At 38.6% G+C, this 255226-nt stretch overlaps 3 protein-coding genes across 6 annotated transcripts; 1 reads left to right on the forward strand and 2 right to left on the reverse strand.

Annotated features, from left to right (window-relative positions):
- Positions 1 to 3115: 3115 nt before the first annotated feature.
- Positions 3116 to 141332, reverse strand: ATM (ATM serine/threonine kinase; the record flags this gene model as incomplete). Its single annotated transcript, XM_080715533.1, has 62 exons — positions 3116 to 3299; positions 3644 to 3780; positions 6772 to 6835; positions 7801 to 7915; positions 16515 to 16601; positions 17982 to 18147; positions 20013 to 20162; positions 22301 to 22417; positions 23380 to 23520; positions 25157 to 25239; positions 26171 to 26309; positions 26906 to 27061; positions 27628 to 27741; positions 31957 to 32164; positions 33433 to 33647; positions 34362 to 34475; positions 35938 to 36105; positions 36558 to 36792; positions 37797 to 37916; positions 38940 to 39044; positions 43606 to 43754; positions 44736 to 44838; positions 44938 to 45026; positions 46336 to 46423; positions 48565 to 48720; positions 53525 to 53612; positions 58120 to 58297; positions 58773 to 58949; positions 60175 to 60316; positions 63202 to 63373; positions 66627 to 66722; positions 68121 to 68253; positions 71062 to 71226; positions 71750 to 71924; positions 73132 to 73331; positions 74727 to 74853; positions 76211 to 76326; positions 80298 to 80544; positions 81603 to 81772; positions 83506 to 83679; positions 86862 to 86982; positions 90395 to 90525; positions 91322 to 91397; positions 92526 to 92681; positions 92779 to 92861; positions 95098 to 95297; positions 96019 to 96187; positions 98028 to 98117; positions 99405 to 99530; positions 100471 to 100596; positions 102643 to 102868; positions 104220 to 104315; positions 105336 to 105530; positions 107357 to 107728; positions 110881 to 111050; positions 116564 to 116727; positions 118529 to 118767; positions 122592 to 122757; positions 134169 to 134333; positions 138834 to 138979; positions 141063 to 141175; positions 141261 to 141332. The coding sequence occupies 62 exons, from the start codon at positions 141330 to 141332 to the stop codon at positions 3116 to 3118; spliced, it is 9165 nt and encodes a 3054-aa protein (XP_080571659.1).
- A 3047-nt stretch (positions 141333 to 144379) lies between these two features.
- On the forward strand, positions 144380 to 202742 carry NPAT (nuclear protein, coactivator of histone transcription; the record flags this gene model as incomplete). 2 transcript variants are annotated; one of them, XM_080696617.1, is made up of 18 exons in its annotated part: positions 144380 to 144416; positions 167924 to 168042; positions 172166 to 172226; positions 174294 to 174366; positions 177073 to 177113; positions 177638 to 177865; positions 178971 to 179052; positions 181857 to 181944; positions 183787 to 183878; positions 184831 to 184918; positions 187253 to 187349; positions 188760 to 188888; positions 194107 to 195771; positions 197416 to 197531; positions 197609 to 197717; positions 198985 to 199045; positions 199123 to 200287; positions 202665 to 202742. In XM_080696617.1, 18 exons carry the CDS (start codon positions 144380 to 144382, stop codon positions 202740 to 202742), a joined length of 4329 nt encoding a protein of 1442 aa, XP_080552743.1. The 2 variants fall into 2 exon arrangements, with proteins under 2 accessions (XP_080552743.1, XP_080552744.1); XM_080696618.1 differs by having other exon boundaries at positions 199153 to 200287.
- Positions 202743 to 211739: 8997 nt separating this feature from the next.
- ACAT1 (acetyl-CoA acetyltransferase 1) lies at positions 211740 to 237140 on the reverse strand (the record flags this gene model as incomplete). 3 transcript variants are annotated; one of them, XM_080700909.1, is made up of 12 exons in its annotated part: positions 211740 to 212048; positions 213081 to 213238; positions 215420 to 215484; positions 217539 to 217652; positions 219646 to 219741; positions 221006 to 221156; positions 221652 to 221795; positions 224437 to 224537; positions 225351 to 225446; positions 226636 to 226753; positions 228906 to 228953; positions 237066 to 237140. In XM_080700909.1, the coding sequence occupies 12 exons, from the start codon at positions 237135 to 237137 to the stop codon at positions 211928 to 211930; spliced, it is 1284 nt and encodes a 427-aa protein (XP_080557035.1). In that variant the 3' UTR covers positions 211740 to 211927. The 3 variants fall into 3 exon arrangements, with proteins under 3 accessions (XP_080557035.1, XP_080557033.1, XP_080557034.1); XM_080700907.1 differs by having other exon boundaries at positions 211740 to 212065; positions 213077 to 213238; positions 237066 to 237137; XM_080700908.1 differs by lacking the exons at positions 224437 to 224537; positions 225351 to 225446; positions 226636 to 226753 and having other exon boundaries at positions 237066 to 237137.
- Positions 237141 to 255226: the final 18086 nt, after the last annotated feature.

The raw sequence follows: 255226 nt of genomic DNA on the forward strand, positions 1-255226 counted from the left end.
GTACATAGTTACCATATATTCCTTTAGGCAGTTTGTAAGAAGATACACCAAGATAAGTTTACAATTCGAAATGCAAACTAATTTTTAGAACAGTTCTTTGAAAATAAAATCAAGACATTTATAGTTCAAAAAGTTTCAGCAACTTGTTTTGCTGGAGGGATTGGTGGGGATGTCAGATGTGAGTGAGTGCACATGATCTTAACAGTCCACCAAATAGAATTAAATACAGAATTTTTTCTTACCAACAAATACAGACAGCAGGCATTTTGATTTGATACAACTGTTAGAACAACAATAAAATGATATATGTTTAAAATGATAACATAAGCTGCCATGGTGGTGCATGCTTGTAAATCCCAGCATTTGGGAGTCTGAGACAGGAGGATTGCAGTTCGAGGACAGCCTCAGCTACTACTTAGTAAGGCCCTCTGCAACTCAGTGAGACCCTGTTTCAAAATAAAGAATAAAAACTAGGGCTGGGGGTGTAGCTTGGAGATAGAATGTCCCTGAGTTCCATCCCCAGTACCGCAAACAAAACAAAACAAATAAAATGAGAAGATCTAAAAAGAAAAAATTAGGTATGGAAAAACAAACGTGAAAAATGATACAGTTAGAAATAAAAAAGGTTTTTTTTTTGTTTTTTTTTTTGTGGTACTGGGGATGGAACCAAGGTCATTCTACCTCAGAGCTATACCCTTGGCCCTACTTTGTTGTTATTTTAAAACAGGGTCTTGCTAAATTGCTAAGACTAGCTGCAAATCTGTAATCCTTCTATCTCAGCCTCCCAAGTACTAGGATTTCAGGTGTGAGCCACCACAGCCATAAAAAACAATTTTTAAAAGAATCCTATCAACTACTGAGAAGTGGGGAAAAAAAAAAAAAAGAAAGAAAGAAAAAAAGAATCCTAGTAGCTGAGTGTGGTGGCGCACGCTTGTAATCCCAGCATTTGAGAGGCTGAGACAGGAGGATCGCGGTTTGCAGACAGCTTCAGCTCCTTAGTGAGGCCCTTTGGAACTCAGTGATCCTGTTTCAAAATAAATACTAAAAAACAGGGCTGGGGAGTGTAACTCGGTGGTAGATGCCCCTGGGTTCCATCCCCAGTACTGAAAAAAAATAAAAAGAAAATCCTAGTATGCTTAAAAGAAGACTATATATATACAGCTGACAAGAGAATTCATAAACTAGGAGATAAAACATGAAAACATCACAGAAAAAAAGCAAGGGACAACACAAGAGGGCTTAAAAGATGAGAGCCGGATATGGTGCCGCACATGTATAATCCTAGTAGCTGGGAGGCCAAGACAAGAATGCAGGTTCAAAAACAGCTTCAACAATTTAGCAAGGATCTCAGCAATCTAGTGAGACCTGTTTTCAATAAAATAAAATGAGGGCTGAGAGTATAGTGTGCAGGTAGGACAGCTCTGGGTTCAATCCCCAGCACCACAAAACAAACAAACAAAAAGAAGATAATGAAAATAAAGCAAGAAGGTCCAATATTTATTTAAAAGAAATAACCAAATTAATAATCACATCTTTGAACATTTTCTAACACTTTTGTTATTTAGCAACTCTGGGTGATCATGCCATTGAAAATCCATACACATTTTTAAAATAGAGGTCGAGTATTTCTTATTTTAAAATGCTTGGGACCAGAAGTGTTTCAAATTTTGGAGTTTTTTGGATTTTTAAGTATTTGTGTAGACTGTGCACCTCTAATCTGAAATGCTACCACTGACACTCAGGAGGTTTTTGATAAAGTAAGAATTATTCTGTATCAGTAGTAGCATTTCATGTTTTCAATTTTCAGATAAGGAAGCTCAACCTGCACTACTTTGTTTTCAACTGTGTGTGTGTGTGTGAGGATGAAGCCCGGGGCCCTGACCATGCTAGGTAGGTGCTCCACCACAGACCCGCCTCCAGCCCTGCATTCTTTTTTTTTTTTTTTTGGTGGTACTGGGGACTGAACCTAGGGGTGTTGGTACCTCTGAGCTACACCCTCAGGCCTTTTTACTTTGAAACAGCATCTTGCTAAGTTAATGAGCACTAGCCTCGAACCTGTGTTTCTCCTCTCTCAGTTTTCTAAGTACTGGGATTACAAGCGTGAGCCAACACATCCGACTTTTACATTATTTCTTTTTTGTGTGTGTGGTATTGGGGATTGAAACCAGAGCATTAAGCCGGGCGTGGTGGCGCACGCTTGTAATCCCCGCGCTTGGGAGGCAGAGATAGGAGGATCGCGCAGGTTCGAAGCCAGCCGTGCGCGCTGGCTTAGGAGACCCTGTTTCCAAATAAAAATGTAAAAATAGGTCTGGGAGTGTAGCCCGTAGGTAGAAGGGCTTCCAGGAACCCCAGTACCACAAAAAAAAAAAAAAAGAAACCAGAGCATTATACCTCTGAGTTACACTCCCAGCCCTATTTTATATTTTTATTTTGAAAGAAAGTCTCACCAAGTTGCTGAGGCTGGCTTCAAACCTGTGATCCTCCTGACTCAGCCTAAGTACTGGGATTATAAGCATGTGTCACCACACATGGCTTACATTCTTATTTATAATGTATCACAGTAAAGATACATTGTGTGTGTGTGTGTATTACAATTTAGTTTCTCCTTTTTTTCAGTGTTGTCAAAAAATTCATTATTTATATATGTATATGTATGTATGTATGTATATATATATATATATACACACATACACACACACACACACACACACATACATACAGCTCCCCAAGAAACAAGCTTTAATTAAAAGCTACCTCAAAAAAGCTGTATTTTTATTTGTTCTAATTTATAGAAAAGAATTAATACCATATCACTCTACTGCACCCATTGTTTTGCAGTGATTCTATTGGAAACTATACAAGTATAATCTTGAGAAGAAATAAACATTTTGCATAGAAGTAAAGCATAAAAAAGATTATTTTTAATGTGTATGTGTGAGACATATTCCTCGACACTATCACAGGATTTTTGGGTGGTAAATGAATCAGGTAGTAAACATTTTTTTAAAAACACAGTTAAATATTAATCCTTATGCAAAGTTTGTAGGTGGGTTAAAATGAAGGTTGATATATAATTTATAAAAGTTGAATTCAAGGGTGATTTATATGCTGAAGATCACACCCAAGCTTTCCATCCTGGGAAGAGTCGGCTGAGATTTTTGGGGTCCATGGCCTGCTGTATGAGCAAATTCACCTGTCCACCCACACTGAGCACGGTGCCTTCCTCCACTCCTTTCAGTTTCTCTTGCAATCTCATCAAGACACGTTCAGCTACTTTGTTGAAACTCTGGTCAATATCACTAATAATAAAAACACAAGGTTTCAATAAGGTAGGGCAGGGTTTTTTTTCTTAATTTAATTTTTTTGTGGTACTGAGGGTGGAACCCAGAGGCTTTCTACCTCCGGGCTATACTACCAGACCTATTTTATACTTTATTTGGAGTCAGGGTCTCACTAAGTTGCTGAGAGCCTCAGTCAGTAGCTGAGGCTGGCTTTGAACCTGAGATCCCCTGTCTCAGCTTCCCAAGCACTGAAATTGCAAGTGTGTGCCACCACACTCGGCTAAGGTAGGGCAGTTTTAAGTGCCTTGTGAGTAAGAAAATCTAAACAACTGACAATAGGTCCTTCCTTAAAATACTCTCACCTAAGATTCCGTTTGCATTCCTGGTCATCTGCATTCAGAGTGGAGTGGAGTTCAGTTTCATCTTCAGGCCTCTGCTGTAAATACAAAGCTTTCAAAGGATTCATGGTCCAGTCAAAAAGTGGATCATACAAGAGGACCTAAACAAAGAACACATACAAAGGAACAATATAAATTTTGTTCATCTAGTCAGAAACAGTACAGTCAGTCCACATGTTGATTAAGGAGGAAGAACTAACTTAATACACACGACTCAAGTTTTCTTGTGGAAGAAACTATACCAGCATATTGTGCCAAGGGTCTTATCCATTTTGAATCTATTCTTCCATGACTGAGGATGACATCCTTTGACTTATATTTCCTGACTGAGCAAATGACTCTATTAAGAAGGATAAACACTAATGATTTTCTTTCCTTCACTCTCTACTCTTGACCAATGCAGTACTAGGTAAAGGTATTGTTTTGTAGGTCCTAATCCTCTGGAACGTGGGCTATCCAAAGACAAATATTAGATTACAGGAGCTAGAGAGTACTACAAGTGTGTCTATTTTGATCTTATTCCTAAACCATAATCACCAAGTAGTAAGCCTGGCATTTTGATCTCTGATCTACTCCTATGGCTTTTTATTTTTTATTTTTTTATTTTTTTGGTGGTACTTGGGTTCCTGGAAACCCTTCTATCTCCGGGCTACACTCCCAGACCTATTTTTATACTTTCTTATTTGGAAACAGGGTCTCTTAAGCCAGCGTGGCTGGCTTCGAACCAGCACGATCCTCCTGTCTCTGCCTCCCAAGCGCAGGGATTACAATCATGTGCCACCACACCCGGCCTCCTATGACTTTTTAAAAAAATTTCAATTAGTTTCAAATTTGGGTTTAGGAAAATAAATGAGTATAATTTATTGAGACTTATCCAAAACCCAGTTATTTTAGGTTCTAGAATAACTGTCAAGGCCAAACAAGTGAATTCAGGCCTTAAACTTTAGAAAGTGTAAAGAAAACTTAGTAAGGTCATGTGGGATTTCTGACCCTGGGAATTCAAAACAGCTAACTACCTTGGTGTTTATAAGCACAGGACTTTGGTGTGTGTGTGTGTGTGTGTGTGTGTGTGTGTGTGTGTGTGTGTTCAGACTGTAGCAAATGCTTTCAAGTCCTAGAAATAAAGACTAAGTTACAAAGACAAATGGTTCTGCAGGAGATGCCAGCATTGGAAGGTTGGAACACTTCTGCTGCTACCTTTAGTGTGCTTCTCAGTACATCCACATGTTAGGACTACAAGTGTCTTTAGTATATTAAGTTCTAGGAGATGCACTTGGTCAACAATACCAACATTTTTCATTTGTAATTCTGCTTTGACAGTTTTTGGAGGCCATTAAAATCTATAGAGGGGGACTGACTATGATTACATGTGGCTTTTTGTGTGTGTGTGTGAGTCTGGAGATGGAACCCAGAAATATTCAAACTCTGAGTTACACCCTCTGCCCTATTTTTTATTCTTTATTTTTGAAACAGGGTCTCACTAAATTGTGGAGGGCCTAAGTAGCTGAGGCTGTCCGCGAACTGTGATCCTTGGGTCTCAGACTCCCGAATGCTGGGATTACAAGCGTGTGCCACCATGCCCGGCTTACATGTGGCTTTTAATGTTTGACTTCAAGCTAGGTACTGAGATGGCTTTAGATTTCAGAAATCTACATCAGCTTTACCCACATAAGAAAAGTATAGTATAAAAAACTGTAATTGGTTTTTCAGTAAACCAATGAGATAGATTGAACGCCTCTATTATAAAGATACGATATAGTCTTCTTGGGTTTAAATAGAGAAACAATGCAAGTTATTTCAAAACCAAGGTCAGGAATCACATTTACAAATATTAGAGTCAAGGAGAAGCTGGAGTCATTGAAAATATGCTGTAGTCTATCAAAACAGAAGTGCTTGAAAAAGAAAGGAATACAAACTGATGAAGATTCAGTCATGTCTCAGCCTCAGCACTGCGGACTCTCCTGGGCTGGGTACTGCCTTTTGTGGGCGATCGTGTGCACTGCAGGATGACCAGCAGCACCTCTGGCCTCTACCCAGGAGATGTGGATTATCCCTAGCACCCTGACTGCGATAACCAGTATCTCCAGACACTACTAGTTGTTCTCTATAGGATGAAATCACCCTTGGCCCAGTACCAATGCACTAGAGGGAGAAAAATATTTCCTTAGTAGAACAGGTTTGAGAAGAGCTCAGCAACTTAGCAAGACCCTCAGCAACTCAGTGAGACCCCGTTTCAAGCAAAAAATTAAAAAAAGGACTGGGGTAAAAGCTTGGAAGTAGAATGTCCCTGAGTTCCATCTCTAGTACCAACACCAAAAAAGAAAAAATTAAGCCGGGTGTGGTGGCGCACGCTTCTAATCCCTGCGCTTGGGAGGCTGAGACAGGAGGATCGCATGGGTTCGAAGCCAGCCTCAGCTACTTAGTGAGACCCTGTTTCCAAATAAAATATTAAAAAAATAGGTCTGGGAGTATAGCCTGGAGGTAGAGTGCATCTGGGTTCCACCCCCAGTACCACGACCACCACCAAAAAAAAAAAAAAAAATTATATATGCTTTGCAGTCTGAATTCCCATTCAAGTGAGCTGTCCCAAGGTGAGGATGGCAGGGAGGCCTTGGGTGCATTAGCGTCATGTCTCACTCCTCAGCTACGTCCTCCAGTTACTATACTTTCAACTCCATCTGTCTAATCAGTTCTGAATCTGGACAGGTAAAATGAACAGATACATTACTGATTTCTCTTAAACCCTAATATAAACCATTCTGAAAATCATACCATATGGGATGTCTAAAATGGCAAAAAGTGCTGATTTATACATAAAAAAACTTTTTTTAATGGTACTGGGGATTTGTACCTAGGTGAATTCTTCTTTAAAGCTATACCTGCAGCCTTTTTTATTTTGAAACAGGGTCTCACAAGGTTGTAGAGAGTCTTGCTATGTTCACCAAAAAATTTGGTGTATGCTAATGCTTACTGTGCACCTTCTTCCTTCCTGATGCCCAGCACCGCCCCATTGCATTAAAAAGAAGGATGGGGTTTGGTGATTTCTTATCAAAATACACTATGTGGTAGAGAGGTATTTCCGTATACTTTACCTCTACAATGGTTAACAGAGTTTCCTGGGAATTTCTCATAACTTCCATGGTTTTCTCACAGCATCTACAGAGTTAAACATATTATAAATATGGATATGGTTGCATACCAACATTTTCAACATCTCTGCCTATATACATTTATGTGTGGTATTGAGATTATCTTTGTTAGCAATTCCCGAATCTATACCTCAAAGAGCAAATTAATTGGCAGAGTTAGCTTTTAAGAAATATTTCTGAAAATAATACAAATATATATGTGAATATTTAATAAGCTTAGCATTTGTAAAAAAAATACATACTCCTATAAAATATTTCTTAGTCTTTCATTATTATGACAATTATTAGTCTACTTGACTAGAGTCTGCTCCAGTAAAAGTTGAGTCCCAGCATGCTGTAAAAACTCCAAGAAACTGCAAATCTTTTTTTAGCACATAGTTGTATTAGAATATAAGCTCCTGCCGGGTATGATGGCACACACTTGTAATCCCAGCATTTGGGAGGCTGAGACAGGAGGATCGTGGTTCGCAGACAGACTCAGCTACTTAGGCCCTTTGCAATGCAGTGAGACCTTGTTTCAAAATAAAGATTAAAAAATAGGGCTGGGGGTGTAGCTTGGAGGTAGAGTGCCCCTGGGTTTCATCCTTAGTACCGAAAAAAAAAAAAAAAAAGGAAAAAAAAGAATATAAGCTCCATTAAGACAAAAATGTAGTTTCTGTTATATTTCTAATAATCAATACTCAATCATAGTTCTGATCAGTAAAAGAAGTTAGGGAGGTTTAAGATTGAGGCGTTAAAGGTAGAAAGGTGAGTTGCTTCCTGGTCATGAATGACAGGATGTATGTCAAATTGAGTTAAGTCCCAGCGAACATAAATAGAAGGAAAAACAATTATTAATTTTTCCCGTCTTTTCCTTAGTACTATGAAGTATTAGGATTGTAATTCTAACACTGAATTCCATTATCTATATAAAGCTATAATCCAGATAACTTTGGTACCAAAAATTGTGTTCTCTTATTTTCTGTCACTTACCTTCTGAAGACGCCTTCAACACCAGTAATGCCCATGCCGTCTACAATATCTCTGGTGAGTCTAAAAGGAACTGTTTCAGGAGTAGGAAGGATTTTACCCTGTTCAAAGGCAACCCCTAAAATAAAAAATACAGTGAGGTTAGGAGGCTTAACAGCTGATTTACTTTCTTCCCAAATGGTATGTGAACTTTGCAAAGACAAAGTCCTATATTCTAATAGTACTACAACACACAGTAGTTTATTTACTTTTATCTCTGCCTACTTCATCTCTTTCATTGTCTATGAGATCTACCTCAAATCCAAAAATATAACAAAAATATAATAATTAGAGATGTATAATTAAAGGATTCTTTTTAAAAATTAGTAATGAGCTAGAAGTGATGGCTGTAATTCTAGTACTTGGGACTGAGACAGGAGGACTGTAGGTTCAAAGCCAGCCTCAATAACTTAGTGAAGCCCTGTCTCCAAATTAAAAAATAAATAAATAAAAACAACAGGCAGAATGCCCCTGGGTTCAATCCCCAGCAACACACACACACACGGAAAAAAAAAGTAATGACTGATATAACTTAAATGCCAAAGACATTCATACATAGATTTTAAAACTTTTTTTTTTCAGTACTAGGGATTAGGCCCAGGACTTCACATATGCTAGGAGGCAAGTACTCTACCACTGAGCTACACCCTAAGTATTAAGACAAGGTTAAAGCTGCCTTGCTTTGAAATTGTGATCCTCCTACCTTAGAATAACAGATAGCTGGGATTACTAGCATGCGTCACCATGCCTGGCTTATTTTAAAACATTTAAAACTAGCCAGGCGTGGTGGCGCATGCTTGTAATCCCAGCGATTGGGAGGCTGAGACAGGAGGATCACACAGGTTCGAAGCCAGCCTCAGCTACTTAGTGAGGCTCTTGGCAATTTAATAAGACCTTGTTTCAAAATAGAGTATAAAATAGGTCTGGGAATATAACCCAGAGGTAGAAAATCCCCTGGGCTCCACCCCCAGTACCACCAAAAATAAAAATAAAAATAAAAATAAAAATAAAAATAAAAATAGATAGACTTCCGGGAAGATGGCGACCGAGAAAAGCGGGGCTTAAGAGCCCCGTTAACAACAAATATCCATTACCACAAAATCAGCGCCTTTCAAAGCCAGAAAACAACATCACCAGAGAAACAAAAAAAATCACCAGGCTCCAGAGAGAAAGTGGACTGAGAACAGAGCCACAGAGGAGATCCTCATGCCCGAGGATGCGGCAGACGTGGCAGCAGCACCATACTGCCGGCGAATTCACGGGACGGCCACAGCAAGCCGAGGGGAGCCGCTGCGGAACAGCCAGGCGGGATTTCTCGGCGCAGAGGACATCTAAAGCTCCCAGTGGCTGAGCTCAGCACACGCTGCATGGATTCAGAGTGGAAATCAAAACCAAGAAAAAAAAAAACGCCAGCCCAACAGCCGAGGGCGTAGCAGCGGCGCCATATTGCCACCGGCGGCAGCAGCACCAAATTCACTACAGCTACATCTGCGTACTCAAGAACAGTGAGTCAAATTGCGGGCCACAGCGGAGAAATCCCAGTACTGTACTCACTGGGACTTGACCCAGTGGGAGAGGGGCGGTGGCAGTGATATCACACCATAGGAGAACGTGCAACCTGGCACCCCCCACGGTCTAAAGCAGCCTCTATCGACTCTCTGGGTCGGAGACTCTGTGATACAACCCAGTAAAGGAGTAGTGGGGTCTGAGATACTACTGACTCGAGATCCAGAGCACCTTAAGTGAAGTCATAGTGACCCAAGGGAAGAACCCAGAGAAGGCACAAACTTCCGAAATCATGGGAAAGAGGAATAATACTGGAGCAATGAATGCTCACAACCCCACAACATCAGAACCCGATAAAACAGAAAATCAGAGATTGCTAGAAGATCAAATCAGGAAAATAACTGTAGAAATAATAGAGGTGCTTCGAAAAGAACTCAGAGAGAGCCAAAAACAGATAAAGGATGCAATTAATGAAGTAAAGGCCTCAATTCAAAGCACAAACAACCGATTAGAACACATGGAGAACAGAATCTCGCTCTTAGAAGATGATCATTCCAAAAATGAACGCATAGTTTCGAATCTAGGAAAAAATGTCCGACAGCAGGAATCTGATATTGAAGAAATATGGGCCCATTTTAAGAGAGCTAACCTAAGAATAATTGGAATAGAGGAGGGAAAAGAAAGTGAAACTAAAGGGATCAACAATCTCTTCAAGGAAGTAATAGCAGAAAATTTTCCAAAAATAGAGCAAGAGGTCGATACGCAGGTCCAGGAAACTTATAGAACTCCCTTTAGACAGGATCGGAGAAGAGGATCCCCACGCCACATAATTGTCAAAATGACCAATGTGGAAGCCAAGCAGAGAATCTTAAAGGCAACAAAAACAAAGGGCCAAGTGACATTCAGAGGCAAACCAATTAGAATCACTCCAGACTTCCCAAACCAAGTTATGAGAGCCAGAAGGGCTTGGAGTAACATATTCCCAATTTTGAAAGAAAACAATTTCCAGCCAAAAATTTCCTACCCAGCAAAACTTTCTATCAAATTAGATGGAGAAATAAGAAGCTTCCATGACAAACAGAAACTGAAGGAATTTATGTCTTCAAAACCAGCACTAGAGAAAATACTCAAAGAGATTAACTACAAAGAAGAAATAGGTAACACACATCAGAACTAGAGAAACAAGATTTTCCATCCAACAGACAACTAAGATTGGTTATCTGTGGAGATTCATTATTTATGTTAGTCTGTTACCTATCTCTAAAGGGTATTGTTTGCCTTTATTGTTGTTAATTTTTAGGATTTCTAGTTGGAATATTAATATACCTTCAGATATAGCATTTGGAAATATTTTATCCCATTCTATTAGTAACTGTTAACTCTGTTTACATTTCCTTGGATATACAATATGTTTTTTATTTTTTAGGGAGTTTGTATACTCTTCTGTTGCCTGTGCCATTGAAATCATAACTAAGAAATCACTGCCAATTTCAATGTTGTGAGGTTGTATGACCCAGATTTTCTCCTAAAAGTTTATAGTCTTAAGATTTATATTTAGGTCTTTTATCTATTTTGAGTTAATATTTGTATATGGGATTAGGTAAGGGTCCAATTTTATTCTTTTCCATGTAATTATTATGTTTCAACAATATTTAGTTAAAAGATTATTAGTTCTACCACCAAATGTTCGTGGAAACCTTGTCAAAAATAACGACAATATAGGGAAGAATTTAGGTCTAGGCTTTTATTTAACTCCAATGGTTTATATATCTGCCTTTAGAATAGTACTACACTGTTTCAATTATTGTAGCTTTATATGGTTTGAAATCAGAAAATATATATCTTCTAGCTTTGTTCTTTTTCAAGATCGATGTGGGTACCTAGAGTCCATATTCCATATTAGGACAGATTTTTTTTTCTGAAAAATAAATATATAAATATATGATAGTTTCACCTAAAAAATAGAAAAAAATAGATTCTCTGGTAAGAAAGAAAGCAAAAAGAAATATTGAAATGTTATCTTTAAGTCATCAAAAGCTTGGTATCAGACAAATGAAACTGTTATGTGAGATTATCATTTTTAATTTTGGATAAATTGCTATAATACTAGATGTCAACTACTAAGCCAAGCATAGGAGGGGGGGATAGGGAGAGAACGGGGTGGGGATCGGGTGGGGGCTGACTGGGCAATGTGTGCATGTATGTCTACAAAAGTATGTATCCCACTATGATGTATGAATACAGTGCACCAATTAAAAATAAATATGAAAAAAATAAAAAATAAAAAAAAAATAAAAATAAAAAATAAAAAAATAAATAAAGGCAAAACCCCAAAACATATTTAAAATTGAAAATTCTAATAATTATAGACTAACATGCAGTTTTAAGAAATGATACAAAAAGATCATCTTATATACTTTTTACCCAGTTTTCCCTAATGGTAATATCTTGCAAAATTATAGTACAACATTACAACTTGCATACTGACAGTGATGCAGTCAAGATGCATACATTTCCTTCATAAGGACCCTATACTGCCCTTTTATGGATACACATAATTTCTGCCCAAGATCTATCACTCCCCACCCACTAATTTTCTACAACCACTAATGTTTCTCATTTTTATAATTTGTCACTACAAGTATTATATATTTTTTATTTTTTTTATGGTACTGGGGTTCCTGGAAGCCCTTCTACCTCTGGGCTGCACTCCCAGACCTATTTTATACTTTTTTATATTTGGAAACAGGGTCTCTTAAGCCAGCGCGGCTGGCTTCGAACCTGCGCGATCCTCCTGTCTCCGCCTCCCAAGCGCGGGGATTACAAGCGTGCACCACCATGCCTGGCCTTACAAGTATTATATAAATGGAATCATGCAGTATGTAATCTTTCAGAATGAGCTCTTTTTATTTAGTTCAAACTGTTGTGCATTATCAATACAGTATTTCTTTTGATTGTGAGTAGTATTCCAGGACAAGGGTATAGCACAACTTTTCTAAGCATGAGCCTATTGAATGACATCTGTGTAATTTCTAGTCTTTGAGTATTATGTATAAAATAACTGTACACATTTGTAGGTAAATACCTTTTGTGTGTTTACTTGCTATCTGAATATTTTCTCTGATGAAGTATCTGTTCAGGCTTTCTAACAGAATTTTTTTAATATTGAATTTTGAGTTTTTCTAAGGGTTACACTTATGGGGTCAAATCTTAGAACTCTAACACTTGAAGCTGATTATTTCCCGCTTTTACTCAAATCAGGCAATTTCTACTATTCTGTTTTTGTGTTTATTTATTCTTTCTTCTGTTCCCTCATTCTCCATTAAATTTTTTTTATTTCAATTATGTATTTTTCTGTTCTAAAAATTTCCATCCCTTATATCTTTTATTTCTGTGTTGAACTTCTATTTTCATTTGTTTCACACAGGTTTACAATGGCTGCTTTAAAGTATTTGTCAGATAATGCTAACACCTTTGTCATCTCAGTGTTGGTACCTAGGGACTGCTGTTTCACATTAAGCTGAGATTTTCCTGGTTTGTCGGTATGGCTTCTGATTTTCAATTGAAATGTAGACCTTTTTAGTTTTGTAACTCTGGATCTTATTTTAACTTCTGCTTTTGCTGCCTTTGGGAACCACCACCCTGTTATGACTAGGTAGGCCAGAAGTCCAGGTTCCCTACCTGGCCTCCAGTGAATGGGATCCAGGGGGAAAGGCCTTCCTGCTACAGATGAGTAGGGCTGGAGAAGCCCAGATTCCCCAGGTAGTTACCAATGATACCAAAGGGTGAATTAGAAGGGGAAAAAAGGTTGGAAAATACAGACAGGCAGCAAACAACATAAAGATATATCGAAGAGGTCTAACTTACAGCTCTGGAGTCCCAGCAAGGGGAAAAGAATCTAAGTGGACTATATGCTACCAAGACTGATGGTATGTGATGGAAGTGACACTGCAGGTTGCTGGCCTGGCCCTCAACTTCCACTGCTTTCCTCCTAGAGCCCTGAAGAGGCCACATGGAGAAGCACTGACCCCTCAGACACATACATGAAGAAGCTATCTTGGAACCTTGCTCATGTGAGTCTTACGATGACTCCAGCCCAAGACACTGACTGAAACTGCATAGAAGATTCTAAGTGAGAACTGCCCAGCTGAGCTCAGTCAATTACAAACCAGGAGAGATAATAACTGTGGTTTAAACTACTAAAGTTGGGGATGGTTTATTCTGCAGCAAAAGATAAATCATTCAAGTGTGTGGTTTATTGAAAATTTTCAAAGTGAGTAAATTAACAGCAGCATCCAACTTAATGAAACTCTATCAACACTCCTGGACCCCTGGATTCCCTCCCACCCACCAGTCACCAACCACTTCTTCAAAGGGTTACCATTACCCTGACTTCTACTACTGTAGTTAATTTGATTAAATGTAAGTGAAATTATATAATACATACTCTTCTGTCTGGATTCTTTTGCTTAGCATTGTATTTCTTTGGGTCTTCATAGTATGTGTAGCTGTGGCTCAATCTCATCGATCTACAGCATTCCATTCCATTTCATGAATACACTATGACTAGTTCATACCGTCTATCTATGATGGATGTTTGGGCTGTTTCTAGTTATGGGCTATTATGAATAGTACTATCATGGCCATTCTTATGTATATGTGTGCATTTCTGTTGGGTCACAGAATATAACCACATTCAGCTTTAGTAAGTAATGCTAAATAAACAGTATTCCAAAGTGGGTGCACCAATTTATCACTTACAGATGCTTTTAGCATGGTGTGCCACAGGCTGACATATTCCTATTACTAATTTTACATCTTTTAGATTGCTGTCCTTTCATTCGCTCACAAAATCTCACTCCTCTACTGAGGCACCTATCTTCTGACTCCAACCACCCCCTCTCGTCTTCATTTTTATTACATTACAACTTCTAAGACTCAAATTCAGTGAATATTGGCAGGGACCTAACACACAATCTTTATCTCTGTTCCAATTTTGAAATTCTTCCTGGGAAAAACCATACAACATTCTTGACTTTCTCTGTTCTAATGGAATGCAAATTAGTCCACCATTTAGATAGATTACACTCCAGAATTTATAATTTCCTAAAACTGTCATTCTTAAGAATCTCTAATTCTATATTCTAATCAAACCTCTCCCTGTATCTTTTTATTTTTATTAAATGATTTGTCTTTGAATTTAACTGAGATTTCTAGTCTATAAGTCTCTCTCTCTCCCCTCTTCAGCCTCAGGGTATAGACTCCACAGCTGGTTACTCTCACCAGTATGTCAAATCTCCTTGTCTCCTTTTTCCTGTACCTTATTTACCATTTTAAACTGTAACTCCAGGGATGCTGAGGACTATGGGACAATCATATGCTGACACTACTGGCTCCACTACAAAGTTAGGGCTAAAAATTTAGAAAAGGACCTCCTAAACTGCTTAGCAAATCTTTTAATTCTAGTAGGGTTCTTAGTTTCCATGGTACAAGTTTTAGAGCTGTATTGTCCTTCTGAGCCCAATTACCATTCCTATAATTCTTAGCAAATAAGCAGACTTTTTATTTCTCAAAGAAAATGCAATAGCCAATATACAATTTCACCAACAATAAAGGTTCCTAATCCCCTACATTATTATTTATTATTGTTTGTATTTTTTTTTTTATCTTTCAGTACTGGAGATTGAACCCAGGGGCATTCTACCTCCAAGCTATATATCCAGCCTTATTTTATTTTCTATTTTGAAACAGGGTCTCACTAAGTTGCAGAGGGTCTCACAAGTTGCTGAGGCTGGCCTCGTGAACCTATGATCCTCCTGTCTCACTCAGCCTCCCAAGTACTGGGATTACAAGTGTGTGCCACCACGCCTGGCTTGTTTGTATTCTTGATGAATGCTATTCAAACTAGAGTCAGATAGAATATGAGCATAGTTTTGATTTGCATTTCCCTGTTTGCTAATGATGTTGAACATTTTTCATATATTTGTTGCTCATTTGCATTTTTTCTTTTGAGAGGTGTCTAGTAGAACTGCTCGTTTTTTGATTAGGCAAATTTTTCTATTTTCATACAAGAAAAACTAATGACCCTTGACCTAAGACTGGCTGATCTCACTTAGTATAAAATATCCTAAGCCAGGCATAGTAGCACATAACTGTATTCATAGTACTTGGGAGGCTGAGACAGGAGGATCTCAGGTTCGAAGATAGTCTCAGCAAGTAGCGAGACTGTCAACCTAGTGAGGCATTCTACCTTCGAGCTATACCTCCGCCCAATATATATTTCTTATTTGAAAATAGGGTCTTGCTAGGTTGATGAGAGTCTCACTACTTGCTGAGGCTGTCCTCAAACTTGTGATCCTCCTGTACTATGATTACAAGAGTGTGCTATCATGCCTGGTTCAGCCCTATTTTTTATTCTTTATTTTGAAACAGGGTCTCACAAAATTAGGCCTTTATTTTGAAACAGGACCTAAGTAGCTGAGGCTGGCCACAAACCTTTGATCCTCCTATCTCCTCCTCCCAAGTACTGGGATGACAAGTGAGCACCACCATATCTGACTTCATTTATTTTTCATAGTTTGACAGATTAAGGTAAAAACTCTGGTTTAACTTTTAAAAGTAGAGTATACACGCAAACTTCACTCTGGCCATACTTTTATTATTTTTTTGTGTGGTAGCACAAATTGATCCAAAGGCCATTCTAACTCTGAGCTATACCTCCAATCATATATATATATAATTTTTTCTGCTGAGGGTCTCACTTAGTTTCTGAGGCTGGCTGTGAACCTGCAATCCCTTTGACTCAGCCTCCAAAGTATAGGGATTACAGCCACGCCCAGCTACTCCATTTAATGCCTCACCATTCTTACAACATGCTACATCTTAACTATCCCTTCTTTCAAATCTTCCTTATCTTTTGTCTCAATTATCATCCTTTTCCTTCTTGAAGACTTGACTCAACTGTCATTCCTTCTAGTAAGTATACACATTATCCCAGGCAGAAAGATACTCCTTCTAGCACCACAATATTTATACCTAAAAAAATAACATATACATGCATACATACATAAATGTAACTCTGATGTGTCCTTCTCCCTCATCTCTGTGACAACCTGGTAGGCAAACAACATTCCATGATGACTAAATAAAGACATGTATCTTTTATTACTTACCTAAATCTATATGCACAAGTTCTGCTGACTGCTCATTTATCAAGATATTCTGTACATGTCTATCACCAAGTCCAAGGATGTAACCAACTGAAAAAGAACAATAACTGGAAATTACTAATTTTATTATTTCTAATATACATTTAGCTATAATTTCAACTAATACCATTGATTCTATGTAAATTTTAGGAATTTTGTGCTTTTTAGCATAAATGGGTCATTTTGAGTTTAAGTCAAATCTAGGTATCTACTTTAATGCACAAAGCATTTTAGACAATTTGCTAAAAAGTTTCTCTTTATTAAAAGGCACAAGAGAGGATGGTCATGGTGGCTCACACTTGTAATCCCAGCATTTGGGAGGCTGAGACAGGAGGATCGTGGTTTGCAGACAGCCTCAGCTACTTAGTGAGGCCCTCTGCAACTTAGTGAGACCTGTTTCAAAATAAAGAATAAAAAATAGGGCTGGGGTGTAGCTTGGAGGTAGAATGCCCCTGGGTTCCATCTCCAGAACTGAAAAAAAAAAAAAAAAAGACGAAAGAGATAAAATATTTGTACTTTGAAAACTAGTGTGAATAAATCTGAGACTCAATATTCACCTGTGCCAAAGCAATACATTATATACACTCAAATTTTTTTACTCTATATACTTTTAAATAGAGAAGTCTATGAGTAGATTCTTCATAAGTACACTTATGGTACATAAGTGATATAGAGAGAGTCATCTTTAGTTAAAAAGCAAAACTTAAGCCAGGTATATAAGTGTATGTCTGTAATCCCAGTATTTGGGAGGCTGAGAAGAAGGATAGAAGATTCCAGGCCAATCTCAGCAACTTAGTGACCTATTTCAAAATAAAAAATTACATAGGGCTGGGGGTACAGCTTAGAGGTAGAATGGCCTTGGGTTCACTCCTCAGTACCAAAAAACAAAAACCAATAGCTTAAATGATCTTTGATGTTCTGTAAGTTGTCATACTTCAAGACTGAGATAATTTCTTTATTGCTATTGAAATCTTAGACATTAAAAAATAAAGTAAGAAATACCTGTTGTATACAGAATATTTAAACATATATTATAATTCCTATTGTGAAAACAGGATTCTATAAAACAGAACCAATCATTTTGTGATAGCGTGGTATCATAGAGAATTAGCACAAAAAACCAGTAATAGTTCAAGGAAATAGGTCAAATGGGATTCTTACTTTCTAAAGAAAAATCTCAAAAAAATAATATACTTATGGGAAAAAATAAGCCATATTCACTATAAAACAAAAAAGGAAAAAAAGTTTTATTTCCCTCCCTCAGAGTAGACCTCTTTTCTGCTAAACTATGAAAATCTATGGTTAGAATCTGAGAATCAGGAAGAATAAGAGATATAATGATCTAATGATGAAGAAAGTTTGGTTACCACCACCCTTTGCAATTCAGAATACAGGAATTGCTGAGTCTACTAAGAAGTACAAGAAGTTTACCAATAGAAGAAGTGGCCACACTGCGTGTATAAGCCAGACGTTTCTCAAACCAAATGGCTGGGTCCAAGAATTTTTCCATGCAGAAGTAACGGAAAACTGGCTGAAAATTTTGACATATATCCATGAAGGTTTCATATTTCTCTTCAAAGGACTTCTTTTGCACATCCTTTAAATAGATCATATATAACATTATTTTCTCAATATTGTGTTTAGCTAATTCAATTAATGTCCATTACATTTCTGAATGAAAAAAATGTTAATAGACAAGAGGCAATAAAAAATAAACAAGGTATTCTACCCATAAGAAGCTAACAGTCTAGCCAGGGAAGCAATTAAGTATAAATGATAATTCCTCTAGGATTTTCAAGTTACTTTTAAGGGAAAGAGGCACATTAATACTGATGATTATTTTAATTACATTCTAATTCAAATGATTTTATAATCTAAAATTGAACTAAACACAGAAATGACAAAGGCAGCTCCACATAATTTCTGGTGGTATCAGAGCACTAAGGCTGTGATAGGAAAGAGAAAAAAGAATGAAAGAATGACTGAGGGAAGGGAAGGCAGTTGACATATCTCAGAATTTGTCCTCCAACTCTTCATTATAGAATGCTTTCCTGAAGCAAAGTGTTTTTCTACTTCAATGGGCCTGACTCCTACAAGGTGGTGATGCCTTCTTAATCTGGATCTGTGGCCCAGGTATCTTTTTAAACTTCAGCTTGATGTGTTGCTGCAACTGCCCACTCAACATTTTCACTTGGATCAATCCCAAATCTAAACAAAATACCCTTCATCTTTGGAAAACTTTGAGCACCTCCTCTATTCTTCAACTTGCTAAATTGTTTCACAATCAACTTGGTCACTCCAACCAGAAAGCTGAGAGACTCCTTTTTCTCCCAACCACATTTCTTATCAGCAAACTTAAAAGCTATGTTCTGCCTCCTTAATATTTCTCAATTTACCAACAACTCTTCATTCCTACCATTACTATTCTTAGTTCAGACCCCATCTCACACCTCTAATCTGCTTTCTCAAAAACACAACCCACAATGCTGTGGATTTGGGGAGTTGGACAGACAAGGTTCAAATCCTTGCTACACTGTTAGTAGGTCACTGGCCTTAACCAAGTTAAATTCATTACATTTTCCTAAAATGCAAATCTGATACTACTATCCTCAAGAGTCTTCTATTGCCTACAGGACAAAATAGAAACTTCTTAGCATCTCATAAAATAACATTCCATTTTTTGACCACCAATTACTGCTCCAACCTCCTCAAAGACTAAGCCTATGTTGCCTCTGCCTTTTCCTAACTTCTTCCTGGTGCTTCTGCATAAAAAACCCACTAATTTACCAACTTTGTTTCAAGTACTTTCTCCTTATGAAGACTTTTTTGAATTTAATTCTATTCCTCTTGTCCAAGGTAGAACCAACCACTTCCTCCTTCATTCCTATACTTTACCCTGTCTGCCCTACACAGACTTCCATGATCATGATCATGGTAGTGAGATCCTGTTTCCAAATAAAATAGGTTTGGGAGTATAGCCTGGAGGTAAAAAAAAAACCCTGGGTTCTACCCCCAGTGCCACCAAAAAAAAAAAAAAAAAAAAAAACCAAAAAACAAAAAACAAACAAAAAACAAAAAATCTTTTACACGTATATGCACATTTTTACACTGGTGAACTTACTTTTTTTTTTTTTGGTGGTACTGGGGTTCCTGGAAGCCCTTCTACCTCCGGGCTACACTCCCAGACCTATTTTTACATTTTTATTTGGAAACAGGGTCTCCTAAGCCAGCGTGCGCGCCTGGCTTCGAACCTGTGCGATCCTCCTGTCTCTGCCTCCCAAGTGCAGGAATTATAAGCGTGCACCACCTCGCCTAGCTTGAACTTACTTTTTTTTTAACTTAGTATTTTTAGCAATTATCTCATGAAATTAAAACTTTTTATACTCTAATATTTGGTAGCTGACAGCTTTAATAAGCTGCTAAATGATATTTTAATAACTTTTAATTCTGAGTGCTACTCACCATCATTTTCTTTTGACATTGAAGGGCACTGAAATCCTTTGGCCTGTATCTTTTGTGAGCACCATCTTCATTGTTAACAAGAAATTCACCAATAGGGACAGTTCCTGTGCACCATTCAAGAACACCACTTCGCTGAGAGAGGGGAACCACCTGAAGCCAAATTAAATACCTTTTGATTATGGATGGCCAATAAGAACACATGATGACTATTCAACCATAAGTCAATAAGACATTATTTCAAGTTGTATTAATATGCCCAAACAAACATTTTTTTAGTTTATTTATATCCTCCTATGAACCAGAAAAACAAATAAGATAATGGGGCATACCATAGCAGTGACAAAAGAGGAAAGGAGAAAAAATGAGTTAGAAATGAAAACAGGTAACTATGGAAAATAGGCCCTTCAAAATGAGGCTTATTTATTTGGTACTAGGGATTGAACCCAGAAGCATTCTATCTCCAAGGTATACCCCCAGTCCAATTTTAAATTTTACATGGAAACAGGATCTCACTGGGATGCTCAGATCCTTGCTAAGTTGCTAAAGCTGGCTTTGAACCCTTAATCCTTCTGTCCCAGCTTCCTATATACTAGGATTATAAGCATGTAGCACCACACCCGGCTAGGACTTACTATTTCTTAAAGCAAAGATAAGCTTGAGTAATGTTAAAGGTAGGACTGTTTGCAGTAGGCACAAGTTGTAAAACTACCCAAATGTCCATCGATAAGGGCATGTAAAATAAACTATGTGTACACACAGAATACAGCTATTAAAAATGAGAAATATCTCCATGATACATTGTTGAATACAAAGAAATGATAGCAGAATGGCCCAGCATGGTGGTGCACACTGGTAATCCCAGTATTTGGGAGACTTGAAACAGGATCGTGGTTTGCGGCCAGCCTCAGCTACTTAGTGAGGCCTTCTGCAACTAGTGAGACACTGTTTTAAAATAAAGAATAAAAAAATAGGGCTGGGAGTGTAGCTCAGATGCAGAATGTCTCTGGGTTCAATTCAAAAGAAAGAAAAAAAGGGAGAGAGGGAAAAGATAGCAGAAAAGACTTCAGTTGACTAAAAATCTAACTGTAATCAATACATCAAAACTAATGAACAGTTTTTTTTTTTTTTTTTTTTTTTTTGGTGGTACTGGGGTTCCTGGAAGCCCTTCTACCTCGGGACTACACGCCCAGACCTATTTTATACTTTTTTATTTTTGGAAACAGGGTCTCTTAAGCCAGCACGGCTGGCTTTGAACCTGTGCAATCCTCCTGTCTCCGCCTCCCAAGCGTGGGGATTACAAGCGTGCGCCACCATGCCCAGCTAATGAACAGTTTTTAAAAAAATAAAAAAACAGTATCATCTTAAATCTAGTCTTTGAACCAAATCCAGCACCAGTCTGTTTTTATACTTGCAGCCTTTGAGCTATGAATGGCTTTTCAGGCTTAATGAGTTTAAAAGAAAAGGAAAGAAAGCCCGGTGTGGTGGTACACGCTTTTAATCCCAGCATTTGGAAGGAGGAGACTGGAGGATTGCAGTTCATGAACAGCCTCAGTTACTTAGCGAGGCACCCTTCGTAACTCAGTGAGACCCTGTTTCAAAAAATAAAAAGACTAAGCCAGACGTGGTGGCACATGCTTGTAATCCCAGCGCTTGGGAGGCTGAGACAGGAGGATTGCACAGGGTCAAAGCCTGCCTCAGCTACTTAGTGAGACCCTGTTTCCAAATAAAATATAAAATAAGTATGGGAGTACAGCCTGGATGTATAAAAAGCCACTGGGTTCCACCCCCAGTACCACACAATAAATAAATAAATAAATAATAAAATAAGAAGACTAAAAAATAGGACTGGGGGTGTAGTTAGAAGGTAGAATGCCCCTGGGTTCCATCCCCGGTACCATATTAAAAAAAAAGCTGGGCGTGGTGGCACATGCTGGTAATCCCCACGCTTGGGAGGCAGAGACAGGAGGATCGTGCAGGTTTGAAGCCAGCCGTGCTGGCTTAAGAAACCCTGTTTCCAAATAAAAACAGTATAAAAATAGGTCTGGGAGGGTAGCCCGGAGGTAGAAGGGCTTCCAGGAACCCCAGTACCACCAAACAAACAAACAAAAACAAAAAAAGAAAAGAAAAGGTAAAAAAAAGAATATGTGACAGAGACCTATGTGGCTCATAAAACCTAAAAATAAAACCTAAAACTATTTACTGTTTGTCCCTTCACAGAAAATATGCTGATCCTTGATCCAAATAATGGCATCTTTTGTTGGTGAAGCAACAGAAGACAAAATAGTTACCTTATATGTGCAGATAGTCAATTTCCTCTTCCTGGTTTCAGTGTTTCTCTGCAATAACGTGTTACACATCTGGAAAACCTGCTGCATGACAGCATCTTGTCTCAGGTCATCACGGCCCTTCAGAATAAACAAACATTAGAATAACAAAGCAAAATTCATTTTATTATAAAAACACAAAGAGTCATAGTAGGATGGCAAAAAGTACTCAGAGGTCAATCTGAGTATCTGTGCTTTTGAAAGTCTCTTAAATATAATTAAGATCTACTGCTATTCTTTCATTTAGAATAACCTGTAACACTGACAGAATAAAGAAATTTCCCTATCTGTTTCTGTAATTAGACTAACTGAATTTTCCCACCTGAGGGCACGTTACAAAATACCCAAGTGGAACAGCCCTGCATCTTTCCACTATTCTCCAGTAGGACCCAAAGAGCTTGAGCAAGCAGTCAGAAAGGAGAGATGCTGTCCCTGCCTCACAAAATAGCCACTGGAACACTGTCAAGCCCAGTATACTGAGCGAAAGGCCTTCAACTTGTTCTAATCTTGAAAAAACCAATAATTGCCAAAAATTTTTTCCATAAAAGCCAACTGATTATTTATCTTATTGCATCTGTATATGTTAACAATATTCTTTTATGTGAATCAACTGTACCATAATGGCAGTCTTCAAAAACATTAAAAAAAAAAAAAGCAAAAATCTCTCTGGTTCTAGAAAACAGTGCATTCCTATTCTACAGGTTTTCCTACCACTTACAATTTTATTATTCAGAATAAAGGTAGTCAGACAACATGGATAAAAAAGTAAGACAAGCTGGATGTGGTGGCGCATGCCTGTAATCCCCCCCGCTTGGGAGGCGGAGACAGGAGGATCGTGCAGGTTTGAAGCCAGCCTTGCTGGCTTAAGAGACCCTGTTTCCAAATAAAAAAAGTATAAAACAGGTCTGGGAGGTAGAAGGGCTTCCAGAAACCCCAATACCACCAAAAAAAAAAAAAAAAGGAAGACAATATCAATTGGAGTTTTTCTTTGATTTTGATGTCATTAATCCTCTAAGGACTATACCAGAAATGGTCAATCTTACCTTGACAAGCTGTCTCCTTTGTTTGCCATCAGAACCTACACAGTCTATGATTTTTGGTAAATTTAAACCTCCTGCTAAACGAAATTCTGTCTTAAATGTCTGTATAGTCACTAGATTTCCATATTCTCCAGTGGGGTCCACCTAAGAAAAAGTATAATTACGATAGTAGGTCAGATATACTGTTTGCATTTAAAGAAAAATTATGTCAATTTACTATTAAACAGAGGAATTAGTAACAATGTGCTAATGGTGAGAATTGGAGCTATATATACTTTTTGTTTAACAAAAGATAAAATTCATGACATGGGAAATTTTTTTTTTGGTGGTACTGGGGTTCCTAGAAGCCCTTCAACCTCCGGGCTATACTCCCAGACCTATTTTTACATTTTTATTTGGAAACAGGGTCTCCTAAGCCAGCGCACGCGGCTAGCTTTGAACCTGCGCGATCCTCCTGTCTCTGCCTCCCAAGCGTGGGGATTACAAGCGTGCGCCACCACGCCCGGTGGAAATATTTTTTAAAGTACATATAGATAACATAATTTACTTTCCTAAATATCTTTTTGCCAAACTAGGGCATACCAAGTTAGAATAGTTACTAAAAACCAGAACTTAAGTGTTGTCACTTACTTAAGTCATCTGAAAAATAGCAAAATTCACAAATATAAATAGTAAATTTTGAAAAGGGCAGAGAGGAATTTTCTAGGTCACAATAATAAAATCTGGCATTTTCAATAAATATTCAACTAAACAACTTAGCTAAGAGAGCTGGGAAGATGCCAGTGAATTTACATGATGCAGCAATAAATTCAGTGATAACAGATACTAAGTACTAAAGTGAAAACTGGAAGGAGAGATTTTCAATGTACCTAACATGATCACTTTCTAAACTATAACCTTGATTATTATTTATGTTCCTGCCTACATGGTATTTCTAGCAATAAAAGGTCATGACATATCTAAATATAACATGTATATGTGATCATCTTAATATTATACTACATATTGTACTGCTTAACAATGTAATACATCACATCCCACTGTATTCTAGGATTTTTTTTGGTACTGGGGATTGAACTCAGGGGGGGATTCTACATCTGAGCTAAATCCCCAGCTCTTTTTCTTTTACAACAGGATCTCATTAAGTTGCTGAGGCTAGTCTCGAACCTGTAATCCTCCTGTCTCAGCTGGCCAAGTACTGGGATGCCAACACACTAGATTCCAAATCTTTAAAACAAAACAAAACAAAACAAAACAGGAATGCACACCTGTTATCCCATGACTTGGCAAGCTGAGACAGGATTGCCAGCCTCAGAACCTTACTGAGACTCTCATCAACATACCAAGATCCTGTTTAAAAAATAAAAGACTGGAGGAGTGGTTTGGAGGTAGAATGTCCCTAAATTTAATCCCTAGCACCACAAAATGAATAAATAAATGAGTAAATGAAACAACTGGGAACTTTCTTGCTAAGTCAAAACTTAGTATAAGCAGATGGAAATGTTCCTTCTTCTAGTAAATGAAAATAATAGTCTATAAACCTTCATAAGAAAGTGAAAGATACAGAAATGAATACACAGACAAAGAGAGCATGAGGACCTTTTGAGTTTTTTAAGATCTGCGCGATGGAGATCTACAACAGAAAACCTCTAGGCTGAATCACATAAAATTGCCATTATTTAACCACATTTGATTATCTAAAAAGGCTATTACAAGTGGCTCAATCTAATACACTGAAAATTAGTTTAATTAAAAAAATCAAGAGTTAATAGTAAATTACCTTAATTTCCATAGTAGGAACAACAACATCTTCTAAATTCTTAAGTTTTGTAATTGGCTGATCTGCTGGAATATTGATGCCCTCTGTGTTTAAAAGTAAAGAGATTTTTAATTGAATAGACACTTCACAAAAGAAGAGATACAGATGGCCAATAAATATGAAAAATGTTCAACATCATTAGCCATCAGGGAGATGCAAATTCAAAACTATGCTGAGATTCCATCTTACCCCAATCAGAGTGGCAAGCATAAAGAAGTCAAATAACAACAATTGCTGGTGAGGATGTGGGAAAGAGGAACTCTTCTACACTGTTGGTGGGAGTGCAAACTAGTTCAGCCACTATGGAGATCAGTGTGGAGATTCCTTAAAAACTGGGAATGGATCCACCATATGATCTGGCTATACCACTTCTGGGTATCTTTCCAAAGGGGTTGAAACCAGAGAACTACAGTAACATATGCACAATTTGCAACAGCCAAAATTATGGAATCAACCTAGGTCTCTATCAGCAGATGAATGGATTGCAAAATTATGGGAAATACACACAATGGAATTCAACTCAGCAATAAAGAAGAACAAAATCATGTAATCATGGAGATACCTGTAGAACATTTTATTAAGTGAGATCGGCCAAGCACAGAAAGAGAAAGGACATATGTTTTCTCTAATATGCCCAAACTAGGGACTATTAGGGACACCAGAGGGACTTCAGATAATGGAGGGATAATCTCAGCAAAGCTAGAATGGAAGAATAAGAGAGGAAGAAGGCTGAGGTTGATTAATGGAGGAGCCACATTCGAATATGTGTAAAAGTATGAATGTAGCATGTTCAATCTGGACACTCATTGTTGAGGTGGGGGAGGAATGGGGGGAGGGCACCAAGCACTGCCTGAATGTAAGCCATTTTCAATATGATCCACATAAAAATAAAAAAGAAATTCTAATAATAACTGCGAACTGGGCACAGCACTGAAGGTCAAGCAGGAGTAGCAGCATTTATTCTTTGAAACATACTTCTCTGGGTCCTCCAGTGAGTGGCATCTAAGTTTGCTAATATAATATAAGCATCACAAAGTGCCTCAACATTCTTGACCATCTGAGGTCTCTTATTTCGAAGAGTACGTATTATTTTGTTTGCTGCCTCTGTTCGATCCTATTAATAAAAAGCAAACAAAGAGTTACAAAAAGGAGAAAAAAATATGCACAGATCTAAAAAATGGAAAGACTTCAGGTCACCTTATGAATGAAATACATGAAAAGAATAATCTCAAATGTCACAGACTTTGGGCCTTTCAAAAAATTTGCTTTCCCCTTGCTCACTGCTGTTAGGATAAAAAAAAAAAAAAAAGGAAATACTACTGATATATATGCTTTCAAAAATGTTAAGAAATTCTGAACCAATTTTAGGTAGCATTGCAAAAAAAAGAATTTAAAAACTGAATGGTGTCAGCAATACACATTTCTTTTCTTTTCTTTCTTTTTTTTTTTGGGGGTGGTACTGGGGTTCCTGGAAGCCCTTCTACCTCCGGGCTACACTCCCAGACCTATTTTTACATTTTTTTATTTGGAAACAGGGTCTCCTAAGCCAGCGCGTGCGGCTGGATTCGAACCTGCGCGATCCTCCTGTCTCTGCCTCCCAAGTGCGGGGATTACAAGCGTGCACCACCACGCCCGGCAGCAATACACATTTCTAAAATCCCTATGACTTACAGAAATATTAACTCAAAAAAGTATGTTTAATCCAAATACCTCATCAAGCTGAGAGCTTTGTTTAGGTGCATTTTTAGTTACTCTCCTTCTTGTTGCCTCTGGTTTGGTCAAAAATTCATCTTTGTTTGCATTTGCTAAGGCCAATATAATAAACAAAGTATGATGGGGGTGATCCATTGAAATCCTAGAAATGAGCTGTCAAAAAATAAAGAACTATTAGTTTTACACAAATTTTAAAAAGACAGAAAATCCACACTTTTCATTTTGCTTAAAATCAAAATGCATGTTAATGTCTGTATACTGTAATGGGTGGTGTGTGTGTGTGTGTGTGTGTGTGTGTGTGTGAGAGAGAGAGAGAGAGAGAGAGAGAGCGAGAGCAGAGAGGTACTGGGGGAATAAGAAACTGAATAAGTTATGAAGAGCAAAAGAATATGCAAAGTTCTACATTTTCAGTTCCCAGAGAGGAACAGAATATGCACTTTAAGCCAGGCATGGTGGCGCACACTTGTAATCCCAGCATTTGGGAGGCTAAGACAGGAGGATCATGGTTTGCGGCCAGCCGCAGCTACTTAGTGAAGCCCTTTGCAACTCAGTGAGACCTTGTTTCAAAATAGAGAGTAAAACATAGGGCTGGGGGTGTAGCTTGGAGATAGAATGCCCCTGGTTTCCATTTCCAGTACCGAAAAAAAATGTACTTTATATGGTATATAGTAATACAAAAGAAAAGCAATAATTGCGTTTTAATTTTTAGGTCTACTTACATTATTGAGGACTTCATGAAATCCTAGGCCTCCCATCATTTTGGTCCCCATTCTAGCTGCCAATTGGTACATAAGTGGCAAAAATTTATATGATGAAATCTTCATCCCGTCTCTCTACCATTTAAAACATACAAAAATAAGAAACATTTCAAATATTCTCATATGTAAGAACATAAAATATTTCAAAAATAATGTTCTTCTACTAGCACAACTTAGTAGTTGTTACTAAAACTTACTTTAACTTTTTTCCTTGTCATTTATCCTATCTGAAAGTCTTTCTAATGGCTACTGATTCAGTGATGAGTAAAAATACTTGGTGTGTTACACTGTATTCAGAACTGGATAATTGGTACAGCTTACATCCCAGTGAATCCAGGGAAAACAAAGGTAGATCTGAGTTCAGTGACTTTGACTCCTGTGAAGTCAGTGTACAATAAAATAGAAATTTCCCCACATGCCAAAAGTTAACAAGATATATATAGTTTGTTTTGGAATCATACCTTTAATATTAGAGGTCATCCCTAAAATCTAAGATTTTAAAATAAAAACTTATGAAGAACTGCTTTTTTGACATTTTCTTTTAAAATATCTTTTTAAAACATTGGAAAAAAATGCCCCAAAAGAGGGAATTTGATAATTCAAGTGAAGATTATTATTAATATAATATATAACCTAGAAATAGTCTTTAGAGAAAGTCATGCAAGTGCTATAGAAGGTATAAATAAGAAATTCAGACCCCTAGAGAAACCAGGCCCAGTAAGACGCTGGGTTCTGGGCAGGGGTTGCGCACGGGGCACACCAGATGGGGCCCGGGTCGCAGGACTCTGGGCCCGGGGCCGAACTGCGCGTAGCACGCCAGACCCCTGGAGAAACCGGGCCCAGTAAGACGCTGGGTTCTGGGCAGGGGTCGCTCGCGGGGCACGCCAGCTGGGGCCCAGGTCGCGGGACTCTGGGCCCCGGGCCGAACTGCGAGTAGCATGCCAGACCCCTGGAGAAACCAGGCCCAGAACAGAAAAAGATAAAGAAAAATATTGGAAAGGAGGTAAGAAAGCCGTTATGGATGCCAGGACACTGGAGATGCAGACAAAACTTATCTAAATGCACTGGAACTTATGGAAAAATTCGCCGTGAAAGAGGACTGCTATTTCTCTATATTGTTAAGAATCTCAGACATCACCTGTAAGGAGAGAGTTTAGCGGAGACCAAGGAGAAATGTGGTGTTGAAAGAGTTCTCCGCGATGGTGGTGGAGACTTGTATTCAGGAGAAGCAGAAACCGGATCCTACCAACTTTATTTTTTTGGAGAAATTACACCAAATGTCGAATGCTACCATCACGCATGCTTAGGAACACTGGACAACATTCAGAGTGGAAAAAGAGCCTGGGAAGTATTTGAAACGGTGGAGGCAGTGGCAATGCCAGTGGCCAATACTCAGGGGAGGCAGAGATCTGATACATTACACCTGGAACATTTGAAAAAATAACCACAGAGACAGTGATCGGAACCTGCTGAGGGGTTAGGCGGGCGCCGGGGCCAGTGGCCGACATCGGAGCTGCTGTGAGGCAAGGCCACTACTGAGGCCTCCGGGCCGGGATTGGAACCTGCCGAGGGGTTTGACCGATGCTGGGGCCAGCGAGGCCGGCATTGGAGCCTGCCATGAGGCAAGGCTTGTGCTGGGGCCTCTGAGGTCGGGTCCGGAACCTGCTGAGGGGTTAGGCTGGTGCTGGGGCCAGCGAGGCCGGCATCAGAGCCTGCCGTGAGGCAAGGCCGGTACGGGGGCCTCCGAGGCCAGGATAAGAGCCTGCCGAGGGGTTAGGCCAGTGTTGGGGTCAGCGAGGCTGGCATCGGAGCCTGCCGTGAGGTAAGGCCGGTACTGGGGCCTCCAAGGATGGGACCGGAGCCTGCTGAGGGGTTAGGCCGGTGCTGGGGCCAGCGAGGCCAGCATCAGAGCCTGCCATGAGGCAAGGCCGGTACTGGGGCTTCCGAGGTCAGGATAAGAGCCTGCCGAGGGGTTAGGCCGGTGCTGGGGCCAGTGAGGCAGGCATCGGAGCCTGCCATGAGGCAAGGCCGGTACTGGGGCTTCCGAGGCCGGGATAAGAGCCTGCCGAGGGTTAGGCCGGTGCTGGGGCCAGCGAGGCCGGCATCGGAGCCTGCCATGAGGCAAGGCTGGTGCTGGGGCCTCCGAGGCCAGGATAAGAGCCTGCCGAGGGGTTAGGCCGGTGCTGGGGCCAGCGTGGCCGGCATCGGAGCCTGCCGTGAGGTAAGGCCGGTACTGGGGCCTTGAGGCCAGGATAAGAGCCTGCCGAGGGGTTAGGCCGGTGCTGGGGCCAGCGAGGCTGGCATCGGAGCCTGCCGTGAGGCATGACCAGTGCTGGGGCCTCCAAGGCCGGGATCGGAGCCTGCCGAGGGGTTAGGCTGGTGCTGGGGCCAGCGTGGCCGGCATCGGAGCCTGCCGTGAGGCAAGGCCAATACTGGGGCCTCCGAGGCCAGGATAAGAGCCTGCCGAGGGGTTAGGCCGGTGCTGGGGCCAGCGAGGCCGGCATCGGAGCCTGCCGTGAGGCGAGGTCAGCATCGGAGCCTGCCGTGAGACATGGCCAATGCTGGGGCCTCCTAGGCCGGGAATGGAACCTGCTGAGGGGTTAGGCCGGTGCTGGGGCCAATGAGGCCGGCATTGGAGCCTGCCGTGAGGCTAGGCCGGTGCTGGGGCCTCCGAGGCCGGGATTGGAATCCTGCCAAGGGGTTAGGCCGGTGCAGGGGCCAGCGAGACCAGAACTGGGGCCTCCCATGAGGCAAGGCCGCTGCTTGAGCCAGCGAGGTCTGGATCAGTCCACTGAGTAGCCAGGCCACTACTGGGACCATCAAGAGTGGGATCGGTACTTGCAACGCAGCATGCACAGAGAAGTATCGCAGAAAATATAAATCAGACGCTTCTCTTAATCAGCAATAACTAGGAGGAAAAGCGCAACAGGAAGAGGTTGAGCTATAGAAAGGGCCCTATAGTGAAGCAACTAATGTGACCAATCAGAGGGTATGTAATACTGGAGGACGGAGCCTCTTTAAAACGCAGGAGGTACATAAACAAACGTATCAAAGTAAATCACCAAAGAAGTGTGGGATGGAGGGAGGGGGAGGGGATGGGATGGGGGCTGGATGAGGGCTAATTGTATGATGTGTGCTTGTATATCCTCTCAAGTCTTGTACTCCAATGTAATTGATATATGACTACAATGCACCAATTTAAAAAATAAATTAATAAAAAAAAGAAAAAAAATAAATAAATAAGAAATTCTACTACAATTGCCAAACTATGAAACCAGCCAAGAAGTTCATCAACGGATGAATGAATTACAAAACTATGGGATATGTACACAATGGAATTTTGCTCAGCCATAAAATTATATCATTTGTGAGGAAATAGAGTGGAACTGGAGAATATTATGCTAAGTAAGATTAGTCAATCACAAAAGTAGAAATTAGGATGTTTTCTCTAATATGCAGAACTAGGGATGAAATGAGTCATCGGAAGAACTCTAGACAAAGGAGGAACCAATAATGATCAAATAAGGCAACCTAACTGAGAGTAGGAAAATTCCCTAATGTACATGATGTACATTCACAAACATATCAAAGTCAATCACTAAGCCATACATTAGAAGGAGGGAGGAAGAGGGAATGGGGTAGAAACCGGGAAAGGGATAAATGAGATATGTACATGTATGCCTCTACCATCTTGCACCCTGTTTAAGATGTATCATTACAATGCACTAATAAATAATAAAAAAGAAATTCTCCTAAAAATAAAAAGAAGGGGGGAAAGCCCACTTGTGCTTGCATCATCTTTATTTTTACTTTATTTTTTTATGGTACTGGGGGTGGAGCCCAGGGGCTTTTTATCTCTAGGCTATAATCCCAGACCTATTTTATACTTTATTTGGAAACAAGATCTCACTAAGTTGCTGAGAGCCCCACTAAGTAGCTAAGGCTGGCTTCGAACCTGTGTGATCCTCCTGTCTCAGCCTCCCAAGCACTGGAATTACAAGTGTGTACCACCACGTCTGGCTTGCATCATCTTTAACTGCTTGCCAAATTCCCCAATCTAGTATACCATTATAGGTACTCTCCTATGGGGATTGCAAAGAAATGGGAAAACAGACATAAATTCTCTCACTTCCACACAAGCCTGCATCATTGGGAGCTTATCAAGTACCTATGTACAAAGCACCAAACCAATTGCTAGGAAGATAAAGGAGTATCCAAAATTGAACATCAAAGGGCTCATGTTGCAGTTCTTAAAGTACAAGCTCATATTCTGGGTTGAATAAGACTTGCCTTCATCATGCCATTGACTTCAGAAACTCCAGAATTTTCAAGCCAGAGGGAACAAAGTCGGAATACCCACATATCATGTTCTTCTCCACTTAATAAACAACTGATGTAATTTTCAACTGCTTTACATAAGAAGCGTTTGCGATCCTCTTTCAGTGCACGGAGTGCACATTCATCCAGCTCTAGCTCTCTCTGAACCTTTACTGTGTATCTTGCATTGGATAATTAAAGTAAAACAAAAAAATCCATAAAATACAAAATTACAAAATCACATATTATATATAACATAAATTAAAAAAATCAAGTGTCCATTCCAGCAGAAAAAGTAATGTTCTAATGATTGTTATGGGAACAAATTTAATTTCATCACAAATGTACAACTTAAAAGCTTTCTAGGCAACTAAGGATAGAGTGGACTTACTCCAGCTTTTCAGTTACCTTAATTCTCTATATATACTAAACATACAGCTAAATATACAAACCCAAGGCAGGTTTAAATAAAGGGATTTAATTATACCAAAACAGGTAAGTCAGCCAGGCATGGTGGCACACGCTTGTAATCTCAGCACTTGGGAGGCTGAGACAGGAGGATCACACAGGTTCTAAGCCAGCCTCAGCTACTTAGTGAGGCTCTCAGCAACTTAGTGAGACTCTGTTTCCAAATAAAATATAAAATAGATCTGGGAGTGTAGTGTGGGGGTAGAAAGCCCCTGGGTTCCATCTCCGGTATCACACACACACACAAAAAACAAACACCAAGTCTTTTTTTTTGGGGGGGGGGTACTGGGAATTCAACCCAGGGGCATTCTATTACTGAGCTATATATCCTTGGCCCTTTTTATTCTGAAACAGAGTCTTGCTAAATTGCTGAGGCTGGCCTCAAACCCTCAATTCTCCAGTCTCAGCCTCCCAAGTACTGGGATTACAGGCATGTACCACTATACCTAGATAGATAAGTCTTTTGTATTTAATTTCATATCTATCTCTTTTTCAACTGGGATATCAACCCAAAACCAAAAAGCTAACATTTATATACTCTACAATGACCTCAGAACCAGGGCATAATTTTTTTGTGTGTGTGTATCTAGGGATTGAACCCCAGGGGCATTCTACTTCTAAGCTATATCCCCCAACCCCTTAATTATTTTTGTTTTGAAACATGGTCTCACCTGGTTGCTGAGAGTCTCCCTACATTGCTGAGGCTGTTCTTGAACCTGTGATACACCTGTCTCAACCTCTCAAGTAGTACTGGGATTACAGGCATGTGTCACCATGCCTGGTAGGGCATGAATTCCTCATAAAAGAATATGTGCCAGTATATATCATGACCAAGTGCTTTAGGGCCAAGGCAATCTATAAGTCAAACCAAGTTTTAGTGCTCAAAATTCTAAGCCAAATAAAAAGTTCAAATCACACAAACACATTAAGCACTGAGTTAAATGATGAACGTAAAATCATCACTTGTAGATATGCAGTTACCTGTTGGTTTGAATTTTATGTTCCCTTAGGAGGCCTACTTCCTCTTTGGCCCTTTTCAAGAGAGCTTGCTTGTTTTCAAATTCTGATGATTTCATGTAATTTTCAATTCTCTGGTATTGGGTATCGGAGAACCGTGCTAATGAGAGAAATGCCTTCATTTTTCCATTTCTGAGCTCATTGCTTTCTCCATCATAACTTCCAGCAACTTCTACTGCCTTTAAGAATATACAATCCATTTAATTTATATTTAAAATGTGAAGTATATTTTAAAAAATCATTCAGGTCAAGGTAATCCCATACTCAAACTTAATGTATCTATATGTAAATCTAAATTATATGAAGGATGATTTTCTTGACTTTACAAAACAACTTCAACAGTATAGAAATAACCATAAAAACTAGTATTTGTAAAAAATGCAAAAACAAAGATTTATTTAAAATTTAAAGAAACTATATCATGCTTTTCATGTTATATTTAATTATTGAGGTAACTATTTATAAAATTATTAAACTAAAGGAATAAGAGGTACAAAGAGGAAGGTGAAAGGAGGCTGGATATTAAACTTCTAGCTCTTACTTGTGGCTGGCTGTACTACATATGAATGGCCAAGGATGATTTATTTGTATATTCCTTAATTTGCTATTTTTATAGATTAATAAAGAAATTATCAGAAACAATTTATTGAAAGAACAGCTGGGGGTGGAAATAGAGAGAAAGAAGACACATTTGGTATTACTTTCAAAATAAGCTCCTTCTTTTCTAGCATTGTTTCATTTTGCCATGAAGGTTACACAGAGCTCTAACAGTAATAATATATAGAGGAATAAAATCATACCTTTATTTGCTTTTTAAATACAGTTTTTCTTGATTTAAAGGTCAAGTGTAAGCATGCTAAATAACAACCTAAATAGTTGCTGCAAAAGCTTACCTTCTCTAGATAGGTCTGCATGATGACCGCAGGATTTTCTAAGCAAGTTTCTGCTAACCAGTTGCCACAAACCCTCAGGCATTCTGTGTATATAAGTTTTAGGTTGGGATCATTCTATATAAGAAAATCAAAATCTTAAAATGTAATTCATTATCATAACTACACAAAATGCCCTCCATTGTAAGGAATAAAAGCCAGATTATAAATATTTTTCCCTTATCTGCTTTTACAAGTATTTTAATAATTCCAAGTATATAAATTTATAAAATAATCAACCTGGTGTATGCTTGTAATCCCAGCATTCGGGAGGCTGAGACCAGAGGATCGTGGTTCGCAGACAGCCTCAGCTACTTAGTGAGGCCCTCCGCAACTCAGTGAGACCCAGTTTCAAAATAAAGAATAAAAAATAGGGCAGGGGGAGGCCAGGAGGTCAAATGCCCCTGGGTTCCATCCCCAGACCCCCCCACAAAAAATCAACCTGTAGTTTATTATTAGATCACCTCTAATATGAGTATTTATATATGCCAGGTAGTGTGTAATAAGCTTTATGTATATTAAGTCATTTAATTCTCACAGGAAGTCTATGAACTCAGTACTATTATCATCCCCAATTGCTGATAAGAAAGCAAGTACAAAGTACAGATAGCCCCTACATTAGGGCCCATGTTAAGCAACATAGAAACATCATAGTACTGGCATCCAGTGACTTGACATAATGAATTCTTTATTAGTAGATGATGTCACACAAGCATCCAAATCCAAAAGCTCAGTGAGTTGAGACTCACTACACAGGTACATCTAAAGTGGCCGAATCTGACTACCTTATGATTACTACAAACATGTCTACTTTGTTCATGCTACGCTGGGAATACAGCCAAAGCATAATACAAGCTACAAGATTGTGATTTGAATAGATGGTATTAAATAAAATAGCAGGTGTGATATTGGATTGATAATTATGCCAACCTGTTTTATTTTTTTCTACTTTCGTTCTCTAATGCACTTCTTTTGTTTTTAGCACTTTATACTTTAAATTTGTAGTGTTTCATGTTTATTTCCCACATACCATTCTTGAATCCTCTAGGAAATCAGACTTAACACTGGGATAAATTTAATTAATCTACCACGAGATGAACTGATAGACTTGTAAAAAGAAAAGAGTTTCTAAACTTTTTAAACAAATATTAATTTTCAAGACTCCTTTTCACAACATCTTGTTCATAAGTCAGTAATTTCAAAACTTTAATAAAAGCTGGGCGTGGTGGTGCACACTTGTAATACCAGCGCTTGGGAGGCTGAAACAGGAGGATTGTGCAGGTTCAAAGCCAGCCTCATCTACTTAGTGAGGCTCTCAGCACCTTAGTGAGACCCTGTTTCAAAATAAAGAAATAAAAAATAGGGCTGGTGGTGTCGCTTGGAAGTAGAATGCCCCTGGGTCCCATCCCTACACCCACCCCCCACACCCACCAAAAAAAATAAACTTTAATAAAACTGTCTTTTAAAGCATAGCAATGGGTTTTTTTTTTTAAAATAAGAGTAAAACACTAATTCAGCTAATTAAAAAAATAAAACAAACCTCTGTACAGCTGGCATCCAACTTCTTGATCATTTGCTTGAGAATACTCAGGGCAAGACTCTGTTCCTTTTTTGCCCAGAATACTTGTGCTTCTTCTAGCTGCCACTCAGAGACTCCATGAATAGCTGAATTATACTGTTTAATTTGAAATATTGCCCTTTCAGGGAGCTAAAATGAAAGGGGCATATGGGAATAAATATTTTTACTATTACCACTAATAGTAATAATGAAAGCAGTAACGACCATTCATTAAGAACACGACAGTCAGGGACTGTCTCTTTTTTTTTTCAGCTGAGATACCAGAGCAGACAGGGATTGTCTTAAAGTACTTCTCTGCTTGCCTTCCAACCTCTACCCCATATTATCTTTCTCATTCCATATTTATATATACGCGTCAAATTATTGAATTGCTACCAATGAATTAAATTGGCTATCTTTTCATTTTACAATCAGGAAACTGAGGATGAGAGTCTTAAATTAAGATTTGTCTAATTTTAACATGGGAAATCTCAAATAATTAAACAGTGACTGCTATTTCTCAATGATATTTCTTTTTCACTCATGTTTTCTGTTATAAAAGGGAAGGGCAAAAAGGTGATATAATTTTAAATCCTAGTTACCTGAGTGTTCTTGAAAGTTCGGGCCAGAATAGAGAATTCTACAAGGTGTTTAGTGAGAATGTCTTTAAAGCATTCTCTTTGTGAGTTCTCCTTTTCTTTCTCCATCAGGATCTCCAAAATGACTGCCCTTAGAGCCATGATAGGCTCCTGAAAACTAAAATCACTGTCCTTAAGAAGCTGGGAGTGTTTCCACCATTTAATGTATACTTCAGATAGTTGCCTGTCTGTGACTGATCTGAAAACCAATCGAAGAGTTCATGTAAGCAAGAGAAGTTTTTAAAACTTATGAGGTTCTGATATGTAACACAGAGTACAAAGGTACTTTCATAGTAAAAGACTAAAACTTGTAAATAATCCTAAATGTGAACTATGTTTGAAAAAAACTACAAAATGCTGTGTGATTAATTCCTTAGTAGGTTTCCACAGAGGCCACAGGTAATGAGTATTTTACAAGATTTTCTTAATATACTTTTAGAAATCACAAAAAACAGCCCTTGTAAATGAGAGTTCTTCTGAAATAAAGAATTATTCATTAGATTTATCATAAAGAATACCTACACCTCTAGTCTTGCTCCTTTGTTCTTTGTGGTTAAAGGAGGACCTATCTGCACAGAAATGAAGTATGCTCATTAATTTCCTGTAGGGATGACTGTATACATAATTGTGGCTGTCAAAGAAATCACAAATCAGTGAAGAAAAAGTTTGCATCTGGCAAAGGTTTTATCTGCCAACATTATTTATTAAAGAAATAGAAAATGCCTACCACACGATTCATTTACTTGAACAGTATACTTATTAGATGCTTAAATTAAGCAATAATGTTTAATTCTTCAGAACTACTGTGTTGAGAGAAATAAAAAAAGATAAAGCAGGGAGACTATGATGATGATGAGGTGAGGACTAGGAAATGAAAGTTCTTTTGGCTGCCTGATAGGGAAGGAAGCAGTAACACAAATTTATAGGAAACAAATCTTTACTTCCTTTTCTAGATGACCCCATTGTCAAATCTCAAACATTTTAGTTTCAGGAATCCCTTTATACTCTTACCAATTATTGAAGACTCCAAAAAGCCTTCAATTTTTAGATTATATCTATTGACATTTATTATATTAGAAAGTAAAACTGATGAAAATTTAAGATGTATTAATTTATTTAAAAATAGTAACAAATCATACATAAGTCACAATTGGTCACAGAAAAGCCACGCTTTAAGATTATAAAGTCATAAGAATCACATACCTTGAGAAAAGTTCCCCAATGCTTTCCAGCTCTCCAATAGCCTGCAGCCTACTAAGTGTGGGGTACAGTGAATAAACAGACTCAAGGCTGCCCTTACACAACTCTTCCACTTCTTTTACTCTAGTAGCAAAAGAGAAAAGATGCTTTGGAAACTAAGAAAAGGTTTCTGGGAGATAAAGTTCAATTTTGTGGTTAAAGAGTTCTCATCACAGGCTTAATATTGACCTAATGTTACTCATATGCACAAGCAATAGTGACTATGAAATAGCAGTGAAAACAAAATTAGGCTTGTGATCATATAGACCTAGAGCTATATCAAAGTTCTGTCACGAACCGAGCGTGGTGGTGCACGCTTGTAATCCCCGCGCTTGGGAGGCTGAGACAGGAGGATCGCACAGGTTCGAAGCCAGCGTCAGCTACTTAGTGAAGCTTTCAGCAAGTTAGTGAGACCCTGTTTCAAAATAAAATATAAAAAATAGGGCTGAGAGTATAGCCCGGAGGTAGCCTCTGGGTTCCACCCCCAGTAGCCCCCCCCAAAAAGTTCTGTCACTTATGGCTGTCTAACTTTAGACATATTTCTCAATTTTTACTAAAAGATTTTTTTTACTTCCACAGTTATTTTGAAAAATTTGAAAGGGCCTAAGTGGCTAGCTAACACATAATTTGCATATAAATGGTAGCAAATATTATCATAAGTATAGGATTTGTTAGGTCACTAACTACTATTAAACAAAAAACATGTTACATTTGTTTAGCATATTACTTGCTCATGTATAATTTCATTTGTGCCTTAAAACAAGCCTCTAAGTACTGGCCAGTAATGACCATTTTAGAATTGGAACATAAATGCTGAGAACAAACTTCATATACCTACTTAAAGAGATGAGATTAAAGGAAGAGAACCAAAGAGTAAGAATCAAGACTTTCTCAAGGGATCAGGCTAAAGAACTGACCTGGAGTCTCAAAGAAAATATTTTCTGACAGATGGACAAAAGACAAGGAAACACTTGACCAGAAGCACAATGCCTTTATCCCTTCAAAAACGCAAACCCTCACAATGAAATTATAATTCAAGTTTTGAGAAAAAAAAAAAAGCCATGACATTAAATGTTAAAATCTAAGAACTGTGTCTTTTTGTAATACCTGGCATATTTGAGACTTTCATAAAATACGGTGAATTCTCGGTCTCTTAGAGACTGCAGAGCATTGTACAGTGATTCGTGGTAACTGGTTCCTTCTATTCCTTTGCTGTGAGATAATTAAAAAAAACAAAAATACATATTTAAAAACAGGAAATACCAAGAATGCATGTATAATTAATTTAAAAGGCAAAACTTTTAAACTAAAATTAACATTTTTTATAAAAAAAAAAAACTTTGGTAAATAAAAAGAATTTAGTGAGTCATTTAAATTTTTCAAGCAGAAAAAAGAGAAATTTCTAGATACTTTGCCTGGTTCTAAATATGTTTTATTTTCATTTACTTATTCAGTGAATACTTGTTATACAGAAAAGCCCAGTAGACAAGTCAGATCAGGACCTGCTCTCATACAGCTCTGTTCTGGTGGGGCCAATAAATAATCCAGAGGCATTGTACCTTTCTACCTGCAAGCTACACCTTCACACCTTTTTATAATATGTATTTTTTTTAATAGGGTCTTGCTAGATTACTGAGGGTCTCACTAAACTGCTGAAGTTAGTCTTGAACCTTGAATCCTCCTATCTCAGCCTCCTAAGTACGAGGACTACAGGCAAGAGCTACCACACTTAGCCTATAGTTTGAAATTTGAAAGGCATTCCAACTAATGAAAAAATTTCTTTATGAAGGCAATTAAATATGATTTAATTTTTAGTGTTTATATTATCAAAGGACTTTGTATAAATATGAAATATCAGAGCAGGTGTTTGGCTTTTCATTTAAAAAATGTGATGACAGCTGGGCATGGTGGCGCACACCTGTAATCCAATCCCTACGCTTGGGAGGCGGAGACAGGAGGATCACGCAGGTTCGAAGCCAGCCGCGCTGCCTTAAGAGACCCTGTTTCCAAAAATAAAAAAGTATAAAAATAGGTCTGGGAGTGTAGCCTGGAGGTAGAAGGGCTTCCAGAAACCCCAGTGCCACAAAAAAAAAAAAAAAAAAAAATTTAATTAAAAAGGCCCATCGCAACTCAGTGAGACCCTATTTCAAAAAATAAAGCGAGTTGGGCATGGTGGTGCATGCTTGTAATCCCAGCATTCAGGAGGTGGAGACCAGAGGATTGCAGTTTGAGGACAGCCTCAGCTACTTAGCGAGGCCCTTCACAACTCAGTGAGACCCTGTTTCAAAAATAAAAAGACTACACTTCTGGGAAGATGGCAACCAAGAAAAGCAGCATTTACAAGTCCTGCTAAAACTCCATCTCTGTTACCACAAAATCAGCGCTTCTCATAGCCAGAAAACACCATCAGCAGAGAAATAAAAAATGTAAACACAAGGGACAGAGAAAAAAAAAAAAGACTAGAAGAACAACCAGAGACCAGAAATCAAGCCTGCAATGAGGCAGCGGAGCCACACCAGCGCCAGCTTTCCTCACAGCACCAGGCTCCAGAGAGGAAAGATAAACAAGGAGCTGAAGTGAGCAGCTGCGGATCATTTGGGTGCAATTCAGCAGTTCTTTCAGCGCAATGAACGTCTCAAACTCCCAGTGGCCAATCTTATCACGCCTTCCAGGGACTCAGAACGGAGCTCAAAACCAGAAAAGAAATATGTCAGCTCACGGCTGAGGGCGTGGCAGCGGTGCCATATTGCCAGCAGCGACAGCGAGTTCACTGCACCCTGCCACAGCTCCAGATCTGCGCCCACAATAACCTTCAGTGAAATTGCGGCCCCTAAAGGAGAATTCTCTGTACTGCGCTCCCAGAAACTTGTGCAGCTTTGATAATCTACTTGGGTCGGATATTTTGCAGTCCAACCCAGTGAAGGAGTAGCAGTGGCAGAGACACAACACCCCAGTCATAGCTCCCCTTGGGAAAACGCCCAGCCCGGCACCCCCACGGTCTCATGCAGCTTCGATTAACTTCCTGGGTATGAGACGTTGCGATACAACCTAGTAAAGTAGCGGCTGCTGAGATTAAAACAGACTTGAGATACAGAGCACCCTAAGTGAAGTTGTAGTGACCCAGGGAAGGCACAAAATTCTGAAATCATGGGAAAGAGGAACAACAATAGAGCAATGAATGCCCACAACCCCATATTATCAGAACCTGATAATACAGAAATTCAGAGATCTCCAGAAGATTAAATCAGGAATATAACTGTAGAAATAATACAGGACTTTCAGAAAGAATTTAGAGAGAGTCTAAGAATTCAAAGTATAAACAATCGATTAGGCCACATGGAGAATAGAATCTCGCTCCTAGAAGAGGATCACTCCAAAAACGAATGCATAATTTCTAACTTAGAAAAAAAAAAATCAAACAGCAGGAATCTGACATTGAAGAAATATGGGCCCATTTTAAGAGAACTAACCTAAGAATAATTGGAATAGAGGAGGGGAAAGAAGGTGAAACCAAAGGGACCAATAATCTCTTCAAAGAAATAATAGCAGAAATTTTTCCAAACATAGAAAAAAGAGGTCGATACACAGGTCCCGAAAACTTATAGAACTCCCTTTAGACAAGATCAGAGAAGAGGATCCCCACGCCACATAATTGTCAAAATGACCAATGTGGAAGCCAAGCAGAGAATCTTAAAGGCAACAAAAACAAAAGGCCAAGTGACATTCAGAGGCAAACCAATTAGAATCACTACAGACTTCCCAAACCAAGTCATGAGAGCCAGAAGGGCTTGGAGTAATATATTCCAAATTCTGAAAGAAAACAACTTCCAGCCAAAAATTTTCTACCCAGCAAAACTGTCTATTAAATTAGATGGGGAAATAAGAAGCTTCTATGATAAACAGAAACTGAAGGAATTTATGTCTTCAAAACCAGCGCTAGAGAAAAATACTCAAAGAGATTAACTCCAAAGAAGAAATAGGTAATACACACAAGAATCAGAGAAATAAGATTTTCCATCCAGCAGACAACTAAGCAAAGAAGAATATATTCATGTGTTTATAGGTCAAAATCTTTGGAAATTCATTATTTATTTCAGTCTTTTACCTATTTCTAAATGGTATTTCTAAATTGTATTGCTTGTTTTTATTGATGCTAATTTTTAGGATCTCTATTTGGAATATTAATATACCTTCAGATATAGCATTTGGAAATATTTTATCCCATTCTATCAGTAACTTTTAACTTTGTTTACATTGTTCTTTAGATGTACAATTTTTTTTTATTTTTAGGAAGTTTGTTTATTCTTTTGTTGCTTGTGCCTTTGAAATCATATCCAAGAAATCACTACCAATTTCAATGTTGTGAAGTGTTTTCTCCTAAAAGTTTATAGTCTTAAAATTTACATTTAGGTCTTTTATCTACTTTGAGTTAATATTTGTATATGGTGTTAGGTAAGGGTCTAATTTTATTCTTTTTCATGTAATTATTATTTTTCAACAATATGTAGTGAAAAGGTTATTATTTCCTTCACCAAATGGTTTTGGAGACTTTGTCAAAAATAACTTGACCATATATGGAAGAATTTATTTCTAGGCTTTTAATTTTACTCCACTGGTTTATATATCTGCCTTCATAGCAATACTACACTGTTTCAATTGTAGCTCTATAAGGTTTGAAATCAGAAAATGTACATCTTCTAGCTTTGTTCTTTTTCAAGATTGTTTTGGGTATTTAGAGTTCATATTTCATGTTAGGATAGATTTTACTAAAAAAAAAAAAAAAAAGTACAATAGTTTTACCTTTAAAAAAAAGAAAAAAATATCCTCTGGTAAGAAAGAAAGCAAAAAGAAATACTGGAATGTTATCCCTAAGTGATCAAAAGTTTGATATCAGACAAATGAATCTGTTATGTGAGATTATCAGTATTAATTTTGGATAAATTGCTATAATATTAGATGTCAACCACTAAGCCAAGCATGGGAAGGAGGGATGCGGAGGGAATGATGTGGGGATTGGGTAGGGGCTAACTGGGCGATGTATGCATGTATGTCTACACAATTTTTTATCCCATTATGATGTATGAATACAGTGCTCCAATAAAAAAAATTTTTAATAAAAAATAAAAATAAAAAGACTAAAAAATAGGGCTGCGGGTGTAGCTTGGAGGTAGAATGTCCTTGGGTTCCATCCTTGGTACTGAAAAAAAAAAAAAAAAAAAGATTAAAAAGAAATAGGGTTGAGAGTGTAGCTCAGAGGTACAATGCCCCTGGGTTCCATTTCCAGTACTGCCAAAAAAAAAGGTGACCTGACATAGTTTATAAATGTTACCTTTCTGGGTAAGTGATTTTTTTCTAAATGAAAGAAATTATTTTATAAATAAAGAAAACTGGCTCTTTGTGTATCATCCAGCCAACAAAAGTGTGCTATCTGACTTATGAAAATGTAGCAGAGAGTAAAAAGAGGAATATGTATACTTTTCTTTTGTATTCCTTAGTCCAACAAAAGTAAATGGGTAGATTCTCATAAGACAACACCTTTTATATTTCTACTTTCAAAAGACTGGGAGTTGCACAGTGGAAAGAGAATGAAATTCAGGTCTAGTTGTGTTCACTGATTATTGCTATCTTATTTAAGCACTTAGACAGTAGAGCTTGTAGAATCTATAAAGTATAAGAAATACAACTTTTGTTATATCGATAATAAAATAAAAACAACCACTGTTTAGAACCACAGAAGGGGCAATTATTTTTACAACTTCCAATTTCTTCTTGCCTGACTGAAGTGCAATGGTCCCACTGCATGCTCCTCCATGCTGCTTGGTAATGAAGGTCCTGTAATTCAGCACATCCTTCCTTATCTTCATGATCTAATCCTTTTAAGTAGGTGGAAAGAATATGGCAGAGCCCCAAATTCTGCAAGGCCTAAACAGGAATTTTTTTTTAAAAAAAAGGTAAATAACTAATCAAAGATTTCAACAGAAAACTAGAGAAACAAGAAAAGCATAAAAATTAATTTAAGAAAAAATTTAACAATATCACTTAAAATCCTAAAATAATCTGGGCATGGTGGCACATGTCTGTAATTCCAATATTGGGGAGAGGCTGAGACAGGAAGATCAGAGGTTTGAGGCTAGCCTCAGCAACTTAGCTGAGTAACTTAGTAATTCCAATAGTGAGAGAAGGCTGAGACAGGAGGATTACAGGCTCAGGGCCAACTCTCAGCAACTTAGACCTTTTTCAAAATTAAAAAAGAAGAGGGCTGCAAGAATAGCTCAGAGATAATAATGCCCTTGGGTTCTAACCCCAGTACCAAACCAAGCAAAACCCTAAAATACTGTTTCATTTCTTTCCCCCAAAACACAAAATAGATTTTAGAGAGTTCTAGTATTTGACAGAACAACTGGCTAAGAAGTATTAGCCAGTAATAAAAAACAGAAACTTCTGGAACCAACTCTAATGCAAACTATGAGAAATACTATACATGATATTTTCCATGTGAAGCACTGCTATTGCTTGGATATAAATGTCCCTGGAAAAACTCATTATTGATGGGGGTGGTGGCACACATCTGTAATCCCAGTACTTGGGAGGCTGAGACAGAAGTACTGCAGGTTTGAGGCCAGCCTCAGACACTTAGTGAGAACCTGTTTCGAAATTTAAAAAAACGCATCAAATATACTCAAGAAATATGCTCTACTGTTAGCTAACAAAAACGATGTTCAACAAATCTATACTATCTTTTAGATCAATGATCTAACTGGCTTTCTTGTATAGCCCTAAGTTTCAGTCTTATACCTCAATTTTATCTGGCTACGTAAATATTCCACTAATATACTATACTATTGATGGCTTTACCAAAGCAAAAAAAAAAAAAAAAAAAAGAAAAGAAAAAAAGAAATGTACCTGAATTATTCCTGCCTGGCGGGCTGCTGGGGAGATTGCTGTCTCAAGGTCATATGTTACCAAGGCTTTCCCCCACATTGCCTCATGCTCATATGTCCGTAGTCTGTAAGAAAAGGTTGCAAAAATATCTTCTGGTTCTACATGTATATAACTATTTCATAAATAGAATTAATATACTATTATCTAGAAAACTGCAACTTACCTAGTAAGGGGTTGTAACATTTTCCCTCCACCACAACCATAGAGACTATCTGGTTCTCCTATACTTCTGTAGATTTCTAAGAGAAGATCCTTAAACAGAAATATAACAAAATGAGAAGGGAAAGTCACCTTATAAACTTAAGAAACTTTAAACTGTATTACCACCAACACATAACTCTAAATGTTGTCTTATTAGGGTGAACTATAATGATTTCAAGTATATACTAAAAATGTGAGCCAGACATAGTAGCACATCCTTGTAATGCCAGTACTTGGAAAGCTGAGCACTGTCTGGGACTTTAGCTTAGTACTACCAAAAAAAAAAAGTTGTAGATTAACGCAGCAGACTAGTCCCAGACGCCCCCCCCCCAAAAAAAAAGTTGTACATTAACACAGCAGACTAGTCCCAGACCAAAAAAAAAAAAAAAAAAAAAAAAAAAGGTTGTAGTCTACCTTAGAAAAATTCTCACAATTTTATGAACTGGATAAGAAGTGAATACCAGCCTACCAGTCTTTTATCTGATACAAAAATAACCATAAAGTCTGGGTGTGATAGCGCACACTTATAAAACCAGCACTTGGGAGTCTGAGACAAGGATCACAGGTTTGTGGCCAGCCTCAGATACTTAGTGAGACTGTTTCAAAATAAAAAATAAAACATAGAGTTGGGGACGTAGCTCTGAGGTAGAATGTTCTTGAGTTCAATCTCTGGTACCACCAAAAAAAAAAAAAAAAGAAAAGAAAAACAAAACAATCTTATTAACATATAAAATTATATGTAAGAAAAGAAAATAGTGTTCTGCAAAGTATGGCTCTTAAAATCTGAAATATAAGAAAGGTCATGAGTTTTTCTTTGAAGTAAAACTCAAAAAGGTATGACAGTTTATAGACTGTGATAAGGATGAGTAAGTGGTTTAATTCCTGAAATCTGTTGTAAAATTCAATCAGGAGTGTGCATTTATGTCACTGTCAACATGATTTACATTATGATGAAAGACCATAATGCACCAACCAAAAAGACCCCCAAAAAAAACCACCAAAAAAAAATCACTTAGGAAAGACTGATTCTGTTTCAGTATGAATAAATAAGAATGAAAATAAAAAGCATAAAATAGAAGGTTTATTACATAAAAAATTGACCAAACAATTTAACAGCCTTTCTAATGACTGCTCTGGGAAATATTTTCTAGATACAAATTGGTTAATTTGTACAAGATTAAATAACTAAGTGGCAGGGTCAGTATTAGAGCTCAATTTGTTTACTCAAAGACCTAAGTTTCAAACCATGATAATGTTCAGTTCAATAAGTAACTTTAGTTTTAAAATAAAAGAACACTACTTTAACAAAATAATCCAAGTATAAGATATTGTTATAAACAATAGAGCCTGTTATATTTACCTGTAAACTTATTCCAGTTTCTTCTTTACTTTTTTCACTCAAACTAGAAATAGTTGTGCTTTGGCTTCCTTCTTCAAATGTAGGACTTCTGTTTATCACAAAAGTACTTCTTTTAATGAGGATATACTGCTTAGAAACTTATGAATACCTATACTACAAACTTTGACAGAAAAAAACTAATGAAGGATAGAAAAGAAATTTGTAAATGTTAGTTCTGTGGATATTTACATCTTACTAACAATCTTCTATTTGTGGAAAAGTGATATTCCAAAATATGTTTATTTATAAATAGATAAGCTTGTTTAAAAATACAACTGACATCCCCAAAATTCAATTCCTAAGTATTTTGTCAGTGGCTTTATCTAAAGTTCGATTTAACCAAAAATCATAGACCACAATGAGATACAATTTAAGACTGATCAACTGACAAAAACTGAGATTTAATAAAAGTAGATCAGTACACAAGATTATAAAACTAAAAAGTTGGGAGACACCAAGCACTGTGTGAGTGTATGCCATTTTCAATAAAAATAAAAATAAAAATATTTAAAAAACCATCTTGACACTTTAAACAAATAAAAGTGACAGGATTAGAACTCAGATTTATTTATTCTAAGGCCTTATCTTTAAAACATGGATTTATACATATGCATTTGATAGTTTAATAAGTAACTTCAATTCTAAAATCATGAAAGCTATAGTATTTATAATAATAGCAATCCAAAAAATGAATACTATTATAAATGACAATGCCTCTAATGCTCACCTATAAACTTATTCCCTTGTTCAAATGTAAGGTCTCCTATTGATCCACTTCATTACTAATTACATTTCTAAAAAGTAGAAAGACTGATATAACCACTTAAAGACAATTTGGTACTTGAGAGGCAGGACAGCAGGTTTGAGGGCAGCCTCAGCATCTTAGCAAGACAAGGTTTCAAACTTAAAATAAAAAACAAACAAAGAAAAAATAGGAGAGGCTGAGAGTATAGTTTGGAAGTAAAATTCCCCTGGATTCAATCCCCAGAAACACACACACACACACACACACACACACACACACACACACACACACACAAATTAGTACTATCTTAACCTGGCAATTCTATACTTAAATATATGTCACTGGTAAGATAATTTACCTGTTCAGATAAACTGGCATCTCCTCCAAATAGTATGTTACCATTCTATGCTAGTCACAAATTAATGGATAGCAACACAGAGCATATATATATATCTTAAAAATTGCATTGAAAAGAACATGTAATTTCTTAAAAAGCCCAAAGATAGGGAATACTAAACAATATTAATAGGTTTATACTTATATGTCAAAAATATCATCCATAAGAATGAAAAATACAGCCAGATGTGGTGGCACATGCTTGTAATCCCAGTATTTGGGAGGCTGAGCAGAAGGATCTTGGTTCACGGACAGCCTCAGATACTTAGTGAGGCCCTTTGCAACTCAGTGAGACCCTGTTTCAAAAGAAAGAATAAAAAATAGGGCCGGCGGGGAGGGTGTAGCTCAGATGTAGAATGTCCCTGGCTTCTATCCCCAGTACTGCAATAACTAAATAAATAAACAAAAATAAAAATAAGTAAAGCTGGGTGTTGTGGCGCGCGCTTGTAATCCCAGCATTCGAGAGGCTGAAACCGGAGGATCACAGTTCGTGGACACCTCAGCTACTTAGTGCGGCCCTTAGTGTGGTTCAGAGGTCAAATTCCCCTGAGTTCCATCCCCAGACCCCCACACAAAAATAAATAAAATAAAATACAATAAAATAAACACAAAGCTGAAGATAATGTATCTCTTGGAAGGAGCCCAGGAGAATGGAAGAGGACAGCACTGAATAACAGAATGCTGTTGACAGTCTATTTTGCTTTGTAACCTGTATGTATAGATACCACATATTAGTATATTATGTTAAAAATGTTAGTTTGGGAAAGAAAAATCTGAAAACTTGGAGGGTATTATATGAGTGAGTATGAGTTTTTAAGTCTAAGGCTGCAAATATTGACAACAAATATCTCTGTTAGACACTGCCTTAGGTATTAGGAATATTAGGATATATTATTTCTTTCAAAAATTTTATTATTGTTTGAAATAGAAATTTCTGCCTAAAATATCTTTTAAATAGGCAAACAGAGCAAAATAATCTTTGCTACATACCTTTACTGAAGTGATGTCAACACCAAAATTTAAAAACCAAAAAATGTAAATTCTATTACCTTTTCTCTTGATCATCCATGCTTCTCTTATCTGCATAGATTTCTGCATAGAGCAATGCTGTAAAGTGAGCAGCACAAGACTGAGCTACCTTGGCAACCTCCAGATAATTCAAATCCAACCAGAAAGCATCATCAAAAACTGTTCCTGAAGAAGGTCTAAAGAAAAATTAAACATGATGTTATTCCTTTTATTTATTTATTGGTACTGGGGATTGAACCGAGGGCTCTTCTACTTTTGAATTATACCCCCAGCCTTTATTTATTTATTTATTTAATGAATTTTTATTTATTTATTTATTTATAATGAATTTTTATTTATTACTAATTTAATGAATTTATGTGGGGCACAGGAGAGAACCCAGAAGCATTCTACCTCTGAGCTGCACCCCCAGCCCTATTTTTATTATTTTTTATTTTGAAACAGGGTCTCACTAAATTGCTGAGGCTGGCTGAGAATCTGAGATCCTCTAATCTCAGCCTCCCAAGTACTGGGATTACAAGTGTGCGCCACTATACCTGGCTTCTTTTTTCTTTTTAAACAGGGTCCTGACTCAGTCTCCCGAGTACTGGGATCACAGGCACCATCACACCCAGCTTCATTTCATCTTTTTTGTTACACACACACACACACACACACACACACTGATATAGAATACACTGAAGCAATTGCTAAACAGATAATTCCATTCAAATAATTGAAAATTTCCTTAATATATACTTATAAACATTATAAGATAACATGGCAGAAAAGTCTAGTTTCTCAATCTTTCTGGATCACAAACCCCTTAGAGAGCCGGGCGTGGTGGTGCACGCTTTGCAGTCCCTGTGCTTAGGAGGCGGAGACAGGAGGATTGTGCAGTTTCGAAGCCAGCTGCACTGGCTTAAGACACCCTGTTTTCAAATAAAAAAGTATAAAATAGGCCTGGGAGCGTAGCCCGGAGGTAGAAGGGTTTCCAGGAACCTGAGTACCACCAAAAACAAAAACCAAGAAACAAAAAACCTTAGAAATCTGGGCTTCATTCCTGCCCTCCATCAAGAAACCCATGTACCATCAGCTAAGAATAGGTTGCACAGAGTAGCTGGTAACACACAAGCACAAGTATCTGTATTATACTTTAATACAGATAATTTAATGAAAATATTCTTTCTTCTAAGACATAATTTCACATCTTTCCTACAGCGGTCATTTTCTCTTTACTTTACTGCCTAGACTTAATTATTTAATAAAAACCTTCCACTGTGGTAATAGCAGATAAGAACTGAAGGCACTATAGACAGTTTCTTTTTCAGTACTAACACTATACAGATATAACCAAGTAGAGGTTAAGAGCACTGGTTTTGGAGTAGGATACAACTATATACAAAGCAAGCTAGATCACCAACTACTAAGCTGTATGATCTTCAGCAACTTAACTTCTTCAGCCTCAATTTCCTATTTTGCTCATTTGTAAATCCTGGAACAACACATACACGAGACAGCAGCTACAGTGATTAAATAGCACTTGTAAAACAGGTGAATAAAATTTATATATAAGCTTGCTTTCTTTCTCTTACAACTGTAAGCCCTCAGTTGTAGCTATTATTTCTGAGAAACTTCAAGTTCAGAGCAGTGAAATAACTTGCCCATGGAAAGGAAGCTAACGTTGAATGTCAGGCATATTCCACACCTTCTCTATTTTATTTTTTAAAATTTTTTATAATTTTTTATTTGTGCAATGTAGTCATACATCTCAATGGGAAAAAAAAAAAACCTTGTGGAGATATACATGCACACATCACCCAATTAGCCCCTACCCAGTTTCTAACCCCTTCCCTCCCCCTCCTTCCTACCCATGCTTGGCTTCCTGATCGACTTTGATGTGTTTAAGTACATCATGTGCTTTAAAGAGTTTCCCTTATCCGCCCTCTTATCCCCTCAGATATATCACCTTCATTGCTCTTCTACAGGGTCCCTTCTTCATCTAGAGTTCCTCCTGTTACCCATTTCTCCCTAATATTTTGCACATTAAGAAAAGCATCTGATTTCTTATTTTTTTGTGTGACATTTCACTGTAAATGCCATAATTTTGTTCTCCTTTATAGCTGGGCAAAATTCCATTGTGTACATAGCCCATAGTTTTGCAATCCACTCATTCGTTGAAGGACAGCTTGGTTGATTCCACAGTTTGGCAATGATGAACTGCAGCTATAAACATGATTGGTTGTTCATGCATTAGTTGGTATTTGGGTTTTCATTCTTTTTGGTAGATACCCAGAGGTGGTATTGCTGGATCATACGGTAAGTTTGTTTTCCTTCTTCTGAGGATCTTCTATACTGTTCTCCAAAGTGGTTGCACCAACTTGCAATCTCACCAACAATGTATTAGAGCTCTGGTTACTGTCATTGTGGGCACGACGTTTACAGAGGTTCCTACTTTCCTCCATATATATGTCTATATCTATCTATCTATCTATCTATCTATCTATCTATCTATCTATCTATCTTAGTAGGAGAAAACAGCACATGTCATTTGCAAAAGCAAACCTTGATCCTCCTGTCTCAGCCTCCCAAAAGCTAAGATTACAAGCCTGCACCACCACGTCTGGCTCCCTACCCCTAAATTTCATTCTTTATAATTATAAGAATTTCATTCTTTATTTTGAAACAGGATCTCACTAAGTTTTGGAGGTCCTCACAAGCTGCTGAGGCTGGCCTTGAACCTGCGATCTTCCTGTGTCAGCCTCTGAAGTACTGGGATTACAAGTATGTGCCACCACACCCTCTCTTTTCATGGACTTTCTCAGAAGGGGATTTGGTACAAAACACTAGGTCAGCAACTTTCTTATCAGAAACAAAGACACTAAAAGGTGAAACAACCACCAAAAAACCCACTTTTTTCTATCAGTATAGTGGAGTATTATGGATACAAAGTAACTCCTTTTTAAGACATAAATGCATTTTGGCTAAATAATGTTCTATTATTCTCCTAACTCTTCCTCTTACGCTATCAGCCATCACTACTACCACATACCATTCACACATGTGACAAATTTCTGTGTTCAAATTACAAATACTCCTTGACCTAGGATGAGGTTATACTCCGATAAACCCATTCTATGCTAGAAATATTATTAAGCAAAAAATGCACTTGTATGCCTAATACACTAAATATCATTGCTTAGCAACACAGCACACTGCAGAGTCTCAGTGCATCTGTCTCCCTTGTGACTGCATGACTACCTAGCATGTACAGCTCACTGCTGCTGCCCAGCATCTGAAGAGAAACCAGGCTGCATTATCACCAGCCTGGAAGAAGGTCAAAATTCAAAGTAACTCCACAACTTAGCAAGAACCTGTTTTAAATAAAAGATAAAGGCCGTGCATGGTGGTGCATGCTTATAATCCCAGCATTTGGGAGGTAGAGACCGAAGGATTGTGGTTCAAGGCCCTACCTCAGCTAATTAAGGCCCTTTGCAACTCAGTGAGACCCTGTTTCAAAAATAGAAAAAGACTAGCCGGGCGTGGTAGCACATACATTTAATCCCAGCATTAGGAGGCTGAGACAGGAGGATCACACAGGTTCGAAGCCAGCCTTCAGCTACTTATTGAGGCTCTCAGCAATTTAGACTGTTTCCAAATAAAATATAAATTAGTCTGGGAGTATAGCCCAGAGGTAGAAAATCCCATGGGTTCCACCCCAAGTACCCACCATCAAAATAATAATAATAAAAATAAATAAAGGCTAAAAAATAGGGCTGAGGGTGTAGCTCAGAGGTAGAATGCCCCTGGTTTCTAGCCCCAATACCACAAAAACAAACAAAAAATCAAAGTATGGCTTCTCCTGAATTCCAGTACTTTTCCACATTATAAAGTTGAAAAATCATAAGTTGAACTTTAGCTATTAAGGAAAGACAGGAGCCTGGTGTGGTGGTACACACTTGTAATCTCAGTACTTGGGAGGCTGAGACAGGAGGATCACAAGTTGGAAGATAGTCTCAGCAAATAGAGACTCCCATTAATCTAGCAAGACTGTTTCAAAATAAAAATAATCAGGCTGGGGGTATAGCTTAGAGGTAGAATGCCCCCGAGTTCAATCCCCAGTGCCACACACACACAACACATATAAACAAAAATTAAAGACAGTCCACACAGACCTACTGCACTATTCTTCAGTGTTCTGTTCAACAGTAGCAGTACAGATCATTTAGACCACCATTTTAGCAATTCCTACACTCTGGTAACAATCTCATGAATAAAAACAGTAATAAAGATACTATACAGAAAAGTAATTTAACCAAATCAGAAAATAGACATTGTCATATCACAATTACTATAGATTTTGATGACTATGGCATACAGTAGAGAAATATAATACAGATAAGTTAAAGAGACAGTTCTACAACTCTAGTTTCATCTAAGAACTAAAAGCAAAGATAAAAGTTAAAAGAAAAGCCACCAACAATGCCGGCCATGATGGCATTCATATGTGACCCAGCTACTCAGGAAACTGAGGCAGGAGGATTGCAAATTAGAAGCCAGCCTGGACAAATTGGCAAAATTCTGTCTAAAAATAGAAAAGACTGGAGATGTAGTTCAGTGATAGAATGCCACTGGATTCAATCCCCAAACTGCAACTGAAGAAAAAAAAAAGGGCAACTCAACTAAAAATAACCTGGGAAAAAAAAATCCCTTGATCCTTTCCCATAATTTTGTAGATGAATAAAGTTCCCGAAGGCTGCAGGATTTAGCAAATATAACACTATTACTGGTACAGCTAGGACTAGAATTGAGAAAACATCACATTGATTTACCCAAAGTCCCATACTGAATATGGATTACAAGGAAACCAAACCATCACACCAATTAAATATAGCACTGTAGCAGCTTCACCTAAAAAAGCAGATTAAAATTTACCTATCAGTAACAAGTTAAGACTTCCAAATCCCCCAAACTCAAGAACTGACATATTCATTACATTACCTCTTTTGTCTTCTCAGGTAGTCTACAACAGCAAGCATTGTTCTTTGTGATTTTTTATCTAAGCAGCATCGCAATAAGTGTTCTGACTCTGACAAACAAACAAAATATCTTTTCTTAGTCATAGAAAAATTTGCTGAGGCACTTTTCTTCTTGTCTATGTGTCTGTCTCCCTCTATACTCTAAGACTCTGGTGGGCAGTACCTAATGCAGAATTGTATCTTAATAAATAAATATAATTTAATGGCATTCCTTTTCTTTTTAAGAAAACTAAGCTTAATTGAGCAGATTTTATATTGTCACATATATCAGTTTTGAAGGATTACTAATTCAACAATTCAATAAAATCTAGGATCTTTTTTTTTTTTTTTTTTTTTTGGTGGTACTGGGGTTCCTGGAAGCCCTTCTACCTCCAGGCTACACTCCCAGACCTATTTTTACATTTTTTATTTGGAAACAGGGTCTCCTAAGCCAGCGCGCTCGGCTGGCTTCAAACCTGCGCGATCCTGTCTCTGTCTCCCAAGCGCAGGGATTACAAGCGTGCGCCACCACGCCTGGCTAGGATCTTTTAAGTGCTTGATGTTCGGTCAACAATGTCCAACAAAAGAGACTATTTTAACCACGCTGAATTCACTGATCAGGCTGGACTCTCAACAGTGTGAGGAGTGGCACGAGAAGGTAGAGTGTACAGGAGGGAGCCTCATAGACAAGGAAAGTTTCACAGAAAATGGAAATCTGAAACAAAGTAATGGTTAGGTAGGAGAAAAGGAAGGGACCATCTACCAGAGAACATTAACAGTATCTGATAAGGCTGAAAGCAGCAAAGAACTTGGGAGAATTTAATGAAACACTTTAGAACTATGCTAAATGAACACAGCTAGAGAGCAGTAAGAATGATGGTGACTGAGGGACATAAGTGCAGCAGTTATTTACAAAGCAGAATTGGCAGAATTTGGTAATTAGATATGTGAGAGAGGTTTCTCAATGGGAAAACTGAGTACAAAGTAAAAGTACACCAGGCAAAAGGGGAAAATATGAGGCTAACATTGTCTTCAGACAGCTGAGTTTCAGATGCACATGGGACATTCAAGTGAAGGCAATGAGATGTACAGACAGCAGAAAAGATGTACCACTTAAATTTTACAAGAGTTCACATCTAATTTCTTTTTCAGTAATAGAATCTTATATGTGATACTTAATTTTTCACTCAACGTAACAAATTTTGGTACTTTATACAGACATAAAACTGGGTAATTTTACCTTTGATTACAATATAAATAAAACAAAGTATGTAATAAAATTCTCTTAGTACTATGTTAAATTATGTAATATTTAAACTTTAAATGCTTACTCATAACTGTGGATCACTTATATCTATATTTTCCCAATTTATGATACAAGATATATTTTAGGTAGTTTGCAAAGTCTACAGAGAACCTTAATTTTAGAATTTTCACTTCAACAACCAAAAGAAAATCCAAATAGGCATATTCTAGATTATTCTGATGAATAATTTATGTTGTAGTAGGGCTACAAGATGGGCACCAGTGTCTATATATTTTATATTTTTTCAAATAGATTTACTTTTTATTTGTAACTGACACACAAAATTATATGTATCTATCTAGGCGTGGTGGCTCATGAATATAATCCTAATACTTGGGAGGCTGAGATAGAAAGACAGCCAGCCTCAGCAACTTAGCAAGGCCCTCAGCAACTCAGTGAGATCCTGTTTGAAAATTAAAACTAAAATAGGTCTGAGGATTTAGCTCAGATATAGAATGCCCCTAGGATCAATCTCCAGTACCATAAAAAAATACTTATGGGGTACCATTTGATATTCTATACATGAATATGGTGTGAATGTTCAAATTAGGAAAGACATCTATCTACTCAAAGGTTTATAATTTATGATAAAAAACACTCAAAACTCTTCTAGCTTTTTATGAAACATAAAGTACTTTATAAGTATCAAGAGTCATCCCTACTGTGTAGAACATAGTACCCATTAACCAACACTTCCTCATTTCTACCTCGTCTCTGAAAACGTGTGTGTGTGTGTGTGTGTGTGTGTGTGTGTGTGTGTGTGTTTTGCTGGGGACTGAACCCAGGGGCTTTGTACCTCCAAGCTATACCCCCAGTCCGATTTTTTATTTATTTTGAAACAGGGTCTCACTAAGTTGTGGAGGGCCTCACTAAGCAGCTGAAGCTGGCTGCAATCCTCCTGTCTCAGCCTCCCAAGTACTGGGATTACAAACATGCATGACCACGCCTAACTCGCTCTGGTAACTTCTCTGAGATTAACTTTTTTAGACTGCACATATAAGTGAGATCATGCAGTTCTCATCTTTCCATTACTGGCTTTTTCAATTAACATAATGACTTCCAATCCCACCCAAACAGAAGACTTGAAATTGGTATTAGGCAATTGAAAAGAACATACATACAGGATAAAACACAGCAAAATAAAGTCTAAATTACATCAGAACCATGAAGGCTGTGGTAGTGAAAGAAGAAAAACAACCAGGAGAAATGAGTAACCACAACATAAGCTGAAGTGATCAGAACCACTGTAAAGCTGGGAGGTGCAATTTAGTTGCTACAAAATATCATATTAAGTCAATATTCTTATTAGAATCATATAGATCCTGAAGTACAATAATGTAAATTTGTGCCTAGTTTTGTTTGCACATAAAATATATTAATAGTATGTATTTAAGATAGTAAGTTAATAGTGGAGATATACAAATTTTGTATATTTAAAAGTTTTAGAGGTCAGGCGTGGTGGGGCACGCTTGTAATCCCCGCGCTTGGGAGGCAGAGACAGGAGGATCAAAGCTGGGCTCGCTGGCTTAAGAGACCCTGTTTCCAAATAAAAGTATAAAATAGGTCTGGGAGTGTAGTCCAAAGGTAGAAGCGTTTCCAAGAACCCCAGTACCACAAACCAAAAACAAAAAAAGTTTTAGGTTAGAAAAACTGACCCATAATGAGCCTTCTTCTTTCTTTCTTTCTTTTTTTTTTTTTTTTGGTGGTACTGGGGGTGGAACCCAGGGGCTTTCTACCTCTGGGCTATACTCCCAGACCTATTTTATATTTTATTTGGAAACAGGGTCTCACTAAGTTACTGAGAGCCTCACTAAGTAGCTGAGGCTGGCTTCGAACCTCTGCGATCCTCCTGTCTCAGTCTCCCAAGCGCAGGGATTACAAGTGTGAGCTACCACGCCTGGCATGAACCTTCGATTATAGATATATCTTTTATGTGTACTCAAAGTGGAATTTTTTAAGCTCTTAGCTTCGGAAATACTCATTTTATATCATGGAATGAAAACAATTTATCCTTAAAACTTGAAAGGATATATCAGAAAATATTAACAGTAGTTATCTTAAATGATTATGAGTAATTAAATTTTTAAAATTTTGTACAATTTTTCTTTAGTTTTTACAATAAATATAATTATGTAATAAAAAGGCTTCTTAAAAAAGTAGTCAGAGCCGGGCGTGGTGGCACATGCTTGTATAATCCCAGCACTTGGGAGGCTAAGACAGGAGGATCACACAGGTTCGAAGCCAGCCTTGGCTACTTAGTGAGGCTCTCAGCAACTTAGTGAGACCCTGTTTCCAAATAAAGTATAAAACAGGTCTCAGCGTATAGCCCAGAGGTAGAAAGTCCCTGGGTTCCACCCCAGTACCACAAAAAAAAAAAAAAAAAAAAAAAAAAAAAAAAAAATCCAGAACTAGGCAAGGTGGCGCACACTTATAATCCCAGCATTCAGGAGGCTGAGACAGGAGGATTGTGGTTCACGGACAGCCTCAGCTACATGGTGAGGCCCATTGCAACTCAGTGACACCCTGTTTTAAAATAAAAGAATAAAAAACAGAGCTGGGGGTGTAGTTCAGAGGTAGAATGCCTCTGAGTTCCATCCCCAGTACCAAAAAAAAAAAAAAAAAAAAAAAAGCCAAGCTCTCAAAATATAAAAATTCCATGGTATCTCTATAATACCTAAATATAGTTGATCAAGTTTGTTAAGTTATATGCTTTTTCTATTGCTAGAATGGGAAGTGTCTTGCTCCCATCTATATTGCCCATGCCAAGCACGGTGGCTTACATATTGAGTATTGAAATCGTTACCCCATTTATTTTAATATACAACATTTACTGAGAATATACATTATGAATTATCCTAGATGCTTTACAAACATGATTTTACTGAAAATTTGCAGAACTTTTATCTCCATTCTCTACATGAACAATACAAATTTAGAGTTATAAGCCGGGCGTGGTGGCGCACGCTTGTAATCCCCGCGCTTGGGGGGCTGAGACAGGAGGATTGTGCAGGTTCGAAGCCAGCCTCTGCTGGCTTAAGAGACCCTCTTTCCAAATAAAATGTAAAATAGGTCTGGGAGTGTAGCCTGGAGGTAGAAGGCCCCTGGGTTCCATTCCCCAGTACCACCAAAAAAAAAAAAAAAAAAAAAAAAAAAAGAAATTTAGAGTTATAGAAATAAGCCTGTAAAGTATTTTGACGGTATTCAAACTCTGAAATCCTTTTTTCCAAAACAGAGAAGTTAATAATATAAACATTAACAATTTATCAGAGCACCTGAATCCAGATTTGCAGGGGTTGTGGATCTACTTGCTTGTGAAAACTGTCTAAAACAGCTGGTGAAAAATCCCTGCACATGTGTAGAAAGAAGATATCTCCATGAATCTTCTGTATCTTCGAGTAAAACATCATGAATCAAGTATGGAAGCACAGTCTGACAAAAGTCAGTTTTCACCTAGAACACACAACACATCCACTCAACAATTTGAATAAAAGTAACACACTAACTGCTAACTGCTGCCCTTCCCCTTTTCTCACTCAAGGAAGCATATCAGAGAAAGTAAATGACATTGATCTTACCAGAAGTTAACAAAGTTAGAGCTGACTTTTGGTTAATACAAGTAATTTAAACATCATTAATTTTTGAACTATCATTAGTAGCAAATTATTCAGGGGACTCCTTAAAATTCATCTAGTATGTTCCTACCCTAACCCTGAAATCTGCATAAAGTTAGGGCTAAACCAAGATGCCCACTTTAATGGATTTATAGCAGCTAAATTTGGGTAACAAGACATGAAGATGAACGGAGACGATGTGCAGAACCACTAACACTCTCCTGACCTGCAGAGGGATTAAGCAAGTACACAGAAGTTAAACAGAATAGGGAAAGCAGAACAAACAAGAATTAAGTTAGACTGATTAATCTTACTTCACACATGGGCTTTAATAACTGAAGAATTTCACTTTTTGTGCCTCCACTGTCCAAAAAAGCACAAGTCAATGTCTTTATCCAAATGTCATGATTTTCACTTTGAGGAATCCACAGATGTGTATCATCTAGGCTTTCTAAGGGGTTTTCTTTGTCAAGTCTGGGTACTTCTAAAAACTGGAATAAAAAAATGTAAATAAGAGATTTAGAAAATAACTACCATTTCCACGTAAAGTGATTATCCAGACACAACTCTGTTCCCAAATAAAACTAAAAACACTTAAAACTTCATCTGGAGACAAGAGTTCTCTATTAAGATTAAGATATATGAGAAGCAGAGTGGGATGGTAAAACACGAATGGTGTAGGCAGCAGGAAACCTGGGTTGTACTGTCAGCTCTGTCACTCACCAGTACCATATTAGACACATCGAAAACTCGCTACCTCACCTGTCTCATGCAAAAAAAACAACCTAAATCTACCACACAAAACTAATTTCAAATAGAGATTTTTTAAAACTGTTAAATCTACAGTGCTTTACAGGTTCTACTCCCACTTCATTAAGTTTATATTATTAGTAATTTTACTAATACCAAAATTACATTGTGTGTGTGGTGTGTGTGTGTGTCTTTCTACCTGTCATTGGGGATGAAACCCAGGGCCTTCTAAGTCCAACCTACATTCCTAGTCCTATTTTATTTTTATTTTGAAAAATGATCTTGCTAGGTTGATGAGAATCACACTACTTGCTGAGGCTGTCCTCAAACCTGAGATCTTCCTGTTGATTTAGCCTTCCAAGTACTGGGATTACAAGCATGCACCACTATGCTAACAATGAGTAATGTGCCCTGAAATTAAAATGGTGGAAATCTAACTGTACATTTCTCAGTTATTTAATGAAAAAAGACTGCTTAGGTTAAGACATGTACAAGAGTTCTGAAATATCTTTCATAGAGTGTTTTTAATGGAACCTTGTAATGACTACTACATGGAAAAATGTAGAAATCGAAGTCATCTCATATTTCACTTAGGAGTTGTGATACATTAACGTACTATGGAAATAAATGCTTGCTTACTGATCACAATAATCTTAAACCATACCCAGGATCAATGGCTTTCAAAAAAAATCAAAGGGCTTCTATTCTTGAGATGAAAAGAAAATGTCATTAAGAATTTCCGTGTGCCCAAATAAATCATCACTTCTCCAGGTTATCTATCTTAGTTTTTCCACACTGACATAAATAACAAATCCCCTGGGTTCAAGAAGTACTGTTGAAATTATTTATAGGAACAGTTAAATGTTAGTATACTGCTATTTTAAGCAAGTTGATATCCATTCATGCCCAAAGCAGATAGAACTATTCTAGATATAGTGGGTGTTCAATAAACATTAATTAAGTGACCTTTTTTCTTGATGTTCTAAAAGGCTGTAGATAGGTCAGCATGGGATCAGTTGTTGTCTTATAAATTTCCCAGAAACGATGTCCAGTCTTTGTGGCCAAAATGTTTTTCAAACAGGTAACCGCAGCAAATCGAACTCTGACACTGAAAAAAACATAATTCACATACTAATCTTTTTTTTTTCTGTGGTACTGGGGATTGAATCCATACGCATTCTCCTTATGAGCTACATCCCCAGCCATATTTTGTTTTATTTTGAAACAAGATCTAAGAAGGGCCTCAAGAGGTTGCTGAGGCTGGCTGCAAATCTGTGAACCTTCTGTCTTAGCCTCCCAAGTACTGGGATTAGAGGCATGTGCCACTGTGCCTGGCTAATTGACTAATCTTGAATATTAAGCAACTGCCACTGAGAAAAGCTTAAAAGCAAAATTTTAAATTTATATTAGGAAGTTATTCATCTATAAAATTCTATGACACCAAAGCCAAAACTTTCATAGAATTTGGAGTATCTCTTCAGTAAACTTGACTTTCTAATTATTACAATAGTAATTCTCCTCATTTGATACAATAATTTTTATAATAAACACAAAGCTGGGCATGGTGACGCACGCTTGTAATCCCCGCGCTTGGGAGGCAGAGACAGAGGATCGCGGAGGTTCGAAGCCAGCCGCGCTGGCTAAAAGACCCTGTTTCCAAATAAAAAAAATATAAAATAGGTCTGGGAGTGTAGCCCAGAGGTCAAAGGGCTTCCAGGAACCCCAGTACTACCAAAAAATAAAAAATAAAAATAAACACAAATAAAAAGGGTTCGAAAGTGAAGTACTTCTCTTTTATAAAAAAAAAAAAAAAAAAAAAAAAACTAAACCTAGGAAAAGGAGGGCTGTAATAAAACAGACAAAAAAATGTCTTTAAGTCTAGGTGTAATGGCACACATCTGTAATCCCAGTACTTGGGAGGCTGAGATAGGAGGATTACAGGTTTGAGGTCAACCTCAGTAACTTAGTGAGATCCTGTTTTAAAATAAAAAGGGCTGGGAGTGTACCTCAAAGGTAGAATGCCCCTAGGTTCAACGGTTCAATCCTCAGACATACACAGACACAGACACTCACACACATACACACAGGCACGTGCGACCGACGATGTAATGATGGTTAATTATATTGAGGCTTAATTCTGTCTAGGTCTTTGGTTTAAAACAAAGAAGGTCTACTGCAATAATTTCATCACTGATCTTCCTGTTTCTACTTTTCTCCCTTGAAGTCAACCTGCCATTTGAAAGCCAGAGTAAAAATGTAAGCTGCATCATGACTCCACTCTACTTAGAACTCCATAGCTGCTTTATATACTTGAAATAAAGTCCAGATTCTAAATCTCATTAGTCCTTTCTAATTTCATCTCCTACCATCTTCCTCGACACCAGGCTTTCATCTGTTCCTCAAATATGCCAAACTTATCTCCACTCTATTGGTCTGGGATGCTTTACCCATAATTATCTTCTACTTGATACCCGATCACTCAGATTAGGCCTTACCTGACCAGCTATTCTGGGATTCCCGTACTCAACATGTTACGTATGTTAAAGAACCTTAAACACATAATGATTTTTTTTCCTCCTATAGAAAGAAAAAATTTGTACCTCTTCCCTGTTATTCTCAAATTTAAATAACACTAACATCTCTGTGAATATATATATTTTTTTATTTTTTACGGTGCTGGGGATTGAACCCAGGCACGTTCTACCTTCAAGCTACACCCCCAGCTCTATGTTTTATTCTTTATTTTTTGAAACAAGTTTTCACTAAGTTGTAGTCTCACTAAGTAGCTGAGGCTGGTGGTGAACCTGCAATCCTCCTATCTCAGTCTCCCAAGTAGTGGGATTACAAGCATGCACCACCATGCCCAGCTTCTGTGAATCTTATTAAGAAAAACCAATATCAGGTTACAAACGAGTCATTCAATACTCACAAATTTTGTGCCAAATATACCTTGAAATGTTTTTTAAATGAGATGGATTAATAAATAGAAATCAGGTGTGGTGGCGTACACCTGTAATCCTAGTTCTTGGGAGGCGGAGACAGGAGGACCACAGGTTTGAGGCCAGCCTCAGCAACTTAGCAAGGCCCTGGTTCAAAATAAAAAATAAAATAAGGCTGGGGGTGTAGCTCAGAGTTAGAAGGCACCTAGGTGTAAGCCTCAGTATCACAAAGAAATAAAAATAAATAAATAAAATAAATGTTCAATAAAAGGATGGGTTGAATCTATATGGTAAGTATATGGGTATTTACTGTAAAATTCTTTCAACTTTGCTGTATGCTTGAATTTTTTATAATAAAATATCGAGAAAGAAACCATGCCAGCCTATTTAATATAAGACAATAAAACAGATATAAGTCCATTAAATAATAATAAAATATGGCAGGTAGATGGAGGAAAGAGGTAGAGAAATAAAATCAAAATACATATGTATATATGTATTTATTTATGTATATATACACACATAACCTCAGAAAGATGTCTGGTTGGAAAATCCTTTGAATTTAACTCCCAAAATGGTGGGGATGAGGTGTTTCAAATATATCAGTCAGTCAATGAATAAATAATGGAGGGGAAACAATCTCCCAATAAGCAAGCACCTTGCAATTTTGTTTTGCACAGGAAATTTGGGGAGTTATGAGTTTTCTGCTCTATGGCTTATCTTACATGGACTAAAAAAAGTTTAACTTGAAGATGGGTGGCACCTGTGATTATGAAATACCACCCTTTAGATTCCATTTTAATTTTTTATGGGTAAACACTTATTTTTCTTGTTTACTTGATGTACTCTTACTAGAATTATATAGAATCCTCATCACTATATCCAATGCCTGGTACAAAGTAGGGTCAATGATTATGTGAGTTAATAAAAACATATGAGATGAGAACTTAAAGAAAAAGCATTAGTTATTGGGAAAGATAGTTGACATGACATATCATTCTTCTTGAATATCAGATTAAGTGTGATCAGATAAAAGAGAGCTGTAAATACTCACCAATCTTCTATCAGGGTATTATTCAGGTAGGTGAGCATTACTAAGGTCCACTGAAGTTCCTTATCTTCAAATAATTCCAGGGCCTTGGTATAAGATATGTCTTTACTATGCTGAATAGCAATAGTAGAGAAATCTATAGGACCAACTTCTCCCAAACAGCTTCCAACAGCCTCTACATAAAGAAATTCCATTTCAGTAAATTCACAGTTAAGAAAGCATGCATAAAAAATAAAATTTCTAATTTCAAAAATACAATGTTGCCGGGTATGGTTGGCACACACTTATAATCCCAGTACTTGGGAGGCTGAGGCAGGTAGATCAAGAGTTCACAGCCAGCCTCAGCCACTTAATAAGGCCCTCTGCAACTCAGTGAGACCGTATTTCAAAATAAAGAAATAAAAGATAGGACTGGGGGTGTAGCTCAGGGGTAGAATGCCTCTGGGTTCCATCCCTGGTAACACACACATACATGTATTATGTATTTACATATATATAATGCTACTTTTTCATGATTCAAGATTTAAGCATGTTTTCAAAGATTATGAGAAAAGTGGCAAAGAATGCTGTATAATTTCCTTTACATATCATCCATGTGGTAATAAATATATTCCCCTATAGAATCATATCTAGGAGACAAATGAATGACAATAGTTATTACAAATGAATGTCTAAACAAGTCCACTGTACCAGAGCAACAATCTTAATCCTGTTAAAATTTTTTTTGAGGTATGGCATGTTAAGTCCATAAATCTTTTTTTTTTTTTTTTTGAGGGTCTGGGGATGGAACCCAGGGGCATTTGATCTCTGAGCTACACTCTCTGCCCTTTTTATTCTTTATTTTGAAACAGGGTCTCACTAAGCTATGGGTGGCCTCACTAAGTAGCTGAGGCTATCTGAGAACTGCAATCCTCCGGTCTCAGCCTCCGGAATGCTGGGATTACAAGCATGTGCCACCACGCCCAGCTAAAGTCCATAAATCTTAAACACACAATTCAGTGAAAATTATTTCAACCATACATGTATTTTCAGGACTCCTTATGCTCTTTCCCACTGATGGTAGTATTTACTAAAATATGTCCATGAATATTTTGAAAGCCCTCCTTTCAAAAGGTAAAGCTCAATTCCACTCCTCATGAGTATGGGCTACATGTAGTCACTTACTCTAACAAAATGAATGTGTGTATGTATTTTCACCTCTTTATATTTTTACTGGTGCATTATAGTCATACATCTTAATGGACATGCACACATCACTCATTTAGCTCTTCCCCAATTCCCACCCAATCCCTCCCCCCTCCTTCTTTTTCATGTTTGGTTTGGTGATTGGCTTTGTTATGTTTGTAAATGTACATCATATACATTAGGGAATTTCTCTCTTTGCCCCCTCCCATCCCCCTGTCAGGTCATCTTATTTGCTCATCTTTGTCTAGATTCCTCTTATGACCCTTTTTCTCCTCTTTGATACTATTTATTTTAAAAAAATTTTATTAGTGCATTGTATTTATACATCATAATGTGGTAGATAATATTTATTTCTTTTAAACATTATTCTAAACAAGACTGTTTTCCTAATTTCCTTTTTAAATTATGCAGTGCTAGCATATACAAACAAAACAAATTTATCTTTCCTTTTTTAAGTCAGAGTCTTGCTATGTTGTCCAGGCTATTCTTTTTCTTTTCTTTTCTTTTTTTTTTTTTTTTTGGTGGTACTGGGGTTCCTGGAAATCCTTCTACCTCCGGGCTACACTCCCAGACACCTATTTTTTATATTTTTATTTGGAAACAGGGTCTCTTAAGATAGTGAGGCTGGCTTTGAACCTGTGCGATCCTCCTGTCTCAGCCTCCCAAGCGTGGGGATTACAAGCATGCGCCACCACACCCGGCATCCAAGCTATACTTGAAGTCTTAGGCTCAAGGATCATCCATCCATTGCCTATAAAGTAACTGAAGGCATGTGCCATCATGCCCAACTACAAACAACAATTTTTTTTAAGCTCTTCCCCAATTCTCACTCCAATCCCTCCCTACAAGAAATTCCCATCATTGGGGCTTTCTACAATTAGGATGATGCCATTTTCCTTTCTAATTTGGATACTTTAAATTTCTTTTTCTTGCTTAACTGCTCTGGCTAGAATTTCCAGTATAATGTTGAATAGCAGTGCTGGAAGTAAGCAATCTTGTTTCACTTCTGATGTAAGGGGAAAGTCTTTCACTGAGTCTGATGTTAGTAATGTATACAAAGCACTATGATTTTATACCACTCAGGAAAGCTACTTAATGCTACTGCAGCATATCAAGTCTGTTCCTAGAAGTACTGTTATAACAAAAAGATAAATTCCCTGGTTAAGGAAACCTTCCAAGGTTCTATTTCTTGACCTGGATGGGAGCTGCTCAGGTGTACTCTGTGAGCAAATTCTTTAAGCTATATAAGTATGATCTATATATTTTCCTGTATGCAAAAATATTTCAATAAAAAAATCTACCAAAAATGTATATAACCATAGATATTAGGCTCTCACTAAGAAATTAAAAACATTATGGAAAAACAGAAGAATCTATAAGCACCACTTATTCTTCTCATTTGTCTTACTGAAGCAATGCTGTCATAACAGCTTCAAGATAACTATAATCATGTGATTTTTCTTATTATCACCAAATCTAAATCTCTATATTGGGGATGATGTTGACTATCTTAGGTAGACTTTCATTCAAATGGTAGTAAGAAAGGATTTAAATGCTTTTTAATACTTGAGTTTAACCTAGACCTCAAATTTTTCATTATTTCCATTATATAAAAATAATGTAAAAAAAAATAATGTGCCAGGCCTGGTGGTACACACCTGTGATCCTAGTACTTTGGAGGCTGAGACAGAAGGATTGCAGGCTAGAGGGATAGCCTCAGCAACCTAGTAAGACCCTGTTTCAAAAACAAAATAAAATTGGGCTGGGAGTGTAGCTCAGAGGTAGAATGCCCTGGGTGCAAACCCCAGTAAAACACACACACACACACACACACACACACACACACACACACACTCGCACATGCACAAAATAAATATATGTATGTATGTTTATATGTATAATTATAGTCAGTTATAAAATATTTCTAAAATACTTCAGAAGTCAATTTACTTATCTTTGCAAATAGGTATTTTAAACCTTTCTAAATATGTATAAGCCATTTTAAAATTGACAGCCACTCAAAAGTATAAATCACTAACTTTTCATTTTATGATTTTTTAAGGAAGAAAAATATAAAAGGGGATTCTAAGGATTAAATGAATTAAATAGGAATATAACTTACCTACCATCTCATATTTCCCCAGCATCCCAAATAACAAACTTTATTTACTTTGATGATATTCCAAAGATGACCACCCGAACATAAAAAAAAAACCTCACATTCATTCAACTACATAGTTTACCTAAAACTTCTCTTTCACCAGTGTGGTTTACTGCCATCTTAGATAACTGCAACAAGCTGACAACTAGCTTCACCACAATGCCATCTTGTGGGTTATCTAGAAGTAAATTTTTAAAAAATTAGTTTAAATTATCATGGACACAAATACTTTTGTTTGTATGTATATTGAATTACACGACTAAGAATATTTTATAAAACTTAAAAAATGTTTTAAGTCATGAGCAGTTCAAAAAATAAAGTATGAAACAAACCATGTGGAAATGATTAGTAATATTTGGCAAAAAGAGAAAAATATCTTAGATAAATTTTGCAGAGAAGTAAAAAAATTAGCAAAATCACAAAAAATAAGAAATGTAAGAACCATTTAACATTAAAGCTACAAGAGACCCTGGGATTCTACTTCATTTTTTTTAACATCTGGCCTTTATAATCTACACTGTCCAATAGACCCTGTGTAATGGTGGAAATGTCTATTAATTTGTGCTGTCCAATGACAGCCACCAACTACATGTACTCATGAGAACTTAATATGTGGTTAATAAAAAAGTTAACTTTATATATTCCTTAATGGTAGTCCATTTAAATTTAAATAACCACAAACAGCTAGTGACTATATTACACAAGCCAATAAAATACTCAAAATACAGGAGAACAGGAGATAGCTACTCATATTTTATACATTCCACAAGAAAAGTACTAGAAACCTGAGCTCAGGTAATCAAAACCAAAATTATTGTTAAAAAGTATTAAGGAAGCCAGGTTTGGTGGCACAGCTTGTAATACCAGTACTTGGGAGGCTGAGACAGGAGGATCACAGGTTCATGATCAGCCTCAGCTACTTAGTGAGGTCTTCCACAACTTAGTAAGACCCTGTTTCAAAATAAAGAATAAAAAATAGGACTGAAGCTTGGAAGTAAAATGCCCCTGGGTTCGTTCACTCCCCAGTTCCAAAAAAAAAAAGTACTGAGGATAAATATATGACAGATATAAGTAATTAATTGGCATAGGAATATAAAAATATAAAATTAAGTACTAAAATAATGCTTCTGACTGCAGTACTATAAAATATCAAAGTAACAGAAAATAGATGTTTTCCTAATTTGAAAAAACTAGAAACATGTATAAACACATGCAACTAATCAACTTGAAATAAAACATTCCTTTCATTCAAGTAACTTGAAGTACAAGGCAGTGATACATTCATTACTTTTCATGCCTGCTTCTAAAGAATTAAAAGTTTTCTAATAGGGAGCAGGGAGCTGTTAAAATTTTAGAAGTATTAGAATAACAATCATATTTGGGTTTAGAAAAATCATTCTGGCACAGGATGGATAAAATGGGAATAGTTCAAGGTAAGACGACCACTGGAGACCAGTATTATGGTTAGATGAAAAATGTCGGGGCAGTATTGTGGCAATCCAATCAAGGAGAAGAATTTTTAAGATTCTTTAAAAAAGAAACAGGTAGAAATAACCCATGACATTAAATTTAGTACCTTGAGATTCCCTCATAAGGTCCATCATCTGATCTTTATGCTGTTCTAGTTGTCTTCGAAGATCTTTTAATCCTTCAAGTCTTGTCAATGGAAGTGCATCATAAACACTTACGGAGAGAAAATGGTTAATTTCCTAAAAGAGGAAATTAGTTAAAAAGGTAATTTGCTTTTTAACACATATTTGATAAGACTACAGTATAAAACTCAGTAATAATGACTCATGAACCAAAGTGAAAAATCCCTTCTCTTCCACTTTAAGTTCTACAATAATTTTGTGGTTTTTTTGGTTTTTGTGTTTTTTTTTGGGGGGTTGGTGTTGGGGATTGAACCCAGGGCATTCTACCTCAGAGCTCTATTCACAGCTTTATTATTTTAGTTTGAAACAGGGTCTAAGTTATGAAGGGCCTCACTAAGTTGCCAAGGGTGGCTTTGAACCTGTGAGCCTCCTGTCTTGGCCTTCCAAGTACTGGGATTGCAGGCATGCACTACCATGCTCAGCTATTTTTAATCTTTTAAATGATAAGCGTCTCTCATGATATGCCAGAATTCAAGAAACCCATAGGAAGAAAAAGCTTAAGTTTCTTTAGTCATGACTCTTAATTTTGCATTTTAATTTATGTAAATATGTTTTCATATTGATATATAGGCAAATATAGGCTGAAAATTTATTAAAAATACCTGAAAATGACTTTGAGTTTTATAAAGATTCAAAAGAATTGAAACTTAAAATACTCTTTAAAAAGTAAAATATCTCAGCCAGGCGTGGTGGCGCACGCTTGTAATCCCCGCGCTTGGGAGGCAGAGACAGGAGGATCGCGCACGTTTGAAGCCAGCAGCACACGCTGGCTTAGGAGACCCTGTTTCCAAATAAAAATGTAAAAATAGGTCTGGGAGTGTAGCCCGGAGGTAGTAGGGCTCCCAGGAACTCCAGTACCACACCCCCCCCCACACACACACAGAGATAAATATCTCTAATGCAAACATTAAACTGATCCTCAAAGAATTACATGAAAATTCTAATTTTTTTTTTTTTTTTTTTTTTTTTTTTTTGCGGGTCTGGGGATGGAACCCAGGGACATTTGATCTCTGAGCTACACCCCCTGCCCTATTTTTTATTCTTTATTTTGAAACAGGGTTTCACTGAGTTGCAGACAGCCTCACTAAGTAGCTGAGGCTGTCCACGAACCGCAATCCTCCGGTTTCAGCCTCCCCAATGCTGGGATTACAAGCATGAGCCACCACTCCCGGCAAAATTTTAAAGTATTAATGAACCATAGGATCTAATGTATTAAAATCAAAAGGAACAGCGGTAAACATAGCTGCCTTCCAAAAATCAAGAATATTTTGTATCATATTCCTTAATATTTAATTTATTCTTTAGCCTAGAAACTTTAATATCTATATTTTTAAAATACTTTTATTGGAGCCAGGCGTGGTGGCGCACACTTGCAATCCCCGCTCTTGGGAGGCAGAGACAGGAGGATCGCGCAGGTTCGAAGCTAGCCGCACTGGCTTAAAAGACCCTGTTTCAAAAATATAAAATAGGTCTGGGAGTGTAGCCTGGATGTAGAAGGGCTTCCAGGAACCCCAGTACCACCACAAAAAAAAAAACAAAAAAAACTTTTATTGGTGCATTATGGTCTCACACCATAATGTAGTTTGTAGTGATAGGGATATACATGCACAGAGCACTGGGCTCTCCCCTGGCTCCCACCTCACTTTCCCCTTCTCCGTACTGGATGTTGAGATTGGCATTGGTATTCTCACATAGGTACATAATGTCATCGGAAGTGTTTCCTTCATTGATTCTCCCTTCTTCCACCTCACCTTCCCCTCGACCACCTTCCTGGCTCCACTGAGTTTCTCCTCCATTATCTGAAGTCCCTCTGGTATTCCAATTACTCCCTAGCTTCTGCATATGAGAGAAAATATATGACCTTTAACTTTCTGTGGCTGCCTAATCTCACTTAACATAATGTTCTCCAGGTCGATCCCTTTTCCTGCAAAAGACATTATTTTTTCTTCTTTATTGCTGAGTGGAATTCCAGTGTGTGGATATCCCATAATTTTGTAATCCATTCATTTGCTGATCAATACCTAGGTTGTTTCCATAATTTTGCTACTGTGAATTGTGCTGCTATAAATATGAATGTGCATGTATTATTGCAGTTCTCTGATTTCAGTCCAGTTGGAAAGATACCCATGAGTGGTATAGCTGGACCATATGGTGGATCTACTCCCAATATTATGAGGAATCTCTACACTGATAGGGGCTGTACTAATTTGCAATCCCGCCCACATCATTTCCAGCATTTATTATTGTTTGACTTCTTTAAATGCAATGCAAGATGATAGATTAAGATTTATAATTTTACTTAAGAACATAAGTCTTGTGTCTTTTTATCACCAATAAAAATATTCCATTTTTACCACCAGAGCATTAGAGTTTTTTTTTTTTTTTTTTTTTGGTGGTGGTACTGGGGTTCCTGGAAGCCCTTCTACCTCTGGGCTACACTCCCAGACCTATTTTTACATTTTTAATTGGAAACAGGGTCTCCTAAGCCAGCGCTCGCGGCTGGCTTCGAACCTGCGCGATCCTCCTGTCTCTGCCTCCCAAGCCCGGAGATTATAAGCGTGTGCCACTACGCCCGGCAATTTAGAGTTTTTTTTTTTTTTTTTTGGTGGTACTGGGGTTCCTGGAAGCCCTTCTACCTCCGGGCTACACTCCCAGACCTATTTTTACATTTTCATATTTGGAAACAGGGTCTCCTAAGCCAGCGCGTGCGGCTGGCTTCGAACCTGCGCGATCCTCCTGTCTCCGCCTCCCAAGCGCGGGGATTACAAGCGTGTGCCACCACGCCCGGCAATTTAGAGGTTTTTAAGAAGTACTATTGTCTATACTTTCTAGTACAAAATAATAAGAAAACAGTACTTTTATTACCTCCAACAGTGAAAAGGGTCCTTTACTGTATTTGATTTTCTGTTGCGTAATACGCAAGTCCTTAAAAACAACATGGTCTGGAAAAGGATCTAAAAGCTTAATTGTGAGATATAGGTTTTCATTATCCTTGTTCTCTATCACTAAGTATTTCAGCAAGTCCAATACCTAAATGTAATTGAAAAAGAGAAAAATAGGGGAAAATCATTAATTAAATTTTAAAGTAAGATAATCAAAACCTACTGTAATAAATGTCAGAAACTCTTCTAACCTAGCTCAGATAAAATGTTTTAATTATTTTTAAGACACCCAACATGTATATTTAAAATAATTCAACAAACATGTAAGGTACTATACAGATGGGCAATGAAGTATAAAAATCCCCAAACTGGGGAAACATTTTATATAAATAATATCTCATACAACTTTATAATGATATCAATGACTATTCCCTAGTTTTGGACTTCAGTATAAATAACAGAAAAAACTATCAGATGATCTATTAGATAAAAAGTACCAAGTGCTCTATCACTGATTACAAAGATTACATTAAGAATGTCTTACCAAGCATTTTTCAAAAATTTTTTCATTAAAATTACTATTATATCAAGTAAATATAAACTGTTCACCAACTAATAATTCTTTATCAATACATCTCAAACAACACTCTGAAGACATATTGAAAAATTACCTGTTCCTGAACCTCCATCTGATCATCCACAAGGGGTATAAGTGTGCCGACAATAACGTGAAGATGGTTTTCTAAAGCATCCTTACAGTAAGTCACTGCTGTCTGGCAAACCCGACGTAACAAGTCACAACAAAGGGAGAAGCTACGCAATGATACATCCGTGAACTGAGAAGGCCTAACAGGAAAAAAACAACAGGTTCTAGGAACTACTTTGAAATAAAATCATTCAAAGTAAGCATCTCTAATATGATCTGGCCTATTTAAAGTCACTTTCATATCTAAAACTATGGTCTATAAGCCAAAAAAGAGAGCACATCAGCAAAATACAGAATAGGCAACTTCTGACAAAAACATTGAAAAACAAAGAAATCTAACAAGTAAATTTTGACTTTTATTAATACTCTACAAAAGTAAAAAGTTCATAATAATTAGGAAAATAATAAAGCAGGACTGTCCCTGCCATTCTCCTCTCCAACTGAGCAGCAATCATGAAAATGGTAGCCTTCATTCCCAGGGTGAAACACTGGTTCATTCACAATGGTTCTTAAAGAGAATGAAGAGACCTTATTTATAAACTACTGTGTATGTCTATCTAACCTGTCAAGAAACATCTTGAAAGATTGATATGACAAATATTTCAGATGGATATGCTTAAACTCATTTCAACATTATACAATATACACATATATAAAAATATTACATGGTCCTCACAGAAAGGGCCCTATAGTGAAGTAACTAAGGTGACCAATCAGAGGGTATGGAATAGTGGAGGATGGAGCCTTTTTATTTTTTATTTATTTATTTATTTTTTTTGGTGGTACTGGGGTTCCTGGAAGCCCTTCTATCTCCGGACTATACTCCCAGACCTATTTTTGCATTTTTATTTGGAAACAGGGTCTCCTAAGCCAGCGCGCGCGGCTGGCTTCGAACCTGCGCGATCCTCCTGTCTCTGCCTCCCAAGCGCGGGGATTACAAGCATGCGCCACTACGCCCGGTGGATGGAGCCTTTTTAAAAAGCAGGAGGTACATAAACAAATGTATCAAATTTAATCACCAAACAAGCATGGGATCGAGGGAGGGGGAGGGAATAGGATAAGGGCTGGATGAGGGCTGATTGGATGATGTGTGCTTGTATATCCTCTCAAGTCTTGTATTCCAATGTGATGTATGATTACAATGCACCAATAAAAAAAATTACATGGTATCCCATAAATATGTATAATTTTTACATATCAATTAAAAAACTAATAGGTACAAATGCATATTATAAAAACCATATTCAGAAAACAATACTCTGGCACCTACCTTAGTAGCATATAGAATTTCAATGAAAAAAATAGGGTAGAAAGATTGCTTATATATTGGTCCAATATATTATTTACCTTTTGTTGATATAGTGAATCAAAGTATAAATTACATCTCGAAGAACAAATGCCCAAGCTCCTCCCAATCCACTTTTTATATCTTTTAGTAATAAACTAACAAACAGGTGATATATTTTAAGAATTCGGTGCCTTTTATGAACATTATTTGTCTCAGCTGCTTGCTCACATATGGCTAGAAGAATTTTCTGATAGGAATCCTAGAAAATAAACATGTATTAGAAAAAACTTGTTTAATCACATACATTCAGATATATTACACACACACACACACACACACACACACACACACACACACACACGGGGGGGGGTGCTGTAGATTGAACCCAGGGGCATTCTACCTCCAAGCTATATGCCCAGCCCTGTTTTTTATTCTTTATTTTGAAACAGGGTCTCAGTAGGTTGTGGAGGGCCTAAGGAGCTGAGGCTGGCTGTGAACCTGGACCCTCCTAACTCAGCTTCCCAAGTACTGGGATTACAAGCATGGGCCACCATGCCTGGCTTAATAAGCATATTTGAAACAAGTACATATCAGCCAGACATGTTGGCACATACTTGTAATCTCAGTACTTGGGAGGCTGAGATAGAAGGATCAGAGGATCGCAGGTTCGTAGCCAGCCTCAGCTACCTAGCAAGGCCCTCTGGAATGTAGTGAGAACTTGTTTCCAAGAATAAAAAAATAAGATTAGAGGTGTAGCTTGGAGGCAGAATACCGCTGGGTTCAATCCCCATTACTGAAAAAACAAAAAAGTAAATATCAGAATTTAGATTGGTTTGATATCAAATACAAAATGTTACGGTAAGAAAATTACTCTCTTGAAAATTATTGCCAATTTATGTAGTTTTCAAATAGTAAATTATAAGTGTATTCTTTATGAAAACGTACATTTATTCCAAGCTAATATATGACTTAACTCACAAAATTCCAGCCTCATCCATAACACACTTAAATTTATAATGCTGACAAATATACCAAGATATATATAAACTTGGTTTGTTTGTTTGTTTGTTTTGCAGAACTGGGGATCAAAACCCAGAGGCATTCTGCCTCAGAGCTACACCCCCAGGCTTATTTTTTTTTAATTCATTATTTTGAAACAATTGTGGAGGGTCTCACTAAAGTTGCTGAGGCTGGCCATGAACCTTTGATTCTCCTGTCTCAGCCTCCCACTGAGATTACAAGTATGTGCCACCATGCCTGGTTCATATATAAACTTAAGAAGTGTTTTTCTTTTTAAATTATTCAGATAAATTTTAATTTATTTTTATCTGCGTGTGTGTGTGTGTGTGTGTTACTGAGGATTGAACCCAAAGGCATTTTACCTATGAGCTACACTTCCAGCTCTATTTTATTTTCTATTTGAGACAGGTCTAACTAAATAGTGGAGGGCCTTACCAAGTTGCTAAGGCTGGCTGCAAAGAGCCTCCTGCCTCAGCCTCTCAAGTACTAGAATTGTAAATGTGTGCCACCACAACAAACTCGCTTTTCTCTCTTTAAGATGTACTTACACAGATTTTTTTTTTTCTCTCTTTAAGATGTACTACCTGAAAAAGGTATTCTCTAACCAATTATTATGGTAATAATATATACTTACAGGGCTTTTGGAAAGAATTTCTAAAATGTTTTTATACTTGACTTTATGACAATTGCTAATATAGGCAAATGTTGCTTTAATCACATGTGATGGGAAATAAGGTGGATTAGGAGCAGGATCCAAATCCCTAAAAGAACGAAAGGAAAAAATTGCAGTCATCATTTGCAAAACAAAATAATCAAAAATCAACTAGCTGTAAAAGGAAGCTTTTTTCTGCCTTTTATTCTATTTTTCTGCCTTTTATTCATTTTGTGTCAATACCATGCTATTTTTGTTATTACAGCTGCTGAGTATATTTTGAAGTCAGGTACCGTGATGACTCTAACATGATTCTTATTGCTCAGGATTGCTTTAGCTACTTTGGATTTTTGGTTTTCCCATATAAATGTTAAAACTATGATATTGTTTTTTTTTATATATAGGGATTGTACTAAATCTGTAGATCACTTTTGACCATATAACCATTTTGTACCAATAAAAGTATAAGAAAAGTAAAAAAATAAAGTGTTTTCCATATACACCAGTAAATTTCCAAAGTAAAAATTTAGGTAACAACTGCCAAATTTTATAACTATGTTTCTATTAAAAAACCATACTTTTTTTTGGTGCTGGGAATTGAACCCAGGTGCATTCCACTCACAATCCTCCCAGGTCTCTCTCTCTTTTTCTTTTCCCGTTATAGCACTGGGGATGGAACCCAGGGGCATTCTACCTCCAAGCTACACCCCCAGCCCAATTTTTTTTTTTTTTAGCATTAAATATATACTTTTAAATAGAGAAACTTAGAATGATTATGTATCAGCTATATGAGAAAGAAAGCTAATATTTATACTTACAAACAACACAGAAGAAATAAGGATGGACAATATGTTTTGTTATATACAAGTTTTAAACTTCAGTATGCTAGTAAAAAGTATATGATAAAATAAACCATTTTGACAATCACGTTAAGAAGAAAAGCATAATTTATTTTTATTCTTTATTTTGAAACAGAGTTTCCCTGAGTTGCAAAGGGCCTCTCTAAGTAATAGCTGAGGCTGTCCTTGAACCTTGATTCTCCTGTCTCAGCCTCCCAAATGCTGGGATTACAAGTGTGTGCCACCATGCCTGGCTATTTTTAAACATGGTCTCACTAGGTTACTGAGGCTGGCCTCAAACTTGTGATCCTCCTATCTCAGCCTCCAAAGTACTAGGATTACAGGCATACACCACTGCATTTTTAATAACATAACAAAGCTCTTACGTATGGATAAGAACAACTAAACATATTTCTCCCCGGGACTTAATTTTAGACGATTTGTATAAAATTATTTGTTTGATAATATCAACTTAGTGAGACTCTGTTTCCAAATAAAATATAAAATAGTTCTGGGAGTATAGCCCGGAGGTAGAAAAGCCCCTGGATTTCATCCCCAGTACCACAAAAAACAAATTAAGAAATCTGCAAAGTTGAATCTAGTTCTCTAAGCTTACATTTTGCATACCTTGAAAAGTCACAGAGTTCAGTACTTTGGCTGTCACTAGAATTTGCTGGTTCATGTAACGTCATCAATAACTCCACCACAATCTCTGGTAAATTACTAATAAATAAATGATCAATCTGCAAAGACATAAAATTAAAATATTTTTTAATATTTTATATGTCACCTTTAAGACAATACAAAGGGTCTATGTTATTTCCTTATTTCCAAAATTATACAATGGCTTTAAAGGAAAATAGATGACCAAAAGTCTAAGATCTGCAAGACATATAGCTAACTCCACTTTTTTCTTTAATGTAACCAACTGTAGGCTAAAAAAGTAGGAAAATCATACCAAACAAAATCCCCTAATCTAACTCTTTAATTATTATTAATCATTTTAAGGAACTAAAGCTTATATCTAACATTAAATTCCTTAAACTGGTAATTCTCCTGCCAACCAAATTCCTTATTTATCTATAGTATTTCTCAACCTACATTTTACTCTTGACTTATTTGGGGAACAATTATAGAACTTTACTGATAAGACGTTCCAGTAAGTGGCAATAATCCCACCTTGAATGACATCTATCTAGACTTACACTTGAATATATCTCAAATTTTTAGACTAGCTACTACCTGTATCCCCATTCTTCAAGAGTAACTAAAATCTTCCCCGACAAAAGCAGACTCTGCTTCATGCTATGATAGTCTCACAAGGGACATATATTCCCTAAATAAAAAATGGGCCTGCTATTATAACTCCATCAATGAATAAGAGTAAGGAAGAGACAAATCTTTTTTGTCTTAAAAATTGTTTTAAGTTGCCTTAAATAATATTCAAAGTATGTAAATTATTAATCCAATGCTAAGTTGACACAAAGAGGAATTCAACCTATGTCTTTAACCAAGAAGCTAAGAAATTATTATTTAATATTTGCTTTTCTTCATTCCTTTGAATTAGGGTTGAATGTAAACACTTTTCCCTCCTATTTTGACTCTGAAAATGGATTTTGGTTTAAGTACATTAAAGATTAGAGTACTCAGAAAAATAAGCTGAAAGACTACATGGAAGAGTGTAGAGACAGTATGGAACCCAAATTCTATGACATCTGGAGTGCCCATATTATGTTCCAAATGTGTTTTGGGAAAGAAGGCCTCTGGCCTCTGCTCACCATCTGCATATAAACTACATGACCAGTTCTGACTGCATCCACCTAAGCAAATAAAGTACTTGCTGTTTGATTTTCTGGTTCAATATAGTAACTAGAAGCCCAAAAGGTCACTAAGTTTATCCAATTATAATTTTATTTTATTTTATTTATTTATTCTTTTTGCAGGTCTAGGGATGGAACTCAGGGGCATTTGACCTCCGAGCTATACCCTCTGCCCTATTTTTTATTCTTTATTTTGAAACAGGGTCTCACTGAGTTGCAGAGGGCCTCACTAAGTAGCTGAGGCTGTTCGTAAACCGCGATCCACCAGTCTCAGCCTCCTGAATGCTGGGATTACAAGCATGCGCCACCACGCCCGGCCAATTGTAATTTTAATATTAAGGAAGTTTGTTTAGTTATCCCTTACATCAAAATAAATAAGAAAGTAGACATGATTTCACATATCTATAATCCCAGTACTTGGGAGGCTGAGATAAGACGGGAGGATTGCAGGTTTGAGGCCAGCTTCAGCAACTTAGCAAGACCCGCAGCAACTTTGTGAGGCCCAGTTTCAAAATAAAAAATAAAATAGGGCTGTGAATGTAAGTCAAACATAGAACACCCCTGGGTTTAATCCAAAGTACCAAAAATAAATAAGGAGTGACCAAATCCTTTTTACCTTAAAATATATATTGCCTCAATTTTTTTTTTTTTTTTTTTTTTTTTTTTTTTTTTTTTTTGGTGGTACTGGGGTTCCTGGAAGCCCTTCTACCTCTGGGATACACTCCCATGGGCTACACTCCCAGATCTTTTTTTTTTTTTTTTAACTTTTTTATGTGGAAACAGGGTCTCTTAAGCCAGCAAGGCTGGCTCTGAACCAGCACCATCCTGTCTCCGCATCCCAAGAGCGAGGATTACAAGCGTGCGCCACCACGCCCGGCTCAAATATTTTTTTTTTAATACTTCATTTTGAAACAGGGTCTCAATAAGTTGTGGAGGGCCTCACTAAGTAGCTGAGGCTGTCAGTGATCCACAATCCTCCGGTCTCAGGCTCCCAAATGCTGGAATTACAAGTGTATCACCACACCTGGCTGCCTCAAATAATTTTAAGGCATATTAATCATTATAAATCAAACAAAGTTTGTCAGATCCTTCTCCTTTTGTGTATGGTAATGGGGAGTGAATCCACGGTCATTCTACCTTTGGGCTACACCTTTATCTCTTTTTGAGGAATGTATTGGGAATAAACCCAGAGGCATTCCAGCTCTGAGCTATACCTGCAGCCCAATTTCATTTTTCAATTTTGAAACAGAGTCTCACTATGTTGCTGAGGCTGGCTTTGAACCTGAGCCTCTCTCTTATCTCAGCCTCCAAATACTGGTATTACAAGTGTGTGCCACCACACCTGGCTTCTTTTTTCATATATTTTACATTGTTTTGAAACAGGGTCTTGCAAGGTTGTTGAGAATCTCACTAAGTTGCTGACACTGGTCTCAACCTGTGTGATCCTTCTGCCTCAGCCTCCCAAGTACTGGGATTCTAGGCATGTGCCATTATGCCAGCTAGATCCTTAACTCAACTCCTTGTAACAAATACTTAATGAGTTGACAATATATACTATGTGGTTGGGATATATTAGTACCTTCTCCCTCAAAAAGAGACAAAACTTTTGTCATTATACTGTTTATGTTGAAAAAGAAAGATATGAATAAATGTAATTTAAAACAAATATGTTAGAAGGTAAAAATGTAAGGAAAAAAAGAAAAAGCACTGTTCAGGATTACCCAAATTTAACAACCACCTTATACTCATACATTACTGGCAATCATCTTTTTAAAAGGCAGAAGCAATCACATTATTCCTTCTTGTTAAAACTCTAGGTTTTTTAGGCCGGGCATGGTGGCGCACGCTTGTAATCCCCGCGCTTGGGAGGCAGAGATAGGAGTATCGCGCAGGTTCGAAGCCAGCCACGCGCGCTGGCTTAGGAGACCCTGTTTCCAAATAAAAATGTAATAATAGGTCTGGGAGTGTAGCCCAGAGGTAGAAGGGCTTCCAGGAACCCCAGTACCACCAAAAAAAAAAAAAAAATAATAATAATAATAATAAAACTCTAGGTTTTTTTGTTTTGTTTTATTTTTTTGGTATGGAGGTTGAACCCAGGGGCATTCTACCTCTGAGCTATATTCACAACCATTTCATTCATTCATTCATTCGTTCATCTGTTCATTCATTCGTTCGTAACAGGGTCTTGTTAATTTACTGAGCCTGGCATCAAACCTGTTTGATTCTCTTGTCTCAGACTACCAAGTAATAGTATTAGAGGCATGCGGCACCACACTAGCTCATGTTATTTAATTTTTTATTTTTTTATATTTGGAAGTTGAATTCAGAGATATTCAAACTCTGGGCTATATCCTTATTCCTATATTATTTATTTCAAAACAAGATCTCACTATGTTGCTGAGGATGGCCTTGAACCCATGCTTCCTGTTTCAACCTCCCAGATACTGGGGTTACAAGACATGCACAACCAAGCCCAATTTGTGTTGTTATTTTTAATTAAAAACAATTCCAAGCCAGGCATGATGGAGCACCCTTATAATCCTAGTACTTGGGAGGCGGAGATAGAAGGATAACAGGTTTGCAGCCAGCCTCAGCAACTAGGTAAGGCCATATGCAACTTAGTGAGACCCTGTTTCAAAAAAAGCTTAAAACAGGGTTGGAGGTGTAGCTTGGAGGTAGAATGTCCCTAGGTTCAACCCCCAGCACCAAAAAAGAAAAAAAAAAGCCCATATATATAAAAGTCAAACAAAGGCAGAGAATATAATATAACCAACAAAATTCAGTGGTTTGCTAAATACTGATTGCAAACTACATTTAATTATACAAATGATAAAGTCTTAAATTTGCAAGCTTATGTCTGAGATTAGGAGATAAAGTACAAGTTTACATCATACCTGTTTTCCCAATAGGTTTTCAGCTTTAAGCATGTCATACACATTGGTAGCAGTCTCTCTTTGCTGTGCCATCCTACTGTCTCCTGTACTCTCATAGGCAAAATAAGGAAGAATATTTACAAGAATCTTTGGAAAACAATCTATTAGAAGACTTTTCCAATCCTCTTGAATCTGATTAGCAATGGACTCCACCTCATCAAAATGACTTCTAATCACCAGATGTGGAATCAAAACCTTATAACAAGATCTAAAAGTATAAAAATTCAAAACTTAAGTAAAATTTTACAACATAGTCCCTAAAATAATAAAAATGCTTTATTATGGTCATCATTAGAACATCACTTTAGAACATAAGTATTCTCCTACTCTAATTTCATAAATGGAGAAATAAGGTAAGAAATTCTAGTGGCAAACTGAAGGGAAAAAAAACAGCTTAGTCTGTACCAGCCTAATTCTGAGATTAAAAAAAAGTGTGACTTTAACTCATTTTTTACATAACCTAATATAAAATTATTATAATGAATATAAAAACAATTTATAAATTCAAAGAACAAACATAAAATATTATTACTGCCAAAAGGAATGAATAATAATGCCAACTAAATTCACATCTATTTGAATATCCTTCTTAAAGGCAATTATCTACTGAAAAATATAGAAATCCCTATTATAGACAACTGTGATACATTACATGAAAAATGCTTCACAAAGTCCACAGCACTAAGCATGCTCAACAAATTTAAGATGCTTCCTCTTAATCAAGATACCAAAACATTCCTCTTCAGTTGTTTTAAACCTCCCCATTTTCAAACTTTTCTTCTCCAGAGCTAGTTAGTAAAATGAATTATGTTAAATTTCTAAACTTAATATAAATATGATTAAATAGTCTATTGTCAAACAACAGGAAAAAAATCAAGACAGAAATAATTAGTCACTGGTAATTTATCTTTGATTTTTTTCAGAAGAAAACTATCAAATATTAAAGCTGTATGAAACCTTAAGCTCTTCCTGTGTTTAACTCCCTTACTTTACAGATTAAAAAAAAAAAAACCAAAGCATACAACATATTTACATGGCTTGCTCTAAGTTATCTAGCTGGTTACTGACATAGCTAGTACCAGACCCTAAGTCCAGAGACATCTTTAAAAACATTTTCATTCAAACAAGCTGTCTTGCTTCTCATACTATGCAGTTTTCCACCTATGTCTGAGGTGGTTGGGTTGAGTGGAGGTTGGTGAAAACTGCCAAACACTATTACCTAAGTTTAAATTAAACATATTTTTCACATGCCATGTATAAACCTACCTATAGAAGTCCTCAATATTTGTGTAGTTTAATAAAATAAATGGAAAAGAAGACAAACTGTATTCAGCATCTTGAAGATTTAGCCATTCCAAAACCAGGTAATCTAAATGAGAAGCCATAAAATCTTCTAAATGTCTATATCCAAAAGTTTCAGAAACTTTCTCCAAAACCTGAACAAACAAAAAAGATGTTTTAAGAAAGTGAAAAACAAATCATTTAAATACTTATTAATATCGGAAGTAGAAATTTGAAATATTCATTTAACTTTTCAATATCATGATTTATCAATGAAATAGTGATAATAAAAAGATGTGTTTGAGTGGCATAGTCTCTGTCGAACAGCAATCCCTTAGTAAGTGTTCAACAAAAACATAACCCGGGCATGTTGGCACACGCTTGTAATCCCAGCATTTGGGAGGCTAAGACAGGAGGATCATGGTTCGCAGAGAGCTTCAGCTACTACTTAGGTCCTTTGTAACTCAGTGAGACCCTGTTTCAAAATAAAGAATAAAAAATAGAGCTAGGTGTGTAGCTTGGACATAGCTTGCCCCTGGGTTCCATCCCCAGTACAGCAAAAAATAAATAAATAAAAATAAAAACAAAAATGTGTTATAATTTATAACATATGACTATATCTCAGAAGAAGATAAAAATTAAAATCATCCTTTTTTTTGTGGTACTGGGGATGGAACCTAGGAGTATTCTACTTCTGAGCTACACCCTAGTCCTATTTTTTTTATTCTTTATTTTATTTTATTTTTATTTTTATTTTTGTGGTACTGGGGTTCCTGGAAGCCCTTCTACCTCCAGGCTACACTCACAGACCTATTTTTTTTTATATTTTGAAACAGGGTCTCGTAAGCCAGCACACACTGCTGGCTTCGAACCTGCGCGATCCTCCTGTCTCCACCTCCCAAGCGCAGGGATTACAAGCGTGCGTCACCACGCCCAGCCCTATTCTTTATTTTTTAAACAGTTTCTCACTGAGTTGCAAAGGGCCTCACTAAATAGCTGTCTGTGAACACTGATCCTCCTGTCTCAGCCTCCTGAATGCTGGGATTACAAGTGTGCGCCACCATGCCTGGCTAAAATTATCCTGTTTTAAAACAAAATTTTTTAAAAAACCAAACATTATATACCACTAGTAATAATTAGGAAGTGTAGTGGTATAATTCTTTAAGAAACTTTTTAAAACCAAAAGGTAAAACAAAACTCCATAGAAACTATGCTGGTACATGTTAAATTGGGCATCAGCAATACTTATCATGTAAAAATTTGCAAGAGAAAAGTTTGGAACTTCCCAAAACCTGAGTTCTGAGTTGTGAAGTAGGGAGGAGAGCCACATTCTACAGCACTGGGCTGACATGACTGCTGGGCTTGGATCCAGTCCCGTTCCTTTAATCATGTAACCTAAAAGTCCCACAGTACTAAAATGTGGCTTCTAGTCTTGTTAGATCTCAATATGGTGCCTGAGAATCTACCAGGCAGAAAAAAACCTGACACTGCTCTTGTGTCCATGTGTTTCCATCAATAAGTACTACTCAAGAGGACCTGGTCTGTGTGGTAACAAGGTATTCACCCTTGTTAGTTAAATGAATGCCTTAGACTAAATATAAAAAAATATGCTGCATACAAATGCATATACCATTTAAAGAGTTATTCAACTGTTTTTCAATATTCCCAATGTAAACATTGTTCCCAAGTCTTAAATAAATGCCACTTTAAAAATCTAACTTTAATCTTTTTTAATATTTTAAAAGTTAATTCAAGGAAATGGAGCTCCAGTCATAGTGCACTTGCCTAGCGTGCGTGAGGCCCTAGGTTTAATCCTCAACATTGTTAAGAAACAACAAAAAACAATCCAAGGAACAGTATTATAAAAAATATTTGGCCATATACATACCTTTTTCACAAGGTGAGGTTCTAATCCATTTTCTTTCACAGATTTGCAAAGGGCAAATAAGGCCTGTTTTTCACAGACAGGGCTACAGTATAAAACCACAGCTATCATCGTCAGTAAAACAGATTTTCTATTGTAAATCTCATCCAAAAGTTCAGGGTTCTTAGCACTCTGGGACTTCAAAAGAATTGTAAAAAAAAAAACCAATCGTAAATATTTAAACATTACAAATGAATCAATCAGGCTTAAATCAAAGCAACATCCAAGCAGCCTATAAATAATTTTATTTATTTATTTATTTTGGTGGTACTGGGGATGGAACCCAAGGACATTCTACCTCCCAGCTATACCCCCAGTCCTATTTTTTTTTTTTATTCTTTATTTTGAAACTGGGTCTCACTAGGTTGCAAAGGGCCTCACTAAGTAGGTGGCAAAGGGACTCACTAAGTAGCTGAGACTATCTTTGAACCATGATACTCCTGTCCCAGCCTCCGAAATGCTGGGATTACAAGCATGCACCACCACGCCCAACACCTATAAAGAATTTTAAATCTGAGAGTGGCAGACCTAAGAGTAGAGATTAGAGAAAATATATTTTCCACTGTGGGAAAGGCTGCTCTTCATAAGAGCTATGAAAAGAACTGTGAAGCTAGGAAAAACATTTCAGTAAAGCTATACAATTTAAAGAAATGACCAAAAGAGAATGAAAGATATTAAAAGCTCCTTTTCAACTACCAGCATAACTCCTAAGATGACTTTTATCATTAAGATGCCTAGTCAGAAGCCAAGTGTGGTAATGCAGGCTTATAATCCCAGTAGTTGGGAGACTAAGACAGGAGTATTGCAGGTTCCCAGACAGCCTCAACTACTTAGTGAGGCCCTCTGAAACTCAGTGAGACTCTGTTTCAAAATAAAGAATCAAAAATAGGACTGAGGTATAGACTGGATGTAGAATGCTCCTAGGTTCACTCCTCAGTACTGCATAAAGAAAAAAAAAAAGTTGCCTTAGCTGGGTGTGGTGGCACATGCTTATAATCTTAGTACTTGGGAGACTGAGACAGCATCAGAGGTTCAAAGCCAGCCTTGTCAATTTAGCGAGGCTCTGCAATTCAGTGAGACCCTGTTTCAAAATGAAGAATAAGAAATATGGCTGGGGGTGTAGCTCAGAGGTAGAATGCCCCTGGGTTCCATCCCCAGTACTGCAAAAAAAAAAAAAAAAAAAAAAAAAAAAAAGGGCTGGGGTATAACTTGGAGAATGCTCCTGGGTTCCATCCCCAGTACCAAAAAAAAATATAATAATAATAATCAGACTATATAATTTTATGTGCATATATTAATATATCACCATGAGATCTATCATGTACAATTACAATGCACCAAGAAAATATATTAAAAATGTTTAAATCTACTTTGAGAGCTGGGGATAGGATAGCACTTCCCTAATATAGGCAAGGCACAGGTTTGATCTCTAGCACTGTAACAAAACAAAACAGATTACTTTTACTCAAATCTAAATTCAGCATTTTAATAGCCATTTAAAAAGTATAGAAGATCCAAGTTCTACTATCAACTTTGTTCCCGGGAATATGATCCTATTAATACAATACCAAAAAAATTTTGCTTGCTTTTTAAAAATAATTATCTTAGCCAGGCATGGTAGTGGATGTCTAAGCCCAGTACTAGGGAGGCTGAGACAGGAGGATCACAGGTTCACAGCCAGTCTCAGCTACTTAGTGAGGCTCTCCACAACTTAATGAAACCCTTTTTCTTTTTTTTTCTTTTTTTTGCGGGTCTGGGGATGGAACCCAGAGGCATTGACCTCCGAGCTACACCCCCTGCCCTAGATTTTTTTTTTCTTTATTTTGAAACCGGGTCTCACTGAGTTGCAGAGGCCTCACTAAGTAGCTGAGGCTGTCCGCGAACCGCGATCCTCCAGGTCTCAGCCTCCCAAATGCTGGGATTACAAGCGTGCGCCACCATGCCCAGCTAAAATACATCTGTAAATTTTTTTTTTTTTTTTTTTTTTTTTTGGTGGTACTAGGAGTGGAACCCAGAGGCTTTCTACCTCTGGGCTATACTCCCAGACCTTTTTTTAAATATTTTATTTGGAAACAGGGTCTCACTAAGTTGCGGAGAGCAACTAAGTACTAAGCAGCAACTACTAAGTAGCTGAGGCTGGCTTCAAACCCATGCGATTCTCCTGTCTCAGCCTCCCAAGTGCAGGGATTACAAGCGTGTGCCACCACGCCCAGCTGTGAAACCCTATTTCAAAAAAAAAAAAAATAGGGTTGGGGTGTAGCTTGGAGGAAAAATGCACCTGGGTTCAATGTCCAATATTGCAAAAATAAATGAATAAATAACTAAAAAATAACTATCATAATGCTGACTCACATTGTGATCTTAATATGCCTGTAATCAGCCAGGTGTGGTGGCACATAACTATAATCCTGGTACTTGGGATACTGAGACAAAAGCAGTACAAGTTTGAGGCCAGACTATACAATTCTGTGAGGCATTCTATACCTTAATGAGGCCCTATTTTAAAATAAGAAATAAGCCAGGTATGGTGGTGCACGCTTGTAATCCCCGTGCTTGGGAGGCTGAGACAGGAGGATCGCACGGGTTCGAAGCCAGCCTCAGCTACTTAGTGAGGCTCTCAGCAACTTAGTGAGACCCTGTTTCCAAATAAAAGTATAAAATAGGTCTGGGAGTATAGCCCGGAGGTAGAAAAGGTCCTGGGCTCACTCCCAGTACCACACACACAAAAAATTTATATTTTATAAAATATAAGTAAAATAAAATATAAAATATTTATAAATAAATAAATAATCAGGGCTGGGGTAATGTTCAGAGATCAAATGCCCATCGGTTCAATACTTAGTACCACAAAAACAAAAACAAAAAACCTGTAATCCCAATACTTGGTAGGACAAGATAGAAGGAGTGCAGGCTCAAGAACAGCCTCAGCAACTTTAGTGAGACTCTCAGCAACCTAGACCCCTTTTCAAAACAAAATAAAAGCCAAGTGTGATGGCACACGCTTGTCATCCCTGTACTTGGGAGGTTGAGACAGAAGGATTGCAGGTTTGCAGCTAGTCTCAGCTACTTAGTGAGGCCCTCCACAACCTAGTGAGACTGTTTTCCTGTGAGAACACTACAGATATGTTGAACCAAAAATAACTATTATTTGACCCACTCTAAACTATAAATAAGGCAATTTTGTTCAATTCATAGGGTTGTTTTTGACAAGTTTTATACTGTAAACTACTGGAAACAAAATGTCTTATGCCAAACTTGCTAACTATCCAAGATATTTACAGAAATCATGTGATAACAGCGAATACAATTACTAAAATTACCACTTCTCTCATTCCTTCTAGAGCTTTCAGATATGCATTTTCAAAAGCTGTTTGCTGAACTGTCAAAGGAAGTGCCTTCAATAACCTGGAAGGATCTCCTTCTTTCATATCCTGGAACAATCTTTAAAGAAAATAAAATCAAAATGTTAAACTAATTTTTATTCCAAATCCTACTTTTCAAAATACATTACAGCTAAAATAAACCACTCTCTTAGATACTATACATATTAGTTCTTCCTTAAAAGACTAATAAAACCTGAGTCTAGTTTAACAGGTTTGGGCTACTGCTTAGTATTGAGGTCTTAAAAACATAATTGATTTTTACCTTATTAGTGAAAAGAGTCTTAGAAGATATTTTAACTAATGTCCAAACCTGAACCACACTGAACTTAAACTGCCAGAAAAGATAAATTGCTCTCATGTAAAACACCAATTAGAAAAGTCCACAGACTCCTATTTCAATCTGCTTGAATATTTAATAATCCAAAAGTGGGAAGTCTAATTCTTTGATGTTCCAATTAAATTTTATTTTATGTAGCAGGGCACAATGGAGCATATCTGTAATCAAGAGTGGTTGGGAGGCTAAGACTAAGCAAAAACTCGGTTCAAAATAAAAATAAAATAGGGCTCGGAGCATCACTTAGAGGGAGAATGTCCATGATTTTAATCCCCAGCATCACATACAAAATATGAAATTTCTTATCATGTGATGGAAAAGAGTTGATCACTGCCTTTTGCATAGCCTCCACATATTAAGACAAATGTTTAATCAATTTTGTTCTTTATGCTTTTCTAGTAAACAAAATTTTTATGATTTTTTTGTATTCTTCTAATTCTTATTATATCTAATAAAATAAAGATTAAATATCTAACAAGTAAAAAAACCCAATTCAACAAATGGTGCTTTCATGTCATTTTTTTTTTTTTCTTTTTTGGGTGTGTGTCTGTGGGGACTGAGGATTGAACTCAGAAGCATCTTACCTCTGAGCTACACCCCAGCCCTAAATATATATTTTGTGTGTGTGTGTGTGTGTGTGTGTGTGTGTGTGTGTGTGTTGCTAGGGATGGAACCTAGGGGCATTCTTTCTCTGAGATACATCCCAAGCCCAAGTTTTATTCTTTATTTTGAAACAAGGTCTCACTAAGTTGCAGAGGGCCTCACTAAGTATCTGAGGCTGGCCACAAACCTGGATCCTCCTGTCTCAGCCTCCCAAGTACTAGGATTATAAGTGTGTGCCACCATGCCTGGCCCTATTTTATTTTTAAATAGGGTCTCACTAAGTTGCTGAGGCTGACTTTGAACCTGCGATCCTCCTGTCTCAGTCTCCCAAGTTCTGGGATTACAGGTATGTCACCAAACATGGCTCATGTCATTCTTTTTTTCATATGTGTGGTGTCAAGGATTGAATTTAGGGGAAATCTACCTCCAAGATATATCCCCAGCCCTATTTTGTATTCTTTATTTGGAAACAGGGTCTCACTAAGTTTTGGAGGACCTCATTAAGTAGCTGAAGCTGGCTACAGTAAATCTGCAATCCTCCTGTCTCAGTATTCCAAGTACTAGGATTATAAGTGTGTGCCACCACACCGGCTTCATGTCATTCTTGAATTTATATTTTTTGAATCATTACAGAGATTTCTTTCCATGCTACCTCTATACTTCTTCATTATATTCAACTTACACTCCTATATAACTCCAAACCTTTAACTTCAGCACATTTTTCCTATCTGTGAAATTCAATATACTAGGAATCCTTATATGCACATGATCTTACTAAAAAGTGTTACAAACCTGAAGAATTAAGACACAGATATAGTTCATGGAAACTCTACTTGTCAGCATATTAAAATTTGGGGCACATTAATTCTTTTTTTTTTTTTTTGGTGGTACTGGGGTTCCTGGAAGCCCTTCTACCTCCGGGCTACACTCCCAGACCTATTTTATACTTTTTTATATTATTTGGAAAGAGGGTCTCTTAAGCCAGAGTGGCTGGCTTCAAACCTGTGCAATCCTCCTGTCTCTGCCTCCCAAGAGCGGGGATTACAAGCATGCACCACCACGCCCGGCAGGGCACATTAATTCTAACACACAATTTATGTGAATACTAGGAAAAAAGTTTTATGGGATTTTCAATTGTGGTCTCATATATAAATAGTAAAATTTCCTAAAATGACTTTCAACTTTGATTTTTTTTTTTTAATTTGTAGTACTGGGGATTGAACACAGAGGCATTCTACCTCTGAGCTAAACTACCAACCCAAATTTAATTCTTATTTGAAAACAGGGTTTCATTCACTAAGTTGCGAAGGGCCTCACTAAATTGTCAAGGCTGGCTTTAAACCTGCAATCCTCCTGTTTCAGCCTCCCAAGTACTGGGATTACAAGCATATGCCACTATGCCTGGCAGCTTTGATTTTTTTTTTTTTTTTTTTTTGGTGGTATTGGGGTCCCTGGAGACCCTTCTGCCTCCGGGCTACACTTCCAGGCCTATTTTTTATACTTTTTAATTTGGAAACAGGGTCTCTTAAGCCAGCGCAGCTGGTTTTGAACCTGCGCGATCCTCCTGTCTCCACCTCCCAAGTGCCCGGATTACAAGCATGTGCCACCACGCCCGGCTGCAGCTTTGATGTTTTTAAAGCAGCATGACATTTCTTTCTTTCTTTTTTTTTGGGGGGGGGTGGTACTGGGGGTTGAACCCAGGACTTTCTACCTCCAGGATATACTCCCAGACCTATTTTATACTTTATTTGGAAACAAGGTCTCACTAAGTTGCTGGGAGCCTCACTAAGTAGCTGAGGCTGGCTTTGAACCTGTGCAATCATCCTGTCTCAGCCTCCCAAGCACTGGTATTACAAGTGTGTGCCACCATGCCCAGCTGCAGCATAGCATTTCATTTTCAGATACATTCACTTATTTTATCAATTGTTACTGAATATCTACAATATGCCAGATACTGCTTTAGGTGCTAAAGATATGGCAACAAACAAAAGAGATAAAACCCAATGCTTCCTCAGAGCTTTATCCTAGTGGATAGGGGAGAAGAAAATGTGTTAAGATATATTATTTCAAGTAGTGATAAATGCTATGGAGAAAATAAAGCAAGGAAGTGCTTTCTTTACAGAGACTGTAAGATGGGGGGATTTAGAGTTTTTAAAATCAATTTGATAAACTGATAAATATGTAGTCCTTAAGTTAGTATCTATTTAGTCAACTACTCAAGCATAAAAATAAAAAAATACCCATTACCGTGGTAGACACATCTCATTCAAGTCAATGACTAGCTCTGTGGCACTAAGCAAGTTACTCTACCTCTCTAAGACAGAGTTTTCATTTACAAATTGGAGAAAATAATGGTATCTAAGTAATAGAGCTGTAAGAATTAACCAAAAACACAAATGCTAGGCTTGCAGGGTATGCTCAATAAATGCTAGTTATTGTGAATACCACAACTAGTGAGCACTGACTGTGCTAGACTTTAAATCGCTGTGTGCAGCATTCCCGACACTGCACGAATGCATGACCCATTCATTACCTATTAACTGACACTGCAGCCAGCATGCGAACTTGATGATCATCATCAGCAAGAAAATGTGGGAATACTTCATTTACAGAAAAATCTTTTCCCATTACATTAAGAATAGCCCACTTTGAATAAGGATCAGCCTATAAGAAAAAGAAAGACTGAGGTTAGGTATGAAACATTAAGAGAAAAATTACTCAAATAAAAGACAAAGAAAAAAATCTGCTTTTGTTGTTGTTGTTTTTTTGTGTGTGGCACTGAGGATTGAATCCAGGGGCATTCTACCTCTGAGCCAGATCCCCAGTCTTTTTATATTTTCTTCTTTCTTTTCTTTTCTTTTCTTTTCTTTTTTTTTTTTTTTTTGGTGGTACAGGGGATGGAACCCTTTTACCTCTGGACTACACTCCCAGACCTATTTTATATTTTATTTGGAAACAGGGTCTCTTAAGCCAGCAAGGCTGGCTTGCAATCCTCCTTTCTCCGCCTCCCAAGTGCGGGTATTATAATCATGTGCTACCACGCCCAGCCATCTTTTCTTTTTTTTTCTTTTTTTTTCTTTTTTTTTTTTGCGGTATGGGATGGAACCCAGGGACAATCTACCTCCAAGTCACACCCCCAGCCCTATTTTTTATTCTTTATTTTGAAAAAGGGTCTCACTGAGTTGCAAAGGGCCTAAGTAGGAGCTGAGGCTGTCTTCAAACCGCGATCCTCCTGTCTCAGCCTCTCAACTGCTGGGATTACAAGTGTGTGCCACCACTACAGGCTCTTATTTTTTATCTTGTAACAGGGTCTGACTAAGTTGTGGAGGGCCTAAGTTACTGAGGTTGGCTGACAACCTGTGATCCTTCTTTCTCATCCTCTAAGTATTGGGAATACAATCATGTGCCACCAGGCCTTCTTTAACAAAGGAGACCTTACTATTTCTATGGAAAGACTCACCTCAAGCAAAGTTTTAAGGCATTTTACTAATCCCATTCTTACAGAGAATGTGCATTTCTTCTCCTTTGTTAGATGCCTGAAATCAAGTAAATTGTCAATGTCAAATAATTATTCCAATAAAATCATAATCAAAAAATTCACTAGGTATTAAGGTTATTATAAGTTGCTTTCAAAATTTATTTCTGTGCTTAACTAATTTTCATTATGTTGAACATAATATGCCAATATCCTTGTCTTTCCAAAAATTCAAGTTAAAATCAGCTTGAAAAGGAATTCATTCTAATATATATTACCTATTTTATTAAATTATACCTCTAGTGAAAGATATATTTGAGCTCACCACATTTTTTTTTTTCTTTTAGCCAGGTGAGATGGCACACACCTGTGATCTTAGGAGAATGGGACAGCACAGTCATAAGTTCCAGGCCAGTTCACAGTAATTTAGCAAGACACTAATTCAAAAACAAATTGCCGGGTGTAGTGGTGCATGCTTATAATCCCAGCATTTGGGAGGCTGAGATCAGAGGATCGTGGTTCGCAGACAGCTTCAGCTACTCAATAAGACTGTTTCAAAATAAAGAATAAAAAAAAGAAAAAAGAAAAAAGGGCAGGGGGTATAGCTCAGAGCGAATGCCCCTGGGTTCCATCCCCAGACCCACAAAAAATAAAATAAAATAAATAAATAAAAAGGGTTGGGGTATAACTCAGTGATAAAATGCCACTGGATTCAATTCCCAAGTACCAAAATATAAAAAAAATAAAAAGTTTTGGTTATGATATCAAAGATTTCAAAACCACATTCAATATTAAGAAGTTCTTATCAATCAGATAGTATGAGGGCTTATCTCAGACCAAGACAATATGCATGAAATAATGAGATAGTGACAAGGTCAATTGAGTTACTTCTGAAATATGAACAATTCAATTGATTTACATTTACTATAGTTTTTTATTCACTATATACCTCAAACTATTAAATGACTCAAAATATGCAGGAAAATACACTGTTTTAGAAAGCCAAGTCTTATGAAAAATCAATGTAGCACTTCAAGGAGTTAAGGAGGGAAACACAAGCTATAGTTAAAAGATTATAATAGCTACAAAAAGAATCAGATGCAATCACTAATGTAGAAATGCAGTTTGCATTTGTATCCAGAGACAGCAAAAGAAAATTAGGAACCCTCACAAAATAGACTATACCTACCAAAATGCTCCAATCACTGTAAGGAAGTGTCCTTGAGCCTCCTTCGTGTTCTCAGCATCTATATTGCCTTGACCTAGATTTGTTACTATATGAAGAACATGGTTTAAAATTGTTTTACAAACATCTTGGTCACGACGATGCAAAGAACAAACATTGCTGTGGTAGAAAAAATTTTAACTTTGTAAGCTTAGCAGAATACACCAATAAGTTTATAAATTTAAAATAGAAATAACACTTAGCTTTAATTTCTTACGTTAGAGGTTTCAGAAGTTCAACAACATCTTCCATTGGTAAAAGACAATCTTCTCCAGGTAGCTCCTTTAAAAGCACTAGGTACTAAAGAGAAAAATCAGGATTTTTAATATGTAGAGCATTTACTTGAAAAGGTATATACACACATACTTAAGTATAAACTCATACACAGAGCTATACATTTTTAAGAGGGGATAAAAGAAAAAAGGCTTCTGAAGTCAAATACAACTGAATTTAAATTCATGATAAATGCATAGGTAGAAATATAGTAAATCTCATTACAATAAAAAATTTAAAAAAAAAGAAAACTAAATAAACATAAACCCCAGACATAACTTGTGTGTTTAAAAGACCTGGCCTTTATCATTTAAGGCAAGTATGGTGGCGCATGCTAGTAATCTGAGTACTTGGGAGGCTGAGACAGGAGGATTACAGGTTTACAATCAGCCTCAGCAACTTAGTGAGGCTCTCCACAATTTAATGAGATCCTGTTTCTAAATATAAGAAAAAAAAATAGGGCTAGTGTATAGCTCAGAGGCAGAATGCTCCTGGGTTCCATCCCCAGTACAACAAAAAAGTAAATAAGTAAAGAAAATGGAAATATACCACTTATCTAGCCAGATAACTGTGAGGATTAGGGGGGAAAATCAGATCTGGCTATTATCATGGGAATATAACTGATCATTAATATCACTGTTATAGTTAAGAGATGAAGCAAGAATCTGAAACTGTATTATGTCCCTATCCTCCCAAAATAATGCTTGGGTATAAGAGTTCAGTGGTTAAAAACTATTCTATTAATGAATTTTGAAAAGCAGAGATAATCATGGGCAGGGAAGAAGTCAAATGCCCTGATCTATCTTCCTATATGGCAACCTTATAAGACTCTATGCGATACTATGGATACACAGGGCTGTGTGTGGCTAGTTAGAAAGGTAGTTATAACTAAGTAACCAGCTTTTGAGAGCTGCCAAGTAATTTTCTACCTACACTAAAAAGTTTTAAGAGATTTTTCTCCCTATTATCTATATAGAGCAAGTATTTCTTAATCCTTATCAACTATTAACAAATAAAATTACCCTTTAAGTTTTTTTTTTTTTTTTCTTCAGTTCTGGGGACTGAACTCCAGGATGCTCTGCCACTGAGCTAATGTCCCCATGTCCCCAGACCTTATTATTTATTTTGAGACAAGGTCTCACTAAGTTGACCAGGCTGGCCTTGAACTTATAATCTTCCTGCTCCAGCCTCTTAAGTAGGTGGGACTAAAGGTACATGTCAGGATGCCTGATCCTTTTCAATATTTAATATGAGAGTTTTGTGTGATATTACTGAGTGTCTTTAAGTGACTTTAAACAACAAAGTTTCAAGAGAAACACATTACCCTTTCCCTTGATCAGGATTAAAGAGCTGACTAGAGTATCTGCCAGGTCCAAAAAAAGGGGTACAAACATGTGTATTTGCTCCCCTACCCTGTTTGCTAAGGGTAGAGGATCAATACCCATGTTCACCAAGGCTAGGACCATGACCAGATATCACATCAAGGACTCCATCTGCATGTTTGCTGTAATTAGGGCTATACCAGGCATGTTTGCAAATTTACTGGAATTGAGGCCATAACCTGGAATCCAACAAACAGCTATTCACTACACCATCGGCTCTACCCAGTTACGCACCAGTAGTTAGGTTAAGGAAGTTAGTTCTATATAAGGCTACTGAGTAAATAAATAAATGCAGATGGAAAGCCAGGTTATTTTACATCAATAAAAGGGAGCTACAAATTTGTACAGAGAAAAACAAACCCTGTGGTGATGGACTGGAATTGAACATATCTCAATAGTATCAAGTCAAAGGCAAAATTCATACTTCAAACACAATTTTATACATTAATTTTAGAGTCAAGATCTATGTTTCTTGGTTTAGTATATAATAATTTATAATAACTATACCTAGTAGGCCACTAAATCTATCCAAAATCCATCAGTATTAATGTTTCAGCCTCTACTTAAATTTTTCCCACAGCATGTTAAATGAAAAAGTAAATGCTGGGCCTGATGGCCCACATCTACAATCTCACTCTTGAGCTCAGGAGCTCTAGGCCAGTCTAGGCAATATAGCAAGAACCTAAAAAGAAAAATAAAAAAACAGGGAAGAAAGGGATAAAAGAAGAGTATATTTTATGATATAGTCTTAGATTCATTTCTCAATTAAGCTATTTCAAGTCTTCAAAAGCACTATGTAGTTCTTACATGTCAGGCTATTACATTTAGTCAGCAACCCTAGAGAGAACAGAATCAAAGAGCTTTGTTACTACTTGACTCACCATGTGGAGGTGGAGGGATTTAGTAGGATCTAGTGTGCTAGAATCAATTAACATCAACAATTTCCTCCGAATATCAGCTGCTCTAAATGATACAGTATTGGTGTGAGATGTAGTTACACACATACACAAGAACTTGAGCATATCTAAAAGAAGTAGATCTTGTTTTGACAGATATTCTTCAGCTAAAGGATTCATAGCACCTAAAAATGAAGAGTACTCATTAATAATAGAAGGGCACACTATTTATTGAATACTAACTAAAACATCTCCCTCCTTCCTATTGCCCAAATAATCTATCATGTAATTTAATTTATTCAATCATTTAAAATTACTCTCATGAAGAATATTTTTAAAATAAGAAACTGATAAATTCAATTAAAGCTCAGAAAAAAAAAATTTGTGGTATTAGAGATTAAACCCAGAGAAATTCTACCCCCAAGCTATACCCCTAGCCTTATTCCATTTTTAATTTTGAAACAAAGTTTTTTCCTAATTTACTAAGAGCTTCACTAAGTTGCTAAAGGCTGGTTTTGAACCTGTAATCATCCTGTCTCAGCCTCCCAAATACTGAGATTACAAGTGTGTGCCGCTATGCCCGGCTCAGGAAAATTTAAAGTGTATAAAAAGCGAATGAAGCTGGTCGTGATAGCACATGCTTGTAATCCCAGTACCTGGGAGGCTAAGAAGAGACTATCGCAGGTTCACGGACAGCCTCAGCTTAGGCCCTCCACAACTTAGTGAGACCTTGTTTCAAAATAAAGAACTCAAAATAAGGATAGGGGTGTAGCTAAGAGGTAGAATGATCCTAACAGACTATGAGGAAAAATAAAACTAGCAAAAAATCGACACCAAAAAGGCCTTTTTAATGCCAAATTAATATGAAGAGGTAAAGGAAATCCCAAGCAGTAAATATGTATTTACCAATAGTACTTTGGCTCTCCCCGGAATCAATCGCATCACTCACACTACTCGTAGGATAATCACTTAAGAGATTTGTAGGTGGCGGGTCCTTCACCTCCTTTAGATTTTCACCAGTATTATCTTCCATGGAGTCTACTCCACAGTCAAATGGCTTTTTGGTAAAGGATGTCTTCAAAGAGAAATAAAGTTATTATTTTCAAGTTGGCTTCTTTCAGAAGTATGGTATAGTTCAAACTCACCTAATCCAACAATTTACAGAAAAATGGCTAAACTAGACTGTCTAGATAAACAAGCTATTAAAATAATTTCTTATATTAAGTCTTAAAATCATTCCACATTGTATTAAAAAGTCATAACACCACTTTGTACTCCCTAAACATATACAACTATAGTTTGTCAGTATATAATAAAAAAAACCTAAAAAGTTTTATAATACCCCTGATTGGCAAATGTATGGGGAAAAGCATAAATTATTATGAAAATAAAAACATTCATCAAAAAGCGAGATGTGCCTATAGTCCCGACTACTTGAAAGGCTGAGGTAGGAAAAAATGCTTAAGCCCAGGAGTTCAAAGCCAACATGGGCAACACAGGGAAATCCTGTCTCAAAAAAAGAAAGTTTTTTGTTGTTGTTTTGTTGGGTTTTTTTTTTTTTTTTTTTTTTTTTTTTTTTGGTGGTACTGGGGATGGAACCCTTCTCCTCTGGGCTAAACTCTCAGACCTATTTTATATTTTATTGGGAAACAGGGTCTCTTAAGCCAGGGAGGCTGGCTTCGAACCTGCACAATCCTCCTGTCTCCTCCTCCCAAGTGCGGGGATTACAAGCGTGCGCCACCAGGCCTGGCTTCAAAAAGAGAAAGTAAAATTCACATTACTTTTGAAACAGCGAGTCTCTTACTAGAATTTCTCCTATATCTTTCATATGCATAAATACAAATAGATAAGCGTTTAATAATCTTTATAGGAATTCTTTATAACTAGCCGGGCATGGTGGCACATGCTTATAATCCCCGCACTTGGGAGGCTGAGACGGGAGGATCACACAGGTTTGGAGCCAGTCTCTGCTGGCTTAAGAGACCCTGTTTCCAAATAAAAAATATAAAATAGGTCTGGGAGTGTAGCCCAGAGGTAGAAGGCCCTGGATTCCATCCCTAGTACCACCAAAAGAAAAAAAGAAAAAAAAAGAATTATTTATAACTAAAAAAATAAACCATTTAAAATGCTAAAAGATGGATTAAAAGACACAGATACATTATTTCCACATAGTGAAATACTATACACTGCTAAAAAAGTAAGCATAGTAGTATATAGCTTTTATAATAAGTATGGAAAGCTAGACTTGGTGGCACACACATGTAATCTCAGTACGTGGGAGGCTGAGAAAGGAAGATCACAGGTTCCCGGCCAGACTGAGCTGCGGAGTGAGGCCCTCCACAACTAAGTGAGACTGTTTCAAAATAAAAAGTATTACTGGGGGGTGTAACATGAAGGCAGAATGCCCACTGGTTCCATTGAAGAAGAAGGAGGAGGAGGAGGAAGAGGAGGAAAAGAAGGAGGAGGAGGAGGAAGAGAAGAAGAAATAATAATAAATAATAATAATAATAATGATGATGATGATGATGATGATGATGATAATAATAATAATAATAATAATAATAATAAGAAGAAGAAGAAGAAGAAGAAGAAGAAGAAGAAGAATTAGTAGTAGTAATCGTAGCAGTAGTATGACAATAAGGAAATGACTGACAGGATCTGAACACAGGAGAATCACAGGTTCCAGGACAGCCTCAGTGTACAGTGAGACTCTCATCAACATAGTGAGAGCCTGTTTCAAAATAAAAATAAAACAGGACTGAGGGTAAAGCTCAAAAGTAGAATGCCCACTTATGAAAATGTAAAATGCTACACTTTGTGATATATATCCGTATCTAGGAACTATTTCAACAACAACGAAAATCCTGCATTTCAGAATGGATGAAATATGGTAGTAAAACAGGAAGCATACTTACTAAATTTTTACAAATATCTGCAATGTCATTCATCAGCTTTGATGTTAGAAGTCGTAGGAAGAGGCCAGATACAATGGTACTTGGATTCTGCTATAATCAAGACAGAACCAAGTGACAAATAATAAAAACAATTACTCTTGGCAACAATATTATCTTTCTCTTGAATGAAATATAAAGAGCTCACTTACAAGGCCAAGATGTAAATTGCTTTAAAAACACTATCCTCTTTTCTTAGAGCAATAACTATAGCAAATATCATTCATTGTGCTTAAACAAAGCTACTGGTCTTAAACAGAAGTGGGTGTAACTGCAGGTTAGGGTTTATTTTTTTTACTTCTGTGTTATCTTCTTTATTACAAAATGCAGAAAAATGCATTAAAAAATCAAAAATATATGCCGATAATAGTAACATATGTACATGTAGGTATTATTAGCTTTCAAATATGTTTCCAATTGCTATCAACATTCTGGCCAGGCTCACCTGCTCCAAATCAAAACAAAGATTATATACAATATCACTCTTTCCAGAAAATGTTATATAAGACGATCTGCATAAAAGAAAGCAATGTTTGTGATAGAGTTACTTAATTTTGTGGTGCTCACTAGACCTGGTATCACATACTAACCAACAAATTTCTATTAAATGAATGGAAATATGCCAGTAATAAAAGATTGATCTAAGCTGGGCGTGGTGGTGCACGCTTGTAATCCCAGCATTTGGGAGGCTGAGACAGGAGGATCATAGTTGGAGGCCAGCCTCAGCTACTTAGTGAGGCCCTCTGCAACTTAGTGAGATCCTGTCTCAAAATAAAGAATAAAAATAGGGCTGAGGGTGTAGCTCTGAGGTAGAATGCCCCTGGGTTCAATTCCCCAGCACCACCCCCCAAAAAAAAAGAAAATAAAAGACTCATCTATGTAGCTCTATATAAAAGTGATAAGACAATCTAAGAAACTTTCCTTTGAAATGATAAAAAATAGTTTCATGAAGCCAGGCGTGGTGGGGCACACTTGTAATCCCCACGCTTGGGAGGCAGAGACAAGAGGATCACGCAGGTTCACAGCCAGGCTTGCTGGCTTAGGAGACCCTGTTTCCAAACAAAAATATAAAAAAAAAATAGGTCTGGGAGTGTAGCCCAGAGGTAGAAGGGCTTCCAGGAACCCCAGTACCACCAAAAAAAAAAAAAAAAAAAAAAAAAAAAAGTTTCATGAAAAGCTTAGATTACCTATGTATTTATTCCTCTGGATATTATCTTTCTTTATTATTCCACTTAATTTTAAATCAGTGTATAAACTCTGAATGACCAAACAAAATACTGCCACCAACAAGTAATCTATTCCATGAACAAGTTATACTAGCATATAAGAAGAACGCCTTACCTTGGTAGAGTTACACAAGCAACTTATACACAGATGCATCATATTTTTCAATGAACCAATTCTAGATTCCTCATTCGTCTTACTTTTAAACAAAGAGACACTTTCTCCTGCACACTGCATTAGAGACTATTAAGAACAGAGAAAAAAATTCCAGTTAAAATATATTCAGTACTGCTTTTTAAGTTTCACTAAAGAGCCAAAATTAAGCATTTTTAGAAGTTGTATGTGGTCATAAAATTAGAAATTATGAATAACCAAAATGATGACAAATCTTATTCTCCATTATCTTTTTTTTTTTTTTCAGTACTGGGAATTGAACCCAGGGATACTCTAGCACCAGGTTATATCCCCAGGCTTTTAAATTTTTTATTGTAAGACAGGGTTTTGATAACGTCAGGGGGTCTCAAACTTGCAATCCTCTTGCCTTAGGCTCCTGAGTAGTTGGGAGGTATGACCAGCATTTTACCCCAGACACAGCAGTACCAAGAGATGAAGTTTCAAGCTTAGAGCCTACTTGATAATACCCTTAATCAAGCATGCATTAGGATAAATCATACTAGAAAAACTTTTTAAAGTACAGACAAAAATAAAAACAGTACTTGTTGATGAGATTAAATATAATGTGCGGTTTCACTTACTATATTTATAAATATATGTATATATGTTATAAAATATCTTAGGGAAAGGACCTAAGTCTGAGCACCAAGCTACATGCCGGAGTCCTATTTTTATTCTTTATTTTGAAACAGAGTCTCACTAAGTTGCAGAAGGCCTCACTAAGTAGCTGAAACTGGCTGAGAACCTGCAATCCTCCTGTCTCAGCCTCCTAACTACTGGGATTACAAGCATGCACCACCATGTCTGGCTAGTTAGTGCCTATGCTTTGACTATGACTTGTCACATAAGATCTGGTGTAGAATTTTCCACCTGCGTTACCATGCTAGCACTCAAAAAATTTCAGGTTTCAGATTTTGGATTTTCATATTAGGGATATTTAATCTGTATAAATTTTGTTTTATATAAAAGTTTTCCCAAAAATACATTTCATTAGCATAAAGTGCCCTACCTTTGCTTTCTGGAATAATTCTGATTTACATGCTTCCTCTTCAGTCATTATACCTATATAACAATAACAGCCGAGGACACCCACCAAAAGACTTGAACACCGGACAAGTGTTTCTGAATCTGTAATCTAAAACCACAAATTAAAAAAAAAAAAAAGATTACTTATGACAATAAGTAATTCTGGGTACTCTGGAATTATCTTTTTTTTTCCCCCAGTACTGAGGATGGAACCCAAAGACATTCTACCTCTACATCCCCAGCCCTATTTTTTATTCTTTATTTTGAAACAGGGTCTCACTGAGTTGCAAAAGGCCTCACAAGTAGCTGAGGATGGCCGCAAACCAAGATCCTCCAGTCTCAGCCTCCAAAATGAAATTATCTTTTTTAAGAGCAAGTTTTATGTACACATTAAGAAACAAAACTTCAGTTAATTGAATTAAATGTGGAATGTTCTAAGCATTTCTGAAAACTTCCAAGAGATCACTGTAGGTTTATGATAACCAAGATTCTCAAGAAAAACGGCATAAGTACCTTTTAAAAGCCAAGTAAAATATCTTCCCTTATAGTAGCAAAGCAAGATACACACATAGGCCCTAAAATATTACAGATAAGAATAAAAGAATAGCCCGACAAATACATAAGTATAAATCTTAGAACATGAGCAAAAATTAGATTTATATAGAGAGACATTAAAATGGCATTTTGAGCTTCTAAAAGAAAAGAACCTTAACTTACTAGGCTTTAGACTGCAGAAAAGCAGAAAACATTTAGCCAGTGATATTGCTTAGTCAATTTTTACAGCATTGCTAGAGTGCAAAGATTACAAAGAAAACAAGATTTTTTAAACGTTCTGTTCCAATATTATAGGAGATGGCATCCAAGGGAAAATATAGAAAACAAGATTACGTTATAATAAAAATGGATACAATTATGACATGGAAAAATGTCAGCAATTAATAATAAGAGAGAGAAAACAGATACACTGCCCTTACTTCGTTCTTTGGGTGATTTTTCCCTTACCATTAAATTCATTGCTTTGAGTAATTTAGTCTTTATTTCATTCAACAAACATGTTATCATTGTAGAGATAGGAAAGTTAATGAAAATACATATGCCCTTTAAGAAGATTATGACTAGTTTTAGAAATACTTGTATATAAAAGAGAAGAACATGATACAGAGAAGAAAATTCTAAGTGCCACTAAAAGACTAAAAATTAAGTATTATGAAAATTAAAAAGTAAAATTTCTTATGCCTGAGATTATGTAAGAAAGAGTTTAATTAGTTTTGTTAGAATTTTAACAGGTGGATGATATGGATTCACAGAGGTGAACACAAAGACATTTCATGGTGAAAAAAATGGAAGTTTTGACAAGAGAACTACACACATGAATTTGTGACTTTATGAGAACAAAGGTAAGTAATGATATATGAGACATTCCTAGATGACCTCTAAAACTTGGGTAATTACTAGTCCATTTGCTATATATATATATAAATATAAATATATATATACATATACATATATATTATACTGGGGATTGAACCCAGGGGCATTCTACCTGCAAGCTACATCCCCAGCCCTATTTTTTATCTTTATTTTGAAACAAGGTCTCACTGAGTTGTAAAGGGCCTCACTAAGCATCTGAGTGTTGTCCTCAAAAAGTGATCCTCCGGTCTCAGCCTCCCGAATGCTGGGATTACAAGTGTGCTGGCTTCTATTTGCTATATTTTTTAGTCACTCCTTCCTTTTCAAATACTATACAAATCTAAAAGATGTTTAAATTTTGTCTTTTAAGGGCTGGAGATGTAGCTCAGTGGTACAGTGCTTGCCTAGCACACATGAGGCCCTGGGGGCCATAACCAGCACCTCAAAAAAACAAAAACAATTTTATCTTTTGTTGTTACTTTTACCATTTTCTACCACCCTACCAAAAAAATTCTTTTATGTCTAGCAGAACCCCTGATAAAAGGTACATACTCAAAATTATGCTTTGGTTTTCCTTTTTCCATGAGGTTTTCCCTATCTGTTGCCATGTCCTGACTTTAAAAAAAAAAAAAAACCAAGCATTATCACCATTCTCAGTGCCTTTCCTGTTCCTGTTGCTCCACCTTAACAAGCTATGAAAGTTGGATCAAAAAGAGATTTAGTTCTTTTTTTAAAAAATTCTCACCTCAGGTGAATAATTATTTAGAAGCTGTTCTGATAATCCAAGAAGATAGCAATCCAATGATTCCTTGAGATTTTGGTGGACAGACAAGCCAATACTGGAATGATGCTTATCAACAGCGCTTTTTTTCACAGTGGTTATAAAATCCATCTTGTTGAAAGTTGTCTGAAGAAATAGTTCTTCTACTTCTGAGAATGAGGGCTCTTCTTTACCTTTCTGGTGTTGTTCACTTCAAGAGAATAAGATCTTTATAATCAAACTACCCAATACTTGAACCCCATATATTAGTCATATATTACATATGACGACTTTAACATAAGCTAAGCAAGGTGGCAAACACCTGTAATCTAGCCACTCAGGAAGCTGAGGCAGGAAGATTGCCAAGTTTGAAACAGCCCGGACAACTTAGGAAGATCCTTTCTCAAAATAAAAATTTTTAAAAAGGGGCTGAGGTGTAGCTCACTGGAAAAATGCTTACCTAGCATGCACAAAGCACTTGGCTCAGTCTACCAGTGTCACATAAACACCCCAAAATAATCCTAAACAAAGTGTCTACATTATTCAAAGACTGTTTAATAGCCAGGCGTGGTGGTGCATGCTTATTATCCAAGTACTTGAGAGGTTGAGACAAGAAGATCAGAAGCTTGAAGTCAGCTTTGGCAATTTAGTGAGATCCTAGTAACTTATTGAGAACTTGTTTCAAAATAAAAAATAATAAAAAGGGCTGGATGTGTAGTTTACTCTTTTAAATGGTTCTCTTTTTACTTGCATTAAATTTCATTATTCAGTAACAAACTTTCCTAGTAGAAAGAAAAAGTTATAATATCAAAGGTAAATTCAGAAAAGTACTAAAATGAAAAATACTGCCTGAAAATATTCCTTTTTTCACCTTTGATTTCTTTAAAAGGTAGGTTTTTTTTTCATCTTAAACCCCATTTATTTAATTTACTTATTTTATTACTGGGGATTAAACCATGGATACTCTACCTCCAAACTACACTCCCAGCACTTTTTATTTTGTTTTGAAACAAGGTCTGAGTTATTGAGAACGTCACTATGATGCTGAGGCTGTCCTCTAATCTATGATCTTACTGTCTCAGCTTTTCTAGTACTGGGATTACAGGCCTGCACCACCACACCTGGTTGATACCCTCTTGAGAAAGATTATAAGTCTTCATTCCAGTGAGTTATTTTCAGTCACAGTGATAAATATAAATCTCTAAGTCAGTCAACTAAAACCAAGTTTTTATATTTAGGTGTTTTTTCAACTACATTTGGGGGAGGGGGGATATCTAGTGTTCTACCTTCCTTCCCCAGCACTTTTTATTTTTCAGATTTGAAACAGGGTCTTGCTAAGTTACTCAGCTGGCTTTGAACTTGCAATCACCCTGTGTTAGCCTCCCAAGTGATGATTACAGGCATTACATTAGTTTTTAAAGCTAAGAGTAAAATTTTACTTGGCATATAAAAATGGACCACAACTAGGAACTCATTTCATATTAATTTTTTGTTCCTAGCTTACTATCATTGTAATTAAAGCTATCTCTTAAAATATCATAGAATTCTATCAGATAACATACCATTCTGGACCACTTTGGAAAAAATTCATTGCAGCTTTACAATTTTTCATAGTGAGACTCACAAGAATTTTCTCCAGTACAAGATGAGGAAAATTACTATAAAGAAAAACAAAAAGCTTCACTTAAAAGACAATAAGCCATCTAAATTCTTTAACATCCATGTCAACTATATATCCTGATTGGTAAAAATTTGGATCCTAAATTAAAATTGGTTTAATCGGTATTGAACATTTTTGATATGTGTTGTTATGTTACTAGTTTTTCCAGCACTGCTTGGAAGTAGAATGATGTCTAATCGTTACATATCACTTCTAAAATAAAAAGTTATGAAATAAAAGCAAAAGCCCTACGATCCAGAAGGCTGCCCCCCAGTCAGCCAGTTCCAATAACCCGCCACCTGTGGAATGATTAAGTGGAAAAAGATGCTCAGCTCTCCCATCTGAGGGTTCAAGGCCTCTTTTGTCTTTCACTCATTTCCTCATCCCATTAATTTAAGAAATTTCACACACAACACCCTCTCATTATGATTCAGGTCTAAGGCTCCACCTGAGTCAGATAATGAATCTATTTATAGAAGATCACAAAGAAACACATAAATGTTTAAAGAATTAAATGCTTTGAGAAGGGTTGGTCAAGAAGTACTAATTTATAGTTAGATAGAAGAAAGAACTTCTGGTGATTACAAGATATAGATAATGACAATGTACTACATACATTTAAAAAAAGAAAACAGAATTTAGACATGTTCAACATGAAGAAATGATAATTGGAGGAGATAGTTATATTTTCTCTAACTGGAACATTAAACAATGTATACATGTATGAAAACATCACACAGAACCTCATAAATATATACAATATATATGTTATAAATTCCTTAAAAATCACACATTTGTCATGAACATTCCCATATTCTCACAGTGAGACAGACTTTCATTTTAGAAATGATCCAGGCATAAAGACACAGAACACAGTAAAAACAAAGAATAAGCTTAATATTTAAGGCAAACACTAGAAACACTACATTATCATTATAAAATAAAGCCATCTAGTATCAAATAGTGAAAGGAATCTAAAAAAACAAATACCAGCAGTATGCTAATAAACAAAAATTACCTCTGAAGAACTGGAGGCAGCTCTGTATTAGCTTCTAAGTCATCCTCTAATTGATAGAATAACAGCCATCTCATTATCGATTCTTTTAAAGAAAAATTTCTGCTTATATCATATATATTTGGCTCTATTCCCATTTTTACAGTTTCTGGAACCACATAGTTAGCCAGTGCCAAAGTCAAACAGCATACTGCAGGACTATAAAGAAACAAAATACAACTGTTAAAAGTAAGTTCTCTGTGGGAAAGAGACTTTGTCTTATTTACCACTGTGCCAAACACATGATGGGCAAATAAATTTAGTATACAAAAGTTGTATTAAAAAGTTTAGAGACAGCAGGGTGTGGTGGCGCACACTTGTAATCCCAATGTTTGGAAGGCTGAGACAGGAGGATCGCAGTTTGAGGACAGCCTCAGCTAATACTTAGTGAGGCCCTTTGCAACTCAGTGAGACCCTTTTTCAAAATAAAGAATAAGAAATAGGGCTGGGGGTGTATCTTGGCAGTAAGATGCCCCTGGGTTCCATCCCCAGTACCTCCAAAAAAAGAAACAAAGTTTAGAGACCAAGTACTGTAATAGTGCAAAACTGTAATCCCAGGAGTTGGGAGGATCACAGTTTGAGGCCAGCCTCAGCCACTTAGTGAGACCTTGTTTCCAAAAAAAGCCAGGTGTGGTAGCACATTTTTGTAATCCCAGCATTCGTGAGGCTGAGATCCGGAGGATCGCAGTTCACGACAGCCTCAGCTACTTAGTGAGGCCCTCTGCAACTCAGTGAGACCCGGTTTCAAAATAAAGAATAAAAAATAGGGCAGGGGGTGTAACTCAGAGGTCGAAGCCCCTGGGTTCCATCCCCAGACCCGACCAAAAAAAAAAAAAAAAAAAAGCCAGGTGTGGTGGTGCACGCTTGTAATACCAAAACTTGGGAGGCTGAGACAGGAGGATCGTGAAGTTTTGAGGCCAGCCTCAGCTACTTAGTAGGGCTCTCAGCAACTTAGTGAGACCCTGTCTCCAAATAAAGTACAAAATAGGTCTGGAAGTATAGCCCGGAGGTAGAAAAGCCCTTGGGTTCCACCCCCAGTACCACAAAATAAATAAATAAATAAAGGGGTCTGGGGTTGTAGCTCGGAGGTAGAATCTCCCTGGGTTCTATCCCCAGTACTGCAAAAAATAAATAAATAAATAAATAAATAAATAAATAAATAAATAAATAAATAAATAAATAGAGCTGGGGTTGTAGCTCAAAGGTAGAATGCTTCTGGGTTCAATTCCCAATTGAGAAGATTCTTGATTTAAAATTATCTCTTAGCCGGGCGTGGTGGCGCACGCTTGTAATCCCCGTGCTTGGGAGGCGGAGACAGGAGGATCGCACTGGTTCGGAGCCAGCCTCGCTGGCTTAAGAGACTCTGTTTCCACATTAAAATGTTAAAAAAAATAGGTCTGGGAGTGTAGCCCGTGGGAGTGTATACCGGAGGTAGAAGGGCTTGCAGGAACCCCAGTACCACCAAAAAAAAAAAAAAAATTATCTCTTAAAATAAAAGCACACAGTATTACAAGAAAAAATTTTAAAATAATTTAACAAATACCTAAAAATTACAGATAAAAAATTTTAAACTATAATTCTTTACCACAAGTCCTACAGCCAGGTGTGATGGTGCACACCTGCTATCCCAATACTTAGGAGGCTGAGACAGAAGGATGGTAAGTTTGAAGACAGCCTCAGCAACTTAGTGAGGCCTTGTTTCATACTAAAAAATAAAATAGGGCTGGGGGTGTAGCTCAAAGGTAGAATACCTGTAGCTTCAATACCTAGTACTACAAAAACAAACAAAACAAAAAACTGGCCTTAGTAATCTCTCTACATTTGAAATTAAATTCACATTAATGTTTTAATAAAAGTCTTCCTGGTAAAACAAACAAAAAAATCCAACACAGAATTTAATATTGCTTTAAATGAAATAACAACCTATGAATATGATTGAGGATGTGTGTGTTTGTAAATGCTGATGCAATGCTTATTTAATTTACCTTGAAGGTTTACAGGCTGACCCAGTAAATAACTTCCAGAATTCTCTGTCAGGCTCGACTAGACTACCTTGAATAATGGCTCCAAGTAAGCCAAAGTTTTCAGTTTGTAGTTGTTCAGAACTTATACCACGAAATGTAATAGACCAAACTTTAATCCAGAGTTTCAATAAATCTGACTTTTGAGAGCTTTCTAGGTTCATTTTCTTGTCTTGACACAATGCAACTTCCATAAGGCATCGTAATACATAAGGTGTGCGTTCTCCACGTCGATGTTGAGGCAGAAGCTGGTATAATATCATCAGTAATGGAGACAGCTCACAGTTAGGTAAACTTGAAGGATACTTTGATATTAATTGGGTTGTAATCTGTAGCCTGAAATAAAAAAAGGTAAGTAATTTGAAAATTTTTCAATCCCATTAACAAACTCAAAGAAAATAAAAACCAGGTGTGGTGCTGCACACCTGTAAACACAGTACTTGAGAGGCCAAAATAAGAAAGTCATAAATTTAAGGCCAGTACACGGTACCTTAATGAGATCTTATTTCAAAATAAAAATTAAAAGGGGCTGGGAGGTCAGTTGTGGTGCTCGTTTGTAATCCCAGCACTTGGGAGGCTGAGACAGGGGATCACACAGGTTCAAAACCAGCCTCAGCTATTTAGTGAGGCTCTCAGCAACTTAGTGAGACCCTGTTTCCAAATAAAATATTAAAAAAAAAATAGGTCTAGGAATGTATCCTGGGGGTAGAAAGCCCCTGGGTTCCATCTCCAGTACCACAAAAGGGGGTGGGGGGAACTTTTATAATAAGTCCATAAACATATGCTTATAATATCTTAAAGTATCACCATCATATTTTTCTATATTGTTCCCAAAACAAAATGGCTGTTAATAATTACTAAATCTTACTTCCTAGAATAGCAGAAGATTGACAAGTTTTATCTAGCTGAGTAATCTATTTTATTTCCCTTAAACAACAACAAAAAAATTAGTGGTGTGATACTGGGCATTCTACCACTGAGTTACACTCACAGCCTTTTTTTTTTTTTTAACTTTTTAAAATTATGAAATAAGATCTCACTAAATTGCTAACACAGTCCTCAAAATTTCAATTCCCTTTTCTCAGCCTACAAAGTACTGGGATCATAGGTGGATGCTACTGAACCAGCACAAAATTTTGAAAATTTAACTGAATAAGCAATAATCTACTTCTGAGTTATCTGTCCCATTTCTACTTGCGAGTCACCAGAAATATCCTTCTATAACAGGAAAATACAGAAACCTAAAAACCTGTTTTCCTTTAACACTGATTCAGTTAATTCAATAAACATTTACCATGAAATCTCTAGAATGTGTTCTACTCAAGAACAGAAACCTTACAGCATGGTGGAACAAGCTTGTAATCTCACTATGTGAGAGGCTGACACAGGAAGATCAAAGGTTTGTGGCCAGCCTCAGCTACTTAGTGAGGCCTGTACAACTTAATGAGATCCTGTTTCAAATAAAGAATCACAAAGGGATCAACAATCTCTTCAAGGAAGTAATAGCAGAAAATTTTCCAAACATAGAGCAAGAGGTCGATACACAGGTCCAGGAAACTTATAGAACTTCTTTAGACAGGATTGGAAAAGAGGATCCCCACACCACATAATTGTCAAAATGACCAATGTGGAAGCCAAGCAGAGAATCTTAAAGGCAACAAAAACAAAGGGCCACGTGACATTCAGAGGCAAACCAATTAGAATCACTCCAGACTTCCCAAACCAAGTCATGAGAGCCAGAAGGGCTTGGAGTAACATATTCCAAACTCTGAAAGAAAACAACTTCCAGCCAAAAATTTTCTACCCAGCAAAACTTTCTATCATATTAGATGGAGAAATAAGAAGCTTCCATGACAAACAGAAACTGAAGGAATTTATGTCTTCAAAACCAGCACTAGAGAAAATACTCAAAGAGATTAACTACAAAGAAGAAATAGGTAACACACATCAGAACCAGAGAAACAAGATTTTCCATTTAACAGACAACTAAGATTGGTTATCTGTGGAGATTCATTATTTATGTTAGTCTTTTACCTATCTCTAAATTGTATTGTTTGCTTTTATTGTTGCTAATTTTTAGGATTTCTAGTTGGAATATTAATATACCTTCAGATATAGCATTTGGAAATACTTTATCCCATTCTATCAGTAACTTTTAACTCTGTTTACATTGTCTTTTGATAGACATTATTTTTTTATTTTTTAGGGAGTTTGTTTACCCTTCTGTTGCCTGTGCCATTGAAATCATATCCAAGAAATCACTGCCAATTTCAATGATGTGAGGTTTTCTGACCCAGATTTTCTTCTAAAAGTTTATAGTCTTAAGATTTATATTTAGGTCTTTTATCTATTTTGAGTTAATATTTGTATATGGGATTAGGTAAGGGTCCAATTTTATTCTTTTTCATGTAATTATTATTTTTCAACAATTTTTAGTTAAGAGATTATTATTTCCTCCACCAAATGTTCATGGAAACCTTTTCAAAAATAACTTGACAATATATGGAAGAATTTATCTCTAGGCTTTTATTTAACTCCAATGGTTTATATATCTGCCTTTATAACAGTACTACACTGTTTCAATTATTGTAGCTTTATATGGTTTGAAATCAGAAAAAATACATCTTCTAGCTTTGTTCTCTTTCGAGATCGGTTTGGGTATCTAGAGTCCATATTCCATATTAGGATAGATTTTTTTTTCTGAAAAATCAATAAATAAATGTATGATAGTTTCACCTAAAAAACAAAAAAAGAAAAAAATATTCTCTGGTAAGAAAGAAAGCAAAAAGAAATATTGAAATGTTATCTTTAAGTCATCAAAAGCTTGGTATCAGACAAACGAAACTGTTATATGAGATTATCATTGGTAATTTTGGATAAATTGCTATAATTCTAGATGTCAACCACTAAGCCAAGCATGGGAACGGGTTGGGGATCGGGTAGGGGCTAACTGGGCGATGTGTGCATGTATGTCTACAAATTTTTTTTTTATCCCATTATGATGTATGAATACAGTGCACCAACAAAAAGAAAGAAAGAAAGAAAGAAAGAAAGAAAGAAAGAAAGAAAGAAAGAGAGAAAGAAAGAGAAAGAAAGAATCAAATAGGGCTGAGGGTATAGCTCCAAGGTAGAATGCCCCTGAGTTCAATTCCCAGTATCACATGCATGTGCGCACACTCGTATACACACACAAAAGAAGCAAGCAAGCAAGCAAGCAAGCAAGAAAGAAAGAAAGAAAGAAAGAAAGAAAGAAAGAGAAAGAAAGAGAAAAAAAGAAAGCTACTTGGCCCTAGCGGAGGAGCCATTAATGGTTAACCTCAACCTGTATGGCAATCACACTTGTCTTTGCTAGTTATTGGTTTAAAAGTAGATAAATGATTTAGTTCTAACAGATGAGATGAAATGATTCTGTTGGAGGTTTTCTGAGAAAAAACAAAATAAGCAAATAAGTCTAAAATGGCCCTGAATGAGAAAAGATAACATTTTACCAAGGAACAAGATCAAAATCATTCTGTGACTTCTGAAGATAATCTTTTATTACTTCCCAGCCTAGTTCTATTTTCCTTCTTTTGCAAGGTACACTGTAATCACTTGATTCTCTTTGTGTAATAGTGTAAGACTGCGAAATCTCCAAGGTTCTGGTATCTTCATTAAAAACCTGTAAAACAAAAATAAACCTATGTTTTTTACTGATATCTATTTTCTATTATTTCATTAAGAAACAAAATTCTTCTCAAATGAAAATACAGAGAACTCATAAAGCAAGAATAATAAGTTGTAGGAATATATAAATATAATACAACAGTAAGAAACATTTTGCATGATAGTAAAGACATTTTCAGAAAGAAAATATTAAGTAATGTGTTAGTTTTAATTTTGGGTACATTTACTAAAGGCACCAAAAAAATCTAAAAGTAAAGCAGATTTGTTCCTGTGCTTTTGAACTTTTTTTGTAAAGATAAAATGTAAATGTGGCCCGGTGTGGTGGCGAATGCTTGTAATCCCAGCATTTGAGAGGCTGAGACTGGAGGATCATGGTTCAAGGAAAGCCTCAGCTACTACTTATTGAGGCCCTTTGCAACCTGTTTCAAAATATAGAATAAAAAATAGGACCAGGGTTGTAGCTTGGAGGTGGAATGCCCCTGGGTTCCATCCCCAGTACCGCAAAAAAAGCACAAAAAAACAAGTAAATGTGTATACACATGTATATGTTTAAAGGATGTAAAATAAATCAAACGAATATGTGCCAAAAATAAAAGTAAAGCAAAAAAAAAAATTTTTTTTTGTGGGTCTGGGGATGGAACCCAGGAACATTCGACCTCCAAGCTATACCCCCTGCCCTATTTTTTATTCTTTATTTTGAAACCGGGTCTCACTGAGTTGCAGAGGGCCTCACTAAGTAGCTGAGGCTGTCCAAGAACTGCGATCCTCTGATCTCAGCCTCCCAAATGCTGGGATTACAAGTGTGTGCCATCATGCCCGGCTAAAATAAAGCAAAATTTTTATCTTCTCAAAGATTAAATTTTAAACATCATTATTAAAATTTTGACAGTAAAATTACTACGTAGAATATTAATCAAATCTCAGGGAAGCAGGTTTTTCTTAAGATTAGGCCATCAAATGGGTAACAAAATGTGGTTATTATGGCTTGAAAGTAAAATGCCCCCTGAGCCTAACGCTCTGGAGGAAGCAGTGCTCAGATATGGGCCCTGGGGATGTGGCTTCTGAAGGCAGGGCCAGGCTCAGCGGGTCTCTGGGGAGTGTGGCCCTGGGGACCATATTAGTCCCTAGCCCCTCCCTGTCCTCTCGGCTTCCCACCTGATATCATGCCTAAGGACACAGCCCAGATTCCTGCTCAGCAGCCAGTATGAAGAGAATGTAAATATATATGGACTGAAATCTTCAGACCTGTAAGCAAATAAATGTTTCTTCCTCTTAAGTGTTACATGTCAGTTATTTAAAACACATCTGAGGACTTCCGGGAAGATGGCGACCGAGAAAAGCGGGGCTTAAGAGTTCCGCTAACAACCAATCTCCATTACCACAAAAAGAGCGCCTTTCATAGCCAGAAAACACCATCACCAGAAAAACAAAAAAACCACCAGGCTCCAGAGAGAAAGCGGACTGAGAACAGAGCTCAGGGCCACAGAGGAGACACACGCGCCCGAGGACGCGGCAGCAGCGCCATATTGCCGGCGGCAGCAGCGAACTCAGCGGACGGCTACAGCAAGCCGAGGTGAGCCGATGCGGAACAGCCAGGCGGGATCTTTCGGCGCAGACAGCATTTAAAGCTCCCAGTGGCTGAGCTCAGCACACGCTGCAGGGATTCAGAGTGGAAATCAAAACCAGAGAAGAAAAAATACGCCAGCCTCATGGCCGAGGGCGTGGCAGAGGCGCCATATTGCCACCGGCGGCAGCAGCAGTGAATTCACCGAGTCCAGTACAGCTACATCTACATACTCAAGAACAGTGAGTCAAATTGCGGGCCACAGAGGAGAAATCCCAGTATTGTGCCTCCTGGGACTTGACCCAGTGAGGGAGTGGTGGTGGCAGAGATATCACACCATAGGAGAGCGTGCAACCTGGCACCCCCCATAGTTTAAAGCAGCCTCTATCGACTCCCTGGGTCAGAGACTTTGTGATACAACCCAGTAAAGGAGTAGTAGGGTCTGAGATAATACAGACTCGAGATCCAGAGCACCTTAAGTGAAGCCATAGTGACCCAAGGGAAGAACCCAGAGAAGGCACAAACCTCCGAAATCATGGGAAAGAGGAATAACACTGAAGTAATGAATGTGCACAACCCCAAAACATCAGAACCTGATAAAACAGAAAATCAGAGATTTCTAGAAGATCAAATCAGGAAAATAACTGTAGAAATAATAGAGGTGCTTCGAAAAGAACTCAGAGAGAGCCAAAAAGAGATAAAGGATGCAATTAATGAAGTAAAGGCCTCAATTCAAAGCACAAACAACCGATTAGACCACATGGAGAACAGAATCTCGCTCTTAGAAGAAGAGCAATCCAAAAATGAATGCATAGTTTCTAATCTAGAAAAAGATATCCAACAGCAGGAATCTGACATTGAAGAAATATGGGCCCATCTTAAGAGAGCTAACCTAAGAATAATTGGAATAGAGGAGGGAAAAGAAAGTGATACCAAAGGGATCAACAATCTCTTCAAGGAAGTAATAGCAGAAAATTTTCCAAATATAGAGCAAGAGGTTGATACACAGATCCAGGAAACTTATAGAACTCCCTTTAGACAGGATCCGAGAAGAGGATCCCCACACCATATAATTGTCAAAATGACCAATGTGGAAGCCAAGCAGAGAATCTTAAAGGCAACAAAAACAAAGGGCCAAGTGACATTCAGAGGCAAACCAATTAGAATCACTCCAGACTTCCCAAACCAAGTCATGAGAGCCAGAAGGGCTTGGAGTAACATATTCCAAACTCTGAAAGAAAACAACTTCCAGCCAAAAATTTCCTATCCAGCAAAACTTTCTATCAAATTAGATGGAGAAATAAGAAGCTTCCATGACAAACAGAAACTGAAGGAATTTATGTCTTCAAAACCAGCGCTAGAGAAAATACTCAAAGAGATTAACTACAAAGAAGAAATAGGTAACACTCACCAGAACCAGAGAAACAAGAGTTTCCATCCAACAGACAACTGAGATTGGTTATCTGTGGAGATTCATTATTTATGTTAGTCTTTTACCTATCTCTAAATTGTATTGTTTGCCTTTATTGTTGTTAATTTTTAGGATTTCTAGTTGGAATATTAATATACCTTCAGATATAGCATTTGGAAATATTTTATCCAATTCTATTAGTAACTTTTAACTCTGTTTACATTGTCTTTGGATATACAATATTTTCTTTTATTTTTTAGGGAGTTTGTATATTCTTCTGTTGCCTGTGCCATTGAAATCATATCCAAGAAATCACTGCCAATTTCAATGTTGTGAGGTTTTATGACCCAGATTTTCTCCTAAAAGTTTATAGTCTTAAGATTTATATTTAGGTCTTTTATCTAGTTTGAGTTAATACTTGTATGTGGGATTAGGTAAGGGTCCAATTTTATTCTTTTCCATGTAATTATTATTTTTCAACAATATTTAGTTAAAAGATTATTATTTCCACCACCAAATCTTCGTGGAAACCTTGTCAAAAATAACTTGACAATATAGGGAAGAAGTTAGCTCTAGGCTTGTATTTAACTCCAATGGTCTATATATCTGCCTTTAGAACAGTACTACACTGTTTCAATTATTGTAGCTTTATATGGTTTGAAATCAGAAAATATACATCTTCTAGCTTTGTTTTTGCTTCGAGATTGTTTTGGGTATCTAGAGTCCATATTCCATATCAGGATAGATTTTTTTCTGAAAAATAAATATATGATAGTTTCACCTAAAAAAAAGAAAAAAATATTCTCTGGTAAGAAAGAAAGCAAAAAGAAATATTGAAATGTTATCTTTAAGTCATCAAAAGCTTGGTATCAGACAAATGAAACTGTTATGTGAGATTATCATTTTTAATTTTTGATTAATTGCTATAATACTAGATGTCAACCACTAAGCCAAGCATGGGAGGGAGGGATGGGGAGAGAATGGGGTGGGGATTGGGTGGGGGCTGACTGGGCGATGTGTGCATGTATGTCTACAAAAGTTTGTATCCCACTATGATGTATGAATACAGTGCACCAATAAAATAAAACTAAAAAAAAAAAAAGAAAATAAAACACATCTGAGAAAATGCTGACTGAAACAGTAGTATATCTAATACAAGTAAATATTATTCTGTCATAAAAAGAAATAAAGTACTGATTTATGATATGTTATGCTAAGTGAAGAATGTCAGACACAAAAGACCTCATGTTATTTCACTCCATCTTTAGGAAATGTTCAAAATAAGCAAATCCACAGAGGGTAGAAGCAAGCTAGTGATTGGCTGCCACAGGCTTAAGATAAAAAGAGAAGCAGAAGCCTGCGGTGATGGTGCACACCTGTAATCCAAGGTGCACACCTGGGAGGCGGAGACAGGAGGATTGCAGGTTCAAGGACACCCTACGCAAGTAGTGAGACTGTCATCAACCTAGTGAGACCCTATTTCAAAAATAAAAATAAAATAATAGGCCTGGGAGAATGGCTTGAGTAGAATGCCCCTAAATTCAATCCCCAATACTACAAATAAACAAACAAACAAGCAGAATTAAATGCTAAAAGGTATGAGGTTTCTTTTGGAGTGAAACACAGGTGATGGTTTTACAACAGTAAAAATAATAAAAACAACTGAATTGTACATGTTAAAATTGTGAATTTTATGCTAAGTGGATTCTAGTGTAATTAAAAACAAAAAACATTAGAGGTAGAGTCATCTTATTTCCTATAGACAATCTTTGTGTGTCTATGTGGTACTGGGGATTGAACCCAGGGGCATTCTACCTCCAAGCTACACACACAGCCCTATTTCACTTTTTATTTTGAAACAGGGTCTCACTAAGTTGCTGAGACGTGTCAAGAAACTGTAATCTTCCTGTCTTGCTTCACATGTACTAGGATTATAGGTGTGTGCCACCACAACTGGCACAGACCATTTTATAACCAGGCATAGTGACACAGGCCTTTAATTCGAGTACTTGGGAAGATGAGACAAGAGGACTGCAGATTCAAGGATATCCACAGCAACTCAGTAAGACTAATCCAAAATAAAAAATAAAAAGGGCTGAAAGTGTAGCTCAGAAATAGAATACCCTGGGTTCAATCCCGAATACCCCCCCAAAAAATCATTATTAGTTTTATTATGTGCAAAAGAGTTATCTTTTAAGTTAAATGATGATTCCAAATATGCATAGACTCTTTGGTGTGTATGTGACTCCAAGGATGGAACCCAGGGGCATTCTGCCTCTGAGCTACACTCCCAGCCCTACTTTATTCCTTTATTTTGAAACAGGGCTCACTAAGGTGCAGATGGCCTAAGTTGCTAAGGTTGGCTGCAAACCTGCAATCTTCCCGTCTCGGATTCCCAAGCACCACAGCCAGCTATATGAGACATTTTGAAAGGAAGTTACATGTACAGAATAATTTTATAAGCTTTTTATGATATAAGAGGTTAAAAAAGGAAAATTAACAAAATTTTAAAATGTGACAAGACCTACTATACCTGGTGACAAACATCTGCCATTAATTCGATCAAATTTTCCTTGACAGCAATATTACGAGATCCCGAAGAATATTTTCCTCTACTTCCTATATGACTTATCTCATTTACGAGCAGTTCATATAAGTTATATAAGATACTTTGCCATTTTGTTGATCCATAAGCACCTATAATTAAAACAAATGTAATTTACACACATTCCATATGCACTGCCAATGCCCACAAAACTATTCAGTTGTTAAGGTCCATCAAGAGTAGAAGACATCTGGCCCAATCTTCTACTGAGTACTAATGCCTCTTCTGACAATATCCCTGGCACTTCATGTTAGGTAACTGTTTATTATAAATTTCTTCATATTGTGATCTTAAATCCATCTTTTAAAATTTTATTCTTTCCTCTATGCCAAATAAAATTAATTTGTTCCCTCTTTTACATGTGAACCATCCCTTCCATGCATTTTTTTTTTGTCTAAGAGACGAGTATTAGAAGTTCCTCCCACTACTCTATAAAGGACGTATTATCCATTTATGGTGGTTATTCTTACCATCTCAGTCATATTTCCCAAGACACACTGGCCAACTCATTTCCCTCTCAAAATGCCAACTAGAAGGCGACAGAGTCTCATGAGCACAATATTCCAATTACAGTCTAATGAACAACAGGGCTATTAATTCTCATAAAAAGGTACCATCAAATACATGTTATATGATGGTTATTATTATATATATATATATGTATGTATATATATATATGTATGTATGTATACATATATGTATATGTATGTATGTATGTATATATATACATATGTACGTACGTATGTATACTGGTACTAGGACTTAAATCCAGGGCATTCTACTTATGAGCTACACCCCCAGCCCCTTTTATTATTATAATTTGTCTTGAAGCAGGGTCTTGTTAGGTTGCTGAGAGTCTTGCTAAATTGATAAGGTTAGCTTTGAACCTTGTGATCCTTCTGTCTCAAGCTTCTCAAGGATTTGGAAATTTTAATGTGATAAACTCATCAGAAGTTAAAACATACAATTCCAGTAAACAGTTAATCATAAAAGTAGCTTTTTTTTTAAATTTTTTTTGGTGGTACTGGGGATGGAATCCAGGGGCATTCTACCTCCAAGGTATACCCCCAGCCCTATTTTTTTATTCTTTATTTTGAAACAGGGTCTCACTAAGTTACAAAGGGCCTCGCTAAGTAGCTGAGGCTGCCTGTGAATTGCGATCCTCCGGTCTCAGCCTCCCGAATGCTGGGATTATAAGCATGAGCGACCATGACCTGCTTACATCATCTTCTAAAAAAAAGCAATAAATGAGTTGGGCATGGTGGCACACATCCATAATCCCAGTACTTGGTTGGAAAAGACAGAAAGATCATGGGTTTGAGAGATCAGCCTGAGCAACTTAGCAAAGCCTTCAGCAACTTAGAAAGACCCTGTTTCAAAATAAAAAATAAGCATGGGAGAGGCGCCGGGTTCAATCCCCAGTACCACAAGAAAAAGATAAATAAATAAAATAAAATAGGACTGAGGGTGTAGCTCAAAGGTAGAATGCCCCTGGGTTCAGTTCTCAGTACCACACACACAAAAAAAGGAAGAGGCTAAAAAGGATCTTGCTTTTTCCAAATTCTTTTGCACTACAGTCTGTGCCACCTCTTAATACCTAATTATTGATACATAATTGGCTCCTAGAGGGAAAAGGCAATGTCTTAAATTTGTTTGTAATCCTTATAATACTTATAATACCTAACACTGTACTGAACAAATGGAAAGGTACGGTAAAACTTGCTATCACTAATAAAAATTCTAAAAATGTGTGGAAAATGCTCTCCTAATAACATTATGAAGCAGAAAAAAAGCTGAGTCAGTCCATATCCTTCTACAGAATATTGATATCATACTTATGCCTTGATGTTTTAATGAAAAACAAGTTCAAAAGAGTAAAAACTTCCTTTTTACCTTTTTCGTGGGTTTTGGCTCCTTTTGGATGATGGATATAAATTTGCAATTGAAATAACTCAATAATAACTTCTTTTAAAGAATCATTAGGTCTATGTTGAGTCCAAATATAAAGTAAGGTAGGAAGAATTTCATCTCCTAATTCACACACTCGAATTCGAAAGTTGACAGCCAATGTCTTGAGGAAGATAATAAGGGCTGCTAAGACATGATTCAGGCCTGCATAGCTCTTTTCTTGTCTGTGACAGAAAACAAACACAACTTGGTAAATAGAGAAACAAATTATACATATTTAAGACAATGGTGAAGCTGCATACCAAAGAAAAAGAATCTAATTATCAAATACCAATAGCCTTAGATTCAAAATCATTCAGAAAGCAAGGCATACCATGAAATCAAAGCCAGCTGTGTCAATATAGCAAGGAAAAAAGGAAAGAAAGGAAGCCGGGCATGGTGGCGCACGCTTGTAATCCCCGCGCTTGGAAGGCTGAAACAGGAGGATCGCGCTGGTTTGGAGCCAGCCTCGCTGGCTTAGGAGACTCTGTTTCCAAATAAAAAAAATAGGTCTGGGAGTGTAGCCCGGAGGTAGAAGGGCTTCCAGGAACCCCAGTACCACCAAAAAAAAACAAAAAAAAAAAAAAAAAAAAAAAAAAAAAAAGGAAAGAAGGGAAGGGAAGAACCATAATCATTCAGGAAAAAAATCACAGCACTATACAGCAACAAAAAATTAGTTCCTGTTTAGTGCTAAGTGAGTACTTGTTAGTTCTCTCTGTTGCTTAAACGTTGTCTAAAAATATACAAAACAGATAGGCCTATGGTTTATAAAGTCTTTCACATTATGAGTAAGGCCACAAAAATGTACAATATTTTCACTTCCAAAATAATATTTTATTCTCAATATACTATATTGGTCTTCAAAATAGAAAAGAGTTTCTTAAGATATTTAACTTTCCCTTTCATTAGAAGAATGGGACTTCATTTATTGTTCTGTATATTATGTTGAATTCAGGAAATGTTACACCTAATAAGAGTCTTTGGGAATCTACTGGCTCTAATATAATGGGTCCAGGTTCTATTTAATAGGTAGTATTTTGCATTCCCACCAGCAGTGCATGGGAGTTCTCCGTTTTCCAAATCCTTGCCAGCATTTGTTATCATTTGCATTTTTAGTAACAGCCCTTCTAACTGGGGTAACTTGCATTTCCCTGATTTCTATGAGGTTGAGATTTTTTCATATTTGTTGAGTTTGTGCATTTCTTTTTTAGAGAAGTGTTTAATGTATATCCTAAGTTCATTTTTTTAAACTGGATTTGTATTTTATTATTGGAATTTAAAGTTTATTATACACAGTAGCTATTAATCCTCTCATATCAATAGTGTGCTAAAAAATTTTCCAGTTCTGTAGGTTGTCTCTTCATTCTGTTTATCGTTTCCTTTGCTGTGCAGAAGCTCCTCATTTTTTTTTCCCCCTGTACTGGGGATGGAACCCAGAGACATTCTACCTCCAAGTTACAACTTCAGTCCTAGTTTTTATTCTTTATTTTGAAACAGGATCTCACTAAGCTGCGGAGGGCCTCACTAAGGAGCTGAGGCTGGCCGCAAACCTGCAATCCTCCTTTCTTAGCCTCCCAAGTACTGGGATGATAAGCATGCGCCACTATGCCCGGCTTTAGAAGCTGCTTAATATTTTATTTTATTTTTTTTTATTTTTGGTGGTACTGGGGTTCCTGGAAACCCTTCTACCTCCAGGCTACATTCCCAGACCTATTTTATTTTATTTTTTTTTAACAATTTTTTTATTGAACATAAATAGTATACATTTACACTATATTTGGTGCCCTCTCCCCCCGCCCCCGTTTTCTCTCCCCCCCCCACCAATGGTTGGCCAGGTTAACCATGTCTTATTCATAATTTTACACATGTTCAGGTGAAGATGCTCCTTAATCAAGATCGGCCTTTCTCCTCTCCTATCTTTCCATTAAAACTTAGCTAGTATTTCCCCTCTAATATCTGGAGTCCTACTGGTATCCTTTGTGTTTTCTAGTTTGGGCATATTAGAGGAAACATGTGTATCTTCTCCTTCTGTGCTTGGCTGATCTCACTTAACATGATGCTTTCCAGGGCTTTCCATCTTCTTGCAAATGATATAATTTTGTTCTTCTTTATGGCTGAATAGAATTCCATTGTGTGTATTTCCCACAGTTTTGCTATCCATTCATCTGTTGATGGTGATCTGGGTTGGATCCATATTTTGGCTATTACAAATTGTGCTGCTATGAACATAGGTATGCATATGTTGCTGTATTTCTCTGAATTCAACCCCTTTGGAAAGATACCCAGGAGTGGTATAGCTGGATCATATGGTGGATCTATTCCCACCTTTCTTAGGAATCTCCACACAGATCTCCATAGTGGCTGAACTAGTTTGCACTCCCACCAACAGTGTAAAAGAGTTCCTCTTTCCCCACATCCTCGCCAGCATTTGTTGTTGTTTGATTTCTTTATGCTTGCTACTCTCACTGGGGTTAGATGGAATCTCAGTGTAGTTTTGATTTGCATCTCCCTGATGGCCAGTGATGAAGAACATCTTTTCATGTATCTATTAGCCCTTTGTATCTCTTCTTTTGTGAAGTGTCTATTTAGTTCATTTGCCCATTTCTTGATTGGGTTGTTTGTTTTGTTGGTGTAGAGCCTTTTGAGCTCTTTGTATACTCTGGATATTAGCCCCCTATCAGAATGGTGGCTGGTAAAGATCCTTTCCCATTCTGTAGGCTTCCTCTTTAGGTTATTGATAGTTTCCTTTGATGAGAAGAAACTTTTTAGTTTAATGTTATCCCACTTGTTTATTCTTGCTTTAATTTCCTGAGCTTTGGAGGTTTTGTTGAGAAAGTTACTGCCTGTGCCAATATGTTGTAGTGTTGAACCTATGTTCTCCTCTACTAACTTCACCGTCTCAGGTCTAATTTCTAAGTCTTTGATCCATCTTGAGTTGATTCCTGTGTTAGGTGAGATATAGGGGTTTAGATTCATCTTTTTACAAATGGTTAGCCAGTTCTCCCAGCACCACTTGTTGAAAAGGCTGTCTTTTCTCCAGCGTATGTGTTTGGCCCCTTTGCCAGACCTATTTTATATTTTATTTGGAAACAGGGTCTCTTAAGCCAGCGAAGCTGGCTTTGAACCTGAGCGATCCTCCTGTCTCCACCTCCCAAGCTGGGGGAGTGGGTGGATTACAAGCATGCACCACCACACCTAGCCAAAGCTCCTTAATTTTTATAGCCCCATTTGTCTGTTTTTGTTTTTGTCATCTTTGCTTTTAGGTCCTTATACAAAACATCTTTGCTTATCAATGCCTTAAAGTAGTTCCCCTGTTTTGTTTCATGTCTTACATTTAGGTCTTTTATCCACCTTATTTTTATAGCAGGTTAAGAACAGGGGTCAAGATTCATACATGTGTTGAAATATCACACTGTACACCATGAATGTATACAATTATTTTGTGTGGATCTCTTAGGGAAACATAAGAAAAGGAAAGTAAGGGTACAGTCGAAGAGAAGGTCTTGATAAAGGGGTACATTCCAGAGAAAGGGTCTGGAAGAGTCCATTTCCAAAAGTGGAAAATGGCCTATTAATGTGTTAATCAAAAAAATACTCACAGCCAGTCATGGTGGCATACACTTGTAATCTCAGTATTTGGGAGGCTGAGACAGGAAGATCTGGGTTTGCTGCCAGCCTCAGCTACTTAGTGAGGCCCTCCACAACTTAGTGAGACCCTGTTTCAAAATAAAGAAAAAAATATTGGGCTGGGGATGTTGCTTAGAGGTAGAATGCTCCTGAGTTCAATCCCCAGCACCACAAAATAAAAGTCCACTGTTTAAGGAGTTATAACTATCCTAATTTGATCATTACACACTGTATACATATATTGAATTCTCAAACAATACCCCATAAATTTGTACAATTAATACAACCATTTTTAAAAGGCAGTATTTTTAGTAATTTAATCTAAAATATGACCTTGTAAGATAAAGTAGATACTCAATACAATACAAAAAGATTAGATTACCTTGCATACTGAATAGCCTTGGAGAAAAAATCCAAAAATTTGGAATTTAATCCATCAGTCTGTGAACAGCAGCCCTTGGTCACAGCATGAATTATTCTAGCCAATAAAACTCTATTAATGTCTTGTGAAGGTTTGAGATACAGCTTGAAGTACACAGAGAACAATTCTAAAAAAGAAAATTTTTTAAATTAAAACAAATGTTAAATATAATTCAACTTAAATATTCTAGAATCTCACATAGCTAAAAAGCTTTAAAAATGGTCTAATTTATATAAATATTCCATCAGTAATTTTATTTTGTATGAAATGCCTTTAAAACAACTACAATCAATAGAGTGTAAAAGCAAGTGTAGGAGCCAGATCTTAGATAAGCTGCTTAACTTCTTTCAGCTTGTTTCTTTATCTAGGCCAGACAAAGCACTTCTCAAGTGCACACTCCAGTTTTGTGTTTTATATCAATGTTGTTTAATGTAGTACGTGTAAAATATGCCAGGAACTATGAAGGTACTTAAATTTTACTTTACTTGTAAGCAAACAAATAGCATGACACTTCATGGATGCTGACAGAAGACAAGAGATTCCTGATTGAAGACAAAGGATGGTTTATTCCTCACGGCAATGATACTTACTTCATGTTTCCATCCGTCACCCAATCCCAAAAGCAAGAGGAAGAGGGACATCTGACATAAGTTAAAACAGTAGGCTACATTATAGGAGAGAGACCCAGCCTCTTTATAAATGAAGGCTGCAAGCGCACTTGTCCTTGGGGTGGAAGAAGCCATCATATCCATATTCCCAGGGTATTCACTATAAAAATACTCTTGAAAAAATAGTCTGGGGGAAAGAAAGCACTCAGTGTGTCTGCTTGCAGATGTATTGAGAATTCTGTCTCATCACAACAAAAAGTAAAGTCACTAGCCCAGGACTTTCTTCCAGTAAAGGGAAAGAGCCCTCAATAACATGAGTTAGAATTACACAAATGTGTATCTTCTTTTTCAACTATTTATGTCACATAATTCTGCAGAAATGAATAAATGGTTTAAAATCAGATACTAAAATCAAGAGTAATAGCCATATAAATACCTCAAACACTACATAGTAAGGAAAATAATTTTTAAAATTATTTCCAGCATACTGTATGACTTTTCGCTATACACCAATATTCTCCAAGAAGTTTTCACCACATGAAACATCTAGACAGTGGTAAAAAAGTACGAGTTTACATACATAAATTTGGAGTGAAAGAAATAGGAGGGGTTTATTATTTCCAATTTTTACTTTTAGGGAAAAAGGTGAAATAGTAAAAGCCAACACTGTGTCTGTCTCTGTTTAAAGCAAAGACTTCAAGGCTTTACTTTATGCTAGTTGGGGGAACTAATAAAAGTTCTCACAAAATCCCATATACTCCCCTCTCAATTGGGGGAAAGACTGATATAAGACAATCAACAGAAGTCTCAGAGAATCCACCTTCCTCAAAAAGGATGCAGTACAATGCTTTCAAAGTACCATTCCTCCATGAATTCAGTAACAACAACAACAAAAAATTTTTCAAAAAGCAGACGGTAAAACAACAGAACATGAAAAAGGAGATTCTGATTGAGAAAATGAAATAAAACCCCAAATCACATCATTAAATGTAGGTTCCTTGGGACTTTATAGCAATCCTGTCTTTTGCAAAAAGGAATGGTTTTATTTCTTCCTTTCAAATATTATGTCTTTTATTTTTTATCTTCCCTAAGAGCCCTAGCTAGAACCTTCAGTACAATGCTTAAACGCTGTATTAAGAGTAGACACCCATTTCTTATCCTTAAGAAATATTTTAAATTATAAACTTAATCTCTTTTTTTTTTTTTTTTTTTTTTTTGCGGGTCTGGGGATGGAACCCAGGGGCATTCTACCTCCGAGCTACATCCCCAGCCCTATTTTTTATTCTTTATTTTGAAACCGGGTCTCACTAGGTTGCAAAGGGCCTCACTAAGTAGCTGAGGCTTTCCTTGAACCACAATCCTCTAATCCCAGCCTCCCAAGTGCTGGGATTACAAGTGTGCGCCACCACACCCAGCGAATTCAATTCTTTAATAGTTATAGGACAGCCAGGTGCGGTAGTGCACACTCCTATTCCCAGTACTTAATATACAAGAAGATAGCAGGTTTGAGGACAGCATCAGCAAGTAGTGAGCTCTTGTCAACCTAGCAAAACCCTGTTTAAAATTAAAAATAAAATAAAGTCAGGCATGATGGTACAAGCTTGTACTTGTGAGGCAGAGCCAGGAGGATCACAGATTTGAGGTCAGCCTCAGCTACTTCATGAGGCCTTCTTCAACTTAGTGAGATCCTGTTTCAAAATAAAGAATAAAAAAATAAGGACTTCCGGGAAGATGGCGACCTTGAGAAAAAAGCGGGGCTTAAGAGCCCCGCTAACAACAAATCTCCATTACCACAAAATCAGCACCTTTCATAGCCAGAAAACACCATCACCAGTGAAACAAAAAATCACCAGGCTCCAGAGAGAAAGCGGACTGAGAACAGAGCCACAGAGGAGATACACCGGCCTCGCGCCCAAGGATGCGGCAGACGCGGCAGCAGCGCCATACTGCCGGCGGCAGCGGCGAATTCACCAGACGGCCACAGCAAGCCGAGGTGAGCCACTGCGGAACAGCTAGGCGAGATTTCTCCGCGCAGAGAGCATCTACAGCTCCCAGTGGCCGAGCTCAGCACACGCTGCAGGGATTCAGAGTAGAAATCAAAATCAAGAAGAAAAACGCCAGCCCCATAGCCGAGGGCGTAGCAGCGGCGCCATATTGCCACCGGCGGCAGCAGCACCAAATTCAGCGAGGCCAGTACAGCTACATCTGCGTACTCAAGAACAGTGAGTCAAATTGCGGGCCACAGAGGAGAAATCCCTGGGACTTGACGCAGTGGGGGAGGGGCGGCGGCAGAGATATCACACCATAGGAGAACGTGCAACCTGGCACCCCCCACAGTCTAAAGCAGCCTCTATCGACTCTCTGGGTCGGAGACTCTGTGATAAAACCCAGTAAAGGAGTAGTGGGGTCTGAGTTACTACTGACTCGAGATCCAGAACACCTTAAGGGAAGTCATAGTGACCCAAGGGAAGAACCCAGAGAAGGCACAAACATCCGAAATCATGGGAAAGAGGAATAATACTGGAGCAATAAATGCCCACAACCCCACAACATCAGAACCCGATAAAACAGAAAATCAGAGATTTCTAGAAGATCAAATAAGGAAAATAACTGTAGAAATAATAGAGGTGCTTCGAAAAGAACTCAGAGAGAGCCAAAAAGAGATAAAGGATGCAATTAATGAAGTAAAGGCCTCAATTCAAAGCACAAACAACCGATTAGACCACATGGAGAACAGAATCTCGCTCTTAGAATGAGCAATCCAAAAATGAACTCATAGTTTCTAATCTAGAAAAAAATATCCGACAGCAGGAATCTGATATTGAAGAAATATGGGCCCATTTTAAGAGAGCTAACCTAAGAATAATTGGAATAGAGGAGGGAAAAGAAAGTGAAACCAAAGGGATCAACAATCTCTTCAAGGAAGTAATAGCAGAAAATTTTCCAAACATAGAGCAAGAGGTTGATACAAAGGTCCAGGAAACTTATAGAACTCCCTTTAGACAGGATCAGAGAAGAGAATCCCCACGCCACATAATTGTCAAAATGACCAATGTGGAAGCCAAGCAGAGAATCTTAAAGGCAACAAAAGCAAAGGGCCAAGTGACATTCAGAGGCAAACCAATTAGAATCACTCCAGACTTCCCAAACCAAGTTATGAGAGCCAGAAGGGCTTGGAGTAACATATTCCCAATTCTGAAAGAAAACAACTTCCAGCCAAAAATTTCCTACCCAGCAAAACTTTCTATCAAATTAGATGGAGAAATAAGAAGCTTCCATGACAAACAGAAACTGAAGGAATTTATGTCTTCAAAACCAGCACTAGAGAAAATACTCAAAGAGATTAACTACAAAGAAGAAATAGGTAACACACTCCAGAACTAGAGAAACAAGATTTTCCATTCAACAGACAACTAAGATTGGTTATCTGTGGAGATTCATTATTTATGTTAGTCTTTTACCTATCTCTAAATTGTATTGTTTGCCTTTATTGTTAATTTTTAGGATTTCTAGTTGGAATATTAATATACCTTCAGATATAGCAATTGGAAATATTTTATCCCATTCTATTAGTAACTGTTAACTCTGTTTACATTGTCTTTGGATATACAATATTTTTTTATTTTTTAGGGAGTTTGTATACTCTTCTGTTGCCTGTGCCATTGAAATCATAACCAAGAAATCACTGCCAATTTCAATGTTGTGAGGTTTAATGACCCAGATTTTCTCTTAAAAGTTTATAGTCTTAAGATTTATATTTAGGTCTATTATCTATTTTGAGTTAATATTTGTATATGGGATTAGGTAAGGGTCCAATTTTATTCTTTTCCATGTAATTATTATTTTTAACAATATTTAGTTAAAAGATTTTTATTTCCACCTCCAAATGTTCGTGGAAACCTTGTCAAAAATAACTTGACAATATAGGGAAGATTTTAGCTCTAGGCTTTTATTTAACTCCAATGATTTATATATCTGCCTTTAGAATAGTACTACACTGTTTCAATTATTGTAGCTTTATATGGTTTGAAATCAGAAAATATTTATCTTCTAGCTTTGTTCTTTTTCAAGATCGTTTTGGGTACCTAGAGTCCATATTCCATATTAGGATAGATTTTTTTCTGAAAAATAAATATATAAATATATGATAGTTTCACCTAAAAAAAATAGAAAAAAATATTCTCTGGTAAGAAAGAAAGCAAAAAGAAATATTGAAATGTTATCTTTAAGTCATCAAAAGCTTGGTATCAGACAAATGAAACTGTTATGTGAGATTATCATTTTTAATTTTAGATAAATTGCCATAATACTAGATGTCAACTACTAAGCCAAGCATGGGAGGGAGGGATAGGGAGAGAATGGGGTGGGGATTGGGTGGGGGCTGACTGGGAAAAGTGTGCATGTATGTCTACAAAAGTATGTATCCTACTATGATGTATGAATACAGTGCACCAATAAAAAATAAATAAATAAATAAATAAATAAATAAATAAGGCTGGGGGCTGGGTGTAGCTTGGAGGTAGAATACCCCTAGGGTTCAATCCCCAGTACCACAAAACAACAAATCAGTATGTAGTGTTCATGAATCAATCCATTTAGATGCTATGTTAAGAAGGGCATGGTGGTGCACACTTGTAATCTCAGTACCTAAGAGGCTGAGATAGGAGGATCATAGCTTCAAAGCCAGTCTCAACAACTTAGTGAGGCTCTCAGAAACTTAGCAAGACCCTGTTTTCCAATAAAAAATAAAATGAATCTGGGGTAAAGCTAAGGGGTATAAGTCCCCTGGGTTCTATCCCTAGTACCAAAAAAAATGAATAAAAAAATAAGTAAATAAATATTAGGTTAAATTAATGCATGTAGAGTTGCTCACATTATGCCTTTATTACCATTTAAATGTAGTATCTGCAATTATATTCCATTTTGTTTTAGATATCAAAGATTTATAACCAGGTATGGTGGCACACACCTGTAATCCCAGAATTTAGGAGGCTGAGACAGGAAGATTGCAGGTTCATAGCCAGCCTCAGCAACTTAGTTAGATCCCTCATCAACTGAATGAGAAACTTTCAAAATAAAAAATAAGGTCAAGCATGGTGGTGCACACATGTAATCCCAGCATATGGTAGGCTGAAAGAGGAAGATCACAGTTTGTGAACAGCCTCAGCTAATTAGTAAGGCCCTTTGCAACTCAGTGAGACCTGTTTTCAAAAATAAAGAATAAAAAATAGGGCTGGGGGTATAGGTCAGAGGTAGAATGCCCCTGGGTTCCATCCCCAGTACCACAAAATAATAAAAAAAAACAAATGAAAAATAAAATAAGGCTGGGGGTGTAGCTCAGAGGTAGAATGCCTCTGGATTCAACCTCTAGTATCAAAGGGGAAAAAATTGTACCTTGTCTCTTTCAATATTAGTCACTCTATTTTAAAGATTATCAATTTAAATTTTTTTCAAAGAGTAATCTTTTCTTTCATTGGCTACTCTTTTTTTTCTATTTTTAGCTTCATTGATCTCTGCCCTTCTAGTTTTCAAGTGTCAGGGTTTTTTTAGTGTGTGTGTGTGTGTGTGTGTGTGTGTGTGTGTTTAGTTTGAAGATGTTTAGATTATTGATTGAGATCCTTTTCTATTGTTTTCTTTTTGTGGTACTGGGGACTGAAAGCAGAGGCATTCTAACTCTAAGAAATACCCCCAGCCCTATTTTATTTTATTGTGAAACAGGGTCTCACTAAATTGCTGAGGCAGACCCTCAATCTGCATTCCTCCTGTTTCAGCCTCCCAAGTACTGGGATTAAAAGCATGTGCCACCATAACAGGCTGAGACCTTTCTTTTCTAGTTGGGTAGGGAACTGGAGGAAAGCTCAACAAGTACTACATGCATGTATGCATGTCCCTATCAATAATGTGAGATTATAATGCACCATTAAAATAATTATTTTTATTTTTATTTTTTTTGGTGGAACTGGGAGTAGAACCCAGAGGCTTTCTACCTCTGGGCTACACTCCCAGACCTATTTTATATTTTATTTGGAAACAGGGTCTCACTAAGTTGCTGAGAGCCTCACTAAGTAGCTGAGGCTGGCTTCAAACCTGTGCGATCCTCCTGTCTCAGCCTCCCAAACACAGAATGGATTATAAGCGTGCGCCACCACGCCCAGCTAGTATTATTATTATTATTATTATTATTATTATTATTATTATTATTATTATTTTTGTGGTACTGGGGTTCCTGGAAACTCTTCTACCTCCGGACTACGCACCCAGACCTATTTTATATTTTTATTTGGAAACAGGGTCTCTGAAGCCTCACTTCAAGCCAGTGTGATCCTCCTGTCTCCGCTTCCCAAGCACGGGGATTACAAGCATGTGCCACCATGCCTGGCTTAAATTTTTTAAGAAAAAAAAATGTAAGACCCATTCCTGGCTGCAACTAGGAACAAAAGAAAACAACCTCAACCTGAATTAATAGCTAATAACTTGCTTACTGGTCAAACAGTAAACACTTCCCCTAAGATCAGAAACAAGGTAAAGTTCTCTGCTCTCATCACTTGTTATTCAAATCACCCAAGTGATAAAACTACATGAGTTTTGTGGGGATACAAACATTCAATCCATAACAACAAAGTGCCTAGAATAGTCAAATTCAGAGATAAAAAGTTGAATAGTAGCTATTAGGTCATTTTCTGTTACTATAATGAAAAACCTGAGGCTGAGTGACTTTATAAAGAAAAGAGGTTTATTTAGTTCATAGTTCTAGAGTTTCAACTCTGGTGATGGCTTCATGGCAGATAGCATCACAATAAGAGATGACATGGCCAGGCAGGAAGTCAAAGTTGAAGCTTTTATAACAACTTGCGCTCTCAAGAGTAACTCAGGGATCCCAGGAAAACTACCATAATCACTCCAAGGACATGCCTCCAATGGTCTAAAACTAGACTCTCTAAAAGTTCCCTCCACTATTTCACTGCCACAATAAGGAGCACTGCCCAACACATGAACCCTTAGGGACAAACTCAAACCATATCCAGACCACAGCAAATGGGTATAAAGAAAATGTTCTAGAGGTAGAGGGGATAGTTATACAATATGTATGTGCTTAAATGCTATTTAAAAATGACTGAAATGATAAACTGTGTTAAATTTTAAATATACTTTTATTGGTACATTGAATCCCACATTGTAATGAAGTTCAAAGTGATAGGAACATATACATGCACAGAGCCCCTTTTTTTTAAACCACCAGAGGAAAAATATTAAATATCCTAGCCAGTGTAATAAAGCCAAAAACATAAATAAAAACTACATGACTCAAAAAGGAAGAAAAAAATACCGCTTAGAGATGACATGATTGTCTATAGAGAAAAATCACAAAGAACCTACAAATAAGGTCCTAGATATAACAGGTGATTTTAACAAGGTCCTAGGATACAAAGCCAATACATAAAAATCAACAGTACTTCTGAATAACACAGCACTAATAAAATTTGTATGCTGACAATAATAATATACATTTTATTTCTACTATCTTACCTGTTATTTGCCTAACCCACTGAATGCTCTCCTGTAACTCTTTTTTTTCTTTCTTTCTTTTTGATATTAGGAATTGAACCCAGGAACATTCTACTTCTGAGCTATACCCCTTTAATTTTTTTTTTTTTTGCACTACTGAAGATTGAACCAACAAGCATTCTACCTCAGAGCTAAACCCCCAGCCCTATTTTTTATTGTTTATTTTAAAACAGAATTTCACTAATTTTTCCAGGGCTTCACTAAGTAGCTGAGGCTGGCAGCAAACCTGTGATCCTCCTGTCTCAGCCTTCCAAGTATTGGGATTACAAGAATGCATTACCATAGTCAGTGCCCTTTATAAAAAAATGTCTAAACATTTTGAAATTATAATTTAAACCTTAAAGGTAAATGCTGAAAAACTATGCTCAATTTTTGCTAAGGATTAAGTGTACCTTTTCTTGATTTCCCCCAAATAAAAAAAATTTATTGGCTGGGTGTGGTGCTGCACACTTGTAATCCCAGCATTTGGGAGGCTGAGACAGGAGGATTGCCATTCGAGGACAGCCTCAGCTACTAATTAGTGAGGCCCTTTATAATTCAGTGAGACCCTGTTTCCAAATAAAGAATAAAAAATAGGACTGGAGGTGTCGCTTGAAGTTAGAATGCCCCTGGTTTTCACCCCCAGTACCACACACGCAAAAAAAAAAAAAAAAAAAAAATTAGCCGGGCGTGGTGGTACACGTTTGTAATCCCCGCGCTTGGGAGACGGAGACAGGAGGATCGCGCAGGTTCGAAGCCAGCCGCGCTGGCTTAGGAGACCCTCTTTCCAAAAAAAAAAAAAGTATAAAAATAGGTCTGGGAGTATAACCCAGAGGTAGAAGGGTTTCCAGGAACCCCAGTAACACCAAAAAAAATAATAATAATAATAAAAAATAATAATAATAATAAATTAATCACATCTCAGAGTTTGAGTTTTTTCTTAATAAAAAGCATCCACTACATACACATAAAATACTTGTTAAAAGCCGGGCATGGTGGCGAACACTTGTAATCCCAGCATTTGGGAGGCTGAGACCAGAGGAGCGTGGTTCATGGAGAGCCTCAGCTACTTATTAAAGAATAAAAAATAGAGCAGGGGGTGTAGCTCGGAGGTCAAATGCCCCTGGATTCCATCCCCAGACCCTCAAAAAAAAAAAGAAAACTTGTTAATGTTATAATTTCCCTGGATCATTGGACTCCAAAGACTATACTTTGGGGCAAATGTTCATAAACTGAAAATCCACTATTTCAAGTTTTCTTTTCTTTTTTTTTTTTTTTGTGTGTGTGGTACTGGGATTAAACCCAGTGGCTTTCTACCTCCAAGCTTGTTTCTTATTCTTTATTGTAAAACAGTCTCACTAAATTTCAGAGAGCCTCACTAAATAGCTGAGGCTGATTTGAAAACCTGAGATCCTTCTGTCTCAGCCTCCCAAATACTAGAATTACAGGCATGCACCACCAGGCTAGGCTTCAGGTTTTGTTATCTTTTTTCTTTTTTCTTTTTTTTTTTTGCAGGTCTGGGGATGGAACCCAGGGACATTTGACTTCTGAGCTACATCCCCTGCCCTATTTTTTTTTTTTCTTTATTTTGAAACAGGGTCTCACTAAGTTGCGGAGGGCCTCACTAAGTAGCTGAGGCTGTCCACAAACCACAATCCTCTGGTCTCAGCCTCCTGAATGCTGGATTACAAGTGTGCGCCACCACACCCAGCAGGCTTCAAGTTTTCAAAACTAGTTCTTAAAATTACTTAAAGGACACTCAAGTCAATTTTACTTCTCAGCTAAATTTATCAGCGTACTTTAGCACAAAAATTACCAAATGCCAATTTGAGGGACTAGAGATCAAACTTTAAAGGTACTAGATTCCTTAGTGGTTGACTCATAAGCAAGTGTGCCTTTGCAATCTGCTGAAAACCCCTGTATATAGTCTCAGCACCTAACTTTCTACTAGGCTCCAAGGACGCTGGTCAAATGATGGTACATTTTAAAAAGGAGCCAATTACTTCAGCGTAGGTCATTCAGAGCCCAAAATCTGAAGAAAGACCAAAACCAAATATTTTTTAGAACTCTACTGTGACCCAATTGTGTCCACCACTAGTTTGTCCAAAAGAAATATGCTATAAATAAGCAAACTACATCTGGTCACTAATGTGTGTGTAGAGACTTCCTATACGTCTCATGGACTTAATTATAAACCAATCACAGTAATAGATTTTTAGTGTAAAGTGTAGCATATTATTCCATTTTTAGCTTTTGTACATATATGTTACACTTCCAGCTGATAATGAAAAAAAAATTTGCACCATTACACTATTAAGCTAGGTTGCATCCAGTCTTTTAAATGGTATCACTCAGTGCTTTTTATTATTTGTTTTGAAACAGAGTCTTGTTAGGTTTCCGAGAGCCTAAGGTGCTGAGGCTGATCTTGAGCCCACAATCATGCTGTCTCAGCCTCCCAAGTACTAGAGTTACAGGCATGAACTGCCATACCCAGCTCGTGTTTGATAATTTATACAATGCTGAAGATGTCAACCACATCCTTTTCAGCTTGAAGCGCTCTTGCTTTCACTTTTCTCTTTTAAAGTTTCCCTCTTTCTACTTTAATCACCATTCAGTTTAGGTATCACTGTTCTTTCTACCCACTGTACCCAAACATACCTGTAAGAGATGAATCCAGGGGTATTTTATCTCCAAGCTATACCCCCAGCCCTATTTTTTCAGGCTCTTTATTTTTTCATTTATTTATTTATTTATTTTTGTGGTCTAGGGATGGAACCCAGGGGCATTCAACCTCTGAGCTATACCCCCTGCCCTATTTTTTATTCTTTATTTTGAAACAGGGTCTCACTGAGTTGCAAAGGGCCTCACTAAGTAGCTGAGGCTGTATGTGAACCGTGATCCTCCGGTCTCAGCCTCCTGAATGCTGGGATTACAAGTGTGTGCCACCACACCCTGCTCAGTCTTTTTATTTTTGAAACAGGGTCTCACTGAGTTGTGAAGGGCTTTGCTAAGTAGCTGACACTGTCTGCAAACCACGATCCTCTAGTCTCAGCTTCCTGAATGCTGGGATAACAAGCGTGCACCACCATGCCCAGCTTTATTTTCTTGAAAGTTCCCCCACCACCACCATTAGGCTGTAAATTCCTTGAGGACAAGGGATGGCATCTTCCAAATCTGTAATTTCAGTGCTAATCGCAGGTACCTAATATGTTATTAGTGACTTCACGCAGAAGGTATATAATAAATGAAAGTTAAGGGTCAGATACTGTAACCATACAAATTCACTAAAGTACTGGTAGGTCATTGAGGGAAATAGAAGGACTCTGAATACTTTTATTGGCAAAATTTCATTTCACAAGTAAAAAAAAAAAATCCATTAACATACCTAGCCACTGTTGCTGAGATATTTCACACCAGTATTTTCTCACTGAAAGAATGTCTTTGAGTAGTATGTTGCTACAATCAGCTCCATAAGTAACACCATCAGATGCATCTTTTACTGTATCCATGACATAATTTAAGAGTTCTTGACATTTTAGCCTGGGTGCTCCTGTTTAAAAATAAAATTAATATATCAAAACACATAAGATACTAACAAAAAAATAAAGATCACTTGCAATGAAAACAAATTTTGAAAAAAACTACATTTGGGAAATTACTCTCCTCACACAGCAGAGATAGGCAAACTATGGCATGAGAGTAAAATTCAGCCAGCTGCCTTTTTGTGTAAATATAAAGATTTGGTAGACTACAGTAATGCTCATGAATTTACTATAGTTTACGGCTATTTTTATGCAAAAACAGCAGAGCTGAGTAACTAGAACAGAGAATATATGGCCCATAACGTCAAAAACATTTAATATGTTTTTAAAGTCTGCCAATCCCTGCAGAAATATGTACTAATAAAAGCAATAATTTATTCTATCCTTAATAATTCACAATTTCTGACATAAGACTGGAAATGAACCAAAGTTCTTGGTACTTTTATAAAGAATGACCTTATTAGGCTAACAAGACCACAAGGAGGCTATTTACCCAGAAAAGCAAATTTACTACAAAGTCCAACAACACCATACAAATGACATACAAATAGGTAAGGCTGTAATTTTAACAGCATATTATTTGAGAGTCTAAAAATTCAGCATTAATAGATACATACTTTTTTTTTTTTAATTTGGTGGTACTGGGGTTCCTGGAAACACTTCTAACTCCGGGCTACACTCTCAGACCTATTTTATACTTTTTTTTTTTTTTGGAAACAGTGTCTCTTAAGCTAGCGCGGCTGCGCGATCCTCCTGTCTCCGCAATCCTCCTGTCTCCGCCTCCCAAGCACGGGGATTACAAGAGTGCGCCACCACGCCCGGCTAGATACATACTCTTAAAGTTAGTAAGATTACATTTTAAAATAACTTAATTCTCGTTTTCAGCAAATCATATTAATGCCACAGCTGAAATGTTATACATCAATACTGATCTAATCTTAAAATTATTATTATTATTTTTTTTTTTTTTTTGGTGGTACCGGGGATGGAACCCTTCTACCTCTGGGCTACATTATTTTTTATATTTTATTTGGAAACGGGGTCTCTTAAGCCAACAAGGCTGGCTTCGAACCTGCATGATCCTCCTGTTTCCACCTCCCAAATGCAGGGATTACAAGCGCGCACCACCATGCCCAGCTAATCTTAAAATTAAATATAAGAAGTAAAATACGGTGGCACATGCCTGTAATCCCAATACACAGGAGGCTGAGACAAGATGAAAAGGAAACGCAGAAATTTTAAGGAACATCATGAAACTTAACATTCTTCATTGCTTGGTTTTCTATTTTCCAGGCTCTCTTCTTTGCGTACATAGGAACAAACTAATACAGGAATGAACAATTTTTGCTTACTTGTTCCTTCTCAGCTGCCCCCTATTTTTTTAATATCGGCTTCTTTCATACTATTTTGTGTATAATGCTAAGCAAATCTGGCAAAACCTGGACATGTGTTTAAATTCCTATGAACCCTTCAACTTTTTGAAAGAAAAAAAATTGAATTAGTGAGGTAAGGAAGTAAGGTAGCTTCCAGTTTTGCTCCAAGTTCACGGAAGTTTAAGCTACAAAGTCCAACTTAAAAGAAAGCAAATTCTAAATATAAGCGGCATTTTAAAACTATTTAAGTTATTTTGTATTGATAACTTCACTCTTTGTTGTAAGCCAATATATTGTTATATTTTCTTTTCTTTTCTTTTTTTTTTTTTTTGGTGGTACTGGGGATGGAACCCTTCTACCTCTGGGCTACATTCCCAGACCTATTTATTTTGGAAACAGGGTCTCTTAAGCCAGCAAGGCTGGCTGCTAACCTGGGCGATCCTCCTGTCTCCGCCTCACAAGCACGAGGATTACAAGCGTGCGCTACCACGCCCAGCATATTATTATATTTTCAAGTGTAATATCCATCATTAGTTTTGTTTGAGTGTGATACCAGGGATGAAAACAGGGGAATACTACCTATGAGCTACACCCCAGCACTATTTTATTTTTATTTTGAAACAAAGTCTCTCTAAGTTGCAGAGGACCTCACTAAGTTACTGAGGCTGGCCACAAACCTAGGATCCTCCTGTCTCAGCCTCCCAAGCACAGGGATTACATGTATGTGCCTATACGCGGTTGCATCATTAGTTATAAAACTTCAGGCTTTATTTCACTGCAAGGTAAAATTAAAAGCTACAAACTTCTCTAGCATGGTATCTTTCACTTGGTACATATAAATTATGCCAGGCATGTGGCAGTACTGTAATCCTAGTACTTGGGAAGCCGAGACAGGAGGGTTGTGGGTTCAACTTAGTATGGTACTCAGCAACTTAGCAAGATCTTGTATCAAAATAAAAAATAAAATAGGGCTGGGTAACTCAGAGGTTGAATGCCCCCAGTACCAAAAAAAAAAGTCCAACATTCCTAACAAAGAATACAAAATTTAACTGGATACAAGGCTATAACACTGGGCAAAAGTAGATACATGGCTATAATGCTAGGCAAAAATAGGTACAGATGATTTCAGTGCAGCTTTCCTTTAACTCTGCTGAAGTCTCTAACAAGGGCTTGGGGCTGTCCACACAAACTGGAAGCAGAACTTTTTCTAAACAATTGTTCTTTGGACTCAAGTCTTCCATCATCATTCTAAAATATCATTCACTAACAATGTGTGTACCTCCACGAAATATCTACGAACATCTGGGCTTTTCTGATTCTTAAAACTAAAGTTGATAATCACAAAGCCACAACCTTAACCGCAAGATACAGTGTGAACCCAAGAGTCTCTAAACAAATCAATGTTTTCTTTTCTAGCTTTCGGCTTCATGTCAAGCCCATTTCCTTTGTAAAAGTTACTAGGATCCTGCATTTTTGGTATTAAAATATCAACTCTTCAAAATATCAACAGTACAAGTTCAAGAGATACGTTGCTTATCAGTAGCAAAAAAAGGACCTGGGTTTTATTTTTCTGGGTTTTTAAAATATTTTTTCCTTAAGTGATAGCAAGCACAATACTAGCTGAATGTAGGTTTTGACTACCAAAGAAATTAATGTGATATTAATATTATATTATACAATAGACACAAGGCATGGTGACACACACCAGTAATCTCAGTACTTCAGAGGCTAAGACAGGATGATGGCAGGTTCACAGCCAGTCTTAGGAACTGAGGGAGGCCCTCTGTAACTTAGTGAAACTCTGATTCAAAATAAATAAAAAAGAACTGGGAGTACAGTTCAGAGGTAGATTGAACCCTGGGTTCAATCCACAAAAGAAAAAGTATACAATAAAAAGTATGCAAGTCCTATACCAATCAGAATACAACAAAGAGATTAAATGTTATGTAATTAAACTCAAGAATATTCAGAAGAGAGCAAAATTAAAAACTAGGTCATATGAGCTGAAGGAAGTAGATCAATTTACCTTAGAGAGAAGACTGAGGGAAAAAATATAACTACCTTCAAATATCATGAAGGATGTCACACCAAAAAAATAATTTTTTGTATAATCCCAGAAGCCGGAAGCAGTAACAAAAGAAGAAAGAGTTTCAATACTCCTAAAGCTGTTCAAAGACAAAAAAGAAAGCCTGAAAAGGCATTTTAATCATTAAGACTGTACTTCTACCTAAATGGTATGGAAACAGAAAAAAAGATAAGAATGAGGAGTTGAAATAATAATTTGAATTATTTCAATTCTGAGATTCTATTATTTTACGCTTGCATAAATTCCTGCAAACATTTGAACTTTTACTTATTTACTCACTTATTTATTTATTTTAGTATTGAGGATCAAACCTAGAAACATCTTACCTGAACTATATACCTCAGCCCCCTTTTTATATTTAATTCTTTTTGTGTGTTGATGCTGGGGAATTGAACTCAGAGGTGTTTACTTCTGAACTATATCCCCAGACTCATTTTATTTCTTATTTTGAAACAGGGTTTTAATAAGTTGCTGAGGCTCACCTGGAACCTACAGTCTTCCGACCTCAGCTTCCTCAGTACTAGGAATACAGGCATGCACCATCATAACAGCTCCTTTTTTGTACTTTTTAGTTTGAAACAGGGTCTTCCTAAGTTGATGAGGGTCTCAGTAAGGTTGCCAAGACTAGTCTCAAACTTGGGATTCTCCTGTCTCTGCCTCCAAGTACAGAAATTAAAGACACATGACACCATGGATGGCTGAATCGATAGTATTTAAAAATCATTATATGTACGGCCGGGCGTGGTGGCACACACTTGTAATCCCGGCGCTTAAGAGGCTGAGACAGGAGGGTCACACAGGTTCAAAATGAGCTACTTAGTGAGACTCTCAGCAACTTAGTGAGACCCTGTTCCCAAATAAAATATTAAAAAAAGGTCTGGGAGTATAGCCTGGAGGTAGAAAGCCTGAGTTCCACTCCCAGTCCCACACACACACACAAATCATTTTATGTACTATAAATCAGCACTTAATTTGATGCTACCATATTTAAAACAAACTTATGCTATTGTAACATATTATGCCATTTATTCATAGTATACATCACTTACTTTTATTTGCACATTTGATGAAATATCTAACCAAACTACTGATTTCTTGCATCTTTTTCTGTCTGGAGGTTTGTGTTGAGGCTGATACATTTGGTTTTGCTGTTCTCAAAGATTCTGTTTCTTTTTGAATATATTTCTGTAAAAATCTTCAAGAAGAAAAACAGACTTTCAAACTCATTACTGCTCAAATTTGTGTAATTTCACACAAGTTATCATGTCATCACAAAGAGCATCTCTTAAACCACGTTGCTTTAACATATCAGCTGAATGAAATAAAGGTCTTTTTCAAGGTCTAACTCCTTCAACACCAATATAAAGTCTGGCCTGCAAAGCTCCCAATGTTCAAGGAATCTACCTGTGTGATTGTCTATTTTACTACTTACATCCTCAATTTATCATTAAAAGCTTATAATGCAAATAATAGATCTCAATCCTCCACAATTGGTTATGCTTTCAGCTTTTTTTTTTCTTCTCAGAACTAGGGATTAAACCTATGAACCTAGGGGCATTCTATCTCCAAGTTACACCCCCAGCCCTGTTTTGTTCTTATTTTGAAATAATGTCTCAATATGTTGCAGGTCTCACAAGTTGTGGAGGCTGGCCACAAACCTGCAATCCTCCTCTCAGCATTCCAGGTACTGAGATTACAAGTGTGTACCGAATTGCCCAGCTATGTTTTTAGCTTTTAAATGAAGCCTGCCTAGAAGATGTTCATGACTAGCCAGTAGCATTGGGTGCTACTCTGGCCTAATAACTTACATAAAACAATATTTATCTTTAGAAAATAATTATCTATGGTTTCTAAAATAAACCAAGTAGCAAGAGAAAAAGAAACATGCATTTTTCACACCATGACTTCAAATCAATAACAGTCTAGCCGGTCATGGTGGCACACTCTTGTTATCCCCATGCTTGGACAGGAGGATCGCGCAGGTTCGAAGCTAGCCACGCTGGCTTAAGAGACCCTGTTTCAAAAATATAAAACAGGTCTGGGAGTGTAGCCTGGATGTAAAAGGGCTTCCAGAAACCCCAGTATCACCACCAAAAAAAAAAAAAAAAAAAGACAAATCCATAACAGTCTACTACCAAATAAGAGCTTTAAAATACTAAAAAACAACTATACATATTTCCTCTTGACTGCAAATGCTATTTTGAGTTTATATAATAACATCAGTTTTCTATATTAATTTAAAATACTTCAGCTAGGAGTGATGGCAATTGCTGGTAATCCCAGTACTTGGGATGCTGAGACAAGAGGATCACAGGTTCGTGGCCAGCCTCAGCTACTTAGTGAGGCCCTGTTTCAAACAAAATACTTAGTGAGACTCTGTTTCAAAAATAAAAAAATAAAGAATAAAAAATAGGGCTGGGGGTGTAGCTCGGAAATAGAATGCCCCTGGGTTCAAACCCAAGTACCACACACACACACACACACACTTTATCTTTCTTCAGTCTTACAATTTGTTTTTATTTATAAATAAACTTCATGGTTGGCAATTATATCTTGGTGTAAAGATATTTCAATCTTGTTTCCACTCCTTTCCAACAATCGTTTATTATTATTGCCTAAGATTCTCTTTGCTTTTTAACTGCATTTATCTGAAAGTTTTTCTTTTACTTATTTTACCATAATTTAACTTAGGACAGTTTACTTTTAATCATAAAATACTTAGAGATTTCAAAGTAATAAAATAAGCATTTTATTGTAATTTAATTTTTCTCTAATTTGAAATGAATTCTTATAAACTAATTTATATTTAAGAAATTCTTAGCCGGGCATGGTGGTGCACGCTTGTAATCCCAGCATTCGGGAGGCTGAGACCTGGAGGATCGCGGTTCGTGGACAGCCTCAGCTACTTAGTGAGGCCCTCTGCAACTCAGTGAGACCCAGTTTCAAAATAAAGAATAAAAAATAGAGCAGCTCAGATAAAAAATAGGTGTAGCTCAGAAGTCAAATGCCCCTGAGTTCCATCCCCAGACCCGCAAAAAAAAAAAAAAAAAAAAAGAAAGAAATTCTTTCTCAGTCTTAGGTGAAGAATGCTTTGTTGAAAAATAACACTTTAAACATTCTATATGAATGTCCTTTAAAAATTATGCTTTGGATAACTATTAAGTGCCAACTTCATGTGCAAGGCATTATAATGTAAAGGAGCAAAGTAAAGGCTTAATGCGAAAATAATATCACATCAGAAATAAAAGTGAAAGAGAAAAAAAAAATGAATAGAATACCTAAAAACAGCATCCCAATTCAAATATCTTCCTTGTTTGGAATCTGAATGTCTATCTAAATGTTGAATTGTTTCAGGATCCCGAATCAGGCGCTTAAACTTTTCAACTTCTTTCTGAAAATGAAAAGTGAAAACATAATAATGTGCCACCAATCACATATTTGTTTCAAGGAAAAATAAAGTTTAAGTAATTTACTACCCTTCGTTCGGTAGCTCTATCATGTTCTAGTTGCCGGCAGCAAATAAGCAGATCATTAAGTGCTAAACTCATTGTTGAGGATTTCAAAACACACGTTCTATTCTGAAAAATAAAACACATATATTTTTATGTAAATAAACAATTATTTTATCTCATTTACTTGTTGATGCTAGAGATTAAACTCGGGGCCCAAGGCAATGTTCTCCACTGAGCATGCCTATGTGTAATTACTTGAGACTGTAATATTGATAAATAGACCTAACTGTACAACTACAGACACACTGTAATTAAAGGAACACGGTATTCTTAACATTTGAATATTTGAATATTCCAATATTTAAAAGAGTCCTGCTGGTCAGGTGTGGTGGGGCACACACTTGTAATCCCAGTGCTTGGGAGGCTGAAACAGGAGGATCACACAGGTTCGAAGCCAGCTTCTTTTCCAAATAAAGTATAAAATAGGTCTGGGAGTATAGCCTGGAGGTAAAGTCCCTGGGTTCCACCCCCAGTACTACAAAAAAAAAAAAAAAAAAAAAAGAAAAAGAAAAAGAGTTTTGCTGGATGTGGTGACATAGGCTTGTAATCCCAGTACTTGGGAGGCTGAGACAGGAGGATCACAGATTCTCAGCCAACCTTAACTACTTGGTATGGCCCTTGGCAACTTAGTAAGACCCTGTTTTCAAAATAAATAAAAAATGGGGCTGGGGTACAACTTGGAGGTAGAATGCCCTGAGTTCAATCCCCAATACTGAAAAAAAAATAGTTCTTAGAATATATCAAATAATGCTCTAAAATTCAAATGTGTTGTCAGCAATGTCAGGATAAAGAAAAGCATATTTTCTTAAGAAAATGAAACAGTTCAGGATTATCTACATTAACAGGATATTTGGTCACTGATACATGCAAACAATATTCACTTCACACCTATGTTCAAGGTACTATGTTGTGGATAGGTAGACAAAAAATGAACTAAACTGACACAGATCCTACCCTCACAGAGATGTATCTGGGGAGGAGGAGAATAAACAACTGAAAAATCAATACATAATTCCAAATTGTGGTAAATGCTTCAAAAGAAACATAAACACCATAGAAAATAACAGTATAGTGGACCACTTTAGATAAACTGTCAAGAAACATCTCAAAGGAGATTATAACAAAGTCAAGATCTGAATGAAATGGTGCTGATTTTAGGAAGAATTTACCAAATTTTTAAATTGATAAATCTAACATTTCTTTTGAGATTTCAGTAAGATTCTCTCTGAAGAATTTGATACTGACAACTACATTGATCTTTCTAGAAATAATATACCTTTAGCCAAAAGCAATACCTCAACATATCTCAGTGTTACTGTAAGGATACAAACTTAGGTTCATTACAGTGCCTCAAACACAGCACACATTTAGTGTTAGCAATTATAGTCCCTTCCTCTTTATGTGCTTCCTAAGTCTCTTTCGATGGTGGTTCTCCCACTCACATCTCAAAGAAAGTCCTTGTTCCTTGCTAACATCCATTCCTGTAAGTTCAAAATACTGAAAACTCCCAAATCTGTTTTATTCAATGCCAGACCTTGACCTTGAGCTTCAGGAAATGTCTTCACTTTGTGCCTTTACAAGCATTTTTCCTCCTCGGGGGAAGGCTCCTGCTACTCTCCAGAAAAATTTACACAATGCCAGGTCTCACGGAAAACTGATTCTCCCAGGTTGAATGTCCATAGAATGGGCCACTCCGATACCAGCACAGCACTCTTCTAGAACGTTACCACCTTGACTTGGTAGTTTGTTTGTTTGTTTTCCCGGTACTGAGGATGGAACCCAGGGACATTCTACCTCCGAGCTACACCTCCAGCCCTTTTTTTTATTCTTTATTTTGAAGCAGGGTCTCACTGAGTTGCAAAGGGCCTAAGTAGCTGAGGCTGGCCGCGAACCTGCGACCCTCCCATATGCTAGAATGACGAGCGTGTGCCACTATGCCTGGCTGTAGTTGTCTTTCTACTTATCTGTTCCTAGCGGGGGGGGGGGGGATTATCAGCTAAGGCTCATTAGTTAAGGTGTCACTTATCTTCACAAGGAAGACAGTGCAGAGGATCACAAAGCCGAGCACCATCAGAATTCGAACTCTGGTATTGATTCCAGAACACATGCTCTTTAATCACGGACTATACTTGAAATTTCAATAAATTTAGCTGTCTAGAAGTATTCGAAGTACGAAAAGAAAAAAAAATGACTTAGTCAAGTCACTTAGATAAACCTAAGGTGACAAGAAGATGGAGTGCACAGGAAAGAGTTCCTTCAACTCCGGGCATTTTAAAGGAGGTTCTTGCTATGTCAGCTAGGAGCTCAGATCCAGGCAGGAGAAGGCTTTGAAGACCGACAGCCAGCAAGACGGTGTGAAGGGGAGAAGAGGGGCGCCCTGGGCCGCTCCGGAGGACAGCCCGTGTGGAGACCAGGACAGGCTGGGTCGACTCGGATTTTCCCGCGCACGAGTCCCTTTGTACCTTCCGGGTTCCTACCGACGGCCCAAGTGGTATCACTGCGGGCGACGGTGGCAGCAGCGCAAACGCCCGCTCCTCTCGCCTCCTCCCGCGCCACCGCTCTGGCACCCCGTTATCCACGCGCCCCTTCCCGCTTCCGGTTCAAAGGTGGCGCGGCTTGGCAGCGTCAGTCTCTCTAGGAAGAAATCCGGGCAGAGAACAGTCTGCGCATGCGCAAGGGCATCACGCGCTCGCCGCTGAAAACATTCTGTCTCCCCAAAACATTCGCCGCGTCAGAGGCAACGCGCCTGCGCCCTGCCCACCAATGGCGAGCGAGCTCGCGCTCGCGGCCGACCGTCGGGCTCCGGCTCCGGCCCCCCCGCCCCCTCGCTCTCGTCAGCCCCACCCCTCCAACTGTGCGGGCGGAAATGACGACCGCGGCGCGGAGCTCGGAGGCGGGTTGCATTTCGGCGCCTTTCTCTCTCCAGCGGAAGCGATTGGTCGTTGTGGGGAGAAAGAGGCGGGACAAATTGCCGCGGGTTCAGTGCCGCCACTGGAACCGGGAGATGCGGCGCAGGAGCTGTCGCTGTGTTTGCTTTTACCCCAGTCTCGTCTCTGATCGTCGTTCCTTCTGCGGCTTGGATCATGTTGTTACCCTCGGACGTAGCCCGGCTGGTTTTGGGTAAGCGCGGACACGCGAGGGAAGGGTACCGGGCCAGGCTAAGCGAGACCGAAGGACCTCGGTGGCCAGAGGTGTTCCTGGGTGGGGAAGCTTTGGGGGGTTGCCTCCTCTCAGACAAGTTGAGACCGGCAGTGATTGTCGGCCCCTCGGAGGCTCTGGGCAGTTGAAGCTCTTTGTATGTGGATGTTCTTCTCTAGCGAGGCTGCGTGGCGAAGGGGAGGGCGCTGGAGAGGCTCGGGGCGGAACACCTGGGGCCTGGGGTCTGAGGAAGAGGCAGGCCTGCACCCTTCCTGCACCCTTCCTTGGGACCCCCGAAAGTTGTGGACGCGACGGACGGGCTGCGTGTTTTTGAACCTTTGCCTCGTCGGAACTGATACCAAAATAGGACTTCTCCACCCACCTTGCGTTGAAGAAAGACCTTTCTTGACGCCCTTCTCATAATCCGGCTTAGAACTACGAATTTGGGACAAATGAGGGTGATCTTTCTCCATTTTAGTACGTTGCCCATTTTAGAGATTTGAGATGCCAGTTACATATTTTAAAGCAGATGCAATTCCAGTTTGAGCAAAAAAAATTCAGAGGGGAGATGTATTTTAATTACGTATTTTCTAGCCCGAGTTGGTTTTTTCCTCCATTAGAGGAGTTTGTAGACTATTTGTCTGTGCCTCAGTGTATTGTCCGAGTGGGAGACGATTTCTGTTGTTGTTTGTTCCTTGAAAGAATAAAAGGGATTATACTGCTGGGAACCAGAGTCAGTAAAAATCAGAATCCAAGCCAGTGCTTTACGGGCTCATATGCCACATCCTTAAAAGTAAATGGTAAACATCTGTGATGAAACCTCTAGTAGTTTCCACCACTATTACTACCATTATTTTATTTTACGAAAACTCTTTTTGTGCCTTTTTAAAATACTCAGCTCTGTCCAAAAAAAAATGTGTTTGTACAAGGATCTTGATAAGCACATTTTGCAGAAAACATTTGAGGAAAATGGTTCCACCATACATTTTTTGGAGAAAGTAATTTGAACTAATATTTTGTTAACGTTCGGTTCTTCTTTTGCCCCCTTTATCAGAATCATATATCTGTAGTGCATACATATCTATACCTGTAATAAAAAGCCATCTTGTAATTGTTATATTTATTAGGCTTATATGTAAAACAGTGAAAAATAGACTTACTGTACCTTCACATACAGCATTTTTCCCTCAGAATTATTGTTTGCTTAAGAATTGTGACTTTTAAGTTTGGTGATCTAATTAAGTTTCATTGCTCATATTCTTAATTAAAGATGGTTTCTCAACCTCTGCACTATTGACATTGTGAAGTGGTGATTATTTATAATGGAGAGTTGTCCTGTGCCTAGATTTTGTGGGATGATTAACAGCACCTCTAACCTCTATTAACTAGGTGCCAATAAGACATCCCCATCTATCCCCACAAGTTTTGAGAAGAAAAAAATGTCTCTGCTTATTGTTATTGTTAGTATGTCCCCTGAAGGGCAAATCACCCCTAGCTAAGAAAACATTAAGAAGGCTAGCATGGTGGTGCACACTTGTAACCCTAGTACTTGGGAGGCTGAGACAGGATTGCAGGTTCATTGCCAGCCTCAGCTACTTAGTGAGACCTTCCACAATTTAGTGAGATCCTGTTTCCAAATAAAAACATTAAGAAAGCAATATATGATTTTCTAATTGGATTTATTCAGACCAAATTGTAAATATTTTTTTCTCTACAAGCTGTTCTGATTAACTTCCTACTTTTATTTTTGACACTGGGGTTGAACCCACAGGCATTCTACCTCAGTTACACCCCTCATATCCTCCTTTTTTTATTTTGAAACAGGGTTTCACAAAGTTGCCAATACTAGCTTCAAACCTGAGATCCTCCTGTTTCAGCCTGCCAAGTACTGGAATTACAGTCCAACACCACCACACAGGGCTCCTTTTTTTTTTAATGGATAAAAACTTCAGTCATTTTTTATAGCCTAAAGGACTTTGTTATTCACATTTCGTTTTCACTGCCACCAGTCTTAGCAATGTGTCTACTGTTGATGCTGTTTTTGACTTCTGTCTTGTCTTCCCATGTAGTCTGTCTTCTTGTAGTTCTTTTTTTTTTTTTTTTCACAGATCTTCCTAAAGCATTCACACTGCACTGCCTATTCTAAAAGTTGAAAATTGTGGTTGTTGAGTATACAAAACAGCAAGCCTCCCTCCCTGATTGCTTTATACAGCCTTCCTATCTTTAGCCTCTTTCTTGTCCCCTTTTCTTCATAATGTTTTTCAGCAAATCTTTGGATACCTAATATTCTCCAAACATTGTACCAATTGCTAAGTAGGAAAAGCAAAGTAAGTCCCCCAAGCCTTCATATAGTTCTTTACTCTTAAACACATACACCAAACCACTTTCCTGAACCTCACTTCAGATTCTAATGCTCGGAATCACCCTTTCCCAAGTCAATTCATTGTCTCTGGGCTATCAGTTTGTTTTTTTATCAGTATGTCTTATAAGGTGCTCTGTGGAACTAATCCTACTTACTCTCCTGCTTGATTCCATCTTCTTAACGTTTTCCCCATGCTGCAGCCTTTCCAAACTACTTGAAATCTCTCTAAATATTCTTATGTGTTCTGCCTCTCTCTGTCTTATTTGAATTCAAAATTCAGCTCAAACATGATCTTTGAAACTTCTTCCAGAAATTTTAAGTATTTTCTTCTTAAAAGTCTTATTTTATACCCAAAAAAATTAGCTCTGTGGTTTTTATGGTATAAAATACAGAACTTATTATTTTTAAATATATAGTTCTGTGATATTAAATCTATTCGCTATTAAATCTATTCACATTGTTCTGTAGCTATCACCAGCATCCTCCTCTAGAACATTTCATCTTCCCAAATGATGTTTTTGTCCAATTCAGTATTCTTAGTCTTGGATTAAGGACAAACTTCTGGGAGTCTCCAAAACTGTATACAAAGTTTATGTACTGAGCCAGGCATGGTGGTGCACGCTTGTAATTCCAGCATTTGGGAGGCTGAGACCAGAGGATCTCGGTTCGCAAACAGCCTCAGCTACTTAGGCCCTCTGCAACTTAGTGAGACCTGTTTCAAAATAAAGAATAAATAGCTTGGAGGTCGAATGCCCCTGGGTACCATCCCCATACCCGCAAATAAAAAAGTTTGCGCAGATGGGGGCATTTTAATAGAAAGCATTCAGAATTTCCTTCAGTTATCTAAATGGGTTTGTCACTTTCTGTGTGAATCCACATCCATACAGAAATAACAAATCAATGTGAGCACTTAACATGGAAGGATTTGATGAGGGAATCAGCTACACTGGTAGAAAAACTAAGAAGCCAAGTAGTTTACGTGAGGTTACCACAGAAGGAAGCCACTGTACTAGTCAAGAGCACGAGAAGAGGTGAATCAACCCAGAGGCAAGTGTGTACAAGATGGAAGGTAGACTTTTCTGATAAGAGAGCTATCATCATGGAGGAGATTCTATTGAAGTAGTGAGGAAATGGGAGAAAAAAATGTGGCCTCTTCCTCCTGCTTTCTAGTCTCCCATCAGTGCTTCCCACTTAGCAAACCAGCCAGAAGCTAGCTGCTTGGAGCCTGGGAAATGTTGCCTATGTGAGGTCAGGCTTCCTGTATAGAGAAGAGAATGGAAAGGATCAAGAACAAATCTTCAGACACAAGGCCAGGACTGGCACACCCCTCAGCAGATACAGAGCCACTGGTTCTGCTTACCTTCCTATCACTAAGACATTACAGACGTCTAATACACATTTACAAAAGTGTCTTCTGAGGATCGAACCCAGTGTTCTACTTCCAAGGTACATCTCCCCCAGCCCATTTTTAAAACTTGCTTTTCAAGCTGGGCATGTGTCACATGCTTGTAATACCAATACTTGGAAGACAAAGACAGGAGGATTGCAAGTTTGTGGCCAACCTCAGCAACTTAGTGAGGCTCTTGGTAACTTAATGAGACCCTGTTTCAAAATAAAGAATGAAATACAGCTGGGGATTTAACTCTGAGGTAGAATGCTTCTGGGTTCAATCCCCATTGCCACACACACAAAAATATATTTTTCTTTTTTCTTCATTTTTACTTTAATTGGGAGTGATACTGGAAATTGAACCCAGGGGTGTTCTGCCTCTGAGCTACACCCACCCCCCAGCACTGTTTGTTTGTTTGTTTGTTTGTTTTGGTGGTGGTACTGGAGTTCCTGGAGACCCTTCTACCTCTGGACTACACTCCCAGATCTATTTCTTATACTTTTTTATTTGGAAACAGGGTCTCTTAAGCCAGCACCGCTGGCTTCGAACCTGTGCTATCCTCCTGTCTCCACCTCCCAAGCACGGGGATTACAAGCATGCACCACCACGCCTAGTTATTATTTTGAAAAAGGTTCTCATTAAGTTGCTGAAGCCATTGCTAAGTTGCTGAGGCTGACTTCAAACCTGTGGACCTCCGTTCTTAGCTTCCCAGCTATTAGGATTATAGGCAGGTGCCATCACATCTAGTATGTATGTATGTATGTATTTATGTATGTATGTATGTATGTATGTATGTATATTGGTACCAGGGATTGAACCAAGGGGGCAGTCTACTTCCGAGCTACATTCCCAGCCCTATTTTTTATTCTTTATTTTGAAACAGGGCCTCACTAAGTAGCTGAAGCTGGCCAGGAATCTGATCCTCCTGCCTCAGCCTCCCAAGTACTGAGATTACAAGCATGCACTACACCTGGCTTAAATTTTTTTTTTTTTTTAAACAGGGTCTCCCTAGCTTGCCGAGAGTTTTCCTACATGCTGAGCTTGACCTTGAGCCTCTGATCCTCCTACCTCAGCCTTCCCAAGTATTGGGATTTATAGGCTTATACCACCACACCTAGTTTGTTTACATTTTTCAAGAACATTAAATCACCATTTTCCTTGGGGAATTAGCAGACTATATGAAAATATTTTCACATAAGGGACTTTACTATCTCCTGGTTTCTAAAGTATCCTCTCTTTATCTTTCCCTCTTTGCAAAGAAGAGAGATCAAATTCTTGACATTCCAGTTTCTAAGCTTTAATCTTTCTGTAGGTAGGATTTTATCTTTTTACCACTTGATTAAGATTTTGTTACAATCAAGTACTTTATAAAAATGCATTTTTATAAATAGTTAATCATATAATGATAATAAACATGAAAGTTTTCGACTATTTCTATATTATTTTGCACTATCTAGGAAAAAATAAAGCAAAATACATCAAACAAATCTAAAATGGCAACTTGTGGTTTCTCAAAGTTGGGTATGTTTTTAAGAGAAGATAATGCATTTCAGATATTGTTTCATGATACAGTATAAATTGAACACTTGTTATAGAAGTTATCTAACCTTTTAACAACTTTTCTCAAGAGTGTATTATATAGGCATGTCTTATTTACCAGGAACTGTCTGATTTGTGATTATTCATTTCCCAAAGTTTGTATCACTGTTTTTTCTAGGACATTCTTTCTTAGCATTTAGTTCATTTTCACACTCCTTCAGGGCTCTTTATAGACATTTTTCCCTTATTCCCCCTGCTAACATGAAATTTCCACATATTTATTTACATGGTGTGTGTGTATATACCTGTGTTTTATACATAAAAATGAGGGTTCCCCCCCCCTTTGGCAGTTCTGGATATTGAACTTAGGGACAGTTTACCTCTGAGGTATACTCCAGTCCTAATTTTTATTCTTAAATGTGTGATTTATACATACATATACATAAAAATGAACCCAGGGGCATTCTACTTCCAAGCTACACTCCCAGCCCTATTTTTTATTCTCTTATTTTGAAATAGAGTCTCATTAAGTTGTGGACGTTCTCACTAAGTAGCTGAGACTGGCCGCAAACTTGTGATCCTCCTGTCTCAGCCTCCCAAGTGCTGGGATTACAAGTGTACACTACCATGCCTGGTTTAAGATTTTTCTTATTCCTCCCTCTCTCAGAACCAATTTTCATCCACTTGGGGTAATAGAACTCTTTGAAAATGTGTGTTCTTAGGGAAGGAAAATCTACTGTGTGTGTGTGTGTGTGTGTGTGTGTGTGTGTGTGTGTGTGTGTGTGTGTCTGGGGATGGAACCCAGGGGCATTCGACCTCCAGAGCTACACCTGCTGCCCTATTGTTATTCTTTATTTTGAAACTGGATCTCACTGAGTTGCAGAGGGCCTCACTAAGTAGCTGAGGCGGTGCTCTGGTCTCAGCCTTCCAAATGCTGGGGAAAATCTACTTTAAATAAGTAGATTTCATTCCACTACCTTTAGTTATAGCAAGTGATTGAATACATCTCAGGTAAATAGTACTTTTGGAACTCGCCAACATGCAAAGAAACTATTATTGGGATTTTTTTAATCTAAATCCTGAAACATGAAGAAAAAGTTCCCATTTCCCTAATTCCACTGGTCTATACATGTTTTAAGTTTCTGTGTTGATGAAGTTCTACTAGCAGCTGATTTCATTTATTCCAAATAACTTGTCAGAATGCCAACTATCATAAATGACGTCAGCTTATGTAGTGTGTGTGTGTGTGTGTGTGTGTGTGCGCGCGCGCATGCGCGGTACTGGGGATTCAACCCAGGGACAATCTACATCCAAGCTATACCCCCAGCCCTATTTTTTATTCTTTATTTTGAAACCACGTCTCCTAAGTTGCAGAGGGCCTCACTATGTAGCTGAGGCTGGCTGCAAACCTGCCATTCTCTTGTCCTGGTCTCCCAAGTACTGGGATTACAAGCCTGTGCCTCCACACCTAGCTAGCTGATGTAATTTCACATTGAAGTGTGATCTTCACTGATAGGAATATTAAAGTGGTAGTATCTGAGGCAATGATTTCTTCAAGTTTCAAGGGGCTTTTTCAGGCTCCAAATCACCTTCTTTGTTTTGTTGTATGATTTTTTTCACTCCTTATAGCATTAGTTAGCAAGGGTTGGAAAACTAATGCGTCAACAAGTAGAAAACAGTGTGTTGATTCCCAAATCAGGACATTTTCTAAAATGGGATGACAATTTTCTTTTCAAAACCCTCATAATGAGTAATGACTTTGTATGCCATCTTATTAGTTTTTTTTGGTTTTTGTTTTGTGTTTGTTTGTTTGTTTGTTTTGCTGGTCTGGGGGTGGAACCCAGGGGCATTCAACCTCCGAGCTACACCCCCTGCCCTATTTTTTATTCTTTATTTTGAAACAGGGTCTCACTAAGTTGCAGAGGGCCTCCCTAAGTAGCTGAGGCTGTCTGCGAACCATGGTCCTCCGGTTTCAGCCTCCCGAATGCTGGGATTACAAGTGTGCGCCACAAATTGAAAGAATAATTTTTTTAGTAGTTAACAAAAATGCATTGACTTTTAGAATGCACTGAGATAAATGTACCAGAAAAGCAAGTGTAAGGGAATGTTTACAGGTATTACTTAGTACCTGTGAAGAATATAGGCTAAAGGGGTATGGTAGAGGATTTCAAAAAGGGTTCTCTGAGGAAGTCATAGTTACACTAAACCCTAAAGAATGAGTTGAAGTTAGCCGAGTGCCCAAGCAAAGAGAATAGTGTATAGAATAGCCTTGAAATAAGAGTATATTTATGGTACTGAAAGAATAGCTTGTCTGGAAGAGATGGAATGGCAAGACATAGGCTGAAGAGGAAATTAAGATACAAAACAAGTAAAACTTCATATGACATGTAATTTCAAGATTTTTTTTTTTTCTTTTTGATGGTACTGGGGATTGAACTCTGGGACAGTGTACCTCCGAGCTACACTCTCAGGCCTATTTTTTATTCTTTATTTTGAAACAAGGCCTCTCTTAAGTTCCTGAGGGCCTCATTTAAGTAGTTGAGGCTGGCTATAAGCCCGTATCCTCCTGTCTCAGCCTCCCAAGTACTGGGATTACAAGTGTGTGCCACCATGCCCAGCTAATTCTAAGAATTTTGAATTGTATCTTTCATTGAGATATAAAATTCACATAAACCAAAATGGAGAATTCTGTGGTTTTTAGTATATTCATAAAGTGTAATCATCACTACTAATTTTGAAATATTTTCATAATTTCAAAAAGAAACCCACACTATTAATAACAACTTATATTTTCTCCCTTTATTCATCCTTTGGCTACTACTTAAGTGTTTTCTGTATATGTGAATTTGCTGTTTCTGGACATTGCATGAAAATGAAGTTTATTATATAGCTATTTTAATGAAGTATATGGCTATATCACTGAATTCTTTCTCGTAGCAGGTTTTCAAGATTGATTCATATTGCAGCATATGTTAGTACCTCTGCCCTAGTATGTATGAATCGGTCTCATTGTGGTTTTGCATTTTCGTGGTTAATGAAATAGTGTACTGTTTTATGTGTTTATCAGCAATTTGTATATCTTCTCCTGAGAAAGTTCTTTTCGAAGTTTTGTCCATTGTTTAGATTTTTGTTTTTTATTATTATCCTATAAGAAATTATTATAAAGTTCGGTTTCTAGTCCTTTATCTGATGTATGATATACAAATATTTTCTTCCATTTTATCAGGTGCTCTTGGAAACAAAAAACTTATGTTTTGGTTCCGTTTCTTTCCTTGGTTGCTTATGTTTTAGGTGTAGTATCTAAGAAATTATTGCCCAATCCAAGATCACAAAAAAAATGCCGTGTGTGTGTGTGTGTGTGTGTGTGTGTGTGTGTGTGTGTTGGTACTGGGAGTGGAACACAGAGGCTTTCTACCTGCGGGCTCTACTCCCAGACCTTTTTTTAATATTTTATTTGGAAACAGGGTCTCACTAAGTTGCTGAAAGCCTCACTAAGTAGCTGAGGCTGGCTTCAAACCCGTGAGATCCTCCTGTCTCAGCCTCCCAAGCACAAGGATTACAAGCGTGCACCACCACGCCCAGCCCAAAAAAAAAAAATGCCCTTTAAAAAAATGCCCTTTTTATTTATTGATTGATTCTTGTGTCACTAGAGATTAAACCCAGGGGCATTCTACCTCTGAGCTACATCCCCAGCCCTTTCATTTTTATTTTGAAAAACAGTCTCACTAGGTTCATGAGAGTCTCACTACTTGCTGAGGCTCTCCTTAAACCTGCAGTCCTCCTATCTCAGCCTCTGGGATTATAGACATACACTACCACACCCACCTTGAGTTAATTTTTGAATATGGTGTAAGGTCGGAGTTCCGCTTTATTCTTTCAAATGTGGATATTCAATTGTTTCAGCACTAATTGTTTCTGCACTAATTACTCACAGTGAATTATCTTGACACCCTTTGAGAAAATTAATTGATCATTAAAGTCCAGTATTCAGTTCTGTTTTATTAATCTGTGTGTCTTTTTTTCTTGCATTAACGTATTTTCTCATCTACTATAGTTTTGTGGTACATTTTTAAATGAATGATTGTGAGTGCTTCAACTTTTTCTTAGTTTATAAGATTGTTTGCCAGGTGTGGTGGTGTACACTTGTAATCCCAGTACTTGGGATGCTGAGACAGGAGGAATTTGGATTTGCGGCCAGCCTCAGCTACTTAATGAGGCCCTCAGGAACTTAGACCCTGTTTCAAAATAAATAATAAAAAATGGGGCTGGGGTGTAGCTCAGAAGTAGAATACCCCTGAATTCAAATCCCAATACTGCAAAAAAAAAAAAAAAGATTGTTTTATTCATTTTAGGTCCTGTGTATTCCCTTATGAATTTTAGGATTATGTAGGGGTACGTGTGTGTGTGTGTTACTGGGAATTGAACCCAAATTCTACCTCCAAGCTATACCCCAGCCCTATTTTATTCTCAATTTTGAAACAAGGTCTCACTAAGTTGCTGAGGTTGGCCTCAAACTTGCAATCCTTTTTCTCAGATTCCCAAGTGCTGGGATTACAAGAGTGTGCTAACGCAATTTCTGAACAAAGGGATATGTGATTTTGATAGGGATTGTGTTGAATATGTAGATCAATTTTGAGAGTAATACCTTTCAACATTATCAAGGTTTGTAATCCATGAACACTATATCCTTTTGATTTAGGTCTTCTTTAATTGCTTTCAGTGTTTTGTAAATGTTAGTATGCTTCTTATACTTAGTTCTTCAGCTTATTCTGAAGGAATTTACCTTTTTTTTTTTTTTTTTTGGTTGTGGTGATAGTACTACTGGTGATTGAACCCAGGGACATTCTATTTCTGAGCTACACCCCATGACCCTTTTTATTTTGAAACAGGGTCTCACTAGGTTGCTGTCTTGCTTTGTCTTCTCAAACCTGTAATCTTCCTCTCTCCCAAATACTGGGATTGCAGGCCTGAGCCATCACACTCGGTGATTTTATTTCTTTTGATACTATTGTGATGGGACTGGTTACGCAAGTGACAAAGTGCCCGGACCTATAGCTTACCTCAGTTCTTGTCTTCAAGGGGTTACAGAAATGTTGTCTCCATAAGTGATAGCCTTGTCTAGGACAATCCACTTTTCTGTAGGAGACAAGATCTACCCTAGGATTAACATGACATCCTTTCAAGTTAAGTTTATAAAAAAAAAAAGGCCTAATTTAAGAATTCATGTATGTATTGATTGGTATCATCTTAAAACTTTCCCTAGTCCTCTTTCATTTCTCTAATGTCCTTGAGGGAAAAGGACACATATACCTTTTGGGGACCAAACTCTGAAGAAGGAAATAAGGTGGAGGGAGCAGAGGCCCAAGGGAATGGAGTTTTACCAGGGGCAGAGAATCTCAGCTCTGGGGATGCAAAGGTGATAGTAGACAAGTCAAGGTCCTGGTGTGGGGTAGGTCTAACTGCCCAGGAAAGTGCAGAATCTGCCTTGACTTCACAAAGGTTTGAATTCTCAGAGAGCAAAGAATACTTGCATATAGGGCACTTCAGACCACTTGCCTAAATATTTAAGAAAGAGATCTAGTTGTTGGAGAGTATTAAGGATTTATACTTCACGCTGGGGGTCGGGTTTCACCATTCTTTAATTTGTATGCAGGCCAGGCTGTTGTACAGAAGAAGATGAGGCATTTCTTTTTAAGGTTTGAAGGTTGAATGCTTCCCAGTTGTGGAGGATGTATTCCAGGGAACTGCAGGCCTTGAAGTGGACTTTCCCATCTGAAATGAAAACAGATTGAGATGTCCAAATCCAAACAGGCCTCTTCGCAGAGGAATCCTTCTGGAGCTCTACATGGTAGAAGTAGATAAAGACTTTGCCTACACTTTGGATGTGAAACTTTGCAGTAAACTTTGTAATCTCTTTTGGTTTGACAAGGGAATCGAAGGATGGTGGGCGAGATGTGATGAAGGGAGATCTCTAATATTATCATGCCCAACAGTGATTTTAATCAGTGCTTTTCATCAAAGAAGCAGGCTTGCATCAGACTACTTAGAAGTGAGAGCATGTCTTTATCTGCCAAGTCGGAAGAAGACTGGTCCTGGAGAAAAACCCTGGTCTGTGAAAAGGGAAGAAGAGAGGTTGTGTGACTTCATAGGAAACCGAAAGGTAGACATTATGATCAGACTCATCTGGAGATTCCTATTCATTGGCAGACTTGGAGATTAAAACCCTCACCTGAGTATAACCAATTTTGTCACACATGCAAAATTTTCTTTAATTTCACTTCATCTCTTTTTGTGTGTCTGGGTGTAGGGATGGAACTCAGGGGCATTCGACTTCCAAGCTATACTCCTGGCCCTATTTTTTATTCTTTATGTTGAAACAGGGTCTCACTAAGTTGTGGAGGGCCTCACTAAATAGCTGAGGCTGTCCGCAAATTGCAGTCCTCCAGTTTCAACCTCAGAAATGCTAGGGTTGCAAGCTTGCGCCACCACGCCCGGCTAATTTCACTTCATCTTTGACAAAACTTTTGCAACTTTCTCAGGCCCTGTGTTACTTGCTTTAACGTTCCAATTTTGCCCTAATCTTCTTTTTCCCATTTTTTTTTATTTTATTGGTGCAATGTATTCATACATCATAGTGGGATACAAACTTTTGTAGACATACATGCACACATCGCCCAGTCAGCCCCCACCCGATCCCCACCCCATTCCCTCCCCATCCCTCCTTCCCATGCTTGGCTTAGTGGTTGACATCTAGTATTATAGCAATTTATCCAAAATTAAAAATGATAATCTCACATAACAGTTTCATTTGTCTGATACCAAGCTTTTGATGACTTAAAGATAAAATTTCAATATTTCTTTTTGCTTTCTTACCAGAGAATTTTTTTTCTATTTTTTTAGGTGAAATTATCATATATTTATATATTTATTTTTCAGAAAAAAATCTACCCTAATATGGAATATGGATTCTAGATACCCAAAACTATCTTGAAAAGGAACAAAGCTAGAAGATATATATTTTCTGATTTCAAACCATATAAAGCTACAATAATTGAAACAGTGTAGTACTATTCTATAGGCAGATATATAAACCATTGGAGTTAAATACAATCCTAGAGCTAAATTCTTCCCTATATTATCAAGTTATTTTTGACAAGGTTTCCACGAACATTTGGTGGTGGAAATAATAATCTCTTAACTAAATATTGTTGAAAAATAATAATTACATGTAAAAGAATAAAATTGGACCCTTACCTAATCCCACATACAAGTATTAACTCAAACTAGATAAAAGACCTAAATATAAATCTTAAGACTATAAACTTTTAGAAGAAAATCTGGGTCATACGACCTCACAACATTGAAATTGGCAGTGATTTCTTGGATATGATTTCAATGGCACAGGCAACAGAAGAGTATACAAACTCCCTAAAAAATAAAAAAATATTGTATATCCAAAGACAATGTAAACAGAGTTAAAAGTTACTAATAGAATTGGATAAAATATACAAACTCCCTAAAAAATAAAAAAATATTGTATATCCAAAGACAATGTAAACAGTTAAAAGTTACTAATAGAATTGGATAAAATATTTCCAAATGCTATATCTGAAGGTATATTAATATTCCAACTAGAAATCCTAAAAATTAACAACAATAAAGGCAAAAAATACCATTTAGAGATAGGTAAAAGACTAACATAAATAATGAATCTCCACAGATAACCAATCTTAGTTGTCTGTTGGATGGAGAATCTTGTTTCTCTGGTTCTGGTGTGTGTTACCTATTTCTTCTTTGTAGTTAATCTCTTTGAGTATTTTCTTTAGCGCTGGTTTTGAACACATAAATTCCTTCAGTTTCTGTTTGTCATGGAAGCTTCTTATTTCTCCATCTAATATGATAGAAAGTTTTGCTGGGTAGAAAATTTTTGGCTGGAAGTTGTTTTCTTTCAGAGTTTGGAATATGTTACTCCAAGCCCTTCTGGCTCTCATGACTTGGTTTGGGAAGTCTGGAGTGATTCTAATTGGTTTGCCTCTGAATGTCACTTGGCCCTTTGTTTTTGTTGCCTTTAAGATTCTCTGCTTGACTTCCACATTGGTCATTTTGACAATTATGTGGCGTGGGGAATCCTCTTGTCTGATCCTGTCTAAAGGGAGTTCTATAAGTTTCCTGGATCTGTGTATCAACCTCTTGCTCTATGTTTGGAAAATTTTCTGCTATTACTTCCTTGAAGAGATTGTCGATCCCTTTGGTTTCACTTTCTTTTCCCTCCTCTATTCCAATTATTCTTAGGTTAGCTCTCTTAAAATGGGCCCATATTTCTTCAATGTCAGATTCCTGCTGTTGGATATTTTTTTCTAGATTAGAAACTATGCGTTCATTTTTGGAATGATCATCTTCTAAGAGCGAGATTCTGTTCTCCATGTGTTCTAATTGGTTGTTTGTGCTTTGAATTGAGGCCTTTACTTCATTAATTGCATCCTTTATCTCTTTTTGGCTCTCTCTGAGTTCTTTTCGAAGCACCTCTATTATTTCTACAGTTATTTTCCTGATTTTATCTTCTAGAAATCTCTGATTTTCTGTTTTATCAGGTTCTGATGTTGTGGGGTTGTGGGCATTCATTGCTCCAGTGTTATTCCTCTTTCCCATGATTTCGGAAGTTTGTGCCCTCTCTGGGTTCTTCCCTTGGGTCACTATGACTTCACTTAAGGTGCTCTGGATCTCGCGTCTTTAGTATCTCAGACCCCACTACTCCTTTACTGGGTTGTATCACAGAGTCTCCGACCCAGGGAGTCAATCGAGGCTGCTTTAGACCATGGGGGGTGCCAGGGTGGGCGTTCTCCTATGGTGTGATATCTCTGCCACCGCCACTCCCCCACTGGGTCAAGTCCCAGGAAGTACAGTACTGGGATTTTTCCTCTGTGGCCCGCAATTTGACTCACTGTTCTTGAGTTCGCAGATGTAGCTGTACTGGACTCGGTGAATTCGCTGCTGCTGCCGCCGGTGGCAATATGGCGCCGCTGCTACGCCCTAGGCCGTGAGGCTGGCTTATTTCTTTGGTTTTGAATTCCACTCTGAGTTCTTGCAGCGTGTGCTGAGCTCAGCCACTGGGAGCTTTAGATATTCCCTGCGCTGAAAAATCCCACCTGGCTGTTCCGCAACGGCTCACCTCGGCTTGCTGTAGCCGTCCGGTGAATTCGCCGCTGCCGCCGGCAGTATGGCGCTGCTGCCACATCCTCGGGCGTGAGGCCGGTGTATCTCCTCTGTGGTTCTGAGCTCTGATCTCAGTCCGCTTTCTCTCTGGAGCCTGGTGATTTTTTTGTTTCTCTGGTGATGGTGTTTTGTGGCTATGAAAGGCGCTGATTTTGTGGTAATGGAGATTGGTTGTTAGCGGGGCTCTTAAGCCCCGCTTTTCTCGGTCGCCCTCTTCCCAGAAGTCTTCTTTTTCCCATTTAGAGCAATCTTTAGGGCAAAACTTTACCATACAAAATTCTTTCTTATTTTTCAAATATTCTGCTTTTTTTAAAGTCTTATCAAAAATAATCCCATACTCACGTATTCTCTTTACATTTCTCTCATTCCTACATACTGGTTTCTTTCTCCCTTACTCCCTTTAATTTATGTTTGAAGCAAGCCTACAAAAAATCTCAATTTAGACAAAAATTATTTTTTCCCCAATAAACATGTAAATTTTCATTGCTTTCTCATCAAAGCATTGCATAAATTTTGTATGTAAAATTACACAATGACCAGAACATGAATATCCAGCAAATTAAACTCAGTGACAGAGCAAATGCAACATTGTTTTCCAACAATTTATATGCACTTTTTTTTTTGGTGGTGGTACTGGGGGTGGAACCCAAAGGCATTCTACCTCCGAGCTATACTCCCAGACCTATTTTACATTTTATTTGGAAACAGGGACTCACTAAGTTGCTGAGAGCCTCACTAAGTAGCTGAGGCTGGCTTCGAACCTGTGCGATCCTCCTGTCTCAGCCTCCCAAGCACAGGGATTACAAGCATGCGCCACCACGCCCGGCTCTATATGCGCTTTTAACAGAGCTATGTAAGTTATCATAAATCTTAAGAGACCAAGAGCATTTCAATGTAATTACCTATTTGTTTACCCAATCTATTTTTAACTGATTTATAAATTATACCTGAAAACTAAACATCAGCCCAGTATTATTAGTATCTACAACCACTTTTTTTCTATCAGGAGAAACCCTTAAAGCAATGAACATTGTTTTTACACAAATAGACACAATCGCCGGGTATGGTGGCACATGCTCATAATCCCAGTACTTGGGCGGCTGAGACAGCAGGCTAGTACAGATTCATAGCCAGCCTTAGCTACTTAATGAGGTCCTCTGCAATTTAGTGAGACCCTGTTTCAAAATAAAAGAATAAAAAATAGGGCTGGGAGTATAGCTCAGAGGTAGAATGTCCCTGGGTTCGATCCCCAGTACTGAAAAAAAAAAAAAAAAAAAAGACACAGTCTTGAGGGGACAGCCACTTAAATATAATACGTTGACAGCAATGGTTACACCCAGTACCTCTAGGTGATACTGGGCATGCCTGTGTGCAAGTGCTATAAACCAAAATAGCATTTGCACAGCACACATAGGCGAGGGGCAGCCATTCTTTCATCAAGATAGTGCCTTTTGGGAAGTGGATCAGGGGTAGAAGGCATTCCCCACAGATGGCAGCTACAGACTTGTGGCCGGCTTGGTACCATACATAGACACTGGGCTGGTTTGTGAACCTTGGCTAGCCCACCATTCTCTGGGGACACAGAAAGTTCCAGAAAGAGAGCTCCCTGCCATCTTGATTCATAGCAGCACCAACACAGGGGCCTCAGAGAGAAGACTGTGCCCCAGCTCACCAGAAGGTACAGAAATTCCAGCTCCAGCCTTCTTGACACCACTTACATCCCGTGTACTCCTGCTTGCTTGCTCACTTCCTTTGTTCTTCCTCCCTTTGTTCACCATGGTGGGGGAGAAGGGAGACAGGTTTGAAAATCTTCTCTTAAATTAGAGAAGACAGTTTAAAATTTGCAACCAGAATTGAAAGAAGGTAAAAGGTGTTTGAGCAGCAGGAAGGAGACCACCAGTAGGTTTTGTCTTGAGGAACACAAGCCCCTCCAAGGCAACATTCATTCCCAACTTCAACAGAAGAAGGGGGATTCTTTCAGAGGAAAACAGCACACTTGTTTGAGAAGTCCCTGGGTAGGATAGTAAAATGAGAGTAAAACACCCTGTTGGCCATGATGGACATAGGTCCAGCGAGGACTTTCAGTACTGTCTGGGGATAGCCCAGACTGAGCACCAACATTTGCAGACCACTGGTCTCTAAGGTCCACAGAGACACATCCATGGAGGGCTAGATAAAGGAGGAAAAGGTCTGGGTCACACCACCCTTTGAGATGGAACCAGAGCAAATAGGTTTCAGAATCTGGCCCATAGCTTACCTCAGTTTTTGTCTTCCAGAATGAAACAATTTCACTCAATATATTGACTCAGAATTCAGCATTTAATAGAGACAAACAGCAAAGCTCCCATGCAGGGGAGGGGTCTCCAAAAGGACTCTCAAGTTGTTAGCTCTTATTGTCTGGCAACTCATCTATTTGGTCCATTTTGAATCCGAGGCCCAATTGATTGGTTTTGGATTCCGTTTGTGTGGTTGGCGGGCTTCCCAATGCAGGCTTGTTCTTTCCCTTTCTTCGGCTCCCCTTCCAACTCTGATAATTTTCCAAACCTGGGCCATTCATAAATAGGGCCAAAGTTTTGTCCCAAGTTGTCTCCTGAGATCCTCCTGCAAATTGTCTAAACTGTACCTGCCTAGTTATTGGTATTCTTTGTTTAATTTTGTTTGTTCATTACAAGTATATAGGAATATGATTGATTTTTATATTCTACAACCTCACTAAAGTCATTCTCTCTAAAAGCTTTGTTTACAATATAACTCCTGTAGGATTTTTCTATGTAAAACATCATGTCATCTACAGAGAGGTAGTTTAACTTTTTCTTCTAATCAGGATATTTTTTGTTCCAATTTCTCTCCTAATTATTCTAACTGTAACTTCAAGTATAATGTTGACTAGAAGTGGTAAGAGCAGACACTCCTGACTGTGTTCTGATGGGGGAAAGCTTTGACTCTACCACTGAGTATGTCAGCTGTGGGTTGTTAGATACCTTTATTAAGTTGAGAAAATTTTTTTCTATTCCTAGTGTTTTTATCATGAGTGTTAGATCTCATCATTCTTTTTCTGCTTATATTGAAGTGATAATGTGGCGATTTGTCCTTTATTAATATAGTAAATTGCTTTGAAAAAAGGTTAGGATTCTTTTTTTTTGGTACTGGGGATGGAACCCAGGGGCATTCTACCTCTGAGCTATATCCCAGCCCTATTTTTTATTCTTTATTTTGAAATAGGGTCTCACTGAGTTGCAAAGGGCCTCACTAAGTAGTAGTTGAGACTGGCCGCCAACTGCGATCCTCCTGTCTCAGCCTCCCAAGCTGGGATTACAAGTGTGCGCCAGACGCCCAGCTGAAGGATTCATTTTAACTCTTTCACTCTCTTTTAGGGCTCATCATTAAGTTCACTCAACCTTGGGCTTTGTGAGCATTTTCTTTATTACAAATTCAGTTTCTTGTCTTGACTCAGTTCAAGAAGTTTGTGCATTCAAGACATCACCTAGGTTTACTCAACTCTTGGCGTACAAATGTTTATAGTATCCCTTTACAGTGTGTGTATGTGTATGAGAGAGAGAGAGAAAGAGAGAGAAATGGATGGGTTTATCTAACAATTGCTAGATTGCTGAGGAGGCTGGCCTCCACCTGTGATCCTCCTGTCTCAGCCTCCCAAGTACTAGCTACAATTATTGTTGTGTGCCACCACGCCCAGCCCATTTACGTTTTCTAAAATGTAAATGGTATTGGCCCCCCTTCTTATATTTTTGATTTTAGTAATTTGAGTTGCCTCTTTTTCTTAAAGATTTGATTTCTTAGTTTAGTTAAAGGGTTGATTTCTTTTTCTTATCTCCATGTCCTTTAGTTCTACTCTAATATTTTTTTCTGCTTACTGTGGGTTTAATTTGCTCTTTTTCTAGTTTTTTAAAGTGGGAGATGGGAATGTCTAAGATTGTTTTCACACAAATGTTTATAGTTAAAGATTCTCTATCTGCATCTCATAAGTTTATTTATTGTATTGTCTTCATTTAAAATTCTCCATTTGATTTCTTCTTTATTCTTTAGGAAAGTATTAACTCCGTATTTGTGAATTTTCTGTGTACAGGCTCTTGCTAACTTACTGAAGCTGGCCTCAAACTTGAGATGCTCCTGTCTTGGCCTCCCAGTTACTGGAATTAACAGGCATGCAACACTTCACTCCACTGAGCTGTGATTTCCAATTTCTTACCATTGTGGTCAGAGAGCAAATCTGTATGACTTCGGGCTTTTTAAATTCATTGAGATTTGTTTTATGTCCCACAGTCTATCCTGGATGTTCATTGTGCATTTGAGAAAAATGATATACTCTGCTAGCGTTGAGTCGAGTGTTCTCTAGATATGTCTGAGATCTAATTGGTTTAATGTTGTTCACATCCTCTTTCCTTGTAGATCTGCCCAATTGTTGTAGTTATTATTTAAAGTATAGTAGTATAGTCTCCAATCTGTATTTTTGAACTGTCTGTTAATTCTTTTGCTTCTGTTAGTTTTTTGCCTGATGCTTTGGGAAACTTACTGTTAATGTGCATGTGTTTGTAACTAGACTTTTTTATTGGTTGCCCCTTTTTATTTTCTTGTCTCTAGCAGTAATTTATCTTAATGCCTACTTTGTCTAATATAACTTCTTCAGTTATCTTTTTGTTATTCTATGGGTGGTATATCTTCCCATCCTCCCAGTGCTAGGGATTGAACCCAGGACCTCACAAACTTGCTTTTTGTGCTAAGCACATTGTCTACCACTGAGCTGTTATCTCTAGACCTATATCATTTTACTTTCAACCTATATTTCTTTTTTTTTTTTTTTTTTTTTTGGTGGTACTGGGGTTCCTGGAAGCCCTTCTACCTCCGGGCTACACTCCCAGACCTATTTTTACATTTTTATTTGGAAACAGGGTCTCCTAAGCCAGCGCACACGACTGGCTTCAAACCTGTGTGATCCTCCTGTCTGCCTCCCAAGCGCGGGGATTACAAGCATGCGCCATCACGCCCGGCTTTTCAACCTATATTTCTAAAGTGTCTCTTGTCTATAGTAAATTAAGATCATATGTTTTATTCATTATGTCAGTCTCTACATCTTGATTGAGGTAATTAAATCATTAAAATTTAATAGATTTGCTGAGAAGTAAATAGCTGTTAGCCATTTGGTTATTTGTTGTCTGTGACCTGTGTCTTCGTTATTTTATTCCTTCACCAAGGCCTATTCAAGTACTTTCAATTTACTGTTTTAATTTCATTGTGTGTGTTTTTTTTTTTTTTTAGTGTGTCTCTGTGTGTGTATTATTGGGGATGGGGATGGAACCCAGAGGCATTCTACCTCCAAGTTGTACTCCTAACCCTATTTTTTATTTGGAGACAGGCTCTCACTGAATTATAAAGGTTTTGTTTGTTTTTATTTTTAATTTTTGCATTATTTTCATAGCAGTTGTGTTAGGGATTGCTTCCCCCCCCCCCCCGGGTATTAATTGTGAGGCATTCTACTGCTGAGCTACTTCTCCAGCCCTGTTTTATTTTTATTTTAAAACAGAATTTCACTTGGTTTATGAGTCTCACTACATGCTGAGGCTGTTCCTCAAACCTGTGATCCTCCTGTCTCAGTTTCCCAAGCACTGGAATTAGGGGCATGCGCCATGATACCCAACTAAGGGATTACAATTCTTACATCCTAGTTAAAACTACTATTTAGAGTAATACCAACCGTTAACAGTACAATATATAAAATCTTTGCTCTTTATATAACCTCATTATCTACCTTCTCATGTTTGAGGTCAAAATTATATAAATGCCATCTTCATACATTATATGTTCATCACCCAGATTTATAATTTTGTTGTTGTTTGTTTTTTTGTTGGTGGTACTGGGATTCCTGGAAACCCCTCTACCTCCAGGTTACACTCCCAGACCTATTTTATACTTTTTTATTTTGGAAACAGGGTCTCTTAAGCCAGCAAGGCTGACTTTGAACCAGCGCAATCCTCCTTTCTCCGCCTCCCAAAGGCAGGGATTACAAGGGTGCGCCACCACGCCCCGCCAGATTTATAATTTTTATCATTGTAGGCACTTGTCTTTTTAATCAAGGAGGAAAAAGGAGTTATATACTAAAAAAAAATCACTTACACTATTTTAACCTTTGTAGTTTTTTTTTACAAGTGTTATTTTTATGTGGATTTAGAAATCTTCAATTTCTTTTAATTTAGTGAAGAACTTCCCATTTAGTATTTCTTACAAGGCAAATCTGCTAGCAGTACATTCTGTCTTTGTTTATTTGAGGACATATTAATGTCTTCCTTTTTTCATTTTTCAGTACTGGGGATGGAACCCAGGGGCATTCTACCTCTGAGCTATACCCCCAGCCCTATTTTTTATTATTTATTTTGAAACAGGGCCTCACTAAGTAGCTGAGACTATCCATAACCATGATCCTATCTCAGTCTCCCAATAATGTTTCATTTTTGGTAGAAAGTTGTGCTTGATGTAAAATTTGCAGTTGACTTTTTTTTCCCCTTATGTCTTTAAATATAACTTCACTACCTCAGACCTCTGATTTCAATCTTTTTGGAGATACCTTGTATGTGATAAGTCATTTTTCTTGCTGTTTTCAAGACTCTTCCTTTGTCTTTGTCTTTTTCTTTTCACAGCTTGATTATGTGTCTAGATGTGGATTTCTTTGAGTTTATCCTAGTTAGAATTTGCTAAGCTTCCTTGATGTGGAGATTAATGTTTTTTCCTCAAATTTGGGGAGTTTTCAGACATTATTTCCTCATATAATGTTCTGACACTATCATTTCTCCCATTGTAGAATTATTATTAATGTTTATGTTGGTACGGCAGATGATGTCCCATGGGACTCAAAGACTCAATATACTTTTCATCATTCGTGTGTGTGTGTGTGTGTGTGTGTGTGTGTGTGTGTGTGTGTGTTACTGAAGATGGAACCCATGGGCATTCTATCTCCAAGGTACACCCCAGCCCTGCTTTTTATTCTTTATTTTAAAACACTGAGTTGCAAAGGACTTCGCTAAGTAGCTGAGACTGTCCATGAACCGCAGTCCTCCCGTCTCAGTCTCCCAAATGCTGGGATTACAAATATGCACCATCACACCTGGCTTCATCATCCTTTTGTGTTTGCATTCCACAGATGAGAGAATTACAGGCAACTTCGTAGAAGTTTATTTACTCTTCTGTATTCTAAAATATGCTGTTGATCCCTTTTAGTAAATTTTTTATTTCAGTTACACTTTTCAACTCCAGATTTCTATTTGGTTCTTTTTTGTAATATCTGTGTCTTTATTAGTACTTACTTTTGGTAAATCAGTATTTTCCTAGGCATGATTTTCTTCAGTTCTCTAGAAATATTTAAGAATAGCTCGTTTAGTCTTAAGTCCAATATTGTGGCTTCCTTGAGAACCGTTTCTATTGGCTGCTGCCCCCTCATGTATAGCACTGCTTTCTCTAAATGCCTAATAATTTGTGTGTGGAGGAAAGAAATTGAACATGCTAAATAATAAAATGTGACAGTTTTATAATTGCATTCGCCTTTTTTTCATGTTTGTTATTTTAGCTGTTGCTTATTGCTTAGTGAGTTTGCTAAACTAATTCTATAAAGTCTATTTTTTTAAAGAGTTTCTAGCTGGGCGTGGTGGAGCATGCTTGTAATCCCGACATTTGGGAGGCTGAAACAGGATGATTGCAGTTTGCGGACTGCCTCAGCTACTACTTAGTGAGGCCCTTTGCAACTCTGAGACTCTGTTTCAAAATAAGGAATAATAGCTTGGGAGGCTGAGACAGGTGGATCGCACAGGTTCGAAGCCAGCCTCAGCTACTTAGTGAGTGATGCTCTCAGCAACTTAGTGAGACCCTGTTTCCAAATAAAAAATAAAATAGGTCTGGAAGTATAGCCCAGAGATAGAAAGCCTCAGGGTTCCACCCCTAGTACCACCAAAAAAAAAAAAAAAGAAGAAGAAGAAGAAGAATAAAAAGAAATAGGGCTGGGGGTATAGCTCAGAGGTAGAATGCCCCTGAGTTCCATTCCCAGTTCTGCAAAAAATAAATAAAGTTTCTAAGTCTATATTCTTAAAAGAGTTTGTATTCTCTGATTAGACATTCGTTTCCATAAATGCTTAGAGCAAATAACTTTTCCACTGATTGCCAAAGGGGTCTGTGTATGCTTTCGGTCATGCTCCAATATACAGCCAACTCTGAGCAGTTGCCAACTCTGTTAGCCCTTTAAGCCTTTCTTTGTTAAGGGTAAGGTTTATATTGGAATGGATAGTACTTTGATTCTCAAATGATATAAATTAAAAATGAAGGAAATATCTTTCTGGCATCTCATGCAGAGTAGATATTTTGGGCAAATCACTAGAAAGATAATAAAGCATATAAATAAGCATTATTGAGGGAATACGTTTTTTTCCATGATAAGTGAGTTTATACTCTCTCCTGACCTATTCATAATGAAGGTTGTAAAGTAGAACTTTATCAGTTTCCCTTTAAGAATTACTATGAAACCCGGGCATGGTGGTGCACACTTGTAATCCCAGCATTCAGGAGGCTGTGACCGGAGGATCGTGGTTTGTGGCCAGCCTCAGCTACTTAGGCCCCCTGCAACTCAGTGAGACCCTGTTTCAAAAATAAAGAATAAAAAACAGGGCTGGGATGTAGTTTAGAGGTAGAATGCCCCTGGTTTCAATCCCCAGTACATAAATAAATAAATAAATAAATAAATAAATAAATAAATATGAAATAATTCCATAAAGTAAGCTAGAATTGTTCTCTATGAAAGAGCTATCTAGTCTATGAATTATACTTTATATTGCAGCACAACCTAGTGTTTCCAGACAAGTCTACAGAATACTAGCACATTCTGTCTGAGGCTGCATTTATGATATTAGTATTTGGTCTAGCATTTTCAATCATAGTTTTACCAAAATGTAGAAATTTTTTAAAGTACCTAAAGTTTTATTTTTTACTTAGGTTACTTACAACAAGAGAACCTCACTTCTACCTGCCAGACTTTTATTTTGGAAAGTTCAAATTTAAAAGAATATGCAGAACACTGTACAGATGAAGGTCTTATTCCAGCCTGCTTACTGGTGAGTTACTTGTTGCTTAATGGAAATATTTCATCATCAACCATACAAGAGACAATAAACACAGTCTTTCACTCATCAAAGCCAGGTATCGTGTCATAAGTTTACAGTCCCAGTTACTTGAGGAACTAATGGTAGAGGATCACATTAGCTCAGGAGTTCAAAGCCAGCCTGGTCAACATAGTAAAACCCCTTCTCAGTTTCTTAAAAACTTAAACCAGAGTTGGGTATGGTGATGCATACCTGGAAGTATAGTACTTGGGAGGCTGAGACAGGAGAATCAGATTCATGGCCAGCTTTCGTACCTTAATGAGGCCACCACAACTGAGTGAGATCCTATTTAAATTTTTTAAAAACAGGCTGGAAACATAGAATGACCCTGGGTTCAATCCCCAGCACCACCAAAAAAAAAAAGTTTAAAAATTAGTTTATCAGCCAGGTCAAAACTGGCAGAATTCAATGGTTTATAATTACCTAAGACCCAAAAAAAGGCCTGTTGTTCTTTTTATACATTTATGCCAAGCCTGTTAGATAAATTACAACTTTGCCTCTGAGAATCAGTTTCAAAATGGCACCCTCATTTCTAGTTACTTTCACTGCCACTTTTCTCATTGCCTTTTTTTCTTTTTTCTTTTTTCTTTTTTTTTCCTGCCTGGCCTGTTAACATCCATCAGCTTACTTCATCATACATGGATAGGTATTTTGGTATCTTGTTGTCACCTCTTTTGCATATATTACTAGATCAACAAAGCACCTTTTGGGTTATAATGGATATATCTAGAAATGGGTTTTTTGTTTTGGGGGAGTTTTTTTTTGTACTGGGGATGGAACCTAGGGGCATTATACCTCCAAGCTACACCCCGCGCCCTAGTTTTTAGTCTTTTAGTTTTTTAGTTTTGTTTTTATTTTTTGTGGTACTGGGGATTGAACCCAGGGGCATTCTACCTCCAAGCAACACCCCCAGCCCTGTTTTTTATTTTTTTAAACAGGGTCTCACTGAGTTGCAAAGGGCCTCACTAAGTAGCTGAGGCTGGCTACGAACCTGTGAACCGCGATCCCCCTGTTTTGGCCTCCCAAATGCTGGGATTATAAGCATACACCACCATACCTGGCTAGTCTTTTTAGTTTTGAAACAGGGTCTCAACTGAGTTGTGAAGAGCCTCACTAAGTAGCTGAGACTGTCCAGGAAATGCAATCCTCCAGCCCTCTGCCTCCCAAATGCTGAGATTATGAGCATGTGCCACCTAGAACTGTTACTTAACATAGTATTTGTCATTTCATCTCAAACGTAGCTCTTTAGAAACATTTTAACTGTAACAGGTATGATATACTGTATTACAAACCTTACAAGATCTACAAAACTATAGGTTAGCAACATGCCATGATACAAAATATAGTAAAATCTATTGTATTTCTTTATACTTGGAGTGAGCAATCATAATTTGAACATTTGTTTAAATACTCATTCATATATCATTTTAGTTCATAAGTGTGACAATTTGGTGTTCAGGCCTTGGCATGAAATGTGCCTTCTACACCTCATTACAATGCTGGCACATTACCTGTCTGATGTAAATGCCCACTTATAATAGCAAAAAACAAAATGACTAGATAATCGCTAACAAAATATGCTTAGTATCAGAATGCCCAAAGCAGCATGAAAAAAATCTAATGTATAAATAAAAGGAAAATGATAGTTCAAATTGAGAAATTCAGTGTTAAGAAATCAGTTCTCAGCCAGGTGTGGTGGCACATGCTTGTAATCCCAGCATTTGGGAAGCTGAGACTGGAGGATTGCGGTTCATGAACAACCTCAGCTACTTAGTGAGGCCCTTTGCAAAAGTGAGACCCGGTTTCAAAATAAAGAATAAAAAATAGGGCAGGGGGTGTAACTCAGAGGTTGAATGCCCCTGGGTTCCATCCTCAAACCCGCAAAAAGAAAAAGAAAAAAAAGAAAGGAATCGGTTCTCTCTGATTTCCTATATAGATTTATCCCAGTCAGAATCCTCCCCACAAATAGGTTTTTTTTTTTGGGGGGGGGGGGTTCTTTTTTGTTTTGGTAGAGAAGGTACTGGGGATTGAATCTTGAGTTATTCCAACTTCTAAACTACACCCACAGACTCCTTTTTTTTTTCTTTTTTTCTTTTTTTCTTTTTTTTTTTTTTTTTTTGTGGATCTGGGGGTAGAACCCAGGGGCATTCAACCTCCGAGATATACCCCCGGCCCTATTTTTTATTCTTTATTTTGAAACCGGTCTCACTGAGTTGCAAAGGGCCTCACTAAGTAGCTGAGGCTGTCCACGAACTGCGATCCTCCAGTCTCAGCCTCCCAAATGCTGGGATTATAAGCATGCACCACCACACCCAGCTCCTTCTTATTTTTTTACTTGAAGCCAGGTCTTGCTAAGTTGCTGAGGGTCTTACTAAATTGCTAAAGCTGGCCTTGAACCTGCTATCCTCCTGTCCCAGTATCCTAAGTACTGGGAGTATAGGAGACCACCACCTGTTCAGCTCCCACAAGCAGTTTTGTATAGAGCAACATGCTGAATTCTGAAAATTATTTGGAAAAGGAATTAAAATAACACAAGAAATCAAACAATTCTAGAAAAAAACAAATTGGAGGACTGACATTTCAAAAGCATAAGGTAAAGAAAAACAAGTAGCGACTAAGACTCAGAATAAAAACAGCTAAAGAGACATGATGGCTAAATGCAGCCTAGTGTTCTAGATTAGATCTTGAAACATGAAAAGGACATAAGTGGAAAAGCTGCAAATTCTGAATAAAGCTTGTAGTATTAAATAGTATTATACTGATATTAAAAGTACATGGTTATATCAGATGTGAATATTATAGAATCCTGAATGAAGGCTATTATGGGTATTCTCTAAACTACTTTTGGAATTCTTTATTGAATCTTTGTTTTTTTCAGTACTTAGAATGAAACCAGGGGAATTCTACCACTAGGCTCTATTCCAAGCCCTCTTTTATTTTGAGAGAGGGTCCCAGTAAGTTGCGAAGCTGCCCTCGGATTTGTGATCCTCCTGCCTCAGCTTCCCCAGTAGCTGAGACTACAGGTATCCACCTCCATGGTTCTCTGAATCTTAAAAAATTATTTTAAAACAGGAATCTAAACAACCTTATAGCCAGGCAGGTTCAAGGACAGCCTCAGCAAGTAATGAGAATCTCAACAACCTAGCAAGAACTTGTTTCAAAATAAAAATAAAATATGGCCGGGTGTGGTGGCGCACACTTGTAATCCCTGCGCTTGGGAGGCGGAGACAGGAATGTCACGCAGGTTCTAAGCCAATCACTTGCTCTGGCTTAAGAGACTCTGTTTCCAAATAAAAATATAAAAATAGGTCTGGGAGTGTAGCCCGGAGGTAGAAGGGTTTCCAGGAACCCCAGTACCACAAAAATATAAATAAATAAAAATAAAATAAAATAGGGCTGGTGGCATAGCTTGGAGGAACAATACTCTTTCATTCAATCCTTAGTACAATAAAATAAAGCCTTACAATGTAGGTGAAGGTAGGTACTCCTGTCCCACTTTTTTAAGATAAAGAAACTGAAGGTGACGCACACTTGTAATCCCAGTACTTGGGTGGCTGAGACAGGAGGATTGCAGGTTCGAAGCCAGTCTCAACAACTTAGCGAGGCCCTCCACAACTTAGCGAGGCCCTGTTTGTAAATAAGAAAATCAAACTGGGGGTTTAGCTCAGAGATAAATGTCTCTGGGTTCAATCCCCAGTGCCACCAAAAAAAATAAATTATGTACGCAAGGTTTCTTGCAAGCACAAAATTCTTTGCTGTGAGGGGGGAAAAAAACCTTTTTTTTCTATTTTGTTACTTTCCACTGCTAAATGTTCTACTTGGCACAAAATAGTAAAGAAGAAAAAGGGGAAAAAAGGGTAATAAGGGGAGAGAAGAGAGATATTCCAAGAAAGTGACTATTTGTCCTTCTAAGTGGTGAGGCCAAAGGCATTGCTACCATCTATTACCCTTTTGTCACCAGGTCTTCCACAGTCCAGATACTTTATTAACTTTTTCAGTGGTGCAATATTTTATAGTGGAAAATTAATTGATAGTTGTATATGATTTGGTTAATGTTGGATCTTTTTCTTTTCAGTCCTTATTTGGAAAAAACTTGACAACAATTTTGAATGAATATGTAGCTATGAAAGCAAAAGGTAAGAACTTAGATTCAGAGAACTTTTTTTCTTAGGTTTATACAGAAATGATTTGTTTTAACTAGAAGTAAATTTTAAACAATTGATGTCACCTGGGTGTGGTGACACACATTTGTAATCTTAGTACTTGGGAGGCTGAAACAGGAGGATCCAAGTTCATGCCCTTTGTAACTTAGTGTGACCCTGTTTTAAAATAAAGAATAAAAATAGGGCTGGGGGTATAGCTTAGAGGTAGAATGCTCCTGGGTTCAATCCCTAGTACCACAAAAAAGAAAAAAAAATAAGTTTTTTTTTGTTTTTTTTTTGTTTGTTTGTTTGGTTTTTTTTTTACTTCTATGTCTGAACACAGGAGCCAGTCAAAAGATCCTGTTTCATAGTTATCAAAATATAATATAATACTTGCTTAAATTAATGATTAAGTCTGAACATGGTAGTGCATGCCTGTAACTCCCAGCACTTGGGAGGCTCAGACAGAAGAATTGTAAGATTGAGGACAGCCTCAGCAATTTAGCAGTGTCCTCAACAACTTCGTGGTATTCTAATTTCAAATAAAAACTAAAACAGGGCTTGAAGGTAAAATAGAATGCCCCTGAGTTCAGTCCTCAGTACTGATAAAAAAAAGACATTTAATGATACTTTAAAATTTCTGATTCTAAGCTGGGCATGGTATCCCATGCTTGTAATCCCAGCATTTGGGAGGCTGAGACAGGAGGATTGCTGTTCACAGACAGCCTCAACTACTTTGTGAGGCCTTTTTCAACTCAGTGAGAAGCTATTTCAAAATAAAAAATAGGGCTGGGAGTGTAGCTTGGAGGTAGAATGCCCCTGGTTTCCATCCCCAGTACCACAAACAAAACAAAGCAAATATTTCTGGTTCTCTAATGTTGATTATTTTCATAGCTTACAACATTAACAAAGTAATTGGCTTTCAGAAATTAATTAGCATAAAATGATGATATAAAAGAAACAGCTTAACCTTTATTAAAAACTCAGTGTACAATGTACAATGCATTATAATTGATGTTTTTATGCTTTATTTCATTTAGTCTTTAAAGTAACCCCCAGACCTATTTTAAGTATAGGGAAATGAAGAGTTACATATCCACACTCAAAAGGAGTTTATATTACTTTTATAATTATTTGTTATAAAGAATTTTTTTTTTTTTTTTGGTTGTACTGGGGTTCCTGGAAGCCCTTCTACTTCTGAGCTACACTCCCAGACCTATTTTTACATTTTTATTTGGAAACAGGGTCTCCTAAGCCAGCGCGCGCGGCTGTCTTCAAACCTGCGCGATCCTCCTGTCTCTGCCTCCCAAGCGCGGGGATTACAAGCTTGCGCCACCACGCCCGGCAAGAAAAATTTTTAATTATCTTTCAGATGTCATATGATATCAGATAGAACAAAGAGAAAAGTAGTTTGTCTTTTTTTTTTTTTGTGGTACTAGGGTAAGCTACACTCCCAGACCTTTTTTTTTTTCTTCCACCTCCCAAGCACGGGGATTACAAGCGTGGGCTACCTCACCTGGCTTGTCCTCTTTTTAATAGAAGAAGATAAAAAGCCGGGTGTGTGCACACTTATAATCCCGGCATTTGGGAGGCTGAGACAGGAGGATTGCAGTTTGCAAATAGCCTCAGCTACTTAGACCCTCTGCACTCGGTGAGACCCTGTTTCAAAATAAAGAATAAAAATAGGGCTGGGGGTTCAGCTCAGAGGTAGAATGCCCCCCTCCCCCAGATTTCATGCCCAATACCACAATACGTGTGTGTTTGTGTGTCTGTGTGTGTCTGTGTGTGTGTGTGTGTGTGTGTGTGTGTGTGTGTGTGTGTGTGTGTGTGAAGATACAGAATTTCTGGCCTAAGAAAGAAGAGTGTTTATGTTGTGTCTAATACCCAATGGCTTGAACAAAACTAATCAGCCTCATTAGGTTACAAATGGGCTTATTTCTGTATTCCCAACAATATCAGTAATTGAGCAATAGGGTTTGTTTCTTTGATTTTTCTGTGTCTTTGTTTAAATAGAGTGATAACTTTTCTAAAACTGAATTTTTTTTTTCTCTTATGATCTAGAAACATCAAATGATGTTCCAGCAATAATGTCATCTCTGTGGAAGAAGTTGGACCACACACTTTCTCAAATCAGGTACTAAGCTTATTTAAACATAATGATTTTGGAATGTAAACAAATTCTTAAAATTCTTAATACCTAGATAGTACAATTATATTACATTCATCTAATTTGAAATTATTCTAGAGGCTATTGGTGGTTCTTCCCCCCACCCCCTTTGGTTGGAACAATTTTAAATGCAGGCTTTTTTTCCTTTTTTTTTTTTTTTTTCCAGGTCTGGGGATGGGACCCAGGGGTATTCAACCTCTGAGCTACACCCCCTGCCCTATTTTTTATTTATTTTAAACAGGGTCTCACTAAGTAGCTGAGGCTGTCTGTGAACTGCGATTCTCTGTTCACAGCCTCCCACATGCTGGGATTACAAGCATGCACTATTATGCCCTGCAAAAGTACAGCCTTTTAGTAAAATGTTTAAAAATGAAGAAATTGAGATATATAGACATGTCTCATTTTAATGACATTCTCAAATTTCCTTTACTTAGAGGCAGGTTGTGAGCTAGAATATGAATCTGCTAATTCTAGTTCATTGTCAGTTTTCTTAGATAGCTGCCTCTTAGCTATATATATATATATATATATATATATATATATATATATATATATATATATGTGTGTGGAATTATTACCAGTTGATTCTTTCCTTGTTAAAGAAACAAACTTGAAGAATAATGCTATTTATAGAATCTTCTGCTTCTAGAATTTTCTCCTGATACTAATATCTACCTTCTACCTAGGTCACAGCCTTGAAGTGCCAGTTCTGGTATTCTTGGGAGAATGCCAGCCCTACTGGTATCAATTTTATAACATCTCTTATTTCACTATAGAGTCTATTTAAAAAATCGTCATCTCTTACCCTTTCTCTCCATCTAACTTCAACAGAGTATTTAAAAGTAAATACCCAACCAGGTGCGATGGCACATGCTTGTAATCCCAGTACTTGGGAGGCTGAGACAGGAGGATCGCAGGTTCACAGTCAGCCTTAGCTACGTAGTGAGGCCCTCCACAACTTGTTTCAAAATAAAGAATAAAAAATTGGGCTGCAGGTGTACCTCCGGTTAAATTCCTTTGGGTTCAACCTCCAGTATCCCCCACACACACACACACACACACAAAGTAAACACCTCATCTAACTTCAACAAAAGCCTCAATTTCATCCCTGCTTAAACTGCTAAAGTAGCTCATAATGATTTCATCGTAACTCTGGACCACATTTTATTTGGTAGTCTTGTCTTTTTATTACCTTTCCTGATTCATCTCTTCTGCCCTCACCAGTAATCTTCAAAGATGTAATTTACTATCTGTAAATACTGTGTAAACTAAGATAATCTATTAGCATTTATTATGTAAAAAGAATTCTTAGCCAAGTTTTATCTTAAGTTGTTTTGTATATTAAAGTGCTTCTTTGGATTTAGTAAAGTTTTGTGGGTCTTGTTGATGGAGACTTCCTTAACATATTTCCTAGGACATAGTGTCTGTGACCCTTTACCAAGTACATGGATGGGTAACACAATATTTAAAAAATTAGCACATACTGAGAGTTTTTCTATCTTTTGCTTTTCTTCTCCTCAAAGGTTGGATAAAATAAGCTAATAGTCATAAATTTGATAAAGCAGAATATTCTGTGACATTAACTTTGTAAATTCTAGAATGTTAAACTATAATTTTTGTGGAAAAGAATGTCAATAGTTATAAAATATATTTGAAAATGGTATACTATGTATATAGCCTACTTTAAATACAGAGTTCCTAAAATCATGTCAAATTGGTCTGTTAATTTCAAAGCATAATAATGCATATTGACTTAGGTAGAAACTTTATTATTAAAATTTTATTCTGTAAGCTGGGCATGGTGATGCACGCCTGTAATTTAAGTATTTGGGAGGCTGAGACAGGAGGTTCAAGACCAGCCTCAGCAACCTCAAAAGTCCTTGTTTCAAAACAAAATGTAACAAAAGGGCTAGAGGTATAGCTTAGAGGTACAATGCTTCTGGGTTCAGTCCCCAGTATCACCAAAAAATAATAATTGTGTTGTATGAGTATTTTTATATGTTGCTGTTACTCTCCTAAAGCAAATCAGAGTTGCTTACTGAAAACGTGTTGTTGTTGTTGTTGTTGTTGTTGTTGTTGTTGTTGTTGTTGTTGTTTGCAGTACTGGGGATAGAACCCAGGGGCATTATATCTCCAAGCTACACCCCAAGCCCTATTTTGTAGTCCTTTTTTATATTTTGAAACAGAGTCTCACTGTGTTCTGAAGGGCCTTGCTAAGTAGCTGAGGCTGCCTGCAAACTGTGATCCTTGGTCTACAGCTCCCCCCAACAACAACAACAAATGCTGGGATTACAAACATGCACTGCCATGCCTGGCCTGTAAAAGGTTTTTTTTGATAGACTATAAAAAATTTACCTTAAGTAAATTAACAAAAAGTTTGCCTTAAGTTAGTTTTGTTTTGTTTTGTTTTTTGGTGGTACTAGGCATGGAACTCAAGGGCTTTATACCTCTGGGCTACACCCCCAGTCCTATTTTATAATTTATTTGGAAACAGGGTCTCACTAAGTTGCTGAGAGCCTCACTAAGTAGCTAGGGCTGGCTTCAAACCTGTGTGATCCTCCTGTCTCAGCCTCCCAAGCACTGGCTTAAGTATGTTTTTATCATAACTAAATGAGAGTATGTCTCAACAACAAAAATTTTTAATCACTAACTATACTTTGTTTTATTTGTTAGGAGCATGCAAAGTTCCCCAGGGTTTGCTGCCAGTCAGAGAGGTTGGTATTCAATTTTTAAAAATATTCAGAATTATTTGAAATACAAACTGCCTGGTATACATTTTAATTAACAGTACATGTGGGCTAGGTATAAATTTTGTTTAAACTCTGCTTGTTTTCTGAATACAGTTGTATTAGGAAATACTTTCACTTACCCTATGTTTACAAATTATATATTATATGTACATATGTATATGCTTATATAGATAGAGGAATTCTCTCTACATTTTTTCATTCTCTCTTATGTAATAGCAGCTTTTAATTCCCATTCTATAATTTTGAGTTTCGTGATTTATGGGTATAATATTGTCATAAATTCTTGCAGGAGAAATAGATTTATAAAGTTTGAATATTCTTGTGTTGATTATAAAATTATCACATAAATTTAGTTGAAAATTTTTAAGGGTCATCTTTTAAATCTCTAGATTTATATAATATATAGGTTATATAATATATATGTGTGTTCACTTGTTAAAATTCCAAGATTGTTCTTACATTGAGATTTTTCAATGCTCATGTTTCAGCCCGAACAAGAAATGGAATTGCAGAAATCAAACGGCAGAGAAGGCTTGCATCTCAAACAGCTCCCGCCGCCAGCTCAGAGTTGCTGGTTTTACCTTATCTTTCCGGACAGTTTACCACTTCTCCTTTGACAGCTACACAAACTGTTAGACCAAGTGGCCAAATATCAACGCCAATGAGGTCAAATTTTGTAGTGGTCAACAATTCACAGTCACAAGATACTGTAACTAGTAAGTTTTGTTCTCTTAAATATTGTTGTTAATCAATTAGTAGATGGTCTACTAATGTCTTTATACTCATAGTACAGAATTATGGCCAAAAAGATGAGAAAAACTGAGAGTGGAGTCGATTTTAAGTTGCTTTACGAGAAAGTAAGCATATGAAATCTAGGAGTCATTTTAGTCTAGTGTTCTTCTTCCTGTTTCTAATCTAACAGAAAATCAACCCTGAACTCTGTTTTTACTCTTAATGTGGGGCATTGATAGAAAAGCCTTCATTATATTTTATCTTAAGCAGAATATACTTTATCTTTGACTACTTCCTTACATTTGTTTATGCTGGAATAAGAAATGTCTTATTTCCCCTCCATCTACACATGTTACAAATCCTGTAGTTTTGGCTGAATCTTAGAGCTAGATATAATAAATTTAGAGACCATGTTAAGTACATCTTGTTTGTTTTATGTTTGTTATATAGCAAAAATATATGATAGTAAAAAGCTAGTTGAGCCAGACGTGGTAGCACACGCTTGTAACAGGAGGATTGTGGTTTGCAGACAGCCTCAGCTACTTAGTGAGGCCCTTTGCAACTCAGTGAGACCCTGTTTCAAAATAAAGAATAGAGCTGGGGGTGTAGCTCAGAGGTAGAATGCCCCTAGGTTCCATCCTCAGTAGCACACACACACACACACACACACACACCCCTAGTTAATAATGGAGTTAGGATTAGAATACAGGGATATCAAGGGGTCAGCCCTCTCAGTTCCCAGTTTAGTCATCATCTATGCAACTAAAATTTACCGCCACCCACTAAGATCACGCTCATTTTTATATTTTCTCCAAATCATATTCCATACTTAGAGCACTTCCTTTATACTTAATGCTTTTTTTATCCTGCCGTATTACTTTTTGGTTAAGACTATAGTGTGTTTTGTAAATTATTGTAAAGTCTTAAGGCATGAAGACTATATTAATCTTAATATCTTGTTCAGTATCTTGTACTTAGAAGTCACTCAGTAAATGTTTACTAAATTTAATATAAAATAAAAATCAAGTCTATAATGTTTCTTATACCATTACAAGTTTAGAAAACTTGTTTTCTTTTCTTGAAATACAGCTGGAGAGACTTTAAATATCATTCCTGGTCCTCAGGAAAGGAAAACTCATTCCAGTTTAATGTCTCCTGGTAGACGCAAAAGGTAAAATCTTTTTATAAAGGACATGTTACCAGTAACCATTTAAAACAGACAAAAAAGAATCATAGCACTATATTTACATTGTAAATTAAGTAGCAAGAATGGATTAAGTTTTGGGGTTATCTACTATTCTATTCTTTATAGAATACATTATCTTAATCTACATCCTAACTCCTCTCAAACTGAATTAAATCCTGCTATCAATGATATATTCATTATTATATTGTTGTATATAAAATAGTATGTTTATAATGTGATAAATATTTTTTATTGGTGCATTGTATTCTTACATCTTAATGGGATGCAAGATGGTGGAGACATACATGTACACATCACCCATTTAGCCCTTACCCAGTTCTCACCCCATTCTCTCCCCCTCCTTCCTTTTCATGTTTGGCTTGCTACACTGATATGTTTGTTAAAGTGTACTTTAGAGAATTTCCCTCTTCCCCCCTCCCATCCCCTCAGTTAGGTTGCCTTATTTGTTCATCTCTAGTATCTCCTTTGTCTAGAGTTCCTCCTATGACCCATTTTCTCCCTAGCTTTTGTATATTAGGGAGAGCATCCAATTTCCTATATTTTGTGACTGACTAATCTCACTTAGCATAATGTTCTCCAGTTCCATCCATTTCCCTGTAAATGACATAATTGTGTTTTTCTTTATGGCTGAATAAAATTCTATTGTGTACATATCCCAGAGTTTTGTAATGCATTCAATGTTGATGGACATCTTTGCTGGTACCATAGTTTAGCAGTGGTGAATTGTGCAGTTATAAACATGGATACACTGCATTAGTTTGGTAGCTTGGTTTTCTTTGAGTAGATGCCCAGATGTGGTATTGCTGGATCATATTATAATTTGATATCATCTAAGATTCTTTAAATGGTTTTTTAAGTGAATATATATAATACTAGTAGGTTTTAAATCATTTGGTAGTTTTTTTTGTTTTTTGTTTTTTTTGTTTTTTTTTTTTTTGGTGGTACTGGGGGTGGAACCCAGAGGCTTTCTACCTCCGGGCTATACTCCCAGACCTTTTTTATATTTTATTTGGAAACAGGGTCTCACTAAGTTTCTGAAAGCCTCACTAAGTAGCTGAGGCTGGCTTTGAACCTGTGCAATCCTCCTGTCTCTGCCTCCCAAGCGCGGGGATTGCAAGTGTGCACCACCACGCCCAGCTCTTTAAATGTTTTTTTAAGTGAATATATATAATACCAGTAGGTTTTTATGGTCTACAAGCATAATAAAGTTTTAAATCATTTGGTGTGTGCGTGTGTGTGTGTGTGTGTGTGTGTGTGTATTTTTTTTATTTTTTTTATTTTTTTTTTTTGGTGGTGGTACTGGGGTTCCCGGAAGCCCTTCTTCCTCTGGGCTCTACTCCCAGACCTATTTTATATTGTTTAATTTGGAAACAGGGTCTCTTAAGCCAGCGTGGCTGGCTTCAAACCTGCATGATCCTCCTGTCTCCGCCTCCCAAGCGCGGGGATTACAAGTGTGCGCCACCACACCCGGCTCATTTGGTAGAATTTTTTCAGGTACAGATTTCAAGAAAAGTTTTTTCTGTCCTGCTTAGCTATGTTTCTGAAGAATATTTCAAATAAGAGAGATAGAATTTAAAAACTGTTTTTCTTGCCAGGTGTGATAGCCCACACCTGTAATCTCAGTACTTGGGAGGCTGAGACAGGAGGATCACAGATTTGAGGATAGCCTCAAAATGTAGTGAGACTTTCATCAACCTATCAGGACCCTGTTTCAAAATAATAATAAAATAGGGCTAAGAGTATATCTCAGAGATCTCAGAGGTAGAATGCCTTTGAGTTTAATCCCCAGTACCACCAAAAAAATTTTTTTTCTCTGTTTTTACATCTAACATGGTTTTTCTTGTTAGAAGTTCTTACTGTTAGTTATCTCTAATTCAAGGCTGACTTTATTATAAGCTTCCTTTATTATAGCTCTTCTTTATTACAAACTTTCCCACTTAACCACATTTAATAATTCTGAAACCTTGGCTTTTTTATAGTCTACAACTATAATTTATTTTATTCCATTCAGTAAACCCAATAATGCAGTTGGTCTTAATCCATTATAAAATGGGTAAGAAGCCAGGCATGGTGGCGCACACTTGTAATCCCAGTGTTTGGGAGGGTGAGACAGGAGGATCACAGATTCACAGACAGGCTCAGCAACTTGTGAAACCCTCTGCAACTTAATGAGACCGTGTTTCAAAATAAATAATAAAATAGGCCTGGTGGTGTATCTTGGAGGTAGAATCCCCCTGAGTTCAATTCCCAGTACTGCAAAAATAAATAAATAAATAAATAGTAAAGTGGATAGGAGGGTCAGAGTTTATGAGAGCCAGGCATGGTGGTGCATGCTTGTAATCCCAGTACTTAGGAGGCTGAGGCAGAAGATGAGAGGTTTGAGGCCAGCCTCAGCAACTTAGTGAGGCCCTCCACAACTTAGACCCTGTTTCAAAATAAAGAATAAAAAATTGGGCTGTGAGTGTGTCTCGGAAGTAGAATGTCCCCCGGGTTCCATCCCCAGCACCACAAAAAAAAAAAAAAAAAAAAAAAAAGAGGGTCAGAGTTTACATTTGAGACAATAAAGCGAGGAAGTGGTGAAACTTGACCTCAAATTCATGTCTTTTGAGTCCAGCTCTGATAATGCTTCTTCTACTCTACTGCCTATTCTTTCTACACAGAAAATCTCTTACACAATAATGATCTTAAAATTTATGTCTGTATTTATAGTTATCATTGATTTTGTAAAACATAGCAGTTGAAAGATAAGCTTTTAAAATGTGTTTCAGTGAATCTCAAAAGAAAAGTATCACTTTGTCTGGGCCTCATACGACGATACGGAATTTCCAGGATCCAAATGCATTTGCAGTAGAAAAAGTAAGTGACCTTCCCAACGTTTGCAAGTAGAAATATTCCTGAGTTTCAGAATCCTTATAATATGCAGAGGTTGTGTATGTGTACATGGATGTGTGTATTGAGAAAAGGGTTATGGATAAACATGTAAAATATGTGGATAGTGTGCATATATGTGTAAATACAGTATTTATAAAAGACTGCAATGGAACTGTGTTGCAAAAGACAATAAGGGTGTGTCACTGTAGATGGCAGTAAGTTCAAAATAGCATGTGCAAATGCACCAAATAAACATTCATATATTTAGGAACATTGGTAAATTCTAAATTTTTTATTGTTGGGTCATGAGTATAATAGGGCATTTTACTGGATTATAGATTATCAAAAACTTTGATATAAAGGTATAGAACTGTATTCTGTTAGAAGTATACTAAAGAGTTACTGAAAGCCAGGCGTGGTGGCGCACGCTTGTAATCCCAGCACTCGGGAGGCTGAGATAGGAGGGTTGCGGTTTGTGGACAGCCTCAGCTATTTAGTGAGGCTCTTTGCAACTCAGTGAGAACCTGTTTCAAAAATAAAATGAATAAAAGATAGGGGTGGAGGTATAGCTCAGAGATTAGAATGGGCCTGGGTTCCATCCCCAGTACTGCAAAAAAAAAAAAAAAAAAAAAAGTTAATGAAAGATCTTTAAAACCACTTAAACATTGTAAAATACTGTTGTGGAATGTTATGAGGACAACCACCAAAGCTTCTGAGTTTCCACTTAGGAATGTTAAAAACACCTTGCTTCCATTGATTGGTTTTCTTGAAATTTTTTTGAGACAGGGTCCACCATATTGCCTATGCTGTTCTTCAGTCCTGGGATCAAGTGATCCTTCTCCTTGACCTCCCTGGTAGCTGGGACTATCAGCAGCTGCCTGGCCCAGCTCCAGTGATTGGTTTTATAAAATACATAAGGTAGATAGACATGGTGGCACATGTCTATAATCCTAGTACTTGGAAGGCTGAGACTGGAGGATCACAGGTTCATGGCCACCTCAGCAAATTAGCAAGGCCCTCCACAATTTAGTGAGACCTTGTTTCAAAATAAAAAAATAAAAGTAGGGCCGGGGTGTAGCTTAGAGGTACAGTGCCCCTGGGTTCAATCCCCAGCACCACAAAAATAAATAAATAAATAAACAAACAAACAAACAAACACATAATCTGGTATGTGGTACACACCCGTAATTCCAACACTTTGGGAAACTGAGGGAGAAGGATTGCAGGGTCAAGACTAGCCTTAGCAATTCAGCAAGCTGTCTCAAAATAGAAAATAAGCCAGGTACCACGTTACACACCTGTAATCCCAGAAAAGCCTCTTCTATCTTAACATTTAACAAATGCATATCCTCTGTTCTGTATTTTTACAGTATTCTACTCCTTGATATGTTTTCTCCACAAATACTTTAGGTACTTACCATAATCAGGGCACTCTGTTAGATATTAAAGGATAATAAGAGACTTGAGATAGGAGAATTGCAAGTTTTCTGCCTGTAGTAACTTAGGCCTTATTTCAAAATAAAAAGGGGTCAAGGGTATAACTCAATGGAGACTGCCTTTGGATAACACAAAAGAATGGCATAGTAACACAAAAGAAAAGATAATAAAATTTTTAAAAATTATTTAAAATTAATAATTATGATTTAAATAATTTAAAATATATGGATGGGGATGTAACAGTGGTAGAGCTCCCCTAGGTTCTGTCTCTAGTACTACAAAAAATTAATTAATAAATAAGCAAATAAAATAAATGACAATACTCCTTATTATCCTTTTACTCACTTTCTTTACTCACTTATTATCCTTTTACTTGACTTTCTTTTCCAGCAAATGGTTATTGAAAATGCACGAGAAAAAATATTAAGCAACAAATCTCTTCAAGAAAAGCTAGCAGAAAACATTAATAAATTTTTGGTCAGGTGAGCTATATGTTTTTAAAATCTCAACTTGTATCTGGGCGTGGTAGCATATGCTTGTAATCCCAGTATTCGGGAGGCTAAGACCAGAGGATTGTGATTTGCGGACTTAGCTACTTAAATGAAGCTCTCCATAACTTAGAGACTGTTTCAAAATAAAGAATAAAAAAATAGGGCAAGGGGTATAGCCCGGAGGTCAAATGCCCCTGGGTTCCATCCCCAAACCCACAAACATTAAAAAAAAAAAAAAGTTTAAAATTCCTACTTGTATCCTGATGTGGGAGTCCAGTACTTGGGAGGCTGACCTAACAGAATCGCAGGTTTGAAGCCAGCCTCAGCAACTTAGCCAGGCCCTCAGTAACTTAGTGAAACCCCATTTCAAAGTTAAAAAAATAAAATAGGGCTGAGGATGTAACTCAGGTAGAATGCTCCTGTTTTCAATCCCCAGTACCACAAAAAAAGTTTAAAAATCCCTATGTGTGTTTGCCTAATTGTACAGCTGTGCTGTGTTAGTTTCTCATCGCTGTGACAAAATACCTGAGAAAAAACAATTTAAAAGAGAAAAGATTTATTTTGTCTCATAGTTTCAGAGGTTTCAGTTCAGTCCATGGTCAACTGGCTGTCATTGCTTAGAGCCCCGTACATCCTGGCAGATGCATGTGGCAGAGCAGAGCTACTTACCTCATGGTAGCCAGGATATAGAGAGGAAGGGGCTGGGCATACTGTCCCCAGGGACGGCTCCCTCCCACCCGGTTCTACCTCCTAGTTCTCACCCCCTACCAACAGTCTGTTCAGTTCATTGATGAGGTCAGAGCCCTCGTGATCCAGTTACTTCCAAAGAGCCCATATTTGGACATTGCTGTGTAGAAACCAAGCCTTGGACACACAGCCCGTGGGAGACATTCTAGATCCAAACCATAACTATATGCTAAAGATTTCCCTTTGTGTATTACAGTGACAGCAATATTGCTCAAGTACCTAAACAAACAGATAACAACCCTACTGAGCCCGAGACTTCAATTGATGAATTCCTGGGACTTCCGGTATGGATAGACATGTGGTGTGTTTGTGCATGTGCACACATGGCACACACGTGTGGTACATGTATTCATAGTTAAAACTGATTGTATCTTGGTTTCATTTCAAAACCATTGCCAAAAGATTGTATGTACAAAATCTCATTTAAAAATAACAGCTTTCCTTAATTATTTAAATGTAATCTGTTTCTGAATCCAATTGTGTAGTGACTTCTCCAAGAGTAAATTTATATTTTATTACTTAAGTGGTAAAAATAGTAATATATTTCTAACCAACCTAATGGCTAAACAACTTTACCAAATATCAGTGAAACATTCTTATGTACACATACAAAAGAAAAAACCAGTCTTGGATATCTAAGTATTTAATATCCAAAGGCTCAATGGTACATATCTTTGTGTATAATAACTTTATTATATTTATAGTACATATTGAATTTTTTCTACACTGCCCAAATTGTGCAGTAATTTAAACAAACAACAAAGTAGTATGTTAAAGGTACATAATGAATCCAGGTAATATTTAACAAAATAAAATTAACAAAACACCTTTAAAAAACAGAGTTACTTGCTAACTGAATGAATAGTTGTGTGTGTGGATGTGTTGTTTACTGCTACTATAAGAAATAGGCTGTAGTTATTGTTGCTATTAAGTAATGGTGGGGGGAAATGAGTTGGTAAAGGAGGAATTTAACAGTATGTGTATTAAGATTTTTCATTGTATAAATGATACTTGAAAAGACGGCTGAGATTGTGACTGTATCACATCCTTTTACTTGGAATATTGAACAGTTTCACCATCTTTATTGACGTTCCTGTCTAAGTTCATAATGATAGGTTTTCTTTCAATTGATGAAGTCTGAGTAAAACCATTGGGTATTTTTTTCCCCTACAAGCTAGTTCTACCAGTTGTTTTAAATGCCTCTCCTATCTTAACATTTAACAGATGCATACACTTTGTTGTAATTTTTTATGGTTATTCAACTCCTAATAAGTTTTCTTACAAATACTTGAGGTACTTAGCATAATCAGGGCACTCAGATACTATGATGGATTTTAAGAAACTGAAGGCATAGCTGGTTTTGATGATACACACCTGTAATCCCAGCTACTTGGGAGGCTGAAACAGAAGTACCACAGTTCAAGGCCATCCCTGACAATTTAGTGAAACCCTGTTTCAAAATTTAAAGCCGGGCGTGGTGACACATGCTTGTGTAATATCAGCATTTGGGAGGCTGAGACAGGAGGATCACAGTTAAGGACAGCCTCAGCTACTTAGGCTCTTTCAACTCAGTGAGACCCTGTTTCAAAATAAAGAATAAAAATATAGGGCTGGGGGTGTAGTTCAAAGGTAGAATGCCCCTGGATTCCATCCCCAGTACCACAAAAAAAAAAAGTAAATAAAAAGGGCTGGGGTGTGGCTCAGAGGTAGAATGCCTCTGGATTCAATTTCCAGTACCAAAAATAAATAAGCCCAACACACTTATAATTCCAGTACTTGGAAGGCTGAGACAGGAAGGTCACAGGTTCATGGCCAGCCTCGGCTTCGTAGGCCCTCTCCACAACTTAGACTGTTTTAAAGGGGAGTGGGCTGAAGATGTAGCTTAGATGGTAGAATGCCCCTAGGTTCAATCCCCAGTACCACAGTAAGTAAATAAATAAATAAATAAATAAATAAATAAATAAATAAATAAATAAATTGTTGGCATTTGAAGGAAGTACCTATTATGAAGAGATCAAAGCAGGTAGTGGAGTGAGACAGGTTTATTATGAAGAACCTGTAAAGCAGTCAACAGTAAACTGATATGAAGAGAACAGATTACAGAACATAGTATGATTTCATTTTTATTTCTATACATATTGGTAATTAGTATATTCATTTTGTATATTAATGTTTAGAATTATATTCACCAAAATGATTAACTCCAAGAACTTTTTTTTTTTTTTTGCGGGTCTGGGGATGGAAACCAGAGGCATTTGACCTCCAAGCTACACACCCTGCCCAAGTTTTTATTCTTTATTTTGAAACAGGGTCTCACTGAGTTGCGAAGGGCCTCACTAAGTAGCTGAGGCTGTCTGCGAACCGCAATCCTCAGGTCTCAGCCTCCCACATGCTGGGATTACAGGCATGCGCCACCACGCCCGGCTAACTCCAAGAATTTAAAAAAAAATCTATAGAACCCCTTCTATTTTCTAGTCTCATTTTATTTTATTTTAAATGTTACACTTAAGATTCTCTTGGAGGGAAATGTTTCTACATGAAAAGTCAAGAATATCAAATTTCTGCTAATTATCTTTCTGGTATTCAATTATGATCATGCCTTCATTCTTGTTTTGCAGAGTGAAATCCACATGTCTGAAGAAGCTATACAGGATATATTAGAACAGACAGAATCAGACCCAGCATTTCAGGCACTCTTTGATCTCTTTGATTATGGTAAGTAGACCATTTTATCAAGACAGAAGAAAAAAATTTCTCTAGTTTCATTGGTAATTTAACCAGAGTGAAGCAACATTAAATCATCTGAAAAACTTTCTATTTCATTAAGGCAAACATTGTATGGCTATATAAAGGGGATTCTGTTGTCTTTGTTTAGTTTTTACCTAAAGAAATTTCAGCCATAAAATTGGACAGTTGCCAGGTATGGTGGCTCATGCCTGTAATCTTAGTATGTGGGAGGCTGAGACAGGAGTAATGAGACTTTCATCAAACCATTGAGAACTTGTTTCAAAATAAAAATAAAAAATAAAATTGGGAGAGCCAGGCACGGGAGTGGATGCTTATAATCCCAGTACTTTGGGAGGCTGAGACCAGGAAGATCAGAGTTCATGGCCAGCCTGAGCTACTTAGTGAGGGCCTACACAACTTAGTGAGACCCTGTTTCAAAAGAAAGAATAAAAAATTGGGTGGGGGTATAGCTTGGAGGTAGAATGCCTCTGAGTTCAATCCCCAGCACCACACACAAAGTAAAATAAAAGACAGTAGTGTCACTTTTTGTTTTTTGGAGCATTTTGACCAGTCAATGGAGAAAATACCGAGGTCTGCAACATATAGAGAGATATATAATTGAATGATATAAATGGGATATAATCTGGGCATGGTGGCACAATTCTGTACTTAGAAGTTTGAGACGTGAAGATCACAGATTTGAAGCCAGCCAGTAAGTTTTAGAGACTCTCTTTTAAAATAAAAAGGCCTGGGGGTGTAGCTCAGCAGTAGAAAGTCCATAGAATGCCAAATACTGGTGATTGCTCTTGATCCTATACTCTAGTACAGTAGTTCTTAACATTATCAGAGAACTTGGTAAATGTGCACATTCTTGGATTCTTCAGAAGATCTCCATATAAGCTGTTAAGAACCACCAGTCCTAGCCAGATATAGTGGTATAAACATGTAATTCAAATATTTGGGGGTGCTGAGATAGGATTGAAGGTTCAAGGCCAACTTCAGCAACCTAGTGAGACCCTGATTCAAAATAAAAATTAAATGGGAGGTATAGCTTAGAGGTAGAATGCTCCTAGGTTCAATCTCCAGTACCAGAAAAAAAAGAATCACTAGTCCTAGCCAGAAGCTGTGATATGTACCTATAGTTACAGCAATCAGGAAACTAAAGCATGAAGATCCCTTGAGTGCCCAGTCTCGGCAACATAGTGAGACCCTGTGTCCAATAAAATAAAATAAGGTGAGGAAACTTTTTGTATTTGATAATGATAAAATACAAAGTAGTAAATGATATGCATAAAGTACATAAAGTCACAGTTTAATATTTGCCCACTTTCAAGCAGTATTAGTGATGTTTATTTTTATTTTTGGTCAGCTAATTATTTCCCTGTTCCTTTTTAACAGGTAAAACAAAAGCTAGTAAAAATATATCACAAAGCATTTCCCCTCCGCATATGGAAACCAATCCCAGTATAGTCTTAGCAGAAGAAACTAATCTAGCAGTTAAAAGTTCTTTTGAAACAGAAGAAACTGGTAAGAACTTGATTTTGTTATCTTATCATTCATCAAAATGTGAATATTAAAATTCAGAGGCATAAAAACTGTTTAAATTGAAATGTGTTCAGATTACCAAAGGGCTTTTTTTGTGTGTGGTACTGGGGTTTCTGGAAGCCCTTCTACCTCCGGGCTACACTCCCAGACCTATTTTATATTTGGAAACAGTCTCTTAAGCCAGCCCGGCTGGCTTCGAACCTGCGCGATCCTCCTGTTTCCACCTCCCACACGCGGGGATCCAAAGGGCATTTTTATATTTCTAGTTTTCTCTTCATTAAGAAAAATTATTCTCAAGCAGGGCGTGGTGGTGCACGCTTGTAATCCCCATGCTTTGAAAGGCTGAGACAGGAGGATCGCACAGGTTCGAAGCCAGCCTCAGCTACTTTAGTGAAACCCTGTTTCCAAATAAAATATAAAATAGGTCTGGGAATATACCCCAGATGTAGAAAGCCTCTAGGTTCCACCCCCAACCAATGCCCACATTCCTGTACCTCAGAGATAACCATTATCCTGGCTACTCACATTTCTTGTAAACTTTATGCCTTTTCAGTACTTCTTTATTCTTTTTGTCTATAACAAGCCATGCCAAATCACCTTTTCTACTTACTACTTTTAAATGTTTTCACCATTTCCCACCCCATAAAATTTCTTAATGGCTTCCAGTTTTCACATTTTTGTCTTCCAGAGGCTAGTTTTGGAACATCTCAGACTGCATTCTTTCTTTGAGTCCTACACTCAGGCTCAGTTCTCCATTTCTTCTTAGGCTAAACTGTAATCAGGTATCTTTCTCACTATCTGCGATTTGTACTTCATTTATGCACTACCCTGCCCAAAATGAAACATGAAATTTTATTCTCTCAAAGGCGTCCCACTTCATCAAGATATTACTTCTGGGAGCTGAGCGTGGTGGTGTAAGCCTATAATTCCATTACTTGGGAGACTGAGACAGGAGGATACATATTTGAAGACAACTTCAGCAAGTTGTGAGATTCTTATCAACCTAGTGAGACCCAGTTCCCAAATAAGAAATAAAATTGGACTGAGGTGTAGCTTGAAGGTAGACTGCCTCTGAGTTCAATCCCCAGTACCAAAAAAAAAAGCAAGAAAAGAAATTACTTCTGCTGAATATAGCCTAAACATAATTTCCTGTATTCCCCTCTACAGTAGTTAGTAGTCACTAATTGCATCACTGGTTTTTGTAGTTGGTGGCACATTTTTCGGGAGTTTCCCTATATTTTTTATATTTGATGAAGTTAATATTTTCTTTTTTAATTTTATTTTTTATTGGTGCACTATATTCATACATCATAGTGGGATTAAAAAAAAGCCGAGCGTGGTGGCGCACGCTTGTAATCCCCGTGCTTGGGAGGCAGAGACAGGAGGATCGCACAGGTTCGAAGCCAGCCGCGCGTGCTGGCTTAGGAGACCCTGTTTCCAAATAAAAATGTAAAAATAGGTCTGGGAGTGTAGCCCGGAGGTAGAAGGGCTTCCAGGAACCCCAGTACCACACAAAAAAAAAAAACTCTTGTAGACATACATGCACACATCGCCCAGTTAGCCCCTACCCAATCCCCACCCCGTTCCCTCCCCATCCCTCCTTCCCATGCTTTGGCTTAGTGGTTGACATCTAGTTTTATAGCAATTTATCCAAAATTAAAAATTATAATCTCACATAACAGTTTCATTTGTCTGATACCGACCTTTTGATGACTTAAAGATAACATTTCAATATTTCTTTTTGCTTTCTTTCTTACCAGAGAATATTTTTTTCTTTTTTTTTTTTTTTAGGTGAAACTATCATATATTTGTTTATATTTTTCAGAAAAAATCTATCCAAATATGGAATATGGACTCTAGATACCCAAAACAATCTCAAAAAAGAACAAAGCTAGAAGATGTATATTTTCTGATTTCAAGCCATATAAAGCTACAATAATTGAAACAGTGTAGTACTGTTCTAAAGGCAGATATATAAACCATTGGAGTTAAATAAAGGCCTAGAGATAAATTCTTCCATATATTGTCAAGTTATTTTTGACAAGGTTTCCACGAACATTTGGTGGAGGAAATAATAATCTTTTAACTAAATATTGTTGAAAAATAATAATTACATGAAAAAGAATAAAACTGGACCCTTACCTAACCCCATATACAAATATTAACTCAAAATAGATAAAAGACCTAAATATAAATCTTAAGACTATAAACTTTTAGAAGAAAATCTGGGTCATTAAACCTCACAACATTGAAATTGGCAGTGATTTCTTGAATATGATTTCAATGGCACAGGCAACAGAAGGGTAAACAAACTCCCTAAAAATTAAAAAAAAAATTGTATATCAAAGACAATGTAAACAGAGTTAAAAGTTACTGATAGAATGGGATAAAATATTTCCAAATGCAAAATCTGAAGGTATATTAATATTCCAACTAGAAATCCTAAAAATTAACAACAATAAAGGCAAACAATACCACTTAGAGATAGGTAAAAGACTAACATAAATAATGAATCTCCACAGATAACCAATCTTAGTTGTCTGTTGGATGGAAAATCTTGTTTCTCTGGTTCTGGTGTGTATTACCTATTTCTTCTTTGTAGTTAATCTCTTTGGGTATTTTCTCTAGCGCTGGTTTTGAAGACATAAATTCCTTCAGTTTCTGTTTATCATGGAAGCTTCTTGTTTCCCATTCTAATTTGATAGAAAGTTTTGCTGGGTAGGAAATTTTTGGCTGGAAGTTGTTTTCTTTCAGAGTTTGGAATATGTTACTCCAAGCCCTTCTGGCTCTCATGACTTGGTTTGGGAAGTCTGGAGTGATTCTAATTGGTTTGCCTCTGAATGTCACTTGGCCCTTTGTTTTTGTTGCCTTTAAGATTCTCTGCTTGGCTTCCACATTGGTCATTTTGACAATTATGACAATCTTCTCCGATCCTGTCTAGAGGGAGTTCTATAAGTTTCCTGGACCTGTGTATCAACCTCTTGCTCTATGTTTGGAAAATTTTCTGCTATTACTTCCTTGAAGAGATTGTTGATCCCTTTGGTTTCACTTTCTTTTCCCTCCTCTATTCCAATTATTCTTAGGTTAGCTCTCTTAAAATGGACCCATATTTCTTCAATGTCAGATTCCTGCTGTCGGATATTTTTTTCTAGATTAGAAACTATGCATTCATTTTTGGAGTGATCCTCTTCTAAGAATGAGATTCTATTCTCCATGTGGTCTAATTGGTTGTTTGTACTTTGAATTGAGGCCTTTATTTCATTAATTGCATCCTTTATCTCTTTTTGACTCTCTGAATTCTTTTCAAAACACCTCTATTATTTCTACAGTTTTTTTCCTGATTTGATCTTCTAGAAATCTCTGGATTTCTGTTTTATCAGGTTTTGATGTTGTGAGGTTGTGGGCATTCATTGCTCCATTGTTATTCCTCTTTCCCATGATTTCAGGAGTTTGTGCCTTCTCTGGGTTCTTCCCTTGGGTCACTACGACTTCACTTATGGTGCTCTGGATCTCGAGTCTGTGGTATCTCAGTCCCCACTATTCCTTTACTGGGTTGTATCGCAGAGTCTCAGACCCAGGGAGTCAATCGAGGCTGCTTTAGACCATGGGGGGTGCCAAGGTGGGCGTTCTCCTATGGTGTGATATATCTGCCACCGCCATTCCCCCACTGGGTCAAGTTCCTGGGAATGCAGTACTGGGATTTCTCCTCTAGGGGCCGCAATTTGACTCACTGTTGTTGAGTGCGCTGATGGAGCTGTAATGGACTGAGTGAATTTGCTGCTGCTGCCGCCAGTGACAATATGGCGCCATTGCCACGCCCTCGGCCCTGAGGCTGGCGTATTTCTTCTCTAGTTTTGAGCTCCACTCTGAGTCCCTGCAGGGTGTGCTGAGCCCAGCCACTGGGAGCTTTAGATTCTCCCTGCGCCGAAAAATCTGCCGAATACCGCCCGGCTGTTCCGCAGCGGCTCTCCTCGGCTCGCTGTCCGCCGCTCCTCTCTGGAGCCCGGTGGGCTGTTGAGTGCGTTGGAGCCATCTGGTGAATTCGCCACTGCCGCCGGCAGTAAGGCGCTGCTTCCGCATCCTCGGGCATGAGGCTGGCGTATCTCCTCTCTGGCTCTGAGCTCCGTTCTGAGTCCCCCTCCTCTCTGGGGCCTGGTGCTACAAGGGAAGATGGCGTCCCACGCCGTTCCACGCCACGGCTCCAGCCGCAGCACTGCAGTCTGGTTTCTTTCTGGTGTCTCGTTTTTCCAGCCCTCTTTTTCTCTGTCCTTTGTAATTACATTTTTTGTTTCTCTGCTGATGGTGTTTTCTGGCTATGAAAGGCGTTGATTTTATAGTAATACAGATTGGTTGTTAGTGGGGCTCGTAAGTCCCGCTTTTCTCCGTCACCATCTTCCCGGAATTCTCCGAAGTTAATATTTTCTATCCTAAATTTTGAATTCTGTAAGACTCAGTATTATCAATACTGTTATTTTCTGAAATATTCACCTCTTCATCTATCAAACTAACTTTAGTTTTTAATATACAGTATCTCCTTTATAACATTCTTGACTGAATTACAGAAAGAGATGCCTTTTATTCCTATATTATCATAGTTATTTCATGCTTTTGTAACTTTGTATTCTATATCTGCTTCCCTAACTAATCTCTCCAAGATGAGAGACTAGGTCATTCATCTTTGTATTCCAATACCATGCATGTGATTGGTCTTCAGTCATTATGTGAGTGTTAAGCAGTACACACTGAGATCAAATACTGGACGTGCAAAGTGTTCTTGCCTCCTTTTCAGCTTTATGAATATATTGGATAAATAAGGTCAACAGAAATAGAGAAGCTGAAAAGTAAGTGTAGTGAAACAACGCTGCTGCTGCTGCTGCTGCTGCTGCTGCTGCTGCTGCTGCTGCTGCTGCTGCTGCTGTTTGGAGCCAGTTGTTTTGTTTTACCTACAAGTAAATATTACATGTTCTTAAACCCCTTTACATTTTCCTTCATTATGTCATGTTTTCCAGGAAGCCCAGTAAACAATTTGACATTTGTTTGAAAAGGTATTAGTAATTTAAAAAGCAGTTGTAGATTTTCTGAGAGTAGGAAAGACAGTGTATGCCAAAAATTACTATTTCCTTGGCAGAATGGGTTGTACAGTAAAGGTGCCTACTTCAGAATCTAAACGTTATCTTTTCAACATCTTGGTGTTTTACAGGTGGTCAACCTGTTCAGCCCCCATTTTGTACATCCTATCAAAATGAAGATGCATTAACTGCTTTGAAGAATGACAACAACCACGAGGTGCTTAGACAGGAAGCCCAGGAAAACTTTTCCCAAATAGGCTCTAGCATCCAGAAAAAGGCCTTTAAAACAGCTGTACCTACTGAACAGAAGTGTAACCTTGACATTTCCTTTGAATCTGTGCCTAATTTGAATGACTTTAACCAAAGAGGAAATTCTGATACTGAATGTAATCAGCATTGTGCTGAATTATATACCAGTCACATGTCCACTGGAACTGAAATGGATATAGAGGTCGAAAAGAGTTCATTGTCTCCAAATGTGCCAAACGAATCTCAGTTACAGCCTGGTCAGCATGATATACCAGTGACTTCATTTGTTTCACTTGGTGGTGAAACTAACAATGAAAACTTAATTCTCTCTGGGAAAAGTTCTCACCTTTTGTCCCCAAATAATGTATTATCTGGAAAGTCATCCAAAAAAAGTCAATTTTGTGAAAGTTCAAACAGTATGGTAAGACCTGAAACTAATTTTCATGGTTCCAAGTCACCAGATTCTAGTGAAATTCACAAGAGTAAAATTGAAATTAATAATGCAGTACCAGTTGTATCACAACAACTGTCAGATTGCCAAGATAATTCTTCACTTCAAAGTAAAATATTACCTGTGCCTGTTGAAAGTTCATGTTTAAACGTATCTGGACAAGTAGAAATTTGTCTTGAAGATCCAATCTCTTCAACTAAACAGCCATCTAATGATTCAACTTCTATTGAATTAAATCATATAGAAAACAAAACGGAGTCCTGCAAGTCTGAGAAAGTCATTTTGGATTCACAGGAGCCTTCATCTTCTGTGAAAGAAGATGGAGATTCTCTTTTTCTCTTAGGTAGAAATGATAACTGTGGAGAAGTTGCACTGACCCCTTCAGAAGGTGATTCTGTAAAGAATAGTCACTCTCTCACTGTAGAATCTGGGTGCTCTTCAGTGGGAGATTCTCACTCTGAATCCCAGAATACTGCTGATAAACCTAGTGAAAGCTCAACAGAGGCAGATGCCTTAAATATCGTCTCTCTGAAAATTATTATTAGTGATGACCCATTTATTTCCTCAGAGACTGAACTTAACAGTGCTGTCTCTAGTATTAGCGGAGAAAATTTGCCAACTATAATTTTGTCTTCCCCAGTTAAATCACCTTCAAAAAATACCCAGTTAGTTAAATGCCCATCTTCAGAAGAAACTGCAGGTGCTGTTGTATCTGCTGAAGTAGAGGATTCAGCCCCAGTGGAACAGAGCCTTTTAGCACTCAAACCTGAGGACTCTACAGTGAACAACACTCAGAATGAAGATAGCATTGCCTTTCCAGCCACTGTTACACCATGTGTTTCCAAGGATGGAGGATACATACAGTTGATGCCAGCCACAAGCACAACTTTTGGCAATTCAAATAACATTCTCATAGCTACTTGTATGACTGATCCAGCAGCCTTAGGAACAACAGTTACTCAGTCTAATGTAATGGTGTTGCCTGGAAATTCTGCACCTATGTCCGCTCAACCTCCACCACCTCATTTACAGACACCACCAAGGTCAAACAGTGTATTTGCTGTCAACCAAGCTGTGTCACCAAACTTTTCACAAGGTAATTTTAAGAACATATTAGAGTTCATTTCTCTAGATTGAAATCTAATTTCTCTTGGTGGGAAGTCATTGAGTAGGAGATAATAAATGGATAACCGATAGGAGAAAATACCCTGAGATTTATGATTATGTCTCCTCTTTGTACTGATTTGATTAATTCAGTTAAACCTTTTTAAAAATGCTGCTTCCAGATGTGGTGGCAAACGCTTGTAATCCCAGTACTTGGGAGGCTGGGACAGGAGGATCATGCAGGTTTGAAGCCAGCATCAGCTACTTAGCGAGGCTCTCGGCAACTTAGACCGTTTCCAAAATAAAATATAAAATAGATCTGGGAGGCTGGGTGGCTTGTAATCAAGCATTTGGAAGGCCAAGACAGGGATCACGGTTCGCGGACAGCCTCAGCTACTACTTAGTGAGGCTCTCTGCAACTCAGTGAGACCCTGTTTCAAAATAAAGAATAAAAAATAGAGCTGGGGGTATAGCTTGGAGGTAGAATGTTCTCTGAATTTCATTTCCAGTGCTGCAAAAAAAAAAAAAAAAAAAAAAAATGAGGTCTGGGAGTGTAGCCTGGAGGTAGAAGGCCCCTGGGTTCTATCCCCAGTACCACACACATAAAAAAATAACAATAATAATAATATATTGGGGTTATGAATATACTCTTGGGTCATAAATATTCAGTCAGAGCTGGATATGGAGACACATACCTGTATTCCCAGTATCTAAGGCTGAGACAGGAGAATCACAGGTTCATAGCCAGCCTCAGCAGCTTAGCAAGAGTCTCAGCAACATAGTGAGACTCTGTTTCCAAAAAAAGACCAGAGGTAAAGCTCAGGTAGAATGCCTCTGGATTCATTCTCTAGCAACACCCTACACACACGCACGCACACGCGCACAAACACACACAGCTAAACATTCAGTTGGAATCCTAATTTTCTGATGTAAAGTTCAGATTTAAAACATTTACCATCCGTGTCTAATTAGCCTGATCATTCTTTCTAGAGGAGTAATTGTGATTGTAACTTGATCTCCTAGCTGTTGAGTCTTATGCTCATGTTGATTTTCCAGAGCTGAGTGTCATATGACTATTATTTATGAACCTTGCTGCTGTTCTTAAATCAATTTTTTTGTTTTTGTTTTGCTGAACTGAGGATTGAACCCAGAAGCATTCTACCTCCAAGCTACACCTCCAGCCCTATTTTCTATTTTTATTTTGAAACAGTCTCATTAAGTTGCAGAGGGCCTCACCAAGTACTGAGGCTGGCTACAACCTTGAAATCCTTCTGTCTCAGCCTGCCATGTACTGGGATTACAAGCACGCGTCACTACTCCCAGCTCTTAAATTACTTTTCTAAAAGAATAGATCGAAAGGTTGTTCATAGCATTTATTTTAGAGTACTGATTAATATTTTTAGGAGCTCTGGTGGCGCTTTCTTGTAATCCCAGTACATGAGAGGCTGAGATAGGAGAATCGCAGGTTTGAGGCAGCCTCAGCAACATAATGAGACTCTCAGCAACCTAGCAAGACCCTGTTTCAAAACAAAAACTAAAATCGGGCATGTTGTTTGGAGGTAGAAAGCCCCTTGGTTCAATCCATGGATTTGAGAGGAAATCTAGTTGTATGAGAACTGTTTTGTATTGGTTTTAGGCTCTGCCATCATAATTGCCTCTCCAGTCCAACCTGTACTCCAGGGAATGGTGGGAATGATCCCCGTGTCTGTGGTTGGACAGAATGGAAATACATTTTCTGCTCCTCCTCAGCAGGTAAGATTTTTGAACTAAAAATGGTGTGGTGAAGCTTTTGACACATAGCATTATTAATATGGCTTCATCTCTTCTAGGTCCTTCATATGCCATTAGCAGCACCTGTGTGCAATAAAAGTATTCCTCAATTCCCCATTTCTGCAAAATCTCAGAAGGCTCAGGGACTAAGAAACAAGCCCTGTATAGGTACATTTTTTACGTTAATACCAACTTTGTTTTGTACTCAATTGTTTGTAGTAACACCTCAAGAGGTGTGTGTGTGTTTCTGTGCGCGTATGCGACTACAGATTGACCTTGGGACATTCTACCTCTGAGCTACACCCCCAGCCCATTTTATTTTTTATTTTGAAACGGTCTCACTGTGTTGTTGAAACTGGCTGTGAACCTGTGATCCTCCAGTCTCGGCCTCCCAAATATTGGAATTACAGATGTGTGCCACCATGCCTGGCTTATATTTGTATTTAACATAAGGTCTTGCTAGGTTGTCTAGGGTCTTGCTAAGTTGCTGATGCTGGACATGAATCTGGGATCTTCTTGTCCCACTTTCCCAAGTACTAGGATTATAGGCATGCACCACTACATCCAGTTACTGCTTTCTTTACATAACTGTATGGGTGTAAGTACAGTTGGCCCTCCTTATCAGTGGGTTCAACATCTACAGATTCAACCAACTACAGGTAGAAAATTTTGAGGAGCAGCCAGGCTTGGTGGCTCATTCTTGTAATCCTAGTATTTGGGAGTCTGAGACAGGAAGACCACAAGTTTGAGGACAGCCTCAGCAAATAGTGAAACTCTCATCAACCTAGTGAGACCCTGTTTCCAAATAAGAAATAAAATTGTGCTTGAGGTATAACTTGAGGATAGAATGCCTCTAGGTTCAATCCCCAGCACCACCACACACAAAAAAAATGTACTAAAAACATACTGACTTTTGTCATTTTTCTCTAAATGTCATAGGATAACGACTGCTTACGTGGTATTTACATTGTATTAGGTATTATAAGTAACGTACAGGTGATTTAAACCATACGCCTAAATTATATGCAGGGTACTATGATATTTTACATAGAAAAACTTGAACATTTGCGGTGTCTGGGGATTCTAGAATCATTTCTCGAGAATATTGGTGGACAAATATAGTACATAAAGTGCTTTAATGGAGCATTGTAACTCATAGATCCAAAACACTTACTACTTGCCCAAAGTTGAGCAAGTCCTTTGCTTCTCATCTATATTTCTTCTGTAGAATTAGATGAGTGACTGTTTTGTATATATTATAAAGCTGCTTTTTAAAAGCCAGAATATGAACATGTTTTATTTGTATATTAGGTGTTATTTATAAGATATTTCTCATGATGTGTAATACTGTCCATCATTCCGTCCTGTTCCAGAGGAATATATTCTTTTTTCCCACAGTGTTTATCTTTTCTAAAGAATTTATTTATAATTCTAGGGAAACAGGTAAATAATTTGGCAGATTCATCAAGTCATTCGGGTGGATGTCTTGCACAAAGGTAAGCATAAAGTAATTTCTATTTTGGATTATTTGAATGCTCAAATAAAAACATAAAGGATTTCTTTATGTTGCTAGAAATTGTATGTTTATGTTTTTGTTTTGTAGAACTGAAGTTCCTGACAAGAATATGGCCACAGAACTTGGGAAAAAAATGGAAGAAATCACAGTTTCCTTCTCAGGAGAGAGTACAGTTCCAACTAGCAAACCATTTGAAAGCCACAGACGAGTGCTCTGTTTTGATAGCGGTTCTCCTCTGACAAGTACACAGGGGCCAAATCAAAAGACAGTATCCCAAAACAAAGAAAAGAACGAAATTTCCTTTCCTCATGCTGACTTACCCATTGTGTCTTCCACCTTAAAGCCCCCTTCTAATAATGGCACCAAAAGAGAGAGAGAGAAAACTCCTCTGCCCAAGATTTTATCTAAATCAGACATTTCTGTTACCCGGCATACCACCGTAAGAGAAACTCAGTCGGAAAAGAAAGTGTCACCTTCAGAGATGGTACTCGAATCTTTCCATAAAGCATCAGCTAATAAGGAGAATGAATTATGCAGTGATGTGGAAAGGCAGAAAAATCCAGACTCTTCAAAACTCTCCATTGGACAGCAAAATGGGAGTTTACGGAATGAAAAAACTATTGCTTCTCTGCAAGAAGTAACTAAAAAACAAGCCTCATCCTCAAACAGCAAAAATGCCATGTCCTTAGGTACAGCCGTCAAGGATCTAAAACAGGAACAAACTAAATCTGCCATTTCTTTGATCGCCACAGAAAGGTTCCAGGATGTTCCGTTACATAGCCCAGTAAACAGGCTTACTGAAAGCAGTGATTTGCCTATCCCCCGAATACCTGGCTCAGGAGCAGGAGAAAAACATAAAGAAGAACCTACAGATAGCATCAAGGCCCCCTCAAGTAGGCGTTTCGGTGAAGATGGGGTCCCCAAAGTAATGATTCCTCCTGTCACTCCAGACTTGCCTGCCTGCAGCCCTGCCAGTGAAACGGGCAGCGAGAATAGTGTGAACATGGCAGCCCACACGTTAATGATCCTCTCCAGAGCGGCCATCTCCAGGACTGCTTCCACAACTCCTCTAAAAGACAACACACAGCAATTTAGAACATCATCAAGAAGCGCCACAAAAAAACGGAAAATTGAGGAACTAGATGAACATGAGAAAAATTCACGTTCTTCCAGTAAAAATCTTGCAAATTCATCAATACCAATGAAAAAGAAGAAAATTAAGGCAAGTTTGAAAGTTTTAATTTAAAACTACACCTTTCCCATTCTTCAATACTCAGAAAATTCAATGAGTTACATCACAGCTTTCTAACTGAATATTATGGTCAAGACAGCATTGGATTTTTATTGGTAAAATATATTCGATAGTGTTTCTTAGTCATTGTGGTATTCAGAAAGTATCAGGATGAAACAGCATTTTCTAAACAATTAATAAGGCATTAATATCTTCTTTGGGAAAAGCAAATGTTTATTTCTATCATGGTATAAGCCTGGTTTTTCATAAGAATAACATCAGGCATTAAAGATCGGGAAACCACTATTATATGGAACACCACTTGGCTTCTCTTAGACCTGAGGGCCTTTTTTGTCATCTCTTCCATAACCCTTAAAATGTTACCATGGTGCCGGGTGTGGTTGTGCACGTTTATAATCCCAGCATTTGGGAGGCTGACACAGGAGGATCACAGTTCGTGGACAGCCTCAACTACTTAGTGAGGTGCTTTGCAACTCAGTGAGACCCTATTTCAAAATAAAGAATAAAGCCAGGCGTGATTGCACATGATTCTAATCCCCACTTGGGAGGCAGAGACAGGAGGATTGCACTGGTTTGAAGCCAGCCTCCCTGGCTTAAGAGACCCTGTTTCCAAATAAAAATATAAAATAGGTCTGGGAGTGTAGCCCAGAGGTAGAAGGGTTTCCAGGAATCCCAGTACCACCAAAAAAAAAAAAAAAATCAAAACAATAAAGAATAAAGCCGGATGTGATGGCGCACGCTTGTAATCCCAGCATTGAGGAGGTTGAGACCAGAGGATCAAGGTTCATGGACAGCCTCAGCTACTTAGTGAGGCCCTCTGCAACTTAAACCCTGTTTCAAAATAAAGAATAAAAAATAGGGTAGGGGGTGTAGCTCAGAGATGAATGTCCCTGGGTTCCATCCCCAGATCCACAAAAAATAAAGAATAAAAAAATAGGGCTGGCTGGACGTGGTGGTGCATGCTTGTAATCCCTGCATTTGGGAGGCAGAGACAGGAGGATCGCGCAGGTCTGAAGCCAGCAGCGCTGGCTTAAGAGACCCTGTTTCCAAATAAAAAGTATTAAAAAAAAAATAGGTCTGGGAGTGTAGCCCGGAGGTAGAAGGGCTTCCAGGAACCCCAGTACCACCAAAAAAAAAAAAAAAAAAATAGGGCTGGGGGTGTAATTTGGAGGTAGAATCCATCCCCAGTACCCTTCCCACCCCCCCCAAAAAAAAATGATGCCATGGTGAGGCAGTGAAAAAATTAAATTTATCTATGGTTTTTTTGTTTTACCCAGCCCCCCCCCCACTTTTTGGTACTGGGGATTAAAGCCAGAGACATTCTACCTCTGCTACACTCCCAACCCCCAATTTTATTTCTAATTTGGAAACAGTTTTACTAGGTTGCTGAAAACCTCACTAAGGCTGGCTTTGAACTTGATCCTCTCTCAGCTTCCTAAGTACTGAGATTACAAGGGAATGCCACCACACCCAGCTCCCCCAGCCCTACCCCCCCAACCCCCCCACCCCACCCCCGGGTCTGGGGATGGAACCCAGGGGCATTTAACCTCTGAGCTATACCTCCTGCCCTATTTTTTTATTTTTTATTTTGAATCAGGGTCTCAGTAGGTTGTGGAGGGCCTAAGTAGCCAACCTAAGGGTTGGCTGTGAACCTGGATCCCACCTGAACCCTGGGATTACAAGCATTCGCCACCACACCTGGCTTACAACAGGTACTTTATACACAGTCAAAACTTTATGGCCTAAAAAACACAAGGTAATTGCCGGGTGGGGTGGTGCATACTTGTAATCCCAGCATTTGGGAGGCTGAGACAGGAGGATCCAGGTTCACAGACACCCTCAGCTACTTAGTGAGGCCCCTTGTAACTCAGTGAGACCCTGTTTCAAAATAAAGAATAAAAAATAGGGCTGGGGGTGTAGCTTGGAGGTAGAATGCCCTTGGGTTCCATCTCCAGTACCACAAAAAAAAAAGTACCTGTTGTATATTCAGTCTTTGAAATTGTTACTCTTAATATCTATTAGTAGCACTTTTGACAGTTTATAGTTAGATGGTAATACCCACCTTATAGAAAGCATTTTCTATCTTCTATCATTCAGCATTAATATGCTCTGAATTTGTGTAATGCCTTTTGCCTTAAGCTAATGTCAAAGTACTATTAAAATATATTTAATTGGCTTTGAGTTTATAAACCTGTCTTTATACTGCTGTAAAATTAAAATTCTAAAAGACTAAAATCTTTGTCACTTTTAGTAGTATATGGAAGAACCCAATATATTGTTTTAGGTGACTGATTAAGAAAACTGTCTAGCCTTGTGTGAACTTATTTTTTTCTTCTTTTTTTGACAGAAAAAGAAGCTACCTAGTTCATTTCCAGCAGGAATGGATGTGGACAAATTTTTGTTATCATTACATTATGATGAGTAACATTCTGAAAGTATAAGAACAGTAGCTGTTTAAAACTTGCATCCCTTAAACTGAGTGTAGGGAATTGGGGTATTGACAGAAGCTTAACGCATGACCTGCACTTTGATTGTACTGATTTTTTCACTTTATACCTAAATCATGCTGTTTCTGAAGCAGCTTCCTAGTTTGTAAATAGACTTACCTACTATATTTTTATTCTGGAAAAAAAAAACATTTGCAGAAATGTAAGTAAAGCCAATCTGCAAAACTGTATAGCTTTGACAATTGCATATTGTAAGTATTGTGTAAATCTTGTTTAAATAGATGCTAAATCAGCCTAATGTTCTTACACTGTTTTTTTGACTTAAGATCCCTGAGACTTATTCATCTGGAATAGTTGATATCACCTTTGGAGGAAAATGACGTTTATCATTATAAATTACCTTCAATAATTGTTCAACAAGACATTAAATTCATAGCCACTAGGTATAAAAAATGATAACCACCTCAACTGGTAGTAAAGTATGTAATCAGAAATCGACTGTTTGATGCATTTTTTTCCCTAGAGTCAATACTTTACCACCTTTTCCCATAAATTGGAGTAAAAACTATGTTCCTAAAATTTTATACTTTATTTCTTCTGGTCATTGTGTTCTCTTTGTTTTAAAGAGAGAATTTTGTAAACCATTTATAGAGTGTTCTGATCTTTCATTTGTAACTTTTAAGACCTTTTACAGAACATTTAAGTGGTTAGACTATTGAGCCATAAAAAAAAAGTTGAGTTTCGTAGTAGTTGAGATTTCTTGGTATATATAAACTTTTCCCCTAAGCACTGGGGATATAAAGAATTGCACTAATTCATAGAACTCTTCATATAGTAGTGACCAATGCACATTTTAATTTAAATCTTATATTCTATGTTTAAGTTTGTTTGGAGGATTATCTTTTGGTATCCTTTTAGAAAGTCATGTCCATCATAAGATGTAAAAAGAAATCATAGTTTTATATTTTAATTTAGTTTCTCCCAAAATGGGGTATGTTAAATAACTATATCTATACTTAGATATAGTACAGTCTGTGCGTCTCTTATAATTGTTACAAAGAGTTACTCTCAAAAGGTCCTTAGGGGGAGTGTGAGAGGTGCCTTCTCTGTATTGGACTCCTATACAACAGTCAAGTTGAAGAACTGGTTCAGACTTATAAATGATAACAAATTATAATTAATACCTGACCAACTGTGCCTAGATATTAAAGTATGTTCTCTTAAGTGCTTTCTGTTAATTATCAGTATACTAGGATCTTTTTCTATGAGTGTATATTTTGTTTAAAAGTCCTTTTCCTCAACCATTTTTTGTACTGGGCCATTAAAAAAATAAATCCATCCTAATATGAAAGTTTTCAATGTAGAAATCATGTCTTAATTGCTGAACTTTATTGCAGAAATTTGTATGTAAGAAATTTTTGTGACAATGGTCTATTCCTAAAGAACTAAATATCATACAGTTAATGTTTACTTAACTCAACTTGAAACTGTACTACAGTTAGGTTTGAATAAATATTTTCATTAACTTTAAAAGTTTGAATCACTTTATATTGGCAATCCTACTTAGCAGCTTTGATTAAATTCCTTTACAAGTCCATTAATCCTTACTATTTTTCAGGAATTCATATAATGCTAAAAATTACAGATTTTCTGTTCTTTTAGTTCATATTTACATATATTAAGTAGTGGGAATTTATATATAAATATTAGTATTCTTTGGTATTTTTTTTCCAGAATTGGAATTGAACCCAGAGGCATTCTACTTCCAAGCTACACCCCAGCCTGATGTTTTATTCTTTACTTTGAAACAGGGTCCCCCTAAGTTGCAGAAGGCCTCACTAAGTAGCTGAGGCTGGTTGCAAACCATGATCCTCCTGTCTCAGCCTCCCAAGTAGTGGGATTATAAATGTGTGCCATCACACCTGACCTCCATAACCAGTTTGAACAAGTTATTGTTAGGTAGGGATGTTATTCCTTTATTAGTTAATGTAAATTTTTCACAGAGGAATAACAGACTATAAGTTCATACTCTTCAATGAATTTTCTTCAAGTTCTAGGTCAAGCCTGTAACACTATACTGGTTTAGAGGCTCATGCCTATTTTAGTAGCTACTTGGGAAGTTAAGGCAGGAAGATTGCAAGTGTGAGGCCAACCTTGGCAACTTACTGAGATCCTGTCTCTAAATAAAACTTTTTAAAGGGCAGGGAGTGTAGTTCCATGGTAGAATGTGTTTCTTTTTTATTATTTTTTATTTCATGTTTTATTGGTGCACTATAGTCTCACATCATAATGTAGATCATATTGACTTTTTCTTTTTGTAGAATTCTTTCCTAGAATGCATAAGGTCCTGATTCAATCTCTCATTGATCACGCACATCCACACACACACTTGGAACATTATTAATATTCTGGAAGTGCCTCATGCTTCTAGTCACAGATCAAAGAGTAGTCATTATTATCCTGACTTCTAGCACAATAGACTGATTTTTTTCTTAATGTATAAGTGGCTTTCTACAAGATATATGTATGTAGGGGTGTGTGTATATATATATATATATATATATATATAGAGAGAGAGAGAGAGAGAGAGAGAGAGAGAGAGAGAACTCATTTAAATTTCAGTTATTCTCAATTGCATATATCAGTTAATCAATTTTTGGGGTGTGTGTGGTACTGGGGATAGAACTCAAGGACATTCTACCTCCGAGCTACACCCCCCAACCCTGTTTTTTAATTTTTATTTTGAAACAGAGTCTCGCTGAGTTGCAAAGGGCCTCACTAAGTAGCTGAAGCTGTCCATGAACCCTGATCCTCCTGCCTCAGCTTCCCAAATGCTGGGTTTACACGTATGCACCACCACACCTGGCTAATCAATTTTTTATTTATTTTTTGGTACTGGGGATTAAACACAGTATTCTACCTCTGGGCTACACCCCCCTCACAGCCCTATTTGATTTCTTATTTTGAAATAGGCTCTCACTAAGTTGCTAAGGCTGAACTCAAACTTGTGATCCTCTTGCTTCAGCCTCCCAAGTACCATGATTATAGATGTGCCCACTACCACACCCAGCTTAATCCAGTTTTATAGATGATAAATATTTAAATTTTTTTCAGTTTGGTGCATAATACAACTGCTGTGAATTTTCTCGTACATGTTTGAGGGAGCATGTATTATTCTTTTCAGTTGGACATATACTTAGGAATGGGATTGCTGTCTCATAGTACTGCATATTTTCAAATTCCATTTGGAAAGTGGAAAATGTTACTAGTTTATACTCAACAGTAGAGGAGAATTCCAATTATTCCACACTATTTTAAATCCATTTCAAGCCGGGCGTGGTGGCGCACGCTTGTAATCCCCGCGGTTGGGAGGCTGAGACAGGAGGATCGCGCAGATTCGAAGCCAGTCTCAGCTACTTAGTGAGGCTCTCAGCAACTTAGACCCTGTTTCCAAATAAAATACAAAATGGTTCTGGGAGTATAGCCCAGAAGTAGAAAGCCTCTGGGTTCCACCCCCAGTACCACAAAAAATAAATAAATAAATAAATAAATAAATAAATAAATAAATACATTTCAGCCATTTAGATGGAGTGTCTTGGAGTAGTCATGGTTTTAATTTGGTTTTTCCTGCCTAGTGAAGTTGACTGTTTATTTCAAGTGTCTATTTAATTAAAACAGGCTGGAAATCATAATCTAAGCATTAATATATCCTTTGTTTTTTATATATATGGAAATACATATATTTCAAATATTCCAATAATTTACCTTTTTATGTGTGGGTCTGGAGATGGAACCCAGGGGCATTCATTTAAATTTTTTTCAGTTTGGTGCATAATACAACTGCTGTGAATTTTCTCATACATGTTTGAGGGGGCGTGTATTATTCTTTTCAGTTGGACATATACTTAGGAATTGGATTGCTATACCCCTGCCCAATTTTTTATTCTTTATTTTGAAACAGGGTCTTACTGAATTACAGAGGGCATTACTAAAGTAGCTGAGGCTATCCACGATCCTCCAGTCTCAGCCTCCCAAATGCAGGGATTGCAAGCATGCGCCACCCCCAGTTCTTATTATTTTTATCAAAAGAAAAAAAACTCTAAAAAAATTTACTTCAAAAGTTAACATAGTGAGGCTGGGCCTATAATCCCAGTACTTGGGAGTCTGAGACAAGAGGATCACAGGTTCATGGCCAGACTCAGGAACTTATTCCTGTTTCAAACTAAAAAATAAAATAGGGCTGGGGGTGTAGCTCAGAGGTAGAAAGCTCCTCAGTTCAGCCTTAGAAACAACAAAAAATAAACAAAAGTTAGCTTAAATGGTATATTTACTGCTCAATTCAAGTTTTTATAGGTATCCACATCTGAGACAATGGACTTGCCAGGTCAAGGTTATAAATCTACTTTTGACTTCAATTTTCAACATCAAAATTTGAAAGATGAAGTAAGTAATATAATTTTCAATATATTTGACATAGAGTAAGTATCATACTCTTTGGCTTAAAAGTTCTATTATTGCAGTCACAGGGTAGGTTACTTGTGTGTTTGCCTGTGGTGCTTGGGATGGGACCCAGGGCCTTACACAAACAGTGTGTCACTGAGTTACATCCCAAGCCCAGAGTAATTTGTATAAATGTTACATGGGGCCACGGGTGATGGCGCAGGGCTGTAATCCCATTATTTGGGAGGCTGAGACAAGTTAATGACAGTCTCAACTACTTAGGCTCTCTGCTACTTAGACCCTGTTTCAAAATAAAGAGAAAAAAAAATAGGGCTGGGGGTATAGCTCGGAGTTCCATCCCCCAGTACTGCAAAAAAAAAAAAAAAAAAAAAGTTACATGGGTGCTTAGTATGGTTTGGATAAGTGTCCTCTTAACACTTGGTCACTGGTTTGTGGCACTGTTGGGTGGTGGTGGTGATACCTTTAAGAAGTGTAGCCCTGTGGGAAGAAGTTAGGTCAGTAGGAGTGTGCTCTTGAAGGCAGTATTGGGACCCCAGCCCCTTTCCCTTCTTTGCTTTGCATCTGCCCAGAATTGAGCACGTTGCCCCACCCTGCAATCCCCCCATTCTTAGGCTGCCTCATCATAAACTCAAAGCAGGAGCCAGGCATGGTGGTACATGATTATAATCCCAGCATTTGGGAGGTGGAGACAAGGATCACAGGTTCACAAACAGCCTCAGCTACTTAGTGAGGCCCTTTGCAACTCAGTGAGACCCTGTTTCAAAATAAAAGAATTTTTAAAAGGGTCTGGGAGTGTAGCTCAGAGGTAGAATACTCCTGGGTTCATCCCCAATACTGCAAAAAATAAAAATAAAAAATTAATAACTCAAAGCACAGAGCCAACTGATCATGTACTGGAACCTTTGAAACTAAGCCAGAATAAGCCTTTCCTTTTCTTAAGTTAATTATCTCAAGCATTTTGTTACACTCATAGAATGCTGGCCAACCAGTGCTTAAAAATAGGTATACTATTTTTATTTTATTTATTTTTTGGTAGTACTGGGGTTCCTGGAAGCCCTTCTACCTCTGGGCTACACTCCCAGACCTATTTTTAAATTTTTATTTGGGAACAGGGTCTCTTAAGCCAGCATGGCTGGCTTTGAACCAATGTGATCCTCCTGTCTCCGCCTCCCAAGCACGGGGATTACAAGCATGTGCCACCTCGCCCGGCAGAGTGCTCTATTTTCTATGCTTTTACTTCACTGAGGTATTATTTCTAGTATCTAATCAGTTTATTCCATTAAAAATTATGTAGGCTGGGGGTGTGGCTTAGTAGTAAAACACATACTTAGCATGTATGCTGCTCTGTGTTTGATCCTCAGCACCGCAAAAAAAAAAAAAAAATAGGTATTGGTCACTCATCTTCTGGCATTTAATGTAAAAGATATAAGAATGAAGGTTAGTTATTTTCTTCCCCCATTCTCCTCCTCTGGCACTGGGATTGCGTCCAGAAGTGTACTACCACTAAATGACACCCCTGGCCCGTTCTCTTTTGTCTTGCTAAGTTGCTCAGCCTGGCCTAGAATTTGTGATCCTCCTGCCTCTTGGGATTACAGGTGTGCAATATCACACCCATCTTTTCTGCAAATATTTGAAGAATTCCTTTAATGTTTTCTCCACATGCTAGTATGGTTCTCCACTAATTTTACTGATGAATATGCCCTTTTATATTGTTGGGGTTTTTTTGTGTGTGGTACTGGGGATGGAACCCAGAGGCATTCTACCTCTGAGCTACACCCCAGCCCTATTTTTTATTCTTTATTTTGAAACAGAGTGTCACTGAGTTGCAAAGGGCCTCACTAAATAGCTGAGACTGGCTGCAATCCTCCTGTGTCTGCCTCCCAAGTGCTGGGATTACAAGTGTGTGCCACAACACCCAGCCTATATTGGATTACTGTTTGAGTCCCATTTATTTTATTTTATTTATTTTTCTTTTTTCTTTTTTTGCAGGTCTGGAGATGGAACCCAGGGGCATTCGACCTCCAAGCTACACCCCCTGCCCTATTTTTTATTCTTTATTTTGAAACAGGGTCTCACTAAGTTACAGAGGGCCTCACTAAGTAGCTGAGGCTGACCGTGAACTACGATCCTCCGGTCTTAGCCTCCCGAATGCTGGGAATACAAGCATGCACCACCATGCCCGGCTGAGTTCCATTTATTTTATTTTATTTATTTTTTTTTTTTTTTTTTTTTTTTTTTTTTTTTTTTTTTGGTGGTACTGGGGTTCCTGGAAGCCCTCCTTCCTCCGGGCTACACTCCCAGACCTATTTTATATTTTTGAAACAGGGTCTCTTACACCAGCACGGCTGGCTTCGAACCTGCACGATCCTCCTGTCTCCGCCTCCCAAGCGCGGGGATTACAAGCGTGCGCCACCACACCCGGCTTCCATTTATTTTAAAAAATATAATTTCTTAAACCGAGCACGGTGGTACATGCTTATAATCCCAGTACTTGGGTGGCTGAGACTGGATGACCAAGGGTTCATAGCCAGAATTCACAGTTCAGTGAGGGCCTCAGAAACTTAGCAAGATCCTGTTTCAAAATAAAATAGAGCTGGAGCTGGAGCTCAGAGGTAGTGTGTCCCTGGGTTCAATCTCTAGTAACACACACACACACACACACACACACACACACACACACACACACACAATCATTTCTTGTTGGTTCTGTATCTTTTCTCTCCTCTTTTTCCAAAATTGTCAGAGCACTTTTCTTTGTGTTTTTCAGATCTGACCTTTGGATGTCGTGTTAGTTTTGCTTTTCTTGATTCACTATAAACTCTTGCCACTGGGCGTGGTGGCGCATGCTTATAATCCCAGCATTTGGGAGGCCGAGACAGGAGGATTGCACAGGTTCAAAGCCAGCCTCAGCTACTTAGGGAGGCCCTTTGCAACTCATTGAGACCCTGTTTCAAAATAAAAGCCAGGTGTGGTGGCGCATACTTGTAATCCCAGCATTCGGGAGGCTGAGACCAAAGGATCATAGTTCGCGGACAGCCTCAGCTTCTTAGGCCCTCCGTAATTTAGTGAGACCCTGTTTCGAAATAAAGAATAAAAAATAGGTAGGGGGTGTAGCTCAGAGGTAGAGTGCCCCTGAGTTCCATCCCCAGACCCACAAGAAATAAAGGATAAAAAAAAACAGGGTGGGGGTGTTGCTTGGAGGTAGAATGCCCCTGGGTTCCATCCCCAATACCACAAAAAATTAAAAAAATAAAATAAGCTATTGTCAAGGTAATTATTGAGCATACTGGAAAATGACTGAAATACAACATAGTAAGATTAAAACTTGGGCTTTGGAACTAGGTAAATGCAGATTTGAACCCTACCTCTGCTACTTAATGAATGTTTCACTTTGGAATTTATTTACATACTAAATTTCCTTAACTATGGAGAGGGATAATAATAGTAGGTACCTTATAGTGTTTGTGAGGATCAAAGGGGTTAGCACATAAAGAACCTCAAATTAGTAGTGATTACTATGCAGATGTTCTTGAAAATATTCTTTTTCTGTATCTTAACACTGGTTCTTTTCTCTCATATATTATCTTCTTGTTCCTTCAAAACAGGATGCACAAGAATCTCTCATTTACAGGAATGTTTCCTTACTGACCTCTACAGCTCCCTCCCCATGCCCAGCAAGTGAAGTTTCTCCTTTTCAAAGCTGCAGATGAGGTTGGTGTGCACAGGCCATGCCTACAGTGCTTGCATTTTTTTCCAGATGAAATGCAATTCAAGATACTCAAATTACAATCTATCCTGCTTACAGACATTATAAGCCAGGCATGGTGGCATACACCTCCAATCCCAATACTTGAGAGCCTGAGACAGGATTACAGTTCAAGGCCAGCCTCAGCAACTTAGTAAGGCCCTGTTTCAAAATAAAAAAATAAAATAGGGCTAGGGGTGTAGCTCAGAGGTACCCGGGTTCAATCCCTAGTGTACATACACACACACACACACACGGTACCCGGGTTCAATCCCTAGTGTACATACACACACACACACACACACACACACACACACTCTGTGGCAGACTCTTCCCTTCTTTATACATCTGTCCAGCTCATCATGTCCACCTTCTTTGACTCTGCCACTGTCCTAATTCAGAGCCCACACCCCAGGATTTTTCTCAGTTTGACTCCCTGTGCCCCCAGCCCTGCTCGACCTGAGCATGTGGGTGTTTGTCTATCACTCCTGCACGTGCATGCCTGTGGCTTGTCTAGTGTATGTATGGGTCACACTATGCTACTTGGCCCAGAGTAGCTGAAGGTTCTCACTTCAAAGAATCAAATAAATTTACCTTTGGATGACATTTGTTTGACCTCTAATAATTCTTAGTATTAACTGTGATTTCTTCTCTCAAACTGAGGCTTCTAGTGACTTATGTAAATCACTAATTACATGTTGGTATTTTATAGTATAGGTTTATAATGTAGAAATATATCATATTTTTAAAGATTACAAAAAAATTAGAGCAGAAAAAGAAATTTATTTGTAATTCCAACAGGTTTGGGGATGTGATTATTTTTCTTATTTAAAAAAAGTTAAAATAGAAAAGAATAAAAAATGAAATAGCTTATTTTGAGTATATGCTGACGCAGGGGGGTGACGCTGATGTCAGCTGGCTTTCTGGTCACACAGGGCTGTGTGCTGAGTCAGCTGCCTACAGCTTCTGAATCAGCAGAGCAGAGGCCCCTCCGCCTCCGTTACAAATACTGGCGAGACCGTACTCTCCTTGCTTCAGGGCGTGAGCCAAATGGACAACAATCCTGGCTCCAGACATCCTAGGACAAAGAATGCATTCGATTCTTTAGTGAAGAACAGGTTTATCGCTTTTCACAAAATCATTCAATTCCAGTTTAACTTTTTTTTGTGAGGGGGGTGTCTGGGGATAGAACCCAGGGGCATTCGACCTCCAATCTACACCCCCTGCCCTAATTTTTATTTTAAAACCGGGTCTCACTGAGTTACAGAGGGCCTCACTAAGTAGCTGAGGCTGTCTGCGAACCGCGATCCTCCGGTCTCAGCCTCCCGAATGCTGGGATTACAAGCGTGCGCCACCACGTCCAGCTCCAAATTAACTTCTTGAAAACCTTATTGGCCACTACTTAATAGCTGAATTAACTAGCTGAATTAACTACTTAAGGATATTTGTTTGAGGAAGGGGAGTACAGCTCTTCTAAAGTGTGAATATAGACTTTAATCTTCAGTTTCTTTTTTAGCTTAAAAAACTACTACATCACATCTTGTTGTGACAGGACTCTGTTCACAGTTGAGTATTACCAGAAGTAGATGGAAATGCCAGGTGTGGTGCACACTTATAATCCCAGTACTGGGGAGGCTGAGACAGGAGGATTGCAGGTTTGAGAACAGGTTTGAGAAAGTAGTGGGACTTTCATCAATCAAGTGACACCCTGTTTCAAAAACAAATCTAAAGTATGATAGAAGTATAACTTGGAGGTAGAATACTCCTGGGTTTAATCTCCAGTTTTCTCACACACAATTGGGTAGAAAGGAAAACTGGAATTATGAAACAGCTGCTCAAGTTTAAGTAGAAATAAAAGGCAGCTATTAAGATATTCTACCTAAGTCGGGCGTGGTGGCACACGCTTGTAATCCCTGTGCTTGGGAGGCTGAGATAGGAGGATAGCATAGGTTCAAAGCCAGCCTCAGCTACTTAGGCTCTCAGCAACTTAGTGAGACCCTGTTCCTAATAAAATATAAAATAGGTCTGGGAGTATAGCCCAGAGGTAGAAAGCCCCTGGGTTCCACACCCAGTACTACCAAGAAAGAAAAAAAAAAGATATTCTACTAACCCAATTGGATGCCCCAGAGACACAGCTCCTCCATTGACATTCACTTTTTGGGGATCGATCTCCAGCATTTTAATGTTTGCTAGTACAACCAGACTAAAGGCTTCATTTACTTCCCACATTGTAATGTCTTCCTTTTTCAATCCTGCATCTTTAAGAACCTAAAGAGAGATGTTGTTAGTAATCACAACTTATTTTCATTGTTTTCAGATTCTCCAACTTAGGTTTATACTTACCTTTGATGTAACGATTATTTCTTTTTTTCTTTTTGGCACAAAGGAATTGAACTTAGGGTTACTATATACTATCAGCAATTTTTTGGAGGGAAGGGCAAGTACTGAAGACTGAACCCAGGGTCATTCTACCTCCAAGTTCCACACCCAGCCCTTTTTTATTTTTTGTTTAAAACAGTCTAAGCTCTAAGATGCTAAGGGTCTCACAACATTGCTGAAGCTGTCTTTGAACCTGCAATTCTCCTGTCTGAGCCTCTTAGTTTTTATTTTGAAATAAGATCTCACTAAGATGCTGAGACTGGGCTCAAACCTGCAATCCACCCAAGTACTAGGATTACAAATGTGGGCCACAATGTCCTGCTAATGTAACAGTTATTATTTTTTTTTTTTTTTTGGTGGTACTGGGACTGGAACCCAGGGGCCTTCTACCTCCGGGCTACACTCCCAGACCTATTTTATATTTTATTTGGAAACAGGGTCTCTTAAACCAGCTGAGGCTGGCTTCGAACCTGCACGATCCTCCTCTCTCAGCCTCCCAAGCGCGGGGATTACAAGCGTGCGCCACCACACCCGGCTTGTTACGGTTATTTAAATACAGGGTTATGCCGGGCATGGTGACCCATATCTATTATTCAAGTACTTGGGAGGCTGAGACAGGAGGCTCACAGGTTTGAGGACAGCTTCAGCAAGTAGTGAGACTCTATTTCAAAATTAAAATAAAAAATAGGACTGGGGGTGAAACTCTGAAGTAGAATTCCCCTGGGTTCAATCCCCAATACCACAAAAATAAGTAAGAGTTTTTATTTTAGAAGGATCCTTTTATTTGCAGATTTTGTTTTGTTTTGTTGTGGTACTGGGGATTAAAATCAGAGGTATTCAACCTCAGAGCTACACTCCCAGCCCTTTTTTAAACTTTTTATTTTGAAACAGAGTCTTGCTAAATTTCTGAGGGCCCCACTAATTTGCTGAGACTGGCCTCAAATCTATGATTGTCTTGTCTCCATCGCCCATGTACTAGGATTATAGGAATGTACCACCTTTCCTGGTTTAGATTATTTTATTTTCTCATCTTAATACGTTATACTCAAATAATTTTATTTGCATTATTTTATGTCTCATTTAGGGAGACAGAGAAATTTGATTTTTTTGAACATATCATGAATGCTTATAAAGAGGGTGTGTTCTAGCTTGGCATGGTAGTACACGCCTGTAATTCTAGTACTTGGTAGGCTGAGACAGGAGGATTGCAGGTTCAAGACCAGCCTAGCTATGTAGCTAGGCCCTCGGAACTTTTCTGAAATAAAAAATAAAATAGGACTGTAACTCAGGTATTTGCTATATATAAGAACATGCTTAGCAGGCTATGTGGCACACACCTATAATCTCACTACTTGGGAGGCTAAGACAGAAGGATTGCAGGCTTGCAGCCAGCCTCAGCTACTTAATGAGGCCCTCCGCACTTAGTAAAAATAAATAATAAAAAATATACATATAGTGCTGTTCTACTATAGAAAAGGTATTCTAATCTGATACATTAACTTTCAGAAGCTACGTATTCCTTTCTGAGCTCAGCCTCCTCTGAACACATCAGTTCTCCAGCTCCCTTTTCTTTCTGTTTGCTCTTCTCAGAAGTTCACTGTACGATGATGCCCTCTGGAAGGAATATTTGCTGGAGTTACGCAGATTTTATATCTTCTACTGAAGATTTTTTTTTTTTTTTTGGCGTGTCTGGGAATGGAACGCAGAGGCATTTGACCTCCGAGCTACACCCCCTGCCCAATTTTTTTATTCTTTATTTTGAAATAGGGTCTCACCGAGTTGCGGAGGGCCTCACTAAGTAAGCTAAGGCTGTCTGCGAACCGCGATCCTCCAGTCTCAGCCTCCCAAATGCTGGGATTACAAGCGTGCGCCACCACGCCCGGCTCTACTGAAGATATTTTTTGTTTTGTTTTGCTATACTTGTTCTTAATTATTTTCAGAAGTGGGGAGATTTGAGATTAAGCTATCTCTATGCATAAGTAACATTTAAAATATAAAAACTGTGACCCTGATATAATAAGTAAACCTGAAGTTGACGTAATGAAGTACAGTCTCTCACTGTTTTCTCACCTTAGGTACAGCATATGCCGGTGCAATTGGAAAATCAATGGGGTCTACAGCAGCATCAGCAAAAGCTATAAAAGAAGTGATGTTAAAATCTTTGTCACATGCACACAAAGCCCAAATTAACCTCCTAAATATACATTTCCTAGCCAAGCATGTTGCACAAGCTTGTAATCTCAGTACTTGGGAGGCTGAGACAAGAGAATCGCAGGTTCACGGCCAGCCTCAGCTATTTAGTGAGTCCCTCTGCAACTCAGAACCTGATTCAAAATAAAGAATAAAAAATAGGGCTGGGCCAGATGTGGTGACACATACTTGTAATCCCAGCATTTGGGAGGCTGGGACAACGGTTCAAGGACAGCCTCAGCTACTTAGGCCCTTTGCAACTCGGTGAGACCCTGTTTCAAAATAAAGAATAAAAAATAGGGCAGGGGGTGTAGCTCAGAGGTAGAATGCCCCTAGGTTCCATCCCCAGTACTGCAAAAAAGAAAAAAAAAGAAAAAAACTAAGGTAGAATGTCCCTGAGTTCAATCCCTACTACCAAAAGAAAAAACCGTGATCTAGGGGTTAATAGTAGTTCAGTGGTAGAGCACATAAAGCCCTGCATATAATGTTATGCCACATTATACCCAGGGCTTTATGTGGGGTATACCACACAAAAAAAGGAGAGAGGTGAAGTAACAAGCATCTGTTTAAGGCCTTAGGAAGAGGGCGGTGGATGTGTCCTCTCCCTCCCTACTAGAAAGCAAACCTTGCCCATGCTAAAGCAGGTGCTCTACCACTGAGCGGCACTACCAGCCAAGGCAGATTTTAAAGGTAAAAACAGGCTTGGAGAGCTTGAGAGCTTACCCACAGCCACACAGTTTATAAATGCAAGGACATCTACATTTCTTATTTCCACAGTGGCACATGCCTGTAATCCCAATACTTGGAAGGTTGAGACAAGAGTATTGCAGGTTAAAAACCAGTCTCGGCAAATCAGCAAGACCCTGCTTCAAAATAAAAAAGCCAGGCGTGGTGGCACACGCTTTTGATCCCAGCATTTGGGAGGCTGAGATTGGAGGATCGTGGTTCATGGACAGCCTCACCTACTTAGCGAGGCCCTTTGCAACCGAGTGAGACCCTGTTTCAAAAATAAAAAGACTAAAAATAATCCCAGCATTTGGGAGGCTGAGACAGGAGGATCCCAGTTTGCAGACAGCCTCAGCTACTACTTAGGCCCTTTGCTACTCAGTGAGACCCTGTTTCAAAAAATAAAAGAATAAAAAATGGGACTATGGGTGTAGCTTGGAGGTAGAATGCCCCTGGGTTCTATCCCCAGTACCACAAAATAAATAAATAACAATATAGGGCTGGGGGTATAGCTCAGAGGTAGAAAGAACCCCTCTGGGTTCAATCCACAGTACCACACATGCAAAATCTACAAGGACCGTCAGTGTGATGACACATGCCTGTAATCTCAGTACTTGAGTCTAAGATGGGATGGCAGGTTTGAGACCAATCTCAATTTAGTGAGACCCTGTTTCAAAATGAAACCAAGGCTGGGGGTGTAGCTCAGAGGTGAAACGTCCCTGGGTTCAATCCCCAGCACCATCAGTGAATAAATAATACATCCTTTATTTCTAGACTCCTAATTCCAAGTTCTTTTTCTTCCACCTGGCTGCCTCTTTGGGTAAAACATGTACCTTTCTTTATCTTGTGTTCTCCTACTCACCATATCAGAAAAGATTCTGGTTTTTTCCTTTTCTTTTTTGGTACTAGGGATTGAACTCAAAGGCATTCTACCTCTGAGCACCCCAGCACTTTATTTTTTATTTTGAAACAGTGTCTCGCTAAATTGCTGAGGCTGGCCTCAAACCTGCAATCCTTCTGTCCCAGCCTCCCAAGTAGTGGGATTATAAGTATGTGCCATGTAGCCTGCTAAGCATGCTCCTATATATCGCAAATTATAACAAAATTATTAAAGGAGTTCCTATCTCAACTGAAATAATGTACCAGTTAAATTCTGCCACAAAGTACAACCTATAGACAAAAATAACCACCTCCACTATGCATTACCAACAAGCACGCTTGGCTTCAGGAAGCGCTCACAGGAGTTGAGGAATAAGCAAGGTCGGAGGTTTACCTGCTATTCTTGCCAGTGGCTTAACATTGAGCCTCTTGACCGCATCCGCAGTCATCAGAACCACAGCAGCCGCCCCGTCGTTCAGGGTGCTGGCGTTGGCGGCGGTGACCGTGCCTGAAAGCAACAGCGAGCCCGAGTCAGAACACATCCACAGATGCCTAAAGAATGTCGTCTGGGTGGCTAAAAGCATGAAGTTATAAATACGATGGAGGAAATTCCTGCCCTCAGGAAACATGCAAAGCTTCGTATAACACGGTGTGAAAGTGCCTTGTCTCAGTGCTTAGTGACTCTTTCTCAAAGCTAGCTCAGAAACACCTGCATAATGGCACAGTGTAAATGCTGGCTGACCACTCTACAACCACAGGACCAGTTCATGTCTTTCTCCCCAACATCTAACCCTGCTTACTCAAAACCAACAGGCACGATCTACTTCCCAAAAGTGTCCAAATCGGGTATTTCTTTTCTAGAATCACTTGAAGTTAAATGTTAATACTAAAACCCACAAAAGTGAAGCCAGGCATGGTGATACATGTCTGTAATCCCAGTGCTTGGGAGACTGAGACAGGATCCCTCAAAAACTTAGACCCTGTTTCAAAAAAAAAAAAAAAAATAGGGCTATGAATATAGAAGGCCCCTGGGTTCCATACCCAGTACAAAAAAGTTAATTTAAAAAAATTAGCCGGGCGTGGTGGCGCATGCTTGTAATCCCCGCGCTTGAGAGGCAGAGACAGGAGGATCACGCAGGTTCGAAGCCAGCCGCACGTGCTGGCTTAAGAGACCCTGTTTCCAAATAAAAATGTAAAAATAGGTCTGGGAGTGTAGCCCAGAGGTAGAAGGGCTTCCAGGAACCCCAGTACCACCAAAAAAAAAAAAAAAAAAATTAAAACCAAGCTGGGTGTGGTAGCGCACACTTGTAATCCCAGCATTTGAGAGGCTGAGACAGGAGGATCGCGGTGTGCGGACAGCCTCAGCTACTTAGGTCCTCTGCAACTCAGTGAGACCATGTTTCAAAATATAAAGAATAAAAAATAGGGCTAGGGTGTAGCTTGGAGGAAGAATACCCCTGGGTTCCATCCCCAGTATTGCAAAAACAAATAAATAAAAAACATAGAACTATACACTTGAAACAAGATAATTTCATGATATGTAAATTTTCTTTTTTTGTGTGTGTGGTACTTGGGATGGAACCCAGGGGCTTTCTACCTCTGGGCTGCACTCCCAGACCTATTTTATATTTTATTTAAAAACAGGGTCTCTTGAAGTTACTGAAAGCCTCACTAAACTGCTGAGGCTGGCTCAAACCTACATGATCCTCCTGTCTCAGCCTCCCAAGTACTGGAATTACAAGCATGCACCACCACGCCTGGCTTATGATATAAATTTTCAATAAAGCTATTTTATTTAAATGTCAGCTGGGCATGGTGGCACATGCTTATAATCCCAGTACTTGAGAGGCTAAGACAAGAGGGTAGCGGGTTCGTGGACAGCCTCAGCTACTTAACGAGGCCCTCTACAACTTAGACCCTGTTTCAGAAAAATAAAATAAGGCTAGGGGTGTAGCCCAGAGTTAGAATATCCCTGGGTTCAATCCCCAGCACACACACACAAACTTAACATGTAAACTTCACTTTCAATTCACAATAAACTTTCAAGATGACTGTATGTGAAATAAATTCTACAGTCATGTTATACAATATCTTCTCTAGGATTTAAATACTGAAGGTATAAACAGTTACATGATTTAAAATATGCTTTGAATTAATATTACTTTGTTACTTTTGTCTGATATATATTTGTTGGGGGGTGGGTATGGGAATGGACACCAGGGGCATTGTACATCCGAGCTACACCCCAGCTCTATTTTTTAGACTTTATATTTTTGAAACAGGGTCTCACTGAATTGCAAAAGCCTCGCTAAGTAGGCTGTCCACGAACCGCAATCCGCCGGTCTCAGCCTCCCAAATGCTGGGATTACAAGCATGCACCACCACGCCCGGTCTTGTGTAATATATATTTAAGATGTTAAATATTAGATGTTTTCCAGAATGATCTTTTTCAAATCCTTTAGGCAAATCCAAGAGTAAATATGGTATAATTTATTACTAACCATTTTCTTTTTGGAAAACCGTCTTCAGCTTGGGAACTTTACTAAAATCAACACGTTTATATTCTTCGTCTTCTTTCACCACTACATCTGGTTTACCTAAAACAAATACATCTAAGTGATCAGTACTCAAAACAAATAGTCATTCAGCAAGAAACTGCTGCACAAGGTGCCTCGCGGTCCATGCCTCCCTTTATATGCCTGCCTACCGGAGACCATCTGAGCAAATGCTCATATAGAATCCACTGTCGTGATCTCTATTACACTCATGTCCTAAAGAGTTTAGTAAGTAGCTTAATTGATTTGAAATCTTCTACACGGCCACATCCCATTACCTTTCCTTTCAGGCACCTCCTGTGTTCACTGACCCCAGAGTTCGTTTTCCAGCTAACACTGGATACTCTGGTCGTCCACAGCACAGGCATCATTCACTGGATAGATGTGCAATCTAAACTAAGTCAATGAGGCTATACTCTGGTTTTAGTTGGTAAAGTCTCTTTCCACTTCAAGAGCCAGACAGATATGACCCTAGAGATGGAGGCAATAAGTTAAGAAAACCTAAGAAAATAAAGCATGCAGATATGAGAAGCCAAAAGAGTATGTCCTCACATACAAGTGAAAGTCTGGTTCTAATCGCTGACAGCTGACAGCTGACTGGTTCATCCTTCAATTCTGGGAGGCACTACACCCCGTCCCCCACTCTGGCCACCAGTAATCTAAATATGCCCCCCTTTTCACACAAGCTAATATACCATCTCTCACTTACATGAACAAAAGTTCTAATACATTTCTCAAATTAAAAATATGGGGTTGAGATGTGGCTGTGGTAGTGTGCTGGACTGGTATGCATGAGGGGTTCAATCCCCAGCACCAGCCACACAAATGCTCAGTGAGTCTTATCACTAGACATTAAATTGGATTGAAATATATTATCTCTGAACTGGCACCCCTTCTCTTTGTTAACCATAAACAGAAATGTTAGTGTTTTCCACTTAAATGAAAGATAATAATGCACTGATTTAAAATGTAAACAGGTCCGGAGTGGTGGCACACGCTTATAACTCCAGTACTTGGAAGGCTGCTACAGGAGGATCACAGATTCTCGGTCAGACTCAACTACTTAGTGAGGCCTTCTACAACTTAGTGAGACTGTTTCAAAATAAAGAATAAAAATAGGCCTGGGAGTGTAGCTCGGCAGTAGAATGCCCACATTCAGTCCCCAATACCACACACGCACAAAAAAAAAATTGAAATAAAAAAAAATTTAAACAAATTCAGCAACACATAAAATCTATTAAAAATAAAATCTAAATAAGGAAAAATCATTTAAAAATTCATCTCTTTTGGAACATTATCTGTGTACCTTTTGCTGTAATTGTGACAGGAGTAACTTCGTTTCCAAATTTCCCAGCTTCCCATGCTGCCTTACTTCTGGTGTAAGAGCTAATAGCGTAAGTATCCTGTGCATCTCGAGCAATATTCAACTTCTTTGCAGTATTCTCAGCACAGTTACCCTGATAAATTTGGAATTTTTAAAAACCAATTAGTTTTGCATAACTTAGAAGACAGGTTAGTAGTTAAAACTTAGTTTCTTAAAACATACCCAGATAAGGCACTGGGTAACTTTTCACTCATGCCTTATCCTCAGATGTTTGCATTAGGTCAGAGGTTGTTATTTTAGGAGTCAGAAAATGCCCTAAGTGTGGGGCAATTTCTTTAACAATTATGCCATGCTGATGCAATAGCATACAAAAATATTTTCCTAAAACAAATGCCTAAAATCAACATTAAAACCCACCCTTTAGGGTGTAGCTAACTAGCTGAGTAGTAGAGCATTTGCCTACCATGCTAAAGGCCCTGGGTTCAATCCCCTGTACCACCAACACCCCCCCACACACACACACACACACACCAAAAAAAAAAAAAAATCCCACCCTTTAGTTGTTTCTAAAATACATTAAAAACTCAAGTATATTAGATAGTATTCCCTACTTCAAATCAGTATTTACCATGTGAATTTTATTGTAGACATCAGTTAGCCCATCTTTTACAATCAAATCTTCAAGCTTCACCCCACCGTATGGTGTTGCTCCTCTGTTCATTACGTATGGCACGTTGGACATGCTCTCCATCCCACCTGCCACCATCACGTCCTGCTCAGCAACAGAGAAACCAAAGCCAGCTCAAAGAGTTGCAAGTCCGCTAGATAAGTGCATTCAACATGGGTTATTAACCACTTGTTACACAGTGAATATCCTTCTTTACCACACGATCCTGATAAAGGAAATGGTTTAAATGTGTAGTGAACAGGTGTGGCACACACCTATAATCCCAGTACTTGGGAGGCTGAGACAGGAGGATCGCAGGCCAGCCTCAGCGACTTAGTTGTGAGGCCCTCTGCAACTTAGTGAGCCCTTGTTTCAAAATAAAAAATAAAATAGGGCTGGAGGTGTAGCTCTGAGGTATAATGCCCCTGGGTTCAATGCCTAGTGCTACAAAAAAATAAAAGTATCTAATACAATAGCTTAGATATCACTCTGCCCCTCCCCCTTGGTTTGCTTTCTAATTGGAAACAGTGCAAGGCAGGTTTGTTTGTTTGTTTGTTTGTTTATTTTTGCGGGTCTGGGGATGGAACCCAGGGGCATTCGACCTCCAAGCTATACCCCCTGCCCTATTTTTTATTATTTATTTTGAAACCAGTTCTCACTGAGTTGCAAAGGGCCTCACTAAGTAATTGAGGCTGTCTGCGAACCCTGATCCTCCAGGTCTCAGCCTCCCGAATGCTGGGATTACAAGCGTGCGCCACCACGCCCGGCTTGCAAGGCAGGTTTAACAGCAATGTGTACATGTAACTATGGCTCCTAGAGATGCGAGAAATAAATTCCAGCACTTCACAACTGATTTTTACCTGTGTTACACCTGGTAGACTAGGATGCACTAGATAGGATTAAAGACCTCTATTTTCTCAGTTCAACACGTAACACTCTATTTGTGGCTGTCTTGGTCTCACTTTCCTCATCTACAAGACGAAGGACTTGGTTCTGCTAAAATATAAGCTCTATGGATCTAGGTCTTGTCTCCTAACATCACATTTGCTGAGCAGCTCAGCATCCTCCTGATGATCTCCAGATCAGCAAAGAGAATGCCTACACAACCTAACAACTGAATCTGGGCATTACAGAAAATTATAAATTAGTCATTGGTCCTGGGTTCAGGCAACGATCTGATTCCCAGGGTCAGCACCTTGTCCCCTTTGTTATCAAAACCCCTATTCCAGCAAATACAAAATTTATGATTTTTTAAAATCATGTGGGTGTGGCTCAGTAGTAGAGAGTTCTCCTAGTATGCCCAGCCCCAGCACCCAGGATTCAATAAAGAAAAACAATATATCATCCAGAAGAGTAAGACTTTTTGGGGGGGGGGCAGTATTGGGGATTGGACCCAGGGGCATTCTACCTCCAAGCTACACCCCCAGTCCTATTTTGTTTTATTTTATTTATTTTTATTTTTATTTCTTTTTTTTTTGGGGGGGGGTACTGTAGCCCGGAGGCACCCTTCTACCTCCGGGCTACACTCCCAGACCTATTTTATATTTTTTTATTTGGAAACAAGGTCTCTTAAGCCAGCAAGGCTGGCTTCAAACCTGTGCGATCCTCCTGTTTCCACCTCCCAAGCGTGGAGATTACAAGCGTGCGCCACCACGCCCGGCTTATTTTTTCTTTTGAAACAGGGTCTAAGTTGCTGAAGGCCTCACTAAGTACCTGAGGCTAGCCGCGAACCTACAGTCCTCCTGTCAGCCTCCCAAGCAAGTGCCACCATGTCCAGCTTAAATAAGACTCTTACAGGTCATCCCCAGTCCAAAATGTCTTGGCTGAAAACTTTTAACGCAAGACATTTAAGCTATCGTTCTGCCTATCTGTCAATGAAGTCACAATCCCAGGTACTCCTTCCTCGGTGGTTGAGACAACAGAGCAACCTGACATGCATGTGTGCTGGGGACTGAACTCGAGGCGTTTTACCTCTGAACCACACTCCCAGCTTTATTTATTTTATTTTTTCATTTATTTATTTGCAGTACTGGGGATGAAACCCAGGGGCATTCTACTTCTGAGCTATACTTCCAGCCCTATTTTTTATTCTTTATTTTGAAACAGGGTCTCACTGAGTTGCAAAGGGCCTCACTAAGTAGCTGAGGCTGTCCACTGCTGCGATCCTCCGGTCTCAGCCTCTCCAGTGCTGGGATTACAAGCGTGCACCACCACGCCCGGCTATTTTATTTTTTATTTTGAAACAGGCTTTCAGTAAGTTGCTGAGGCTAGCTGTGAATCTGTGATTCTCAAATGTGCACTACCACACCTGACTGCAACTTACAAGAATCATCCTTTTTCTTTCTTTCTTGTGATGCAGGGCCTCATATTTGCTGGGCAACTGCTCCTTCACTGTACTACCTCCCAGCCCAATAATTTCATTTATAAAACATGATCAACTTAGATTTTTACATTAAGACTGGATATTGTTTTCTGTTTAGCTTTGTTGTTTTTTTGGGGGGTTGCAGTACTGGGGATGGAACCCAGGGGCATTCTACCTCCAACTACACCCCAGCCCTATCTTTAGTGTTTTCATTTTTGAAACAGGTTTCACTGAGTTGCAAAGGACCTTGCTAAGTAGCTGAGGCTGGCTGCAAATCACGATCCTCTGGTCTCAGCCTCCTGAATGCTGGGATTACAAGCATGCGCCATCATGACCACCTTGGACACTGTTTTAACTAAAGATGGAAAGTAAAATGATTCTTACCTGATGCCCACACATAAGATTTTGAGAGGCCATCATGATGGCTTTCATTCCTGAAGCACAAACCTTGTTTACAGTGGTGCATGGAGTAGAAACAGGTAAACCTAAAACCAAAATAAGTGCTACTTTAGAAAGACAGATACCCAGCCAGGCATGGTGGCACACGCCTGTAATTCTAGTACTTGGGAGGCTGAGACAGGAGGATTGCGGATCAAGGACAGCCTCAGCTACTTAGTGAGGCCTTTTGCAAATCAGTGAGACCCTGTTACAAAATAAGAATAAAAAATAGGGCTGGGATGTAGCTTGGAGGTAGAATGTCCCTGGGTTCCATCCCCAGTACAACAAAAAAAGAAAAAAGAAAGAAGGAAAGAGAGAGAGAGAAGAAAGAAAAGAAAGAAGGAAACAGGGAGAAATATAAAAATGAATAGAGCTGGAGATGTAGCTTGGAGACAGAATGCTCCTGGGCTCAATCTACAGTACCAAAAAAAGAAAAAAGAAAAACAGATATCATAAAGTAAAAGAAGCCAGGTGTGGTGACACACACTTGTAATCCCAGCATTTGGGAGGCTGAGACAGGAGGATCGCATTTCACAGACAGCCTCAGCTACTTAGTGAGGCCCTCTGCAACTCAGTGAAATGCTGCTTCTAAATAAAGAATTAAAAAAAAAAAAAATAGGGCTGAGGGTGTAGCCCAGAGGTAGAATGCCCCTGGGTTCCATCCCCAGTTGTGCAAAAAAAAATAAAAAATAAAAGTAAAAAGAATACAGCATGTTATTATAATCTGCAAAATTTCTTCTGACAGTACATCCATAAATGCTAAATTACATTTTTCATTTAACAATGGATTTAAGATGAAATGACTTACATTTTTCCACTCTGAAATTTTAAGTATAAAAGCAAAAATGTATTCCATGTACCTGCACCCAAGACTGCTTGCCTCGCAGGGGCCTGTCCTTCACCTCCTTGTAGAACATTGCCCATGTAAGCTTCTTTCACTTCTTCCTTTGGAATTCCTTTTAAAAATAGCAAAAGAGCATTCCATATATTCTTCAACTTGGTAATGAGCGTTACCTAGTAAGCTACATAACAGCATCATCAAGCATGTACAAGCCTGTATTATCCATTGTGAGTTTCGTTCCTAACTCTATCATACAAGGGAATTGACAAATGGAGATATTCTATCTTTTTTTTTTTTTTCTTTTTTGGTACTGGGGGTTGAACTCAGGAGCATTCTACCTCCAAAGTACATCTCCAGACCTTTTTATTTTATTAGTTGGAAACAGGGTCTCACTAAATTGCTGAAAACCTCACTAACTTGCTGAGGCTGGCTTCGAATTTGTGATCCTCCTATCTCAGCCTCCCAAATACTGGAATTACAAGCATGCACTACCACACCCAGCTTTTTTGAGTGTGTGGTAATGACTGAATCTGAGGGTATTCTACCTCTGAGCTACACCCAGCGCTATCCCTATTTTATTCTTTTAATTTTTCCTTCTTCTTTGGTACTAGGGATTGAACCCAGGAGTATTCTACCTCTGAGCTACACCCCAGCCCTATTTTTTTTTTTTTTTTTTTTTTTTGGTAGTGGTGGTACTGGGGTTCCTGGAAACCCTTCTACCTCCGGGCTACACTCCCAGACCTATTTTATATTTTTATTTGGAAACAGGGTCTCTTAAGCCAGCACGGCTGGCTTTGAACCTGCGCGATCCTCTTGTCTCCGCCTCCCAAGCACAGGGATTACAAACGTGCACCACCACACCCAGCTTTTTATTATTTTATTTTGAAATAGGATCTCACTGAGTTGCAGAAGGTCTCACTAAGTTGCTGAGGCTGGCTGCAAATCTTTGATCCTCCTGTCTCAGCCTCCTGGGGATTACAAGCATGCTCCACCATGCTATGTCATTTCTAAGAGTTATGTATAGAGCCGTGTGTGGTGGCGCATGCTTGTAACTCCAGTAACTTTGGGAGGCTGAGACCAGAAGATCACTAGTTCGCCGCCAGCCTCAGTAACTTAGGCCCTCTACAACTCAGTGAGACCCTGTTTCAAAATAAAGGATAAAATAGGGCTGGGAGTGTAGCTCAGAGGTAGAATGCCCCTGGGTTCAACCCCCAGTACAAAAAAAAAAAAGCTATGTATATATAAGTGCAAAATGATGTGTTCTACTGAATCATTCTAACACAAAAAGCAAAGAAACTACTGACCTGCCTTTTCGATGGCTCCCTGAATCACAATGGAACCCAGCTGAGTGGCTGGCAGTGAGGACAGGCTGCCCAGAAAGGATCCAATGGGTGTTCTGGTAGCACTTACTATGAACACCTCCTGGAAAAACAGAAGACAGTGAAAATTACTATGGGTATTTTACCCAAACTGCCTTTCATTAAACATAATTCATATATGAGCTAAGAAACAGACTATTCTTTTTTAATTTGTTATGGTACTGGGAAGTGAACCCAGAAGCATTCTACCTCTAAGGTATACTCTTAGGCCAATTTTAAGATAGATAGATAGATAGATAGATAGATAGATAGATAGATAGATAGATAGATAGATAGATTTTTTTTTGTACTGGGGATGGAACCCGGGGGCACTCTACCACCCCATGACACCCCCAGCCCTATTATTTTTAATTCTTTATTTTGAAACAGGATCTCACTGAGTTGTAAAGGGCTGCACTAAGTATCTAAGGCTGGCTTCAAACCTGTGCGATCCTCCAGTCTCAGCCTCCCGAATGCTGGGATTACAAGTGTGCACCACCACACTAGGCTTGATTTTATTTATTTTGAAAAAAGGTCTCACTAGGCTACTGAGAGCCTTACTAAGTTGCTTAGGCTGTCCTTGAACCTGTGATCCTCCTGTCTCAGCCTCCCAAATACTAGGATTACAAACTGCACCACCATGCCCAACTGAAAGATTATTTTTATGAATGAATAAGTAGTCAAAGATTAAGATAATCTCAATATTTGTGCAGTTTTCAAACAACACTCAAAGCTGTAAGTTTATGATTTAAGACCCAAATAGAAAACCTAGGCCTTTAAGTCTTTCAAACAGACAAAGGCTGGGCATAATGGCTCAGTCCTGGGAGGCCAAGATAGGAGGATCACAGATTCAAGGACAACCTCAACAGGTAGTGAGACTCATCAACCTAGTGAGACCCTATCCCAAAAATAAAAGCAAAATAGTACTGGGGGTATAGCTCAGAGGTAGAAAATCCCTGGGTTCAATGTGAGTATCACAAAATTAAATAAACAGACATAAAAGTTCCAGGAAGCCCAGAGTGGTGGCGCATGCTTGTAATCCCAGCATTTGGGAGGCTGAGACCGGAGGATCACGGTTCACAGCCAGCCTCAGCTACTTAGTGAGGCTCCTTGCAACTCAGTGAGGCCCGGTTTCAAAATAAAGAATTAAAACATAGGGCTGGGAGTGTAGCTTGGAAGTAGAATGCCCCTGGGTTCCATCCCCAGTACCACAAAAAAAATTAAGAAATAAAAATAAAAAATAAAGATTCCAGGAGATTTAAGGACAGAAGTTTAAGTTTTGACTCTACTCCTCTGTCAAAATTTTAATTAAATGTCACTTTAACTTTGTTAGCTTCATAATAACCCTAACCAAAGGCATCCTTCCTAAAGGGAACTCTGGGCTAGAAATCAAGGCCTGTAGCTAGATAGAGCCATATCACTGAACGAGGACATATCCAGAGCCCTACTTTCTTAAGCAACTAGTGAGACAACAAAAAGTAGATTAAAAGGGCTCCTAAAAACCACCTGGGGAGCCGGGCATGGTGGCGCAAACTTGTAATCCCTGCGATTGGGAGGCAGAGACAGGAGGATTGCGCAGGTTCGAAGCCAGCAGCGCTGGCTTAAGAGACCCTGTTTCCAAATAAAAAAAGTATAAAATAGGTCTGGGAGTGTAGCCCGAAGGTAGAAGGGTTTCCAGGAACCCCAGTACCACCAAAAAAAAGAAAAAAGAAAAAGAAAAAACACCTTGGATCACTTCTCTCCTGCTACAGGAGAGAACATGCCTGCTACAGTCTTTTACTACACTCTAGATAAATTAGAGAACTAGAAAGATAGATTAAGTCACTTTAGGAACCATGTCAAAGGAGATGGCTGGTGGCTGTTGTCTAGTCCCAGCCAGTCCCAGCCAGTCCAGCCCCCTCTCCCACAGCCTTCCATGTGGCCTCTGCCTTGTGCCAAGCACAACTCAGTAGGCATCCCTAGGCGTGAAGGAAGAACACTACCCAGTTTTCAAGGGAAAGTTGTTCTACAGCAGATATGGAGAAACAGCAGGAAGTATGCAGAGACTACCTAAAATTGTTTTATTGCAATCAAGGAGATAAATATTTGAAATCTGCTATTCCTAACCATTACATAATCCTGCTGACCTTCAGATATACCCAGCTCATAAATATACACATTTTATTAACTCTATTTCCTTTATATTATTGAAATGATAAGGCACAATTTATACTTACATTCAAAGTAGGTTTTGATGCATAATTTCGCTCCGTGTATCTTACTTCCTGTAATATAAATATTTGTGTTATAATGTAAAATATATTAATCTGTACACTTTCATGCTTTGCAGTGAACAGAATTATACTTATCTCTTCCTGCCTCTTTATGCTTTTATTTCCAAGTTTTCCGCAATCTGCATATAAAAGCTACTTTTCTAGCTGGGCATGGTGGCGCAGGCTTGTAATCCCAGCATTTGGGAGGCTGAGAAAGGAGGATCACAGTTCACCGACAGCCTCAGCTACTTGGTGAGGCCCTTTGCAACTTAGTGAGACCCTGTTTCAAAATAAAGAATAAAAAATAAGGCTGGGGGTGTAGCTTGGAAGTAGAATGCCCCTGGATTCCATCCCCAGTACCGCCAAAAAAAAATTTTTTTTAAAGCTACTTTTATGATTAACTGTTCACTGGAATTGTATGTTTTAACTTCTGATGAGTTTATCACATTAAAATTTCCAAATCCTTCTTAAGTACAGAGCTTTCTAAAAATGCAGTTTTGCCGGGCATGGTGGCACATGCCTGGAATCCCGTAGGTGGGAGGCTCATTTCACCCAGCTGATTTCAAACTTTCTATCTCTAGTTCCCATGTCTTTTTTTTTTTTTTAATCATTATTTTTGTGTGTGCACTACTAGGGATGGAAGCCCTTTTTATTTTGAAACAGAGTCTCACTAAGTTGCAGAGGGCCTCACTAAGTGCTGAGTCTGGCTGCAAACCTGTGATCCTCCTGTCTCAGCCTCTCAAGTACTAAAATTACAAATGTGTGCCCCCACATCTGGCTTTAGTTCCCATCTCTTAATTGCAGGTTCGAGGCCAGCCTTAGCAGCTCAGACCATTTCAAAATAAAGAAATAAAAAGGGCTGAGGGTGTAGCTCAGAGGTCAAACCAGTCAGACAGTCAGACCTGACTTTCATCTCTACTCCTTTACCACTGTTGGCTCTGCACACAGTCAACAATGTCTGTAAGGTAAAGCCAAGCACTTCCCAGACTTTGGACCAGGGGCTCTATGAAGTCTAGCCATGTGCCCAAGGTCACCAAGGCTAGGCTGAGAACTATAGCGCTCCCCACAAAACACCCCTGGTTTGATAAACATTTACCTGTTAGCAAATAGAAAGGTATTTTTTAGCAAATATATATAAGCACATATATAACCATTAAATGTATCTATGTAGAGAACACAAATTTATCCATAGCTTTCTATAAGCTCTACTCACCTTCATAATGCCGAGTATAAGAAAAACGATTGGTACACATTTTCATGGAACTATGTACACATACTGTTACAAATATATATTGCTCACAAGTTAAAAGATATAGTTAAATGTATCAGAAATATAAATATTTCACTATAATCACATCAACTTCTCAGCAACACTGTGCTCAACTTTCTTCTTTAGAAAATACACAGAGGTTGCCGGGCGTGGTGGCGCACGCTTGTAATCCCCGCGCTTGGGAGGCAGAGACAGGAGGATCGCGCAGGTTCGAAGCCAGCTGCGCGCGCTGGTTTAGGAGACCCTGTTTCCAAACAAAAATATAAAAATAGGTCTGGGAGTGTAGCCCGGAAGTAGAAGGGCTTCCAGGAACCCCAGTACCACCAAAAAAAAAAAAAAAAAAAAAGAAAGAAAATACACAGAGGTAGGTATGCCGGGCATGGCGGTGCGCACCTGTCATCCCAGCATTGGGGAGGCTGAGACAAGAGGATCCGGGTTCATGGCCAGCCTCAGCTACTTAGTGAGACCCTGTTTCAAAATAAAGAATAAAAAATAGGGCTGGGGGTATAGTTCGGAGGTAGAATTCCCTGGGTTCTATCCCCAGTAGTACCACACACAAAAAAAAAAGAAAGTACAAAGAGTGGTTAAGGCTGGGCTGACTGGCTCAGTGCTTGCCAGGAGGTTATGTGTACTCACTTTGTTTTCTCAAATACCCTTCTGAGTTGTTCTGAGAATGAAATGAGGTAATATACATGTCACTACAGAAACCCTTTTATTGGCTTCCATTATAGCACTATTTTGTGGATCCGCTCTAACCTAACCAGCTATATTTTTGTAAGTCTCCTTGACCACCTCCCCTTCCGCTTCCCAACCGCTGCGTGCCAGAATGTCCCAGGACTGTGTTCCAACTTCATTCCTTCATTAGTCAATCATATCTAGGCACCTTGCTTTAAGCAGCATTTATGTGCTGATGATTTCTGAAATTTTGGTGGGGAGGGAGACTAAGGAGACTGAACCCAGGAACAGTCTACCTTTGAATTACACGTTAGCCCTTTTTATTTTATTTACTTATTTATTATACTGGGGATTCAATCCAGGGGTGTTATATCTCTGAGTTATACCCCCAGCCCATTTATTTATTTATTTATTTATTTTTGTGGTACTGGGGATGGAACCCAGGGGCATTCTATCTCTGAGCTACACCCCTGCCCTATTTTTTATGCTTTATTTTGAAACAGGTTCTCACTGAGTCGCAAAGAGCCTCACTAAGTAGCTGAGGCTGGCCGCGAACTGCGATTCTCCTGTCTCAGCCTCCTGAATGCTGGGATTACAAGTGTGCACCACTACGCCAGGCTTCCCCCAGCCTTTTTTATTTGGAAACAAGATCTCACTAAGTTCCCAAGGCTGGCCTCAAACTGCAATCCTCCTGTCTTAGCTTCCCAGTCCTAGAATTACAAGTGTGCACCACCACACCCAGCTGATTTCAAAATATCTCTCTTTAGTTTGTATCTCTTAATTGAGCACCAGACCTATATGCCCAAGTCACCTCTCCCCATTTCTACCCTTAAGAAGCCAGCTCCTTTCCAGTATTCCACCCTCAGATGCTCAAGCCAAAATCATCCTTCACCTCTTCCTTTATCTCAACCTGTAAACCCTAGAAGCTCTACCACAGATGTCATCAATATTCTGTCCAAAACACACCTAAATTCTTCCACTCAGTGTCATCTACTGACACAAACCCAGAGCCTGTCTCTTACTCCTGTTGGCAGCATTTACTTATTCCTGAACCGCCTCTCTATAGTCTTCCTGATTTTAAGTATGTAAATCAGAGCTGGGCCTGGTGGTGCACGCCTGTAATCTCAGTATTTAGGAGACTGAGACCGGAGGATAGATAGAGAGCAAGTTAGAGGTCAGCCTCAGCAAGCAGTGAAAGTCTCATCAGCCTGGCAAGACCAGGTTTCAAACTAAAAATAAAAAAATAGGCTGGGCGTGGTGGCGCACGCTTGAAATCCCAGCATTCAGAAGGCTGAGACAGGAGGATTGCGGTTCACAGACAGCCTCAGCTACTTACTGAGGCCCTTTGCAACTCAGTGAGACCCTGTTTCAAAATAAAGAATAAAAAACAGGGCTGGGGGTGTAGCTCGGAGGTAGAATGCCCCTGGGTTCCATCCCCAGTACTACAAAAAAAAAAAAAAAAAAAAAAAAAGAACAAGTGATGATTAGTAAGTGATTAGTAAGTGATGCTTACTAATAACTTTGAAAACAACACATCAGGGTAAAGTAAGTATCTTATGGAACCAGCAAAATAAGAGTAATTGGGGCTATCTTACATGAGATTGTCAAAAAAAAAGTTTCTCTGGAGATGGCAATGGAGCTGAGAAACAAGCAGGCTTGGGAAGATTTGGGGAAAGAACTCCTGAGGCACAGGGAGCAACAGGACAATACCCATGAATGAGGAACAGAGCGCATGCGTACCAAGGACGGGAAGAAGAGTAACGTGGCGGAGCAGACGAGCAGCGGATGCAGAAGCAGGGACCAGACGGGCCCTGAGGAGCCTGGATCCTGGCCTGTGCAATCACAAGCCACTGACAGCTTTTATGATATAAAAAGGCCACTCTAAGGCAGGCGCAGTGGCGCACACCTGTAATTGCAGGACTTGAGAGTCTGAGACAGGATCGCAGGTTCGCGGCCGGCCTCAGCTACTTAGCCCCTCAAAAACTTAGTGAGACCCTGTTTCAAAATAAAGACTAAAAGCCAGGCATGGTGGCGCATGCTTATAATCCCAGCATTTGGGAGGCTGAGACAGGAGGATCACAGTTCGCAGACAACCTCAGCTACTTAGTGAGGCCGTTAGCAAATCAGTGAGACCCTGTTTCTAAATAAAAATAGAGCTTGGGGGTGTAGCTCAGAGGTAGAATGCCCCCAAGTTCCACTGCCAGTACAGCAAAAAATAAATTAATAAATTAATTAAAAATAAATACTATAAAATAAATCTGGAGTTGTAGCTCAAAAGTAGAATGCCCCTCGGGTCCATCCCCAGTACCACAAAAATAAATAAATAAATAATATAAATAAAATAAGACTAGGGGAGGGGGTAGCTCAGAGGTAGATAAAGCCCCTGGGTTCAATCCTCAGTGCCAAGAAAGAAAGAAAGAAAGAAAGAGAGAGAGGGAGGGAGGGAGGGAAAGAAAGGAAGGAAGGAAGGAAGGAAGGAAGGAAGGAAGGAAGGAAGAAGGAAGGAAAGAAAGAAAGAAAGAAAGAGAGAAAGAAAGAAAGAAAAAAGCGAGCCAATGTAATGGGTGAGAGGTCAAATTCCATTCCACAAAATGGCACAGAAAAGTGAAAATCCCTGGGTAAGTAAATGATTACTTTATTCAAATAGCATCCAATACAAATGATTGCAAGCTCAATTAAGTGATATGGGCTAGAGATCTGACACACTCACTCAGTGGTACATCACCAGTAGGAGAACCTGGGTTCAATTCCAGCACCAAAAAAGAATGCCACATTCCACGTATCAGATAACTTTCAGGCTCATTCTGAGAGTTTTTTGTTTTGGTGTTGGTTTTGTTATTGCTGTTGTTGTTTTGTGGTATTCCCCCAGCCCGATTTTATTTTTTATTTTGAAATAGTGTCTTGCTAGGTTGCTGACAGTCTCACTACTTGCTGAGGTTGTCCTTGAACCTGTGAGCCTTCTGACTTTGCCTCCCAAGTACTGGGATTACAGCCATGCATCACCAAGTCATGCTGTTTTTGTTTTTTAGTGTTTTGTTGTTTTTTGGTACTAGGGATTGAACCCAGGGCATTCTTCCTTCAGCCTACACCCCCAGCCTAATTTTTCTTATTTGCTTTTTTGTTGTTGCTGCTGCTGTTTTTGCGGTACTGGGGACAGAACCCAGGGCCATTTTACCTCCGAGCTACACCTACAGCCCTATTTTTTATTCTTTATTTTGAAACAGGGTCTCACCGAGTCGCAAAGGGCCTCACTAAGTAGCTGAGCCTGTCCTCGAACCGCAATCCTCCTGTCTCAGTCTCCCAAATTCTGGGATTACAAGCGTGCACTACCACACCCAGCTTTTATTTCTTATTTGAAAACAGGGTCTCCCTAGGTAGCTATGGGCCTCGATGAGTTGCCAAGGCTGACTATTAAAATAATTAAACAAAGCATGACTCTTAAAAAATTAAACAAAGAAGCCGGGCGTGGTGGCGCACGCTTGTAATCCCAGCATTCAGGAGGCTGAGACCTGGAGGATCGCAGTTCGCGGACAGCCTCAGCTACATAGGCCCTCTGCAACTCAGTGAGACCCGGTTTCAAAATAAAGAATAAAAAATAGGGCAGGGGTGTAGCTCGGAGGTTGAATGCCCCTGGGTTCCATCTCCAGACCCGCAAAAATAAATAAATAAATAAATAAATAAATAAATAAATTTATAACTCATCTTTGCAGACTCGACGTTGCGCACCTGTAATCCAGTACTTGGAAAAATTGAAAGTTCAAGGCCAGTCTCAGCAACTTAACAAGACTCTGTTTCCAAATTAAAATATAAAAAGGGCTAGGGGCTGTAACTGGGAAGTAGAACACCCCTGGATTCAATTCCATGTGCCAAATAAAATAAATAGAACAAAACAAACCTAACCTTTATTATTTATTTTCTTAGTACTGGAAATTGAACTCAGGGACATTCTAACTCCAACCTACACCGTTAGCCCTCTTTTATTTTTATTTTTAAAACAAGGTCTGGCTAGGTTGATGAGTCTCACTACTTCCTGAGGCTGTCCTCAACCTACAATCCTCCTATCTCAACCTCCCAAGTACTGGGATTACAAGCTTGCACCACCACACCCGGATTCACTGGTAATGTAACCCAGGGACATTCTCCCTCCGAGCTACACCCCCAGCCCTATTTTTTTTTTTTTTTTCAGTACTGGTCAGCCTCCCAAATGCTGGGATTGCAAGCGTGGGCCACCATGCCCAGCTCTTCTTTTTATTTTTGAAACAGGGTCTCACTGAGTTGACGAGAGTCTCACTACTTGCTGAGGGTGTCCTCAAACCTGCCATCTGTATGCCTCAGCCTCCCACGTGGAAAAATTGAGATTACAGGGGTGCTCCCCACGCCAAATTTTTATTTATTTATTTATTTATTTATTTATTCATTCATTCATTCATTTATTTTGGTGATACTGAGGGTGGAACCCAGGGGCTTTTCTACATCCAGGTTACACTCCCAGACCTATTTTATACTTTATTTGGAAACAGGGTCTCACTGAGTTGCTGAGAGCCTCACTAAGTAGCTGAGGCTGGCTTCGAACCTGTGTGATCCTCCTGTCTCAGCCTCCCAAGCGCTGGGATCACAAGCATGTGCCACCACGCCCGGCAGCATTTATATTTTTTAAAGACGGGGTCTCACCAAGTTGCCTAGCCTGGTCTCAAACCCCTGGGCTCAAGCGATCCTCCAGCCTCAGCCTCACGAGTGTTAGGACTACAGATTGAGCGGCTGTGCTTCACCAGGATTAATTTTAGACTCTTTTCCCTTGGCTCCATTCCTCACTCCATAATTATCAAGTCCTACATTATTCTTTCACAACCTCTTGCATAATGCTGCTCCCTTTCAGCTTCTATTGCCAGTATCTTGGCTCAAGGTATATTACTCTGCATCCAGACAGGTAAGTTTTTTTCTTCCCAGGCTAATTCTCCATGACCTCTGGCTATAACAAAAGCAAAAATATCAACAGTTCCCACTGGACTTGGATCAAAGACAAACTCTTAAAACAAAAGTGGATTTCAAAGCTTATACCCCAACCAGAAAGAAAAACAAGCTTCACCAACCACACCCTTATCATCTTTATCTATTTCTCTGGCTTTGCCATTCACTCTGGGGTGCAGACTCCCTTGCTTTAACATATGGAAAATACGCTTCTTCAAGGGTCAGTCATTACTATGTTCCCTAAACACAGCTGTCAGAGAGGAGATGTCCACCCGCTAGGATGCCCTTCTTTGTAAGCTTTACTCATATGCCAAGCAAAATTTATGTCCTGTATTACCTGAGTAGCCATTTCCCCCTAAACTATGTATTGGTGGGGGAGGGGGGGTACTAAGAAGTGAACTTAAGAGCATTCTCACCTTCAAACCACACCCACAGCTCTATTTTATTTTAAAACAGGATGTAGCTAAGTTGTGGAGGGTCTCGCTAAACTGCTAAGGCTGGCCTCAAACCTGTGATCCTCCTCCTGTCTCAGCCTAAGCCTCTCAGCCTTACTGGGATTAAGAGGAGTGTCACCCCCTCAACCATTTTTTTTTTCTAAATTTAAAGGTGCTTCTGGGTAGGAATATCCTTGTATTCTCACGGTGCCTCACCCTTGTAAAACCAATGATCATCTATTTTATGGGGGGAAAAAAACTCTCTTAATAATGCTGTGTGTGTGTGTGTGTGTGTGTGTGTGTGTGTGTGTGTGTGTGTGTGTTGCTGAGGATTGAACCCAGGGCTATTTTTATTTGAAACAGGGTCTCGCCAAGTTCCTGAGGACCTCGCTACATGGCTGTCCTCAAACCTGCCACCTCCTGTCTCAGCGCCCCAAGTACTGGGATTACAGGCATGCACCATCACGCCCGGCTTCACATACATGTTTTCAAAGAAAATCACCTAAACAGTTATAAGGGTCTGCAAAAACGATCCCCTCTCTGCAGCCCACAGGTCAGGCTGCGGCCTTCCCGCCTCCCCAGACCCGTGCTCTAACACGCCCGCACAGTGACAGCGATGCCGATCCCGGGGCATCTTCCCGGGCTTCCGGGGCGCCCCGAGCCCCGGTTTGGGCGGAACCTTCCCAGGCAGGAACCTTCAGCGCGGGAACCGGCTGTCCGCACGCCTGGGTCCCGGAGCGCTGGGGCCTAGGCCGCTAGAGGACGGGCCCCGCTCACCTGCATCAGCCTCCGAAGCAGGGCCCTCCGCCCGCGGGCGCCGCCGCGCACGAGCGCCGCCAGGACAGCCATGGTCGCGGAGCCAGGAAGGGTTTCAAGGGCAAAGTCAGACGACGCGCCCGCGGCAGGCCCCCGCAGCAGACCCCGCGACCTGAGGAGGCTCCGCCCCCGCCGCGCCCTCCAATAGCAGCCTCGGGCCGCCGCGGCCGGCGGTGATTGGCCCGAATCAGGGGCGGGGCGGGACGTGGGGGCGGAGCCTCGGCCTGGCTGAGTGGGCTGACGCAGGACCAGCGGCCGGCCGACACCTGACACCCCGCGGGCTCCGGTTCCCACCTCTTCAAACCCTCTGAGGCCTGTGACCCAGGTGTAACGCGAGCCCGCCATTCACAGAGCCTTTACACGTCTCGTCCCACACGAAGGAAATTCATGAATAGGTTTCAAGCAATCCATCTTGCTTTCTTTTTTTTTTTTTTTTTGGCGATACTGGGGATGGAATCCAGGGGCATTCTGCCTCTGAGCTACACCCCTAGCCCGCTTTTTCTTTATTTGGAAACAGGGTCTCATTGAGTTGCAGAGGGACTCACTAAGTAGGTGAGGCTGGCCACGAAACTGTGGTCGATCCTTCTGTCTCAGCCTCCCAAATGCTGGGATTACAACCGTGCACCATGCCTGGCTCAGATGGCTTTTAATTTGGGGGGGGGGGGTGATGTAAGGATTAAACCCAGGAGTATCCTACCTCTGAGCTACATCCCCTGCCCTTTTTTTTTCTTTTTTTCTTTTTCTTTCTTTTTTTTTTTTTTTTTTTTTTTTTTTTTTTGTGTGTGTGTGTGTGTGTGTGTGGCATTGGGGTTCCTGGAAACCCTTCTACCTCCGAGCTACACTCACAGACCTATTTTATACTTTTTTATTTGGAAACAGGGTCTCTTAAGACAGCATGGCTGAGCTGGCTTCGAACCTGTGTGATCTGCGATCCTCCTGTCTCCACCTCCCAAGCACGGAGGTTTCAAGCGTGCACCACCACGCCCGGCCCTAATTTTTATTCTGTATTTTGAGACAGTGTAGTGGAGGGCATCACTAAGTAGCTGAGGCTGTCCCCAAACAGTGATCCTCCAGTCTCAGCCTCCCAAATGCTGGGATTACAAGCATGCGCCACCATGCCCGGCGTATGGGAACCTGTTACTTAACTTTAGACCTTCAGCTGGGGATGGCAAACCTTTTGACTTTGAAATATTAGTTTATTTTATATTCATTGTCATATAAGAGATAAAATCTAGTGCAGTGGCACACGGTATAATCCCAGTACTTGGGAGGCTGAGACAGGAAGATTGCAAGTTTGAGGCCAGCTTCAGTAATTTAACAAGGCTCTCAGCAATTTAGTGAGATGCTTTTTTCAAATAAAAAATAAAATAGGGCTGGGGGTGTAGCTTGGAGGTAGAATGCCCCTGGGTTCAATCCCCAGCACAAAATATATATATGTTGTTGCTTCTTTTAAATTATATATATATATATATATATATATATATATATATATAGAGAGAGAGAGAGAGAGAGAGAGAGAGAGAGAGAGAGAGAGAGAGTATTCATTTCGAGTCACCCCTTCATGCCATTTTGGCATGGGGCTGTATTTCTATTTTCTGTATTTCTATCTTTCTAATAAACTTCTTTAAATCTTCAAAATATATGTATATATAAATATAAAAGAGTGACAAAGTGACAACAAACAAATTGAACACTTCAGTTTACCCCAAGCCAAACCCATGTGTGTTACTGAGCATTAAACACAGAGACATTCTACCTCTAAGCTCTACCCCCAGCCCTTTTATTTTTATTTATTTATTTATTTACTTATTTACTTATTTTGCAGTGCTGAGGGTGGAATCCAGGAGCATTCTACTTCCGAGCTACACCCACAGCCCTAATTCTTATTCTTTATTTTAAAAGAGGTTCTCACTGAGTTGCAAAGGGCCTCACTAAGTAGTGGCTAGGGCTGTCCTCAAACCATGATCCTCCTGTCTCAGCCTTCCAAATATTGGGATTACAGGCATGTACCACCACGCCTGGCTCTTTATTTTTTATTTTGAAGCAGGGTCTCGCTAAGTTTACTGAGGCTGTGCTCAAACCTGCAATCCTCCTGCCTCGGCCTCCCAAGTATTGGGATTACAGGTGTGGGCCACCAAACTCAATGATTTTTTTTTTAAAGAAAGTAAAATTCTAACCTTTATTTTGCTTTGTTGAACATATTATAATGTTTTGTTGATAGTAGCGGAAAGTTGTATTTTTCAAAGAAGGCTACACTTTTAGTTATTCTGCTTCACAGAGCTGTTCTTTCCATGTGACTAATGCTTACTCTTCCCACTGGAGGTAGGGTCTATATTCCTTCCTCTTGAATGACAGGGAGGACTGACTGTGGCAACCAATGGAGGATGGCAGAAGTGGTATTTTGTGACTTCCTAGGCCAAGTGCAGATGGCAATACAGGTTGGAAAGTCCTCTGAAGTCGGATATAGTGGTGTGTGCCTATAATCCCGCTACTTCTGGGCCAGGACAGGAGGGTCTAGGGTTCACAGCCAGCCTCAGCAACTTAAGAAGGCCCTCAACAAATTATTAGGATCTTATTTTTTTTAAATAGCCAGGCATGGTGGCACACACTTGTAATTCCAGTGCTTGGAAGACTGAGATGGGAGGATCGCACAGGTTCAAAGCCAGCCTCACCTACTTAGTGAGGCTCTCAGCAACTTAGTGAGACCTTGTTTCCAAATAAAGTATAAAATAAGCCTGGGAGTATAGCCCGGAGGTAGAAAAGCCCCTGGGTTCCACCCCCAGTACCACAAAAAATAAAAATAAAAATAAGTAAAAAGAGCTGGAGATGTAGCTCAAAGGTAGAATTTTTATTTATTTTTATTTTTATTTTTTTGTGGTACTGGGGATGGAACCCAGGGGCTTTCTTCTACCTCTGGGCTACACCCCCAGACCTATTTTACATTTTATTTTGAAACAGGGATTCACTAAGCTGCTGAGATCCTCACTAAGTAGCTGAGGCTGGCTTCGAACCTGCGTGATCCTCCTGACTCAGCCTCCCAAGCACGGGGATTACAAACCTGCGCCACCACACCCGGCTTTGAAAAAGTTGAATTTTTAAGTAAATAATCCAAAAAATGAAACAGCTGGCCTGACCTAATAAATACAAATGACCTGTTTTGAGAGGGAAAGGTTGATGACTAATTGTAATAATAGCAGTAAAAAAAAAAAAATGACTTGTCACCTGGGCGTAGTGTTACACACCTGTAATCTCAGTACTTGAAGCTGAGACAGGAGGAATCACAGGTTCAAGGCCAGCCTCAGCAACTTTTTTTTTTTTTTTTTTTTTTTTGCAGTACTGGAGATGGAACCCAGGGGCATTCTACTATTTTTTATCCTTTATTTTGAAACAGAGTCTCAGTGAATTGCAGAGGGCCTCACTAAGTAGCTGAGGCTGGCCAAGAACCACGATCCTCCGTCTCAGCCTCCCAAATGCTGGGATTACAAGTGTGCGCCACCACACCTGGTTCAGTCTCAGCAATTTAATAAGATCCTCAGCAACTTAGTATGAGACCCTACTTCAAAGTAAAAAATAAAAAGGGCTGGAGGTATAGCTTAGAAGCAGAATGCCCCTGGGTCCTGTCCCTAGCTACACACACACACACACACACACACACACACAAATGGCTGGTTATATAAAAGCTACTCATATAGTTCTTGATATTAGCCAGTTCTGTCACAGTTTTATTAATTTAGTCAAAAAAATCCATTGAAACACCGGACATCATCATTCACATTTCACAGGCGAAACGTCAAATGCAGCAGTTTGTCCAGGGCACAGAGCTAGGCCTTTGTGCAGACCCCAGGATGCCAGGTCTAGAGTCTTACCTCTCACTACAGTTCACCTTAGGAGGGGCCGCCTTAGGAACACTGGAACAGCTTTGATTGGACAATTCTGCCATTGCAGGCACTACCAGGAACTTTACCGCCAGGCAGGTCAGCCTGAGAACTTCCAAGCAATGTAGAGCAATTTAGGGAAAAAAAGACAGTGTATTTGCTTCCAGAGCTACAGCAAGCAGACTGCTATTCAAAGATAAACTTTAAAAAAACTAACAGCAGTCTGTCTCAGAGATCAATGCCCCAGTGCTAAAACAAACAAAAAACCAAGCTGGGTTTTGTGGCACATGCTTGTAATTCCAGCATTCGGAAGGCGGAGACCTGAGGATCACAGTTCTCAGACAGCCTCAGCTAGGCTGGCGAGGCCCTTTGCAACTCAGTGAGACCCTGTTTCAAAAACAAAAAGACTAAAAACTAGGGCTGGGGGTGTAGCTCAGAAGTACAGTGCTCCTGGGTTCTGATAGGTCGGGTCCTTCCCTTCCCCATGGGACCACAGAGTGGGGACAGGAGGTGGAACCCTGGAAGCCAGAAGCAGAGACATCGTGAAACTCCAGACATCAAGAGACTCCAGACGTTGCAAGAGGACTGGCTAGCCCCACCCTGGGACTCAGCTACATAAATACCCTCACTTCCTCTCTGCCACATGACTACCTACCGTGATTCTGCTGATCGCATGACTCTGCTGCTCAGTCATCGGTCCCTTCCCCCACAGTCAGCAGACCTCTCCCGAAGGTGCCAGTTGATTAAAGAGGCCTTTAATAACTTGGCTGGTGTTTGCCTCCTTTGTGACCCCCCAACTCAATTTCAATGTTACGTCTGGTGCCAAAACCCTCCAAACACAAGATGATTTTTTTTTCTCTTCTTTTTTTTACCCCTCCCTGAGCCCCCGTGACTCCCTCTGGAGCCCTCCTCTTTATTCCCAGGAACCTGGACTCTCCAATCCTTAATTGGACTGACTGCTTCTGCTTTCAAACAGGGTAAGTTCCTTCCCTTTCTCTGGTGAGCAGATTCCGGCTTCTTGCCTCCTCTCTGGAATTGGGTCCCCCTTCCTGCCGGTCCACTGGGATCTAAAAATCTAAGCGCATGGTGACCCATTGTCCTCCAGTCCACTAGGACCACTTGCCTGTTAGACCCTGGTGACAACTGGGTTCTTTGGGTCAAGGCTCCCGGGTGACCAGGTTGTCCTCCAGTCTTGAGAAAGGAGTACAGACATTTCTCCCACCCTCTTGATGTTTCCAAACGTTGATCAGGATGATCGGGGGATGCCTGTTTCCTGTTCTCCATTCTCACCCACAGACCAGACATGGGAAGCCAGAATTCCAAATTAATGTGTCACAGTGGCCCAAAAATGGAACTCTGGATTTTAATAACCTGACCAATCTAAGCACTTTTGTAAGTGGTCTGGTAAATGATCAGAAGTCCTTTATGTCCAAGCTTTCTTTTTCCTGCACTCCCATCCCTCCAACCACTCTCCCCCGTCTACTGCCATTTTCCTGTCAGCCGCCATTTTGTGATGGTGCATAGTCACTACCTAGTGATGTCACAGTCGCCATCTTGGTCGCCATCTTGTGATGTTGCTGTTGTTGTATTGTGACAACACACAGTCACCATTTGTGAACTTGCTGGGTTACAGGCACCGTTTTTCTGATTTCACCCTGATCCCCAGGATCTCTCCTCACTGCCCTGACCACCAGCCTCCCTAGGACGGCCTCTCACTCTAACCTGCTCCTTCCCCCACCCCCTCAGTTCTCCCTTAAGGGACCAACCCTTACCTCCCCCTACGCCCTCTCCTGTAAGTTACCATACCCACTCCAAGGAACCCCCCCCTATTGTCTTGGCCCCACTTTGCAAGGTGGCCACAGAGGCATAGTCCTTGTCCATGTCCCTTTCTCCATTCAGACCTTGCTCAAATTGAAATAAAACTGGTTCTTTTCCTGCCAATCCATCTGGTTTTTTTGTTTGTTTGTTTGTTTTTGTTTTTTTGGTGGTGCTGAGGTTCCTGGAAGCCCTTCTACCTCCGGGCTACACTCCCAGACCTATTTTATTTTTTAGAAACAGGGTCTCCTAAGCCAGCATGGCTGGCTTCGAACCTGCACGATCCTCCTGTCTCTGCCTCCCAAGCACGGGGATTACAAGCGTGCACCACCATGCCCGGCTTCCATCTGGTTTTATTTAAAATTTGTGCAATACAGCCGGGCGTGGTGGTGCACGCTTGTAATCCCCGCTCTTGGGAGGCTGAGACAGGAGGATCGCACAGGTTCAAAGCCAGCCTCAGCTACTTAGGCTTTCAGCAACTTAGTGAGACCCTATTTCCAAATAAAATATAAAAAAGGTCTGGGAGTATAGCCTGGAGATAGAAAGCCTCTGAGTTCTACCCCTAGTACTACCAAAAAAAAAAAAAAAAATTGTGCAATACATTGTGCAAACATACAATCTCACCTGGCAGGATCATCATGTTAATTTAACCTCTGCCTTAACTTCAGATGAACAGGATTGTATTGAAAGGCCGCCTGAGAATGGGCCAACCAGGCTCATTTAACTATCCACGGGAGTGGCTGCAGTACCTTCTAAAGATCCCCACTGGGAGTATCAGCCAGCCCCAAGTGGTGGGGATGAGGGAATAAAAATGAGAGACCATGCAGATCTTGAGAAAGCTCGATCAGGGGATCCGCAACGGCGTAGATCCCCCATGAAGTATGTCTAGCATTCCTTTCTTCAAAAAATTATTTTAGGATTATTTGGATTAATATGTGCCATTAAACTTTTACGTATAAACATTATAACTAAAACTGATGGGCAGCAGCTTGTGAGAGACTCAGACAACAAAGATTTTTCCCCAAGGATAAAGTTATTGGGCCAAACATTAAGTTCAAACTAACTTTAGTTTGAGCCACTGTCTAAGATTAGGTTTGAGTCAGCCTTATAAAACAAAACAAAACATACTATAATTGTTTAAATGTCTGACACTCTTGCCCTAAACTCTATAAAAAATAAAACTTTTCCAGTCCTTAGAGATCCTGCTTACATGGCTATGCCCTTGCTTTTCTGCCCCCCCCAAAAAAATACACACACACACACACACACACACACACACACACACACACGAAAGTTATAAGAAATCCTAAATAAAATAAAGAAGATTGATCTCGTGTGACAATTCTTCTCTCATTCAACTTCAGCTCCTCTATCACCAACACACAAGCCTCGACTCATGCTAGGGCTGGACCCCGACAAGACCATATGATACTATTCCTACTTGATGGCATCTGGGCTGCTTCCCATAAAATGGTTAATTGCGATAAATTTAAAGAAATCACCCAACGTCTAGATGAAAACTCAGCCATTTTTTAAAATCAGCTTAATAGACTTTTACCTTCTATACCCACTTAGATCCATCTACTGAGGCAGGATCTGTGGTGTCGGCAACCCATTTCATTGGGCAATCAGCCCCTGATATTCAAAAAATTAAGAAAGGCTGAGGATGGCCCTCATACAGACGCCTATCCGAGATTTGTTGAACATGGCATTTAAAGTTTTTAATTCCTGAGAGAAACAGGCTGAGACAGAGCGTAAACTCCAACTTCGCCAAAAGGCAGAACCCTGGTAGCTGCCCTGTGGCCGGTGGTGGTGGCTCAGCCCTCTGGAACACCACCTAGGGCTGGATGACAGCAACAACCTCCAGGAGCCTGCTTCACGTGCCGCAAGGCCACGCCCACAAACCAGGGCATGCCTGGCGTATGGCCAGGAAGGACACTGAAACAGTGACCTTGGAAAAGTGGTGAGCCCCAGGTGCCTCAACATGGGGAACCACCCTTCCTGACCAAGCCCCACCACTGGCCCTATTCAGCCTGGCTGAAGACTGACAGCTCCTGGACTCCTCAACATCAATCATCCTTGCCGAGCCCAGGGTAACTCTCAAGGTAGTGGGTAAGCCAATCTCCTTTTTGGTTGCCTACTCAGTCCTTCCATCCTTTTCAGGTCCTAGTTTTTCTTTTCCAATCTTGGTACGAGGGATTGACGGTAAGCCTTCCTGCCCACTCACTACAGGCCCTCTTTTGCAGGACAAAATTGCCTTGCCTGAGGCTCAGGCCAAAGGGGTCATTAGTCTAATACATTATTCCCTATGTGTGGGGCCTATGGCACTTAAACATTTCCTAAACCCCTTGTTTTATTCTCCTCTCCTGCAACCTCTGATTAGTAAAGTCAGTGCCTCCTGTTTTACTTGTGCTGCTGTTTCTCTCCACAGAGGCCTTCGCCCCTCTTTTTCTACCCATCAAATGAGAGGACATTTGCTGAGACAGGACTGGCAAATTGATTTTGCCCAAATGCCCTCTCACAAAAAACTAAAATATCTTCTTACCATGATTGACACCTGTGGGGAGCCATTAAGGTTTTTACTTTATCTTGTCTCATCCTTACTCAGTGCACTTCTGAATGTCCTTTGCCCAGAGTCAACAAGGTTTGGAGTCATGGAGTCTAAGTAAATAAGACTGTCTCGGAATGATTGATGCTAATTGTTCTGTCTGCTAGTTAAGATTAGGTTTATGTTGTACCAGGGTATTGTTTGACTTGCAAAGTAATATATGTACTTTGGATCCATCATTATTGCATTCCTGTGCAACCCAAAGCTAAAAATTGTATAAATACCAGAAGAGAAATAAACCTGGCTGTCAGCCAGTAGAGATATCGACCCAGGAGTAATCTGGCGACCCTCCCATGCTTGTTAATCCTCATGCCTCTCTTTGGAACCCGTACTTTTGCCAGCTGGCTCCGGCAGACACCCTAACAGGTTGGGTAGAGGCTTTTCCCTCAAAGGACGAGACAGCCAGAACAGTGGCCAATGTTCTGTGCTTGGATATTATCCCTCGGTTTGAACTCCACAATTCCTTATAGTCTGATAATGGACCAGTTTTTATTTCTAAGGTTACTCAACAGGTTGCACAACCCCTTGGCATTTCTTGAAAGCTCCATATCCCATATTGACTGCAGTCATCAGAAAAGGTAGGAAAAATGAATGGGATTCTTAAAAACCATCTAACAAAACTATCCCTGGAGCTGTGGGTGTCATGGCCTGAATTCCTACCACTGGCCCATGTACAGGCCACCCCTCGAAACCCCACCTTCATGAGCCCTTTGAATTGCTGTACGGTCACCCTTTTTTGCTTAATCACACTCTCCCTTCAGACCCCCCTCCTTTGGCTTCCTATCTACCTTACTTGTCTTTTCTCAGGCACCTTCTTAGGGAACATGCTGACCGATATCTTCCCCAACCTGGGACTGAAGAAGCAGCTCCACACCCGGCAGCCAAGGCCCTTAAGCCAGGAGACCAAGTTCTCCTCAAGTCGCTTCAACCAAAACATCTCTAGCCACGGTGGACTGGGCCTTTTACAGTGATCCTCACCACACCTACTACAGCCAAACTGCTGGGGGACCCCAACTGGCATCACCTTACTCAGCTAAAAAGGGCTCCATTACAACAGTCCCACGACAAATTCTCAAGTACAATGTCGTGGCCCAGTAAGCTCCATTTTTCTTGGCATATTTCTCTTTAATGCTTTTATTTCAGCAGGCCCACCTGTTTATGTCGGGAAATTTACTGTGCAAGTGACCTATTTGTCTCCCCTCCATAAACATTGGACCAATCACAAGTCCCTCATCTGCTAAAGTTTATTCAAACGTGGCTGTTTAGAGTAACCTCCAATCAACTCCCACTGCAGCCAAATGCCCACCTGCCCACTTCTGAATGACCTGACCTCTCCTGGTCAAGAGGCCCCCTATGGCACCCCCTTATTGACTTTGTCGTTGCCCCCCAATATCACCAAAAGGCCTGTATAATAGGTTGGGCCCCTCCCTTCCCCCATGGGACCCCACAGTGGGGACAGGAGGCAGAACCCTGGAAGCCAGACATGGAGACATCAAGAAACTCCAGACATCGCAAGACTCCAAGCATCACGAGAGGACTGGCGAGCCCCACCCCAGGACCTGGCTACATAAATTCCCTCACTTCCTCTCTGCCGTGTGACTCTGCCTGCCCTGACTCTATTGACCGCGTGACTCTGCTGCTCAGTCATTGGTCCCTTCCCTCATAGTAAATCACGCCCAAAAGTGCCAGTTGATTAAAGAGGCCTTTAATATCTTGGCTGGTGTTTGACTCCTTCACAACCCCCAACTCAATTTCAACATTACAGATTCCATCCCTGGTACTGAAAAAAAAAAAAAAAAAAAAGAAAGAAAGAAAGAAAAAAAATTGTAAGAAATGTAGCACAGGACTAAATTATTCTTCTGTGGCATGCTGCTTTTTTGCACCCTCCACTCCATTTCTTCTTAATGTGTGACTATGTTCTATTCACAATTATGGTTAAACCCTAATCACCCTGAGGAAAAGCAGAATCATAACAAACAAAAGAACACTTAAGTTTTTTGTTTCAAAGTGTGTGTGTGTGTTACAGAGCATTGAACCCAGGGGCATTCTACCTCCAAGGTATACATACCTCCAGCCCTTTTTTATTTTGAAACAAGTTCATTCATTCTTTCTTCCTTTTCTTTCTTTCTTTCTTTCTTTCTTTCTTTCTTTCTTTCTTTCTTTTTTTTTTTCAGTACTGGGGATAGAACCCAGGGACATTGTACCTCTGAGATATACCTCCAGTCCTATTTTTTAGTCTTTATTTTTTGAAACAGGGTCTCACAGAGTTGCAAAGGGCCTTGCTAAGTAGCTGAGGCTGTCTGTGAACCTCAATCCTCAGGTCTCAGCCTCCCGAATGCTGAGATTATAAGCGTGCCTGGCTGAAACAGGGTCTTTAGAAATTGCTGAGGGTCTCACTAGCTGCAGAGGCTAAGCTTGAACCTGTGATCCTCCTCTCTCTGCCTCCCATCTACTGGGATTACAGGCGTGCACCACTATGCTGGCAATTTTTTTTCTATTCTAAAAGCCACAGGTCAAGTGAAAGGCAAGAAAGAGTTAAGAATCTATTTTTCCTACCCACCCAATACTGGTTACTTAGAATTTCGGGGAGGAAGGTTAGAGCTGGAAAGGAAGCAAAAGGATTAGCTGTTAATGAGTGTCCTTGAGACAAGACCTGAACCTTGAACTCCTGCACCCCAGCAGCCAAACTTACCTCCCCCACCACATACAGAAAACACAGGCCCCAATTTATTTATTTATTTATTTATTTATTTATTTATTATTTATTTATTTTTGCGGTATTGGGGATGAAACCCTGGAGCATTGTACCTCTGAGCTACATTCCCAGGCCTATTTTTTAGTCTATTTTTGAAACAGGGTCTCATGAGTTGTGAAGGCCTCGCTAAGTAGCTGAGGCTGTCCGGGAACCACAGTTCTCTGGTTGTGATTACAAGCCAAGTGTGTACCACCACACCTGGCTACAGACCCCCAATTTAGGATGTATGGAAAGGTAACTGAGTGTGAGTGTAGGTGAAAGGGACAAATAAATACTCTGGACAGAAAAGGAGTGTTGGAATAAAAATTAAGTTCAATGAGCCGGGCGTGGTGGTGCATGCTTGTAATCCCCGCACTTGGGAGGCAGAGACAGGAGGATCGCGCAGGTTCGTAGCCAGCCGTGCTGGTTTAATAGACCCTGTTTCAAAAAATATAAAATAGACGCCGGGCGTGGTGGCTCACGCTTGTAATCCCCGTGCTTGGGGGGCAGAGACAGGAGGATCGTGCTGGTTCGGAGCCAGCCTCGCTGGCTTAAGAGACTCTGTTTCCACATAAAAATGTTAAAAAATAGGTCTAGGAGTGTAGCCCGTGGGAGTGTATACCGGAGGTAAAAGGGCTTCCAGTAACCCCAGTACCACCAAAAAAAAAAAAAAAAAAAAAAAAAAAAAAAAAATATATATATATATATATATATATATATATATATATATATATATATATAGAATAGGTCTGGGAGTGTGGCCCGGAGGTAGAAGGGCTTCCAGGAACCCCAGTACCACAAAAAATAATAAGTTCAATGAAGACAGAATTTCCAATGAAGATATTACTTGGCTGAGAAAGAGGATGTTAGGTTCATGGCCAACCTCAGCAACTTAGTGAGGTTCTCAGCAACAGCAAGATCCTGTTACAAAATAAAAATAAGTCAGGCATGGTGGCATATGCTTGTAGTCCCACAATGGGAGGCTGAGACAAGAGGATCATGATTTGCGGACAGCCTCAGCTACTTAGGCCCTTTGTAACTCAGTGAGACCCTGTTTAAAAAATAAAGACACTGAAAAATAGGGAGAGACCCAGATATATTCCCCTGGGTTCCATCCCCAGTACTGCAAAATAAATAAATAAAAATAAGATAGACCTTGGGGTATAGCTCGAAGGTAGAATGTCCCTGGATTCATTTCTTAGTACTGTAAAAAAAAAATAAAAAAATTATTTTTTGTTTGTTTCTGTGATACTGGGGAATCCAAAAGTGTTCTACTACTTAGCTATAATGTTAAACCACTTAGTATTTGTGTGTGTGTGTGTGTGTGTGTGTGTGTGTGTGTGTGTGTTACTAATGACTGAACTCAATGGTATTCAGCCTCCAAAATATATCCTTGGCACTTTTTATTTTGAAATGGTCTCTCTAGGTTGCTGAGATTCTGGCTATGTTGTTGAGGATGTCTTCAAATCTATGATCATCCTCTCTCAGCCTACAAAGTACTGGGATTACAGGATCATACCACCACCTCTGACACCTTCACATTTATTTTGAAACCTGGTCCCTGCTGGGTGCAGTGGTGCTTGCCTATAATCCCAGTATTTGGGGAACTGAGACAGAGGGATCGCAGATTTGAGGTCTCAGCAACTTAGTGAAATTCTTTTTCAAAATAAAAAGGGATTGGGGTGTAGCTAGGAAGTAGAATGTCCTTGGGTTCAATACACGGTACTAAAATAATAAATATAGGACTTCTAAGAACATGGTGACTGAGGGAAGCAGCAATACCAGTCCTGCTCCACTGCCTTATCAACAGTGTTCTAAGATGGGCATGGTGGCGTATGCTTGTAATCCCAGCATTTGAGAGACTGAGACAGGAGGATCAAGGTTCGTGGCCATCCTCAACTACTTAGTGAGGCCCTTTACAACTCAGTGAGACCCTGTTTCAAAATAAATAATAAAAAATAGGGCTGGGGGTGTAGCTCAGAGGTAGAATGCCCCTGGGTTCCATCCCCAGACCCTCAAAAAAAAAAAAAATTAGGAAAGGATAAATGGGAACCTCTCTAGATGTCCTGCCCACTGTGACGGAGACTGCAGCCTGCAGCACAGTGGGGCCAGGTCTGGAGTCAGCGAGGCCGGCCCGGGAGCCTGCCGCATGGTGGGGCTGGGACGGGGGCCTGCTCCACAGCAAAGGGCCAGCGGGTCCCTGCAACCATGTGGCCAGGAAGCACTAGAAGCTGCCGCTGCCTCATCTCATCTGTCAGCAGATTCCCAGATCCAAGTGACCTCTATTTTTTAAAAAAAATGTGGTTGTGAGTGGACCATCTTGTCAAAGTTACTCACCTTCTGGCTTTCAGGATTTCAGTAAGTGGGAATCAGTGTGGAAATTAAAAGAAGGACTTCCAAGGAAGAAAGAAACTGTAATTGATGGGATGTGGAGAAATAGAAGCTCTAATACATTATTGGTGGGATTGCAAATTAATGCAACCACTTTGGAAAACAATATGGAAGATCCTCAGAAGAAGGAAAACAAACTTACCATATGATCCAGCAATACCACCTCTGGGTATCTACCAAAAAGAATGAAAACCCAAATACCAAACTAATGCATGTATATCTATGTTCATAGCTGTGCAATTCAGTTGCCAAACTGTGGACCCAGCCAAGATGTCCATCAACAGATGAATGGATTACAAAACCATGGGATGTGTACACAGTGGAATTTTACTCAGACATAAAGAAAAACACAATTGCATCATTTACAGGGACATAGATGTAACTGGAGAACATCATGATAAATGAAATTAGTCACACACACAAAAAAAGATGCTCAGCCAGGTATGGTGGCGCATGCTTGTAATCCCCGCGCTTGGGAGGCTGAGACAGGAGGATCATACAGGTTCGAAGCCAGCCTCAGCTACTGAGTGAGGCTCTCAGCAACTTAGTGAGACCCTGTTTTCAAATAAAATATAAAATAGGTCTGGGAGTATAGCCCAGAGGTAGAAAGCCCCTGGGTTCCACCCCCAGTACCACACAAAACAAACAAACAAACAAACAAACAACAAAAAAAACAGATGCTCTCCCTAATATGCGAAAGCTAGGGAGAAAATGTTTCATAGGAGGAACTCTAGAAGTAGAAGATACTAGAGATGAGCAAATAAGGCGACCTAACTGAAGGAATGAGAGGGGGGAAGAGGGAATTCCCTAATGTTCATCATGTACATTAACAAACATATCAAAGTCAATCACTAAGTCAAACATGAGAAGGAGGGAGGGGGAGGGAATGAGATGGGAATTGGATAAGGGCTAATTGGGTGATATGTGCATGTAAGCTTCTACCATCTTGTACTCCATTAAGATGTATGACTACTGCTGGGCGTAGTGGCACACACTTGTAATCCCGGTGCTTGGGGGGCGGAGACAGGAGGATCACACAGGTTCAAAGCCAGCCACGTGAGCTGGCTTAAGAGACCCTGTTTCCAAATAAAAAAGTATAAAAATAGGTCTGGGAGTGTAGCCTGGAGGTAGAAGGGTTTCCAGGAACCCCAGTACCACACACACAAAAAAAAAAAAAGAAAGAAAGAAAAAGAAAGAAAAGAAAAGAAAAAGAAGAATGTGTGACTACAATGCACCAATAAAAAAAATCAAAATAATAACAATTTTTAAAAAGATGACGTATAGCTTGTAAATCACCCCTTGGATTTTATCACTAAATTACTAAGCACTGCCTTGGAACATGAATCTGTATCCTCCTGCCTCAGCCTCCCAAGTACTGGAATTATAGGTTTACACAATACTCCTGGCTTTGAAATAAGTTTTTACATATCTGAATTTGTGGTTTGGGTTTATCATCCAATCACAGCAATACTGTGTGTGGACTATTTATGGACTATTTTTTTTTTTTTTTGTACTGAAGATTGAATCTAGGGCCTTGCACATGCTTGACAAGAGCTCTACCTCTGAGCTACTTCTCAATACATTTTATTTTAAGATAGGCTCTTGCTTAACCTTGCTTCATTGCCCAGGCTGGTCTCAAATTTTCCTTCTGCCTCAGCCTCTGGAGTTGTTAGGATTACAGGCATATGCTACTATACCCAGCTCACTCTTTCTCTTTCTTTCTCCTTTTTCTTTCTTCTTTCTTTCTTTTTCTTTCTTTCTTTCTTTCTTTCTTTCTTTCTTTCTTTCTTTCTTTCTTTCTTTACTTCTTGGTACTGGGGATTGAACTAAGAGGCATTCTACCTCTAGCCCCACTTTAGTTTTTATTTTTAAACAGGGTCTCACTAGGTTGTTGGAGTTCTCACTAAACTGCTAAGGTTGGCCTTGAACCTGCACTCCTCTTGGCTTAGCCTTCCAAGTACTGGGTTACAGGTGTGTGCCACCATGCTCAGCTCATAATTTTATTTGTTTGGTACTGGGGACTGAATTCAGGGCCATTCTATCTCTGAGCTATACCCTTAGCCCTTTTTAAATTTGAAAACAGGATCTCACTAAGTTTCTGAAGGCCTTGATAAATTGCTGAGGCTTCCTTGAACCTGCAAGCCTCCTGTTTTAGCCTCCCTGGGGATTACAGTCACATGCCTATAACTGTAACCATACCCTGCCCAGCCCAGCTCATAAATTAAAAAAAAAAAAAAAAAAAAAAAAAAGCCGGGCATGTTGGGACACACTTGTAATTCCAGGATTTGGAAGGCTGAGATAGGAGGAACACAGGTTCAAAGCCAGCTTAGGCAACTTAGAAAGGCTTTCACCAACCTAGTGAGATCCTGTGTCCAAATAAGATATATATATATAAAAAAATCGGGCTGGGGGTGTAGCTTGGAAGTAGAATGCTTCTGGGTTCAACCCCTAGTGCCAGTAAAAGAATTCTTAAACATTTTTTGATGGCTCTGGGGCTGAAACCAGAGCCTCTCACATACTACTGAGCTACATAGTCTCCTAATAACTCCCTTACGTTTATGAATAAAGGGCTATGTCTTTGAAATTTCCTCTTGGATTGTTTTGACATTTGTCAAGAAACTAGCCAACATCGCCACCTAGTGGCAATATTTTAACTGGAGCGTTACATCTTGCAAAGTACGATACATGTGACCACATATATATATATATATTTGGTGGTACTGGGATGGAACCCAGTGGCTTTCTGCCTCCAGGATACACTTCCAGACCTATTTTATATTTTATTTGGAAACAGGGTCTCACTAAGTTGCTGAGAGCCTCACTAAGCTGCTGAGGCTGGCTTCAAACCTGTGCAATCCTCCTGTCTCAGCCTCCTAAGTGCTGGAATTACAAGTGTGTACCACCACACCTAGCTAAGTTTTAAAACTTTTTGAGTTGATGATACTTAGATGAGATTTTGGATTTAGAATTAACGCTAAAATAAGACTTTTGCATTTACTGGAATGAGATAAATATATTTTGTATATAGAATAAATCTGAATTTAGGGGATAGAGGGTTCACTACACTAAGTCTCCATTGCAAATGCATGTCCATCCACAACATCAGAATGCGACCTTACTACACCGGGCGTGGTGGTGCACGCTTGTAATCCCCGTGCTTGGGAGGCGGAGACAGGAGGATCGCACTGGTTCGAAGCCAGCCTCTCTGGCTTAAGAGACCCTGTTTCCAAAAATAAAAAAGTATAAAATAGGTCTGGGAGTTTAGCCCGGAGGTAGAAGGGCTTCCAGGAACCCCAGTACCACACACACAAAAAAAGAAAGAAAGAAAGAAAGAAAGAAAGAATACTAAAAAAAAAAAAGAAAAAAGGTTGTGACCTTACTTAGAAACGGTATCTTTGAAGTTGCAGTTAGTTAGAATGAGGCCCTGCATGATAGGCTAGGCTGCAAGTCCAGTATGACAGGAAGTCCTTGTAAGGAGACAGAGAGGGCCGGGCGTGGTGGTGCACACTTTGGGAGGCTGAGATAGGAGGATCACAGGTTCAATGACAGCCTCAAATACTTAGTGAGGCCCTCCACAACTTAGTGAGATCCTGTTTCAAAATAAAGAATAAAAAATGGGGTTGGGGTATAGCTCAGAGGTAGGATGTCATTGGGTTCAATCCCCAGTACAGGAAAAAAAATTACATCGGGATCTGGGACAAAATGATGCAAGAAGGCACACATATTAGAAAGTTTTTTTTTTTTTTTTTTTCAGTACCGGAGGTGGAACCCAGAGGCTTTCTACCTCCAGGCTACACTCCAAGACCTATTTTATATTTTATTTGGAAACAGGGTCTCATTAAGTTGCTGAGAGCCTCACTCAGTAGCTGAGGCTGGCTTCGAACCTGTGTGATCCTCCTGTCTCAGCCTCCCAAGTGTGGGGATTACAAGTGTGTGCCACCACACCTGGCTTTTATTCTTTATTTTGAAACAGGGTGTCACTGTGTTGCAGAGGGCCTCACTAAGTAGCTGAGGCTGTCAGTGAACCGCACTCCTCCAGTCTCAGCCTCCCAAATGCTGGGATTACAAGTGTGCACCACCACACCTGATTTGTCTAAAGAATGCCTTTGGGCTTTTTACCTGTAAGTAATTAAATTGAACAAATAGCAGTCCCCTAATTCGGCAAGGAGAGGCACCTAAAAAGTGTGAGATATTTAAAATGGTAATTCGAGCTGCTGCTGATGATGATGCATGCTTGTAATCCTAGTATTTGGGAGGCTGAGATAAAAGGATTACAGGTATGTGGCCAGCCTCAGCTACTTAGTGAGACCTTGTTTCCAAATAAAGCATAAACTGGGCATGGTGGCTTGCGTTTGTAATCCCAGCGCTTGGGAGGCTGAGACAGGAGGATCGCACAAGCTCCAAGCCAGCCTCAGCTTAGTGAGGCTCTCAGCAACTTAGTGAGACCCTGTTTTCAAATAAAGTATAAAATGGGTCTGGGAGTATAGCCTGGAGGTAGAAAAACCCCTGGGTTCCACCCCCAGTACCACAAAATAAAAAAATAAAAATAAATAAATAAATAAAACAGAGCCAGGTGTGGTGGCACACACTTGTAATCCCAGCATTTAGGAGGCTGAGACTGGAGGATCACAGTTTGTGGACTGCCTCAGCCACTTAGTGAGGCACTTTGCAACTCAGTGAGACCCTGTTTCAAGATAAA

This window comes from Muscardinus avellanarius (assembly GCF_963383645.1).
Source record: "Muscardinus avellanarius genome assembly, chromosome: 1".
In the NCBI taxonomy this organism is placed as follows: Eukaryota; Metazoa; Chordata; class Mammalia; order Rodentia; family Gliridae; genus Muscardinus; species Muscardinus avellanarius.